Here is a 288,358-nt window from a genome sequence, read left to right as displayed (position 1 = left end):
GGCCCTGGGGATTTATCGGCCTTTAATCCCATCAATTTCCCTAACACAATTTCCCGCCTAATAAGGATATCCTTCAGTTCCTACTTCTCACTAGACCCTCGATTCCCTAGTACATCCGGAAGGTTATTTGTATCTTCCTTTGTGAAGACAGAACCAAAGTACGTGTTCAATTGGTCTGCCATTTCTTTGTTCCCCATTATAAATTCACCCGAATCCAACTGCAAGGGACCTACGTTTGTCTTCACTAATCTTTTTCTCTTCACATATCTATAGAAGCTTTTGCAGTCAGTTTTTATGTTTCTGGCAAGCTTACTCTCATATTCTATTTTCCCTCTCTTAATTCAACCTTTTGTCCTCCTCTGCTGAATTTTTAAATTCTCCCAGTCCTCCGGTTTGCTGCTCTTTCTAGCTCATTTGTATGCTTCTTCCTTGGAATTAATACTATCCTTAATTTCCTTTGTTAGCCACGGTTGAGCCACCTTCCCCATTTTATTTTTACTCCAGACAGGGATGTACAATTGCTGAAGTTCGTCCATCTGCTCTTCAAAGGTTTGCCATTGCCTATCCACCGTCAGTCCTTTAAGTATCATTTGCCAGTCTAATCTAGCCAATTCGCGCCTCATACCATCAAAGTTACCTTTCCTTTAGTTCAGGACCCTAGTTTCTGAAGTAACTTTGTCACTCTCCATCTTAATAAGGAATTCTACCATATTATGGTCACTCTTCCCCAAGGGGTCTCGCACAACAAGATTGCTAATTAGTCCCTTCTCATTACACATCACCCAGTCTAGGATGGCCAGCTTTCTGGTTGGTTCCTCGAAATATTGGTCTAGAAAACCATCCCTAATACACTCCAGGAAATCCTCCTCCACCGCATTGCTACCAGTTAGGTTAGCCCAATCAATATGTAGATTAAAGTCGCCCATGATCACTGCTGTACCTTTATTGCACACATCCCTTATTTCTTGTTTGATGCTGTCCCCAACCTCACGACTACTATTTGGTGGCCTTACACAACTCCCACTAGCATTTTCTGCCCTTTGGTATTTCGTAGCTCAACCCATACCGATTCCACATCATCCAAGCTAATGTCCTTCCTTACAATTGCATTAATTTCCTCTTTAACCAGCAACGCCACCCCGCCTCCTTTTCCTTTCTGTCTCTCCTTCCTAAATGCTGAATACCCTTGTATGTTGAGTTCCCATCCTTGGTCACCCTGGAGCCATGTCTCCGTGATGCCAATCACATCGTATCCGTTAACTGCTATCTGCGCAGTTAATTCATCCACCTTATTCCAAATACTCCTCGCATTGAGGCACAGAGCCTTCAGGCTTGTCTTTTTAACACACTTTGACCGTTTAGAATTTTGCTGTAAATTGGCCCTTTTTGTTTTTTGCCTTGGGTTTCACTTTTACTATTCTCCTTTCTAGCTTTTGCTTCTGTCTCCATTTTATTTCCCTCTGTCTCCCTGCATAGATTCCCAATTAGGAATGTATAGGGCCAGAACTCGGTCAACTCTAAGGCCCGCCCATTTCTCGGCAGCCCCCGGGCGGCACATACCATTTTGCTGCCCGCCACCGCTGGGGCCAGTCGGAAGCGAGTTTTGCCGCGGTTGTGTTGGCAGCAGCGGCAGCGGCAGGCAGCGGGAGTCAGCAGGCGGGAGTGGGTGTCAGCGGGTGGCGGCAGCAGTGAGCGATAGGTGTCGGCCTCTCAATTCGGAATACTTCGGAGACTGTGCACCACGCATGCGCGAGACTTGTTTTTTTTTGTAGTTTGATTTGCCAGCTGACATCAGTGTTGACGCGATTCGGGCTGATGGGACATCTGCGCATACGCTGAAATGCTGATCACTCCTTTGCACCTGCTAGTTGGAGAGGGGAGAGTGTTGGAAATACAGAGCTACAAAGTCCATCAAGGGAATTAAAATGAGTGGACAAAAAGCTTCAAGGAAGACTTAAAACCGAGTCTAGAGCTCCCTGGTTTAATGATGAAGAACTGGAGGAGATTGTATCAGAGGTGGAGCACAGGTATAAAGACCTCGCCCGGGATGGTTGTGGCAAGCCTCCACCATCCCAATACAGACGCATTTGGAGGGAGATTGGTGAGGCCGTGTCCTTAATGGGCAACATTGCGCGAGATGGGGACCAGTGTAGGAAATGTTGGAACAATGTATTGGCGTCAGCAAGAGTGAGTAACTATTTATTGGGGCCCTCCCGTACAATTCCAAAAGGATCTGTGCCAGATGTGTCTGTGTGTGTGTGTGTCTGTGAGTGCGTGTGTGGGACATGAGCAAAAGGAGTCAAGGCTGCAACGTTTCTTTCTTTCTTTCTGCAGAAGAAAAAACTTCCAAGGCAACAAGCCTGAGTGCCACGGGAGGGGGCCCAGCAGAGGTGATAGAGTTGAGCAGCCTGGAGGAGCGTGCCTTGGCATTGGTGGGTGACCACCGCCATGCAACCACAAAGGGTGATGCAGATCCCATGATAGAGCATGGTAAGCTTATACTAATCTCCGGTGTGCGTGACGCTCATGTCATGTAAGGTCAAATGCGTTTTAACGCACACTTTGTCGGCCATTATTGGTGTGCCCATATAGCGATGGAATGCCTTGATGGCACAATGTGAGATTGGATGGCTCATATATCATCTTGACCAAACCCCATCCCCCAGCTATAGACTGAAATGTTGTCCTCTACTTGCAACGAGCAATGCACACCATCTACCTCTGGCACACAAAAGAGGAGTGTGATCCCAACTTATCCCATCCCAACGTTGTCACCAGCCCAAGACAGCGGCTCCTTCCTCCACCTCCCCTCCCCCCCCCCCAAGATCACCCATATCCACCGCACCCACCTCCGCCACCCAGAGTCAGGAAGACCAGGAGGGAGAGGAAGGAGAAGGGCACGTGGTCGAGCCAATTGAGCTCGAGGAGCTGGAAGAGGAGGACACCAGCCTCCTGACATGTGTGCCACCTGTCTGGAGAGCCTCGGTGTTGGGGTCTGAATTCATGGGGTTCAAACCGGACGATCCAGGAACAAGTGCTGGCAGGCGCAGAGGCCGTGGCGTTAAACCAACCACACAGCATTCAGCCACACAATCCCAACAATCACCTGAGGATGCAGGATGGCTCGCGGCTATTCAGGAGATAGTCCAGCTATCAAGGACGAACGGCTACCTAGATCGCGATATGCTCCAGACCATGGCTGAGATAGCTGCCAGCATCGCAACCTTTGCTCAGCACCATACTGACAGCATGGAGCGGCTCATTAGTGTGATGGAGTGCAACACGGAGTCTGATGAGGCGATGAGGCGCGCTTCTGGGCATGTCGTGCAAGCCCCCGACACCACACTCTCAAGGCACGCAGATCCGGAGGAGCTGGAGATGCCAGCGCCTTCAGTCACGCCCCCTCTACCTTCTCACCAAGACGCAGACGTCTGCAGAGATCCGGCTGCCCTCCTGCACAACCTGATCAAGCAGAGGCAGTGAGGAGCAGGGGTGTGGTGCGCCGTGTTGAAGGCGGAGCAAAGAAGAGAACGATGGGCCTCACATCGAGGGGGGGAGGGAAGGTAGGTGGTGATGGCGGGGATAGGGGTGGGTGTTGGTGGTGGATATCTTCATTAATTTTATGATGTTCTGTTCCTTTAGAATGCCACATTTTTCAATCAATTCACATTGTTCCACTCTTGGTCATTGTTTCATTTTTACATAATGTGTAGTGCCTTCTGAGAAAACACAGCTCTCCCTCAGGTGTTCTGCTGTATGAGGGATATCTTGCCCTCCACATATGATTCTACTGTACAATGGGTCGCACCATCAGGCCATCTCGACACAACAAGTAAGGGTCACCAATGCAGGAAGGCTTCCATTCAATGAGAGTCAGTTGAACTACTTGCAGGGCACACATTAAGGTTTGCACTTCACCCCACTTTTTCTGACGCCAAACATCGTGTATTGCCACCCCTGAGATGACATGTGCATCAGTGATATTGCAGTCCATTATATGTATTTTTCCTTCTTCCGTACCTCATGTCATGCTGTTCTCACTATCACATGCAGCGACCTGCCAGAGCTTTACATCGTCTAACTTTTGCATCTTTACTCTGACATAAGATCATGCCATCTGCGCAGTCACAATCTGTCACTAAATATCTTCCACCTGAAATGGTGTAAAAACTCTTGTATGCAGGAAGGCTGCCATTCAATGACACTCACTTGAACTACTTGCAGGGCAGACCTTAAGGCTTGCACTTCAACCCGCTGTTTCCAAGGTCAAACATGGCGGAGTGCCACCCATGAGATGACATGTTAATCAGTTACATTGCAATCCATTAAATGTATTTTCCCGTCTTCCATATCTCATGTAATACTCTTCTGAGTATCAGTTGCAGCGGTGTGCCATATCTTTACATCTTCTAACTTTCGCATATTTACTCTGACATAAGATCATACCATTTGCGCAGTCACAATATGTCGCTAAATATGTCCCGCATTAAATGGTCTCAAAACTCTTGTAGGGCATCTCCACTGAGCCTTTACCATCTTTCGCTACTCATTGCCGCTTCCTCGACCACACCTTCCCTTCAACAGAGTAATCTGGATTTACATATATCAACTCTTTCTGTGCGGGGTAAGGTCCATCACATTACTATTTCTGTGCCACTGTTAATGCTGCAGCATGTGCACGATACCCGGGATGTGAAGCACTGCAGAACTTTGAGCGATTCTCCCTGCCTGACTCACAGCCAGCTCAGACCAGCTTTTTGCCAGCGGTCCTTCTGGCGGGTGACAGAGCAATCTTAGTCAATAGTGCCTGAGGAAAATCCCGGATTTCCAGCCTCGGGCATGGGCGGGCAGCAGCAAGTAGCGTCGAAGAAACCTCCGCGAGGAATCTCCCAGCGGTCGGCACCAGGGCGGGACCGGAGGAATCGCCAAAAAATAAACAATTTCCGGCGGAACCTCGGCAACTGTGGGCGGAACTTCGATCAAGTTTGGGTCCATAGTCTTTTTAATCTTTTTAATAAAGTCCATTGCATTGGAAAATCTCAGTGTTCTTATGGGCTAGAATCTCCATGTTTGTGTTTATTCCCCAAAAATGGGTGTTATTTCTGGCGTGGGCATTAAAAGAGAGTTTTCTGATCACCAGCTTCTCGCCCATTCTCAAAACACCTAGTTTCCATTTTTGAAAATGGCCGTTACCAAGAACGATAGCAAATGGGCGGTAGCATTAATTTTTTTTGACCTTCTGCCGTAAAGTGTGGCCGTCCTTAGCAACGGCATGGCAACACTCCATTCCCGCAATTCAGGATGTCAAGTGTCATCATGACATGCGCAGAAGAGGAGACAGAGAGAAAGGGAGTTCAGAGGCACTGAAAGCATGTGTGGCTGTGGTGTGTGCTTGTCTGGCTGTTGTGGGAGGCACGACGGAGATTCACCAGTAGCAAAAAGCCTACTAAGCACCAAGAACATAATTGGCACCGAGTTTTTGTCCAACAAATAAAATATCATCATCATCATCATAGGCAGTCCCTCGGAATCGAGGAAGACTTGCTTCCACTCCTGAAGTGAGTTCTTTGGTGGCTGAACAGCCCAATACGAGAGCCACAGACTCTGTCACAGGTGGGACAGACATTCGCCGAGGGAAGGGTTCGCCAAACGCTCCTTCCGCTGCCTGCGCTTGACCTCTTCACGCTCTCGGCGTTGAGATTCAAAGAGCTCAACGCCCTCCTGGATGCACTTATTCCACCTAGGGTGGTCTTTGACCAGGGACTCTCAGGTGTCAGTGGTGATGTCACACTTTACCAGGGAGGCTTTGAGGGTGTCCTTGTAATGTTTCCGCTGCCCATCTTTGGCTCGTTTGCCGTGAAGGAGCTCCGCATAAAGCATTTGCTTAGGGAGTCTCGTGTCTGTCATGTGAACTATGTGGCCTGCCCAGCAAAGCTGATCGAGTGTGGTCAGTGCTTCAATGCTGGGGATGTTAGCCTGAACGAGGACATTAGCCCGAGAAAATAAGATATAACATGGAAGGGATGGAGGATGCCCTGGAGCTGGTAGCCAGGAACACTGGTGGCAGAGGGCTCCCAGTGGTCCCGGAGCATTGCACTGCACCCCAAGGTGAGGCAACCCCATTGCCAACAACACATGAGAGCCAGCAGCAACATCTTCCTTCTGGCTTGGCGCACGTTCCCACCTCGGGACTGTCCTCTCCCATATCTGTCCAAGCAGCACTTCGGCCGTCACCCTCCCCCCCAATGAAGCATCGCCTGAGGAGCTCCTCGGCCAGGCAGCTTGGAGTCAGGAGAGGAAGTGGAAGGGGTAGAGGTGGGGAGGAGAAGCGGGGTGGGGGGTGGGGGGGGGGGGGCGGGGGAAGGGTTGGTTTGTACAGAAATACTAATGATTTCTGACTAATATTTGGTTTAAATGTTTCTTATTTAACAAAACCTTGTAGCATATTGGCCCAGTTGGCTGCACCATTACACGCTGGTGATTCCTTAACATTAAAGGGTATAATCACGCTTAACTTTAATCAACTTAAACTTTAACTGTCACCAAGGTGATGCCCACCATTGATGTATAACCTGCACACCAGCAGTGTGTCAGCCTTGTAAATAACACCAACATTCTTTCAGGCAAAGCGATCATTGATGAGCTCCTGACGTAAGGCTCTTGCAGCTATCATGACACCATGGGCCCTTTCATGCGGCGGGGGGGGGGGGGGGGGTGGAGGCATGGATGCAGCGTCAACCTGATTCTCTGAGCCGACGTCAGCGTCCGCCACCTCATCCTTCTCTTCCTCTCTCTGGTGAGGTGGTCTGTCAGACTCATCAGGCAATTCGTGTCCCCTCCTGATAGTCAAGTGGAGCATACCACCACGAATTGAGCTACCTGTTCAGGGTGGTATTGGAGCTCGCCTCCTGAGTGGTCCAGGCATCTGAAGCACTGCTTCAGCACTCCAATGGTTTTCTCCATGATATTGCGAGTTGCTCTGTGGCTTTCGTATCGTCTCTCGGCCTCAGTGTGGGTGTCACGCAGGGGGATCATCAGCCAGATGGCGGGGCCATATCCTTTGTCTCCAAGCATCCAGCATTGACTTTGTGGCTTATTGTTAAACAAGTCAGATGCAGTGCTCTCACGCAGGATGTGCGCATCATGGTTGCTGCCTGGAAATTGAGCATTCTCTGCCAGTATAATTTGCTGGTGGTCGACAACCAGTTGGACATTCAGGGAGTGGAATCCCTTGTAGTTCCTGAAAACCTCAGCATCCTGAACAGATGTCCACATCGTGATGTGCATACAGTCTATTGTTCCCTGCACCTTGGGGAAGTTTGCAATTCTGGAGAATCCTCGAGCCCTCTCAGTCTGTGCCTCCCTGGTCATAGGGAAGCTAATCAAGTCCCTCCTGCATGCGTACAGGGCTTCAGTGACCTGTCTAATGCAGCGATGTGTGGCATTAGACAGGTCCGCAAATGTCGCCAGCTGTGGCCTGAACATAGAAACATAGAAACATAGAAAATAGGTGCAGGAGTAGGCCATTCGGCCCTTCGAGCCTGCACCGCCATTCAATGAGTTCATGGCTGAACATGCAACTTCAGTACCCCATTCCTGCTTTCTCAACCATACCCCTTGATCCCCCGAGTAGTAAGGACTACATCTAACTCTTTTTTGAATATATTTAGTGAATTGGCCTCAACAACTTTCTGTGGTAGAGAATTCCACAGGTTCACCACTCTCTGGGTGAAGAAGTTTCTCCTCATCTCGGTCCTAAATGGCTTACCCCTTATCCTTAGACTGTGACCCATGGTTCTGGACTTCCCCAACATTGGGAACAATATTCCTGCATCTAACCTGTCTAAACCCATCAGAATTTTAAACGTTTCGATGAGATCTCCTCTCATTCTTCTGAACTCCAGTGAACACAAGCCCAGTTGATCCAGTCTTTCTTGATATGTCAGTCCCACCATCCTGGGAATCAGTCTGGTGAACCTTCGTTGCATTCCCTCAATAGCAAGAATGTCCTTCCTCAAGTTAGGAGACCAAAACTGTACACAATACTCCAGGTGTGGCCTCACCAAGGCCCTGTACAACTGTAGTAATACCTCCCTGTCCCTGTACTCAAATCCCCTCGCTATGAAGGCCAACATGCCATTTGCCTTCTTAACCACCTGCTGTATCTGCATGCCAACCTTCAATGAATGATGTACCATGACACTCAGGTCTTGTTGCACCTCCCCTTTTCCGAATCTGTTACCATTCAAATAATAGCCTGTCTCTCTGTTTTAACCACCAAAGTGGACAACCTCACATTTATCCACATTATACTTCATCTGCCATGCATTTGCAAACTCACCTAACCTATCCAAGTCACTCTGCAGCCTCATAGCATCCTTCTCGCAGCTCACACTGCCACCCAACTTAGTGTCATCCACAAATTTGGAGATACTACATTTAATTCCCTCGTCTAAATCATTAATATACAATGTAAACAGCTGGGGCCCCAGCACAGAACCTTGCGGTACCCCACTAGTCACTGCGTGCCATTCTGAAAAGTACCCATTTACTCCTACTCATTGCTTCCTGTCTGCCAACCAGTTCTCAATCCACGTCAGCACACTACCCCCAATCCCATGTGCTTTAACTTTGCACATTAAGCTCTTGTGTGGGACCTTGTCGAAAGCCTTCTGAAAGTCCAAATATACCACATCAACTGGTTCTCCCTTGTCCACTCTACTGGAAACATCCTTAAAAAATTCCAGAAGTTTTGTCAAACATGATTTCCCTTTCACAAATCCATGCTGACTTGGACCTATAATGTCACCTCTTTCCAAATGCGCTGCTATGACATCCTTAATAATTGATTCCATCATTTTACCCACTACCGATGTCAGGCTGTCTATAATTCCTTGTTTTCTCTCTCCCTCCTATTTTAAAAACTGGGGTTACATTGGCTACCCTCCACTCCATAGGAACTGACCCAGAGTCTATGGAATGTTGGAAAATGACTGTCAATGCATCCGCTATTTCCAAGGCCACCTCCTTAAGTACTCTGGGATGCTGACATCAGGCCCTGGGGATTTATCGGCTTTCAATCCCATTAATTTCCCCAACACAATTTCCCGACTAATAAGGATTTCCCTCAGTTCCTCCTTCTTACTAGACCCTCTGACCGCTTTTATATCCGGAAGGTTGTTTGTGTCCTCCTTAGTGAATACTGAACCAAAGTACTTGTTCAATTGGTCTGCCATTTCTTTGTTCCCAGTTATGACTTCCCCTGATTCTGACTGCAGGGGACCGACGTTTGTCTTTACTAACCTTTTTCTCTTTACATATCTATAGAAGCTTTTGCAGTCCATTTTAATGTTCCCTGCAAGCTTCCTCTCATACTCCATTTTCCCTGCCCTAATCAAACGCTTTGTCCTCCTCTGCTGAGTTCTAAATTTCTCCCAGTCCCCTGGTTCGCTGCTATTTCTGGCCAATTTGTATGCCACTTCCTTGGCTTTAATATTATCCCTGATTTTCCTTGATAGCCATGGTTGAGCCACCTTCCCTTTTTTATTTTTACGCCAGACAGGGATGTACAATTGTTGTAGTTCAACCATGCGGTCTCTAAATGTCTGCCATTGCCCATCCACTGTCAACCCCTTAAGTATCATTTGCCAATCTATCCTAACCAATTCACGCCTCATACCTTCAAAGTTACCCTTCTTTAAGTTCTGGACCATGGTCTCTGAATTAACTGTTTCCTTCTCCATCCTAATGTAGAATTCCACCATATTATGGTCACTCTTCCCCAAGGGGCTTCGCACAACGAGATTGTTAATTAATCCTCTCTCATTACACAACACCCAGTCTAAGATGGCCTCCCCCCTAGTTGGTTCCTCGACGTATTGGTCTAGAAAACCATCCCTTATGCACTCCAGGAAATCCTCCTCCACCGTATTGTTTCCAGTTTGGTTAGCCCAATCTATATGCATATTAAAGTCACCTATGATAACTGCTGCACCTTTATTGCATGCACCCCTAATTTTCTGTTTGATGCCCTCCCCAACATCTACTGTTTGGAGGTCTGTACACAACTTCCACTAGCGTTTTCTGCCCTTTGGTATTCCGTAGCTCCACTCATACCGATTCCACATCATCCAAGCTAATGTTTTTCCTTACAATTGCATTAATTTCCTCTTTAACCAGCAACGCCACCCCGCCTCCTTTTCCTTTCCGTCTATCTTTCCTAAATGTTGAATACCCTTGGATGTTGAGTTCCCAGCCTTGGTCACACTGGAGCCATGTCTCCGTGATGCCAACCACATCGTATCCGTTAACTGCTATCTGTACAGTTAATTCATCCACCTTATTCCGAATACTCCTCGCATTGAGGCACAGAGCTTTCAGGCTTGCCTTTTTATTACACTTTGACCCTTTAGAATTTTGCTGTAAAGTGGCCCTTTTTGTTTTTTGCCTTGGGTTTCTCTGCCCTCCACTTTTACTCATCTCCTCTCTGTCTTTTGCTTCTGTCTCGATTTTGTTTCCCTCTGTCTCCCTGCATTGGTTCCCATTCCCCTGCCATATTCGTTTAAGTCCTCCCCAACAGCAATAGCAAACACTCCCCCTCAGACATTGGTTCTGGTCCTGCCTAGGTGCAGACCATCCGGTTTGTACTGGTCCCACCTCCCCCAGAACCAGTTCCAATGTCCCAGGAATTTGAATCCCTCCCTGCTGCACCACTGCTCAAGCCTGCGATTCCTACTCTGACTAGCACATGGCACTGGTAGCAATCCCGAGATTACTACTTTTGAGGTCCTATTTTTTAATTTAGCTCCTAGCTCCTTAAATTCGTCTCGCAGGACCTCATCCCGTTTTTTACCTATATCGTTGGTACCAATGTGCACCACGACAACTGGCTTTTCACCCGCCCTTTTCAGAATGTCCTGCACCCATTCCGAGACATCCTTGACCCTTGCACCAGGGAGGCAACATACCATCCTGGAATCTCGGTTGCGGCCGCAGAAACGCCTATCTATTCCCCTTACAATTGAATCCCCTATCACTATCACTCTCCCACTCTTTTTCCTGCCCTCCTGTGCAGCAGAGCCAGCCACGGTGCCTTGAACTTGGCTGCTGCTGCCCTCCCCTGGTAAGTCATCCCCCCCAACAGTACTCAAAGCGGTGTATCTGTTTTACAGGGGGATGACCGCAGGGGACCCCTGCACTACCTTCCTTGCACTGCTCTTCCTGTTGGTCTTCCATTCCCTATCTGGCTGTGGACCCTTCACCTGCGGTAAGACCAACTCGCTACACGTGCTACTCACATCATTCTCGGCATCGTGGATGCTCCAGAATGAATCCACCCTCAGCTCCAATTCCACAATGCGGTCCATCAGGAGCTAGAAACGGATACACTTCCCGCACACGTAGTTGTCAGGGACACCGGAAGTGTCCCTGAGTTCCCACATGGTACAGGAGGAGCATATCACGTGTCCGAGTTCTCCTGCCATGACTTAACCTTTAGATACACTTAATTTGGTGACAACAATGTTAACAGGTTACTTACTGATATAAAAAAGAAAAAGAAAAGCTACTCACCAATCACCAGCCAATCACTTAACCCTTTGGCTGTGACATCACCTTTTCATTTCTTTCTACTTCTTTTTTGCTTTCTCTCCCGGCTGGAGCTGCACCAGCTGGGCCTTTTGTAGGCCTCACCAACGCCACGAACTCCCGCCTCTCGGACTGCCGCCGCCTCTCACTGCCGCTGGGCCTTTATAGGCCTCACCAACGCCACGAACTCCCGCTTCTCGGACTGCCGCGAACGCCAAGAACCCAAGGCATAGAACGACAGTGCTGCAATGACTTTGACCTCGACGGACTGTGCAGTGCTGATGATGCTGGCAGGTTGCAGATCTGCCCTTATCAGCGGGCATACCTCAGTGATAACCTCTTTGTGGAAGCGCAGTCTCCGAAGGCAGGTGGTGTTGGGCAATTCGAGGTAAGAATGCTTCTCCTTGTACTTGTGGTGGGTGTAACATCTGGTCCTCCTCATCTGTCTGTCACTTCTTACATTGGGCACATACTGCAATGGAGCATTCCTTCGGCGCTGTCAAGTCTGCTGCATGTATTTGGTCACCAAGAGCGGGTGAGAAAGGACAGGCCCCATCGCAGTAGCTCTCTGTTTTCCACCGATTGGTCACAAACAAGCACAGCAGCCTTTTAAAGGACACGTCATGTGATCTAGAACATGGCGTCCATAACGCTGTGATTCGTTCCGGTTAGTTCCACTTTTTGTGGCCGGTTTTTTGGGCGAGCAATATTGTGGTTGATATGTGTGCGAGGTTGTGAAAGTGAGGCTGGGCGATCTCATGGCCGCTAGTTTCAGTAAATATGCTCTTTACGACAAAAAAAGGTGGGCGGGCGTTAATATTGAATCTCGGCGTTAAATCCGTGTGGAAAGTAACACTGGGCGATATTATTGCCGTTGAATTCGCCCATTCTGCTGATTCCGCCCAAAAAAAGTGAGCGGGTGGTAATATTTTTTCTCACCGTTAAGCACATGGGGAGAGTAAGGCTCGGCGATAAGTTTCTGAAAAATGCCCACCAGTTTCCATTGTGTGCCAAAATGGGCGCTATATGGGCGTTATATGTCATTTCAGCGGTAAAAAGGGCGTTAACTGGGCGTTAAGCATGCAAAAAAAGTGGAAGTTCTAGCCCCATAAGTCTGTGTTGGAAACCCGTAGGAAAAGTCCTACAAAACCATCTGGTCCTGAGAAATTATCACTCTTTGGTGCCATTATTTTCTTCATTACTGTTATTTTACTTACGTTAATTTTGTTGAGTCTCTGTCCCTGATTCAGTATTAGTTTCCTTGGGATTTCCAGCATGCTATCCTCTTTCTCTAATGTAAATATTGATACAAAGTAATTATTCAACATGTCCACCATTTCCTCATTGTCATTGACAATATCACCACTTTCAGTTTTTAAGGGGCCAATATCGCTCCTAACTACCCTCTTTTTCCTGATATAATTGTAAAAATTCTTTGTGTTGATTTTGATATCCCTTGCAAGTTTCTTTTCATGCTCTTTTTTTGTAGCTCTTGCTATCTGTTTTGCGACTCTTTGCTGTTCTTTGTATCTTTCCCATTGGGATATGTACTATTTTTTGCATTTTTGTATGCTTTTTCTTTTAGTTTTATGCTGTCCCCTTACACTTTAGTCGTCTATGGCAGGTTTTTTCGCAAGTAGAGCTCTTGCCCCTCAGGGGTATAAACTGTTTTTGTTTCATATTAAAATCTTTTTTTTACACCTCCCACTGACCTTCTGTCATTTTACCCATTAACAGATTTGCCCAGTTCACTGTTAACAGTCTCTGTCTCATCCCATTGAAGTCATCTAGAATCTTAGTAGCTGTTTCGCATTTCTCCCTTTCAAAAGTTACGTTGAACTCGATCAGGTTATAATCGCTATTGGATAAATATTCACGCACTGTTAGGCTGTTAATTAAATCTGGTTCATTACACATTACTAAATCTAATATGGTATTCCCCCTTGTTGCTTCTAGGACATATTGTTAAAGAAAACTATCCCGGACACCTTCAAGAAATTCACTACCTTTCTGACAGGTGGTAGTCTGCTTATCCCAATCTATATGAAAGTTAAAATCCCTCATTAAAACCTTTGCTACACGCTTGTCTAATCTCTGCATTTATACAACCTAGCACTTCACAGCTGCTATCAGGGGGCTAAATACAACACCCACTACATGATTAATTCCTTTCCTATTTCTGAATTCTATCCATAAAGTCTCCACTGCCTGCTTACCTCTCGTAATATCCTCTCTTATCATTGAAGTGATTTATCCTGAATCACTAAGGCTATTCATCCCCTTCTACCATTTTCCCTACCTTTCTCGCAGACTTTATAACTTGGTATATTTAGTTCCCACTTCTGATCGCCTCAGTAATGGCTACCATGTTATACCCTCCAATTTGAATTCATGCCTGCAGTTCATTCAATTATTTTTCAATTATTTTTCAGTGATTCATTAGTTAAGTGTATAGTGAGGGCCCAAAAATGGTCGTTGCATAAGGTCCGCCCATTTCTCGGCAGCATACCATCAGTGCATTGTTTCAACCTGCCGGCATACCGCCGAGACCGAAGAGGACAAAATTGGTCGATTCTTTTTCAGCCTTATGTAGGCGGTATGCCAGCGGTCTGCAGCGGGCAGTAGGTAATCTAGTAGTCGATCCAGATCGACTTTCTCTTCGATGGATGGTGCGACACTGAACTGCGCTCGAGCGATTTTTTTTCCCCATTTTTTTCACAGAAGCGTTTTACCCACGATTTTGGGGGTCAGGGGTCACCTGCGCATGTGCAGTGAGTTGGAGAGGAGGGAGAGAGAGTGAGAAGGATCAGGAAGCTCGTCGATGGTCAGTTACTTTAAAAACAAATTGCAGAGTTTAAAAATATTCATAACAACTAATCATTCTACAGTTTGAAGATTAAGATGACATATTTTGAAAAGTAAAAATCATAACAACATAAATATTATGGAAATGTTAAAACAAAAATCGAAGCACAGGAACATCGAAAAGGACAGGAGGTTGCAGGCGCCCACCTTTGACGAGACGCTGTTACCTGTCCTTCTCGAGAATATTACAGAGAGGTACTCTGAGTTAATGAAGGGTGGTCATGGAAAGCCCCCCCCCCGCCCCCCCGCCAAAGGAGTACAACAGGATATGGGACGAGATCGGGGAGGCTGTGCCCTCCACAAGTACCATGGCACACACCGGGGAAAAGAGCTGGAACGACCTGGTGAGGATAGCAAGAGTAAGTATTGATTTTATTTATGCACTCCCCATGCACTATATAAATGTAGATTCCGTGTCACACGGATGATGTTATTTAAAGTTACGGCGATGTATTCGCGCCTTCAGGCAATGACAAGAGGATTAACGCGGTGTTTTTTAAAGTGTGTGTGTGGTGTGTGTGTGTGAGACTCTGTGTGCTTGCGATGTTAAATGGATTGAAGATTTTTACTTTCATTTATTTTACTTTCTGCAGAACACATCTGTAATAGCAGCGGATCAGTGGTGTACGGTGGGAGGACCTGCAACCCAGGAGCCTCTGACTGAAATCGAGATCCGTGCCCTGTGCCTGGTTGGGGATAGCAACCATGCCACCACCGGCATTGGAGCTGACCCACTCACACAGGATGGTAAGTTGAATCCAATCCCCGGTCTGTAATGTGGTCCTGTCATGTCATGTAATGTTACTGTAACTGTAACGTTGGCCTGATGTAATGTAATGCAAGTTTATTGCACTGTAATGTTGGCCTCATGTGATGTACTACAATGTTGGGGGCATGTAACACAATGCATATATGTATTGTCTGTCTGCGATATGTAATGCAGTATTGCAGCTGTGGTGGACATTTAAGTAAGACTGCAATAAGTCACTGTACTATGTACTCATGTAACCGTGACCCCTCCCCTGGTGCCATGCATTTTTAAATGTTGTTTTGTACTTCCAGCCAACACAGAGAGACCAGGCGGCAGACCCACTGCCTCCACCTCATCCCCCAGCCCTCTCCCGACTTCACCACTGGCAGAGATGATGAAGACGAAGAGGAAGAGGAAGAGCCGCTGACCCTGGAGCCAATGGAGGTGGAGGTAGGGGTTGGAGATGGAGGAGGATACATCAGCTCCATGTGGGCCAGCTGGAACATCCTCCAACACCGAGTCTGTATTCAGGGGATTCCCCCATGGCTCCTCTGATTCTGCAGGACCAAGTGGTGCACAGCAAGGCACCCTCAGTGTTGCAGCACCCTTGCCGCAATGATGGAGGATGGTGCTGAAAAGGTCGGTTGTTGTACTAGGTGTGTGCCAGGACATGGTGGGTCTGTCTCAGGCCAGTGTCGACATAGGATGAGAGCTACTCAAGGCCATGGCTACGATAGCCGCAAACATCGCGCCTCTATCAGAACGGCAGTCGGAGGATATGTTGCGTATGATCACCGTGATGGAGCGAACCGCCGATGCCGTCAAAGCCATGTGGCAATCAACGGGATCGGGACATGGCACGGAACCCCCCCCCCCGTGCGATAGCAGTCAGGTTGACAGCACCTGAAGGTGGGAAGCTGACATCATCTTCCCGTTCTGAAGCCGTGCCTTCCACATCACGAGCTTCTCCTGAGGCCCTGCAAAGTCTGACCCCCAATGACAGCAACAGTACTCAGGGTGCGGTGCCGCACGCCGGCTTGGTACCACCACGCAGATGTCCGGGCTCAGAGGCACTGGAAAAGGGAAGGGCGGGAGTAAGAAAGGGAGGAATAGTCCCAAGGGTGGTGTAGCATGAGGTCGAGGTCGAGGTCAAGGTCGAGGTCGTGGTCGAGGACAGTAAAGGAACCTTTGTTGTACTTGTTCATTGAATAATTGAAGTTTGATTTGTAAAAGTTTATTAAAGTTGTTAAAGTTTTGTTCAAGTTGTTTTATAGTTATAAGTTTTACAAAGTTTCAAAATTGTTGTATATTTTTGACATTTTTACATAAACGTTTGAATTGAATTTAAGCACTCTTGTACAATGCCGATTTCCAAAATGGCGGCAATGAGCACTCCGCCCATTCCCGCCCACTTAACATCGGCATAAAACCACCTTTCCAGGACGGTGTGCAGCTCCAGTAGTATGTCGGCGGTATGTGATGAAAATCGGACTTTCTGGGCGGCATGCGGGCTGTCCTGCACAACGGACGTTCAGCGGTATGTCAATGATGAATATTCCACCGAGCAGTATGTCGGTGGTATGTAGTAGTTTTTTCACCAAAATCACATTTTTGGGCAGTACGCGAGCAGTACGCGGACAGTAGTGGCCGGTATGTCAATGAATTTCAGGCCCTGGATGTTTTCTGATTGTTTATTTTTTGATTTTTGCCATTTTTTTTGTGTTTTTTCTCTCCTCCCAGGGCCTGTATTTTTTGATGGTGATAGGCCTGGGCTAAAGTTGGTGAGGACCCCGGTTTCCACCGCGAATCCTCGTGCAATGCCGATTTTTACCGTCGGGCGCATTTTTTTGCCAATTTTACCCTCTAAAAAATGGCGACGTTTTTAGTGGTATTTTTGCCATAAAATAACGGGGAAAAAAACAATATCACCAAAAACTGAATTTCTAGCCCCTTGTGAAGCCCTTTTCATTCTTTCCACTAGGACCTTGGTACAGTTCATTCCTGCACTGCCCATGAAATGGAACCCCTCTTTCCCACATCACTCCGTTACCTCCCTAATCAGCTTATTCCTACACCAATGTACTTGTGATTCATGTAATAATCCAGAGATTATACCCTTGAGGTCCTGTTCTTTAATTTAGCACCTAGTTCCTGGCACTCCCCAAACAGGACCTCCTGCCTACTCTTCCCTATGTTGTTGGTCCCAACATGGACCGCAACAACTGAATCCTCCCCCTCCTTTTTCAATGTCCTTTCAAACCGGTTCAAGATGTCCCTCACCCTGGCACCAGTTAGGCAACATACCATGTGGGACTCTCCATCTTGCTTACAAAGGATGCTATTCTGCCTCCCGCTGTTGCCTCGGTATCCCGCTCCATTTAATTTCTGCTGCCGCCGCTCAGGTCCACTCTGCCTCGGCCTCCCTCTCCATTTACACTCTGCCTCCGCTGCTGCTGCTGGCTGCATTCGAGGTACAGGAGAGTGCCTGGCCCCTATGGAATCAAATCCCAGCAAATAGTTAAAAACTTTAGGCGAGCAAGAAGGAAGGGGATAAATGGGAAAATAATAGAAAAAGGGAACATGTTCACACTGTTGGAAACTTAAATAGGATTTAAAATATTTTAAATGCTAAACATGTATAGTGCAAGCTATATTTACAGCAGAATGAGCACAAATTAAATACTCCATCTCTTAAATGATATTTCTTTGCCTGTAGCGATAGTGCAGTTTGCTGAATAGTTAATAAGAAATCACAAATCAATGCCAAAATGCACAGTCTTGGCGCCTGACCCTTTGCTGCCTTTGACTGCTTTGAAAAGTGTAATTAAAGTCAGCTTGTCTCTCTCAATTCCTTCAGTGGAGCACCTCATGACTGGTAGGTTCATTCATTCTGCCATCTCTGCCAGTTCCAGCATGTCCCTCGGGAAATAGCTTGTGAATAAAGGTATCAGCTTCAAAAGGCCAAGTGGATCTTGCACCATGACTTCAGCCACAACTCATTATTATATTTGAGACTTTTTTGAATGCTCATACTGAGATGGTGAGCAATGTTCCGAATGTTGTCAGGCAATATTTAACTATCAGCCAAAAACATTACAGTCCTGGTTTTGTGAAAATCAGTAAGTCACTTACCCATGGCAAGGGCACACCTGTGCCAGCTGCAAGTCCAGCCCCTCCTCCTGATTTGAATAGACACTATGCACAAGCAAAATAATCAATGGCACAATTGGTAAGGGAGGGGTGCAGCGAAGAAAATCTGGCCAGGCAGCCGGTCTTAAAAGGTTGCAACTGGCCCTTAAAAGGGAGTGTGCTTTTCTTTGGCACAGAATCGTTTTGGTTGTCAGCACACTAGAGGCACGAATAAATGTCGACAAAATGCCATTTTATTATGACTCCTTGGAGGTTCTATTACAGGAGATGTTACACAGGAGGATAACCCTCCCCTGGGTATTCTCCTGTTAAAGGAAAAGTGCAAGCTGTGTGGTGGAGGTGACCCACAGATTGGATGCAGTCTGCTAGACCTAGAAGCAAATGAGTAAGCAATTTACTCGTGTCAGGGTAGTGCCAAGGTAAGTATCCATCTTTGCACATTTTGGGCTCAATTTTCCTCAGTGATTTGCGCCGTTTATTTGGAGCAGGCCGCTTTTTTTTGGCCTAAGTTAAAAAACCACAGTTCCCCCAATCAATTTGCACCAGTGTAACTCAGTTAGTTACGATTTTTTTAGGTAAGTTTTTTTTTCAGCCAAAGGGAGCGTAACCTGCCACCCGCACCAATTCTGTCCATTTAGGGAATTTTGGCCAGCTGAGAGTTACTCCAATTCTTCTTAGGCCCGCGTATGTGGCCTCTGCAGAAAAAACTCTGGAGATTTAATGAAATCGGCGTAGGTAAGGAAATCAGCGCAGTTAAGTACAGCAGATGCCCGGACAGCAGCAGCACCAGCAGCAGGAGAGGTAAGAGAGAGGGGGAAAGGCGGGGGGGGGAGGAAGCCTTTTGGGTATAGTTTGGTGCAAGGGCCAGAAGGGAAGAGGCCTTTCGGCCTGGGCTAGGGGCGGGGGAGTGGACCGGGAGGCCGTTCGGCCTGGGCTAGGGGCGGGGGAGTGGACCGGGAGGCCGTTCGGCCTGGGCTAGGGGCGGGGGAGCGACTGGGAGGCCATTCGGCCAGGGTTAGGGGCGGGGGAGTGGACTATGAGGCCACTCGGCCTGGGCTAGGGGCGGGGGAGTGGACCGGGAGGCCGTTCGGCCTGGGCTAGGGGCGGGGGAGCGACTGGGAGGCCATTCGGCCAGGGTTAGGGGCGGGGGAGTGGACCGTGAGGCCACTCGGCCAGGGCTAGGGGCGGGGAAGTGGACTGGCAGGTCACTTGGTTGGGGAAGCGGACCGACAGGTCACTCAGCCAGATCTAGGAGTGGGGGAGCAGACTGGGAGGCCCTTCGGCCTGGGATAGGAGCGGGGATTGGCACCGGCATCGGGAGGTGGGCAGGGGGTGGAGTATGTTGGAGGTAAGTTGCTGCAATGTATTTTAATGTGTTTTTAAGTTGCTGCAATGTATTTTAATGTATTGCGAGCTGGCTGTATGTTTCACTTTGCAGCCTCAGCTCGCATTGTGTCCCTGGTTACCGTGGCAACCTGGTCTTTTTGGCACAGATCAAGGCTCCACCCCCAAGACTAAAGGACAGGTTAGGCTGCGCCAAAATGAAGAAATCAAACACGGAAACTTTAAACATTTTTTGAGGGCGTACTTGGGCCCCCAAAAAACGGGCGTAATTATTCAAGTACACCAAAAAAAAGCTTTGGGAAAAATTGAGCCCATTATTACTGTTGTAGCATAACACACATGGCAGAAATGAAAATGGGGAGCATCAGCATCTTTCAAGGAGACAGCATGCAAAATGTGGGAAGAATATTTCCCCTTTTCCTCATACTCTTTTACTCCAGAAAAGCTGGCTGGCACACATGCTGTGGACACACAGCAATAGCAACAACAACAACAACACTTGTGGGGCAGAGCATAACTGGAGGCCATCAATATAAGATAGTCACCGAGAAATCCAATCAGCAATTCAGAAGAAACTTCTTTACCCAAAGAGTGGTGAGAGTATGAAACTCGCTACCACAGGGAGTGGTGAAGCGAATAGTATGGATGCATTTGGTTTGTTTACAAGGCATCAGGAGCGGATGGAATCCCCGCTGAGGCACTAAAGTATGGCGGAGAAGCACTATTGGCACGAATGCATGACCTCATCTCTCTTATCTGGAAGGAGGAGAGCATGGCAGGAGATCTCAGAGATGCCGTAATCGTGACCATCTTCAAAAAGGGGACAAGTCCGACTGCGGTAACTACAAGAGGCCACTTGGAAAGTCATCGCAAGAATCCTCCTCAACTATCTTCTCCTTGTGGCTGAAGAGCTCCTCCCAGAATCACAATGCGATTCCGTCCACTAAAGGGTACAACAGACATGATCTTCACCGTGCGGCAACTACAAGAGAAATGCAGGGAACAGCACCAACTCTTATACATGGCCTTCTTTGACTTTACAAAAGCCTTTGACACTGTCAACCATGAGGGACTATGGAGCGTCCTCCTCCGTTTCAGCAGCCACATAAGGAGAAATTAGGGCAGATGAGCAAAAGCTTGGTCAAAGAAATAGGTTTTAAGGAACGTCTTAAAGAAGGAAAGAGAGGTGGAGAGGTTTAGGGAGGGAATTCCAGAGCTTAGGGCTTCTGCAACAGAAGGCACGGCCGCCAATGGTTGGGCGCGTAAAATCAGTGATGCTCAAGAGACCAGACTAATCTTTCAAAGAGCTTTCACTAATACATATGAATATTGCAAAGCATGCTGAGAATTTACATTGTCATGATAAAGAACATCCCTGCTGTATTAGAATACACTCACATAAGGAGATAAGCCACAGAACGACTGTCTATATGCACTGCCAAGTTTTAACACCTGGATGCCTTGGGCATGTTTATATGGTTTTCTTCCCTGAAGGGATGAGAGACTGCTGAATGCCAGAGGATGAAGGCACCATGCCAGCTTCCTGCATATGGGCTGATGATATAAAGAATCCTCTGAGTGCAGTTACATGCTATCTGCGCATTCATACAGTGGAATTCCTTCTTGTTCATTGCTTTATTTTCCTTGCGACATCACAACACACACTCTTAAAAGATGGCTCTTAACACAGGAACTTGTCAGGTGACCTGACCTTTTTATTATATACAGCATCAGTTGCATTACCACAGTAGTCCACTAGGTGGTGCAGTCGTCCACTAGATGGAGCTTATGTATAACATTCGTAAGAATATAAGAATCAGGAGCAGGAGTCGGCCATACAGGCCTTCGAGCCTGCTCTGCCATTCAATAAGATCATGGCTGATCTTCGACCTCAACTCCACTTTCCCGCCCGATCCCCATATCCCTTGATTCCCCTACCCCAAAAATCTATCTATCTCAGCTGGCTCTGAAATCCCGGCCTCTCCGGGTTCGTACAGAGTGTGTACAGAAATGCGCATATGCCGAAAACCAGTTTTTCCGATCTGTCAAGTTTTAGCTTGACAGATTGCATGCATTGCGGCAGCAAGGATATTCGCATGGGCGAGATTGCACTATTTGCCCATCTCTTGCCCTGCGAATGTCCTTAAAACTCTTGTGCCTGGTAAAAGCAGGCGCATAGCCTACTTTTACCAGTGTAGGAGTTTAAAAACATACAAAAACATATAAAAATAAAATTTTTAAAACACATTTTAATGTTAAAAATCCTGCCCACTAAGGTAAGTTTACTTTAAACCATAATTAAAAAACTTTTTTAAAAATTGGAAAAATATTTTTTTTTCTAAGACATTTATTAACTTTAATTTAAATTAATGTTAAATATGTGATTTTTTTTTCTATTTTCGATTGGTGTTTTGATTTTGGGGGGGTGTTTCACAATCATAATAATAACTCCTACTTACAGAGTTCCCATTATTACGTTTGAGAAAATACTTTACCTGGATTGGCTGCCCAGTGCCACGTGACTCCAGCTCCAGCTCTACATCTGTCCAGACATGCACGCGCTCCGATGCGCAGGGAGAGAAGGCCTCAGGACTAGGATCTCTGGTGGGCGCAGCAGCAAAAGGTAAGTGCGCATCTTTTCTCTAGAATTGAGTGGAACACCCACGGGGAGAAGAAATCGGGATTTCAGGGCCAGTAATTCACCATTCACAGCCCTCTGGGGTAGAGAATTCCAAAGATTCACTAAGTGAAGAAAAACCCTCCTCATCTCAGTCTTAAATGGCCGACCCCTTATCCTGAGACTATGCTTTCTAGTTCTAAACTCTCCAGCCAGGGGAAGCAGCCTTTCAGTGTCTACCCTGTCAATCACCTCTCAGAATCTTATATGTTTCAAAGAGATTACCTCTCATTCTTCTAAACTCCAGAAAGTACAGACCCAATCTATTCAATTTCTCCTCATAGGACAACCCTCATAAGTGAGGGGATATTCTGTGGACGCCTTCAATGGGTGCCACCTTATACTTTGGGGAAGCCAACAATCCCATAAAAGGTGAAACCAATGTTCCCTCTAAGCTGCATGGCTGTGCAGCTCTCTGCCGGTCGTGCGCAGTCCAGGACCGGCTTTTCTAAAGTTAAACTTTGCATGCGCGAAACTGTGAATGGGCCGCGCACCCAAAATAAAATTAGGGGGAACAATGGGTGATGCCCTTTCTCACTGTTACCTGGCTGTGATGCCATAGCTAATTAAGTGTGCTCCCGATATTGGGCCTTGGGCCTCACTTCAGTTGAGCCAACAGGGCACAAACAGCCAGCCGGTGAAGAGTGAACCAAGATCGGGTCGCTGCTAGTGCCAGGTAAGTGAGGGATGATATCCAAGTCGGGTCAGGGGAGGAGGATATTGGAAGCTTGGGGTCAGGAGATTAGAGACCATGGGAGGGGGGGAATCGAAGGCTGGGTTGGGGGAAATAATAGCAATCAGGAGTGGGGGAAGAAGTGACGGCCAGCGTTCTTTAACTGTGGGTCTGGAGAAACACTCCTGTTCCTCTGGGCTCCATATTCAAGTAAGTACATTTCTGAAATGTATATTTTGGTAGCAGGCAGTCCCAAGGTCCAACATTACTGAGTGTGGCCAGCGTGGCGCTTTCTGCCTCAGGGCAAACCAATCTTACAATGAGGGCCTCAAAAATGCATTAGGCCCCTTATTTGTATATGCAAAGGGTCTAACGCCAGTTTCAGGTGCAGACCTTGGACACCTATTTTTTTCCTTCACCAACATAGCAGATGGCGCACTTCCTGCCCACCTTTTGGGGGTTTAGTAGGCTGGTTAGATCCTGAAAAATGGGAGGAATGCTCTCTGCCCACATACTAATACCCATAAGTGCAGACTGATACCTCAATTTGGCAGACCGTATGTGCGAATGGATACTCCTCTTCCCAAAGAAAGCTAGGGGAGCAGACATCAGTAAGATATGTGAATGTTGGTGCTTACTCAGAAACACAGTGTCATGCCTTGAGTGATACTGTATGAAAGAAGAATTACAGAATGATCAAGAGTAAGCACAGCCTCGTTGGCCACACACACACCAATCTGCCATAATAATACCAATAGAGGAAAATCTAGCCTATTGTCTCTCTCAGCATATATTTCTAAATTGTCCATTGTTACTAATAATACTATGCAGAATGCAATGACAATCTTTATTTTATTTATGTGTTTACAGGATTTGGGCATTGCTGGAACGGCCGGCATTTATTGCCCATCCCTAATTGCCCTTGAGAAGGTGATGGTGAGCCGTCTCCTTGAACTGCTGAAGTCCTTGTGGTGAGGTTACTCCACAGTGGTTTGGTACAACTCACTGGCTCGCTAGGCCATTTCAAAGGGCAGTTAAGAGTCAACCACATTGCTGTGGCTCTGCAGTCACATATAGGCCAGACTGGGTAAGGATGGCTGGTTTCCTTCCTTAAAAGGCCTGATAGTCTCAGATTTAAGTAAAAATTCACTTCAGCAAAACAATCTTAAAAATAAAGCTTGAAACAGAAGTGCAGACAATTATCAATCCAAATATTGCCAAACAAAAGTTTCTATTCAATATATCATTCGGGGTTAGAAAGAAAAATTTCTGTTGGCCATGTCACTGTGAATGAGGCTAAATAAAATGGCAGCACTAGTACTCAACTCTTTTTGAAGCATTAGTTGGAGTCACTGATGGAAATCTTCCTGATACAAGTACAGCTGCCTGGCAATGCACAGCTTTGAAAAACATGCAGATATCTACAAACCTTGAAGATAATTTGGGATAATATGGCATAAACAATTGATTTAATCTCAAATATTTATCCATCTGTACATAAGAGACATAATAGAATCCATTTTTATATTATATTTACAGTTTTTGTTCAAAGTGAATTAGTGCAGGTAAAATTGCAAGCAAACTAGTTGCGAACCATACCTTTCCAAAAACCTGTATTCATTGTAACTGTCCAAACACAGCTTGGGGAAAAAAATCGCAATAGCTCATTTTTATTTCATTTCAGATAAGCTACTTTTCAGTTTTCCCATTGTAACTTCTATTACATCTTATCTTTTATAGAAAACATCCCCACTCCAGGGCAAACCTCTTACTGGTTGATTATATTTTCATAAATGCTAATTACTGAGTTAAACTGGTCGATAAATTCCTGATATTGACTGCAGCAAATTGACAGCCTCTATTATCTCGTGCTAAATAGCGTAGAGTTTATTTTAGTTCTATTAAAATTGATGTAGCTGTTACAAATATGCTGCAGTTTCAAGAATATATTTGTAATTCTTGAATAAAATTGAAGGTGGATTTCTAAATAAAAGTGCTGAATTTCTAGTATTTGGTGTGTAAACATACACAGGGGCCAATTTTCAGATGCCCACCACGCATTTACAATGGACAAAGGGACAGTTAGAAAACAATTTTTTTATACATAAAACCAGTCCACACATTGGCTGCCTGAGGCCTGCCTGACTCAATTTTTGAGCAGGCCTCAAAATGGGTGGCCAATGCACCTGCCTGAAATCAATTGGTGTGTGTGGCCAATGCTGACTCCTGATCATCCTGTAATTCACTCTTTCATAACATACCACGGAAAGCATGACAGCTAGGGTTGCCAACTCGGATCTGACTTATTCCTGGAGATTTGGTAGGTGATATTTGACACCACTCATGTGATGCTTAATCACACAGCATTTGATCACGTGATATTTTGCCCAATGTTTGCAAATGTTATTGCATTTACCTTAATTGGGTGTCTGAGTATCATCAAGCCCCAAATAAAATATTTGACTTTTTGTTTTATAGTGAGGTGAATAACATAATTTATAAAACAAAGAAAGAACACAAAAGAATAGAAAGATTTAAGGATAAGTAATGTTTAAATAAAAACTACCTCTGTGATGTTTCTACAGCATCAACCACAATGAGTAACATCAAGAATAATCACTGATTCAACAAAAATATAATCGAAATAAGTTACTTCTAATTAAAATTTTCATACAATTTTATGACTTTATACAACACACAGCAAGTTATAAAAATAACAAATTGTTAGTGTTAGTGTTTTATCAGAAGAATCACTCAACACTCAGAGTCGGTTCCAACGCCAATGCGGCCTTTATTAACGCCAGCGGGGAAGAAGCCTCAGGACTGGATCCAGGCACTTCACTCCGCAGAACAAAGGGTTTCATGGATCTTTATATGTTTTACAACAGTTTACTACAGTTACATACAACAGTTTATTGCAGTTACATTAGACCAATAGATAGAGTTAGTCTCTAAACGTAAAGTGGCTCATGTGTTGCCAAGAGATGTATTGCTAAGAGCTGTGTTGCTAAGAGGTGTGTTGTTAGGAACGACTCATGTAACATGAATCCAGGCCCCCCGTATCTTACTGTCCTTGGGTGCTGTCTTTGGTAGCCTCCTTATCTTAATCCTGTTACAGAGTCGTATTGTCCTTACTTCCACCAGAACATTTAGTCCTGAGGCTTGACTGATTAGCTTGTTAGTCCTGTGTGTGGGAAACAACAATTATCAGTTTCCAGGAATGCGGTCTAATTCAGCTAACAGAAATCCCTTGAGGCTTCACTGGTAGCCATTTTATGATTCAAGTTACATATAGTTCTAACCTTATACTACAGGTGCCATTGCCCTAGGGTGCCTAATGCCTACAACACAAATAAAACCAAAACTAAACCTAATTCAATTCACTGATTCGCATCCCACACCACTGAAGCCCAACTTCAGGGAGGTGAGACTTAGTCCACAGTGAGAAGCACCAAAGCTTCCTGACTCTTGGAACAAAACACATTATACAACATTGCACATCACAGGCCGATATGAACTCTCCCTTCAGTTTGTGTTGCTCTCCCCCTACCCCCCCCAATTTGTATTTCTCGCTCCCTCCCCTAGTTTGTGTTGCTCTCTCCCAGCACCAGTTTGTGTTTCTTTCTTCCTTCCCTAGTTTGTGTTGTTGTCCCTCCCTCAGTTTATGTTTCTCTTTCCCTCTCACCAACCCAGTTTGTGTTTCTCTCTCCCTCCTAGTTTTTGTTGCTTTCTCAGGTCTCACAGAGTTTCCAGGCAAATTTCATTGGCCCCAATACTGTCATCCTCACAACGGGCAATGAAACTGTGTGTTCTTAATATCATCAAGACCAGCAGGGCTCAGACAATGCTGAGTGTTTGCAAGCCATGACAGCCACAATACTGTGCATGTGCGAACCATGCATACAAGGACCATTTCTCCCAAGTGCTCGGGATACCAATCGCCCATTCCAGTAGACTCCCGGCAAAAACGGGAGGGTTGGGATCCCCAATCTGAGTAAGCAAATATTGCTTCGACAAATGCTATCTTACACAGACTAAGGGGGAAAAATTGATTATTGTCCAATTTGTGGCGTTAACATCACCTGGGTGCTAATCTTTAGTGCCGGGTGATATTTGGTGGCAACAATCGGGAAATTGCTTTTTACCGCTCTAAGAGGGGATTGCAGTGCTAAATCAAGCACTGCACACTTCTCTTAGGGTGACAGTGTCGCCAAGCGCAGTGCTACCCTTAGCACTAATCAATTTCAGCTGTGCTCATGTCCGCACTCATCAGACATGCTGGCTCCAACTGGATCTTTAAGGGGAGGGGCTATAATACCACACAGCCTCAAACCCACCATTCCATCTCTGCTGTTGGTGTTGAAGGAGCAACATGGCTGCTCAGGAACAAAGACTGCGCGCCATGTGCTTTGGCGACGATGTCCTTCAGGCTCTTGTGGAGGCAGTGGAGCGGCGACGGGCCTCCATGTTTCCTGAGACTGGCAGGAGGCCAATGCCAGCCGCTTACAGGTACCTATGGAGGGAGGTAGTTCAATATATATCTGCCAGGAGCCTGCTGGACAGGACAGTGACGCAGTATCGCAAGAAGTTCAATGACCTCACTCGGGTGGTCAGGGTGAGTACATTCTTCCACAACCTCTGCATGCCACAATGTCAAGACAATTATTTGTAGACACTCTAAAAAGTGCCGCATCCCAGCACTCACACAATGTGTCCACCAACTAACCGTCACATCCACATCTCAGCACTTGCATACATTAACAGCTATTCAACTACGGTATGCACATGTGACAACCACATGGCTGCACAGTCACCTAAAGGCTTTTTTTTCTCTTGCAGGCCAAACTGGCGCATAATAGACAGGAACAAGAAAGGACATGAGGCAGTGAGGCAGACCTGAGGCCCCTCGCTGACCTAGAACAAAGAGTCCAGGAGATCATCGGCCCACAAGTGGTAGGAGCTGCATCATGCGGCCACGCTGACCCCACAAGGGGAGAGTACTGGTATGTTTCTTACCTCTCTGTCTTTCCTCATGCAACTTCCCCCTCAAACTACAAACCTTTCCCATTAAAGTGTAGTATTTCCATTAGTTGCTCCCTTCCTCTTCTGATCTTAACCACACTCTTGTGCCTTTAGGCTTTCAGATGATGAGCCACAACAGCAGCAGTGTGTCCCTCAGCCTCCCAGTGAGAGTGACGAGGGAGACCAGGATGAAGGACAGGAGACCCCAGCTCAGACACAGTCACCTCAGCAAGCTGCCCCGACTCTGGGGAGGTGATGTCGGTGAAGGAGGCAATGTTCCTGGGCATTGATGAGGGTGATACTCCAGGACCCAGTGACATGCAGCAGCGCCACGGGGCAAGGGAAGCTCAAGGGCCTGCTCCTCGGAGGGTGAGTTCGTGTGCGAGTTCTGCTCAGCAGTACTCAGACGAAGACCTCGACATGGAGGTTATGGCGTTGAAGGAGCAACATGGCTGCTCAGGGACTGCATTTTAGCAACGATGTCCTTCAGGCTCTTGTGGAGGCAGTGAAGAGGCGACGAGCCTCCATGTGTCCTGAGACTGGCAGGAGGCGAATGCCAGCCGTCTACAGGTGCCTATGGAGGGAGGTAGCGCAATATGTGTCTGCCAGCAGCGTGGTGAACAGGGCAGTGACGCAGTATCGCAAGAAGTTCAATGACCTCACTCGGGTGGTTAGGGGGAGTACATTCTTCCATAAGCTCTGCATGCCACAATGTCAAGACAATTATTTGTAAACACTCTAGAAACTGCTGCATCCCAGCACTCACACAATGCGTTCGGCAACTAAAAGTCACATCCACATCTTAGCACTTGCATACGGTCAGCGAGCATGCACAGCGAGCTTTTGGGTGCTATGGCAAGGGTGCCCGAGAGCATGGGTGCACTTGCTAGGAGTTTGGAGGAGTCTGCCTCCAGCATTGCGCGTGTCTCCCAGCACACTTTCGAGCCCATCCTTGGCAGCTTCCAAAGCATGGTAGACTCGCAGAGAGATGGTGGGGACCCGGACCTCATGCCGTGTGTCATGGGCGAGGTGGCAGCAGTTATTTCAGCACAGGCCGAAGCCATGCAACGGCTTACTGCTGTAATGTAGTCAGTGGTTGGTGGCATCCAGTCTCAGTCTGGTCTGATGCAGACTCAGATTGATGCCACGCAAGCACGAACTGCAGCCATCGTTTCTGGGTTCCCCGCAGTCCAACGGGGATCTCATGGTGTCGCAGCAGGCCAACAATCTTTTTTCCAGCAGATTGCTCCGGATGCTGAAACGCTGTTCCGGGGGAGTGGCAGTGTGTCGGTTGAAATGGAAGGTGCTGTCCTCTCTCAGAATGACAGCATTCTGGCTCCCACCATTTCCCAGCCCAGAAACTGTTGCCGCCCAGCCTGAGGTGGTGCGGTCTACAGCCGGGCCTTCCAGGCCCAGAGCTGGTCGAGAACGCCCTGCAAGGCCATCTGCAGTCTCTGTGTCACAGAGTGAGCAGCCTGCTACCAGCCTTGCTGCAGGCACTGGGGCCCCATCAAGGAGGAGCAGTAGGGCAGGGAGGGAGGAGAAATGACCAGGAGGGAATATGGCAAAAAGGGAAGTAACCCACTTTTGTTGAGATGTCCAGATGATTACTTTGTAAATATATTCTTGATGCTGGTTGTGGGTTATTATTTTTGATTAGCAAACGGTTGTTTCGACAAATTTATTGTTGTTGTTGGTTGTGGGTACTTATGGGTGATGTTGGGGGTTGTAATAAATGGGTCATTTTAAAGTTCATATTTGGTCGTGGTTTTCATTTGCCATATGCAGGGTGATACGCTCTGCGCTGTGCACATAGCCCTTTGTTTCTGCTGCCCAATCACCATGTGATATGTGCTTTAGTGGAATTGCTGCATAATGAGGCGTTGACGATCCACCCTTGCACAAGCAACATTGGCATGCTCCCTTCTCCATTACTGCTGCTCCTCCTCCTCCTCTACCTCATCCTCCTCCTGAGGTAGACCTGCATTCTCTGGGAGCAATGGCTGGGCCCTCTCAATGGCCGGGTTGTGCAGCATGCAGCACACAACGACGAAAAGGAAGACTCGATCAGGGAATACATTAGGGCTCCACCAGAGTGGTCAAGGCATTGGAACCGTTGTTTGAGCACCCAGATAGTCTGTTTGATGAGGTTCCTGGTGACAGCATGGCTCTCATTATATGAGTGCTCAGCAGGAGTGTTGGGATTGCGGAGCGGTGTCATTAACCAGGTGGCAAGTGCATAATCCCTGTCCGCGAGCTCCATGTGGTGGTTGGAAGAGTCGTGGGACAGTTGTCTGTCGCAGGAGGAATGAACCGTGGGTTTAGCCAGCACAGCGGGCATTGATGGCGAGGATGGGCTGCCTGTGGTCGCACACCAACTGAACATTCAGAGGGTGGTAGCTTTTGCGGTTACGGAACACCTCTGTGTTGTGATAAGGTGCTCGCAATGCCACGTGGATGCAGTCAATGGCACCCTGAACCATGGGGAATCCCGCTATCCTTGCAAATCCACATGTGCATTCCTGCTGCTTCTCCCTGGACATGCTCCATGAGATGTAGTCCCTTTTCCTGCTGCACAGAGCGTATGTTATATTCCGGATACAGCAATGCACTGCGAGCTGCGAAATGTTTGCTCTATCCCCTGCTGTAAAAAGAAAAAACAGACTTGGATTTATATAGCGCCTTTTACGACCACCGGATGTCTCAAAACATTTTACAGCCAGTTAAGTACTTTTGCAGTGTAGTCACTGTTGTAATGTAGGAAATGCAGCAGCCAATTTGCGCACAAGCAAGCTCTCACAAACAGCAATGTGATAATGACTAGATCATTTTTTCATTTGTTATGTTGATTGAGGGATAAATAATGGCCAGGATACCAGGGATAACTCTCCTGTTCTTCTTCGCAATTGTGCCATGGGTTCTTTTATGTCCACTTGAGAGAGCAGACGAGACCTCGGTTCAATGTCTCATCCGAAAGACAGCACCTCCGACAGTGCAGCATTCCCTCAGCACTGCACTGGAGTGTCAGCCTAGATTTTTTGTGCTTCCGTCCCAGGAGTGGGACTTGAACTCACAACCTTCTGACTAAGAGGCGAGAGTGCTACCCACTTTTTAAAAACATTTATATTTATTGAATATTAAGAACATTTACAACATGGTGATCATTCCATTGTATCATACAAATCCATTCCACCCCTCTGCACAGCCGTTTCTCCAACACATATTAATATTAACCTGAAGTTTAATTTGTCTCCTGCAAAATAATGGGGGGGAAAATGTGGTCAGGGGCTTCCTTCGTACGAATGCCTCTGACCCGAAGAAAAATCTACGAAAGTAACTGGTGGTCCCGAAGGAACGTAGGATCCCGGTCGGAGGCCGAGATTCGCTGCGCAGCGCATGCAAAGATGTCTTTCATGTACGTACATCTTGAAATCACATGGGCCTGGACCACCAATCACTATGCAGTATTCTCATTGATAAAATGGGAACTCTGTACACGTTCCTATTACTATCAATGGGAAAACCCTCTAAAACAAAAAACACAGCATAATAAATAAATAAAACACCTCACATATTTAAAATTAATTGAAATTAAATGTAATTAAATGTTTTAGAAAAATTTTGGTAACTTTTTTTAATGTGTTTTAATAGGGTTAAAAATAAACTTACCTTGATGGACAGGGATTTTAATAGAAAAATACGTGTTTAAATTTAATTTTTATATGTTTTAAAAGTGCTACACTGGTAAAAGTAAACTATGCGCCTGCTTTTACCAGGAGTCAAAGTTTGAAGGCGATTCGCTGGGCATGAGTTGGGCAAATAGCCTAATTTCTCCCGCGCGGATGTCCTTCTCCCAGGGATGCAGAGGATCTGTCAAGACAAATCTTGACAGATCGGAAAAGCCAGTTTGCGGCGCATACGCATCGTGCCCGAAAACCGGCTTTTGTGAGGCCTCGCGGGTCTGTGTGCATTTCGTACGGATCCGGTGAGGCCGGAATTTTCGGCCCATATTAATCTATTGTACTTTACAAATTGATCATAAAATACTATCTTTAAATTATTTTCTGAATAAAACATCCACAGAGCCTTATAATGATCTTTTAGCTTATATTTAAAATACTCTTTTAGATTTAGTCTCCTCCCCTTTGCACAATCACAAATCTAGCCAAACTGAACATTAAGTTCGGGCAGACTCTCCTGCAATCCCCATCTCAAAATCGAGTCCCACGGGATTCCCATTCTTGCTCTTCGGTCCTCACCCAGCAAGAAAACCTCATACAACTGTCGAACATAGTACTTAAAATCCTTTAGCTGCGGACATACCAGAAAATGGGACAGAGTTTCATCCCACGTCCCACACACTGGGAAAGTTGCTATCTCTACTCGCTCAATCTTACATAAGACTATCATGGTAAAAAACCGGTTATGAGCCAACTTGAAATCCAGTTCAATCCACTCTGCACATTTAAAATTCGTCCACACCCCATCCAAATTCTGTTGAGGTTCAGCTGAGGGTATATATTCTGCCAAAACTCCTGACCAGCAGGTGTCTTGAATCTCCACTCTCTAAATACCCCATAGAAATCTCGAGTATTACAGTTGTCAAATTGGACCAACTCCTCCCTTTTCTCCAGCAGAAAGCTTGGAAAAGCAGGACGCATTATACCTCCTTTGAAGTTTTGTGTATTTATTTCTTCCATCCAATCCTGTGTCATTGCCCTCACAATCTTCTCGTATATGATCATAACTGCTTTTTCCTCTACCTCCTGATCCTTCTCCCAAACCATGTCCCTCACTACCGCTTCCGGCAACCAACCTGGAATTATCTCATACAATACATCTTTCACATATATAATACCAGCTTTTATAAAAACTTGATTAAATAATACCCCTCCTTCAATGTTGATCCACCTGTTCAAAAATAAGGGCTGTTGTAAAATTTCCGAAGCACCTTTGGGCATAAACTGCACACTTTAAAAAAAATTGGGCCCAAGTCTTTACAACCCCCTTATAAAACCTAGGGAGAGGTTTAATCGATTTCAAAAACATATTGTTGCATTCCATATAAAATATTCCCTGTCCTCCCATCCCCCACTTATTTTTAAAAGTGCTGGAAACAACTCTTTCAAAAACTTGGATTTGACTTCTAAAGAAATTTCTTTTCCCATTTATTTCTAACGGCTTTTTTCTTCAAATCAATATCTGTGAAATTGAGTCCTCCCCCATTTTGCTGTCCAATGATGGTATTGTAAGTAACATAGGCTGGTTTCCCTTTCCATAAAAACCTCACTCAAGCTTCTCAGGCAGACTTTTCCGCCCACTTAGGAATATCATCCACTACAATAAGTACCATAGATTAGATAGCAGGAGAGCTGACACCACTGTCACTCTTCTTTGCACTTTCAACCACCATCTTTCCCACCTTCCCAAAATCTTTTTAATTTTCATAATCTTCGGTTCCCAATTTAATCGATCCACTTCATCCCTATCCTTCTTGCACCCCATATGCACTCCCAAAATTTCCAAAACCTCAACCACCTTAAAAGGGCTTTCCTCCAACCACTCCCCCCTACTCCTTCCCGCAACCAGGCATTGGGACTTACTATAATTCACTCTGGCTCCTGAAGCTCTACAATATTCCTCCGCTACTCCAATAGCTTTCCTCACTGACTCCCCATCTCTCAACGTTAAGGTTGTGTCATCTGTATATTGGTATATCTGGGAACTGGGAACCGTAATCCCGACTACGCCTTGGGCCCGAACTTGGTCAGAGTACTGCCCACAGCTACCCAGGTCCCGCCCGGTGGGAGATTCCTCGGTGAAGTACCACCGGCGCAACTTCCTGCTGCCCGCCCATGCCGGAGGCTCCAAAAATGGGATTTTCCTTGTGCACGATCCTCTAAGATCGTGCTCCCGCCCACCAGAATGACCACTGGCAAAAAGGTGGTCTGAGCTGGTTGTAAATCGGGCGGCAGCAAGAATCGCTCAGAGTGCTCCAGCACTGCACATCCCGGGTAGCATCCATATGCTGCACTATTATCACAGGCTCAGAATGAGTTCTCAGATCGACCTTAAACTGCACAGAATTGTTATGTATGAATAAAGAGTCTGACTGGATACTGTGAGCTTAAAATAAAGTGTGACCTTAGTCTTTTATTGCAGATCTCCAGAGTGCCTCTCCAGTCTGTGAGGCCTCCTTAAGTACAGGTGCTCCCAAGGGATTGTGGGATCCCTTGGGACTCCAGGGGATGAGCCCTCTGGTGGCTGTACAAGGTATATATACAAGTTTACATATACAACAACACTCCCCCCCAAAGTCAACAGTGCAACTATTTACAAGGTGAGTCGATCTGGGGCCCTTCTTTCCCTGGTTGATTGTCTCGGTGCAAATGCTGGTATTGGTGAATCGTCTGTTGGGCCCTCGCTGGGCTGCTGTGCAGCTGGCCTTGCTGGGCTGCCTGGTGTGGTGAGTCCTGCTGGCTGCTGCAGATGATGGGTTCTGCTTCGTGGCCAACCGCGGTGTCGGTTGCCATTGGTGTGTATGTTGGGGGGTCAAAGAAGGTAGGGTCAAATGTGGGTTGCTCAGGATAGTCCGTGAATCTGAGTTTGATTTGATCCAAGTGTTTCCGGTGAATGAGTCCATTTGAAAGTTTGACCCGAAACACCCTGCTCCCCTCTTTGGCCACGACAGTGCCGGGAAGCCACTTGTCCATAATTCAATACAAATACAGGATCATTGATTTCAATTCCGTGTGACACAATAGTGCTATCATGATATGTACTTTGTTGAAACCGCCTGCTCTCCAGCTGTTCATGTAAATCAGGGTGAACTAACGAGAGCCTTGTCTTAAGAGCCCTTTTCATGAACAGTTCAGCAGGTGGAATCCCAGTGAATGAGTGGGGTCTCGTGCGGTAGCTAAGCATGACTCAGGATCGGCGAATCTGCAGTGAGCCTTCAGTTACCCTCTTCAAGCCTTACTTGATAGTTTGCACTGCTCTCTCTGCCTGACCATTGGATACTGCTTTGAACAGGGCGGATGTAACATGTTCGATCCCGTTACGAGCTATGAATTCTTTGAACTCGACACTGGTAAAACATGGCCTGTTGTCACTCACAAGGACATCGGATAGGCCATGCATGGCAAACATGGCCCACAGGCTTTCAGTGGTGGCAGCGGACATGCTTGCCGACATTATCTCACATTCAATCCATTTGGAGTACGCATCTACAAACACAAGACCCAAGAATGGGCCTGAATAGTCGACATGGACCCTAGACCACGGTTTGGAGGGCCAAGACCATAAACTTAGTGGCGCCTCCCTGGGTGCATTGCTTAACTGCGAGAATGTGTTACATCTGTGCACGCAGGACTCTAAGTCCGCATCGATACCGGGCCACCACACGTGGGATCTGGCTATCGCTTTCATCATCATGATGCCTGGATGGGTACTGTGGAGGTCACTGATGAAGGTGTCTCTGCCCTTCTTGGGGACCACTACCCGATTTCCACACAGAAGGCAGTCTGCCTGTATAGACATTTCATCTTTGCACTGCTGGTATGGCTTTATCTCTTCCTGCGTTCCCACTGAGACACTGGACCAGCTCCCGTGAAGCACACAATTTTTTACTAGGGACAGTAAGGGATCCTGGCTCGTCCAGGTTCTAATCTGTTGGGCTGTGACAGGTGATTGCTCACTCTCAAATTTTTTTAAAATTTAAAAAAAAAATTTTTTCGTAGCCAATCTTTCCAATTCTTTGTCAGATCACAAACGCCAGAGGTCACCTTGCACACATCAAGGATCACCCTGCGCTAATGCTCTTAGCCAAAAGGCCTAGAGCCCAAGCACCGTTCCTGGAAGTACTGCAATACCAGGTTCGTGCCATGGAGGTGGATGGGTCAGCAACCCCACACACCTCCGTGGAGGTGGATGGGTCAAGCCACCCCACCCACCTCCTATTTCCAAAAAGCATAGGAGAACCACCTTCCTGATCCAGGGAGAACCACGTTGGGGTCATGGTTACTCCCCTGTCAGGTCAGTTACGCATGATCTTAGCCAAAAGGGATTGCTCACTCTCAAATGCTTCCATAACTGTGACTAAATCTGCGGGCTGCGCCATTTCCACCCCCGTGGTGGGCAATGGCAGCCTACTGAGAGCATTGGCACTGTTTTCTGTGTGTGGCCTGTGGCGGATGGTGTAGTTGTATGCAGACAACATGAGCACCCATCTCTGGATGTGGGCCGATGCATTCGTATTTATCCCCTTACTCTCGGAAATCAGGGATATTAGTGGCTTATGGTCAGTTTCCAATTCAAATTTTAGCCCAAACAGATATTGATGCATTTTCTTTACCCCATAGACACACGCTAACGCTTCTTTTTCAATTATGCTGTAGGCTCTCTCAGCCTTAGACAGACTTCTGGATGCATAAGCAACCGATTGCAATTTCCCAAAATCATGAGCTTGCTAATACACACCCAACGCCGTACGACGACGCATCACATGCTAGTACCAAACGCTTACATGGATCATACAACACAAGCAATTTGTTTGAGCATAACAATTCTCTAGCTTTTACAAAGGCATTTTCTTGGCTTTTGCCCCATACCCATTCATCTCCTTTATACAGTAAGGCGTGCAGTGGTTCTAACAGTGTGCTGAGACCCGGTAAGAATTTACCAAAGTAATTCAGGAGTCCTAGAAATGACCGCAGCTCCATCACGTTCTGTGGCCTTGGTGCATTCTCGATTGGCTCCGTCTTCGAATCGGTGGGCCTGATGCCGTCCGCCGCAATTCTTCGCCCCAGGAACTCCACTTCAGGCGCCAGGAAAACGCACTTTGAGCGTTTTAACCTGAGCCCCACGCGGTTGAGTTGACTAAGAACCTCCTCCAGGTTCTGCAGATGCTCGACTGTGTCCCGACCTGTAACCAAGATTTCGTCCTGGGAGAACACTGTGCGCGGGACTGACTTCAGTAAGCTTTCCATGTTTCTCTGCAATACCGCCATTGCTGATCGAATTCCAAACAGGCATCTGTTATAAATGAAGAGACCTTTGTGTGTGTTGATGCAGGTGAGGCCCTTCAATGATTCCTCCAGCTCCTGCGTCATGTAGGCCGAGGTCAAGTCTAGCTTTATGAACGTCTTTCCTCCCACCAGCATAGCAAAAAGGTCATTGGCCTTTGGTAGTGGGTATTGCTCCTGCAGTGAGAAACGATTGATAGTTACTTTGTAATCATCACAGATTCTAACGGTGCCGTCTCCCTTGAGGACTAGGACGATCGGACTGGCCCTTGAATTCGATCGGCGAAATGATGTCCTCTCTTTGCAGCCGGTCTAGCTCGATCTCTACCCTTTCTCTCATCATGTACGGTACTGCTCTTGCCTTGTGATGGATGGGTCGCGCTCCTGGAATTAGGTGGATCTGCATTCTTGCTCCTTAGAATTTCCTGTTGCCTGGTTCAAACAGTGAAGGGAACTTGTTTAAGACCTGGGCACATGAAGTGTCATCAGTGGATGAGAGCGCTCAGACATCGTCCCAGTTCCAGCGTATCTTTGCCAGCCAGCTGCTGCCGAGCAGCGTGGGACCATCGCCCAGTACCACCCAGAGTGGTAGCTTGTGCACCGCTCCATCGTAGGAGACTTTTACAGTAGCACTGCCGATTATGGGAATCAGTTACTTTGTGTAAGTTCTCAGTTTCATGCAAATTGGAGTCAAGACTGGCCTTGAGACCTTGCTGCACCACAATTTTTCGAAAGTCTTTTTGCTCATAATGGACTGGCTCGCGCCTGTGTCCAGCTCCATTGACACTGGGAGTCCATTTAGTTCAACCTTCAGCATTATCGGGGGACACTTTGTGGTAAATGTGTGCACCCCATATACCTCTACCTCCTCGGTCTGAGGCTCTGGTTCGATGTGATCCGCAGTGAATCTGTCCTCCTCTGCAACATGGTGGTTTGCAGAATTAACAGGATTTGCAGCTCGCTTGCACACTCGTTGGAGGTGTCCCATTGTTCCACAGCCCTTGCAAACGTACCCTTTGAAGCAGCCTGAATGGAAATGATGATCACCCCTGCAGCGCCAACAACGTGTTAATGGCCTTGCATTCATCATCCTTGATGGTGGACTCTGAGACACCTGCAGACGTGCAGCTGCAGGCATGTGGGGCCTGCCCTGTACGCTGCGATTTGAAAACAACATCACTTTGTTCACAGTACTTGTAGCAGCACTCGTGTGCTGAGACATTTGCTTAGTATTGTCACTGGTGGCAATGAACGCCTGGGATATCGCTATGGCCTTACTCAAGGTTGGGGTCTCTACAGTCAAAAGTTTGCGAAGTATCATTTTATAGCCAATGCCAAGTACGAAAATGTCTCTGAGCATGTGCTCCAAATGTCCTTCAAATTCGCAATGTCCTGCAAGGCGTCTTAGCTCGGCGACATAACTCGCCACTTCCTGGCCTTCAGACCTTTGTAGGTGTAGAACCAGTACCTCGCCATCAGAACGCTTTCCTTTGGGTTCAGATGCTCCCAGACCAGTGTGCACAAATCATCATATGATTTCTCTGTGAGTTTCGCTGGAGCAAGCAGATTTTTCATGAGGCCATATGTTGGTGCCCCGCAGACGATGAGGAGAATCGCCCTTCATTTGCCAGCGTTCACTTCTCCTTCCAGCTCGTTGGCCATGAAGTATTAGTCGGGTCGCTCCACGAAGGTTTCTCAATCATCTCCCTCCAAGAATTTCTCCAGGATGCCCACTGTTCTCTGCATCATTGGGTTCGTCATCTGTATCTCGTCGCCAGTTGTTATGTATGAATAAAGAATCTGACTGGATACTGTGAGCGCAAAGTAAAGTGTGACCTTAGTCTTTTATTGCAGGTCTCCAGAATGTCTCTCCAGCATGTGAGGCCTCCTTAAGTACCTGTGCTCCCAAGGGATTGTGGGATCCCTTGGGACTCCAGGGGATGAGCCCTCTGGTATATACAAGTTTACATATATAACAAGAATGACTTCACAGATGGAAATGAAAAGTACTCCGTTGAAGGACAGGTGTGGTATAGGAAGCGACAATGAGTTCTGAAACACAGTAAAGGCTCCATGGGATGCACTATAAGGGTTTTTAGACCATTGCAGGCAGAACAGAGTTATTGACAGAATGTGAGTGCACAGATGGTATGAGCTTATGTCAAAGTATATAGGCAATAATGAGAAGATGTAATGCTCTGTCAGGTGGCAGGATATGATAGTGAGAATAGCATAAGCTCAAGTATATAAGAAGTAAAAAGATATATAATGGACTGCAAGGTCACTGAGGAACATATCATATCAGGGGTGGGACTCCGCAATGTTGGACCTAAGAAAAAGTGGACTGAAGTGCAAGCCTTAACGTGTGCCCTTCAAGTTGTGCAACTGTCTCATTAAATGGCAGCCTTCCTGCATTGGTCACTCTTACTTGTCGTGGCGCAATCGCCTGATGACAGGACCCATTAAAGAGTCACATCATATGTGGAGGTCATGATATTCCTCAGACAGCAGTACACCTGAAGGAGACGTGTCTGTTTCTTAGCAGGTACCCCAGATGATGTAAAAGTGAGACACTGACCAAGAGTAGGTGAACAATGTGACTGTATTGAAAGTCACACTTGTAGCATGCCAAAGTGACAGAACATGCAAATAAATGAATCCAACATATGTACATTATCTCAGAAACCAGTCAAGTCACATTCACAACGATCCAGCTGAAACAACAGCTACAACTTAATGAAGAGTAAACAACATCTCCACCACCAACACCCAACCCTCGACCCACTGCCACCAAGGTGGTCTGAGCCAGCTGTGAATCGGGCGCAGAGAGAATCGCTTAGAGTGCTCCAGTGTTGCATGTTCCGGGTAGCGTCCATATGCTGCACCATTATCAGAGGCTCAGAATAAGTTATCTGATTGACCTTCACCTGCACAGAATGAGTTCAGACATGTAAATGAGAAGTACTCTGTTGAAGGGAAGGTGGGGTGGAGGAAGCGCAATGAGTTCCGAAAGATGGTAAAGGTTCAATGGAGATGCCCTACAAGAGATTTTAGACCATTGCAGGCAGAACAGTTATTGACCAAATGTGAGTGCACAGATGGTCTGAGCTTCAGTCAGAGTAAATAGGCAATAATGAGAACACGTAATGCTCTGGCAGGTCGCATGTGACTGCAAGGTCACTGAGGAACATGTCATATCAGGAGTGGGACTCTGCGATGGTGGACCGAAGAAAAAGTAGACTGAAGTGCAAGTCTTAATGTGTGCCCTGCAAGTAGCGCGACTGTCTCTCATTGAATGGCAGCCTTTCTGCATTGGTGACCCTTACTTGTCGTAGCGCAATTGCCTGATGACAGGACCCGCTAAACAGTCGCATCATATGTCGATGGCAAGATCTTCCTCATACAGCAGTACACCTGAAGGAGATTAGTCTTTTTCTCAGAACGCACCCCAGATAATGTAAAAATGAGACACTGACCAAGAGTGGGTGAATAATGTGACTGTATTGAATAGTGCAGCATGCCAAAGTGACAGAACATGCAAACAATTGAATCCAACATATGTACAGTAAATCCGAGACCACGCAAGTGACATTGACAACGACCCTTGTGAAACAACAGCCACAACTTAATGAGGAGTAAAGAACATATCCACCAGCAACACCCAACCTTGTTCTTATGTTCTTATGTTCTATAACCCTTTACCCACTACCACCACCTCTCTTCCTTCCCTCTCAATGTGAGGCCATCGTCCTCTTCATGGCTCCGCCTTCACCACGGCGAGCCACACCCCCGCCCCTCACCGCCTCTGCACCATGATGTTGTGCAGGAGGGCAGTCGGATTGCTGCTGACGTGTTCATCTTGGAGAGAATGTAGGAGGCGAGATGGAAGCCGCTGGCATCTCCGGCTCCTCGGGATCTGTCGACCTCGCTGGTGTGGCATGGGGGGTTGCATGACACGTCCTAAAAGCATCGATTGCTGCATGGCCTCTACAGAGTCGGTGTTGTGCTCCACTGCATTAATGAGCCGCTCCATACTGGCAGTATGCTGCTCAGCAAAGGTATCGATGCAGGCAGCTATCCCAGCCATGGTCTGCAGCAGGTCTTGAGCTAGGTCGACGCTCGTCCTCGACAGCTGGACTATTTCCTGAATTGCTGCGAGCCGTCCTGCATCCTCATCGGCTTGTTGACTATCCTGGGTGCTTGCGGCTTGGTGACATTTCCAGCACAGCCTCTGCAGCTCCCACCACTTGTTCCTGCTTCGTCCAATTCGAATCCCAAAAAGTCGGACCCCGAGACCGATGTTGGCCGAACAGGTGGTACACATATCAGGAGGCTGGAGTCCTCCTCTTGCAGCTCCTCGACCTCAAGTGGTTCGAAGACTGGCAGTTCTCCCTCCTCTCCCTGCTGGTCTTTGTGTCTCTGGGTGGCGGAGGTGGGTGCTGTCATGTATCCTACATGGCTACTGTTTGTACTACCACAAGGTGTGCCACCAGAGGGCACAGCAGAGAGCACAGAGGTGTTCCTGGCCTAGTATAAAAGGCAGGCCACCAGGTGTGATCTTCACTCTGGCATTATCAATAAAGGACTAAGGTCACTACAGTTCAAGTGCAACACATTGTCTTGTGGAGTTATTATCAGAGCATCCAGGGACATAGCAATTGGTGACGAGATTACGGACTTTCACGCGAAAATGGCTACCCTTAATACGTTGCAGCAGTTCGCCGATGGTGATAATTGGGATGCCTTTGTGGAGAGGCTCGACCATTTCTTCACAGCAAATGACCTGGCAGGAGACAACCCGGCCACACTGGCCGGCAAGCACAGAGCTATCCTGCTAGCCAGGTGTGGGCCCACCGTCTAAGGCCTCATCAGGGACTTGCTGGCAACAGTGAAGATAATGACCAAGACGTACGAGGAGCTCATAACACTGATCCATGAGCAACTCAAGCCCAAGGAGAGCATCCTCACAGCCAGACACTGGTTCTACACCTACCGATGGCCCGAAGGCCAGGAAATCGCGAAATACACTGCAGACCTCAGGAGGCTGGTGGCACTGTGTGATTTCGGCGATCACCTCACCGAAGTGCTGCAGGACATTTTTGTCTTTGGAATCGGCCATGAGGGCCTTCTTCATAAGCTACTGCCGGCGGATACCACAGTCACACTGTGAGCCAGTCATTCATGACCTCGACCTGCGGCTCTAGGCAGATGACTCATCCTCAGGGCTCAAACCCAGCAAGTACTGTGCACAGAGTGGCACCTTTTAGAGGCTGGACTGTAGAATGCGAACCTTCTCAGGGAAGAGAGAATAGGCCCCTGAGTCCCTTAACTCAGAGACCGCCGAGGGGGGCTAACCAAGTAGCCCCATGCTGGCGTTGTGGAGGGAATCACAGGGCTCACCAGTACTGTTTCAAAGATTATGTATGCAAAGGCTTCAGCACAAAGGGCCACCTCCAGTGAATGTGTAAGAAAAATATGACTCACTGTGTCGATAAAGAGTCTGCTGATGGCCATGAATCTAGTGCGGATTATGAAACGATAGGCAGAGAGGCAGCTCAGCACCATGATGAGGTATATAGCAGGTTTACCTGCACCACAGAATGTTCCCCGTTGAGGATGGAAGTCGAGATAGATGGTATTCCACTCTTCATGGAAGTGGACACGGGGCCGAGCCAGCCAGTGATGAATCATGAAGCCTATGAGAGGCTATGGGACAATCAAGCTGAACGACCCAAGTTGGTCCCGGTTCAGGCAAAGCTGCGCACCTACACCGATGAACTTATCCCAGGATGTAAAGTTACTCCATGATGGCGCAGTGCACAAGTTACCTCTGTGGGTTGTTGCAGGTGATGGACCAACGCTACTTGGAAGAAGGTGGATGGAGAAGATCAATGGAAAGTGGGTAGACTTCACCCCTCCAGCGATCGATGTCCTCTGCGCTCAGAGGCAAAGCAAGCCCTCACCTGAAGTTGGATCCGGCACCAGAGAGCAGACCAGCACAGCACCCGAGGCACAGACCGCTCAGCACAACGATGTAGGATTTCAACTGCACACTGTCAATGCAGCGGGCAAACACCCATCAGGAGCACACAGGTCCAGCGAACTACTCAATGCTATAGACTGCATCCCTGGGACCAGAGTTATGCACCATGGAGTGTGGCCACAAGCAGCCAATACACGAGCTGCAGAGCAAGCGATCTCAGGAGGGCAACAGCACCGGTATCGATACCCTGCCCCTGATCTGCTCTGCCTCTCAGGCATCCGATGGCACCAACCGCCACGAGCCTGAAAGAGCAAACTGTGCTAAGGCGCAGCCCCCAGACACCATCACCACCAAGGCCAGACCCAGGAACAAAGGGTCACCCGCAACAGTTCTCCAAAAGGGGACCGGGACTAGCCAGGATCCCAAAGAAAAACAATGCCCAGGCCAGCAAGTCAGCAGTTCCCTGTGCACTGCTAGATGACAACTCCTCAGGGAGCAACAGCGACCCAGGGCACAAAAAAAGGAAAGGTAGGTCACAGGCATCTGTGAACCTGCCCGATGCTATGAGCAACAGCAACAGCCCCGAGAGCAGGCAACTTGAGCCAACCGGGTTCCCACTGCCAGCACTGGGCACCACGCCACCACCAGACTGCCTGGACATCATCCAGCAGTTCTGGCACTAGCTTGTCCTTACACACCGGTCACCGATCCCCAGTACATATCGATAATGTATCTCACCAGTCTAATGTACTTGTCTCACAACTGAACCACAAATGTAATGCAAACTTGTTTTTCTGGACTTGAATGTATATGGATGAAATGAGCCTCCGGTATAATCTATACGTGGGGGGGGGGGTGGGGCGGGGGGGTGGGAGAAAGAGAATGGAGTGGTCAGGGACACACACAAACAGCAACCACCAGCACTCTACTGCCAACGAAACACCAACCACTCACCCAAGATTGAAACGACCCGCCAAGGGTTAACCAGACAGAGCTAAGCCCAGAGCATAGTCAATGCAGAGGCGATTTGCACTAAAAGCTTGGGGGAGAGTGATGTCATGTATCCTACATGGCTACTGTTTGTACTATCACAAGGTGTGCCACCAGAGGGCACTGCAGTGGGAGACTTGTAGGTTACCTGTACAGGTCTGCCTGGCTTAGTATAAAAGACAGGCCACCAGGTGTAATCCTCACTCTGGAATTATCAATAAAGGACTAAGATCACTACAGTTTAAGTACAACATATTGCCTTGTAGAGTCATTATCAGAGCATCCTAGGACACAACAGGTACGGTGGATATGGGTGATCTTGGGAGGGGCGTAGAGGAAGGAGCTGGGCTGGGCTGGTGACAACGTCGGGATGGGAGACGTTGGTGTCACACTTGGCCTTCATGGGGGTGGGGTTGCTCAAGCTGACATGTGATCCGTCACATTTTACATTCTTACTTCAAGGACTTCCATTGCTACATGAGCACACCATTAATGGCCGACAGACCGTGCGTTAAAAGGCATTTGACTTAACATTGCATGACCTTGCATGACATGAGCGTGACGCAGACCGGAGATTGCTATAAGCTTACCATGCTCTAGCGCAGGATCTGCAGCACCCTTTGTGGTGGAACGGGGGTGGTCACCCACCAACGCCAAGGCATGCTCCTCTAGGCTGGTCAACTCAATTACATCTAGTGGGCCCCCCCTCCAGTGGCACTCAAGCTTGATGCCTTGGCTGATCTTTTCTTCTGCAGAAAGAAAAGTTACAGTCTTTACCCGGTTTGCTCATGCAACACATACACACACACACACACACACAAGCACAACTGTCACAGAAGCTTTATGGAGTAGTACGGGAGTGCACCAATACATGTTTACTCACTCTTACTGACACCACCACAGATTTCCAACACTGGTCTCCATCCCACAACATATTGCCCACTGTGGACACGGCCTCATCAATCATCCTCCAAAAACGTCTATATTGGGGCGGTGGAGGCTTGCCATGACTATCCCGGATGAGATCTTTATAATGGCACTCCACCTCAGATACAAGTTCCTCCAGCTCCCCCTCATTAAACCAAGGAGCTCTGGGCTTCCCTCCATCAGACTTCTTGGAAGCTTTTTTTACACTCATTATAACTTTCCTAGATGGATGGCTGATGATGATTTTGTTTCTCTCTCTCCAAATATGATCTCTCTGCAACTGGCGGGTGCAAGCGAGTACACAGCTTTTATGAGCATGCACAGCTGTGCCATCAGCCCCAATCACGGCGAAAGTGATGTCATCGCCCACAAGAAACTACACAAAAAAAAATCGCAAATCTCGCACATCCGCAGTGCACGGCCTCCGATTTTTGCCGACCACCTACCGCCCACTGCTGCCCCGCCCGCTCCCGCTTGCTCCCGCCTGCCGACTTCCGCTTCCTGCTGCTGCTGCTGCCGCTGACAGAACCGCGGCGAAACTCCCGCCCGACTGGCCCCAGTGGCAGCGGATGGCAAAAACTGAAGTTCGCCCAGGGACCGCCGAGAAATGGGTGGGCCTTAGCTCTGACCAAGTTCGGGCCCCTTGTTCCTTTCGCATCATGTAACCTAATGGTTCTGCTACCAATGTGTACAACAATGAGGATAGGAGACAACCTGATCTCTGTATTGGAAAATACTTGGATAAAAAACTATTACAGTTAACAGAGCTAAATATATTTGTATAAAAAATCCTTATCCACTCAATGAAATTTTTCCTGAAACAAATGCTTCCAAAACCATCAATAAAAACATATGAGAGACTCTATCAAAGGCTTTCTCTTGATCTGTCTTCAGCACATATGCTTCTCTCCCACTTTCTTCCATGAGCTCTATTGCATCTCGGATTGAGACCACAGATTCAGCGATGTCCCAACATATGACTCCACAGAACTTAGAGGGCGAAACTATCTGCAGCATCACCTCCTTCATACGATTTGCCATAACCCGCACCAAGATCTTATAATCCACATTTAATAATGTGATGGGTCTCCAATTCTTCAGATCCCTTCTATCCTCTTTATTTTTATGCTAAGCTAATGATACCTCTCCTTATAGATGGAGCCAGGCTTCCTTCAGTTTTAATCTGCTTAAAAACCTCTAAGACCAATGCACTTAAAATATCTAAAAATTATTTTTAAAATTCTGCACTTAGTCCATCAGACCCTGGGCTTTCCCCTGCTTCATTCCACTTATTGCTACTTTTATTTCCACTAATCCTACTTCTTTGTCACACATGCTTCTCTCATCCTCCTTTAAACCCTTTTCAATAAAAGCACTAACCTTCTCTATCGCTAATTTAGAAATACCTTCTTTTGCATATAACTCTTGATAAAAGCTACTAGCTGCTTCCATAATCTCCCCATTTTCATTGATGATCTTTTCCCCAATCTTCAACTCTCCAATTAATGATAATCTTTGTCACAACTTCTCTTGCTGTAGAAAGTATCTAGTGCCTCTTTCTCCCTCCAATGCATCTTTAGCTTTTACACGGAGAATGGCCCCTTTGCATTTTTCAGCTTGTAATAATTCCCACTCTTCCTTTAAAACCTTCCACTTAGTCTCTGCTCCCTTATCCCCTCTGTCAACTGCTTTACAGATATCTGTCACCTTCTGTTTATATTCTCTTCTCGACATCGGTTAGCTGTTGCTCTCTCTTTCCCATTACGTACAGGAAAAAACTTTCACCTCATATTTGAATTAGTCCCACCAAACACTTTTTTCTTTCAAGAATAAAGGTTCCTTCCCAGTATTCTTTATTATATTTAAAAGCTCTTCTTTATAAGCAATTTCTTTCAGGTACTGATTGTTTAAAATCCATACCCCAGGACCGAGCTTAACTCTGTTATTTCTAATTTTAAGAACCAAAGTCGAGTGCTCGCTAAAAAATACTTTTTTATAATAAATCTCCATAACCTGAGAACTTCACTCTTCCCGCATTAACACAAAATCCATTTGGCTCTGTTTTAAAACATCTGAGAACTCCCTTTTTATAGGGTTCCAATTCTTTCATAAGTCTCTCAAATTCAAATTTGCCATAATTTTTACAATCATCCCTCTGTAGTTATCATCCTTAAAGGTCATCTGAGCTGAAATGTCCATCCGAGATAAAAATACATTAAAATCCCCCACTATACAACGGTTTTCCATCTCTGCCACTTCTGTGAATAACCACGGAAAAAACCCATGCCGCTTGCAATGATCATTCAGCATAGATATGAAAGAGATAACAAATCAATTCTTCCATTTGTACCTTTAGCTGTAAAAACCTCCCCCAGGGTCCTTGTCCACCAAGGCAAAGTTATCTTTTGTGGACGAACTCATTAAAACAGCTGCCCCTCTACGGTTATTATTTGCGCAACTTGCAAACACTTCTCCCTTCCAAACCTTCCAAACTGTTTCTCGGATATCCTCATCCCAAAAGGTTTTTTGCAGACACAACAGATCAGTGCCTTTAAAATACTGCAACAACTGCTGCAATTTCTTCTCCCCCCCACCGCCCCCTCAGTCTGTTCATATTGATCGAGACCAATGTAATCATTGTTCCTAATAAAAGAAGTGACTGATAATCCCCCCATCATTTAATCTCTGGTCCTTCCCTCCTCTCCTGCTCCTTCACAACTTTTTGGGCAGCTGTTGCTTTCTCCTGCAGCCTCCGGCTCTTTTTCACCTCCTGTTTGAACTTTCCCTGCAGTTTCATCCTCTTCCTTCCCTTAAATTTAGGCCGCGGAGCTGCCCCTTCCCCCTCCTTCTGCCCCTCACTAACCTTTCCCTTTTCACATGATGTCCCCTCCCCCCACCCTCCAATTCCATGTCTCTATCCTCCTCTGACTCCTGACTCTCAAGCTCTTCTGTAATCTCCCATCCCTGTTCCCCGTCAGATACATAATCTCCATTAGAGAGTCTTCCTGTTAACTTGGTTTCTTCAGCAGTGTCACTTTCTTTGGCCTCACCTCCACCACTGACCTTTGCTCCCTATTTCTTCTCTCTCTGACTTCCACCCATCTTGCTCCCTTTTGGCATCTTTGTTTCCTCACTCCCATCCTGCTGCCCCTTTAAGGCTCTTGCCTCTTGCATCCTCTCCTTGTCTTGTTCCCTCCTGCTCCCTGAGATGTATGACTCCCCGTCTTTCTTTGGAGAACTTATACTTACCCCGCACTCTGCTCCCACCTCCACACCCCCCCCCATGGACACCTGATTCTTTAGGGAGAGGTGAGCCATGTTATGGCTCGTATCTGTCCTTGACCCATGATGTCCTCTGCTGACTTTGTCCTTTTCCACCATACTTGATGTGTTTTCCACCACCTCCATCTTGTTTTCTGCTCCGCAATTTTATTCCTCTTCTTGCGCTCTTTCCTCATTCCGTTCGGCAGCTGTGTCTTCCACCTGCTCCGCTCTTCTGGCCACTCCACTCACACCTCCTGCTCCTTCTCCTATCTCCTCATCACTCAAGGGGCTTCCATCTGCCTCACACTCACAGTGGGTGGGACCTTTGTGACAAACCGCATAGCTCTCTGCCTTGCAGTTCCAAGAAATGCATCCAGACTCGCCACATTTATAATAATACAGGTCTGGACAGCTTCTTACTAGATGGTCGTGTCCAAGACAGTAATAACAAACCTTCACCTAGTTATCGTGCAGTACCCGGAAGTACTGCACTCCTTCCACTGTCTCGAATTTCATGTTGTAGGGTAATGACTTCAACTGCTCTGGGAACCGCACCTTTACTTAACGAGTTCCATCGGCTACCCGAGTTCCTGGATAGTATCTCCTCTTTATTACTGAATAAAGTTTAATGTTCCACGACTCCAACTTTTTTATCAGCACATCGTCCTCAGATTTAAGAATGAGGCCACCACCTCTTCAGAATACAGCAGAGATACAACCAAGTACTTCTCACCAACCTTCAGATCAGTAAAAGTCTTTCTACCCCCTCTCGGCCACTGACCGTCATTACAAATCCAACATTCGACTTTGGTCAGCAAGCAAATCAACTTATCTCACCCCATTCCTCATGTACTGCCTGGATGATATGCCACGCTCATATCTCCTTATCCTGGCAGTGAACCACCACTGTGTTTTCTTTTCCAAACCTCCTGGGATCCCGGCCCAAATTTTTGGGCCTTTTATTCTCCCTTCTCAAAACATTTTCTCACCTGATTAAATTCATCCTGGGAGCATTGTGCTTCGAGGGACCCGGCACTTCAGGCCCCTCAGCAGCCCTCAGCAAACAACCCGAAAACTCACCACCAAATTTTTACAAACTGACTCCAACTCCTGCAGTAATCAGCAACACCTGCTCACTCCTAGCCCCTCCCACCTAAAGAGTGTGACCCACTGAGCCACAGCTGACTGTTAGCTTGGAAGGAGACATCAGCGTAGAAAGTGAGAGCTACTGTGATCTTGACTATCACTGATAGTGAAGTGATCCTCCTGATATGGGGCTCAAGGTCTTGGTGCAACAGGTGGCACAGCTCTGTGATCACCTCCTTACTGAGGCATAGCCTTCTAAGGCACTGCCCTTCTGACAGGTGAATGTACGAGAACTGCTCCCGGAAAACCCTTCGAGGGTAAAGCCTCTTGTTGGGGCGTCTGGAGGCCCTCCCCCTGCCTCTGGGCCCATTGGGCATGATATGTCTCTGGAGCTGCCACCTTAAAAGTAGATGCCGGATGCCAAGGTGCATTGCCAGGACAGCCCCCAGGACTGAGTGAAAGCAGCATGTCCAAAGGTTGTGAGAAACGGTAATGAACAAACTGTAACACCAGAAACAAAGCAACTATGTTCACAATCTGAAAGCATTCAAAACAATCTCTGGGAAGGTAGCAATCAATCTGACCTCCCAAAGACCCGGTTGCTCATTGCCTTATTTATCGCCGCGGTGGCGCCAATACCATTTGTGAGCGCTTGGTTTTGCTGCCGTGATTAGCGCTAAGCGGTAAATGCAGCGAAAACAATCAATATTGTAATTGGGACGCTAGCGGGGCGTTGCACGCTCATTGATGTCACAGTCTCATTGGCGCAGTATTCCCTGGCACTAAGTTTTTGTGCCACAGCTAAAACACTATTTAAGTTGTTGAGTGGCGCTAATATCGCTGCACCCGGGCGATAAACCTTTAGTGCCCCAGTAGTGTCCTTCGTCAGCACTAACAAGTGGCGCTAATCTATTCAATTTCTTGCACTAATTGTTTAGCGATTGAAGAAGAGAGCTTGGTTCATCTTTGATTCCTAACTTTAATATTAAATAAATGCAAATTAACTAACTTGTATACCTTTTTAAGCTGCAGCTCTAAATTGTGAATGCATCTGTAGCATTAACTAAAAGGCCATTAATAATTGTGAAATATATGGTCATCTATAGAGACAAAGTGGGACTGTTAGGTGTGAGTTAACATTTCTGCTACATCTATACATTTGTTTACTTAAATTGACTTTTTAAATCTATCATCATGCTATAATCAAACCAAGATGTTTATCTATAAATTATTCCTTACAGTTCTTAGAATTGCTTTGCAGATTGTTAGATATGACATGGAGCATGTTCTGAATCTGTAAATATAGCTCATTGCCTGCTGTTTATAGCACCATAGGAGGTGTGTGGTAGAATTTCACAGGAATAGCATCTTTAGTGGCATCTTGATATCATTTTCCCTCTTGCTCTCATCCAGAAAAATAGTAAATGTTCATCTAGAGACAATTAATTAGATTTATCTTTTTTGTGCACTGCTATTATGCGTTGACGTAGTGAATCATTCGTACCATTATGTCTGACTGTTCCTGTTTTATGACTGGTTTTAATTCAAGTTAAAACCATACAAATCATTGCTCCTTTAAAATTTTGTATTGCAAAGGCTAAAATATCAAATCACAGTTAGCTTCTGAGAACACAGATGGCGATATAAATCATATGCTTGGACAATAACTTCTCCATTGTAATTCTCTGCTGTCACTGATTCTTGTGGAATCAGTCATGACTGAAATGATCTGAACTGGGTCATTTAAAGGTTAATCCTCAAATTTGCGCATTTTGGATATGTTGCCTGTTCTATCCCTGTAAAAGAAATGGCTATATATGAAAGTATTTAATCATTCATGATTATGTATGAACATTGCACAATTTGTAATAAAATAATTGATTCTTACTTAGCTCTTTTGAAAAGTTTATCACTGCACCAAAACAAAATGAGTATAAAGAGTACAGAATTTGAGTAAAGGTAGACCGGCTGCAAGTAGAATTCTAACACAGGCCCAGAGTGTCCGTTATCATTTCCAAGTACTTTAGATCTTAAAGTAGAAAAGATGGGGTAGATCTTGCCTTTGTGCCATAGTGTAAAATGGGTGATAGCGAGTCGACTGCCTGTTTTATGTCTCACCTGATTTTTATTTCCATTGACTTCTTCGATCTAGATACCAAGTTGGAAAAATTTGGGTAATTTGTACCTCCTGTTAGCGCCCCCGGGGCATGAACAACTTTTCGCCCAGGCACCGCGAAAATAGCGCTTCCCATGAAATTCCACGGGAGGTTAGCGGTGGCGTGAACCGGTAGCGTCCCGCTCGTACCGGTAGTGCCCCGGGCTGCTGAGCTGGCGACGATAATGTCATCACCATGCGCAGCGACTCGTTATCACCCCAGAGCAAAAATTCGATAGTGCCCCATGAAGCTGCCGCGGGCAATGATAGTGACAGCTTCACGGCGTGGGTCCCAGGCTATAGGCAGGGTGAAAATTAAAGGGGAGATGAGGCATTGAAAAGTAAAAAAATGGCCGGCTTACCATTCGCGGCCTTCTTTATGGATCGAGGGGTCCGTGCCGCGATCTTGCAGCCCGGCACTCCGCTTGTGCACCTGGCTGCCGCCACACTGGTGGTCCAGTGATGACCCCGGTTCCTGACTGCAGAGTCGGCAGCGTGGTCCTCCCCTTTAATGGTCCCGTCCCCGAGAGGAACTGCTACATGAGATTTTGCTCTGCAGTTCCTCTCAGGGTGGTAAGCCCAATATAGCTCGCGGGGCGGGACTTCTGCACATGACACAGGGGGGCCCCTCCTCACAGCTGTTACCGCCCTCAAACGAGGCATTACAAAATTTTTAGCCTAACTTTTTCTATATAAAATTTTGAAAAATTGTGCTTGGATTGGAAGTGTGTATGTGGTGACAATTTCATATATACTACGCAGATATAAAGTGAAGCAACTAAAGGCATTCTGGGTTAGTCATGTGGGCTACAGTCTGATGGTAGCAAAATCCTGAGGAATACTAAAGGGACATTATACGTTGTAAATTTTTCATATTGTCATACATTTTCAATACCATCTTATCTGTAAATTATTCCCATTCACTCTCAATATATTGTAACCACTGTGACAAATAATAACACCATTATGTTAGCCATTTAGGATCTGTTCAATTTCTCCTCGCAGGTCGGGGCCGTCACACTGCTCCTGCGAGGAAATACTAGCGGCAGGTCGGGGGCCGTAAAAGGCGAGCGGCACTGGGAGCAGCGTGGAGGCATACCACTTCAAGGAGCAGCGCGAGCTGGTGCAAGAGGGTGACAGCAGTGAAGAGCGCGACTGGATTGGATGTCACCATAATCCAGGTCGGTGATTGGAGCGTGGGCAGGTACAGCAGGAGCGGCGAGGTCGGGGTGAAGGAGCAGCGAGAGATTGTAGAGCGACTTGATCGGGGCCTCAGGAAAGGTGTGAGTTTGGGGCCCAGCCGAGGCGAGGCCGCTGGGGCAGCACGGGCCAGCCCACACTGCGAAATGTGTGCGCAGTAGGTCCGTGCAGCAGAGCTGGTCTCCAGTCGCCTTGATTAATCCTTGCCACTTGACCAAGACCTAGCTCTGTCAAGCCTGTGTGGTGGCTGGTGTGCAACGGCCACCACATGTTAAAAAATCAACACACAGGCATCTTCCACCCTTCAATATGTAGTTCTGGACCTGGAATATCAGGTCCTTCATTGAAACAACTGTTAACTCAACCCTTTTTGGTGTGGAAGCAAGTCATCCTTGATACGAGGTTCTGCCTAAGAAGACAAAGTTCAATTTCTACTGAAAATAAGCACTTTTTGATAATTTGGGGGAAAATTTCACATTTTATGTGGAGCTCTTTCATGCTGTTCCATCCCCCTGCTTGAAAGGATGAAGCTTAGTAATTGTTTATAAAAATATATATATTCATCCTTAAAACCCAAGATACAAATAATATTGTGCTTCGAATGCTCTCAACAATAGAATGTTCATTCTTTATGTAAATATAACCTGGCTACAGAAAATACATTGGAATCAAATCCTTTGCTCCACAGCAGAGCTGAAATAAATCATGCTTTTGAGCGAAACTGTCAGTTTATCATTAAGATGTTACTTAACTCAGCTGCTTTGAATGTAAATGAAGATCAGGCATGTAGCCAACACATAGACTAAATTAGCTGAAGGCTTTTTACAAGCAAGACATGGATAACTAAATATTGTGACCTAAACTGAATTGAAAACTCAAAGTGGGATAATTCTGAGGTCTTTGCAATCAGCTGAATTTTTACCAAATATGAATTGATTTCTATTACTTGCACGTGCATTAGTGAAAAATACTGTTCTGCACATTGATGTCAGCACTGTGTAAATCCTGGCAGAATGACAGATGGTAATCAAGTGACAATTGTCTATGGATAAAAATCGGGAGGCATATAAAACAGGCTACTGGTTCGCTCTCACCCATTTTACACTATCACACAAAGTCAACATCTACCCACATACCTTCAATTCTAAGTTTCAAATTGAAAATAAAGGATTTTCAAATTCTCAATGATAAGTAGCGTGAAGGTTACCTGAACATTAAAAATTATCAGATATATTCTATGGAGGGAAAAACAGACAGTTTTTCCCTCCCAAATACTTGCTTCTTGCTTGGGTATGGCTCCATCAATGCCAAGCACCCACCAGTGCCAACTGGCCATGTGAGACTAAACAGTAGTATATTGGCTGGTTATTTGACCACAGTGACACCCAATGCTGTCCTCACCTTATATTTGCACACACACAATTCCAACAAGGATCACTGGATAGTGATAAGGAAAGGGAACTTTGTGTGATTTTTTTCCTTCCTACCCAGCTAAGGGCTACTAAGACCATTTGTCATCTGACTGCTGCTAATTCAGACTAGTTATGAGGAAGTATTTCTTTTCACTGATAGTCATCACTTAATGGACAAACCAGGAACAGAACTTGAGACTTTCCTAGTCAGTATTGACTTAATTACACACTGGATAAACTCACTGAGCCACTGGAGAAAGTGAGAACTACACCTTTTTACCCAGTGACTTGAACACAAAAATCTAGGCTGACAGTACATTGCAGTGCTGAGAAAGTGCTGCACTGTTGGAGGTGCTGTCTATTAGATGAAACGTTAAACCGAGGCCCCATCTGCCCTCTCAAGTGGACATAAAAGATCCCATGACACAATTTTGAAGAAGAACAGAGGAGTTCTCCTCGGTGTCCTAACCAATATTTATCCTTCAACCAACATCACTAAAACAGATGATCTGGTCATTATCACATTGTGGGAGCTTGCTGTGCACAAATTAGCTGCAATATTTCCTACATTATAACAGTGACTACATTTCAAAAAGTACTTCATTGGCTGTAAAGTGCTTTGGGATGTCCGGTGGTCGTGAAAGGCGCTATATAAATCCAAGTCTTTCTTTTTTCTTTTAAAATGGCCGGGAAGTTTACAAGGGAGAAGCTACAGAAAGGGAAAGAAAATACTAAAGGGAGCAGAGATCTAGGCACCAGGCCAATTTAGTAGTTCCTTACAATTTATTGTTCTGTGCTTATAATGAATTGTTGTTGGTGCATTGAATATATATCTTCATCAGAGCTGATCCTTCAGGGAGTACAACGGAGCACAGAGGTTTTGAGATTTCTGCCTTTATATTCTAGTATGTTCATGAACAATAATATTGGAAACAAAGGGCCCAAATTTCCCCAGGAGTTGCTCCGTTTTTTTTTGGAGCAACTTGATTTTTCTGGAGTATCTTTTTAGTTGCAATTCTGGTGGTGACAAGCTTCTTCAATGTTGTTGCTACTGCACTTATCCAGGCAAGTGGAGAGTATTTGCTCACACTCCTGACTTGTGCCTTGTAGGTGGTGGACAGGCTTTGGGAGTCAGGAGGTGAGCCACTTGCCATAGAATACATTCCTTCATTCTGTTCTTATGCGGAACATTGAGAGTACTGAGGTGCAGCCTCATGAGAGTGGCTTTCTATGTGCTTTTGCACTAACACTTAATATGTGATTAGAAAGCTACTTCGGTGCAGCGTCCTCTAAGGGGGATTTTGGACCTGTGTGAACAGGAAAAGTAACTGAGTATCTCCTTAACCAATCAGACTGAAGAACCCTTACTGAGGCACGCAGAGTCTGACCAGGAAGTGTAAGTTGGAATATTTAATTCAATGTAAAATCATGTACAGGAAGTGAAGTAAAGAGACGGAAAGAAAGATGGGATCAAGAGAGAGCTAGAGAGATAAAGTTAAAAACATTAATTCATTTTTATTATTTTTTAAAGTCTCCAACAATCATTCAAATCTAAAGGAATGAGACTCCACACTTGTAAAAATTAATTTTCAGTGTCAGAGAGGTTGTTTGGCAGTAATTAAGACTTATCACACCACTAAAAATTTACTTACACTGTAATGGACTAGCCCTAACTTTCTCTGCACCATTCCATGTGTTTCAATGCCGAGTCTCTTGGAGAGGGAGTGTAATAGCAAAGCTTTGGAGGAGCAGGGCAATCGCTCAGCAACTTCCTGATTTCCATGTTTAACTGAGCATGTGCGGTCACCAGAAGTTGCTGTCCGATTTATACTTTAATAACGGTGAGCTCTGATAGCTTCACCATTATTTCTACAGCAAAATCTGGCCCATTATTTACCTGAGATAAGAATCACAAAATCATGGAAACAAAAAAATTTAGAGCACAGAAGGAAGTCATTTGGCCCATTGTGTCCATGCTGGCTGACAAAGAGCTAACCAACCTAATCCTACTTTCCAGCACGTGGTCCGTAGCCTTGTAGGTTACAACACAGTGCATAGTCAAGTACTTTTTAAATGCTATGAGGGTTTCTGCCTCTACCAACCTGTCAGGCAGTGAGTTCCAGACCCGCACCACCCTCTGGATGAAAAAAAATCTCCTCAAATCCGCTCGAAACCTCCCCCAATTACTTTAAATCTATGGGCTCAATTTTCCCCAGTTACCTGTGCCGTTCTTTTGGCGTGCACTGCTTTTTTTGGCCTAAATTAAAATATACAAGTTTCCCCAAAGTTTCTGCGCCAGTGTAACTCAGATAGTTATGATTTTTTTAGGTTGGTAATTTTTGCGTCATCGGGGACGTAACCTGATGTCTGTGGCAGTTTTTCACATTTAAGCAAGATTGGCCAACTTACATTTTTCCGAGGACAGCGTATGTGACCACTCCCAAAAAACCATTCTGGGCACTTAAGAAAAACCAGCGCACAGTAAAAAATCGGCTCGGAAAGACGCCATTGTTTTTAGGAGAAGCTTTGTGGGGAGTCAAGAAGACAAAGAATATGCAGAATGAAGTTAATTGTTTCAAAGTCAAAAGGGAGAAAATGAAAGTCTAATGCAATTCTTTAATTTTTGATTTTTTTCAAAGTACCATGCCACCACCGAATGTCTCCTTACCGGGCTTGAGGGTTGGAGCGCCGGCCGGCAGAATCGTACCCTCACCCGGACACAGGGGCTCAGCTTCAAAAGAAGCCCAGGGCGGGAGGGGGGGGGGGGTGGGGTGGAAGCCAAACTGAAGGGATGAGAACCCTTAGAATATGCAGCAGCTTCAAAAGAAGCCCGGGGTGCGGGAGGTGGATGCAGAGCCTCTGTGTCCGAGTGAGGGAACGATTCTGCCAGCCAATCCTTGAGCCCGGTGAGGATGGTACTTTGAAAAAATTCAAAAATTAAAGAATTGTAATTGGTCTTCATTGCCCCAAATGTCTTCATTGAATGCCTAGCTTCCCATTCTAAGCAAGCCTACTGCGCATGCGCAGACCAGGGTATGGTCCATAGTAGGGCTTTGACCTTGGGGTGGGTGGGGGGGGGGGGGGGAGAGAGAGGGGAAAGAAGGTTTGAGTGCTTTGTCCTGCTGTTTTGAGTTTCTTGCAAAGCTACAATTTAATTATGGAGGCAATATTGACAATGTCATACCTTGTGCAAGCCTTCTGCATGATGGCGCTGCAGTGGAGAAGATTGATTAGACATCATCGCATGAGGAACCTCAGAGCACGTAGGATGATGGACAGGAGGCCTTACCCACATCGGGTATATCGAGACAGGCGTTCATACCTGCACCTGAGTGTTGCAGACTGTGTCAGAAGGCTGCATTTCCACAAAGAAATTGTAACCGAGATCTGTGAGTTAGTAAAAGCAGATCTGCACCCTCGAAGCGTCAAGAGGACTGCTTTGTCAGCTGAAGTAAAGGTTACGGCTGCACTTTCATTTTATGCATCTGGATCGTCTGAACACTCTGTAACCAGGAATATTGAACTACCATTCCTGCCCTTCTTTCAGTCATAACTCGGTAATAGCTATAATATCATACTCCCACGTGTTTATCTGTGCCCTCAGCTCATCTGCCTTATTCCCTAGACTCCTTGCATTGAAGTAGATACCATTTAGCACTGCCAAACTCCCTTGTTGTCTATTTTCTAGCCTTTATTTCTTCTGCCTTTCAAACTCGCTTGCTCATTTTCTGCCTTCCATTTACAGCTTTTCTTCTCTCTCTTCTGAATCTACTCTCAGGTTCCAATCCCCCTGCCAAGCTAGTTTAAACCCTCCCTAACAGCACTAGCAAACCCCCCCTTTCTCCCGCAAGGATATTGGTCCCGACTCTATTGAGGTGCAACCCTTCCAGCTTACAGGTCCCAATCCCCCAGAATCAGTCCCAATGCTTCAGGAATCAAAAGCCGTTCCTCCTGCACCATCCCTCCAGCCACGCATTCTTCTGCCCTACACTCCTATTTCTGTACTCACTAGCACGTGGCACCGGGAGTAATCCGGAGATTACTACTTTTGAGATCCTGCTTTTGAATCCCTTTCCGAGCTCCATAAAAACTGCCTGCAGAAGCTCATCCCTCTTTCTACCAATGTCATTGGTGTCGATATGGACCATGACCTTTGACTGTTCACCCTCCCCCAATAAAATTTCCTGCAGTCGTTCAATGACATCCTTGAACTTGGCACCAGGGAAGCAACATCACATCCCGGTGTCACATCTGTGGCTGTAGGAACGCCTGGATTTGGAATGCAGACGAGTCATAATTAATTTTCTTAAATAAAAACCTGTTAACAGCAGAATGGTTTATGTTACCACTGGTTCTGTAGTTTAGTTCCACTCTAGCGGGGTACTTGTCGCCTGTGAGGTGAAGCATGGTAGCGAGGAAGATTGAGAAGAGGGTTGGGGCGATGACGCAGCCCTGTTTGACCCTGGTCCGGACGCAGATTGGGTCTGTAAAGGATCCGTTGGTAAGGATCGCGGCCTACATGTCGTCGTGGAGTAGGCAGAGGATCGCCTGGGAGGACAGACGCACCAACATTAGCGTCCTCGACCAGGCCAACATCCCCAGCATCAAAGCACTGACCACACTTGATCAGCTCTGCTGGGCAGGCCACATAATTCACATGCCAGACACGAGACTCCCAAAGCAAGGGCTCTACTCGGAACTCCTTCATGGCAAACAAGCCAAAGGTGGGCAGCAGAATCGTTACAAGGACAGCCTCAAAGCCTCCCTGATAAAGTGCATCATCCCCACTGACACCTGGGAGACCTTGGCCAAAGACCGCCCTAAGTGGAGGAAGCGCATCCGGGAGGGCACTGAGCACCTCGAGTCTCGTCACGAAGAGCATACAGAAACCAAGCGCAAGCAGCGGAAAGAGCGTGCGGCAAACCAGTCCCACACACCCCTTTCCTCAACGACTATCTGCCCCACCTGTGACAGAGACTGTGGTTCTCATATTGGACTGTTCAGCCACCTAAGAACTCATGTTAAGAGAGGAAGCAAGTCCTCCTCGATTCCGAGGAACTGCCTATGATGATTATTATGTTATCAGGCTATTAGATGTTAAAAATATCTCATATGCTTCTGAGTCATTCCACTTAACAGAAAATAATTACATTTTTGCTCACCCACTGCAGAAAGATCAACAAATCTTATGGAAACAATGATTTGTTCGGGAATTGTATTTGAAAGCTAGTGAGGAGACTGAGTTTCCGAGATTTTCCTTGGGCTTTCTGACTGTTCCAAATATAAAAGTTACTATTTATAGATGAGATCCTTTTAGAAATTTTGTAATGATGATGGCCAAAAGTATTTTCCAAAAATATTTGGAGCAATTTTGTTAGTTTCCCTTCTTCCCTCAGCAGTAGGTTTTGCTGACTGTTCATGTTTGATTCATTTGCCTTGAAATTGGTTTCCACCAATCTGCCAGTACAACCATGGCATAGGGATCAATCCTTGGAATGGGTAGGTCCGAGCCCCACTCGGTAATGTCCTCAGGCCTTATTTACATCAGACACGTGAGCTCGGGACACCTGCTAGACATCCCCAGGCAGCTCGCTGGTGAATTTGGGGCTGCTGCATCACCAGCAGTGACCCTTGGGTAGGTATTGAGGGAGGGTGAGAGAGGGAGGGTGAGGGCGATCGGGATGAGAGAGATGTGGAGGGGGGCTATCAAGAGGGGAGGGACCAGGAAAGGAGGTGATCAGGAGGGGGCACAACTAAGAGAGAGCAGGGTGATTGGGAGGGAGTTGACCAAGAGAGGTAGTTGATTGGTGGGGGCGGGCGGTGATCAGAAGAGGGTCAATCAGAAGAGGGTTTGAGGTCACGAACGGGGGGTTGAGGGGTAAGTTCGTGATGGGGAGGAGGAGTTGAGGTCATGATTCGGAGGGGATCGAGGTCGCGATTGGGAGAAAGGGCGAACGGTGGTCATTAGCGGCCCATGGTTTTAATGGCAAGAGCACTCCTGCACATTCAGGTAAGTATCATTTTTTTAACTTACCTTCTTGGTGGCGGCCCGCAAAGGTCCCTTTGCGGATCACTGGTTGTCACATTAGACCTGGTTTTCCTGAACACAGTTGGCCCGGAGTTTGCTCTACATTCAGGGCAAACCAATTTGATAAAGGAGGCAACACCAAGTGTTGTGCCCCTTATTTGCATATGCAAAGAGCCTAATGCACATTTCAGGCATGGGCCCTGGATGCCTCCTTTGATACCTATATCAATTTGTTGGTGGCATACTTCCGGCTCATAATGAGCACCTACCAACTATATTGGTGCCTTTTAGACCGATGGTTTCATATTTCCTTAGTAGTTTCTCACTGGCAATCATTCTTCTTACTTTTATGTTATGAAAGACCGTTACATTCTACGATGCTTAGTGTCACAACAAAGCATTGTTAGTCCTGCAACAATAACTTCCTTGTTATTCTGGCTTGAGTGGCTTCAAACAACAAGCTTTAATATATACCTATATATATATATAGATTGATCAATAACAGTATTGTTCTTATACAACTGTTCTACAGTATTATATTAATTGACAAGATGACATGCAAGTAATACAACCTGGTTCCTAGACTATGGAGTGATCAGTTCCAGGTTTGTGGGTTGTCTGTTCTGCTATGGAATTCTGACTGTCTTGAAAATTCTAACTTTCAAAAGGGGAAAGCTTTATCTTTATACTATTCGGCTGCCTTAGAATGCACATACTTATCTCCTAATCTTATGTTCTAGTTATAAATTATCCCATCATTCTAGCTCTTCTTTAGTTGATTGCTGATGTTGTGGCCCCAACTCTTATCTTGGCTGGAGACACAGTTTGTGCCCCTCAGGAATGTGCAAGACTATGTTATCAAACCACTAGTTATTTTATGGACGTCAGGTCCTACAAGTGAGAGCTGTTTTCTATGTTGGGTATGTAGGTCTCCTACCCACTAGCTTTTTTATCCAGATAAGGGTCATCTCTTGACCTGGGAGTTACAACCAAAGGGTACTTCAACATTCTCTGTCTCCAAGCTTCCTTTGTTCACCACCATCAAAACAAGATTCAAGCCCCACCCCCTTCCTTCATATTGCTTTCTGGCTAAAATGTTAAATGCAACACCCGCTGGGATACTTAACCATTTAAACCACTTTAAAATATTCTAACAAGTCATATTAGTGTTGGTGTGATTTCTGAAATGTGACAAACAAAATGCGCACTGGTGCCTGCTCTGCTCATTGGCAGCTAATTTTGTAGAGGATGTCCTTTAACAGGCAATAGTCTCTTACTTAATATTTAAGGGTCCAATGACTGCTTTAGGTGCTTTTAGCTGCCTAAAAAAGTGGGTCCCATGAATTTTGTGGCAGTGTCAGTTATGACTCAGTGGGTAGCACACTCGCCTCTGAATCAGAAGGTTATGGATTCAAGTCCCACATCAGAGACTTGAGCACAAAATTCTAGGCTGGCACTAGAGTACAGTACTGAAGGAGCGCTGCATTGTTGGAGGTGCCATCTTTCGGATGAGACATTAAACCGAGATCCCTTCTGCTCTCTCAGGTGGACGTAAAAAAATCCCATGGCATTATTCGAAGAAGAGGAGGGGAGTTATCCCTGGTGTCCAGGCCAATATTTATCCCTCAACCAACATAACAAAAACAGATTATCAGGTCATTATCACATTGCTGTTTGTGGGAGCGTACTATATACAAATTGGTTGCCGCGGTTCCCACATTACAAGTGACTACACTTCAAAAAGTACTTCATTGGTTGTAATGCACTTTGAGATGTCTGGTGGTTGTGAAAGGCGCTATATAAATGGTAAGTCTTTCTTTTATCTTTTAAAGTGACCTGGAAGTTTACAAGGGAGAAGCTACAGAAAGGGAAAGAAAATATTAACATCTAAATAAGTTTCTGCATTGTCTTTTCTAATTAGAATCGACAACTCACATTTGTATGATATCTTTCTCTGTACAAATCATCCCATGGCACTTTACCAAGGGACCAGTGGACATCAAGTAGGAAGTGGAAGAGAAGTTGGGGAGATGATTGAAAGCCCTGTGAAAAAGCTACATTTTGAGTAGGCTGTTGAACTAGTGAAGAGAGATAGCTAAGCAAAAGAGTTGAGGAAGAGAATCCCAGAGTGCAAGGTGGCAGAAGGTTCTTCTACTAATAGTGGTGCAGAGGGAGGGGAAACATGCAGTAGAACAAGTCATAAGAATGTGGGCTGGGATGTAGAACTGGAGAGGGACTTAATGAGCACCAGAATTTTGAAATTCATACTAGAGAACATGGAAGGATTGGAGGTTGGCGAATATTGAGACGACAGGCGGACAGGACTCTGTAGTTGCCAAGGAAATCACCAGCTGATATCTCAGAGAGGAAACGTGTGGATAAGGAATAGGAAGAGACCAGGCCAGAAGCCTTGTGGCATGCGTGCATAACTGTCAGACACACAAAGAGATCACCAAAATGCTTTTCACTACAGATCATAGATTAAAGCTATGATTCCTTATACAAATGAGCTACAGTGGAGTTGCCTTTGAAGAAAAAAATAATTTCAATATAGTAAATCAGAATATTTGTGTTCTTTTTTCATGTTCCAACTGTTTTAATTTACATTCATATTTCGTATTTTAGATTTGCTACTCGAATGCTCTCTAAATAATGATGAAATGTATATTAGTGATATTTAAAACTAGAATAAAATACTACTGACATAGGTAATCATAAATTGACCCTGTTATCATTCAATGGGTTAGACCAGACTATATTTATTTTTGGTTTTCACACTGCATAAAAAATGAAATATTTAATGCGCAGTCATTCATCATGTTGACTTTATATGTGAGTCAGAGGAAATAACATTGTCACAAATCAGGTTTTTTTGCTTTAGTTTATGTGCCATAATAAAGACATGGTTTTATTGCTTTGATATTAATATAGAGAGAGAGAGAGAGAGAGAGAGAGAGAGAGAGAGAGAGAGAGAGAGAGAGAGAGAGAGAGAGAGAGAGAGAGAGAGAGAGAGAGAGAGAGAGAGAGAGAGAGAGAGAGAGAGAGAGAGAGAGAGAAATATATAAAGGATGCAATGCAGACTGAAAATGAAGGAGCAGGTACTATGATCTGCAAGGGAGAGATAAAGAGAAAAGAAGTATATAAAGAGCATATTGCAGATAATCCTGCTGTACAACTACCACCATTCTGTTATGACTTTAGTGTGGAGGTATTGAACAAATGGCTTGCAGGTCAAACTCCATTAACTCAGCCCCAGATACATTTCACCTTTGCAAGCTAATAAGCAATGCCAACTTTCAGTTTCCACTCTTTAAATTTCCCAGATCTGAAGGTTGAGATTAGGCTACTCTCTGATTGGTGGATTTAGACCAATGAGGGAGTAGCTTCTTTGCACCAATCAGGAAACAGGCAATCTAAAGGCTCAGAAAGTGAAAAAAAACTGAGGCTGCACTTTCAAGTCTTCAAACTCTGGGTGGTAGTAAACACAGAAGCAGCGACAGTGGAAATGACAAAGGAGGTATCACAGTGAGGAACATGCAATGGAAGAGCAGATCAAGATAGGCAGAAGAGAACAGTGGACAGTTGTGCAGCAGACTAGACCAAACTAGGATGTGAAGAGCAAAAAGATAAATCAGGTACATGCAGCCATTTTTTTACACAAACACTTTGATTTTTGGTGTCTGGGCTGCTTGGCTATAAGTTGTATTTTTGTGTATGGAATGGTTGCATTTTTTATGTTATGAGTGGCTTGTAAATTTGTACAGAGCTTTAGATTTTTAGTTTATTGTTGGCGGGGACAGGGGGCGGGGGATTGAATTTTAGCTAAATGTGTCTCACATTTTTTTGTGCCTGTCAGTTTTGTATAATTGTGTGCAGCCTGGTCATGGTGAATGTATCTGGGCCTTGCTCCGAAAGGTTGGACAACCCTACATTACATCACCTGCTGTTGGTTATCTTGTATTGTGGAACATAAGATGTAAACTCATTTGAAATTTTAAAAATTGTATTAAAATACATTGCCTGCAACTATTGTTTAGTTTTCTAGATCATGTATGTTGTACTGTCTTGTTAATGGAACAAAACAAAGTACAATAATGTACAACAAGGCACCAAAATAGAATCAGACAGAAGTATACCTGGAGATCCTGTCCAAATACATAGACAAGGAAAGAAAATTCTGAAAATAACGAACCGGAATTTGCGGTCCAAGGTATACCTCCGGAGTACGTCTCCGACCCCCAAAGAAATTCTGAAACTACCTGCTAGCTCCCGGGCTTCAGAGACTTCGGGTCCTGGGCCTGCAGGCATACACCAGCGTAAAGGCCCACGAACGCAGGTGGTTCGGAAGCATCCCTGGGATCATGTGGGTCATGTCCTCCTATCAGAAAGGAGGATTCTTCATCATGCTTATGGGGATTCCATTTACGAATGGACTCCCCATTAGCATAAGAGGGATCCCCAAATAATTAAATAATTTACACAACTGGAATAAAAATAAAGCTTCCATTTTCAAATTTAATTTAAAAAGCCCCTTTATTGAAGCATTTACAATAAAAATTTAATTTTTTGAAAAATAATTTTAAACATTTTAATCCGGGCCAAAATGTACAATGAATAATTTGAAATGTTTGTAGAACATTTTTTTATTTTAACATTTTTAATGTAACATTGAGGGAGGAGAGTTTTTCATGATATAAAATGTGGATGTTCAAGTGATCAGTAGCTCCTCTTATTATTTGTTGCTAATTCCCACAATCAGAACCAATATGGTTAAAACCCTGAAAATCTTAAAAATACAAATTCAAGAAGAGATCATGCTGCAAGTGGAGAGTACAATTATAGTCTGCCAAAGCAGTTAGAGCTGGGTATGCATACTGAATGAGTCATTTTATCCTCCTTCACGCTATCAAGCCGTGCCTGCAGACTATGAAGAGGCTAAGCTAAACCTGTTTTGAGGTGAAGATCATCTCTGGATTCCTGAATTGTTCCCAGTTGGTTGAGAAGATCAATGGATTGGTTACATACATGAAGTCACATACAACTGTTTTGTTCAAGTCTTCCTCGATTTCGAAGGACCGCCTATAATGATGATGATGATGGTTTTGTTCAACTGTAATGGTACTCGTCCATTTATTTCTGTATGTTCCAGATTTCTATCTTCAACCTTTGATCACATGTATTAAGGAACTTAGCCTTTATGCTCTGTGAAATGTTTTGCATTTTGAGTGTTCTCCTGAAGTCAAGGATAGTTTGCAGCCATGGCAGTTAATTCAAAGTTCTTGGCACAGATCAAAAAAGTAAATTATTCTATTCATTTCTAAAACATCCCATGTGATTTAGGGGGCAGTGGCTTTGATTGCCAGCTGTGTCTGGGGAGGAGACGAGGGCAAAGCCAATGATTCTTTGTAGTTCCTTTGATGCGCAGCTCTGTGGGTTTATCTGGAGCTGTGTAAGTCAGCACATCAGTCCCCAGTGTGGACTAATGTGCTGACTTACACAGGAGGGACTGTGCTAGATTGATTCAGTGGCAATGGTTCATCACGCAAGAAATGAACATCCATTTTCTCGGCATCCATTATGTAGACAGCTCAAGGAGAAACAAGTTTAATCTTTCATTATACTGAAGGTATTATATAGCTTATAATCACTGTAATATACACTGTTTCACACTGAAGACTATCCCTTTACCTGTTTTACTTAAATAAACTACAGTATTGGTTTTTAGCCTGAATCTATTTTCAATCTACCTAATGAAGATGATAAGAATCATGTGGTTGCATGTGTCAGCCAGTGTACAGTAACTCTCCGTTCAATTCCTCACTATCGTTTACCTAGATGTTGGGCAGGTAAAAGCATGTTTCAGACCATGGGAACAGTCTGATCTGCTTACAGGATGATCAGTGGCATTGAAGTCAAGTAGACCCTGAAATTCCGATGTCCCGGGTCCGTACGAAGTTTCTACGGACCCGGAAAGGCATCGGAAAAGCCGGGTTTCAGCGCGCAATGCGCATGCGCTGAAAACCAGCTTTTCCGATCTGTCAAGTTTCTGGCTTGAGAGATCATCCGCAGATTGGGAGCGAGGACACTTGCAGGGCAAGATTTCCGATATTTACGAATATCTTGCCCTGCAAATGTCCTTTAAAATCTTGCGCCTGAAAAAGCAGGTGTATAGTCTACTTTTACAGACGCAAGTGTTTAAAAATACACAGAAACGTTTAAAAATAAAGTTAGAAAAACACATTTTATTTTTAAAAACCCTCCCCACTACGGTAAGTTTATTTTAAGGCTTAATTAAAAAAACTTTTTAAAAAGTCGGGAAAATATTCTTTTTTATAAGAACTTGAATTTAAATGAATATTAAATATGTAGTTTATTTTATATTTTTTATTGTGTTTTGGGTGTTTGCGGGGGTTTCTCATTCATAGTAATAGGAGTTCCGGACTTACGGAACTCCTCTTACTATGAATGAGAATCTATACTACACCTGATTGGCTGCAGTCTCCAGCTCCCGGCCTGCGCACATCCCCACGTGCACGCGCTGCGACGCGCAGTCACGGGAGGCCTCAGGCTCGGAAGTTCCAATGGGTGCAGCAACAACAGGTAAGTGCGCATCTTTTTTCTCTTTTTCTGTCATTTGCCTGAGGGAAGAGTTCGAACGAAATTTCAGGGCCAGTTAATATCTCATTTACCTTCTTATTAACCAAGAATTCTCCCTAAAGAACAAACAGGACTCTTTTCCAGTGTTATTTTTAGAGGCATCTTCCCTTGGTTCCTTAAATATTGTGTTATATAGAATGAATATCAAATTACTGCAGATGTTTTTTCCTTCACATTATTTAATTACTTGACACCCAATCACAGGATCCAAGCTTATGTGTCTTTACAAGATAGCTAACTAGTGAGAAAAGGAAATGTGGGACGATCAGTGTCTATACTCCAAGTAGTCTAATCCCTGAAAAATTCTGAAGCGTTAATAAAAATAAACCAAAGAGCTAAATGGGAAAGTTTGGAGGTTACCAGCTTGAGGACTTGTCGGAAGGATAAGCTTGGAATAACTAATCGTTTTTTTTTTAAATAGTCAGTTACCAAAAAGAGGAAAATCTAAAGATACTGATTTGTTTTGAACCAAATTAAAGGGGACATAAATCTAGATACAACCCAGTTGCCTTTAAAAAAAATGTCATTGCTTTATGTGAGTCCGTCAACAAATGTTCTGTATGTTTTGTGTTCTGGTGTGCTTGGATTTTAACTATATTTTTGTATATGGGATGGTCGCATGTATTAAATGTTCTGATTAATATGGGCAAGTTCAGCCTTTCTCAAAACAAATGTGGCTGAGGTAGCAATGTGATGCATTCCAAGCCAAATAAGCGATGTCTGGTCTCAACTAGAAATAGAAAACAGTGGGGAGTCTTTGCTTGGTGACGCACTCAACACAAACTGTCCTACCAGTACCGAGTATTTCGGCGAGTACTCGTGATTCATACTGGAAGGGTAATTGGATTTGGAAAAATGTCTTGAACAATCCTTACTCTTCAAATATTTTGAATTGTCTCTCTTCCTCTCTATCTATCTATAATAAATAGTTGAATTTAATTTTATGTATCTAAATTAGAACTTTTTAAGACAGCAACATCATTATAAGTTTTCAAGTTACATGTCAATCTATTTCCCTGTGTGTGTGCATGTGTGTGTGTTTCCCTGTCCCTTTTTGCTCTGCCCAATTTAAATGCTATTCATTTGTAATTATTTCCAATTCAAATAAAGTTTTATACCTGAAACGTTATCTTGTCTATTCCCTCCAAAGATGCTAACTCACTTGAGTGTTTCCAGCATTTTCTGTTTTTGTTATACTTTTATCAGTTTTTCACTGTTCAACACTCTTTGATGTTCAGAATTTTGATTCACTGATGCAAATTATTTACAAAAGTTCTACTACCAAATACCACATTCACTTCACCTCAGTGCCAATTTAGCTAAAATGAATTTCACTGAACAAATGAGGAGAAAATATAAAGTGTACATCTCATCATTCCTATTACAAGAAATATGTGTTGTGAAGTTAAAGGTTTATGCCAGGCTTCTATAAACAGCTTAATGTGAATCTGTGACAGGTTCTCATCAAGGGAAAATATCAGTACGTGTGTCATGCAAGTAATATAATACTTTGCAGTACATAAATAGACTCTGCTGCAATCTTCAGTGTAAATTGTAGGAGATCACATTTATGCATTAATTTTAGCTTCAAAATAATATACACCTTTGTATAATTTGCTTTTGGTATGTTAATCCTGATCTGAAACTAAGTGCAAACTCTCCAGGGCTGACAGTATAAGTTAGTCATTTGAAGTTATTCATGAGCAAGTGCAAAAATAATTTAGAAGAAAAGATGTTTGTCAATTTTATATATATACTGGCAAACGACAACGCAATTATTCTGCTATGCAAAGATCTGTTACGGATGTTCAGTGGAACAAATTCCAAGCGGGCGGTGGCTCATCGATCCCAGCTGTGACTCAAGGGAGAAAGCTCAGAAAGCTTAAAACCATTTGATTTAAAGCTGCAGTCCCGAAAAGCTCTGGTGGCAAAGTGAATGACTGAAACCGGTCAGGAAATTGGAAGGAAAAAAAGGGAAGTTAGAATTTTTATTAAGTGAGAAATGTAGCAAGGATTGTCGGCCAATGTAATTACCACAATCCAGACTTTTAATCCAAACTGGTAGATCTTCCATGACATTGCTCACGTTACAACAGTGACTACACTTCAAAAAGTACTGCATTGGCTGTAAAGCGCTTTGGTGGCCATGAAAGGCACTATATAAATGCAAGCCTTGATTTTGTTTCTTTAAATCAAGGGTACATTGGGGTTGATTTTCATGTGTGGTGCAAATTGGTTCGGGCAGTGGCTATAAATGTCAGTAGTGAGAGACTAGAGCCATTTTGATAGTTGGGCCTCATTTAAATCTTCTTCTTCTTCTTCTTCTTAGGCAGTTCCTCAGAGTCGAGGATGACTTGCTTCCTCACTAAAATGAGTTCTAAGGTGACTGATGAGACCAACGCAGGAACTACAGCAGATGGTGTTTGGAGGGACAAATGGGTGGGGTGCTTGATTTGTCATATGCTGTTTGTGCTTGGCTTCCACGTGCTCCTGACAGAGACTCGAAGAGTTCAGCACCTTCTTGGATGCTTCTCCTCCACTTTGAGCGGTCTTGGGCCAGAGATTCCCAAAAGTCGGTGGGGATGTTACATTTTTGCAAAGAGGCTTTGAGAGTGTCATTGAAGCGTTTTCTCTGCCCTCCTGGGATGTGATTGCTGCGATGTAGCTCAGAGTAGAGTGCTTGTTTTGGGAGTCTAGTATCGGACATGCAGACAATGTGGCCCGCCCATCGAAGCTGATCGAGCGTGGTCAATGCTTCGATGCTGGGAATGTTGGCCTGAGAGAGAACGTTGACATTGGTGCGCCTATCCTGCCAATGAATTTGCAGGATTTTGCAGAGGCAATGGTGGTACTTCTCCAGTGCTTCGAGGTGCCTGCTGCACATAGTCTATGTCTCTAGTCATAGTCCATAGCATATAGGAGGGTGGGTATCATTATTGCTCTGTAGACAATGAGCTTGGTGCAGGATTTGAGATCTTGGTCTTCAAACACTCTCTTTCTCAGGCGACCGAAGGCTGCACTGGCACACTGAAGGCGAGCTGTCTATGTTATGTGTGCAACATCATGTAACTAGAATTCTACCGCCACCAGATGGCGCATCTGTTGGGGACCCAAGGGATCCGAGCATCCCTTGAGAGCACTGCATTTAAGCAGGTCTCCCATGCTGTGCCAGCACTCCGGAGTCAGAATAAAGAGACGAAGGTCGCACTTACTCAAGTCTGCAGTACTCAGTCACATTGCTTTATTTGAGATATAACAACTGGCGACGAGTAATAGATAATGAACCATAATGCGAAAATGCAGAGAACTGTTGGTATCCTGGAGAAATTCTCAGAAGGTGATGATTGGGAAGCCTTCGTGGAGCAACTTGACCAATACTTCGTGGCCAACGAGCTGGAAGGGAATGAGAATGCTGCCAAATGAAGGGCGATCCTCCTCACCGTCTGCGGGGCAACAACTTATGGCCTCATGAAGAATCTTCTTGCTCCGGTGAAACCGACAACCAAATCTTATGAAGAACTGTGTACGCTGGTCCGGGAGCACCTAAATCCGAAGGAGAGCATTCTGATGGCAAGGTATCAATTTTATACATGTCAACGGTTTGAAGGCTAGGAAGTGGCGAGCTACGTCGCCGAACTAAGGCACCTTGCAGGACATTGCGAATTCGATGGATTCCTTGAGCAAATGCTAAGAGACTTTTTTGTGCTTGGCATTGGCCATGAAGTTATCCTTCGCAAACTATTGACTGTTGAAACACTGAACCTGAGCAAAGCCATAACGATAGCCCAGGCATTTATGTCCACCAGCGATAACACCAAACAAATTTTGCAGCATAAAGATGCATCTGCAAGTACTGTACACAACGTAACGTCGTTTTCAGGCAAGAATGCATATGGCAGAATGTATACGCCTGCAGCTGCACAAGCTAAGTTGACTCCAGAGTCCGCCATTAAGTGTGAATGCGAGGCAATTAACACCTTGTTGGCGCTGCGGAGGTCATCATCGAGCCCATCAATGCTGCTTCAAACACTATGCATGCAAAGGCTGTGGAACAATGGGACACCTCCAGTGAATGTGTAGACGAGCTGCAAACCCTGCAAACCACCACGTTGCAGAGGAAGATCGATCCATGGCAGATCAAACTGAACTAGAGACTCAAACCGAGGAGGCAGAAGTGTACGGGGTACACACCTTCACCACGAAATGTCCACCGATCATGTTAAAAATTAAACTGAATGGAATTACAGTATCCATGGAATTGGACATGGGTGTGAGTCAGTCTATCGTGAGCAAAAAGGCCTTCGACAGGCTGTGGTGCAACAAGGCACAAATGCCCAAGCTGAGCCCTATTCATACCAAGCTGAGAATTTACACTAAAGAACTGATCCCTGTAATTGGTAGTGCAGCAGTAAAAGTCTCCTATGATGGAACGACGCACGAACTATCACTATGGATTGTATCAGGAGATGGCCCCACACTGTTCGGCAGAAGCTGGCTGGGAAAAATGCGCTGGAACTGGGACAACATCCGAGTGCTTTCGTCCATCGGCGACGCCTCATGCCCAGGTTTTGAGCAAGTTCCCGTCGTTGTTTAAGCCAGGCATCGGAAATTTCGCTGGGGCGAAGGTGCAATTCCACTTGGTTCCTGATACACGACCCATCCACCACAAGGTACGTGTGGTGCCATACATGATGTGAGAGAAAGTGGAGATCGAGCTGGACAGGCTGCAATGAGAGGGCATCATCGTGCCGGTTGAGTTCAATGATTGGGTCAGTCCGATTGTTCTGGTTCTCAGGGGCGATGGCACAGTCAGAGTTTGTGGGGACTATAAAGTAACAATTAACCATTTTTCGCTGCAGGACCAGTACCCGTTACCCAAGGCAGATGACTTATTTGCGTCACTGGCAGGAGGAAAGACGTTCACCAAGTTGGACCTGACCTCGGCCTACATGACGAAGGAGCTGGTGGAATCTTCGAAAGGGCTCACCTGCATCAACACGCACAAAGATCTGTTCATCTACAATAGATGCCCATTTGGGATTCGATCAGCCGCAGCTATTTTTCAAAGTCTGCTAAAGTCGGTTCCGCGCACCGTGGTGTTCCAGGACGAAATATTGATCACAGGTCGGGACACCATGGAGCACTTGCAAAAACTGGAAGAGTTTCTAAGATCATGTGGGACTCGGTTGAAACGCTCAAAGTTTGTTTTCCTGGCGCCAGAGGTTGAGTTCTTCGGGAGAAGAATCGTGGCAGACGGCATCAGACCCACCAACACCAAGATGGAGGTCATCAAGAACGCATCGAGACCACAACACGTGATGGAGCTGCGGTCGTTCCTGGGACTCCTCAATTATTTTGGTAATTTCCTACCCGGGTTAAGCATCTTGCTAGAACCTCCACATGTGTTGCTACGCAAGGGAGATGACTGGGTATGGGGGAAATCACAAGAGTCTGCCTTGAAGAAAGCTAGAAATCTGTTGTGTTCCAACAAATTGCTTGTTCTGTAAGACCCATGTAAACGTTTAGTGCTAGCTTGCGATGCATCTTTGTACGGGGTCAGGACAAGCAAACGAATCGGGAACATTGCAACCAGTCGCTTATGCATCCAGGAGTTTGTCCAAGGCCAAAAGAGCCTACAGCATGATTGAAAAAGCTCTGGCATGTGTTTAAGGGGTGAACAAAATGTACTAGTATCTGTTTGGGCTTAAGTTCGAGTTAGAAACTGACCATAAGCCGTTCAAATCGCTATTCTCAGAGAGCAAAGGTATGAATGCCTCCGCTCGCATCCAAAGATGGCCGCTCACGCTGTCTGCATATAACTATGTAATTCGTCACAGGCCAGGCACAGAAAACTGCGCTGATGCTCTCAGTCGGCTACCATTGCCCACCATCGGGGTGGAAATGGCACAGTCTGCAGACTTGCTCTTGGTGAGGGATACATTTGAAAACGAAGTGTCATCTGTTATTATGGTGTTTGCAGGCATTCTAGTAATGACTCCACGAGGTAAGGTATTGTACTTGAACTGTTGTGACCTTAGTCCATTTATTGCAGCTTCTGAATGAGGTTATAGTAAGGTGGGCTCCCTTTTATACCTGGTTACCTGCGGTGTGCAGGTGACCTCTAGGTCTCCACCTGTTGCACCCTCTGGTGTTACAAAGATACATTGATTGGTCTTATGTAACTGTACTTTGAGTGTACATGGTATATACATACACAACATCACTCTCCCGTAAGTCTTGTGCCACTGGCCTTTGCACTGGGTGCTCTGGCCCTCGACTTGAGTGCCCAAAGCCCTTGCACTTTGTCTGTGCTTGGGAATTGCTCTCTCCCTATGGACCCCAAGTCCTTATTGCCACAACATTGGGAAATGGTCAGCAGTGGATGATTGGAGGTTGAAGTGGGGGTTTGAGTGGGTTCTGGGTGTGATCCATGGCTACATACCCCCATTCTCCCCTCCCCGCCCCATAGATAGACCATGTGTGTGGCTCGACAGTTGCATTTACATACATGTACAAAAAATAGGATTGGTTACATGACTGTTTGGGTTTAGCAGTAGTGAAACAAGTACATTTTACAGATAGGATACATACATGGTGTTATGTATGTAAACTTGTAATTACCATGTCTAAACACCAAAGGGCTTATCCCCTGGAGTCCCAAGGGATCCCACAATCCCTTGGGAGCACCTGTATATAAGGAGGCCTCACAGGCTGGAGAGGCACTCTGAGATCTGCAATAAAGGACTACGGTCACACTTACTTTGAACTTGTAGTATCTAGCCTGACACTTTATCCAAGACATAACAACTGGCTATGAGATACAGATAACGAACCCCAACGCAACAATGCAGAGAGCTGTGGGCATCCTGGAGAAACTTTCAGAGGAAGATGATTGGGAAACCTTCATGGAGCGACTTGATCAATACTTTGTGACCAACGAGCTGGAAAGAGAAGCAAACACTGCCAAACTAAGGGCGATCCTCCTTAGCATTTGCGCGGCATCAATGTATGGCCTCATGAAAAACCTGCTCACTCCAGCAAAACCCACAGACAAGTCGTACGATGAGTTGTGCACACTGGTCCGGGAGCATCTTAACCCGAAAGAAAGCGTTTTGATGGCGAGGTATCAGTTCTACACGTACAAGAGATCTCAAGGCCAGGAAGTGGCGAGCTACGTCGCTGAGCTAAGGTGCCTTGCAGGACATTGCGAATTTGAAGGACACTTGGAGCATATGCTCAGGGACTTCTTTGTACTTGGCACTGGCCAGGAAGTAATACTTCACAAACTTTTGACTGTAGAGACCCCAATTTTGTGTAAAGCCATAGCGATAGCCCAGACGTTTATCCCCACCAGTGACAATACCAAACAAATTTCCCAGCACACTCGTGCTGTTGCAAGTACTGTGAACAAAATAACGTTGTTTTCGACTCGAAATGTACATGGCAGGACTTACACGCCTGTAGCTCCACGTCTTCAGATGACTCAGAGTCCGCCATCAAGGGTGGTGAATACAAGGCAATTAACACCTTGTTGGTGCTGCGGGGGTGATCATCGATTCCATTCATGCCGCTTCAAAGGATACATTTTCAAGGGCTGTGGAACAATGAGATACCTCCAACGAGTGTGCAGGCAAGCTGCAAACCACCATGTTGCAGAGGAGGACAGATCCACGGTGGATCATGACGAACCAGAGCCTCAGACCGAGGAGGCAGAGGTATATGGGGTGCACACATTTACCACAAAGTGTCCCCTTTGCTGAAGATTGAATTAAATGAACTCCTGGTGTCCATGGAGCTGGACACGGGCGCAAGCCGGTCCATAATGAATAAAGGGACTTTCGATAAGTTGTGGTGGAACAAGGCTTCAAGGCCTGTCCTGACTCCCATTCGTAGAATGTACACAAAGGAACTGATTCCCATAATTGGCAGTGCTACCATAAAGACCTCCTACGATGGAGTGGTGCACGATTTACCAATCTGGCTGGTACTGGACGATGGCCCCACGCTGTTCGGCAGGAGCTGGCTGGGAAAGATACACTGGAACTGGGACGACGTCTAAGTGCTTTCGTCCGTCGACGACACCTCATGTGCCCAGGTCCTAAGCAAGTTCCCCTCGCTATTCGAACCAGGCATCAGGAAGTTCCAAGGAGCAAAAGTGCAGATCCACTTGATTCCGGGGGCACGACCCATCCATCACAAGGCCTTACATGATGAGAGATGGGGGTGGAGATTGAGCTGTTCAGGCTGCAACGAGAGGGCATCACTTCGCCGATCGAATTCAATGAGTGAGCCAGTCAGATTGTTCCAGTCCTCAAGGGAGACGGCACCGTCAGAATCTGTGGTGATTACAAAGTAGCTATCAATCGTTTCTCGCTGCAGGATCAATACCCACTACCAAAGGCAGACGACTTATTTGCGATGCTGGCGGGAGGGAAAATGTTCACAAAGCTGGACTTGACCTCGACCTACATGACGCAGGAGCTGGAGGAATCTTCGAAAGGCCTCATCTGCATCAGTACCCACAAAGGTCTTTTCGTTTACAACAGATACCCATTTGGGATTCGATCGGCCGCGGCGATATTCCAGAGGAACATGGAAAGCTTGCTAAAGTCGCTCCCGCGCACCATAGTCTTCCAGGACGACATCTTGTTTAACAGGTCGGGACACCATTAAGCACCTGCAGAACCTGGAGGAGGTTCTTAGTCGGCTTAATTGTGTGGGGCTCAAGTTAAAATGCTCGAAGTGCGTTTTCCTGGAGCCTGAAGTGGAGTTCCTGGGGAGGAGAATCGCGGCGGATGGCATCAGGCCCACCGATTCGAAGACGGAGGCAATCAAGAACGCACCGAGACCATAGAACGTGATGGAGCTGCTGTCGTTTCTAGGACTCCTGAACTATTTTGGTAACTTTTTATCTGGTCTTAGCACATTGTTCGAACCCCTGTACTCTTTACTGCATAAGGGAGATGAATGGGTATGGGGTAAAAGCCAAGAAAATACCTTTGAGAAAGCTAGAAAGCTGTTATGTTCAAACAAATTGCTTGTGTTGTACGATCCATGTAAACGTTTGGTACTAGCATGTGATGCGTCGTCGTACGGGGTCGGGTGTGTATTGTAACAAGCTAATGAATTTGAGAAATTGCAACCGATTGCTTATGCATCCAGAAGTCTGTCTAAGGCCGAGAAGGCCTAGCGTATGATTGAAAAAGAAGCGTTTGCGTGTGTTTACGGGGTAAAGAAAATGCATCAATATCTGTTTGGGCTCAAATTTGAATTGAAAACCGATCATAAGCCACTTATATGCCCCTTTTCTGAAAATAAGGGGATAAATACGAATGCATCGGCCCGCATCCAGAGATGGGCGCTCACGTTCTAGAAACATAGACATAGAAACATAGAAAATAGGTGCAGGAGTAGGCCATTCGGCCCTTCTAGCCTGCACCGCCATTCAATGAGTTCATGGCTGAACATTCAACTTCAGTACCCCATTCCTGCTTTCTCGCCATACCCCTTGATCCCCCTAGCAGTAAGGACCTCATCTAACTCCTTTTTGAATATATTTAGTGAATTGGCCTCAACAACTTTCTGTGGTAGAGAATTCCACAGGTTCACCACTCTCTGGGTGAAGAAGTTCCTCCGCATCTCGGTCCTAAATGGCTTACCCCTTATCCTTAGACTGTGACCCCTGGTTCTGGACTTCCCCAACATTGGGAACATTCTTCCTGCATCTAACCTGTCTAACCCCGTCAGAATTTTATATGTTTCTATGAGGTCCCCTCTCATTCTTCTGAACTCCAGTGAATACAAGCCCAGTTGATCCAGTCTTTCTTGATAGGTCAGTCCCGCCATCCCGGGAATCAGTCTGGTGAACCTTCGCTGCACTCCCTCAATAGCAAGAATGTCCTTCCTCAGGTTAGGAGACCAAAACTGTACACAATACTCCAGGTGTGGCCTCTGCATACAACTACGCCATCTGCCACAGGCCAGGCACAGAAAACTGTGCCGATACTCTCAGTAGGCTGCCATTGCCGGGGTGGATATAGTACAGCCTGCAGATTTAGTTATGGTAAAGGAAACATTCGAGAGTGAGCAATCACCTGTTACCGCCCGACAGTTTAGAACCTAGACGAGCTAGGACCCCTTGTTGTCCTTAGTAAAAGAACTGTGTGCTCCACGGGAGTTGGTCTAGTGTCCCGTTAGAGATGCAGGAAGAAATAAAGCCGTAGAGTGGCACAAAGATGAAATGTCTATACAGGCAGACTGCCTCCTATGGGGTAACCAGGTAGTTGTGCCAAAAAAGGGCAGGGACACTTTCATTAGTGATCTCCACAGTACCCACCCAGGCATTGTAATGATGAAAATGATAGCCAGATCCCACGTGTGGTGGCCCGGTATCGATGCAGACTTAGAGTCCTGTGTACACAAATGTAATAAATGTTCACAGTTAAGCAATGCACCCAGGAAGGCACCACTAAGCTTATGGTCTTGGCCCTCCAAGCCGTGGTCTCGGGTTCATATCGACTATGCAGACCCATTCTTGGGAAAAATGTTTTTCGTGATTGTAAATGTATACTCCAAATGGATTGAATGTGTGATAATGTCGGCAAGCATGTCCGCTGCCACGATTGAAAGCATACGGGTCATGTTTGCCATGCACAGCCTGCCTGATATCCTTGTAAGTGACAATGGGCCATGCTTTACCAGTGCCGAATTCAAGGAATTCATGACCCGCAATGAGTTCAAACATGTCACGTCTGCCCTTTTTAAGCCAGCGTCCAACGGTCAGGCAGAACGAGCAGTTCAAACAATCAAGCAGAGCTTGAAAAGGGTAACTGAAGGCTCACTGCAGACTCGCTTATCCCGAGTCCTGCTTAGTTACCGCACAATACCCCACTCGCTCACCAGGGTCCCTCCCACTGAACTGCTCATGGAAAGGGCACTGAAGACAAGGCTCTCGTTAGTCTACCCTGATCTACACGAACAGGTAGAAAGCAGGTGACTTCAACAGAATACATATTATGATCGCGCAAATGTGTCACGTGAAATTGAAGTAAATAATCCTGTATTTGTGTTGAACTATGGACAAGGTCCCAAATGGATTGCTGGCACTGTTTTGACCAAAGAGCAGAGTAGGGTGTTTGTCGTCAAACTCACAAATGGACTCGCCTGCAGAAAGCATTTGGACCAAACCAAACTCAGATTTACTGAGTATCCAGAACAACCCACAAAAGACTCTACCTTTTTTCGACCCTCCAACACACACACACACACACAAGTGGCAACCGACCCAGCGGTAGACCACGAAGCAGAACCCATCACCCGCAGCAGCCCAGCAAGTCTCACCACCCCCAGCAATCCAGCAAGGCCAGACTCACCAACACCAGCATTTGTACTGAGACGATCAACCAGGGAAAGGAAGGCCCCAGATCGATTCACATTGTAAATAGATACACTATTGACTTTGGGCGGGGGGCGGGGGGGGGGCAGGGGAGTGTTGTTATGTATGTAAACCTGTAATTACCATGTCTAACCACCAGAGGACTTGTCCCCTGGAGTCCCAAGGGATCCGACAATCCCTTGGGAGCACTTGTATATAAGGAGGCCTCACAGGCTGGAGAGGCACTCTGAGATCTGCAATGAAGGACACTACGGTCACACTTACTTTGGATTTGCAGTATCTAGGCTGATTCTTTATCCAAGAGATAACACATGGTATTACAGTCTTGCCCCTGGGGTATAGGTACAGGTGGATGAGGATGTTAGTTCCAGAGTAACCGGACTATGTCCAGGTTGTCTGATGGCAGCGCTGCGCTCCCTGCCAGCTGGGTGGGCTCGAATCGCTCCCTTGGCTAGGTCTCAGGGCCTTTGCCGTTGCCTAGTGGTGGGCAGAGCCACAGGAATGTGTGGCCTCCCTGTCTGCCTTTGAGGGCTGCATGGTCTCCCTGTTGCCCTTCAGCGGTAGCAGGAGCCTCGTCATCCCAGGTCCCCTCGGGAGGGCTGGAGGGTGCTGGCCTCTTGCTCCCGGTGCTGGCCCTGGTGGCCAGAGGGTTAGGGCCGATCTAGGGCAGGGTGCCATTAGTGGTGTCTGTGCCGTCCGCTAATCGCTGGCCCTGCAGTGGGTAAGCTCCCACTTTGTGTGGCCACACTCCCTGGGGCATCACCTTGGTCCCGGAGGTGCAGATTAAATGATTGGGTTGCCCGCTGGACTTGCGTGCTTCAAACGGGAGATTGGCCTTTGTTTTGTCGGTGAGCATCTTGAACCCGGCATCACACATTATTCCATCGTTTACATTCATGATACATTGGCTCCGATCGCTCTCCGATACGAGTTAACATTTGTCAATTACATCTTTATGCTCAATTAATATTTTCCCTGTATATTACCAGCATCGCTCTACAATGTTACATTTAGGTACTTGTGTTTATCAATTACACCTTTTCCGCGTATCCTACTGGCATCGCTGTTTAACGGTACAGTTAAATACTTGCATTTGTTAATTACATGTCTCACATTAATATCACCGGCATCACTGTACAAAAAGTGGAACTGTCCCTTTAATTGTTCTGGGTTGCCGGTCTTCTTTAAAAGGGCCTTGCAATCTTTACCCCAATCTGGTTCGCTGCTCGGCATCACGTGTTGCTCCCTCAACGCTGCCCCTCGTGGTCTGGTTGCGGCCATCTTGATTTCAGGCAATTTGCCTCGTGGTGCAGGTGCCATCTTTTCACCCTCCTCGAGGTAGGCTGCGGTGATCCTTCCCTCCCCAGGTTCTGCCACTGAAGCCGGGGAAATACCTTCTGCGTCGATCTTCTCCCGTCTGAGTCCTGCCACGGCCCGGAAGGTGTGTTCTGTCTGTTCGGGTTGGATCATCTCGCCGTTGGATAGTGCGGTCTGTGTCGTCGCCGCACAGTCGAGCTGGACAGTAGGTGTAAAGTCTTTACACAATACCACAAATCCACACGAGGCACATTCTATGGACAAGGTCACTCCATGACCTGAACCTTTATTCACAGGACCAAGAAGTGATGACCCTGCGTGGGACCTCCCTTTATATACCTGGATGACCAGGTGAGGAGTGTCTCCCACAAGTTCACCCCCTGTGGTCAAGGTGTGCATTTCTTACGTAAATACAGTATTACAGCGTTGTTACATAAAGGTTACATACATGACATCACCTCCCCCTCAACATCCTATTGGGATCATAGGTTAAGTCTTTCGGGTGGTCTGCACTCTCTCTCGTGGAGCGCCACAGTTGGGGCTCTGGTTGTTGAGCCTTGGTATGCGTGTCTGTCACCTGTGGTGATTCCGGCCTGTCCAGGCTGACCACAGGGACTGTGCATGCTGCCGAACGTTCTTGTTGCTCGTTCACTGGCGGTGGTGTGAATACAATCTCATGATCTTCCTCAGGTTCCTGAGAGTCCATGCTGAACCTTTTTTTTACTTGGTCCAGATGCTTGCAGCATATCTGCCCATTGTTAAGTTTAACCACTATGACCCTATTCCCCTCTTTGTCTATTACAGTACCCTCAAGCCATTTGGGCCCCAAAGCGTGATTGAGATCAAATACGGGGTCATCAATTTCTATACATCTCCCCCTTGAATTTCGGTCATGGTACTCGTTTTGGGACTGGCGCTGGCCCTCAACAATGTCGGACAGGACTGGATGAATGAGGGACAGCCGAGTCTTGAGTGTTCGTTTCATGAGTAGCTCCGCAGGCGGGACCCCTGTGAGCGAGTGCGGTCGGGACCTATAGGCCAGCAGGAGGCGCGATAGGCAGCATTGAAGGGAGAGTCCTTGAATCCGGGGCATGCCTTGTTTTATGATTTGGACCGCACGTTCCGCCTGGCCATTGGAGGCCGGCTTGAACGTTGCTGTCCTGACGTGGTTAATGCCATTACCCAACATGAACTCCCGGAATTTGTAGCTTGTGAAACATGGGCCATTGTCGCTAACAAGAATATCCGGCAAGCCGTGGGTCACAAAGACCACACGAAGACACTCCACGGTGGTGGATGTTGTGCACGAATTCAAAATGATGCACTCGATCCATTTCGAGTACGCATCAACCACAATGAGAAACATTTTTCCCATGAACGGGCCCGCGTAGTCTACGTGAATACGTGACCATAGCCTGATGGGCCAGGACCACGGGCTGAGCGGAGCCTCCCTGGGGGCATTACCTAGCTGGGCACACGTCATGCACCTGCGAACACAGTGTTCCAGGTCTGAATCATTTCCCGGCTACCACACATGTGACCAGGCAATGGCCTTCATCAGCACGATGCCTGGGTGCTCGCTGTGGTGTTCCCTGATGAATACTTCCCTGCCCCTCTGGGGCATGACTACCCGGCTGCCCCATAGTAGGCAGTCGGCTTGGATGGAGAGCTCATCCATCCGTCTGTGAAACGGTCTGACCTCCTCAGGGCATGCTCCATGTGCGGGCACCCAATCCCCAGTCAGGACACATTTCTTAATCAGGGATAGGAGGGGATCTCTGTTGTTCCAGATTTTGATCTGTCGGGCTGTGATGGGGGAGCCTGTGCTGTCAAAGGCATCGACAGCCATGACCATCTCAGCGCTTTGCTCCGCTGCCCCCTCAGTGGTGACCAGTGGAAGCCTGCTGATCGCGTCAGCTCAATTTTCGGTGCCGAGCCGGTGTTGGACGGTGTAGTCATACGCAGTGAGCGTGAGAGCCCATCTCTGTATGCGAGCTGATGCATTGGCATTGACAGTCTTGCTGTCTGACAGCAGGGATGTTAACAGCTTGTGGTCCGTTTCTAATTCGAGCCTCCTGCCAAAAAGGTGCTGATGCATCTTTTTCCCCCCAGAGACACATGCAAGCGCTTCCTTCTCAACCATCCCATATCCCTGTTCAGCTTGAGAGAGCGACCTGGAGGCATAAGCCACAGGTTGTAGTTGGCCCTCAGCGTTACCCTGCTGCAACACGCACCCAACCCCATAGGACAATGCATCACATGTCAGAACCAATTTTTAGGGGGGTCGTACAGGGTCAACGACTTATTTGAACAAAGTAGGTTCTGCGCCCGATTGAAAGCCCGTTCCTGACAGTCCCCCCAAAACCAATCACAACCCTTACGCAGGAGCACGTGTAGCGGCTCCAACAATGTGCTTAAGTTTGGCAGGAAGTTCCCGAAATAGTTCAAGAGTCCCAGAAATGAACGCAACTCCGATGTGTTGCAGGGCCTGGGCGCTCGTCGAATCACATCCGTTTTGGATTCGGTGGGCCGAATCCCATCTGCAGCAACCCTCCTGCCTAGAAACTCGACCTCGGGAGCCAAAAACACACACTTGGACTTCTTGAGTCGCAGGCCTACCCGGTCCAGTCGGTGTAACACCTCCTCCAGGTTGTGGAGGTGTTCCTCGGTGTCACGACCAGTGATGAGGATGTCGTCTTGAAATACGATTGTTCCAGGAATGGAGTTGAGCAGGCTTTCCATGTTTCTTTGAAAAATCGTGGCCGCTGATCGAATGCCAAACGGACGCCTGTTGTAAACTAACAGTGCCTTGTGTGTGGTGATGGTGGTCAGTAGCTTAGATTCATCGGCCAGTTCTTGGGTCATGTAGGCTGAAGTGAGGTCCAACTTAGTGAACAGCTTGCCGCCTGCCAGTGTGGCAAAAAGGTCCTCCGCTCTCTGGAGTGGGTATTGGTCTTGTAGGGACACCCGGTTGATAGTGGCCTTGTAGTCGCCACAGATCCTGACCGAGCCATCCGCTTTTAGGATGGGAACGATGGGGCTCGCCCAGTCGCTGAATTCAACGGGCGAGATGATGCCCTCTCTCAGCAACCGGTCCAACTCGCTCTCAATTTTCTCCCGCATCACATACGGCACAGCTCTGGCTTTGAAAATAATTTTGGCACAATTTTTGGAACTTTCTGCGATCGATGTCTCCTGTACGAGTTCTCAGTGTCTGGTGGAGCAGATCTGTTCCACCAGATGGTTGTCCAGGCAGATGCAGAAAGGAGTTGGCTGAGAATGTCCATGCCAGAAGACCATCCCCACGAAATGGGTGACGTGCTCGAAGAAGTTCAGTAACCTTAACTTGGGCAACAAAGATGGGAATGATGTCCTCCGATCTCTTTTTTCCCAGGATGAAACCTTGGCACAGCCCTTTCCTCTTAGCACTCTAAACACTTTCCTCCCCTGTACCACCACCTTCTCCAATCACAAAGGCATACTGCACCAACCCTCCTTCTCATTCTAATCACATGCTCACCTGCTGCAGCTGCCCTCTGAACAGGCACAAACTGCATTCTGTTTTTACCTGATGACATCTGGAAAGCATTTCTCTCTTCTAACTACTTCCATATTTCACATTGGAGCTTCCCCATCTTGCTTACAACTTACTGCTTCTCCCTCAGAATGCATACAGCTTGTACATCTACACCGCCATTTACAAGAATGACACACTATCTCACTCTCAGTCTTCCTGCAGGACAAGCTGGCTCACAACAACTGGGAGAGGACCAGAACCAGGCGTGGGCCAGACTCTCGTAGCTAGAACTGTTGGAGATCATTGGGGGAAGCTTGAGGAGAAGCATCTGCAATGGTAAGACTTGAGGCCTAGTGCATCAGGGCACTATGGTCTGACACTTATGTGTTTATTATTTATTTTATCATTTGGAAACATGATTACAATACCCTTTCCATTGATGATGTTGTCTGCAGAGTCTTTTTATAATAGCTATGGACTTAGCAGAGCAATGAATGATGGTCAGTGGGATGGAATTTCTTTATATAGTTGATGTTTTTCTTAATCGTTGCTATAGAAACACATATCCTGTCCATGAGGAGATATAGTTCCAATTTTTCTTTACTGGAAATGTGAATTTTGCTGCATTTTTACACCTTGCAACAGTATAACCTTTTACTCTTTGTGAGTGATGTCTTGGAACATCTGCTAAAATTGTAAAACCGAAATCCAATGCACTTATTGTTATGCCTAATTGTAAAATCTTATAAATTGTATTCCTCAAAGACAAAGGCCAGAATTTTAATCCTTTTGGAGGTGGAGGGTAGTGGGGGAGGCCCGGTAGCAGTTGGGAAATGTGGGAGAACAGGTTTCCTGCAGGCCCTGCCAAATTTAACAGCAGGACCTAATTTGCATTTGAAGCCTCTGTTTCCTGGTTGGGCCAAATGGCCTGTTTCTGTGCTATATATTCTATGTAACAAGTACTGAATAATTACCTCGCTTCAGTTTGTACTAAAGAAGATAACGAAATAGACACTTCACTGGAGGATGAGCTTAAAAAAAATACAATTAGGATAGAAAGAAAGAAGGACTTGGGTTTATATAGAGCCTTTCACAACCATCGGACATCACAAAGCGCTTTACAGCCAATGAATTACTTTTGGGATGTAGTCGCTATTGTAATGTAGGAAATGCGGCAGCCAATTTGCACACAAGCAAGCTCCCACAAACAAGAAAGTTATAATCACCAGATTAACTGTTTTAGTTATGTTGATTGAGGGATAAATATTGTCCAGGACACCGGGGATAACTCTCCTGTTCTTCTTTGAAATAGTGCCATGGGATCTTTTGAGGATGTTTCCAGTAGAGTGGACAAGGGGGAACCAGTTGATGTGGTTATTTGGACTTTCAGAAGGCTTTCGACAAGGTCCCACACAAGAGATTAATGTGCAAAGTTAAAGCACATGGGATTGGGGGTAGTGTGCTGACGTGGATTGAGAACTGGTTGGCAGACAGGAAGCAAAGAGTAGGAGTAAATGGGTACTTTTCAGAATAGCAGGCAGTGACTAGTCGGGTACAGCAAGGTTCTGTGCTGGAGCCCCAGCTGTTTACATTGTACATTAATGATTTAGACGAGGGGATTAAATGTAGTATCTCCAAATTTGCAGATGACACTAAGTTGGGTGGCAGTGTGAGCTGCGAGGAGGATGCTATGAGGCTGCAGAGTGACTTGGATAGGTTAGGTGAGTGGGCAAATACATGGCAGATGAAGTATAATGTGGATAAATGTGAGGTTATCCACTTTGGTGGTAAAAACAGAGACAGACTATTATCTGAATGGTGACAGATTAGGAAAAGGGGAGGTGCAACGAGACCTGGGTGTCATGGTACATCAGTCATTGAAGGTTGGCATGCAGGTACAGCAGGCGGTTAAGAAAGCAAATGGCATGTTGGCCTTCATAGCGAGGGGATTTGAGTACAGGGGCAGGGAGGTGTTACTACAGTTGTACAGGGCCTTGGTGAGGCCACACCTGGAGTATTGTGTACAGTTTTGGTCTCCTAACTTGAAGAAGGACGTTCTTGCTATTGAGGGAGTGCAGCGAAGGTTCACCAGACTGATTCCCTGGGATGGCGGGACTGACATATCAAGAAAGACTGGATCAACTGGGCTTGTATTCACTGGAGTTCAGAAGAATGAGGGGATCTCATAGAAACGTTTAAAATTCTGACTGGTTTAGACAGGTTAGATGCAGGAAGAATGTTCCCAATGTTGGAAGTCCAGAACCAGGGGTCACAGTCTAAGGATAAGGGGTAAGCCATTTAGGACCGAGATGAGGAGAAACTTCTTCACCCAGAGAGTGGTGAACCTGTGGAATTATCTACCACAGGAAGTTGTTGAGGCCAATTCACTAAATATATTCAAAAAGGAGTTAGATGGCGTCCTTACTACTAGGAGGATCAAGGGGTATGGCGAGAAAGCAGGAATGGGGTACTGAATTTGCATGTTCAGCCATGAACTCATTGAATGGCGGTGCAGACTCGAAGGGCCGAATGGCCTACTCCTGCACCTATTTTCTATGTTTCTTTGTTTCTATGTCCACTTGAGAGAGCAGACGGGACCTCGGTTTAGCGTCTCATCTGAAAGACGGCACCCCCGGCAGTGCAGCACTCCCTCAGCACTGCACTGGAGTGTCAGCCTAGAATTTCTTTTTGTGCTCAAGTCCCTGGAATGGGACTTGAACCCAAAACCTTCTGACTCTGAGACAAGTGTGCTACCTACTGAGCCACTGAGAAAGGAAAAAAATAATTGACAAACTAGCAAAGCTAAAAGAGGATAAATCCCCAGGTCCGAATGGTATGCACCATTGCATACTCAAGGAAACTCATCATCATCATCATAGGCAGTCTCTCGAAACGAGGATGACTTGTTTCCATGCTAATAACTAGAAGAGATAGCAAATGCACTACTTTTATTTACCTACCTACCTATGCACGCACACACACACACAAATATATATGCTCCTGTGCCGGCAAACACGCCCAAGGGAAAGACGCGTGGGGACAGAATGACGGCAAGTTCCCAACTCGCTGCAAATTATTTCAAATTTCTCACCCAACCTGCCTCCAATCGCGTTCACACGGACTCCAGAAAATTACATCATAAACTATCCAAAATGCACAGAAACAAAACAAACCAGCACATCATTTCACTGAGGGACCAAGAATAGTTGGAAAATAATTAAAAGCAAGTAAAAAATATTCATTTCAAAATTGATCTAAAAACAAGGCACAGCAAAGCCCAGCTAATCAACTGAATGTCAGGAACAAATATTGTTGCAGGCACTGGCAACTTTGGAGACTGCGAATTATTTACTTTTATGTGTGTTTATTTTATGAATGTTCGTTGTATGAGTCTAATTTGGGCGAGCTCACAATTCAATTTGGCAGCTCAAATGACTTTCAAAAATCTCTTCTACAATTTTCCGTTTTTTGCTGATCGGTTGGCACATAGAAATTGCTAGATGAAAAAAGACCAAGGACCATTTAGTTTGGCTTCTATCATCCTGGTAGTCGCAAGATGCAATAACAATGGAGTTGTTGACTAATCATAGCAATCAATCTCTAATAATTCATCTACAACAGAACTGGAAGTGACATGAGGGAAACCCTAGCGATGGAGAGCTTTGGGATCCATTGGTCTAAAGTCACCTGTTCCTCTCAAGAATGCTACACTTACCACGTCATGTCTCAAATTAAGAAAGAAAGAAATACTTGCATTTATTGAGCGCCTTTCATGACCACCAAGCGTCTCAAAGCACTTTATAGCCAATGAAATACCTTTTGGAGTGTAGTCACTGTGGTAATCATAGAATGTTTACAGCGCGGATGAAAGCCATTGGGCCTGTCGAGGCCACGCCGGCTCTGTGCAAGAGCACTTCAGCTAGTCCCACTCCTCTGCCCTTTCCCCGTAGCCCTGCATTTCCTTTTCCTTCAGGTAGTTATCCAACTCTTTAGCGTCTCATCCAAAAGATGGCACCTCCAATAGTGCAGCACTCCCTCAGCACTGCACTCAAGTATTGGCCTAGATTTTTGTGCTCAAGTTCTTGGAGTGGGACTTGAACCCACAATCTTCTGACTCCGAGACGAGAGTAATACCCACTGAGCCACAGCTGACATTGAAATTACTCATATATTGTATCCCCAAATGTTATTTTCTGAAAGAAAGCTATCTAATTTCCATTTGAAATGAATCAGTACTAACAGCTTCCATCATCTCCCTATGGATCCTAATCCATAGATTGACCACTCGCTAATTTATAGCTGCCTGTTAGCTGTTTAGTAAACTTTGGGGAAAATTCTGGTCGGAGGCCTCCTTCGGACAAATGCCTCTGACCTGAAAATTTTTTGCGGAAATACCTGGTGGTCAAGGAGGCACCTTTGATTCCGGTCAGAGGCCTTCATTCGTTGTGCAGCGTACGGAGCGATAACTTCCCCATACGCACGAAAATGCTGGAGTCACGTGGGCCTGAACCACCAATCACTAGGTAGTATTCTCATTGATAATGGGAACTCTGTATGTATGAGTTCTCATTACTATCAATGAGAATAACCCTCTAAAACAAGAAACACAACATAATAAATTTAAAAAACCACCTCAGCCGTTTAAAATGAATTGAAATTAAAATTAATTAAAGTTAATTAAAGGGGTTGCAACATTCCATTCATAATACAGTGAAAACCCCTATATCAAGCTTTGTCAATGGGAAGTCCCATTTTAAAAGTGTCAGTACTTATTACAAGTGCTAGTTTTGCTTATAGGTGGCACTGTGGGGTTTCCAATGTAATTAATTGTTATGCTCCTGAAATAAAATTATATGACAGCTGAACGTACTATTTTATTTATAATGTTTCCATTGGTTAAAAATGTGCTTTTGTCTACTGCAGACTGTTCCCAATGGGTTGCATTACAGTGTGAACTATTCTGCCTTGCCATGTTGCTTTTCTGATTTGAGGTTAATAAAATGTCAGTTTTCAGCATTTTTTAAATTGTGTAGATGATAGGGAGGGGCAAGGCCATGAGATAGGGAGGGGCAAGGCCATGGAGGGATTTACAAATAGGAATTTTAAAATGAAGGCATTGCCGGACCGGAAGCCAATGTCGGTCAGTAAGCACAGAGATGATGGGTGAACAGGACAGGATATGGGCAGCAGAGTTTTGGATGAGCTTGTTTATGTAGGGTGGAAGATGGAAGGACAGCCAAAAGAGCTTCTCCAGCCTACTCACTGGTGCCTATTTGGAAAAATGTTCCTCCCTTGTCAGGTCCACGTTCTAATTTCCTTTTCCTGCTCTATGCTTAATGGTAGCTGCCCACTCCAGTTCCTATCTAATGGCAATGCTGTTTGTGGCACTGGCCCCCAATTCATCCATACTGACTGCTATCTTGCCTCACGTTCCATACATAGCTGATTCTACCTATAGCCTTAGCATTGGTTACTCATACACGTGGCCTGGCCACTTCTCCTTAACCAACCCCAACACAAAAGGAAGATGGTTGTGGTGGTTGGACATCAATCATCACAGCCGAAGGACATCACTGCAGGAGTTCCTTAGGGCAGTGTCCTAGGCCCAACCATCTTCAGCTGCTTCACCAATGACCTTCCCTCCATCATAAAGTCAGAAGCGGGGATGTTCGCTGATGGCTGCAGTGTTCAGTGCCATTCGCAACTCTTCAGGAGCAGTCCATGCTCGCATGCAGCAAGACCTAGATGACATTCAGGCTTGGGCTGATAAGTGGCAAGTAACATTCGCGCCACAAAAGTGCCAGGTAATGACTATCTCCAACAAGTGAGAGTCTAACCACTGCCCCTTGACATTCAATGGCATTACCATCGCCGAATCCCACACCATCAACATCCTGGGGGCCATCATTGACCAGAAACTTAACTAGACCAGCCACATAAATACTGTAGCATCAAGAGCAGGTCAGAGGCTGAGTATTCTGCAATGATTGTCTCACCTCTTGACGACCCAAAGCCTTTCCACCATCTACAAGGCACAAGTCAGGAGTGTGATGGAATACTCTCCACTTGTCTGGATGAGTGCAGCTCCAACAACACTCCAGAAGCTCGACATCATTGAGGACAAAGCAGCCCGCTTGATTGGCACCCCATGCATCACCTTAAACATTCACTCCCTCCATCACCGACATACCGTGGCTACAATGCACACCAAGGTTTCTTCGGCAGCACCTCCCAAACCTGCGACCTTTACCACCGAGAAGGACAAGGGCAGCAGGTGCATCGGAATACCATCACCTCCATGTTCCCCTCCAAGTCACACACCATCCTGACTTGGAAGAATATCACTGTTCCTTCATCGTCACTGTGTCAAAATCCTGGAATTGTTTCCCTAACAACACAGACTGCAGCGGCTCACCACCATCTTCTCAGTGGCAATTAGGGATGGGCAATAAATGCTGGCCTTGCCAGCGACGCCCACACCCCAGGAACGAATAAAAAAAATACCCCCGCCCCGCCCCCACTCTCTCCACAAACCTTATTCCCTTTCTGGCTTCCAATTCAGCCATAATGCCACTATTTCACTCCTGATCCCACATTAGTCACCAGCATGATGTCCGCTCCAGATTTACAAAACCCATTTCTGTTGCTGCTGATATTTCAAACCGGATGAGAAGATTGTGAACAGTCGGGTTCAGCCTGAGAGAATGGCTGGGGTGGGGAATGCATTCAAGGGCACGAGCGGGGAATTTGTGACAGAGGCCAAAGACAATGGCTTCAGTCTTCCTGATGTTAAGCTGGAGGAGTTATGAGTCATTGAGTACTTTATGTTCAAACAAGCACTTTGGCAGCACAGAGGCAATCAAAGGGTTAAGAGCAATTGTGGAGAAATAGAGATGGGTAATATCAATGTTATGTATTAATGCTTAGGGATCACCAGACACCAGAGGGCGCCGCGGTCGGAGGTCATGTGGCATATGTGCTTCGTCACCTGTATATAAGCTGGATGTCTTTGTCACGCAGGCACTTTCTTGGGCTGGAATAAAGATGGATCAGGTTGCACCTGAGTGAATTTACAGGAACCAGACTCTTGAGTCATTACAATTAGCGACGAGGTAATTTAAGAACCTTCGCATGCACAATAGGCATTGTTGGAATCCTGGAGAGATTCATGGAGGGCGAGGATTGGGCGGATTTTGTCAACCACCTGGATCAGTATTTTGTGGCCAACGGCATAGAGGCAGAGGCCTATGCAGTTAAGCGCACAGCAGTTCTCCTCACCGTTTGTGGTCCAAAAATTTACGGCCTCCTGAAGAATCTTCTCTCGCCTGTATGTCTGGCGGAAAAAGGGTACGAGGAATTGTGTACATTGGTGGGTAACCATCTGAAGCCAAAAGAGGGGATCATCATATCACGCTATCATTTCTACACGCATGTTCATGCTGAGGGCCAGGTCGTGTCGGGATTTGTCACCGACCTGCGACGGCTTGCTGAGCCGTGTAAGTTCGGGAACATGCTGGGAAGACATGCTACGTGATGTCTTCGTGATAGGCATCAGCCATGATGTGATCCTCAGGAAGCTGTTGGCTGCAGAGACGCTGGATTTGAAAAAGGCCACTGCGACTGCCCAGGCATGCATGACGACGAATGATAAGTTGAGGCAGATATCATCGATGAGTCGGAGTTCTACGGCAAGTATTGTAAACAAGATGGTGTCGTCTTCAGGCAGAGCTGCTAACGCGAAACCTGCCGCTGTTCAGAGCCCGCCAACTGGTTCGATCCAGATTTCACCCTGTTGGCGTTGTGGGGGTAGGCAATTATCGGCCTCATCAGTGTTGGTTTAGACAACACTCATGCAATGGATGTTCAAAAGTGGGGCATCTTCACAGGATGTGTCCACAATGGAGCAAGCGTGGTACAACTCGCCATGTGGTTGATGAGGACCAGTTCAGTGATGGCCCGGATACGCAACCCGAGGAGGAAGTGCATGGACTGTATTCGTTCCTGAGCAAGAGTCAGCCAAAAGTCGTTAATGTGAAGCTGAATGGCGTGCCTGTATCAATGGAGCTGGACACAGGTGCGAGCCAGTTGATAATGAGCCAAAGGACATTCGACAAGCTGTGGGACACTAAGGCTGCAAAACCGAAGCTGAGTCTAGTCAATGCCAGGTTGCGTACTTACACTAATGAACTTGCTCGGCAGTGCACCAATCGAGGTGTCATATAACGGTGTGGTTCACGAACTACCATTTTGGATCATCCCAGGTAATGGTCCAACGCTGTTCGGCAGGAATTGGCTCGAGAAAATCAAGCTGAACTGGAATGATGTCAAGATGTTGTCCTCGGTGGATGATATTTCATGTGCTCAAGCATTGAAAAAGTTTCCTTCTTTGTTTGAACCGGGCATTGGTAATTTTACAGGAGCCAAGGTGCAGATTCACCTGGACTCCAATGCAAGGCCTGTCTATCACAAAGCTCGGTCTTTTCCGTACATGATGAGGGAGGAGGTTGAAATTGAGCTTGACAGACTCCAGCGTGAAGGGATCATATCACCAGTCAAGTGGGCTAGTCCCATTGTTCCTTTGTTGAAGAGTGTTGGCACTGTCAGGATTTGTGGAGACTACAAGGTGACGCTTAACCGATTTTCGAAACAGGATCAGTATCTGTTACTGAGGACTGATGACCTGTTCGCCATGCTAGCTGGTGGAAAGTCGTCCACGAAACTGGATCTGATGTCGGCCTATATGACCCAGGAGCTTGTCGACACTTCAAAGAAACTCACCTGCATCAACATCCATAAAGGACTGATAATCTACAACAGGTGTCCTTTTGGGATTTGTTCGACTGTAGCCATATTTCAGAGGAATATGGAGATTTTACTAAAGTCCGTTCCTAGAACTGTCATATTTCAAGATGACATTCTGGTCACAGGTCGCGACACTGCTGAACATCTGAACAATCTTGAAGAAGTCCTACATCGTCTGTACAAAGTGGGACTCAGGCTGAAATGCTCGAAGTGTGTATTCATGGCACCTGAATTCGAATTCCTCAGGAGGAAGATTGCTGTTGATGGCATCAGGCCCACTGATTCGAAAATCAAGGCCATCAAAATTGCACCCAGGCCTCAGAATGTGACAGAGCTGTGTTCATTCCTTGGGCTACTCACATACTTTGGTAATTTCTTACCTAGATTGAGCACTTTACTAGAGCCACTACATGTGTTACTAAGAAAAGGCGACAACTGGGTCTGGGGTGCGTCTCAAGATAGAGCCTTTGAGAAAGCCAAGAATCTGCTATGTTCAAACAAGTTGCTTGTTCATTATGATCCATGTAAGCGTCTCATATAGGATTGGCTGTGTACTCCAACAAGCAACTGAATCGGGCAAGCTACAAACTGTTGCGTATGCTTCGAGAAGTCTGTCTAAAGCGGAAAGAGCTTACAGTATGGTAGAGAAAGAAGCTTCGGCCTATGTGTATGGGGTAAAAAAAATGCACCAGTTCCTGTTTGGTCTTCGTTTTGAACTAGAAACGGATCACAAGCCACTCATTTCATTGTTTGCGGAAAACAAAGGTATTAATACCAATGCATCGTCCCGCATTCAAAGATTGGTGCTGACATTGTCTGCCTATGATTATGTCATCCGTCATAGGCCTGGCACTGAGAATTGTGCCGATGCACTGAGTCGTCTGCTCTTACCCACAACTGAGATGGAGATGCCTCAACCTGCAGATCTACTGTTAGTAATGGATGTTTTTGAGAGTGAAGGAACCCCTGTCACTGCTCAACAAGTTAGGATCTGGACCAGCCTTGACCCTATTTTATCAGTTGTGAAACGGTGTGTACTCAGTGGTGATTGTTCTGCCATACCTATGGAGATGTGTGAGGAGACCACACCTTACAATCGTCGTAAGGATGAGCTGTCCATTCAGTCTGAATGTTCACTGTGGGGCAATTGTGTAATCATGCTTAAGAAAGGTAGAGAAAAATTTGTATGTGAACTTCATAGCACTCATCCTGGTATTGTCATGATGAAGTCCATTGCTAGGTCTCATGTATGGTGGCCTGGAATTGACTCTGATCTGGAATCATGTGTGCATCAGTGCAATACTTGCATGCAGCTAAGTAAAGTACCAGCGGAATCTCCACTGAGTCTTTGGTCATGGCCATCCAAACCTTGGTTGAGGATCCACATTGATTTTGCGGGCCCGTTCCTAGGAAAGATGTTTTTTGTCATAGTGGATGCATATTCTAAGTGGCTAGTGTTGTGTATGCATGCCTGTTTACTGTGTGATGTCTGTAACACTGTTATGCCACACTGAATGTATCCTTATGCTGTACACACCATACCTGTACACCAGAGGATGCTGCTGCTGGAGACCTAAGGGTTACCTGCACACGGCAGGTAACCCAGTATAAAAAGGAACTCATAGCTTGTTGTCCTCACTCAGGAGCTGCAAATAAAGGACTACAGGTCTACACAGTTTAAGTACCATACCCTGCCTCGTGGAATCATTACTAAAGGTGCCTACACAACAACTGGTGACAGGAATACGAGGTCACAAACTACACGCTCAACATGTCTAACCTCAGCAACTTTCAGCAATTTACAGAGGGGGAAGATTGGGATGCTTTTGTGGATAGATTGGAACATTTCTTTATAACCAACAACCTGGATGGGGACACACCGGCTACACTACCGAACAAACGCAGGGCCATCCTGCTTAGCAGTTGTGGGCCCACCATCTACGGTCTCGTCAGGGACTTACTAGCCCTAGAGAAGACAACCACCAAGAGCTATGAGCAACTTGTAACAATCATACAGGAACAACTAAAACCGAAAGACAGCATCCTCACAGCCAGGCACTGGTTCTACACTTACCGGCGACCTGAGGGCCAAGAAATTGTCAAGTACACTGCACACTTAAGACAACTAGCTGCTCCGTGTGATTTTGGCGATGACCTTAATAAAGCACTAAGGAATATATTTGTCATCGGAATCGGCCACGAAGGCCTCCTATACAAATTGCTCTCGGCTGACATCACGGTCACCTTGCAGAAAGCAATCCAAGTGAGCCAGGCCTACATGGTTTCGGCCGGAGACTCCAGGTGAATACTAACCCAGGACTCTAAACTGGCGACGCAGTGCACTGCATGGATACTTCTAAAGGCAGAAATGCTGCCCCGAGTCCCGCAACCCTGAGTCCGCCACATGGGGAAAACTGGATGGCCCCGTGCTGGCGCTGTGGAGGAAACCATAGGTCCCACCAGTGCCGCTGCAAAAACTATACATGCAAAGGCCGCAAAGAGAAAGGGCACCTTCAGAGAATGTGCAGAAAACATTTTACTCACCGCGTCTCTGATGAGCTGGCTGATCAACCGGGCTCCGACACAGATGAAGAGGAAATTGCTCAAACCCTGGAAGAAGAGTATGGAATCTTTACCTGCTCTGCCGAAAGTTCCCCGTGGACGATGGAAGTGGACATCGACGGGGTCCCAGTCTCCATGGAAATCGACACCGAGCTGAGCCAATCTGTGATGAGCCAAATGACCTTTGGTCAAGTGGCGGAATTCATCCAAATTTTTTCAAACTGTCTACTGTCCAGGTGAAGCTACTCACCTATACCAAAGGTAAAATCCAAATCGTTGGCAGCGTGGATGTCCAGGTCTCCCAGGGCGGCGTGTTGAACAAACTCCCCCTGTGGATTATAGCCGGCAATGGTCCTACGCTGCTGGGCAGGAATTGGATGAACCTGGTCCACATCAATGGAAGTGGCCCACAGCCCACCTGCAGGAAAGCCAGGAAATGGCTGCAAAACCAGCAGCACAAGGAGAAACACTTGTAATCAAAATGGCCATGGCCATACCACAAGTGAGCATGGAGGAGCATCACGTGACACCAAGCGGCCAATCGGATTTGAAGGCTCCCTTAAAGGAGACCGGTAAACAAAAACATTTAAAGGGAAAGTTTCAAATATTTGAGTACACGGACTTTAAAGCTAAAGATGCATTTAAAGGGTGCAAGTATGAAAATGTATGCAATGTAACCATGAATTGTGATGCTGGTTTAACTAATGTGACTAATGAGATGAATGCAGGTGTCAGTAAGGTTAAGAACAAGTTTATTATGCTTAACAATAATGACAGAGAATGTGAAATGCCTAATGTAACCATGTTTGTTGAAACCAGGACACCCAAAAGTGATGCAAATGCTAGAATGTATAATGCAGGCTCGACTATGTGTGATCAGAGCCAAGGTGTCATGTAGGACACTACCAAAGGACATTGGGTCCTACAGGGCCCATGCTGATGCCAATGGAATCCCCTTGTGGGAAACCCCCAGGTCCAGCAGGCTACCTGACCATGTAGCCAGGACCTTTGGAACGAATGTGATGCCCCTTGCAGGACACACACACAGGCAGTGGGAGCAGACCCACTACAGGGACAGTGGTCAATGGGCAGCCCAGCCACCACCAATGGCAACCTGCACCAGGACAGCCCTACAACCCCTAGCCACCAGGGCCAACACCAGGGGCATGAGGCCAATACCCTCCAGCTTCCCTGGAAAACCCTGGGATGATCTGACCCTCATCCCAATTGGTGGACAAGGAGCCCACCCAGTCTTGTGGCCACCACCCCACAACTACACACATCACAGTGTATACACACCACCAACTGCTGCCGTGGCTAACCCTCCCTGAGGGATCCCACAATAGTGACACCCACTTGGTCTGTGTGTGAGGGAGGGGAAACGTACGAGGCCAACCTCAAGCACAGGGGTCACACCTGGCAACCACACAACCCTCACCACAACCTCCCATAGCCCACCACTGATCACCTCCCCTGGTCATGACAATAAGGATATGAAAAATGCTTAGGGGGGAGTATTGTTGTGTATGCATGCCTGTTTACTGTGTGATGTCTGTAACACTGTTATGCCATACTGAATGTACCCTTATACTGTATACACCTTACCTGTACACCAGAGGGTGCTGCTGCTGGAGACCTAAGGGTTACCTGCACACGGCAGGTAACCCAGTATAAAAAGGAACTCACAGCTTGTTGTCCTCACTCAAGAGCTGCAAATAAAGGACTACAGGTCTACACAGTTTAAGTATCATATCCTGCCTAGTGGAGTCATTACTAAAGGTGCCTACATACACAACAACTGGTGACAGGAATACGAGGTCATGTTTACAGCTACCATTGAGAGCCTTCATATCATGTTTGTTACTCATGGTTTGCCTGACATTGTTGTGAGCAACAACAGATCTTGCTTCACAAGTCTTGAGTTCCAGGAGTTCATGAAACTCAATGGCATCAGATATGAGAAATCAGCTCCATTCAAGCCTGCTTCTAATAGTCAAGCAGAGCGTGCCATTCTAACGATCAAGCAAAGTATGAAACGTGTAACTCAGGGCTCACTGCAGAGACAGTTGTCATGTATATTGCTCATTTACAGGTTAAGACCTCATACACTTACTGGGGTTCCTCCTGCTGAACTACTGATGAGGAGAAATCTCAAGACCAGGCTTTCTCTTGTTCATCCTGATTTGAATGATCGTGTTGAAAACAGATGTCACAGTCAGCAATGGTATCATGATCGTGTTGCCACGTGACATCTCGGTCAATGATCCGGTTTATGTACTGAACTATGGTCAAGGTCCAAAGTGGATCACCGGCACTGTTACAGCCAAAGGGGATAACAGAGTGTTTATTGTCGTGCTCAAGAATGGGCAAACATGCAGGAAACACCTTGACTAGGTTAAACTGCGGCACACGGATGAACTGGAACCGAGTGAAGAAGATGCTGTCAGTGACCAACCGACCATTGTTCACTCATCAGAGGACTCTGCTGACGTTATTGACTCAGAACTTCAGTCTCTGATGTGGTCATGATCACTCCCATCAGATCGGCTACTTAGCCCTCAGTCTCAACGGACTCAGAACGCTCGCCCAGAGTCAAAGTTGAACTGAGACAATCAACTCGTGAGAGGAAAGCCCCAGACCGTCTTAATTTGTAAAAAGACTCTTGTTAAGATTTTAAAAGAGGGCTGTTGTTATGTATTAATGCTTGGGGTCACCAGACACCAGAGGGCGCTGTGATCGGAGGTCATCGGGCTGTACGCATATAGCATGTGTGCTTGGTCATCTTTATGTAAGCTGGGTGTCTTTGTCATGCAGGCACTCTCGGGCTTGAATAAAGATGGATCAGGTTGCACCTGAATGAGTTTACAGTAACCAGACCTTTGAGTCATTACAAGTGTACACGTGGGCCCCAAGTTTCCACATGATTTGCTCCTGATTTTTAGGAGCAACTGGTGTAGAACGAAGTATCTTAGAAATCGGAATTCTCGTCATTTAGTTTGCTCCAGATCAAGTCAGTTAGAACAGTTTCACTTTGGAACAGAATTTTTTTTTCAAAAGGGGGCGTGTCCGGCCACTTACGCCTGTTTTCAAAGTTTCGTCAGTGAAAACTTACTCCAAACTAACTTAGAATGGAGTAAGTGAAGATTTTTGTACGCTCAAAAAAACCTTGTCTACACTTTAGAAAATCAGGCGTAGGTTACAAATCAAACGTAGGGAATGGAGGGGGAGGTTTAAAGGGAAGTTTACAAACATTAAACACTTCAGTTTTACAAATAAAGAGCCATCATCAATAATAAATGATAAATACATCAATAAATTAACCAATAAATCAATCAAAAAAAAATTAATAAGAAATATATATTTTTTTAAATCAATAAATAAAACATTTTCTACTTACTGACTGCAGCATCGGGAGCCCTCCAACAGCGTGCTGGGATGCCCCCCCCCCCCCCCCCCCAGTGTGTCTCTGTCAGTGTCTCTGTCTGTCTGTCTGTGTGTGTGTGTGTGTGTCTCATTCTCTGTCAGTGTCTGTGTTACTGACAGCGAGGGGAGGGGGGAGAAGGGGGAGAAAGAAGATGGGGGGGGGAGAAAGGAGATGGGGGGGGTGGGGAAAGGAGAAGGGAGAGGGAGGCTGAACGGGCCGGGCCCGTCCCCAGCACCAGATTTACAGGTAGATGGCGGCATTGGGTCAGGTCAGGGGGGTGGTGGGAGGGAGGTCGGTTCGGGTCGGGGGGAGGGAGGGAGAGGGAGGTCAGGTCGGGGGGAGGGAGGTCAGGTCGGATCCAGTCTGGAGGGGGGGGGGGAAGCGGGAGTCGGGTCGGGTCCGGAGTCGGGGCGGGAGTCGGGTTGGGTCGGGAGGAAGCAGGAGCTGGCCATGGGAGGAGCCTTATTCACGCAGCCCCAGTGAGGCCATTCGGCCAGGGCTAGGGGCTGCATGCTTCGGGCCCCTCCCACACAGTTTCGGGCGCCTGGAGCTTACTGCACTTGCGCGCATGTGAGGAGGTCCCGGCACTGTTTTCAGCGCAGGGACCTGGCTGCGCCCCCTACAGCTCCTGCTGTGCTGCGCCGAGGGCCAGAGGACCTGCAGGGAGCTGGAGAATCTGGAGGTTTTTTTAGGCGCACTTTGTGGCGTGAAAAACGGCGTCCAGGTCGGGACTGCGCCGTTCTAGGCGCGTGTGGAAACTTGGACTCGTGGAAACTAACCCTGTACCTGTTGGTTTATAAACAGAGACCAACAATCATCTGATAATTATGTTATTGATCATGTCGGATTTAAAAATATAATTTTGAAAGTGTTAAAAATGTAAAATGGCTGTGTGTAAACTTCATTCGAGGAGTTTGTGCTGCAGAAGGCATCACAATTGCTACAACACAGACTTTCTTGATTGTCAATATAACAGCTACGGAAATAGTTTTCATACCTGGTTGTTTCAAAAGTGCCCACTCGAAAACTCACAGCAAAGGTGACAATTTCTATTCAATTTACAAGATTGCAAGTGCAGATACTAAGATAAGACCCGATAAATGAACTGCTCATTTTGGATCCTAAAATTACAATAATTTTGCATTTCTAAAATATCTTGCTATACAGTTGGTATCCCAATTTCTCATAGGTAATGGTATCCACTGTACAATCCATAGCTGTGTATTTTAGTACATGTCTTTTTATGCTAGAATCTTTACAATCCAGTTAGAAAAACAACTTATTGGAGTTGGATTGATGCATTGAGTCCTGTTCTGCTATCATATCTCACAAAGTTTAAATAGCAGTTTCTTCTATTTCCATCCCAGCCTAAAATAAGTGAAACACTTTGCAGAATATTCAATCCCACTCTCTGAACTCCATTTCTCCTCACTTGCGTATGTTACCGTGATGCTTGCCAAAAACAATTAACAAACTTACTTTCAATTTGTGACTGCGTTTTTAATCATAAATACCGATGAAGATTCAGATAGGCTGCTCCATTTTGTGTTGCTGAAACTAATGTAGAATGCTGACTGAACGACTTGGTTAATCCTTGCCACTGGACCAAGATCTAATTCTTTCAAGCCCATGTGGTGGCTGGTGTGCAACAGCCATCACACGTTTAAAAAAAATCCACACATAGGCATCTTCCACCCTTCAACATGTAGTTCGCGGCCTGGAATATTAGGTTCTTCATTGAAACACCTGTGAACTCATCTCTTTTTGGTGTGGAAGCAAATCAACCTCAATCCAAGGGACCGCCTAAGAAGAAGAGAATCACAAGCCAGCATATGAAGTCTTGAAAACTGACTGGAAGTTTGACGCATTCTCCCTGCACCCTTCCCCACCAGACTACTAATTAAATGTTCCCGATGTTGGGGAAGTCCAGAACCAGGGGACACAGTCTTAGGATAAGGAGTAGGCCATTTAGGACTGAGATGAGGAGAAACTTCTTCACTCAGAGAGTCGTTAACCTGTGGACTTCCCTGCTGCAGAGAGTTGTTGATGCCAGTTCATTGGATATATTCAAGAGGGAGTTAGATATGGCCCTTACGGCTAAAGGGAATCAAGGGGTATGGAGAGAAAGCAGGAAAGGGGTACTGAGGGAATGATCAGCTATGATCTTATTCAATGGTGGTGCAAGTTCGAAGGGCTGAATGGTCTAATCCTGCACGTATTTTCTATATTTCTATGTTTCTATTTAAAAGGACTTGCATTTATATCGTGTCTATCATGACCTCAGGACTCCTCAAAACATTACAACCAATGAAATACTTTTTGAAGTCAAGTCACTGTTGTAATGTGGAAACCTGGCAGCCAATTTGCATGCAACAAACAGCCTTGAAATAAATGACCAGATCATCTGTGTTTGGTGTTGGTTGCGGGATTAATGTTGGCCAGGTCGCAGAAGAACTCCCCTGCTCTTCAATGTCCACTTAACCGGGCAGGCCTTTGTTTAATGTTGCACCTGAAAAACGGAAACTCCAAAAGTACTTTCCCACTGAACTGCCAGCCTAGATCCAAGAAGGAATTCAGGAGAAATGCATTTATTCAGAGAGTGGTGAGAATGTGGAGTGGTTGAAGTGATTAACATAGATGCATCTAACAGGAAGCTGGATAAGTACACGAGGGAGAAAGGAATAGAAGGATATGTTGATAGGGTGAGATGCAGTAAGGTGGGAGGAGGCTTATATGGAGCATAAAGCCTGTTGTGCCAAATGGCCTGTTTTTCTGTTGTAAAATTCTATGTAGATTATGTGCTGAGGTCTCTGTAGTGGGGCTCACTGCCTTCTGACTCTGAGGCGATGATGCTATCACTGAGCCAAAGCTGACACCTTAAATTATAAGAAAACACAGACATAAATACATAACATAACACAAAAATTGCCAAGGCCTAGGGTGTATTCTTCCATGGGATAGAACTTGCACATCCTACTAAAATTACAAGAATTAGGTTTACAGAATGCAAGGAATTTGAAGGCCCCTTTTCCATTGCACTTTTAGTATTTTGGAAAAACGAAAGCGCATTTGTCTTTGCTGTTCTGGCTCTAGCCAATTGCACAAAGTGGCAAGCCAGGTAAAATAGCAGTTGTAAGTACAAAGACATGTATGGTTACATATATAGCATGACTAGTACGAATGTCATTTGTCTCTACCCTACAATTTAACTGCCAGAAATCAGACATTTTGAGGCTGCAAGTTGTGGCTTTTGCTACTGACCCATAGATATAAGTCTGAGCTATGAGTGATAATGAGCAGTAGAGACCACAGCGGAGTGTGTCACCCACTGGCTGATAGAAGATTCTAACTGTATATGAGTGGCTTTATGTTATTTCTCATCTACATGCTGCCCCTCAGCGGCATCATCCGAAAACACAATGTTAGGTTCCACATATATGCTGACGACATCAAGCACTACCTCACCACCACCTCTCTTGTCCACTCCACTGCCTCTGATTTGTCTTGCTGCTTGTCTGACGTCCAGTACTGGATGAGCAGAAATTGCCTCCAACTAAATATTGGGAAGACCAAAGCCATTCCCTGGCCACCAATGCCATCCCTTCTCCTGGCAGATGTATGAGGCTGAACCACACTGTTCACAACCTTGGCATCCTATTCTGACGGTGAGATGAGCTGCCGATCACATATCTGCTCCATCATCAAGACCACTTACTTCCACCTTTGTAACATCGCCCGTCTCGGTCCCTGCCTCAGCTCATCTGCTGCTGAAATCCTCATCCATCCCTTTGTTACCTCTAGACTCGACAATTCCAATGCTCTCCTGGCCAGCCTCTCACCTTCCACCTTCTGTAACTTACAGCTCATCCAAAGCTCTGCTGCCCGTATCCTAACTTGCATCAAGTCTTGTTCACCCCTGCGTTCACTGACTTATATTGGCTCTTCGTCTGGCAATGCCTCAATTTTAACATTCTCATCCTTGTTTTCAAATCGCTCCAAGGCTTCGCCCCTCCTCTCATTATCTCTGTAACTTCCTCCAGCCCTACAACCCACCAAGATCTCTTCGCTCCTCCAATTCTGACATCTTGAGAAACACTGATTTTAGTCCCTCTACCATTGATGGCCGTGCCTTCAGCTGCCTTGGCCCTAAGGTCTGGAATTCCTTCCCTAAACTTCTCTTCCTCTCTACCTCTCTCTCCTTCTTAAAAGATGTCCCTTAAAACCTACCTCTTTCTGATGCCTTCCCGGGCCCGTACACACTCCATACGGACCCAGGGAGGCCCCAATGTGTGGGTTATAAATGTGCTTATTCTAGATGATAAGATACTATCAGCATTATATTGTTACTTTTTTTGAGGCACAGAACAGTTCCTGTGATTAGTCTTAAAGTGACATTGTTTGAAAATAGATGCTTCAAGACAATTGTGCCAGGGAAAATTCCCAAAAGGATTTATCTTCCTCTCTCAATCTGACATAATTTTCTTTCTTTTCATTTGTTAATTATGCAAAATCATATTTCACTTTGAAGCTACAACAAATCTATGTTTAACTTGTTTATTGTGTAGATTAGGTTTGACTTATTGAGGTGGAATGTAATTATTTTTACTAGGTGGGTTACAGTAGTAAGCTTATGCAGCTGTTGTATGAGCTAACTGGACAAAGCATTGTACCGATATGCTCAATAGAGGTTAATATGATGCTCACAAACCTGTAAACCACATCATTTAGAACTTAATTATTAGAAGATTATACAATGAGGGGTTTATTTTAGGATATGTAGAGCTTCCAGCCTACAGGCTTTAGCTATACAAACATAAGATATAATATTAGCATAAATCTTCCTTCTAATGGGCTCAATTTTCCCGGGTCATTTGCATGGGCCGTTTTTTCTGGCGTAATTATTTAATTCAAAGATTCCCCCTGGAATCTGCGCCAGCATAACTGCTTTAGTTACACTTTTTCTCGGCTAGGTTTTTTGACGTTCCCTCATGTCTGCACCAGTTTTCAGCATTTTTTGCAGTTTGCCCAAAAATGTTTTATCCTAGGTCGGCGTATCTGGCCACTCCCAAAAAAACACCTGGTGACTTAACAGAAAGCAGCGCACATTGAGAAATAGGCGCTGAAACACAGCATTGTTTTTCATGAAAGTTTTTGGAGGGAATCTTTAAATAGCCATAATAGAGTTTAACTTTTTTTTACCTTTCAGTGGAGAACATGGAAGTTTCTTGAATTTCTGAAGTTTACATTTTTCTTTACTCTCACGCCAGCACCGAACGTCTTCAAGCAGGGCTGGAGGGTCGTAGTGTCAGCCGTCAGAATCGACCCCGCGCCTGGACACAGGGGTTTGGGGCTCGGCTGGAAAATAAGCTCGTGGACGGGGGGGAGGGTGGGTGAGGTGGAAATCGGAAGGCTTCTGCACTGAGCCCGGGGAGAGAGGTGCCTGTTGTGTATACAACACCTTGTAACCAGAGGGTGCATCTGCTGGAGTCCCAAGGGATCCCAGCATCTCTTGGGAGCACTACATATAAGCAGGCCTCCCATGCTGTGCCAGCAGTCTGGAGATAGAATAAAGAGACTAAGGTCACATTTTCTCAAGCCTACAGTACTCAGTCACATTGCGTTATTTCAGACATAACAACTGCCGATGAGTAACAGATAACAAACCATCACGCGAAAATGCAGAGAAACATAAAAACATAGAAACATAGAAAATAGGTGCAGGAGTAGGCCATTCAGCCCAAGCCTGCACCACCATTCAATAAGATCATGGCTGATCAACTGATGACATCCTGGAGAAATTCTCAGAAGGTGACAATTGGGAAGCCTTCGCAGAGCAACTCGACCAATACTTCGTGGCTAATGAGCTAGAAGGGAATGAGAACGCTGCCAAATGAAGGGCAATCCTCCTCACTGTCTGCGGGGCAACAACCTATGGTCTCATGAAGAATCTTCTTGCTCCGGTGAAACCAACAACCAAATCGTATGAAGAACTGTGTACGCTGGTCCAGGAACACCTAAATCTGAAGAAGAGCATTCTGATGGCAAGGTATCGGTTTTATACATGTCAGCGGTCTGAAGGCCAGGAAGTGGTGAGCTATGTCGCCGAACTAAGGCACCTTGCAGGACATTGCGAATTCGGTGGATTCCTGGAGCAAATGCTAAGAGACTTTTTTGTGCTTGACATTGGCCATGAGGTTATCGATCGCAAACTATTGACTGTTGAAACACCAAACCTGAGCAAAGCCATAACGATAGCCCAGGCATTTATGTCCACCAGCGATAACACCAAACAAATTTTGCAGCATAAAGATTCATCGGCAAGTACTGTACACAACGTAACGTCATTTTCAGGCAGGAATGCATATGGCAGAACATACACACCTGCAGCTGCATGACCTCAGATGACTCAGAGTCCGCCATTAAGTGTGAATGCGAGGCAATTAACACCTTGTTGGCGCTGCGGAGGTCATCATCGAGCCCATCAAATGCCACTTCAAACACACTGCATGCAAAGGCTGTGGAACAATGGGACACCTCCACCGAATGTGCACACGAGCTGCAAACCCTGCAAACCACCATGTTGCAGAGGAAGACCGATCCATGGCGGATCAAACTGAACTAGAGACTCAAATGAGGAGACAGAAGTGTACAGGATACACACCTTCCACCACGAAATGTCCACCAATCATGTTAAAAGTTGAACTGAACGGAATTCCAGTATCCATGGAATTGGACACGGGTGCGAGTCAGTCTATCATGAGCAAAAAGGCCTTCGAGAGGTTGTTGTGCAACAAGGCACAACGGCCCAAGCTCAGCCTTATTCATATCAAATTGAGAACTTACACTAAAGAGCTGATCCCTGTAATTGGCAGTGCAGCAGTAAAAGTCTCCTATGATGGAGTGGTGAATGAACTACCACAATGGATTGTACCAGGAGATGGCCCCACACTGTTTGGCAGAAGCTGGCTGGGAAAAATCTGCTGGAACTGGGATGAAAATCTGAGTGCTTTTGTCCATCAATGACTCCTCATGTGCCCAGATTTTGTGCAAGTTCCCGTCGTTGTTTGAGCCAGGCATCGGAAATTTCTCTGGGGCGAAGGTGCAGATCAACTTGATTCCCGGTACACGACCCATCCACCACAAGGCACATGCAGTGCCATACATGATGCGAGAAAAAGTGGAGATCGAGCTGGACAGGCTACAACAAGAGGGCATTATCGCGCAGGTTGAGTTCAATGAGTGGGCCAGTCTGATTGTTCCGGTTCTCATGGGCAATGGCACGGTCAGAATTTGTGGGGACTATAAAGTAACAATTAACCATTTTTTGCTGCAGGACCAGTACCCGCTACCCAAGGCAGACGATGTATTTGCGATGCTGGCAGGAGGGAAGGCGTTCACCAAATTGGACCTGATCTCGGCCTACATGACGCAGGAGCTGGCGGAATCTTCGAAAGGCCTTACTTGCATCAACACGCACAAAGATCTGTTCATCTACAATAGTTGCCCGTTTGGGATTCGATCGGCCATGGCTATTTTTCAAAGGAACATGGAGAGTCTGCTAAAGTCAGTTCCACGCACCGTGGTTTTCCAGAGCGATATATTGATCACAGGTCGGGACACCATCGAACACTTGTGGAACCTGAAAGAGATTCTATGTTGGTTAGATCGTGTGGGACTCGGGTTGAAACGCTTGTAGTGTGTTTTCCTGGCACCAGAGGTCGAGTTCTTGGGGAGAAGAATCGCGGCAGACGGCATCAGACCCACCGACACCAAGACGGAGGCCATCAAGAATGCACCGAGACCACAGAACGTGACAGAGCTGCGGTAGGTTCCTGGGACTCCTCAATTATTTTGGTAATTTCCTACCCAGGTTAAGCACCTTGCTAGAACCTCCACATATGTTGCTAGCAAGGGAGATGACTGGGTATGAGGAAAATCACAAGAGACTGCTTTTGAGAAAGCCAGAAATCTGTTATGTTCCAACAAACTGCTTGTTCTGTATGATCCATGTAAACGTTTAGTTTTCGTACGGGGTTGGGTGTGTGTTACAACAAGCAAACGAATCAGGAACATTGCAACCAGTCGCTTATGCATCCAGGAGTTTGTCCAAGGCTGAAAGGGCCGACAGCGTGATCGAAAAAGAAGCTCTAGCATGCATTTACGGGGTGAAAAAAATGCACCAGTACCTGTTTGGGCTTAAGTTTGAGTTAGAAGCTGACCATAAGCTGCTCTCTTTTCGCTATTCTCAGAGAGCAAAGGGATTAACACCAATGCCTCTGCCCGCATCCAAAGATGGGTGCTCTCACTGTCTGCATATAACTATGTAATTCGCCACAGGCCAGGCAAAGAAAACTGCACTGATGCTCTGAGTCGGTTACCATTGCCCACCATTGGGGTGGAAATGACACAGCCTGCAGACTTGCAGGTGATGGAAGCATTTGAAAACGAAAAGTCACCCATTACGGCCCACCAGATCAGGACCTGGACTAGCCACGATCCTTTACTATCCCTTGTAAAAAAACTGTGTCCTCCATGGGAGCTGGCCCAGCGTCCCAGCGGAGATGCATGAAGAGATCAAGCCGTTCCAGCGGCACAAAGACAAAATGTCCATACAGGTAGACTGTCTTTTGTGGGGTAACCGTGAGGTTTTGCTTAAGAAAGGCAGGGAAATGTTTATACGCGACCTACACAACACCCACCCAGGCATAGTAATGATGAAAGCTATAGCCAGATCCCATGTGTGGTGGCCTGGCATCGACTCAGATTTGGAGTCTTGTGTGTGGCAATGCAACACCTGCTCTCAACTGAGCAATGCACCCAGGGAAGCACCGCTAAGTTTGTGGTCATGGCCCTCCAAACTGTAGTCTAGGACCCACGTTGACTTTGCTGGCCCGTTTCTGGGGTAGGAAAAATGTTTCTGGTTGTTGTGGCTGCTTATTCAAAATGGATTGAGTGTGTAATAATGTCTGTAAGCACGTCAAATGCCACCATCGAAAGCCTACGAGCCATGTTTGCCACACACGGCCTGCCTGATGTCCTTGTCAACGTAATGGGCTATGCTTTACCAGTGCTGAATTCGTGGAATTCATGACCCACAATGGGATCAAGCACGTCACATCTGCCCTGTTCAAGCCCGCATCTAACGGCCAGGCAGAACGGGCATTCCAACCATCAAGCAAAGCTTGAAACGTGATTCGGAAGGCTCCCTACAGACCCGCCTGTCCCGAGTCCTGCTCAGCTACCGCACAAGACCCCACTCGCTCACTGGGGTTCCCCCTGCCGAACTGCTCATAAAAAGGGCACTCAAAACAAGGCTCTCTCTAGTCCACCCTGATCTCTATGATCATGTCGAGGGCAGGCGGCATCAACAAAGCATGTACCATGATTGCGCAAATTTGTCACGCGATATTGAAGTCAATGACCCTGTATTTGTACTTAACTATGGACATGGTTCCAAATGGCTTGCTGGCACTGTCTTAGCCAAAGAAGGGAGTAGGATGTTTTGAGGTCAAACTTGCAAATGGACTAACTTGCAGAAAGCATTTGGACCAAACCAAACTGCGATTCACAGACAGCCACGAGCAACCTGAAGAGGACACCACCAGCTTCGACCCTCCGATACACACACAAGTGGCAATCGACATCATGGTTGACCACGAAGCTGAACTCATCATCCCCAGCAGCCCAGCAAGGCCAGCTGTGCAGCCGCCCTGCGAAGGCCCAACCAACTCACGTGCACCTGCATTTGTACCGAGACGATTGACTAGGGAGCGGAAAGCCCCAGATCAACTCACCCTGTAAATAAGTGGACTATTGACTTTGGGGGGGAGTGATGTTATGTATGCAACACCTTGTAACCAGCATTCTACTGCCACCAGAGGGCGCTTCTGCTGGAGTTCCAAGAGATCCCAGCATCCCTTGCGAGCACTGCATATAAGCAGGCCTCCCATGCTGTGCCAGCACTCTGGTGTCAGAATAAAGAGACTAAGGTCACACTTGCTCAAGTCTACAGTACTCAGTCAGATTGCTTTATTTGAGAAGGTTCTGCACTGAGCCCAGGGAGGGAGGTGCCAATCAGAATGTTGCTGCACTAGGCACAAGACTGCAATGAGTCTGAAGGAGGGGGGAGGGGTGGGGAGAAAGGGAGAAGTCACGAGACTGCAATGTGTTTGGGGGAGGAGGGAGAGAAGGGGAGAAGGCACAAGACTGCAATGGGTTTGGGGGAAGTGGGGAGAAAGGGAGCAGTCACAAGTCCTGGGTGTGGTCCATCCACACAGACCTTGGGGAGAGCGAACAAAGAACCTGTCCTGCATGCCCTTCTGCCGTTTTGAGCTTCTTGCAAAGGTAAAATTTAACGATGGGGGCAATACTGACAATGCCACACCTTGTGCGAGCCTTCTGCATCATGGTACTATGTAAGAGACAATTGATTTGACATCATTGCATGAGGAACATAAAAGCCTGTAGGGTGCTGGGCAGGAGGCCTTACCCACCTCTGGTATATCGAGACAGGTGTTCGTACCTGCACCTGAGTGATGCAGACTGTGTCTGAAGGCTGCGTTTCTGCAAAGAAGTTGTAATTGAGATCTGTGAGTTGGTGAAAGCACACCTGCAACCTAGAAGTATCAGGAGGACTGCTTTGTCAGTTGAAGTGAAGGTTACAGCTGCACGTTCATTCTATGCCTCCGGATCGTTTCAAGCTACAACTGGGGATGTGTGCACCATTTCTCAACATGTCTGCATTCGGCAGGTGACAGCTGCACTATATGCCCAGAGGGATGACTACATAACGTTCCCCATGACTGGCCAGGCAATGCGTGACAGGGCTGTCGGCTTCTCCAGGATTGCTGGCTTCCCAAAGATACAGGGCTGCATTGATGGTACCTACATCACCTTGCGAGCATCTTTGGAGGATTCCGAGATGTACAGGAACAGAAAAGGCTTCCACTTCATTAATGTACAGCTTGTGTGTGACGACATGCATTGCTTCATGTCAGTCGATGCAAGATACCCTGGGAGCACCCATGATGCATTCATCCTATGTGAGAGTGTTATATGTGCCACGTTTCAGCAGCAGCCAGAAGGGCAGAGCTGGCTACTGGGAGACGAAGGGTATGGCCTCGCCACCTGGCTCATGATGCCCCTACGCATAAGCCAGACAGAAGCTGACCGGGAATACAACATGTCGCACATTGCGATGCACAGCATCTTTGAGAGGACCATTGGCATCTTCAAACAGCATTTCCGATGCCTGGACCATTCCGGAGGCTACTTGCTATACTCCCCTGAGATTGTTGGTCAGTTCACTGTAGCGTGTTGCATGCCGCACAACTTAGCCATCATGAGGAGCAGCAGCTGGTCGGAGAAGACCCACCTGCAGTGAGAGTGGCTGATGATAATGATGAGGAAGATGCAGATGATGAGTAGGAGGACGAGGATGAGGAAGCTATGCAAGTACCTGAACCCGAAGCACGACGACAGAGGAGGGCGGGCCATCGTGCCCCTTTAATGATTGCCCGAGCCTTGCGCCAGCAGGTCATCCCTGAACTCTTTGCTGCCTGAAGGCTCAGCGACAACTATTCCACATGAACCATGTTTACTGTTTGGACCTGTTCTGTAATGTTGTGTTGTGTTAATGGAACAAATGATGGAAATGATTCTTGTTTACTTCAAAAGTTGTGTTAATAATGGAACAAATAATGGAAATGATTCAGTTTTAATGCAAAATATATTTTATTCAAAAATTTAAGAAAGAGTTCTTTGTACTTAACTTAACTTTAATAAAATTATTCTTGTATCAAACTTTAAAGTTTTCAGTTACAAACACATAAAAACTTTAAGATCACTTTCAAATTCTAAGATCACGTTAAAAACTTTAAGATCACTTACTAACTTTTATACTTGTAAATTTACATAACTTACAAAAATCTTTTAATTTGAGAACAACAGTTACAACAGTAACAATAATAATAACAACAACAGCAGCAAAGAAAGGCTGCAACCATCTCTCCTCCACTTTATTCTAAGACCGCCCGCCACATTTGTTCTTGGTGACTCCACCACGCCTGCCCGCCGGCGATGGCGCAGTGTTTCTGGGTTTGGTACCAATCTTCTTTCTAAGATCTCGGGTAGTGCGCACCTGTTGGCAGGGAGGGGGGCGTGGGGCAGGCGGCAATGTGGAGGGCCCAGGCAGCAATGTGGAGGGCCCGGCTTGGGGCTCTTCAGAGACTGGTGTGGAGATTGGAGTGGGAGTAGCAGTTAATTCTGTCAATGGACGCGGGGTCTGGGCGTGTTCCCTTATTGCAGCAGCTAACTCCAACACGCCGTCCCTCATGCGCCCTGACAGTGTCTTAACAACCTGAAACATTCCCTCCCTCTTGTTCAGTGATAAGTGTTTGCACCATCTCTGACATTCCCTCCTTGATGTTCATTGATAGCGCATCAGCTGATGGTGCCCAGGAGTGATCACGTAAGGTCAATGCTCTCCCCACTCATTGCCATCATCTGAACCACATTTGTTAGATCCTGCACTTCAGGAGAGCACAGTCGAGCTCTCCTTCCCCTCCTCACCCTGGGTGTGGCTCGCACCCCACCATTGGGACCTACAGCCTCAGAAGGTGGGGCCCTGGGTGTGCCTCGCAGCACCACACTGGAATCCCCAGCCTCGGACGGTGGGAAACCATAGAATGTCCCATTAACACTCAAACCACTAGTCAAGGAAGGGGCTAGCAACTCAATGGGCAGCACCTGCACCTTCTCCAAAGTGAGTACAAGAGATGGGGCTTCATCCACCCCCTCCACCTCCCACTCCCCCTCACCCCCATGCTCTTGGTCTGGAAGGTGGGATTGGAAGATGTTCTCCTCTTCAGATTTGTCCTCGTCTGAATATTTTTCTGCATCATCGGGATTGGCCTCAAGTTCTGCAAAATATAACAGAACACAGACAAATGGTTAGCAGCAGAGGAGGGGGCAGGGTGGGTGACAAAGCGCAGGCAGCAGGCTGATTTGAAGGACCATGATGAATGATAGCACATTGCATCAACCGAAGCATAGCTAATGAAAACATCCCCATGAACCGAAGCATGGCTAGTGCAGTACTTAACATTTAGCAAAGCCAGATGTGGAATTTGCAGGACTTACCCTCTCCCTTGAGTGTGGGTCCAGCTTGTGCAGTGGTGGTTGCTTTTCTGCAGGCAGGACCCATCAAAGCAGCGACGCTCTCTTCCAAGGGTGTCAGTGGCAGTAGATTTGCCGGGCCTCCTCCTGTTCGAGTTCTTTCCCTTTTATTATGTGCCACCTTCCTCTGCAAAGATGAAAATGCAACTCAAGGGTGCCTTTCAGCTGGGTGGGAGATATACAGCTGGTCATATTTACAATTGCAATTCCATTGAATAAATGAAAATATTACTTGCACTAACTACTTGACCAAGGTCCTACCACTTCTTTGCACACTGGTCTCCAGGTCTTGCGGTGGTCACCATTGCGCAGTAATCTTCAACTTGTTTGCAGCGCTTCTTCATTTCTTTGGGTGGAACTTTTATGTGACCCCCTGCTGGTGTCCAACTCCTGCCATCTGGCCTCAATCATAGTAACTAGTGCCTCCACTTCATCCTGTAAGAAGTTCTTGGTCCTTGCTCCGCGTTGCAGCTTGTATTGCTGCAGCTCTGATTTTTCCAATGCTCTCACACAGCACTCAACGCTGTCACACACACAACTGGCTCTTTAAAAAAGGCTGATTGCCAACCTGTAGCTGTACTGCGCATGTGTGCCCATTGAAATAATGTCAATAGCATCATTTTTTTTGTCGCGCATGCACAGAAGGCGTGGCATCATTTTTTCACCGCAGACTGCAGGCTCCATCCCCCGAGGCGACTGAACACACTGCACGGCGCCAAATTTGAATTATACATCGGAGAAACTTTGGCAAAATATTTTTGGCACATTTCTGGCCTAGAAAAACGGACATAACTCTGGCAATACGCCAGAAAATGGGCTTGGGCAAAATTGAGCTCAATGAGCGTGTTGTTACTAATTGTTTTAAAACTTGATTTGTAAAATCATTTTGCCTTTTAAATGTTTTGCTTATTAAATTATTTTGAACTGACAATCGTAAACAACTATATTAACATAATTTATTTTAGATTAGGATAATAGGCTGAAAGTACTAGGTTGGAATGGGACTGGATGGCACTTCTGGGTTAGCATCCTTTCCTTTCCCCTCCTGAAACTGGTTATCCAACTATAGCCCAGACTGATGAAATTAAAGTCTCTTTATTTTTCTTCCTGTACGGATCCTAATGGAGATGAACTTGGGTGGTCCCAACCCAGTTCCTGCTGGGCATGAATCCATGATACAAAACTATTCCTAATTTAGCACTAATTGACACTAAATTGGTATTCAATTCAAAGGAACTATACAATGGCTTCTGTGGGAAATGCAAACATTTGTGCTGGTGGCTTGGGATGCTTGTCTGAGATAGTGTTAAGTAATCTTACTCTGGCAAAATAATGGGTGCATTACATTGCAACTGATTGTGCTATACCTGCTCTTGATGCTGATACTGAGTGAATCAAATTGAAACATGTTCCGTTCCACAGCTCGGATATTCCTTGCTTTGAAGAGCACAAACATGTTCCTATAAAATAATATTTTCCCAGGAATTCAACATATTTTTCTCCATTAAATTTAAAAACAACATAAGCTATTTTAAATGGAAGTCATTTATTCTAGTATCACATTGGCCTCTGTTGACTTTCCATTATGGAGGTGTCCCTCTGGAAGGTTAACACCTGAAAAATCTCTTTGCTCCTTCAATCCACCCTGCATCTGGGATACTTGTACAAGTGCAACAATTTCTTTTTCTTGGCAGCAACAAATCAAGTTGGCACCAAGCACAGGATGGGTTTCCCAGCCAACACACAAAGCAGTTTTGTAGACATAGGTGTATCGCTAACAAAGTGAACTCACTTAATGTCACGGTGTTGCAGAATCAATTTCTTTAGATTCTTAGTTAGCAATTGTAGATTCCAAGTAGTCTAGGCAATTCACTGTCACAATGCATTACACAGGAGTAGGCTATTCAGCACTTTGAGCCTGTTCCACCATTCATTTAGATCGTGTACTTCATCTCCATTAAGCCGCGTTTGCTCCATATCCCTTGATACCTCTACCGAACAAGAGTCTATTGATCCTGATCTTGAAAATTTCAATTGACCCAGCATTTATTGTCATTTGGGAGAGAGTTCCAGATTTACAGTACCCTTTGTATGGAAAAAGTGCTTCTAGATTTCATCCTAAAAGGCCTAGCTCTAATTTTGATTATGCCCCCTTGTTCTGAATTCCACCACTAGAGGAAATTATTCCTCCTATATCTACTCTATTGAATCACTTGATTATTTTAAATATATCGATTAGATCACCTCTCAATGTTCTAAACTCAAAGGAATACGAACCATGTTTTTTGAAGGTGCCCTCAGAATTTAACCTTTTAAGACTTGGTATCATTCTGGTGAGTCTGTGCTATGCCTCCTCCAAGGTCACATTTTTCCTGAGGTTCGGTGCTCAAAACGACCAATATTGCATTACCATTTTTATTATTCTTTGTGTCAGCCTGAGAGAGGACATAAGGTGCCTTTCCCATGGAGCCAAGGCCACTCACCTGGGATGCGCCTCAGCAGTTCAAGGGCTCTGTTGGAAAACACAGTGCAGGAGTGATATGAAGCCTCTTTTACAAGTGGCCCTCCAAGTCAAGATGGCAGCTGTCTGAGCTTCCATGCCAGCAGTATGAACTGGCATAGTAGCCCTATAAGCTTCCATAACACCCCTTGATCCCTTTAGCCGTAAGGGCCATATCTAACTCCCTCTTGAATATATCTAACGAACTGGCATCAGCAATGCTCCGGGAAAAAATGCCATAGGTTAACAATTCTCTGAGTGAAGACATTTCTCCTCATCTCGGTCCTAAATGGCTTACCCCTTATCCTTAGACTGTGACCCCAGGTTCTCCCCCAACATTGGGAACATTCTTCCTGCATCTAACCTGCCCAGTCCCGTCAGAATGTTATATGTTTCTATGAGATCCCCTCTCATTCTTCTAAACTCCAGTGAATACAGGTCCAGTTGATCCAGTCTCTGCTCATATGTCAGTCCTGCCATCCTTGGAATCAGTCTGGTGAATCTTCGCTGCACTCCCTCAATAGCAAGAACGTCCTTCCTCAGATTAGGAGACCAAAACTGAACACAATATTCCAGGAGAGGTCTCACCAAGGCCCTGCACAACTGCAGTAAGACCTCCCTGCTCCTATACTCAAATCCCCTAGCTATGAAGGCCAACAAGCCATTTGCCGCCTTCACCGCCTGCTGCACCTGCATGCCAATCTTCAATGACTGATGTACTATGACACCCAGGTCTCATTGCACCTCCCCTTTTCCTAATCTGCTGCCATTCAGATAATATTCTGCCTTCATGTTTTTTCCACTAAAGTGGATAACCTCACATTTATCCACATTATTATGCATCTGCCATGCATTTGCCACTCACCTAACCTGTCCAAGTCACCCTGCAGCCTCTTAGCTCACACCGCCATCCAGTTTAGTGTCATCTGCAAACTTGGAGATATTACTCTCAATTCCTTCATCTAAATCATTGATGTATATTGTAAATAGCTGGGGTCCCAACACTGAGCCCTGCGGCACCCCATTAGTCACTGCCTGCCATTCTGAAAAGGACCCGTTTATTCCTACTCTCTGCTTCCTCTCAGCCAACCAGTTCTCTATCCACGTCAATACATTACTCCCAATACTATGTGCTTTAATTTTGCACACTAATCTCTTGTGTGGGATCTTGTCAAAAGCCTTTTGAAAGTCCAAATACACCACATCCACTGGTTCTCCCTTGTCCACTCTATTAGTTACATCCTCAAAATATTCTAGAAGATTTGTCAAGCATGATTTTCCTTTCATAAATCCATGCTGACTTGGACCGATCCTATCATTGCTTTCCAAATGCGCTGCTATTTCATCTTTAATAATTGATTCCAACATTTTCCCCACTACTGATGTCAGGCTAACTGGTCTATAATTTCCTGTTTTCTCTCTCCCTCCTTTTTTAAAAAGTGGTGTTACATTAGCTACCCTCCAGTCCATAGGAACTGATCCAGAGTCGATAGACTGTTGGAAATTGTTCACCAATGCATCCACTATTTCTAGGACCACTTCCTTAAGTACTCTGGCATGCAGACTATCAGGCCCCGGGGAGTTATCAGCCTTCAATCCCATCAATTTCCCTAACACAATTTCCTGACTAATAAGGATTTCCTTCAGTTCCTCCTTCTCAATAGACCCTCAGTCCCCTAGTATTTCCGGAAGGTTAGTTGTGTCTTCCTTCGTGAAGACAGAACCAAAGTATTTGTTCAATTGGTCTGCCATTTCTTTGTTCCCCATTATAAATTCACCTGATTCTGACTGCAAGGGATCTACGTTTGTCTTCACTAATCTTTTTCTCTTCACATATCTATAGAAGCTTTTACAGTCAGTTTTTATGTTCCCAGCAAGCTTCCCCTCATTCTCTATTTTCCCCCTCCAAATTAAACCCTTTGTCCTCCTCTGCTGAATTTTAAATTTCTCCCATTCCTCCGGTTTGCTGCTTTTTCTGGACAATTTATATGCCTCTTCCTTGGATTTAACATTATCCCTAATTTCCCTTGTTAGCCACGGTTGAGCCACCTTTCCCGTTTTATTTTTACTCCAGACCAGGATGTACAATTGTTGAAGTTCATCCGTGTGACCTTTAAATGTTTGCCATTGCCTATCCACTGTCGACCCTTTAAGTATCATTTGCCAGTCTATTCTAGCCAATTCACGTCTCATACCATCAAAGTTATCTTTCCTTAAGTTCAGGACCCTAGTCTCTGAATTAACTGTGTCACTCTCCATCTTAATAAAGAATTCTACCATATTATGGTCACTCTTCCCCAAGGGGCCTCGCACAACAAGATTGCTAATTAGTCCTTTCTCGTTACACATCACCCAGTCTAGGATGGCCAGCCCTCTAGTTGGTTCCTCGACATATTGGTCTAGAAAACCATCCCTTATACACTCCAGGAAATCCTCCTCCACCGTACTGCTACCAATTTTGTTAGCCCAATCTATATATAGATTAAAGTCGGCCATGATAACTGTTGTTACGTTTATTGCACGCATCCCTAATTTCTTGTTTGATGCTGTCCCCAACCTCATTGCTACTGTTTGGTGGTCTGTACACAACTCCCGCTAGTGTTTTCTGCCCCAAAGGTACCAAAGTATTCCGCAGCTCTACCCATACAGATTCCACATCATATGGGCCAAAAGCCAAGAAAATGCCTTTTTAAAAATTAGAAAATTGTTATGCTCAAACAAATTGCTTGTGTTGTATGATCCTTGTAAGCGTTTGGTACTAGCATGTGATATGTTGTCATATGGCATCGGGTGTGTATTTGCAACAAGCTAATGAATCTGAGAAATTGCAACCGGTTGCTTATGCATCCAGAAGTCTGTCTAAGGCTGAGAGAGCCTACAGCATGATTGAAAATGAAGCATTAGCGTGTGTTTATGGGATAAAGAAAATGCATCAATATCTGTTTGGGCTCAAATTTGAATCGGAAACTGACCATAAGCCACTGATATCCCTTTTTTCCGAAAGTAAGGGGATAAATACGAATGCATCGGCCCGCATCCAGAGATGGGGTGCTCACGTTGTCCGCATACAACTACACCATCTGCCACAGGCCAGGCACAGAAACTTGTGCCGATGCTCTCAGTAGGCTGCCATTGCCCACCATGGAGGTGGAAATGGCACAGCCCGCAGATTTAGTCATGGTTATGGAACATTCAAGCGTGAGCAATCACCCGTCACAGCCCGACAGATTATAACCTGGATGAACCAGGACCCCTTACTGTCCCTAGTAAAAAAATTGTGTGCTTCACGAGAGCTGGTCCAGTATCCCAGTGGAAATGCAGGAAGAGGTAAAGCTAAGGTGAAATGTCTGTACAGGCAGACTGCCTTCTGTGGAGTAATCGGGTGGTGGTCCCCAAGACGGGCAAGGGACACTTTAATCAGTGACCTCCACAGTACTCACCCAGGCATCATAATGAAAGCGATAGCCAGATCCCACTTGTGGTGGCCCAGCATCGATGCGGACTTAAGAGTCCTACGTGCACAAATGTAACACATGCTCGCAGTTAAGCAATGCACCCAGGGAGGCGCCACTAAGTTTGTGGTCTTGGCCCTCCAAACCGTGGTCCAGGGTCCATGTTGACTATGCAGGCCCGTTTTTGGGTAAAATGTTCTTGTAGTTGTTGATGCGTACTCCAAATGGATCGAATGTGAGATAATGTCGGCAAGCACGTCTGCTGCCACCACTGAAAGCATGCAGGCCATGTTTGCCACGCACAGACTACCTGATGCCCTTGTAAGCGACAACGGGCCATGTTTCACCAGTGCCGAATTCAAAGAGATCATGACCCGTAATGGGATCAAACATGTTACATCTGCCCCGTTTAAGCCAGCATCCAATGGTCAGGCAGAAAGAGCAGTTCAAACAATCAAGCAGGGCTTGAAGAGGGTAACTGAAAGCTAACTACAGACTCGCCTATCCCGGGTCCTGCTTAGCTACCACACGAGACCCCACTCGCTCACTGGGATTCCACCTGCTGAACTGTTCATGAAAAGGGTACTTAAGACAACGCTCTCGTTAGTTCACCATGATTACATGAACAGGTAGAGAGCAGGCGGCTTCAACAAAGTACATATCATGATAGTGCAAATGTGTCACGCGAAATTGAAATCAATGATCCTGTATTTGTGTTGAACTATGGACAAGTGGCTTCTCGGCACTATTGTGGCCAAAGAGGGGAGCAAGGTGTTTCGGGTCAAACTTTCAAATGGACTCATTCAACGGAAACACTTGGACCAAATCAAACTCAGATTCATGGACTATCCTAAGCAACCCACTTTGGACCCTACCTTCTTTGACCCCCCAACATACACACCAGTGGCAACCGGCACTGCGATTGGCCATGAAGCAGAACCCATCACCCGCAGCAGCCCAGCAGGACTCACCACACCAGGCAACCCAGCAAGGTCAGCTGCACAGCAGCCCAGCGAGGGCCCAACAAACGACTCACCAAAACCAGCATTTGCACCAAGCCAATCAACTAGGGAAAGAAAGGCCCCAGATCGACTTTGACTTTGGGTGGGCGGGGAGGGGGGGGGGCGGGGGGAAGAGTGTTGTTATATATGTAAACCTGTATTTACCTTGTGTAGCCACCAGAGGGCTCACCTCCTGGAGTCCCAAGGGATCCCATAATCCCTTGGCAGCACAGGTACTTAAGGAGGCCTCACAGGCTGGAGAGGCACTCTGGAGACCTGCAATAAAAGACTAAGGTCACACTTTACTTTGAGCTCACAGTATCCAGTCAGAAACCTTTATTCATACATAACAGTATGTCCAAGAGCCTTCACATGAATTCGAGGATGCTATCTTTAATGGAAGGGAGAGTGTGAAAATGGGCTCTTCCTCATCCAGTGGCAGCCTTTTGCTTTGTATTGTGTGCAACCTTCCCCTGCAAGAAACAGTTATTAAGAGTCTTGTGAGGTGTTTGGAGAACTTGGCTGTCATCGAGGAATAGCTGACAGTCTGTGTGTGAGATTTGCGTTGTAGGTAAGTGAGGGTTGTATTAGTGGTGAATGTATGAACATGAGGAAAAGGAGATTTAGTGAAGTGTGGTGCAGTGATTGGAGGGTAGTTTTGTTAGTGTTGTAAGTAATTAAGTTGTGAGTGGTACAGCTGTGATCAAAAAGTATTTTAGCAGTATTCTTACCTTATCTATTCTGGTTAAATGATTGAAATATTTTCATGCAATATAATGTTCCTGGCATTGACGTACTCAGCAATCTCTTCCCACTGTCTCCTGATTGGATGTCTGGAGGACTTCCTTCCCCCTGAGAGAAAAAGGATGTTCCTCCTCCTCTTCACTGCTTGCACCAAGGCCTCCAGTGCAGCATCGGAGAACTGGTGCCCATTCACACCCTCCTTCAGCCATATTTTTCTCAAGGCGTTCGACAGTCTCTGCAGCCAGAATGCACCTCCCCTTTAAGAGGTGCTGGCTTCCTTTTAAGTAGCGTCCTGGTCTCCCGCTGTCACACCTACCTCCCAACCATTGGCGTGTAGCCAATGAATAGCACAGGTAGTGCTGGCTGCACGCATAAATGCAAGTAGCACGGATATTGCATGTTTCCTACATTGATAATAACTGTCGCAGGCAATCCACGCCTGCCCGCCCCTACCCCTCAAACCCATTTTCGGGCATAATCCGATTACTGGGCCTTACTGTTTGCACTGCCTGATTCCCCCTTACTGAAATCTCTTCTTTCTACTGCTATAATTGTCTTTTATCAATATTGCTACTTCCCTTCCTCTCCCAATTTTCCTGTCTTTTCTGAAGATCTTCTAGTATCCTGAACTCTGCAGCAGAAAGTGTGTTCCATACAATCGCTCGGTCCTGATGTTCGATATTTAAATTCCGCAGTTTCAAAAACAGAATGTTGTGGTTTTTAGTTCATAGTCTAACCCGGCACTAAAAGTAGCTTTTGTCCTATATAGGAGCTTTCATCTGTTTTCAAACATTTCTGTCTCTACATTTTTTTAATTTACACATATATGTGAAATACTTGTAATTCCTCACACTTAATAATACTGAACCAAAAGTATTGTACCAGAGTGGTAATAATCATGTCCACACATCCAACAGAAGCTGGAAATGTTCTTACTCTTGACTTTCCAGAGGAAATGTGTTCAGAGATTAATGGAAATATTATAATTGGCTAAACAGTGGAGGAAGAGTAAAAAATATCTGCCAGTCAGTTGAAAAAAATCTGAAAATTGAGTTTCAACTCATTCATGATAACTCATCATTTTTATGACGTGCAAAATTGAAAATTTGTGTAAATATCAATATCATTTTTGTGTTATTAAGAGTCTGTAAGTGGATATATACTTTAATCATTTCTCAAGATGTTTACTTGTGGATCTCCTTGGGTTTATCCCAGCAGCTGTCACCTTTCATAAAGCACTTTCCATTACTTGTTAACAAAGAAGAATGCAATGAATCAAAAGAATATATACCTATGCTTATGGGCTTTATTTTGCATTTCTATTTGCTGGCTATCTTGCCCATTTATTTAATGAATTCTTAATGAGATTGATAGGAAGGTGCTTCTCCAGTACTATTTCCAATCCGTTTATCTGCCACTTGCCTGCTTGAAGCTGCGAACAGCTTCAATGACTTCTGTTACGAACAGCAATTGTATATTTGAGTTCACCATCAAATACAAAGTAATAACAGTATAATTTCAGACAATTAAAACTTTCATAGACTCTTACAATAATATCTTTAGAATTGTTAGCTAAGGTATAAAATGACAATAAAGTGATTATTTTGAAATATCACAGTCATTTCTAAGAAATAAACCTAAATTTTAAATTCATAAGTGAATTGCAGAACACACTTATATTAAACATGAATACTGAGTTGATGAAAAGTATAAGTGCAGTAAAAGACAATAGAGCCTGATAATGTATACCTAGTTAGTTGCATCAGACATAATAATTCACCAAAAATCTGCACCGACATTGACTGCCACTCTGGCAATGTCTCAATTTTAAAATTCTCATCTTTGTTTACAATTCCCTCCATGGCCTCATCTCTCGTTATCTCTGTAACCTCCTCCAGCCCTATAATCTCCATGATCTCTGCGGTCCTCCATTTCTGACCTTTAGTGCCCAAATTTTCCCAGGAGTTGCTCTGTTTTTTTTGGAGCAACTTGATTTTTCTGGACTATCTTTTTAGTTGTAATTCTGCACCAGTGTAAGTGTTAGTTAGGTTTTTTTTTTAGTTTAGTTTTCATTTCAAAAGGGGGCGTTACCAGCCACTTACACCTGTTTTGGCCATTTAAGCAAGTTTAGCCAGCTAACAGTTACTCCAAACTAACTTAGGCCAGCGTAAGTGGGCACTCTTGTACGTTCAGAAAAACCTTGCGGTGACTTAAAAAATCAGCGCAGACGACCAGAGATAGGGGGAGGAAGGGGACCTTGCAAAGCACTTCACAACAACATCAAAGAAGCATAAATACATTTAAAGCACCAAGCACTAAACAAAGCAGTACATTTGCACCAAGCACAAAAAATAATAAGCAATTAATTAGCAAATAAAAAATAGAAGGAACCCTACATCTAAAGCACCAGAACAAAGTAATAAGCAATCAATCAATCAGTAAATAACAAATACAAAATAAAAGTCCTACCTTAGGGAATGCAGCAGGCCCCCGATGAGGGACCCCATTCGGCCAGGGCTAGGGACTTCATGCTTTGGGCCCCTCCCACACAGCCTGCAGCACGCACTCACAGATTCAGCCTGCCAGGAGCCACTGCACATGCGCGCAGACTCTAGCGCGCATGTGCAGAGGTCCTGGCACTGTTTCCAGCGCCGGGACCTGGCTCCACTCCCCAATCCACTGGGCCACGTTATGCCACCACCGAGGAGAGGCTGGGGAGCGGCCTGAATCGGGAGGAAGATTTTTGGTGCACTTGGAGGTGGACAAAAGTGGCACACCTCGGGTGAGGGCGCCAGAAAAAGGAGTTGGGGAAATTTGAGCCCGATGTCACTCCACTATTGCTGGCAATGCCTTCAGCTGCTTAGGCCCTAAGCTCAGAAATTCCCTCGCTAAACCTCTCCACCTGTCTACCTCTCCTCCTTTTAAGACTTTCCTTAAAACCTATCTCTTCGACCAATCTTTCTCGTCCTTGTTTCAATCCCTCCATTGCATTACCCCTTCTGTAAAGTCCTGTCCCCTCAGTACAGATTCACACGAGGCATATAGTGAAGTCAAGATCACTCTGGACCTGCACCTTTATTTCACAGCTCTGGAATGCTGCACTTGCCTGAGACCTGTCCTTATATACCTGTCTCTTGCAAGTGCACCCCTGGTGGTAAGGTATGCTGGTGGTTACAGGTCATATCTTATTACAGTCATGTATAGCATGTTAGGATACAGTTATATATAATAATGTAAGATACATGACATCACCCTCCCCCAAGGTCTTATTGTCTTTATAGGTTCAGTCTCTCAGGTGGTCTACGCTCTCGCGTGGAGCGTCTGAGCTGTGGTTCAGTTGTTTGCCTTGGTGTCTGTTTTTCTTTGGGTGTGGTTGCTGGTATCTCGCCTGGGCTGTCTGTTTCGATTGGTGTCATTGTTGTTGACTCGCCTGGGCTGTCTGTTGGGATTGCCCTTTCCTCAGGTTGTTCTCTCTGTCCACCAGGTGTGGTGCGAGTTCCACATTGTAGTCTGCCTCTGGTTCCGCAGTGTTGTTGGTAAATCTGCTTTTGACTTGGTCTACATGCCTCTGGCAGGTTTTGCCATTGTCCATTTGTACTACCAGTAGCCTATTTCCTTCCTTGCCCGTTCCTGTCCCTGCAAGCCATTTGGGACCCCTGCCATAGTTTAGTACAAACACTTTGTCCCCTATCTCATTCCATCTCCCCCTCGAATTTCTGTCATGGTACTCGGTCAGCTTACGGCGCTTTGCCTCAACGATTTCATGCATGTCTGGGAGGTTTGATGAGTGCCTTGTTTTTAAAGTCCTTTTCATCAACAGTTGCGCGGGGGGGATCCCAGTCAATGAGTGCGGACGAGATCTGTATGCCAGCAGCAGTCACGACAGGCAACCCTGCAGCGTGGGACCTTGGATTTTAAGCATGCCTTGTTTCATGATTTGCACTGCTCTCTCCGCCTGGCTGTTGGAGGCCGGCTTGAACGGTGCCGTCTTGACATGATTTATGCCGTGGTCAATTATAAAGTCTTGGAATTCTGCGCTGGTGAAGCACGGACCATTGTCACTGACCAATATGTCAGGGATTCCGTGCGTTGCAAACATGGTTGTGAGGCTCTCCACAGTGGTGGAGGTTGTGCTTGAGTTTAAAATGGTGCATTCAATCCACTTTGAAAATGCATCGACAACTACGAGGAACATTTTGCCCATGAATGGGCCCGCATAGTCTACGTGCACCCGCGACCACGGTTTGGTAGGCCAGGGGCTCAGTGGAGCCTCCCTGGGGGCATTGCTGAGTTGGTGCACCTTCGGACGCAGAGCTCCAAGTTCGCGTCAATACCAGGCCACCAAACGTGGGATCTGGCAATGGCCTTCATGAGAACGATCCCCGGGTGCTTGCGGTGGAGCTCCCGGACAAATGCCTCTCTGCCTCTTAGAGGCATGACTACTCGGCTGCCCCACATCAGGCAGTCTGCTTGTAGTGATAGCTCATGCATGCGCCTGTGAAAGGGTTTTAATTCCTCGGGGCAGGCATCGCGAGCCTCTGCCCAGTCACCGGTTAGGACACATCTTTTGACTAGGGATAACGTGGGGTCGCTGGCCGTCCAGGCTCTGATTTGGCAAGCGTCATGGGCAAACCTGTGGACTCAAAGGCATTGATTGCCATGACTATCTCACAGTCCTGTTTGTCAGACCCTTCCGTGGTCGCCAGGGGTAGCCTGCTGAGCGAGTTGGCACAGTTATCTGTGCCTGGTCTGTGCCTTATGGTATTGTCGTAGGACGCCAGCATGAGTGCCCACCATTGAATTCGCGCCGAGGCATTGGTGTTTATTGCCTTGTTCTCGGATAGGAGGGATGTGAGGGGCTTGTGGTCGGTTTCTAATGCGAACTTGGCCCCGAAAAGGTATTGGTGCATCTTTTTGACACCGTACACGCACGCAAGTGTCTCCTTCTCTACCATTCCGTACCCGCGCTCCGCCCGCGAAAGTGACCTGGAGGCATAAGCTATGGGTTGTAATTTGCCCGCACTATTGACATGTTGCAAAACGCACCCGACCCCATACACTGACGCTTCGCATGTGAGAACGAGCTTTTTACCTGGGTCAAAGAAGTCAAAACACTGTTGGAACACAGAAGGTTGCGTACCTTATTGAAGGCGCATTCCTGGGCGTCCCCCCAAAACCAATCGCACCCCTTCCTGAGTAGCATGTGGAGAGGCTCTAGCAGCGTGCTTAAGTTCTGCATAAAGTTCCCAAAGTAATTGAGTAGCCCGAGAAAGGCGTGCAGTTCTGAGACATTCCGGGGCCTGGGTGCCAGGCGAATTGCTTCTGTTTTGGACTCTGTTGGGCGGATTCCATCAGCGGCAATCCTTCTGCCCAAAAATTCAACCTCAGGTGCGAGAAACAGGCACTTGGATTTCTTGACTAACCGATCCACCCGCTTTAGTACTTCCTCCAAATTACGGAGATGGGAATCGGTGTCCCTGCCCGTGATAAGTATGTCGTCTTGAAATACAACCGTCCCCGGAATGGACTTGAGCAGACTCTCCATGTTGCGCTGGAATATGGCAGCTGCCGACCTGATGCCGAATGGGCATCGATTGCACGTGAAAAGGCCTCGATGTGTATTGATGGTGGTGAGTAGCTTGGATTCCTCAGTCAATTCTTGCGTCATATACGCAGATGTGAGGTCTAATTTTGAGAAAAGTTTACCTCCAGCCAATGTGGCAAATAAGTACTCCACTCTGGGCAGCGGGTACTGGTCCTGTAGGGAGACTCTGTTTATGGTAGATTTGTAGTCCCCACAGATTCGTACGGATCCATCAGGCTTCATGACTGGGACGATGGGACTTGCCCAGTCGCTAAATTACATAGGTGATATAATGCCTTCCCGCAGAAGCCTGTCTCGCTCGTGTTCAATCTTTTCCCTCATCACATAGGGTACAGCTCTGGCCTTGTGATGGACCGGTCTAGCATCCTGTGTGATGTAGATTTTGACTTTTGCCCCTTTGAAAGTGCCTACACCTGGCTGAAAGAGATGTTCAAATCGCTTTATAACTGTTGAGCAGGAGGTCCATTCCTCTAATGACATGGCATGGACATCATCCCATTTCCAGTTTAGTTTTGCCAGCCAGCTTTTCCCCAGCAGTGCTGGGAGGTCTCCGAGGACAGTCCACAGGGGAAGTCGGTTCACTGTCCCTTTGTGTGTGACAGAGATCATGGCGCTGCCGAGGACTGGTACAATTTTTTTGGTATAGGTCCTTAGTTTGGTGTTGACCCTTGTGAGTTTTGGCCTGTCTCTTTTATGCGGCCACAGTTGTTCAAATTGTTGAGCGCCCATGAGAGATTGACTCGCTCCCGTATCCAGCTCCATGTTGACAGATATCCTGTTGAGTAGGACCCTCATCATTATAGGAGGCGTCCTGTTGGTAGGAGCAGCGGCCATTGATCGTGTTGACCCACTGTACATCGGTGTCCCGGGTACTGTCCCCACCATCTTCTGGTCCGCTTTCCGACCCATCCGATTCGTATACCAGCCGAGCTGCCGTTTATTTGCACATGCGGGCCAAATGCCATGTATATTCACAATTTCTGCAAACAGCCTGCTGAAATCGACATCCCCTTGACGAGTGCCCACCCCCACACCTCCAGTGCAGACCTGTTCCATTGTTCAAAGTGTTCCCAAAGAATGAGCTGCGTCTGGTTGATCTCTCTTGAGCTTCTCTCAGTTTGTAGTTGATTGCTCGCATTGTGGGTTGATGAGGTATGAACGGCCGTTCCTGTGGCCCTTGATGACTTCTGGTGCTACTGTCTGCTGTCGAGAACCTGTTCTCCCGGTTTTGTCTGTGTGTGGGGGTAGCAACTTGTTTAGTGCTGTGAACTTCTTGTTCCGATATTTCGTTAGTTGTTGTACCTGCATTGTAAATCAACCTCGTTTCTTCTTCCCCTACCAAGAATGTCTGTGCAACCAGTGCTGCTGCCACCAAGGTCAGGTTCTTGGTCTCTATGAGCTTTCGGAATATGCCTGCGTGGCCTATTCCTTCAATGAAAAAGTCTCTCAGCATTTCTCTCCTCAGTTCATTGGAGAACTCACATAAACTAGCCAACCTCCAAAGTTCCGCCACAAAGTCGGGTATGCTCTGGCCCACACAGCGTCTGTATTTGTAGAACCTGTGTCTGGCCATGTGTAGGCTGATCGCTGGCTTCAGATGGTCTCTTACCAGTGTGCTCAATTCTTCAAACGACTTGCTTGATGGTTTATCGGGTGCCAACAGATCCTTCATTAAAGCGTATGTTTTCGAGCCACAGCTGGTCAAGAGATGGGTTCTTCTCTTGTCTGCCTTATCATCGCCTAACCAGTCTTTGGTTACAAAGCTTTGCTGGAGCCCTTCTATAAAGTCCTCCCAATTGTCTCCCGCATTGTACTTTTCATCTGATCCGTTGTTCGCCATTCTGTGGATTCTGTAATCCCGTAACTCGTCGCCACTGTAAAGTCCTGTCCCCTCAGTACAGATTCACACGAGGCATGTAGTAAAGTCAAGGTCACTCTGGACCTGCACCTTTATTTCACAGCTCTGGAATGCTGCACTTGCCTGAGACCTGTCCTTATATACCTGTCTCTTGCAAGTGCACCCCTGGTGGTAAGGTATGCTGGTGGTTACAGGTCATATCTTATTACAGTAATGTATAGCATGTTAGGATACAGTTATATATAATAATGTAAGATACATGACACCATCCTATCCCTGTAACTTCCTCCAGCCCTGTAAGTTCCCTCCAACAACTCTGTTTTCCCAGCTCTGGCCTCTTGCACATCCCACACTCCTTCCCTTCCACCATTGGCAGCCGTGCCTTCTGCGGTCTAGGTCTCAAGCTTTGAAATTCCCTCCCTAAACTTCTCCACCTCCCTTGTATTTTAAGACCCTCCTTAAAACCTACCTCTTTGACGCCTCCTAATATCTCCTTCTTGGGTCGTTTTTGTACGCTAAGGATGCTCTATAAAAGCAAGCTGTTGTAGACACATCTGCTGCCTCTCATCCCTCCTTTCTTCATCATCTTCTGCACCCCCCGCCCCCAAAAACAACATGACCAGAGTACAATTCCCATATTCAGAATTTGAATTGTAATATTCAAAAATAAACTTTAAGTACTCATTTCCTAAAAGGCGAGAGTATTATTGGCCTTTGTCACCTCTAATTTGCACAAGCTGAGCTCACAGCAGGTTTCTCTTGAGAAAATTAGCAAATCACACGAGGACTCATTTGCAACACGTGACCTTGAATTTTACCATTTTAATGAAGCTCTTGTACATTGCATGTGAGAGCATTATAGGTCAGACAGACTCTCCTACACAACATGATTTGAGCAGGGATCCTGTGCAATGAATCCTTGCCCATTTTTACAGCACTCGCATGCCGAACTCAATCACATTGGTGGAACCAGTCCGCCAGTCGAAAAAAAGCTCAATAATTAAAAAAAGCTGGATAAATGATTTCAAAAAGTGGTTAATTAAATAGCATGGGAGGGGACCGATTTGGAAATAACAGAGCTTTCAGATAAAACTATTGTGTTCCTAACACAGATGAGACTGCACACAGGGAGGTTAAAGTAACAGTGACCTCAGTCTTTAATAAGACACTCCAGAGTGAGGAACATGCCTTTGGGGCCGGCTGATATACAGTGCTCCCAAGGGATGCTGGGATCCCTTGGGACTTCAGGGGATGCGCTCCCTGGTGGCGGAACATGGGAGTGCATGCTTTACAGATATACAACATAATTCTCCCCACAAAGTCAAAGTGAAAACTATTTACAAGGTGAGGCGGTCGGGAGCCTTTCTTTCCCTGGTGGACCGCCTCGGTACAAATGTCTGTTCTGGTGTGTTGGCTGTGCCCTCGCTGGGCTAGCGTGTTGTTGGCCCTGCAGGGCTGCTGGGTGAGCCTGGCCTTGCTGGGCTGCTGGCAAGATGGGTTCGATTTCCTGGTCCGGGGTGGTGTCGTTGAGGTGTGTGTTGTGGGCTCGAAAAAGGTGGTGTCTGCTGTGGGTTGTTCAGGGCAGTCTGTGAACCACAGCCTCGTTTGGTCCAGGTGCTTTCTGCAAATTTGTCCATTGTCTCGTTTGACTACAAACACCCCAGTCTCTTCTTTAGCTATCACCATGCCCGCGATCCACTTGGGACCATGTCCATAGTTTAGCACATACACAGGGTTATTCAGATCAATTTCCCGTGACACAGTGGCGTGACCATCGTTTACATTTTGTTGCTGCCGCCTGCTCTCAACCTGATCATGCAGGTTGGGGTGAACCAGCGAAAGTCTGGTTTCAAGTGTCCTTTTCATGAGTAGCTCAGCCAGGGGCACCCCTGTGAGCGAGTGGGGTCTCGTGCAGTAATTGAGCAATACTCGGGACAGGTGGATTTGGAGTGAGCCTTCTGTGGCTCGTTTGAGGCTCTGTTTGATTGTTTGTACTGCTTACTCTGCCTGCCCATTGAGGCTGGTTTAAACAGGGCCAAGGTGACATGTTTGATCCCATTGCGGGTCATGAATTCTTTAAATTCTGCACTGGTGAAACATGGCCCGTTGTCACTGACCAGTATGTCAGGCAGGCCGTGGGTGGCAAACATGGCCCTCAGGCTTTCAATGGTGGCGGTAGCGGTGCTTCCCGACATTATATCACATTCAATCCATTTTGAAAAAGCATCCACCACCACCAGGAACATTTTACCGAGAAACGAGCCCGCATAGTCGACGTGGATCCTCGACCATGGTCTGGAGGGCCAGGATCACAAACTTAGTGGTGCCTCTCTGGGCACGTTGCTCAGCTGAGCGCACACGCTGCATTGCCGTACACAGGACTCTATGTTAGAGTCGATACCGGGCCACCACATGTGGGACCTGGCTATCAGGGGATGCGCTCCCTGGTGGCGGAACATGGGAGTGCATGCTTTACAGATACACAACAAAAACTTGTATAGGGAAGATAATTTGTACAAAACAGATTGTGTTCTAGGAGGGGTTAATAGAGAACTTGAAAACAATAATCGTGATTTATTCAAATTCAAATTAGCAAGGGAAGCGCTAAAGAACTGACAGATAAAGAAAACAAGGACTTATATTCTGCAGCACCTACCATCCCTCAAAGGTGCCAGATACATGGATATACATAAACAATACAAAAGCAAAATACTGTGGATGTTAGAATCTGGAATTAAAACAGAAAATGCTCGAAATCTCAGTGGGTCAGGCAGCATATGTGGAGAGAAAGCATAGTCAAAGTTTTGGGTCGATGATCTTTCGTCAGAACTGGAGAGTGTTCGGAAAGAACAAATTCTTAAGAAGCACTGAAAGGGGGAGGGGAAGAAAGAACAAAAGGGGAAGGTCTGTGATAGAGTGGAAAACAGGAGAGATTAGAGAGACACAAGGGATGATGGGCCAAATTGAAATGGTAATGCCAGGAGTTAGAAACGCATTAGTCTAGATAGGGTGTGAATGGCGGGATTATGACAAACTGTAATTAGAGACAAGGAGAAAAAAAGAAAGAAAGAAGCTCTGAGGGGGTGGGGGGAGCCTAAGATTGGCAGCGGTTACGCTCTAAAATTGTTGAACTCGATGTTGAGTCCAGAAGGCTGTAAAGTGCCTAAACGAAAGATGAAGTGCTGTTCCTCGAGCTTGCGTTGAGCTTCACTGGAACAGTGTTGGAAACCGAGGACGGAGAGGTCAGATTGGGAATGCAGTGGAGAATTAAAGTGACAGGCGACCGGAAGCTCATGGTCACACTTGTGGACTGAACGAAGGTGCTCTGCAAAGCGGTCACCCAATCTACGCTTGGTCTCCTCAATGTAGAGAAGACCACATTGTGAGCAGCGAATACAGTATACTAATTTGAAAGAAGTACAAGTAAATTGCTGTTTCACCTGGAAGGAGTATTTGGGGCCCTGGATAGCGGGAAGGGAGGAGGTAAAAGGGCAGGTGTTGCATCTCCTGCCCTTGCACAGAAAGGTGCCGTGGGAAGGGGAGTGGGTGCTGGGGGTGACTGCGGAATGGACCAGGGTGTCGCGGAGGGAGTGGTCCTCTCGGTAAACAATGGTTATTTCAGAACAGGAATGTTTGAATATTCATAAGGAAATAGGAACAGAAGGAATGCATCCAAAAATACTTGGGGGAAATGAGAATAGAAGTAAGAGAATTTGCTGCTCCATATTTTGAAGCTCGTTAAGAACAAAAGTAGAACCAGAAGTTTGTAAAATAGCAAATCGTGTTCCAAATTTAAAGCACGATCTTGGGAATTATAGGCCTGTTAGCTTGATTAACTAAAGTAGGAAAAACATGGGAGTCAACCATAAAAGAAGTGATTCTGATCAATTCAAGGAGGCAAAAGGCAACGGGGTAGAAATTGTTCATAGCCCATTTTCGGGCGCATAACTAATGGTGCACAGAAAACCGCATCCAATCCAGGAAGTCAAAAACTCACTCTAATTGGGTCTCTGGCCTTATTTCAATTGTTTGCACGATTGGCCGCTGCCTATTGCATCACCTGAGGCATGTCGCCTTTTTAAAGGAATCAATTTTAGGGCGTTTGCCTTGTCGTCGGTGATCTTTAGGTAATTCCCTGGAAGGAGGTGGGGGGCAGTGGGCGGCGATCTCAAGCTGGCAGTGGCCCTCATGAATACTGTGGAGATGGGAAGAGCACACTTTCTCATCCCGGCACCAGACCAAAATTACTTTTTGTGTTGTTGGCCGCTGCTTAGCTGCAACGACCCCTGAAGAATCCTGAGTGGAGCACGCCCAACATCGTCCAAGTTAGGACAGGGGTCCTAAAACAGATGTTAGGCCCCGCATTTACATATGTAAGTGCCATAGCACCTGTTTTAGGCAGCTGCAGGGATAGCTAAAAAAAATTGTGTGTCCAAATTTGGGGGTCAGCCAATTTTCAGACGCCTTTGGGGCGCAGGAGGCAGCACTGTGAAATTAGTGCCTTTTGGACCCATTCTGCGCCTGAAAAAAGCAGTGTTCTGATGAAGGGTCTTCACCTAATGAATTGCCCTGCTTGCCTTCTCCAAGCTGCTGACAGCCACATCCCATGTCACCAGCAGCTGTCTGAAGTTTCTAAAGTCAATGTTAAGGCCATACACGGTACCTTCACTGGTCCTCAGCTGTCGAGAAGAGAGTGACCCAACCCAAAAACTACTGTGGAGCGGGTGGTCTCGCTCCTGTGTACACCACCTGCCTTTACTAGCCCTACTGCTAGTCCGCCTAAGACCAGACAATGACTGCACAATTATACCATCAACATAGCCTCCTATATATATTCTTGTGAAAATATTAACCAGTATTATTTTAGTGTGAAAATGAGTGTACAACTTTTTTTTCTTATGTTTAAATAAAAACAAGCTTTAAACATTTTAAATTTCAAAAATGATTTATACCTGGACCGTTAGTTGAGAAATCTTTCCTAGTTTTCCTCTTTCAATTGGTATTTTCTTTATGTGTAGCATATAGTTACTTGTAGTAAAATATGGGAATAATGGTTGAATCTCTAAATTCTGAGGTTGGCTGCTGTCTAGTTTAATATATAGCAACTCTATTGAAGCATTTAAAAAGGAATGAGGTCAATTCCTTATACAGCAAAGAATAATGTAACAAACGTCAGATCAGCTCCTGACACAACACCTGAGCGGGATTTAGTGGCCTTCTCTCATTTCTGACTTGTTTTAATTGTTTTGTTGAAGATTATGGTTCGCTATTTTCAAAAAATTGTTAACTCTAACACATTATTGTGCTGTTATTTTCATTAAAGAAAGCGTTCAGCAGGGTAAGTTTCTTTCCATTTTTCAATTGTATCGCTGCACTCCATTGAAATAAGGTTAAGTACCCCTTTTGTTATTGTTGAATACATGAAGATTACAATTCATATAATGGGAGGAGTTTTTTTATTGTAATGTTGGAATATGCTCTTGAGCAGATTTTACAAACTGAGGCTCCCAACATGAAGCTTCAGCCACTGAGAGTATATATGGGAATTCAGGCACTGGGGTCAGTAGGGGTTCAAAGAGCTGATAACCCTTTCATATCTCACCCAAGTGGCTATTCATCATTTGCAAGCCTAGGCAGTGTGTCACTGTAGACTATTTGACTTTGGCAAGCATCACATCTGAATCTGTACATGTCCGAGCCTGATATCGATTCAAGCACTTTCCATCAGTTAGCATTAATCTTTGTTGGTATTATTCTCCTCGTAGTCCAGGAATTCTGAGTCCAAATGTAGCACTCCCACTGTTGTCCAAGCTAAGATCAGCAAACATGGAAGCTACTGAGAATCAGGCTGATTTGCAAGGTTCAGATAAAGCTATTGGAATGCTCCAATGCCAGATTTGTAGAGTTTGTGTGAGTTGTGGTAGTTCTTTTGTTTTACCAGTTTGATGCCTTTAAGTCAGAGGATTTTGCTTTTAAACCCCACTAGAAGGCATGACCAACATAATCTAGGTTGATCCTTCAGTGAAGTACGAAGGAAGTGCAGTGTTGTTGGAGATGCTGTCTTTTGGATGAGAGGTTAAACCCAAGACAATTTGCCTGTTCAAGTAGATGTGGAAGATCCCACGGCACCATTCAAAAAGGAGAGCAATGGCATTCTCCCGGTATGTTGGACAACATTTATCCCTCAACCAACACAGAAACAGATTAACTAGTCAATATTTCATTGCTAGTTGTGGGACCTTGCTGCGTTTGTCCACATTATAATTGTGACTACACTTCAAAAATAATTTATTGACTGGAAAGTGCTTTGGGATCACCTGAGGGTGCGAAAGCTTCATTTGGTACAGGTTTTTGAGTTGGGCTTATAAGAACATATGTGGGATAATTTTAACTTTGGCCAATAGTGTGAAGTGGGCAATATTGGATAAGCGCCCATTATACTCCACACCCAATTGTCCTTTCCATTGAAGTCAATGGAGGGAGAATCAGGCTGGGCGTATAAAGGGTAGTCAATTCTATATCACACAAAGATAAAATGACCTTCATAGAAGTATGAAACCAAAAAAAAACATTCAGTCTATCAAACCCTTTCCTTCCACAAGATACAAAGGGGCCGAAATTGGCTCTTTCCTGAAGGCCTCTTAGCACCGGGAAGTGGCGGCCACGCTGTGGAGTGGAGTGGTCGCCGACTTTTCGTGTAATGGCCTCCCCTCCCCCAATTGCCCTTCCTCGTTTTATTGGTGGTCGCCATCACCGCACCACTTGCCCCCCAGTTCAGCGGCGGGGTGGCCAGCACTCCTAAGTGTGTCATCACTGCGCACATCGCCGAGGTCCTGGGCCGGAAGCGACATTGCCCTATAAAAATCATCCCTCGGCTCGGCGGTGCTGAATGTTGTTTTTTTCGGGTGGTCCATAGTTCCTGATGCCCACCACCAGAGTGCCTTAAAGTTGTGTTGCTTTGTGTGAGATTTGTGTTGCCGATTTTTTTCCCGTTTTGAGAAGCAGTGCAAGAATACAGTGGGCTATTGGTTGTGATGCTGGAGGCCCCTGCACCTGCAGAACCAGAACAGGGAGGCCACTTGCGGGAGGCTGGGCTTGCGAAGGGGTTAGAAATGGGGGCAGTGCTGGCAGGTTAACGCCTCCTGCACATTGTGCATGCCACCGAGGCTCGGAGGAGAAGGTGGCGCCGTGTCCAGCAGTGGCAGCGGGCAAGGGCCGCGGCTATCATGGCGGCCCAACATGGAGAGGGGTGGGGGGGTGTGGGGGGGGGAGGTGGGGGAGTGGGGTGGGGTGTGGGTTGGGGGGTGGGGGGGGAGGGTCAGGGGGGTGGGTGGGGTGGTGTGTGTGTGGGGGGGTGGGGTGTTTGGGGGGAGTGGGTGGGGTGGGTTAGGGGGTGGGGGGGTGTGGGTTGGGGGAGTGGGTGGGGTGGGTTAGGGGGTGGGGGGGTGTGGGTTGGGGGGGGGTGGTGGGGGAGTGGGGTGGGGGGTGTGGGTGGGGTGGTGTGGGGGTGTGGGGTGTGTGGGTGTGGGTGGGGGGGGGGGTTTGCTGCAGTACTCACCTGAGCGTGTCTGCATATTCGTCGTGGTGTGCTGCATGCACCACAGTCACTCTGGGATTCCACCAAAGTCTGCACACTGCCAATGATGGTCCCCATGGTATGCGCAGAGCTGTGCACAATGCGGGAGGCAGACTCCTCCATGCTCTTCACCACATGCGATAGCCTCTTGTGCACCCCTTGCATTGCCGCCAAGAGCTCCGATTGCATGGCCTCTACCCTTTGTTCGTAAGGCCCAATATCGATGGGCTTGTCTGAGTCCTTCTCAGCAGGACTCAGCTATGCACTCGCCCTCGCCCCCGCCCCCCCCCCCCCCCCCGCCCCGGAGAGATGGCATCCGAACTTTCCTTGGCCCTGTACCATGAGGCAGCCCGCTAGGCCCCGGTGCTTCACCCAGTGCAGACCCCTGTGCTAAATCTAAGCTACCCGACCGCAGACTCCTAGGGCTAGAACCGCCACTTATTTTGCCTGCTTAATGCCCACTTAACGCCCATTTTACCGCTCAAGTGATGTATAACGCCCATATATCGCCCATTTTGGCACAAAATGGAAACTGGCGGGCATTTTTCGGAAACTTATCGCCGAGCGTTATTTTCCGCATGTGCTTAACACCGAGAAAAAATATTACTGCCCGCCCACTTTTTGGGGGCAGAATCAGCAGGATTGGCAAATTCAATGCCCATAATATTGCCCAGCATTACTTTCCACACGGAATTAAGGCCGAGATTCAACATTAGCGCCCGCCGACTGCTTTTGGTCGTAAAGAGCATATTTACCCAAACTAGCGACCATGGAGATCGCCCTTCATCAATTTCACCACCTCGCACACATATCGGCCACAAAAAAATCACCCACAAAAAGTAAAACTAACCAGAACAAATCACAGCGTTATGGACGCCATGTTGTAGATCACATGGTGCGTCCTTTAAAAGGCTGCTGTGCTCCAACCTCAACGGAGTTCAGATGTACTCTGCAGGTCGTTGGAGTTGATGTGAACATCTCTGATAACATCTTGACACACTGTGACCGATTGGAATTGAAGAGGTGTGCTCGTCGGGACATTCCTTGTTTGTGTGCAATTGGTGGTAAACAGAGAGCTACTGCAATGGAGCCTGTCCTTTCTCACCCTCTCTTGGTGACCAAATACATGCAGCAGACTCGACATCGCTGAAGGAACGCTGCACTGCATTTATGTGCCCAATGTACGAAGTGACAGACAGATAAGGAGGACCAGACGTTACACCTCCCTGCAAGAACAAGGAGAAGCATTCTTAAATCAACTTGCCCAACACCACCTGTCTTCGGAGACTGTGCTTCCACAAAGAGGTTATCACTGAGGTATGCCAGCTGATAAGGGGAGATCTGCAGTCTGTCAGCACCATCAATACTGCACTGTCCGTCGAGGTCAAAGTCACCGCGACACTGTCGTTCTATACCTCGGGTTTTTTTCAGGCCACAGCTGGTGACATTTGTGGACTTTCTCAGCATGCCACACAGCGCTGCATTAGACAGGTCACTGAAGCCCTGTACGCATGCAGGAGGGACTTGATCAGCTTCCCTATTACCAGGGAGGCACAGAGTGAGAGGGCTCTAGGTTTCTCCAGAATTGCAAACTTCCCCAAGGTGCAGGGAGCAATCGACTGTATGTACATCACGATCTTTTCAGGATGCTGAGGTTTTCAGGAACCACAAGGGATTCCACTCCCTGAATGTCCAGCTGGTTGTCGACCACCAGCACATTATACTGGCAGTGAATGCTCAATTTCCGGGCAGCATCCATGATGCGCACATCCTGCGTGAGAGCACTGTATCTGACTTGTTTAACAATGAGCCACAAGGTCAATGCTGGATGCATGGGGGCAAAGGATATGGCCTCACCACCTGGCTGATGATCCCCCTGTGTGACACCCACAGCGAGGCTGAGAGGCGATACAAGAGCCACAGAGCAACTTGCAATATCGTGGAGAAAATGATTAGAGTGCTTAAGCAGTGCTTCAGATGCCTGGACTACTCAGGAGGCGAGTTCCAATACGATCCTGAGCAGGTAGCTCAATTCGTGGTGGTGTGCTCCATGCTACACAACTTGGCAATCAGGAGGGGACAAGAATTGCCTGATGAGTCTGACAGTCCACCTCACCAGAGAGAGGAAGAGAAGGATGAGGAGGCAGACGCTGACATCGGGCCAGACAATCAGGCTGACACTGAAGCCATGCTCCCGCCCCCCTGTACGCCGTATGAAAGGGCCCGTGGCATGATATCTGCAAAAGCCTTACGTCAGGAGCTCTTCAATGATCACTTTGGCTGAAAGAACATTGGTGTTATTTCCAAGGCTGACAAACTGTTGGGTGTGCAGGTCATACATTAATGATGGGCATCACCTTGGTAACAGTTAAAGTTTACGTTGATTGAAGTTAAGTGTGATTATACCCTTTGATGTTAAGGAATCACCAGCGTCTAATGGTGCAGCTATCTGAGCCAATGTGCTGCAAGGTTTTGTTACATAAAAAATATTTAAACCGAACATTAGTCTAAAATCATCAGTATTTCTGTACAAACCAACCCCTCCCCCCCCCCCCCCCCCCGCCCCCCACCGCTTCTCCTCCCCACCTCTATCCCTTACCCTTACCCTCCTGACTCCAAGCCACCTGGCTGAGGAGGTCCTCAGGTGATGCTTCATTCGGGGGTGGGGGGGGCCGAAGCGCTGCTTGGATGGATACGGGAGAGGACAGTCCAGAGGTGGGAGCATACTCCGAGCCATAAGCAAGACGTTGCTGCTGGCTCTCATGTGGTTGGAAATAAGGGTGCGTCACCTTAGGGTGCGGTGTTCTGGGACCACTGGGAGCCCTCTGCCACAGTGTTCCTGGCTACCAGCTCCAGGGTCTCTTCCATTTTATATGTTATTTGTTGGACAAAAACTCGGTGCCAACTATGTTCTTGGTGCTTAATGGGCTTTTTGCTGCTGGTGAATCTCCCTTGTGCCTCCCACAACAGCCAAACAAGCACACACCACAGCCACACACGCTTCAGTGCCTCTGAGCTCCCTCCCTCTCTGTCTCCTCTTCTGCGCATGTCATGGCCTCCAGAATCGCGGGAATCGAGCGTTGCCATGCCATTGCTAAGGATGACCACACTTTACGGCAGAAGATCAGAAAAATTTAATGCTACCGCCCATTTGATATCGCTCGCGGTAAAGCCCATTTTCAAAAATGTTAACTAGGTGTTTTGAGAATGGGCGAGAAGCCAGAGATCTGAAAACCCTTTTTTACCGCCCACACCGGAAATAACGCCCATTTTTGGGTGATAAGCTCAAAAGTGGGGGTTCTAGCCCCTAGTATCTGAGCTGGTGCGTGGGATTGTATGAAACAGTGACACGGTGTTGCTGGCAGAGCTTTCACCCTCTCCATCACCCTCATCTCACCAAGATCATCTGGAGCGTCAAGTCTCTGCTCCTGAACATGGCTGCCAGTCGCGTCAAGGGTCTCTGTGTGGCTGAGGCTGAGATTCGAGGTGTCGTCTGCAATCATAAATGGGAGAAGAGGTGCCATGAGGGTGAGGTGCTGCATAGCTTGCACAGAGGCATAAGCAATAGACAGGTAGGCCCTTGCACTATCAGGGAGAGATGGCATTGCACAAATGCCTTCACTTGCCCATGCTGCCCCCAGCACCATCAGAGCAACCAGCAGCCACAGGGCTTTCGATGTGCGCACCGACTAGCCGCTGCACCCTCTCTTCCATGTCAGTCAGCGGGACATTTTGGGACTCATCCCCACCAGTGGCTTGTTGGTCGGCACAGTGGTGCGCCACCTTAGCCTGCAAAGGAACATCGGGTCGATAAGATGCAGTTTCCAGAGACCTCGGCAATGAGTGCAAGTGTGGGTCGATTACATGTAGCTAGCAATCTCGGATGCAAGGGATCCTCCATTGTGAGTGTGCATACATACATGCCTTAGCAATCAACAGCTACTTCAGCTACTATGTAGTGTTGGTGAGAAATAAGTTAAGGTAAAGGAGAGTGTGGCAGATGTAACGAGAGGAGTTAGGGCAACATGTACTCACTTTCATCAATCGAATAAGGTCCGTAAGCCTTTTCCTGCATTGGGTGGGGGTGCGCTGGTGAATGGATGTGCCGGAAACCTCCACCACAATCTCCCTCCACGAATTAGTAAAGACAGCGCTAGTTGGTCTTCCACCGCCTTCAGGGAAGAGTAGCCGCCTCCTTCCCCCCACATCGTCCATGAGAGTTTCCATCTCTGCATCACTGAAGCGGCTCCCCCTCCTGAAACGTCTCCTTCCAGCCATCTCCTCTCAAGCAAGTCAGCCCCAACTCAAGACACAGCTGCAAAACCTGCCCTTTAAGAAGGCCAGGGAGCAGCTAGATTGCTAACATCAATTGGTTAGGAGCGGAATTTCACGGTCCAAACTCCACTCCGCTGCCACACCACTGAAACCAATTCATAACACCACTCATTACCACCCCGCTCCGTTTTGGGTCGGAAAAAGTGAAATTTTGCTCTAAACACCACCCCATCCATCGTGGCGGAAATGGACACTAAAATGCAGTGCATGCGCCCCATTTCGGGCGGAGGGCAATTTCGGGGCTAAAACCTCTATCCAGTCATGGATTTTATGCTACCTAATCAATCAACTATGTGGAATGTCCGCAAAATTTCTCTCTGACCCCCAAAATAGTTGGTAAAAATCCTTGACATTTATTTATAGGTATACTTTCATTCTGCTGCATGTGAAGGTAATGAAGGTGTTCAGTTGTGGTTTTCTGCATTGCTTTAGTCTTTCCATTTAAAATCCTTCTTTGCATATGTCTGCTCACAGTGGGGGATGAGCTACTTTGTGCATTCGGTGTGGCAGGACCATAAATGATTTTGCTATGCCTTGTGCACAAACGATATCTTCCTCACTGTTGATTAATGATATTCCACTCTACTCACTGCGCTACTCTACCTGTTAATCTCCACAAGACCACTTATTCATATGTTTTATACATGTGTCAGCCTTCAGAAATCTTTCAAATTCTTACTAAGTAGCCTTCACGAGGGAGCTGGACCGGTTCTTGACTGGGTCAGAGATTGCATCATCTAGAAGGTAGCATGTGGTTCATCTGATCTCCTGGACTGTTTCGATCACCTGAGGGGGTGGGAGAGGAACCTTCCATATTATTTGTTTCCCATATTTGACTTGCTTCTTTCTTTGTTTTTTTGCCTCCCCCAGGAGATTACTTGGCTGTGGGAGCACGGTGAAGTATCCAATCTTGATGCTCCGGCGATCGTGAGTGTTGGGCAGGCTTGATGGAACGGCTGGTCTTTTTCTGCCTGTCATCTTTGTATGTTGGTATTAGTTTGCACTTAACATCACAAACTATTCCTTCTGATTCCACACTAATACACTGCGTACATTACACTTGCTTTGCTTGTGTAAAGAAGCAGACATTAATGTAGAGTTAGGCAATACATACTGAAACTATTACAGTATTAAACTAAACAATATGTAAAATTTAAACAGTATAATATGATGGCTGAAAAGGAAGCAATGTGGCATGTACATGGATAATGCACATTAAAGCTCTTAATTCAATTGTATAATTTACCTCCTTTATTCAAGGAACTAATCACATTTGTAAACAGCAGTATATAGTGGATCACAAGCTACAATAAATAGTATTTTTCGGAAGCTTTGACTCCAAAGCATATTAAACCCCATCCAAGTTTTATTTTTAAATTAAATCAATATAAGAATTTAATTTCACCTTTCATGTGCACTGGGCTAAATCTTATTTTGCAATTTGAGTGGAAATGCTTAGCAGTGATTAACCCATACAGATCTCCCAGTGTTCTGATACCAATATTTCTTTGCTGGAGTAATCATGCAATACCAATAGACACTAGTAAATTTCTTCAATTAAATTACTATACTTTGTAGATTTCTATGTCCATGTACACTTTGACATTATTTCTGGACGATTCTAGCTAAATTATAATGATGCACGTAACTAATCTAGCTTCCTCAAACAATTTCATACTTAATGGGATTATGTCCTCTGAACGCAATAAATCATGTTGTGCGACACAGACTGAATGGAACTGCATTATTACTTCTGGTTGTATATCAGAGTAATGCTGGGCACCAGAGAAAAGTTTGACAAAAGCAAAATACTGCGGATGCTGGAAATCCAAAATAAAAGCAGAAAATGTTGGAAATATTCAGCAGGTCAGGCAGCAGCTGTGGAGAGAGAAATTGAGTTAAAGTTCCAGATTTTTATTATTAGAGCAAAGTTAGAATCTGGCTTCGTAAACCTGAATGTAAGAAATGAACGGTCCTGTTAACATACTGTTGGATGAGAATGACTTTAGACATATTTGTAAAGGCATCTATGTGTCTTCACCACCAAGACACTAATGGCTCATTTTATTTGGATCCCCTTCCTGCTGGTGTTAAGTTAACTTCATGTGCTACAGAGTAGTACATTCATACAAATGTGATGAGATTCTGTGAATTACAAGAATCAAATGTCATGCGACTATGATTCCATGGATTCTTGCTGTGCTTTGCTCCAGAGTCGGGTGCAACCTGAATCCAGATTTGTCTGAACACCAAGGTCAAATCTTCATCTGAGCATCAGGGTGGGTGCATACGGGCCGCGTAGCAGGTCGCCATCCCGAACCATTTAACAGCGCGTTCTGCACTACGCGTTTAACTCAATTACATCAATTGAAACAGTCTTGCGGCTTTCCTGGACCAATTAAATGGAGCGGGTCTGATGACATCACCGATGACTCGTTTTCAGCACAGATATTTAAAGCAGCCTTGTACACCTCCCAGTTGAAGGTTGTTGGAGGAAAGATAACTGTGTTTGGGAGAGATGGAAATTGCAGGATATCACTGAGAATTGTGTGTGTCATGGAGTCTCATCGATAGAAGGCTGCGCCCAGATTTACTGATGCCTTCCTGGAAGCATTGGTTCAGGGTGTCCGAGCACGCAGGGCGGTCCTGTTCCCTGGAGATGGGCACAGAAGAGCAGCCAGAGATACCAAGAGGGCATGGCTGGAGATCGCGGAGGAGGTCGGCAGCAGGGATGTCATAAGGTGGTCCTGGATCCAGTGCCGGAAAAGATTTAATGATCTCATGAGGTCAGGAAAGGTGAGAGCAATGCCACATTCAACTACATCCTGATATGCGTGTCACCCCAACCCCATCACTCTGCCTTCACAAGCCTACTTCTGCACATCAATCCTCACACCGACCTATCTTGCAAGATGTACACCTCCCTCACTATCTATGCACCTACTCACATCCCCATCTGACTAACCACCACTGACACATCGGGCAATGTCACGCCACTCCATACAGATGTAGCCCATCCTTTTATTACACTTTTTCCATCACTCTTACTCCAAGTATTCTTCTTTCCCTCCTTGCGAGAAGAGAGCCCAGAACAACAGGACGAGGCAACGAACCGGAGATGGCCCTCCAATGTTCACTAATTTGACTCCAGCAGAGGAGGACGTAATGGAAAATACTGGAGTTGCAGAGCTGCTGGTGGTGGAAGATGGAGAGAGGGTGATTAGTACAGCATGTGGCAGTCAGATAGGTGCAGTGGAGCAAGGTAAGTAAATCTGACCATGATGAGGCCATCCCTGCTCTCCCAAGCAGCAATGACGGCAATGCTGGTGCTTTCTCCACCTCGGGTTCCTCCTCCTCCTCCTCCACTGAAGAGGCTGTGCGCTCTTTTGCTTGGCTCCTCCTGCAGCTCGAATCCTCACTGCTGTGCAATGTTGTGCAAGGCACAGCAAATGACGATGATTCTGGAGATGCTGGCTGGTGCATACTGAAGGACTCCTGATCTGTCAAGTCTTCTGAAGCACATCTTCAGTATGCCGATTGCTTGCTCCATGAGAGATCTGGTGGAGAGGTGGCTCTCATTATAATGCTCCTCAGCCTCATTACTTGGCCTCCTCAAAGGTGTCATGAGCCACGTCTTCAGTGGATAGCTCTTGCCTCCAAGTAGCCAGCCGGTAAGTCTGTTTGGAACTGCAAAAAACTGAGGAAGTGTGGACTGGCGCAGGAAAGAGCCATGACAGCTGCCAGGGAATCTTGCCTACACATGCATGATCTTTTTATGGTTGCAGGTGAGCTGCACATTGAGGGTGTGAAACCCTTTGTGGTTCACAAACACCCCTGGGTGATGAGGTTGTGCCTTGATGGCCACATGTGTACAATCGATGAAGCTTTGCACCTGTGGGAAGCCAGCCAGAGCCACAAAACCGCACGCCCACTCAGCAATACTGGCTTACTCAATGACAAAGTGAACATAATTGGCTGACTTGTGAAACATAGCATCAGTCACCTGGATGATGCATCTGTGGGCAGCCGACTGAGAGATCCCTGAAAGGAGTCTGAGGCAAAGATGTTGAGGGTGGTGGTGAATTTGACAGCCACTGGTAAAGCATGTCCACCAAATGTCTGCGACGACCTGGCGCAATGGTCTGAGCCTCCTGAAGCACTGCTGCTCAGTCATGTGCAGGAAACTCATTATCTGCTTGTATACCTTGCATTTGGGGTTATCACCTTCAGCGCATTGCACCCCTGTGCTGATCCACTCTCTCATCTGGTGCATCAGGTCACTGAGGAGAAAGCTGCTGTTGTGGTTGCTGCTGCTGGTGTGGCTGGGGTTCTTGGTGCTGGGGCTCATCATGGTCCGATTCTGAGGTCCAAGGTGAGACAGCATACATGTACCCATGCTGATCTAATAGATGCCAGGTAAAGTGGCGATCACAGGCTCAATCCTCCGATGTAGTGAGGGTGACTAGCGATGTGGTGAGAGTGGCTTCCAAGGTTGCAGAAATCATCTGCAAACTCCTAACTGCTAAATCTCTGCACAAAGTACTGTCAGCAAGAGCCATTCCCTTAGGCAATGAAGCATGTATAAGGGGGTGAGTATTTATGTGTCTTTTCCAACTGTCATTAATGAACTCGCACAAGGGCCACTGAGCTTCCACCTCCCCTTCACAGGCGAGGTTCCAGAGGTCCGTGAATCTCTTACAAAACCATTTACAGTCCAAACCTGATGTTAAAAAAGCAATTAAGAGTCTGTAAACGAGCAGTCAAGTACCTCAATGAGGTCGCCCGCATCTCCCGAGCGTGTCTGTGGGATGTCTTGAAACGCGCCGGTTAAAGATGGAAATCAGCAGGATGACATTGGGTTTCTGACCCATGGTCAATTTCCGCACTTTTAACCGCTGACCCGCCACCAAATCAGCATGCACTCCAATGTGAAAATTCCAGTCTAAATGCCAGTTTAGTGGCAATACAAATCTGAAATTGCTCTGCATCAATGTTAAGCTTACTGTGTATATGCACTGGACTAAGTAAGCCTTCAATGATTGCAGATCGGTAATAACCACAAAAAAATACCTAGTTAGCTGGATCCACGACTCCAGTCATACACTGCTAACAGTCATATCAAAAACACAATTTCTAAATTTGTGGATGACACCAAATTAGGGGGGATAGTCAATATTGAGCATTACTGCAAAAAATTACAGGAGGACTTCAATAAACTTTCAGAATGGGCATATAATTGGCAAATCAAGTTCAACACAGATAAATGTGAAGTATTATATTTTGGTAGGAAGAATAGGGAGGTCACTTACATTATGTATCTAACCCCTTGTAACCTGCATCACACCTGACCACCAGAGGGCCCACCTGTTGGAGTCCCAAGGGATCCCAGCATCCCTTGGGAGTACAGTATATAAGCAGGTCATCCACGAGGTACCTGCACTCTTGAATCTTAATAAAGGAGCTAAGGTTACACTTGCTCATTACACACACTACTCAGTCTGACCATTTATTGTGAGTATAACAATTGGCGACAAGGTAATGAACAACTGCGCGAAAATGCAAAGAACAGTGGGCATCCTGGAGAAGTTCTCAGACGGGGACAATTGGGAGGCTTTCGTGGAGAGACTCGATTAATACTTTGTGGCCAATGAGCTAGAAGGGGATGAGAACACCACCAAATGAAGGGCGATCTTTCTAACTGTCTGTGGGGCAACAACCAATGGCCTCATAAAGAATCTCCTGGTCCCGGCAAAACCAACAGAGAAATCCTACAAGTATTGTGTACACTGGTCCGGGATCTAAATCCTAAGGAAAGAGTTTTGAAGGCGAGATATCGATTACATTTTGGTAGGAAGAATAGGGAGGTCACTTACATTATGTATCTAACCCCTTGTAACCTGCATCACACCTGACCACCAGAGGACCTACCTGTTGGAGTCCCAAGGGATCCCAGCATTTTGCGAAGAATTGTCTCATGTCCGATGCCCAGTACAAAAAGGTCTCTGAGCAACACCGCCGAACTAAGGTGCCTTTCAGGACATTGTAAGTTTGAGGGATTCCTAGAACAAATGCTCAGAGACCTTTTTGTACTGGGCATTGGACATGAGACAATTCTTCGCAAACTGTTGACTGTAGAAACTCCGAATCTGAGTAAAGCCATAACGATAGCCCAGGCATTTATGTCCACCAGCGACAACACCAAACAGATTTCGCAGAACAAAGACGTTTCGGCCAGTACTGTGCATAAAGTAACGTCGGTTTTGAGCAGAAATGTACATGGCAGAACATACACACCGGCTGCTGTGGCCCGACCTCAATTGACCCAGAGTCCGCCATCATCTGTTAATGCGAGGCAGTTAACACCCTGTTGGTGCTGCGGAGGTGACCATCGGCCCCATCAATGCACTATGCGTGCAATGGCTGCAGAACAATGGGACACCTCCAACGAAGGTGCAGGCGAGCTGCAAACCCTGCAAACCACCATGTTGCAGAGGAAGATCGGTCCACCGTGGATCAGATGGAATTGGAAACTCTTACTGAGGAGGCAGAGGTGTACAGGGTACACACGTTCACGACGAAATGCCCACCAATAATGTTGAAAGTTGAACTGAGCGCCATTTTGAGCTGGACACGGGGGCAAACATAGAAACATAGAAAATAGGTGCAGGAATAGGCCATTCAGCCCTTCTAGCCTGCACCGCCATTCAATGAGTTCATGGCTGAACATGCAACTTCAGTACCCCATTCCTGCTTTCTCGCCATACCCCTTGATCCCCCTAGTAGTAAGGACTTCATCTAACTCCTTTTTGAATATATTTAGTGAATTGGCCTCAACAACTTTCTGTGGTAGAGAATTCCACAGGTTTACCACTCTCTGGGTGAAGAAGTTTCTCCTCATCTCGGTCCTAAATGGCTTACCCCTTATCCTTAGACTGTGACCCCTGGTTCTGGACTTCCCCAACATTGGGAACATTCTTCCTGCATCTAACCTGTCTAAACCCATCAGAATTTTAAATGTTTCTATGAGATCCCCTCTCATTCTTCTGAACTCCAGTGAATACAAGTCAGTCCATAATAAGTAAAATGGCCTTCGACAGGCTGTGAGGAAAGAAGGCACACAGGCCCAAGCTCAGCCCCATTCACATCAAACTAAGGACTTACACCAAGGAACTAATCCCTGTAATTGGCAGTGCTGAAGTCAAAGTCTCCTATGATGGAGCAGTACATGAACTCCCACTGTGGATTGTGCCAGGGGATGGCCCCACGTTATTTGGCAGAAGCTGGCTGGGGAAAATCCGCTGGAACTGGGAAGACATCCAAGCGCTCTCATCCATCGATGACACCGCATGTACCAAGGTTCTAAGCAAGTTCCCTTTGTTATTCGAACCAGGCATCGGAAGCTTCTCGGGGGGGCGAAAGTGCAGATCCATTTGGTTCCCGGTACACGACCCATCCACCACAAGGCTCGGGCGATACCGTACATGATGCGTGAAAAAGTGGAAATCGAGCTGGATAGGTTGCAACGTGAAGCCATCATCACGCCGGTGGAATTCAACGATTGGGCCAGTCCGATTGTTCTGGTTCTCAAGGAGGACGGTACGATTAGAATTTGTGGGGACTATAAAGTAACGGTTAATCGTTTTTCGTTGCAGGACCAGTACCCGCTACCCAAGGCAGACGACCTATTCGCGACCCAGTCTGGAGGAAAGACGTGCACCAAGCTGGACCTGACCTACATGACACAGGAGCTGGAGGAGTCTTCGAAAGGCCTCACCTGCATCAACACGCACAAAGGTCTGTTTATCTACAACCGGTGCCCATTTGGGATTCGGTTCGCCGCAGCGATCTTCTAGCGGTACATGGAGAGCCTGCTAAAGTCGGTTCCTTGCACGGTGGTCTTCCAGGACGATATATTGGTTACAGGTCAGGACACCATGGAGCACTTGAAGAATCTGGAAGAGGTTCTTAGTTGGTTGGATCGTGTGGGGCTCAGGTTGAAACGCTCAAAGTGTGTTTTCCTGGCACATGAAGTCGAATTCTTAGGAAGGAGAATCGCAGCAGACGGCATCAGACCCACCGACGCCATGATAGAGGCCATCAAGAATGCGCCGCGACCACAGAACATGATGGAGCTGCGGTCATTCCTGGGGCTCCTTAACTATTTCGGTAATTTCCTACCTGGGTTAAGCACCCTGCTAAAACCCCTACACGTGCTACTGCGCAAGGGAGATGACTAGGTATGGAGGAATTCACAAGAGGCTGCCTTTAAGAAAGCCAGAAACTTATTGTGTTCTAACAAACTGCTTGTCCTGTATAACCCATGTAAATAATTAGTGTTAGCTTGCGATGCGTCATCATACGGGGTCGGGTGTGTGTTACAACAGGCTAATGAATCGGGAATTTTGCAATCGGTTGCGTATGCATCCAGGAGTTTGTCCAAGGCCGAAAGGGCCTACAGCATGGTGAAAAAGAGGCTCTGGCGTGCGTTTATGGGGTAAAAAAATGCAGCAGTACTTATTTGGCCTCAGGTTCGAGCTTGAAACTGACCACAAGCCGCTCATATCGTTATTCTCGGAGAGCAGAGGGATTAACACCAATGCCTCTGCCCGCATCCAAAGATGGGCGCTCACGCTGTTGGCATACAACTATGTAATCCGCCACAGACCGGGCACAGAGAACTGCGCAGATGCTCTCCGTCGGCTACCATTGCCCACCACCGGGGTGGAAATGGCACAGCCAGCGGACTTGCTCATGGTCATAGAGGCATTTGAGAACGAGAAATCCCACGTTACGGCCAGCCAGATCAGGACCTGGATCAGCCAGGATCCTTTACTGTACTTGGTAAAAAACTGTGTCCTCCATAGGAGCTGGTCCAGTGTCCCAGTGGAGATGCAGGAAGCGATTAAGCCATTGCACAGACGCAAAGACGAGTTGTCCCCTGCAGGCAGACTGTCTTTTGTGGGGCAATCGCAGGTGTCTTGCCCAAGAAAGGCAGAGAGACATTTATCTGCGAACTGCACAACACCCACCCAGGCATCGGAATGATAAAAGCCATAGCCAGATCCCATGTGTGGTGGTCTGGCATCAACTCAGATTTAGAGTCATGTGTGCGCCAGTGCAACACTTGCTCTCAGCTGAGCAATGCACCCAGAGTGGCATCACAAAGTTTGTGGTCATGGCCATCCAAACCGTGGTCGAGGATCCATTTAGACTATGCGGGCCCATTCCTAGGCAAAATGACTTGGTTGTCGTGTATGCTTACTCAAAATGGATTGAATGTGCAATAATGTCTGTAAGCACATCCATGGCCACCGTTGAAAGCCTAGGAGCCATGTTTGCCACGCACGGCTTGCCTGATGTCCTAGATAGCAACAATGGGCCGTGCTTCACCAGTGCGGAATTCAAGGAATTCATGTCCTGCAATGAGATTAAGCATGTCACATCTGCCCCGTTCAAGCCCGCATCCAATGGCCAGGCAGAACGGGCAGTTCAGACCATCAAGCAAAGCTTGAAATGCGTGTCGGAAGGATCCCTGCAGACCCAGTTGTCCCGAGTACTGCTCAGCTACCACACCAGACCCCACTCACGCATCGGGATTCCCCCAGCTGAGCTGCTCATGAAAAGGGGGCTTAAAACAAGGCTTTCCCTTGTCCACCCTGATCTACATGATCACATGGAGGACAAGTGGCATCAACAAAGTGTGTACCATGATCGCGCAAATTTGTCGCACGATATTGAGATCAATGATCCTGTGTTTCTGCTCAATTATGGACATGGTCCCAAATGGCTTGCTGGCACGGTCACAGCCAAAGAGAGGAGTAGGGTGTTTCAGGTCAAACTGACCAATGGACAAACGCACAGAAAACACTTGGTGAACCGCAATTTGATTTGGTCCAACAGTTACGAACAAGCTGAAGAGGACACCACCAACTTTGACCTTCCAACACACACACAAGTGGCAACTGACATCACAGTTGACCACAAAACCGAATTCATCATCCCTAGCAGCTTGGCAAGGCCGGCTACCCAACAGCCCAATGAAGAACTGACCAACCCACCCACACCAGCATTTGTACCGAAACGATCAACAAGGGAGCGCAAAGCCCCAGATTGTCTCACCTTGTAAATAAGTTTACTGTTAATTTCACGGGGGAGTGATGTTATGTATCTAATCCCTTGTAACCTGCATCACACATGACCACCAGAGGGCCTACCTGTTGGAGTCCCAAGGGATCCCAGCATCCCTTGGGAGTACAGTATATAAGCAGGTCACCCACGAGGTACCTGCACTCTGGAATCTTAATAAAGGAGCTAAGGTCACACTTGATCATTACACACAGTACTCAGTCTGACCATTTATTATGAGTGTAACAATTTACTACTTGGAGGGTGTGAGTCTAGGTGGGGTAGAGGAACAAAGGGATCTCGGAGTACAAATACACAAATCACTAAAAGTTGCGACACAGGTTAGCAAGGCCATAAAAAAGGAAACCAAGCACTAGGGTTTATTTCTCGAAGTATAGAATTGAAAAATAGGGTAGTTATGCTAAACCTGTATCGAACCTTGGTTAGACCACACTTAGAGTACTGCGTGCAGTCTGGTCGCCATATTATAAAAAGGATATAGAGGCACTGGCGAGGGTGCAGAGAGGATTTACAACAATGATACCAGAAATGAGAGGGTATATATATCATGAAAGGATGAACAGGCTGGGTCTCTTTTCTCTTGAAAAAAAGAAGGCTGAGGGGTGACCTAATAGAGGTCTTTAAAATTATGAAAAGTTTTGATAGAGTGGATATAGAGAGAATGTTTCCACTTGTGGCGAAGGGCATAAGTGGAGGTCATCAATATAAGATAGTCATCAAGAAATCAAATATGAATTAAGCAGAAAATTCTTTACCCAAAGAGTGGTGAGAATGTGGAACTCACTACCATAGAGAGTGGTTGAAGCGAGTAGTATAGATGCATTGAAGGGGAGGCTAGACAAGCATATGAGGGAGAAGGGAATAGAGGGTTATGTTGATAGATTTAGTTGAGGAAAAACGGGAGAAGGCTCGTGGAGTTTAAACGCCAGCATGGACTTGTTGGGCTGAATGAACATCAGAAATAGGAGCAGGAGTAGGCCATTTGGTCAGTCGAGCCTGCTCCGCCATTTAATAAGATCATGGCTAATCCACTTCCCCGTCTGCTCCCCATAACCCTTTATTCCCTTATTGCTCAAAAATCTGTCTCTCTCCGCCTTAAATATATTCAATCACCCAGCCTCCATAGCCCTCTGGGGCAAAGAATTCCAAAGATTTACAACCGTCTGAGAGAAGAAATTCCTCCTCGTCTCAGTTTTAAATGGGCCACCCCTTATTTTGAGACTATGTCCCCTCGTTTTAGTTTCCCTTATGAAAACTATCCTCTCTGCACCCAACTTGTCAAGCTCCCTCATTATCTTATAGGTTTCGATAAGATTCTTCTGAACGCTCATGAGTAGAGGCCCAACCAACTCAACCTATCTTCATAAGTCAAGCCCCTCATCTCCAGAATCAACCTACTGAACCTTTTCTCAACAGCCTCCAATGCAAGTATATCCGTCCTTAGCGTCATCGTCCCAACCCTCTTCTCAATCTTCCTCGCTGCCATGCTCCACCTCACAGTCAACAAGCTCCCCGCTGGAGTGGAACTAAACCACAGAACCATTGGGAACCTGTTTAAACTTCGCCGTCTCCAGGCCAGGTCCAAGACCACCCAACCTCTGTCGTTGAGCTACAGTACGCGGATGACGCCTGCGTCTGTACACACACACAGAGGTTGAACTCCAGGACACAGTTGACGTATTTACTGAGGCATACAAAAATAAGAGCCTTACGCTGCACATCCATAAGATAAAGGTCCTCCACCAGCCTGTCATCACCGCACAGCACTGCCCCCCCAGTCATCAAGATCCATGGCGTGGCCCTGGACAACATGGACCATTTCCCATACCTCGGGAGCCTCTTATCAACAAGAGCAGACATTGACGACGAGATTCAACACTGCCTCCAGTATGCCAGTGCAGCCTTCGGCCGCCTGAGGAAAAGAGTGTTTGAAGATTAGGCCCTCCAAACTGTTACTAAGCTCATGGTCTACAGGGCTGCAGTAATACCCATCCTCCTGTTTGGCTCAGAGACATGGACCACATACAGTAGACACTTCAAGTCACTGGAGAAATACCACTAACGATTCCTCCGCAAGATCCTACAAATCCCCTGGGAGGACAGACGCACCAACATTAGCAACCTCGACCAAGCCAACATCCCCAGCATTGAAGCACTGACCACACTTGATCAGCTCTGCTGGGCAGGCTACATAGTTCGCATGTCAGACACGAGACTCCCAAAGCAAATGCTCTACTCAGAACTCCTTCATGGTAAACGAGCCAAAGGTGGGCAGAGGAAACGTTACAGGGACACCCTTAAAGCCTCCCTGAAAAGGTGCAACATCCCCACTGACACCTGGGAGTCCTTGGTCAAAGACCGCCCTAAGTGGAGGAAGTGCATCCAGGAGGGCGCCAAGCACCTCGAGTATCATCGCCGAAAGCATGCAGAAATCAAGCGCAGACAGCGGAAAGAGCGTGCGGAAAACTTGTCCCACCCACCCTTTCCTTCAGCGACTATCTGTCCCACCTGTGACAGGGACTGTGGCTCTCGTATTGGACTGTTCAGCCACCTAAGGACTCATTTTAAGAGTAGAAGCAAGTCTTCCTCGATTCCGAGGGACTGCCTATAATGATGATCCGTCCTTAAATACAGAGACCAAAACTGTACGCAGTACTCTAGATGTAGCCTCACCAATAACCTGTACAGTTGTAGCAGGACTTCTCTGCTTTTATACTCCATCCCCCTTGCAATAAAGGCCAACATTCCATTTGCCTTCTTGATTACTTGCTGTACCTGCATACTAACTTTTTGTGTTTTATGCATAAGGACCCCCAGGTTCCTCTATACTGCAGCAATTTTTCTCCATTTAAATTATAATTTGCTTTTCTATTTTTTCAGCCAAAGTGAATAACTTCACATTTTCACACATTATACTCCATCTGCCAAATTTTTGCCCACTCACTTAGCCTGTCTATATCCCTTTGCAGATTTCTTGTATCCTCCTCACAATTTGCTCTCCCACCCATCTGTCATCAGCAAACTTGGCTACATTACACTCGGTCCCTTCATCCAAGTCATTAATATAAATTGTAAATAGTTGAGGTCCCAGCACCGATCTCTGCAGCACCCCACTAGTTACTGTTTGCCAACCGGAAAATTACCTATTTATCCTGACTCTCTGTTTTCTGTTAGTTAGCCAATCCTCTATCCATGCTAATATATTACCCCCAACCCTGTGAACTTTTATTTTGTGCAGTAACCTTTTACATGGCACCTTATCGAATGCCTTCTGGAAATCCAAATACACCACATCCACTGGTTCTCCCTTATCCACGCTGCTCGTTACATCCTCAAAGAACTCCAGTAAATTTGTCAAACATGATTTCCCTTTCATAAAACCATGTTGACTGCTTGATTGAATTATGCTTTTCCAAATGTCCTGCTACTGCTTCATTAATAATGGATTCCAGCATTTTCACAACGACAGATGTTAGGTTAACTGGCCTGGCCTGTTTCTGAGCCCTATATCCTAGGTATTCCTAAGTAATCCTATGCATCAATGTTAAACTTGCAGTGTACATGCATTGGACTAAGTAAGTCAGCAATGATTGCAAATCGGTAATAGCCACAAAAAAATACCTGAGTTAGCTGGAACCATGACTCCAGTCATACACTGCTAACAGTCATACCAAAAATGCAGCTATTTGGAAAATGTCTTGTGTTGGAGCAGTTTGGAGCTGGCAGTAGGAAAACTCTGGTTGCCAATGACAAATGTATCAAGCACGACCGTTGCCTCCTCAGGAACAGTCCAGCCTAAAAATGGGGACACCTGAGATCTTTTTTTTTCTCTGCAACCATTATTTCTCACTCCACTCTGGAGAAAATAGTCCTGTGCCCCATTTGGGGGCGGTAAACCTCCAGGGCTGGGACTTTTAGCGCTTAGTGCGGATGCCCCACCCCACCACGAATTTGCCCTTACTGTCCCTGAAAGGAAGCGGAGTGCAATCTCCCATGCTCCACTTCCTTTGTGTAGCGCTGGCGTATTTCAACGCCCCTCCTCTTCGCTTAAAGGGGAGGATCGCTGCGCACTTTGCACGGCCTCTGATGGCTTCTACTGGGCCACTAGGGCAGTGTGTGACCAGGCCAGCAGCCTGGCACCCAAGACGGCACGGACCACTCTTGGGCCAGCATAGTCAAACCGACCAGCTTGTCGGCCGAGGGAAAAAGATGGCGGCCCAGGGTGCTGGCGCCCTCCCCTTTAAGGAACGCCCTGAGAGCGGATGTCGGCCAGCTTTGCAACTTGTGAAGCTGGTGTTGACATCTGCTTGCTCCAGCCTCATGGCAATGTCCCCAGCGCGGCAGTGAAGTCTCACCGTGCTCGCCGATTACATCATCGGCAGTTGCGCAGTGACCCGGGGTGCAAACCATGTGGCGCGGCGCTGCCAGGGCAGTGCCTCCGCAAACTTCCAAGCAATTTCCTGGGAGGCGATAGCACCCCCCCCATCCTCCAGGTGAAAACTGTCTTACTAACGGGGTTATAAAAGGGGCAGGGTATCATACAGGCATCCCAACACAGCTCATTGGATTAAACACTGGAAATTGGGCTGCCACCAGCGAGGTACATTGCTGACACATTACTGCTGTTTAGGAGTTGGAAGGGGATTATAAAAGGGGATTAAACTTTTTTTGAAAATTTAATGCTGGCCACCTAACCATACTTTGCATCATCAGGTCTCCGTAGAGTAATTAAAAAAAATATCTTGCAGGATCAAATGGTTGGGAGACACGAAGTGATACGTCCTTACTATACAGTATAAATGCACACGAGGCCCATGCTTGAGAGAAGGTCAGTCTGTGACCTGTCCTTTATTCCTTAGCACTCAAGCGATGAAGGTGGGTGGAGCTTCCCCTTTTATACCTGAAGGTCCAGGTTAGGAGTGTCTCCCAAAAGTTCACTACCTAGTGGTCATTGTTCTCACAGTTTACAACTTGTCAGTTTATACATGGGTTACAATGCTGGTTGAATACATGACATCACCTTCCCCCCCCAAAGTCTTATTGAGATCACAGGTTGAGTCTCTCTGGTGGTTTACGCTCTCTTGTAGAGCGCCTGAGTTGGGGCTCCGGTTGTTGGGCGCTGGCCTGAGTGTCTGCTGTTTGCGGTGTCTCAGGCCTGTCCGGACTGCCCACAGTGACTGGGCTCTCTTCCCTTTGGTTCCGGTGTTCGGTCACCTGTAGTGGAATGAACTCTATATCATGTTCTTCCTCTGCTTCTTCTGTGGGGTTGCTGAAGCTCCTTTTTGTTTGATCCATGTATTTGCGGCAGATTTGTCCATTGGTAAGTTTAACTACCAGAATCCTATTCCCCTCTTTTGCAATCATGGTGCCTGCAAGCCATTTGGGCCCTGCAGCGTGGTTGAGGACAAAGACAGGGTCATTTACATCAATACATCGCGCCCTCGCATTCCTGTCATGGTAGTCACATTGTGACTGGCGCCTGCTCTCGACAATTTCTTTCATGGTGGGGTATATAAGGGATAACCTGGTTTTAAGCATCCTTTTCATTAGCAGCTCTGCGGGTGGAACCCCTGTGAGCGAGTGTGGTCGGCCAGCAGGAAGCGTGATAAATGGCTTTGTAGGGAACCCCCTTGGATTCTGAGCATGCATTGCTCGTTCTGCCTGGCCGTTTGAGGCCGGCTTGAAAGGTGCCGTTCTGACATGGTTAATTCCATTGCCTGCCATGAAGTCCTGGAATTCAGTGCTTGTGAAACATTGGGCCATTGTCGCTGACCAAGATATCCGGTAGACCATGGGCGGCGAATATTGCCCGTAGACTTTCTACCGTGGCAGAGGATGTGCTTGAATTTAAAATGTCACACTCAATCCATTTGGAGTAGGCGTCTACTACAACCAAAAACATTTTTCCCATGAAAGGGCCTGCGTAGTCCACATGGATGCGTGACCAAGGCTTGGCGGGCCATGGCCAGGGGCTAAGGGGGGCTTCCCTGGGTGCATTGTCCAGCTGCGCACACGTGTTGCACCTGCGAACACAAAGTTCCAGATCTGCGTCTATCCCTGGCCACCAAACGTGTGACCTGGCAATTGCCTTCATCGTGACAATGCCCGGGTGTTCATTGTGGAGTTCTCTGATGAACACCTCTCTGCCCATCTGGGGCATGACTACGCAGTTTCCCCACAGTAGGCAATCAGCCTGAATCGAGAATTCATCCTTGCGCCTGTGAAATGGTTTAAATTCCTCAGGGCATGCCCCGTACGTTGCTGCCCAGTCCCCATTCAGGACACATTTCTTGACTAAAGACAATAGCGGGTCTCTATTTGTCCAGACTTTAATCTGACGGGCTGTCACGGGTGAGCCTTCGCTTCCGAAAGCTTCAACAGCCATGACCATCTCAGCAGCATGCTCGGTAGCCCCCTCAGTGGTGGCTAGTGGGAGCCTGCTGAGTGCATCGGCGCAGTTTTCAGTGCCAGGTCTATGCCAAATTGTATAGTTATAGGCGGCTAACGTGAGTGCCCACCTCTGTATGCGGGCCGATGCATTTGCATTTATGGCCTTGTTGTCGACCAAAAGGGATGTTAGGGGTTTGTAATCTGTCTCCAGCTCAAGTTTCCTGCCAAACAGGTACTGGTCTATTTCTTTACTGCATATACACATGCAAGCACCTCCTTTTCTACTATCCCGTAGCCCCTTTCTGTCTGGGACAGACTTCTGGAAGCAAAAGCTACCGGCTGTATCTGACCCTTGGCATTGACATGCTGCAACACACACCCGGCAGCCCTACCCGGTCCAATCTGCGTAGCGCCTCCTCCAAGTTGTGGAGGTGGTCCTCAGTATCGCAACCCGTGATGAGGATGTCGTCTTGAAAAACCACCGTCCCTGGAATCGACTTGAGGAGGCTTTCCATATTTTGTTGGAAGATCGCGGCGGTGGAGCGAATCCAGAATGGACATCTGTTGTACTCAAACAACCTCTTGTGTGTTGTGATGGTGGTCAGCTTCTTTGACTCACTCGCCAGCTCCTGGGTCATGTAAGCTGAGGTCAGGTCCAATTTTGAAAAAAGTTTGCCACCGGATAGCGTCGCAAAGAGGTCCTCCGCTCTCGGTAGCGGGTACTGGTCTTGGAGTGACACCCGATTGATGGTGGCCTTGTAATCGCCACATATCCTGACCGACCCATCCGCCTTGAGCACCGGCACAATCGGGCTCGCCCATTCAATGAATTCGACTGGCGAGATAATGCCTTCCCTCAGCAGGCGGTCCAATTCGCCTTCTATCTTTTCCCGCATCATGTACGGCACCGCTCTGGCCTTGTGGTGTACTGGCCTGGCGCCCGGGTTAATGTGAATCATTACCTTGGCCCCATGAAAGTGCCAATGTCGGGTTGAAACAGTGAGTCAAATTTGTCCAGGATCTGTGAGCATGATACTCGCTCCACAGAGGAAATTGCATTGATATCGCCCCATTTCCAGTTCATGACAGCAAGCCAACTCCTCCCCAGTAGTGTGGGACCATCCCCCGGGACAATCCAGAGTGGCAACCTGTTCTCCGAATCTTTGTGGGTCATGACTACCATGGCGCTGCCTAGCACTGGAATGATCTCCTTTGTGTAAGTCTGTAGCTATGTGTCAATTGGCGATAATTTTAGCCTCCTGGCCTTGGACGCCCACAACTTTTCAAACTGTTTGATACTCATCAGGGACTGGCTGGCCCCTGTGTCTAGTTCCAATGATACTGGGATGCCATTGAGGAGCACTTTCATCATTATCGGTGGCGTCCTGGTGTATGAACTGTATACATGCTCCACATGAACTCGCTGAACTTCAGCTTCCAGCGATTTCCCCCAGCGTTCATTTCTGCAATTTCTGCAGGTATTTTGCTCATCTCTGCAAACTCTGGCTGAGTGTGTGCCTCCACACCTCCAACATGAGCTGTTGTTGGAAACAAAAGGCCCCTTGCCAGTCGATTGTCTCTAACTGCCTCTGTGACTGTCCTTAAGTGCGCCATTAACAGGTGTTGATGGCCCCATTGCTGGCCGCATTGGCCCTTGCAATGGCGTGAATTGCCGTTCAGCTAGCCATTGTTTCTGTCGAACTCCCCCTCTGGGCTCGACTACATGTTGGGGCATGCTCAATTGCCCTTGCCTGCCTGGAGAACTGCGTGCTGCCTTAACAATGTTGATTCTCTGTCCCAACCATTCCTTAACACAATACCTCTCGTCTGTTCTGCTAGTGGCCATGCTCACGTGGTTTAAATCCCAGTTTCTCGTCGCCATTGATACGTCCTTACTATACAGTATAAATGCACACGAGGCCCATGCTTGAGAGAAGGTCAATCTGTGACCTGTCCTTTATTCCATAGCACTCAAGTGATGAAGGTGGATGGAGCTTCCCCTTTTATACCTGAAGGTCCAGCTTAGGAGTATCTCCCAAAAGTTCACCACCGAGTGGTCATTGTTCTTACAATGTACAACTTGTTTATACATGGATTACAATGCTGGTTGAATACATGGCACTAAGCACATGAGGGTATGGGCCCAGAAGAGCCAAGGGCCCAGGGGCGGCATGGGCCAGCCCACAGTGCGAAATGTGTGAGCACTAGGTCCGTGCAGCTGAGCTGGTCTCCACTCGTCCTGGTTAACCCTTGCCACTGGATAAAGGCCTAGCTCTGTCAAGCCCGTGTGGTGGCTGATGTGCAACAGTCACCACACGTTAAAAAAATCCACGCACAGGTATCTTCCACTCCTTCAATTGGAGTTCAGCACTGGAACATCAGGTCCTTCATTGAAACATCTGTGAACTCATGTGGAAGCAAGTCATCTTCATTCGATGGACCGCTTCTGATGATCATGACTCAAACCCTGTCTCCATCTTAAAAGAGAAATGCCCAAGCATGTAACAGGAGTCGAACGTTAGGATGTATCGTTCCAATTATAAATTTTTTTTTTAATCTAAAGATTATGAGCCATATTAATTGTGTATTATCCCATCTAGCCTTGACATTACAGTACTTGAATTGTCATGTGAATTAGGTTTTTCCTGCATAATTCCAATGGACAATTCATTCACTGTAAAATAGCAGAGATTGTACACCCCTTCATCTTTTCTTTCTCCCTTGAAAATAACTTTTTGAGTGATTAGGTGCAGGAGTTAGAAAAGGGCCCAAGTTTCCACACGCGCCTAGGACGGCGCAGTCCCGACCTGGACGCCCGTTTTTCGCGCCACAAAGTGCGCCTAAAAAAATCCTCGGTATTCTCCACCTACTTGCAGGTCCTCTGGCCCTCGGCGCAGCCAGCACGAGCTGTAGGGGGGCGGAGCCAGGTCCCTGCGCTGAAAACAGTGCCGGGACCGCTGCACATGCGCGCTACAGTCGGCACGCAAGTGCAGTAGCTCCAGGCGCCGAACTGTGTGGGAGGCCCTGGCTGAATGGCCTCACTGGGGCTGCGTGAATAAGGCTCCTCCCACGGCCAGCTCCTGCTCCCCCCCCCCCCGACCAGACCCGACACTCGCTCCCCTGCCTCCGGACCAGACCCGACACCCGCTCCCCCCCTCCCCCTGTCTCCAGACCAGACCAGACCTGACACCCGCTCCCCCCCCCCCCCTGCCTCCGGACCAGACCCGACACCCGCTCCCCCCCTCCCCCTGTCTCCAGACCAGACCCGACCCGACACCCGCTCCCCGCCCCCCCCCTGTCTCCAGACCAGACCCGACACCCGCTCCCCCCCTCCCCCTGTCTCCAGACCAGACCAGACCCGACACCCGCTCCCCCCCCCCCCCCTGCCTCCGGACCAGACCCGACACCCGCTCCCCCCCTCCCCCTGTCTCCAGACCAGACCCGACCCGACACCCGCTCCCCGCCCCCCCCCTGCCTCCGGACCAGACCCGACACCCGCTCCCCCCCTCCCCCTGTCTCCAGACCAGACCAGACCTGACACCCGCTCCCCGCCCCCCCCCTGCCTCCGGACCAGACCCGACACCCGCTCCCCCGCCCCCCCCTGCCTCCGGACCAGACCCGACACTCGCTCCCCTGCCTCCGGACCAGACCCGACACCCGCTCCCCCCCTCCCCCTGTCTCCAGACCAGACCAGACCCGACACCCGCTCCCCGCCCCCCCCCTGCCTCCGGACCAGACCCGACACCCGCGGCCCCCCCCCCACCCCGACTGACCCGACTCGACCCGCGCTCCTGTTCCCGCTCCCCGGCCCCCCGACTGGACCTGACCCAACCCGCGCTCCTGTTCCCGCTCCCCGACTCCCCGACTGGACCCGACCCGCGCTCCCACCCCCGACCCGACTCCCGCTCCCGGACTGGATCCGACCTGACCTCCCCCCCCCCCCTCCCCCCCTCCCTCTCTCTCTCTCCCTCCCCCCCTCCCTCTCTCTCCCTCCGCCCCCCCTCCCTCCCTCTCTCTCTCTCCCTCCGCCCCCCCCCACCCTCCCTCCCTCCCTCCGCCCCCCTCCCTCCTTCTCTCCCTCCTTCTCTCCCTCCCTCTCTCCCTTCCTCTCCCCCCCCCCCTCTCTCTTCCCCCCCCTCTCTCTCTCCCCCCTATCTCTCTCCCCCCCTATCTCTCTCCCCCCCCGACCCGAACCTCCCCTCCCCTCCCCTCTCCGACCCAGCCCAACGCCACCTACCTGTAAATCTGGTGCTGGGGACGGGCCCTGCCCGAAGTCTCGGGCCGGCCCGTTCAGCCTTCGGTCCCAAAAGGCCTGCCTGAAGCACTTTCACACAGGTAGGAAGATGGTTTATTTAATCTTTTCTTTGCTTATAAATGTTTATTCAGGTTGGATTTATTTGTATAATATTTGTATAAGTATAAATAAGGATTTATTATAAAATTTAATGGCTTCCCTTCCCCCCCCACCTCGTTCTGGACGCCTAATTTGTAACCTGCGCCTGATTTTTTAATGTGTAGAACAGGTTTTTTCAGTTCTACAAAAATCTTCACTTGCTCCATTCCACTTTAGTTTGGAGTACATTTTCACTGTGGAAACTTTCAAATCAGGCGTCAGTGGCCGGACACACCCCCTTTTGAAGAAAAAATTCTGTTCCAAAGTAGAACTGTTCTACCTGACTAGAACTGCAGAAAAAAAAATGTGGAGAATTGCGATTTCTAAGATAATCCGTTCTCCACCAGTTGCTCCTAAAAATCAGGCGCAAATCATGTGGAAACTTGGGCCCATAGAGTTTACAATGTAACGTTTTCACAACTATAGCAGTTAGGGACCAGCTGAGAACAACTTCAAACAGATTATGGCAAATCAGATCACATCCTATTAGTACCGTCACTACAATTGTAGGCATAGTTTGGAAACAAATTCCATTATAGCATTTTTATTAAGGATCACCTTCACTTTCAAGATTTGATTTATACCCCAAGCTGGTGCATAGTGCAATGCATACAACTGTCGAGGTGACTGACTGAATACAATGACGTAGAATACATTTTGTTCAAGTTGCTCAAATTAAAAATCTACTTAAGAATTATACAGACAAAAAATAATGTTTTGCACGAATTACTGGATCCTTCTTGATAAATGCAATCCAAAATATCACCTTAAAATAAAACTGGAAAGTAATTACAAAGAGTTTATACATGGTGCACAGTAGAAAATTAGACTTTTTACTAAATCCTGCATTCCTATTTGATTCCGTGGGTCAATTTATTGTTGATTTATAGTAACTGAAACCAGGTACAGAATTTACAACTTAAAATTCAAATCTAAAATGAGTTGAGAATTTCAACTTCAATGATAAACCTGATTTGGGCAAATACTCAAAGCAAGATATACTTGCATCTGAAACAATTAGTAGGATTCTTGGGTTCTGGTGCAGAATATACAGGAAATTGATAAAATAACATGATTTATACATTTTACAAAGAACCAGCATCATTCAGCCACCTTTGCATTCAACTTATTTTTTGTTAAAATCATTCGCTTAGTATCTGTAACGTGTTAAACCCGAATACCGATCAATGCAAGTTTTACAGATTGTCGACGGTACTGCAATAATGGCAAAAAAAAGATGGCGACGATTCAGGGCAAACATCAGTGCTGCTCGGCATTGACCAGATGACCGCCACACTTAACTCCGGCACGTCACTCGGCAACAAAATGAGCAGAGAGCGGTGAAAGATTTAAATTTCTTAGAAAATTGGCATATGTAGTTGCAATGCATAAACTGTGGCAAAGCAAATGGAAAAATTTCCTGAACTTTTAATTTTAACACTCATTGTTTTAAGGATGTGCAGATTGTGTGTTTTTTTTTAAAAAAAGAAACTAAAATCAAACTATTGCAGATGGCTCTCTGGTTCCTCTCTCTCCAACGACGGCTTCAGGGATTTCCTGCTGCATCTGAATTACCATTTCTTCATTGACTCCATTATCAATATCGCTGATTTCCCCCTCTTCTACACCCCCCCCCCCCCCCCACTGCCCCCCCAGCCTAAAAGAGCGAGCGCAGGCCCTACAGCTTCCAGTCATTCCAAGTTTGCGACAACTTCGAGTGGGCGACTGGGAGACGTCATCAAGACCCAGATCACCGTCCAAAAAAAAGTGACTGCAGAGATAGTGGATGCATTGGTTGTAATCTTCCAAAATTCCCTGGATTCTGGGGCAGTCCCAGCGGTTTGGAAAACCACAAATGTAACGCCCCTTTTTTTAAAAAGGTGGCAGTCAGAAAGCAGGAAACTATAGACCAGTTAGCCTAACATCTGTCATTGGGAAAATGCTGGAGCAGTTTTAAGAAGCAGTAGCAGGACATTTGGAAAAGCAGAATTCAATCAAGCAGAGTCAGCAGCGTTTTATGAAAGGGAAATCATGTTTGACAAATTTGCTGGAGTTCTTTGAGGATGTAACGAACAGGGTGAGTAAAGGGGAACCAGTAGATGTGGTCTATTTGGAATTCCAGAAGGCATTCGATAAGGTGCAACATAAAAGGTTACTGTACAAGATAAAAGTTCACGGGATTAGAGGTAATATATTAGCAGTGATAGAGGATTGGCTAACTAACAGAAAACAGAGAGTCAGGATAAATGGGTCATTTTCAGGTTAGCAAACAGTAACTAGTGGGGTGCCGCAGAGATCGGTGCTGGGTCTTCAACTATTTACAATCTATATTAATGACGGATGAAGCGACCGAGTGTAATGTAGCCAAGTTTGCTGATGCAAATTGGTGGGAAAGCAAATTGTGAGGTGGACACAAAAAATCTGCAAAGGGATATAGACAGGCTAAGTGAGTGGGCAAAGATTTAGCAGATGGAGTATAATGTTGGAAAATGTGAGGTTATCCACTTTGGCAGAAAAAATAGAAAAGCAAATTATAATTTAAATTGTGAAAAATTGCAAAGTGCTGCAGTACAGAGGAACCTGGGGGTCCTTGTGCATGAAACACAAAAAGTGAGTATGCAGGTACAGCAAGTAACCAGGAAGGCAAATGGAATGTTGGCCTTTATTGTAAGGGGGATGGAGTATAAAAGCAGAGAAGTCCTGCTGCAACTGTACAGGGTATTGGTGAGGCCACACCTAGAGTACTGCATGCAGTTTTGGTCTCCGTATTTAAGGAATTATATACTTGCATTGGCAGCTGATCAGAGACGGTTCACTAGGTTGATTCCGGAATTGAGGGGCTTGATTTATGAAGATAGGTTGGGCCTATACTCATTGGAGTTCAGAAGAATGAGAGGTAATTGTATCGAAACATATAAGGTAATGATGGGGCTCTACAAGGTGGATGCAGAGAGGATATTTCCACTCATAAGGGAAACTAAAACTAGGAGACATAGTCTCAGAATAAGGGGCTGCCCATTTAAAACTGGGATGAGGAGGAATTTCTTCTCTGAGGTTGTAAATCTGTGGAATTCTCTGCCCCAGAGAGCTGTGGAGGCTGGGTCATTGAAGATATTTGAGGCAGATATAGACAGATCTTTGAGCAGTAAGGGAATAAAGGGTTATGGGGAGCGGGCAGGGAAGTGGAGCTGAGTCCATGATCAGATCAGCCATGACCTTATTAAATGGCGGAGCAGGCTCAAGGGACCAGGTGACCTACTCCTGCTCCTATTTCTTATGTTCTTGTGTTCTTAAAATGACAATTGGGTTGCTATTTAAGTCATGGGACCCTAATTTCCATATTAAAAAGGTTTTATCGCCTGAATCAAGCATGCGATTTGGACACGCAGAGGTTGGTCCCTTTTATTAATGGAGCCGGTTGCATTACCAGTGCTAATGGGGCGGGAAGGCAACCAACCCCATACCGAGGCATTAACATCTCGTTAATGACAGACGAGGGCACTCGAAATCGATCCTATCGTCTTCAAGAGAGGAAAAAAATTGTTCGGTTTGGAAGTTCTTGCATCTTTGCGCCCAGCAACATGCATAATCTGGGTGCAGATGAAATACGCAGCCTGAAATATCGGCTAATTCTATGTGTGAGTTACACACGTAAGTACAATACACCCAAATCTCCTAGAACTTTTATGTTCAGCTATCGATCCCTCCAGCTGAACAAATGTTCGCCCATTATAATGCCCTCAACTTACAAATCCTTATATGAGTTTCGTGCAATTGCACTTGCTCAGAGGCTCTCTTCAAATTACGACCAGATTTTCAAGCAAGTAGGAAATAAAGTCATTTTTCTGATGTTTTATTACGATTCTTTTTTGAGGTTTTACTGAGACCTGCTCTGTATTTTTGGTTTCTTTGAATGCATTTTCATAGCATAAGTGTAAATCACATTTAAAAATTGAAAAGCAATTGCAGGTTATTAAACATGCTGTGCCTGATGTGCATGAATGTTGGTTAAATTTTAATTGTCATATTTAAAGAAAAATGAGGCAAATTGAGGTAATTTGCGACTCCCGTTAGCACCCCTGAAGGGTGCGAATGAGATTTCACCTGGGCGCAGAGAGAACAGCGCTTCCTGCTGAATTGGTCAAGGGTTTTGCGGCAGCGCTAACACGTAGTGCCCCGCTTGGCTGCGACCGGCGATAATGATGTCATCACCGTGCACAGCGCCCCGTTACCACCCCGGAAGATAAATTCACTCTCACCCCCCCTGTGTTCCTGCATGGTGCTGACAATAACAGCTGTGTTTCAGTCGAATGTCGGCTGGAGGAGTGCCATTTAAAGGAGTCAGCTTCGAGTAAATTTTTAGTTAGCCAATAATAGTTGCTGCTTACTTCCACATAAGCAGACAGGCATTTTGACAGACTTCAGCGATTTTCAGTTGAAGGAGTGTTCTGGCTGTTAACAGGACATTTGGAAAAGCAAAATTCGGTCAGGCAGAGTCAGCATGGATTTATGAAGGGGAAGTCATGTTTGACAAATTTGCTGGAATTCTTTGAGGATGTAACAAACAGGGTGGATAAAGGGAAACCAGTGGATGTGGTGTATTTGGACTACCAGAGGCATTTGATAAGGTGCCACATAAAAGGTTACTGCATAAGATAAAAGTTCACGGGGTTGGAGCATGGATAGAGGATTGGCCATCCATTGCTGTATCCACGAGATCACAGATGCTCTGCACAGAAGGAGAAGGGACGACATTTCCTTCCCCATGACCAAAGAGAAGCAGCACAAGCGCACATGTGGCTTTGCAGGATGACGGGCTTCCCCATGGTGCAGAGCGCCATTGACTGCACCCACGTCACTTTGTGGGCACTGCATAACAATCCTGAGGAATTCCGTAACCGCAAAGGCTACCACTCACTGACTGTGCAGTTGGTGTGCGACCACACACGCCGAATCCTCATCGTTAATGCCCACTATTCTGGCCGCAGCCACGATGCATTCATCCTGCACCAGACCAGTGTGCCAGCTCTCTTCCAGCCACAACATGATACTCATGGCTAGCTGGTCAGAGACAAGCGCTATCCGCTTTCCACCTGGCTAAGAACACCCTCCACAACCCCAACACTCCTGCCCAGCACTCATGAGAGCCATGGCGCCACCAGGAACATCATTGAGCAGACCATCAGAGTCCTCCAGTACTCGGCTGAGTGGGTGTCCCTTTTCCTCGATGTCTGTAGCATGCTGCATAACTTGGCCATCATGAGGGCGGCAGAAAATTCCATCAGGCATAGCTCCACCACCTCAGGAGGAGCAGTAGGATGAGGAGGAGTATGAGGAGAAGCAGGAGCAGCAACAGAGGAGGCAGCCACTCAATCGGCATTCTACAAGGGTGGTCCACGACCGCCTCATCAGACTGCAGTTCCAGTGAATTGCAGCCCACTTCCCGGTTGTTCTGCATGGTCCCATCAGCACATCAAATTCCCCTTCCATACCACAACCCTAAAACTGAAATGAAAGACCCCATCAAATATGCAACATTACAATAAAAATGTATCTCATAACATTTAACACTATCATAAACAACAATTATATTTAAGAATCACCCTTGTGCAATACATTATATTCCCTCTTAACAGTTGCTTTACCTTTTCTAGTGCTCCTTCACAGTGTGTCTGCAGCATGGCTGGTGGAAGGCTGCTGAGTGTCAGGGCCAGAGACTACAGATGGCCTTGTAGGATGCCTTCGACTAGTTGAGGATTTGGAAGGACCGGCTGTAGACTGCACCACCTCAGGCTGGGCGGCGGCAGTCTGGGTTGGCTGGATGATAGGCAGCGACTCATGCAATGGAGGAGTGGCAGTGATGGGATCAGGAATGCTGTTATCCTGAGGTGGTGCAGTCTACAGGTTCCTGCTCCACTGACCCACTGCCACTCCCCCGGGGCAGCACCTCAGCATCTCTACCAATCTGCTGGAGCACAGATTGATGGCTTGCTGCGACACAGTGAGATCCCCAATCGACTATGGTGGACCCAGCTGCGATGGCAGCAGTCAGAGCTCGCGTGGCACCCAGCTGAGACTGCAAGAGAGCAGTCTGAAATTCGATACAATCAACCATTGTCTGCATTACAGCACTAAGACATTGCTTTGCTTCTGCTTATGCTGCAATGAAGGCTGCCACGTCACCCATGACATGCGTCATGGGGCCTGGAGCTGCACGGTCTTTCTGGGTGTCCACCATCGTCTGCAGAATGGAAATGATGGGCTCCATGGTGAACGCAGAACTCAGTGCAATGTTGGAGGTGGACTCCTCCACACTTCTTAACATTCCCGAGAGGCTCTCGGGCACTTCTGCCATTGCACCTATCATGTCGGAGTGCATGGCCATCACCCTTCTTGTGAACACCTCCCCATCTAGGTCCTCATTTGAGTCCTGTGCAGCAGAGCTCACACGCAAACTCTCCCTCTGGGTAGCTGGCTCCCGAGCTAACCTTTCCCCTTGGCCTTGCTGCAGCCCACTAGGCCCCGGTGCACCATCCAGTGCAGACTCCTCTACTAAGCTTACTGCTAACGACCACGTAGTTCCAGTCTCTGAGCTGGTGCCTGCAGCTGAGAGATACAACGACATGGTCCTTGGGTCCTCCTCTTCTCCATCATCGCTATCATGGGGGGGCTCAGGAATAGGCTGGTCATCTGCTTGCTGATTATCTGAAAGCCTAAAAGGCACAAGACTCACGATGAGCTGATGCCAGGGAGGCAGGAATGGAGCAAGGAAGGCAGACAGGATCAGGAACTGGAAAGTGATAAAGCCTTCTAGTGTGAGGGGGAAGTGGAATGAGAAAAGGAGAGGGGATAAAGATACCATTGTTGCCCCCAGCGAAGTCGACATCACCAATGGCCACGACACCCACCATCTGCGGGCCAATAAGCTGCAGCGCTCACTCCTCCAGATCAGACAGCTGCTGGAGCTGAGGTTCACCCTCGCCTGTCCTCTGTTGCTCCCTCCAATTTTGTGCCATCATGGCCTTCAAAAAAAGGAATGTGTGAGTAAGAGTCCAGCTATGTGTGTGGGAGATATGCCTGCCATTGGTAAATAGCAGTGAATGTAGGCACGGCGTGAGATGAGGATGTGAGTTTGAGTAGCTGCACATGTTTGGTGGGTGAGTGGTGTTTTGCTCAGTGTGCACAAGACAGAGGTTCAGAGGCTGGCATGTAGGTGGTATGGAAGCATGTACTCACCTCGACCACCTGACTGAGGTCTTTGAGCTTCCTCCGGCAACGTGTGAGTGTTCGTGCCACTGTAGTGTCGGCCGACTTTTCTGCCACTTCCCTCCACATGGCCCTGAAAACCTGTAGCAATCGCCTCCTTGCAGTTGCCGGGAAGAGCCCATCCCTCCTTCTCTCAACTGCCCCCACCAACGCCTCCAATGCCACGTATTTAAAACACCATGCCCTCTCCCTTCCAGCTGGATTTGCAGCAGCCATACCAGAAACGTCTTCCACTTGCTCTTAGCTCTAGCTCAAATGTAGCACTGGTGAAAATGACCACCTGCAGCCTGATATAACCTCCCCTTTAAGAACTGGAATGAACCAGTGTGAAGGATTGAAGAATGATTGCTGAATACAAGTGACCTGAAATTGGGTATCGATCTGCTGTTAGCGCCCCTGCAGTGCCCCCACTGAGATCATTAGCACTTCATTTACCGCCCCCTTCCTTCCTGCGGTGGATCAAAATCTACTCGGGTTTAGACAGGGTAGATGCAGGAAGAATGTTCCTAATGTTGGGGAAGTCCACAACCAGGGGTCACAGTCTAAGGATAAGGGGTAAGCCATTTAGGACCGAGATGAGAAGAAACTTCTTCACCCAGAGAATGGTGAACCTGTGGAATTCTCTACCACAGAAAGTTGTTGAGGCCAATTCACTAAATATATTCAAGAAGGAGTTAGATGTAGTCCTTACTACTAGGGGGATCAAGGGGTATGGCAAGAAAGCAGGAAAAGGGTACTGAATTTGCCTGTTCAGCCATGAACTCATTGAATGGTGGTGCAGGCTCGAAGGGCCGAATGGCCTACTCCTGCACCTATTTTCAATGTTTCTATGATTCAAAGTTACTCCGTTGACTCCTTGCTGGATTTGTTTGTGGCTGGGGCTAATACCTAATGCGAGTTCGACACTTTCTTTGGACCACAATTGTTTTTGCTGATTTCCAACCTTTTCCACCCATTTTACGTTCGAGTATATTCTAATGATATTCGCAAGGAGTTTTGAGCATGACTTGATATCAGCAGATTGGGCGTGGGATTGCGTGCATTTTCGGGCCTAACTTTTGGGTTGTGTCCACGGAGGAAATTCTGGATTGTGATAGGCAGTTTTAAAAACTATTGTGTGTGTTTGTCAGCCCAACCAATTGAAGACAATAATGACTGAGGCAGTGAACCAACATTTAATCATTTATGTTTTAACCTTTTACCTTCTCTGATTGCTACTATTATACCACACAAAGCAAAACTATTTTGAGATTTTTCAAAAAAAGTAGATCCTGGAGAGTAAAAACTGTAATGTGCATTTGTGCAGTAATAAGATGACCAATCATTTTTATAGCACACATAAAGGACTACTGTAGTGAGTAACGAGATGTGGTATTGCAAAAAATGAGCTTAGAATAATATCCTAGTCCCAATCATGTGATACTGTATCATACATTTTCTTACACTGCAGGGGCTCATAAGCCCCAGGGCTTGTAATAAAAGTAGCTACAGTAGCTCTAATTCTTGAAACGTACACATGATGGAAATTATTTAAATACAAATTTAATATCTACAATACGATAAAAAGGAATTGATAATTATACAGGAATAAATTTTAGTGATGTTGCTTGAGAAAGAAATGTTGGCCAAGGTGTCTTTTAGATCCATCTGATTAGGCAGATGCAGCCTCGGTTTAACATCTCATTCAAATGACGATACCTATGACAACTCAGTACTCCCTCATTTTCTTCGCCTAGAGTCTAGAACTAGGGGTCATAGTCTCAGGATAAGAGGTCGGCCATTTAGGACTCAGATGAGGAGAAATTTCTTCACTCAGAGGGTTGTGAATCTTTGGAATTTTTTAACTCTAGAGGACAGTGGATGCTCAGTCGTTGAATATATTCAAGACTGAGATTGGTAGATTTTTGGTCACTAAAGTAATCAAGGGATTATGGGGATTGGGCAGGGGAGTGGAGTTAATTTAGAAGATCAGCCATGATCTTATTGAATGGCGGAGCAGGCTCGAGGGGCCGAGTGTCCTACTGCTGCTTTTATTTTTTGTGTTCTTATCTTATGTTCTTATTATACGTTCCAGTCTCTGGAATAGTGCCTGAATCCATGATTCTCTAAATCAGAGGCAAGTGTGCCACCACTGAACCCAGGCTGAAACTGACTTAAGCTGATCCTGTTCCCATCTGACACCCTCACAGGTGCACTTCCAGCAGGGGTCACTGGATAGCAATCCTGAGAAGGAACCATTCCCCCTCCCTCACTCAGAAGCTGTGAGACAAACTGTACAATCTATATCCAGTTAACTCAGCACAGACTGGGGAGTCAAACTGAGCAAGTGTGGGGCTCAGCTATTCACTCGATAAACTTGCTGGACAACCAGGAAGCCTATAGGATACGCTTTGATCGGTTCCAGCCTTTTCTAATCTTGTAAGGTTTTGTGCTATGATTTTACATCTGCTGATAACATCTCAGCTGCTACTTAGCAATTTATTGTATTCCATATTCATCTAATCATTTGCTATTTAGAAAATATAGCCTCTGGGATGGAATAAAACATCGATATCTCTGAATGAAGTATCTCGGCAGGTAAAATGCTGATAAATTAAATAGCTGTTCAATTGTTTGGAGATCCCTGCCCACACACACATTCTTTAAATATTTATAAAAAGGAATTAATCTCTACTTCCCTGAGTCATTGCACCTTGAAATATTCTGGGCCAAAAGCACAGTTAAATATCAATATCACTCTGATCAGAACTAAGATATAATAATATTGCGAAATGAAGGGGTTTTAAATTTTTTGCTTTTATTTTCCCTTTTATAAAATTAGTCACAGAACTATTACCATAACTATGTCATGTTCAGCTGCGGCCTCTTCACTGTCTCAAAATAGAATTCAACACTTCATGAAAACATAAATCATGGCCTGGATTTTGTGGTCAGGGGCGAAGGAACCGTGCTTGCCGTTCTACGCTGACGATGTCCACAAAGTCTTTGCAAACGTTTGAGCAGAGACTTGCTCGAATTTGGCATTTTATCTAGTGCGGTGCCATCTACAGGGCATCTGAGGCATCTGTGAACAGGTCAAGTAACAGAGTGGCTCTTGAACCAGATAGAAGAATCCTCACTGAGACACGCAAAGTCTAAACCAGAAAATATGAATTAGATTAAACCATATATAGAAAGCAGAATAAAGATTGGGAAAGACAGATGGGATTAAAAGAGACAGACAGAAAAAGTTAAAATGTATTTAAAATGTTATTTTTAAATCATCTCCAACACTAATTAGCTTCTGAAAGAGTGAGACTCGACACTTGTAAAATTAAAATTTCAGGGCCGTAGAGGTTATTTGCAGTAATTATCAATTGTCTTGCAGTTAAAAATTCACTACTCCTAAATGCACCAACCCTAACTTTTTCTGGCATCTTTAGTGGGTAACTAGTGGGCAAGGACCTCACGTTCACACCATTGCCTGTCTTTCAATGCCGAGTCTATCGGTGAGGATTATTATAGCGCACCCTGTGGAGGAATAGGGTATCTCAGAGAGCAACTTCCGGATTACTGCATTTTAATGCGCAAGTGCGGACGCCGTAAGTTGCTGTGCGATTTTCTCCGTAATAACTGATAGCCTTTACATAATTCTCCATGCAAAATCCGGGCCCATGTTTACATGTCAGTAAAATTAAACATTGCTAACCTAAAAGTTGAAATATTTCTGAGCTAATCCTTTAAAGACTTTAAATCCTTTAAATATTTTTGATGTTTAGCAAAATATTCAATTTTTGTCATGCATCTGCAATTTCTTATTACTGTTGAATATTAACCAGTTTAAGCATCGCTTCGATTTCAAATTTTCATCCTTGTTTTCAAATCCCTCCATTGCCCCACCCCTCCCTATCTCTGTAATCTTAATCTGTAATCTCCTTCAGCTCCACAAGCTCCGAGATATCTGCGCTCCTCTAATCCTGACCTCTTGAGCATCCCTCATTATAATCACTCAACTATTGGTGGCCGTGCCTTCTGTTGCCTAGGGCCTAAGCTCAGGAATTCCCTATCTAAACCTCTCCGCCTCTCTACCTCTCTTTCCTCCTTTAAGACATTCCTTAAAACCTACTTCTTTGACCAAGCTTATGTCACCTAATTTTGTGCCCTAATTTCTCCTAATATGGCTCGGTGTCAAAGTGTTTGTCTACAATGCCCCGATGAAGCGCCTTGGATTGCTTGACTACGTTAAAGGTGCTATATAAACTCCAGGAACTTGAGCACATAAACCTAGGCTGACACTCCAGTGCTGTGCTGAGGGAGTGCTGCACTGTCGGAGGTGCTGTTTTTTGGATGAGATGTTAAACTGAGGCCCTGTCTGCCCTCTCAGGTGGACATAAAAGATCCCATGGCACTATTTCGAAGAAGAGCAGGGAAGTGAATGTTTGGTGTGGAGGTGCGACGGGAGATCGTGGCGGAGGTGCAGCGAATGTTTGTGTCGGAGGTGCAGCAAATGAGGGTACGGCCCCAGGAGAGCTGAGAGCCCAGGGGCAGTACGGGCCAACCCACACTGCGATATGTGCACACTAGGTCCGTGCAGCAGAGCAGGTCTCCAGTTGTCTTGGTTAACCCTTGCCACTGGATAAAGGCCTAGCTCTGTCAAACCCGTGTGGTGGCTGATGTGCAACGGTCACCACACGTTAATAAAATCCACACACAGGCATCGTCCACCCTTTCAATTGGAATTCAGGACTGGAATATCGGATCTTTCATTGAAACATCTGTGAACTCATGCGGAAGCAAGTCATCCTCGTTCGAGGGACCGCCTAAGATGATGATGATGATGCTGGCCAATATTTATCCCTTAATCAACATAACAAAAACAGATTATCTGGTCGTTATCACATTGCTGTTTGTGGGAGTTTGCTGTGCGCAAGTTGACTGCTGCGTTTCCCACATTACTACAGTGACTACACTCCAAAAGTATTTCATTGACTGTAAAGCGCTTTGAGATGTCCGGTGGTCGTGAAATGTGCTATATAAATGCAAGTCTTTCTTTTCTTTCTTAAATACAAGTTGTTGTTGTTAAAAGCAGGAATTGAATATGTTTGGGATCTTAGACATTTGATTTTACACGACTGAATTTGATTAAATGTGAATATTATTTAATGCAGAAGTGCTCAGGAGTTAAAACACAACCTTGGACTGGGGAGCAATATTCCCGCTAAGCCGTGTGGCCGCACGATCCTCTGCAAGGTCCCACGCAGGCCGCTCACCAGCTTTTACATTGTAGATACCACACACACGCAAAAATTTGAATGGACCACGCATTGGGGAAGGCGGGCCGCACAGGAGGCAGTGCAGTTTTCAGGGGACATTACTGGGGAGTATTCACATTTATTCTGGATTATAAAGCATTTTTTTAATAATTACACATAAAACAAAGAGAAACTTAGATCAAAAACCAAACTTCAACATTCTTTCTAAGCCCTTGCACCAAATGTGCCAGCCTGCAGAGTATCAACATGACATTAAACTATTCATGATCAAATTTCATTGAACTTACTCTTATTTTGCAAACTGTATTTCTTCTCTTCTACCCTCGACAGAAGTTTTTAATAAGGCTCCAGAGCAATGGGGCTAGGAATCATAATCTTGTTATTGTAAAATTTGGATTTTATTAGTTATTCTTATTTAACAATGTATTTGGAAAATACAACTTTACTTATTTAGATTGTTAAATATTAACAAGCTGAATTTCTTGGTGACTAACCTTGTATTTCAGTTAGAAAGTCTTGCTTGTTGTACACTGTTGTGAATTAAAGATACTAGGATTATACAGAAGCCCATGCTCGTGTCAGGACTGCCAGAAGCTCCATTTGAAGCCCATGAACTGTTCTGGATCATGGTGGGAGATTTTCCATCTTCACTGTCTTGAAGTCACTGAAAGGAAAGTTAAGTGTATTCTATAAAGGGCATGTGATCTACACCACCAGATTATTGCCCAGGTGGTGATGATGAAAATCACCCATTGCTCATTTCTTTTGACAGGCAGCAATAAAGAGACTGTTGATGCAATAGCAATAAAAGATGCACAAAAATGAATAGTTTCAGGCATACATTACTAATATGTCCTTACTATACAGTATAAATGCACACGAGGCCCATACTTGAGAGAAGGTCACTCTGTGACCAGTTACCTTTATTACCAAGACCTCAAGTGATGAAGGTGGGTGGAGCTTCCCCTTTTATATCTGAAAGTCCAGGTTAGGAGTGTCTCCCACAAGCTCACCCCCTTGTGGTCAATGTTCTCAAGGTGTACAACCTAGGTCAGCTTATACATGGGTTACAATGATAGTTGAATACATGACATCACCTTCCCCCCCCAAAGTCTTATTGGGATCACAGGTTAAGTCTCTCTGGTGGTTTACGCGCCCTTGCAGAGCGCCTGAGTTGGGGCTCCAGTTGTTGGGCACTGGCCTGAGTGTCTGCTGTCTGCAGTGCCTCAGGCCTGTCTGAACTGCCCACAGTGACTGGGCTCTCCTCCACTTGGTTCCGGTGTTTGGTCACCTGTGGTGGAGTAAACTCGACATCATGTTCTTCCTCTGCTTCTTCTATGGGGTTTCTGAACCTCCTTTTAGTTTGATCCACGTGTTTGCGGCAGATTTGTCCATTGGTAAGTTTAACTACCAAAACCCTATTCCCCTCTTTGGCAATCACAGTGCCTGAAAGCCATTTGGGCCCTGCAGCGTAATTAAGGAAAAAACGGGGTCATTGACATCAATACATTGCGCCCTCGCATTCCTGTCGTGGTAGTCACATTGTGACTGACGCCTGCTCTCAACAATTTCTTTCATAGTAGGGTGTATAATGGATAACCTGGTTTTGAGCGTCCTTTTCACTAGCAGCTCTGCGGGTGGAACCCCTGTGAGTGAGCGTGGTCGGGATCTATTGGCCAACAGGAGGCGTGATAAGCAGCTTTGTAGGGAACCCCCTTGGATTCTGAGCAACCCCTGTTTGATTATTTGCACTGCTTGTTCCGCCTGGCCGTTTTGGGCCGGCTTGAACGGTGCCGTTCTGACATGGTTGATTCCATTGCCTACCATGAAGTCCTGGAATTCAGTGCTTGTGAAGCACGGGCCATTGTCGCTGACCAACATATCCGGTAGACCATCGGCGGCGAACATTGCCTGTAGAATTTCGACCATGGCAGAGGATGTGCTTGAATTTAAAATGGCACACTCAATCCATTTGGAGTAGGCGTCTACTACAACCAAAAACATTTTTCCCATGAAAGGACCTGCGTAGTCCACATGGATGCATGACCATGGCTTGGCGAGCCAGGAGCAGGGGCTAAGGGGGGCTTCCCTGGGTGCGTTGCCCAGCTGAACACACGTGTTGCACCTGCGAACACAAAGTTCCAGGTCTGCATCTATCCCTGGCAACCAAACGTGTGACCTGGCAATTGCCTTCATCATGACAATGCCTGGGTGCTCATTGTGAAGTTCTCTGATAAACACCTCTCTGCCCATCTGGGGCATGACTATTCGGCTTCCCCACAGTAGACAATCGGCCTGAATTGAGAGTTCATCCTTGCGCCTATGAAACAGTTTAAATTCCTCAGGGCATGTCCCGTATGTGGCTGCCCAGTCTCCATTCAGGACACATTTCTTAACTAAAGACCGTAGCGGGTCTTTATTTGTCCAGACTTTAATCTAACGGGCGGTCACAGGTGAGCCTTCGCTTTCGAAAGCTTCAACAGCCATGACCATCTCAGCATCATGCTCAGTTGCCACCTCAGTGATGACTAGTGGGAGCCTGCTGAGTGCATCGGTGCAGTTTTCAGTGCCCGGTCTGTGCCGAATTGTATAGTCATAGGCGGCTAACGTAAGTGCCCACCTCTGTATGCGGGACGATGCATTCGCATTTATGGGCTTGTTGTCGGCCAAAAGGGACATTAGGATTTTGTGATCTGTCTCTAGCTCAAATTTCCTGCCAAACAGGTACTGGTGCATCTTTTTTACATAAGAGCATAAGAATTAGGAACAGGAGTAGGCCATCTAGCCCCTCGAGCCTGCTCCGCCATTCAACAAGATCTGGCTGATCTGGCCGTGGACTCAGCTCCACTTACCCACCCGCTCCCCATAACCCTTAATTTCCTTATTGGTTAAAAATCTATCTATCTGTGACTTGAATACATTCAATGAGCTAGCCTCAACTGCTTCCTTGGGCAGAGAATTCCACAGATTCACAACCCTCTGGGAGAAGAAATTCCTTCTCAACTCGGTTTTAAATTGGCTCCCCCGTATTTTGAGGCTGTGCCCCCTAGTTCGAGTCTCCCCGACCAGTGGAAACAACCTCTCTGCCTCTATCTTGTCTATCCCTTTCATTATTTTAAATGTTTCTGTAAGATCACCCCTCATCCTTCTGAACTCCAACGAGTAAAGACCCAGTCTACTCAATCTATCATCATCAGGTAACCCTCTCATCTCCGGAATCAGCCTAGTGAATCGTTTCTGTACCCCCTCCAAAGCTAGTATATCCTTCCTTAAGTAAGGTGACCAAAACTGCACACAGTACTCCAGGTGCGGCCTCACCAATACCCTATACAATTGCAGAAGGACCTCCCTGCTTTTGTACTCCATCCCTCTCGCAATGAAGGCCAATATTCCATTCGTCTTCCTGATTACCTGCTGCACCTGCAAACTAACTTTTTGGGATTCATGCACAAGGACCCCCAGGTCCCTCTGCACCTCAGCATGTTGTAATTTCTCCCCATTCAAATAATATTCCCTTTTACTTTTTTTTTCCCAAGATGGATGACCTCACACTTGCCGACATTGTATTCCATCTGGCAAACCTTAGCCCATTCGCTTAACCTATCTAAATCTCTTGGCAGCCTCTCTGTGTCCTCTACACAACCCGCTTTCCCACTAATCTATGTGTCATCTGCAAATTTTGTTACACTACACTCTGTCCCCTCTTCTAGGTCATCTATGTATATTGTAAACAGTTGTGGTCCCAGCACCGATCCCTGTGGCACACCACTAACCACCGATTTCCAACCCGAAAAGGACCCATTTATCCTGACTCTGTGCTTTCTGTTAGCCAGCCAATTCTCTATCCATGCTAATACATTTCCTCTGACTCCGCGTACCCTTATCTTCTGCAGTAACCTTTTGTGTGGCACCTTATCAAATGCCTTTTGGAAATCTAAATACACCAGATCCATCGGTATACCCCTATCCACCATGCTCATTATATCCTCAAAGAATTCCAGTAAATTAGTTAAACATGATTTCCCCTTCATGAATTCATGTTGTGTCTGCTTGATTGCACTATTCCTATCAAGATGTCCTGCTATTTCTTCCTTAATGATAGTTTCAAGCATTTTCCCCACTACAGATGTTAAACTAACCGGCCTATAGTTACCTGCCTTTTGTCTGCCCCCTTTTTTAAACAGAGGCGTTACATTAGCTGCTTTCCAATCCGCTGGTACCTCCCCAGAGTCCAGAGAATTTTGGTAGATTATAACGAATGCATCTGCTATAACTTCCGCCATCTCTTTTAATACCCTGGGATGCATTTCATCCGGACCAGGGGACTTGTCTACCTTGAGTCCCATTAGCCTGTCCAGCACTAACCCCCTAGTGATAGTGATTGTCTCAAGGTCCTCCCTTCCCACATTCCTGTGACCAGCAATTTTTGGCATGGTTTTTGTGTCTTCCACTGTGAAGACTGAAGCAAAATAATTGTTTAAGGTCTCAGTCATTTCCACATTTCCCATTATTAAATCCCCCTTCTCATCTTCTAAGGGACCAGCATTTACTTTAGTCACTCTTTTCCGTTTTATATATCTGTAAAAGCTTTTACTATCTGTTTTTATGTTTTGCGCAAGTTTACCTTCGGAATCTATCTTTCCTTTCTTTATTGCTTTCTTAGTCATTCTTTGCTGTTGTTTAAAATTTTCCCAATCTTCTAGTTTCCCACTAACCTTGGCCACCTTATACGCATTGGTCTTTAATTTGATACTCTCCTTTATTTCCTTGGTTATCCACGGCTGGTTATCCCTTCTCTTACCGCCCTTCTTTTTCACTGGAATATATTTTTGTTGACCACTATGAAAGAGCTCCTTAAAAGTCCTCCACTGTTCCTCAATTGTGCCACCGTTTAGTCTGTGTTTCCAGTCTACTTTCGCCAACTCTGCCCTTATCCCACTGTAGTCCCCTTTGTTTAAGCATAGTACACTCGTTTGCGACACTACTTCCTCACCCTCAATCTGTATTACAAATTCAACCATACTGTGATCACTCATTCCGAGAGGATCTTTTACTAGGAGATCGTTTATTTTTCCTGTCTCATTACACAGGACCAGATCTAAGATAGCTTGCTCCCTTGTAGGTTCTGTAACATATTGTTCTAAGAAAAAATCCTGTATGCATTCTATGAATTCCTCCTCCAGGCTACCCCGTGCGATTTGATTTGACCAATCGATATGTAGGTTAAAATCCCCCATGATTACTGCCATTCCTTTTTCACGTGCCTCCATTATTCCCTTGATTATTGCCCGCCCCACCGTGAAACTATTATTTGGGGGCCTATAAACTACGCCCACCAGTGACTTTTTCCCTTACTCTCTCTAATCTCCATCCACAATGATTCAACATTTTGTTCATTCGAGCCAATATCATCCCTCACAACTGCCCTAATATCATCCTTTATTAACAGAGCTACCCCACCTCCTTTCCCTTCTTGTCTATCTTTCCGAATCGTCAAATACCCCTGTATGTTTAATTCCCAGTCTTGGCCACCCTGCAACCACGTTTCTGTAATGGCCACCAAATCATACCCATTTGTAATGATTTGTGCCGTCAACTCATTTACTTTATTTCGAATGCTGTGTGCGTTTAGGTAGAGTGTTTTAATCCTAGTTTTTAAACCATGATTTTTAGTTTTGACCACTCCTGCAGCCCCTTTATATTCAGTGGCCCTTTTTGTTTTTTGCCTTGGGTTTCTCTGCCCTCCACTTTTACTCATCTCCTTTCTGTCTTTTGCTTTTGTCTCCTTTTTGTTTCCCTCTGTCTCCCTGCATTGGTTCCCATCCCCCTGCCATATTAGTTTAACTCCTCCCCAACAGCACTAGCAAACACTCCCCCTAGGACATTGGTTCCAGTCCTGCCTAGGTGCAGACCGTCCGGTTTGTACTGGTCCCACCTCCCCCAAAACCGGTTCCAATGCCCCAGGAATTTGAATCCCTCCCTACTGCACCACTGCTCAAGCCACGTATTCATCTGAGCTATCCTGCGATTCCTACTCTGACTAGCACGTGGCACTGGTAGCAATCCCGAGATTACTACTTTTGAGGTCCTACATTTTAATTTACCTCCTAGCTCCTTAAATTCGTCTCGTAGGACCTCATCCCTTTTTTTACCTATATCGTTGGTACCAATGTGCACCACAACAACTGGCTGTTCACCCTCCCTTTTCAGAATGTCCTGCACCCGCTCCGAGACATCCTTGGCCCTTGCACCAGGGAGGCAACATACCATCCTGGAGTCTCGGTTGCGGCCGCAGAAACGCCTATCTATTCCCCTTACAATCGAATCCCCTATCACTATCGCTCTCCCACTCTTTTTCCTGCCCTCCTGTGCAGCAGAGCCAGCCACGGTGCCATGAACTTGGCTGCTGCTGCCCTCCCCTGATGAGTCATCCCCCTCAACAGTACTCAAAACGATGTATCTGTTTTGCAGGGGGATGACCGCAGGGGACCCCTGCACTACCTTCCTTGCACTGCTCTTCCTGCTGGTCTTCCATTCCCTAGCTGGCTGTGGACCCTTCACCTGCGGTAAGACCAACTCACTACACGTGCTACTCACATCATTCTCAGCATCGTGGATGCTCCAGAGTGAATCCACCCTCAGCTCCAATTCCGCAATGCCGACCGCCAGGAGCTGGAGGCAGATACACTTCTCGCACACGTAGTCATCAGGGACACCGGAAGTGTCCCTGAGTTACCACATGGTACAGGAGGAGCATATCACGTGACCGAGCTCTCCTGCCATGACTTAACTCTTACTGCATATACACATGCTAGCGCTTCCTTTTCTACCAAAACGTAGCCCCTTTCTGTCTGGGACAGACTTCTGGAGGCATAAGCTACCGGCTGTAACTGACCATTGGCATTAACATGCTGCAACACACACCCGACCCCATAGGACCGTCATTGCACATTAAAACAAGTTTCTTATACGGGTCATATAATGTTAACAGTTTGTTGGAACATAACAAATTGCATGCTCTATCAAAAACCCTTTCCTGGCTGTCCCCCCAGACTCAATCATGACCTTTGCATAGGAGCACATGTAGCGGCTCTAACAGCGTGCTCAATTTGGGAAAAAAGTTACCAAAATAGTTCAGGAGCCCCAGCAACGAACGCAGCTCTGCTGTGTTACGGGGTCTGGGTGTTCTCTGGATCGCTTCCGTTTTGGATCAGTAGGTCTGATCCCGTCTGCTGCTACCCTCCTCCCCAAGAATTCTACCTCTGGAGCTAAGAAGACGCACTTCGCCTTTTTCAGTCGCAGCCCTACCTGGTCCAGTCTGCGTAGCACCTCCTCCAGGTTGTGGAGGTGTTCTTCAGTATCGCGACCCATGATGAGGATGTAGTCTTGAAAAACCACCATCCTTGGAATCGACTTGAGGAGGCTTTCCATATTCTTCTGAAAGATCGCGGCGGGCGAACGAATTCCGAACGGACATCTGTTATACTCAAACAACCCCTTGTGTGTCGTGTTGGTGGTCAGCTTCTTCGACTCACTCGCCAGCTCCTGGGTCATGTAAGCTGAGGTCAGGTCCAATTTTGAAAAAAGTTTGCCACAGGATAGCGTCGCAAAGAGGTCCTCCGCTCTCGGTAGCGGGTACTGGTCTTGGAGTGACACCCGATTGATGGTGGCCTTGTAATCGCCACATACCCTGACCGGCCCATCCGCCATGAGCACCATAACGATCGGGCACGCCCAGTCACTGAATTCGATTGGCAAGATGATGCCTTCCCTCAGCAGGCGGTCCAATTCGCATTCTATCTTTTCCCGCATCACATACGGCACTGCTCTGGCCTTGTGGTGTACTGGCCTGGCATCCGGTTTTATGTGAATCACTACCTTGGCCCCTATGAAAGTGCCGATGCCAGGTTGAAATAATGAGTCAAATTTGTCCAGGACCTGTGAGCATGATGCTCACTCCACAGAAGAAATTGCATTGACATCGCCCCATTTCCAGTTCATGACAGCAAGCCAACTCCTCCCCAGTAGTGCGGCACCATCCCCGGGACAATCCAGAGTGGCAACCTGTTCTCCAAATCTTTGTGGGTGACGACTACCGTGGCGCTGCCTAGCACCGGAATGATCTGCTTTGTGTAAGTCCGTAGCTGTGCGACAATCGGCACTAGTTTTGGCCTCCTGGTCTTGGACACCCACAACCTTTTGAACTGTTTGATACTCATCAGGGACTGGCTGGCCCCCGTGTCTAGCTCCATTAATACTGGGATGCCATTGAGGAGCACTTTCATCATTATCGGTGGCGTACTGGTATATGAACTGTATATGTGCTCCACATGAACTCGCTGAATTTCAGCTTCCAGCGATTTCCCCCAGTATTCATTTGGCCTAGGAGGGTTTACATCGGGCCCGTCCTTCTCATACATCAACCTGGCTGCAGGCTTCCTGCACATACGTGCCAAGTGACCGCTGACGTTGCAGTTTCTGCAGGTATATTGCTGATACCTGCAAGCTCTGGCTGGGTGTTTGCCTCCACACCTCCAGGATAAGCTGGAGGCCCCGTTGTTGGAAAGAAAAGGTCCATTACCAGTTGATCGTCTCTGACTGTTTCTGTAACTGTCCTTGAGCGCACCATTAACAGGTGTTGATGGCCCCATTATTGGCTGCATTGTCCATTGCGATGGCATGAATCGCCGTTCAGCTAGCCATTGTCCCTGTTGAATTCCCCCTTTGGGTTCGACTACATGCTGGGGCATGTCCGATTGCCCTTGTCTGCCTAGAGAACTGTGTGCCGTGTTAACAATGTTGAGTCCCTGGTCATTTGCCATATTTGAGCCAAGATTTTTGTCATACATCATTCTGGTCTCTTCCTCCCCTGAGATAAATGTCTGGGCTATCAGAGCTGCCACATCCAAGGTCAAGTCTTTGGTCTCAATCAGTTTCCTGAAAACCCCAGCGTGCCTGATGCCCTCAATAAAAAATTCTCGCAGCATCTCCGCTCTGCATGCATCTGGGAACTTACATAAGCTTGCCAGTCGCCGGAGATCTGTCACGAAGTCTGGAATGCTTTGCCCTTCTCGCCGCCGATGCGTGTAAAACCGGTGTCTCGCCATGTGCATGCTGCTCGCCGGTTTAAGGTGTTCCCCGATCAACTTACTGAGCACTTCGAACGTCTTGTCCGTCGGCTTCTCTGGCGCAAGAAGATCCTTCATCAGGGAGTACGTTCTGGATCCACAAACCATCAGGAGATGAGCCCTGCATTTGTCAACTGAATCCTGTCCCAACCATTCCTTAGTGACAAAACTTTGCTGTAGTCTCTCAATAAAGTCGTCCCAATCATCACCAACACAGTCCCTCTCTTCTGTGCTGCTAGTGGCCATGCTCGTGTGATTTAAATCCCAGTTTTTCGTCGCCAATAATATGTCCTTACTATACAGTATAAATGCACACGAGGCCCATACTTAAGAGAAGGTCACTCTGCAACCAGTAATCTTTATTACCAAGACCTCAAGTGATGAAGGTGGGTGGAGCTTCCCCTTTTTTACCAGAAAGTCCAGGTTAGGAGTGTCTCCCACATGTTCACCCCCTTGTGGTCAATGTTCTCAAGGTGTACAACTTAGTTCAGCTTATACATGGGTTACAACGATAGTTGAATACATGACAATTACAGAGGAAACAAAGCAATCATGTTCCACTCGGCCGAGGGAGGGGGGGAGGATGCGGAGAAAGATGGAAATTGAACAAGTGAAGTCATGGGGGGATAAGAGGAAATGAAATCTACAGAGAGTTAAAGGACAGAGTTAAGTTGAAGAATAAGGTTATGGAAGTTAATAAACTGCTCCGGGAAACCAAAAGAGAAAGCAAATTAAGACTTCAGGGAACATGAACCACAACATCAAAGCCTTTTATGAATATATTAGTGAATCTGTAGTATTTTGTGCGTCTTTGTGAGTCAGGTGATTATGGGGTAAGAATTGATATGGAATTAATATATTTAAAAAAAGAATATCTTTATGATATTGCTGCACATAGAAATCAAAGCAAATGTTTCCCAAACTTAGATCAGCTGGAGCCACAACTCCTAGTGAATTACCTCATTGGACCATGTATGCATTTAATTATGAAAATGGTGAACAGTCCATATTTGAAAAATTAATTAAAAGCATCTGCATTGATCATACTGTTGTCAGAGTCTATGTAACACTGCATTGATAACAGGAAATTGTGACATGCAGGGCTGGGAGCTTGGTCTTTAATGAGGATGCAGCTGCCAGGGAGAGTGTTCGGAGGATTTCAGAGATGAAGGACAAATGGAATGAAATGGCATTTGTGCTTATAGAAAGCAGTAGTGAGGGATACAGATGTCTAGTGTTTGCATGGAGGCTACAAATGAGGCATGTTATGCCAGAAAGCTTACAAATGTGTAGAACATGGAAAAACTTTGGGTAAATGGGTGAGTGAAAATTCCTTGGGATTCCAGGAGTGAAGATAATTGAGGCTCCTGAGAGACGGGTAGGCTGGGCAGGAAGAAAATTGTTGACAATTTATAAAATAGTAAGTTGCGACTTGTTTTGGTTACATTTCTTTAGGTGTTTATAATATAAATGTTATTTTCAGATGTGTTTGATTGTGTTGGTGAAGTAGCAACGCTGAAAATAAAAGAATTTTGAAAGAATTTTGTGAGAGATGTGCTATGCGGCAGTGACGTAAGTACGAAAGGGTTTTTTGATTGTGGTTAAATTTCAGGATTTCTGATTATGCCGTCACGGGGAACCTCGGTGTAATAGATGTTAAAAACGCTATTATTGAGCTAAACATAGCTCTCAAGGAACGGCCCAGATGAATCAGGTAGGAGCCTCATCACTGTATGTGAATCGGGATCCTATGATGTATATAGGACTTCCTGCTACGTTAAAGGTGCTATATAAATACAACTTATTGTTGTTCATCTTGTTTCCAGGGACAACTGTGCACATGCTGTCAGTTGAACCAAGCAATGAAGAGGCAGTAGCCCCCAAAACATAAGTAAATAACTATTTTTTGTGGGGCACGAGGAGTAGGAGTGCTCCTCTGAGCTCCACAAGGATAATGTGGCTGCTGCTGCTCTGGGCTCTCCCCACCATGATTGTTTTCCTGGACATGCCTGTATGCGTGCATGTTGGCCCGACAATTATGCTCCCGGGTTCGGGTGGCTCCTCTTGGGTGCCAGGCCGCTGGCCCAGCCAAAACACTTCCTGCAGGCCCAATGGGCCAAAGTTTAAAAATCACGAAGGCTTTCCCCTCAGGTGTAGACACCGCCCCCATTTACACCGACTTCCGGATCAAAACAAAAAAAAAAACAAAGAGCGGAATTTCTTAAAAGAGTCGACCTGAACCGCAGCTGCAGTAAAAACCATCGAAAAGGGGTAGGAGCACCCTGTTTCGGGCGGGGGGCAATTTCTACCCCTAGGACTCCAAAAGAGTTTCAGGAATGATGTACCATCAGTGACTTGCTCCAGTAGTGGAAGGTGGCATCGTCGGAACAGATGCAACAGAAACGGAGAAAATGGGAAGATGGAAGGGAGTCCTACAGGAAGAGTGGTGGGAGGAAGTGTAGCCCAGGTAGCTGTGGGGGACGGAGGGCTTGTCGCAGATATTCATGGGTAGCTGAACCTCAGAAATAGAAATAGATAGAGAAATCGAGCAATGTGTAGGTAAGGGAGGGGTGGAAGTTAAAAGCAAAGTTAATGAAATTTCCAGTTCAGCTTTTGTTTTACTATATTTTGGGACTAAGTTACAGAAAATTTGCAGAAAAAACAAATACATTTTTTTGTCTAAAATCCAGAGGCTGTGACCATATCTCAGGGGACTAGAAATGTAGCACTAGACTTTCTTTAGTTATACATTTTTATTCATAGTCTAAAATAGATTAGAAAAATATTCACTTTTATTTTGTTTTCCCACACCTTTAAAAAATTCCATTTTGAGCACAGTTAATGGTTCACATCAAATTAAACACCAGTGTAAAGTTGCTAAATGCAGAAAAATTGTATTCATGCAGTCCTGAGAAATGCAGCGCTAAAATCTCTTAACATAAGGTGCAAATTGGAGGTTTGCACTACTAAGTGATTCCATAGTAGTTTGTTTTAACATGTTGCAATACTGTGAATATGTTGGAGCACCTTGGAGAAATTATCTAATGACATTAGAGATTAAAGGGATACTGAACTAAAATAACTAACACATTGCCAGAGAGAGAGATTGGCTTGGATTAAGACAGTATGTGTATCATCATCGACATATTCAGTCCATCGAAATCGAGGAAGACTTGCTTCCACTCTAAAAGTGAGTTCTCAGGTGACTGAAAAGTCCAATACGAGAACCACAGTCCCTGTCACAGGTGGGACAGACAGTTGTTGAAGGAAAGGGTGGGTGGGACAGGTTTGCCGCACGTTCTTTCCGCTGCCTGCGCTTGGTTTCTGAATGCTCTCGGCGACGAGACTTGAGGTGCTCAGCGCCCTCCCAGGTGCACTTCCTCCACTTAGGGCGGTCTCTGGCCAGGGATTCCCAGGTGTCGGTGCTGATGTTGCATTTTATCAATGAGGCTCTGAGGGTGTCCTTGACACATTTCCTCTGTCCACCTGGGGCTCATTTGCCATGTAGGAGTTCCGAGTAGAGCGCTTGCTCTATCAGCCTCTATCGGCCGCTGATCAGTGGTAGTACCTTACCTGTGAATCAACTAGTAATAGATTCAAGCCACGCTCCAGGGATTTGAGCACATAATCTAAGTTGCCATTTCAGTGCAGTACAGCAATTACAACTTGTGTTTTATGTAAGGCCTTTAACATGGAAATTGTCCCAAGGCGCTTCAAAAATGTGTAATGAGACAAAAATGGATGCTGAGTCAATGAAGGAGACATTAAGATAAGAATTAGGAGAAGGCCATTTGGCCCCTCGAGCCTGCTCCACCATTCAATAAGATTATGGCTGATCTTCTACCTCAACTTACTTTCCTGTACTATCCCCATATCCTTTGATTCCCTCAATATCCAAAAATCTATCAAATGTTGTCTTGAATAGACTCAAAGACTGAGCCACCACAGCCCTCAGGGGTGGAGAATTCTAAAGATTCACCACCTTCTGAGTGAAGGTGTTGTCAACTGCTTGGCCAAAGAGGTAGATTTTAAGAAGGATCTTGAGTGATATGGGGTGGGAGGGTGGCGGGGTCTAAAGCAGGAATTCCAAGCGTTGGGCCTACACAGCTGAAGTCACAGCCCTAATGTTGGGGCGAAGGGAGGCAGGATGCACAAAAGGCCAAAGATGGAGGAGTGGAGAATTTGGCGGGGTGGGCATTAGGTCTGGATACGGTTACAGAGATAAGGAGCATCAAGGTCATGAGTGGATTTAAACACGAGAATGAGAATTTTCATTTGGAAGCACTGGGGGACCAGGGAGTAGGTCAGGAGAAGGCAGGACCAGTTGTGGGATAACTTAGGGATGGCAGAGTTGTGGATGAGCTAAAGTTTATGGAGAGTGGAAGATGGGAGGCCAGCCAGGAGAACTTTGGAATAGCCAAGTCTGGAGGTAGCCAAGATGAAGGTTTCATTACTGAAAAGATGCTCCTTTGTTGAATGAAGCATTCAACATTCTTTCAGGTGAGGCCTTAAACCAAGGCCCCTCACTGCCTGTCCAGCTAACTGTAAAAGATCTATTCCACTATTTGAAGAAGAGGAGGGAACTCTGCCGCTGTCCTGCCCACAGTGATCCCTCAATCACCATCACTAAAACACATAGGGGCCGAAATTCAGCCTCCCGAAAATACCTCTTACAACGGAATGCAGCGGCCACGTGGCGGAGTCAATATGCCACTGATTTGGCGTCGAATGGCCACCGCTCGCAAAATTCTCCTAGGTGCTTTTTCCAGCGGTCCCCACTTCCATCCCACTGCTGCCAACCGCTCCTAAGTGCATCATCAAAGTGCGCACCGCCGATCTCCCACACCTCACGCTAAATTCAGGGAGAAAAATCTTTGGGATTTTTCTGTCGGTGCACTGTTTTCAATGTGCGCAACATGGCTGTACGGCAGCCATTCAAGGGGTGGGCGCACTGCCGCAGCCGCCATTTTATTTTTTTTGTCAGCCGACTGCCGGGTCGGCCCAACAATTATGCCCCTGGGTTCAGCTGGGCCGCCAACAGGCAACCTGGCACCCCCCCTCTTGGGTGCTTGGCCGCTGGCCCGGCCGAAACCCTCCCTGGTGGCCCTAACTAAAAGAATCGCAGAGCTTGCAGTCGCCATCCCCTTTAAATGAAGGGGAGAGAGGTGGTGACGCACAAGCATCATGACGCCATCGGCGCTACACTGATGATTGACAGCGGCAGAGATTCCGTCCCGCCTCCACTTCCGCCCCTCTAGTGTGCTCATCGCCGCACTACTGCCCTCATTATGACCGATTTCTGGTCCGCTCGAAAAAAAATGACAAAGAGCTGAATTTCGCGCAAAAAGCTACCTCATCTACCGCGGCGGTGAAAACACATCAAAAGCGGTAGGTGGGATCCATTTCGGGTGGAGGTGAATTTCTACCCCGTTATTTGTTAATTTATCTCATTGCTGCCTGTGGAACCTTGCTGCGTGCAAGTTGCCTGCTGTGTTTCTCTACATTACAAGAGTGAGTACATTTCAAAAGTACTTCATTGGCTGTGAAGCGCTTTGGGACATCTGAAGGACAATTGCCAAACGTGCCCAACGCATGCAATCGGGTGATTCTAACTCCCAGCTCACACCTGCACATCGACAGTGAGCTACCCGCCTGAAATGGGCGGAAAGCAGCAGCTGGCTGACGGGTGAGTGAGCGAGGGTGAGTGCAAGTTTGGATGCCAGGAAATCACCGGCTGGTACCAAAGGAAGGCTCATCGACAAAAGGAAAGTCACAGGGTGCAGGTTTCGGGAGGGTCTCGCTGGAGAGAAGGAGAAAGTGTTGAGGTCAGGGAAAGGCCTTTACTTTCCTTGAGCCCTCCTGCTGCTCCTGGCCCAACAAGGAAAGTAAAAAAAAAAAACTTGCCTTAATCAGCCTCTTCTGAACCCAGAACCCCTGCTAGCTGTATTCACATGATGGGCAAACCACAGCAGCTTCCCCACTAAGGCTGGAGTCAAAATTGCAATCTGGGCTTTTGCTGCCAAAACAGGTGGGAAATTGGTGGGTGTAATTTATTTGCTTCATGGGTTCTTTGCTGAAGAATTCACAGCAAAACATTGATATTAAGAACTAGTTGGTTTATCAGCAAAGGTTTAACAATCACACTCTACATCACCAGTTCATCCACCAGGCTCACAACCATCTGCCTCATCATGGATCCCCTGAACCCAATTGGCTGGGGTTTTATTGAGTCTTGTGAACATCACGTGACTGACTAAGCCACTCCCAACTCAACAGCTCTACAACTATTTTCGTTACATCTGTAAAACAAATGTAAAACAAATGCCCCCTTATTAAAGGGGTATTAAAACCGACAATTTAAACAAATTAAACTTTAAACTTTAAATGGTCAAATAAAAATTTGGTTGCCGGGGGTGATGATGCACTCCAGTCCCTCCGGTGCACACCTCTCGTGGAAGGCCACGAGCGTACTGGTGGACACCACGTGCTCCATCTTCAGGGACATCCTGGCTCGGATGTAACCGCAGAAGAGAGGCAGGTAGTCGGGCTGAACGACCCCCTCGACTGCCCGCTGCCTGGACCGGTTAATGGCCCCCTTGGCCTTGTCCAGGAGAAGTCCTACGAGGAGGCCTTCCGACCTGCCCGTTCCCCTCCGCACAGGGTGCCCAAAATCAGGAGTGTGGGACTGAAGTGAAACCAGAATTTGAAGAGCAGCCCCTTCAAATATTGGAAGAGGAGCTGCAACCTTGTGCATTCCACATATACATGGAACCTGGGAGCCCGTGAACCGACTTAAAAACTCATTGCATGGGACAGCTCCGTGCAACAGGCCAAGTCCCAAATAAATAAAGGGAGGACTCCCGTGTAAAGAGCACTCCATTGGGGACCCCCGCCTCTTCCGGACGACAAGATGGTGCGCCATGGCATGTCCAGATGGCAGATGATGATGGCAAAGTGGAGAGTGTGCAAGAGCAGCCCGTACAGGAAACCCCTCCGCACAGAACTGAAAGGCACGGAGGGGATTTCCTGGAGGAGGCTCAAGTTGTGAGGCTCCAGCTTCCGAGGGAGGTTTTGAGGCCTGGCGCCGATGAGGAATTCCGTCCGGACGGGGGTCAGTTCGGACGGGATCACTCCACATGCTTGAGCACCCTTGACACACCTAATGCAGTCAGGGCCTAGTGCTGTTTTTAGCGACTCGATGGCATTGGCCGCGTGCTGGATGTCGGCCCAGGATAGGTGCTGTGCCAGCTCCTGTGGTGCCATCCAGCTCGCTCCTCCGCCATCGAGCAGGTCCCTGGTCACCTTGCCAAACACAGCCCTCTCATCCGCCTGCCACCTAAAACCACGGTTGTGGAGGTACGGATTCCTGAGCAGCGGCTCCCAAAGGACAGCCGCCACTCCAGACGGGGGTGAATTGTGCTTGGTGGCGACTCTGTTCCAGACCCTGATGAGTTCCTGGTAAAAGACAGGCAGCCCCCACATGGTGGTCATAACGTCCTCCAAGTTTCAACAGCTCCACAACTCTTTTTGGGAAGCAAAATTAAACATTTGAATCAAGTGCCCCCCCGATCTGGGGGATACTCCAAACACTTTTCACGTGCCCTTTTCTTTTGAGTTTTTTTTTTTCTTTTGGTGATTTTTGTGGGGTTTTTTGGGTTTTTTTGGGCAGTAAAACCATAAATTTTACAAGTGCCCCCTATAAAAGGGGAGGGGGGACACTAAAACCGGCAATGAAAACAAATTAAACTTTAAAACATATAAAATCAAATTAAAATTTGGTTGCCGGGGGTAACGATGCACTCCAGTCCCTCCGGCGCCCACCTCTCGCGGAAGGCTGCGAGCGTACCGGTGGACACCGCGTGCTCCATCTCCAAGGACACCCTGGACCGGATGTAAGAGCGGAAGAGAGGCAGCCATTCAGGCTGAACGACCCCCTCGACCGCCCGCTGCCTGGACCGGCTGATGGCACACTTGGCCGTGCCCAGGAGCAGTCCTACGAGGAGGCCTTCAGACCTACCCGCTCCCCTCCCCACAGGGTGCCCAAAGATCAGGAGTGTGGGACTCAAGTGCAGCCAGAAATTGAGGAGCAGCCCCTTTAAATAATGGAACAGGGACTGCAACTTCGTACATTCAATAAAAACGTGGTACGCGGGCTCTTCCAGACCGCAGAAATTGCAGGCGGCCTGGGAGCCCGTGAACCGACTTAAAAATTTGTTGCACGGGACTGCTCCGTGCACCACCCTCCAGGCCAAGTCCCCGATAAATAGTGGGAGGACTCTCGCGTAGAGTGCACTCCATCGGGGACCCCCGCCTCCTCCGGACGGCAAGATGGTACGCCATGGCGTGTCCGGACGGCAGACCAGGATGGCAAGTTTGAGAGTGTGCAGGAGCAGCCCGTACAGGAAACCCCTCCGCGCAGAACTGAAAGGCACGGAGGGGATTTCCCCGAGGCGGCTCAAGTTGTGAGGCGTCGGCTCCCGAGGGAGTTTCCGGTGTTTGGCGCCAATGAGGAATTCCGTCCGGACGGGGGTCAGTTCGGACGGGATCTCCCCACGTGCTTGAGTCTCCTCGATGCACCTAACGGAGTCAGGGCCCAGAGCTGTTTTTAGCGACTCGATGGCATCGGCCGCGCGGCAGACGTCGGCCGAATTTAGGCGCCGTGCCAGCATGTCTGGCGCCATCCAGCCCACTCCTCCACCATCGAGCAGGTCTCTGACCCTGGTCACCTCGCCAGCCACAGCCCTCTCATCCGCCTGCCACCTAAAACCACGGTCGTGGAGGTACGGATTCCTGAGCAGCGGGTCCCAAAGGACAGCCGCCACTCCAGACAGGGGAGAACTGTGCTTGGTGACGACTCTGTTCCAGACCCTGATGAGTTCCTGGTAAAAGACATGCAGCCCCCACATGGCAGTCATAACATCCCCCAGGTTTCAACAGCTCCACAACTCTTTTTGGGGCAAATGTTCAATGCAATAACAACGAGAACTGTATTCGAATCCGCGCATGTAGCGCACAATGGATTAGCAGTCTTTGCCTTAACCACTCGGCCACCTCAGAGTGTACAGCTCTACAAACCTGTGAGCATTCTCACAGGTGCATACATTACTGCCAGCCCAGTTTCCGCCAGATGGATATAGTTAGAATGGCCATATCGATTATGGGGCAGCAATCAGTACTGAACAAGGCCGAATTCCAATCGTTAAAATGATTATTTTTTAGATTATAATTTATTCAGCTGTAACTTAAGTTGTCATGTACATCAAGTTACAAGATAAATGTTATTTTTTTCTTCTTCGAACCTGTTTGAAGCACTTGGACACTTCATAGCCATTATTAGTTCATGGACCCACAGCTGAAATTCAACATCTAAATGGCCTCCTTCCATGCTGTATGATTCTAAGACAACCAGATCAAGTACATCAAGGTTGCAATAATATTGCCAGTTACTTTTTGTTCATCTTCCTCATATTTATTTATCTTATGTAGCCCATAGTCGCTGTACTTGTTTTTTTTTTCTGGGTGGTGGGGGTGGTTCTTTTACAGTCAGCTCTTTTCATTAGCTTATTCAGCATTCAGTAAATATTGTGTGGACAGCTAATCATGCAGGCGAAATGAAAGCCTTTGAAGTTGTCCTGACATGTTATCTGAATGGCATTTGTTCAACATGAAACAGCGATCATGCTGTGAGTTTTTCTTGCTTTTTCAAGCAGCAGCAGCCACATATTGGGTACTTTGTACCTGCATAATTTAAACTTTTATATTATTTACTGTTTTAGATTTGACCTTATTAACGTTATGAATTTCTGTTTGTTTCTCATTTTTAAAAAGGTGAAACTTATAATTTAAGAGTAAAATACATATGGACTTCTGTAGGGTTTTGCTTTTCCCCCTTTTCTTCCAATATTTTTTGTCCATGTTCAACCCTCTTCTCATCTCTCCTCCCCTCCTCTCTGAAGGCAATAATTGACTCTTGCTTGAATGTGGTTCCACAGACAATGGTCACTCCTGCCCCTCACACACCCGCAGCTGGCCATTATTCAAGCATGAGCCTTCACAACGAGTTTCAGGAGAATGTCCCACCATGATGAGTGGGAGTGTCACAGCTAAGCCCAATCTTTATCTGACTGATTACATCCAGCAGTTATCATTGGATGCTGATCAGCAGCCAGAACCCTGGCCAATTGTTTTTCCTTCCCCTACATAAGGAACTGAGCCCAATTGTAGTGACCCTGTCACCATCTCAGCTGAGTTAAGCAAACTCAGCACAGCCACCTGAATCTTCTCTGTATATGATTCAGCTCCAACTGGACTGGAGTGCATCATCACGCCCGGCAACCAAATTTTAATTTGATTTTACGTTTTTAAGTTTAATTTGTTTTCATTGCCGGTGCTTTTAGTGTCCCCCTCCCCTTTTATAGGGGGCACTGGAAAAATTTGATTTTAGCGCCCCAAAAGAACCAAAAAAAAAAACAAAAAAAAAAAGGGGGCCTTGAAAATGTCTGCTGTGTCACCCAGGTCGGGTGGCATGGTTTTAATGTTTATGTTTTTGCAGGTAAACTCAAAAGAGTTTCAGCTCCAACTGGACTGGAGTGCATCATCACGCCCGGCAACCAAATTTTAATTTGATTTTACGTTTTTAAGTTTAATTTGTTTTAATTGCCGGTGCTTTTAGTGTCCCCCTTCCCTTTTATAGGGGGCACTGGGGAAAATTGTGATTTTAGTGCCCAAAAAAAAAACCAAAAAAAGAAAAACACAAAAAAAACAAAAAAAAGGGGGGAAAAAAAAAAAGGGCCTTGTAAATGTCTGGAGTGTCACCCAGGTCAGGTGGCACCGTTTAATGTTTTATGTTTTGCAGGTGAACTCCAAAAAGAGTTTCAGCTCCAACTGGTCCTGCAGGAGCCGCTGCTCGGGAATCCGTACCTCCACGACCGAGGTTTTATGTGGCGGTCGGAAGAGAGGGCTGTGGCTGGTGAGGTGACCAGGTTCAGGGACCTGCTCGATGGCGGAGGAGCGGGCTGGATGGCGCCAGACACGCTGGCGCGGCGCCTAAATTCTGCCAATGTCTGCCACGCGGCCGATGCCATCGAGTCGCTAAAAACAGCTCTGGGCCCTGACTCCGTTAGGTGCATCGAGGAGACTCAAGCACGTGGGGAGATCCCGTCCGAACTGACCCCCGTCCGGACGGAATTCCTCATCGGCGCCAAACCCCGGAACCTCCCTCGGGGGCCGGCGCCTCACAACTTGAGCCGCCTCGGGGAAATCCCCTCCGTGCCTTTCAGTTCCGCGCGGAGGGGTTTCCTGTACGGGCTGCTCCTGCACACTCTCAACTTTGCCATCCTCGCCGGCCGTCCGGACACGCCATGGCGTACCATCTTGCCGTCCGGAGGAGGCGGGGGTCCCCGATGGAGGGCACTCTACGCAGGGGTCCTCCCACTATTCATCGGGGACTTGGCCTGGAGGGTGGTGCACGGAGCAGTGCCGTGCAACAAATTTTTAAGCCGGTTCACGGGCTCCCAGGCCGCCTGCAATTTCTGCGGTCTGGAAGAGTCCGTGTTCCATGTTTTTATGGAATGCACAAGGTTGCAGCCCCTGTTTTATTATTTGAAGGGGCTGCTCCTGAAATTCTGGCTGCACTTCAGTCCCACTCTCCTGATCTTTGGGCACCCTGTGCGGAGGGGAGCGGGTAGGTCCGAAGGCCTCCTCGTAGGACTGCTCCTGGGCACGGCCAAGGGTGCCATCAGCCGGTCCAGGCAGCGGGCGGTCGAGGGGGTCGTTCAACCTGACTGTCTGCCTCTCTTCCGCTCTTACATCCGGTTCAGGGTGTCCTTGGAGATGGAGCACGCGGTGTCCACCGGTACGCTCGCGGCCTTCCGCGAGAGGTGGGCACCGGAGGGACTGGAGTGCATCATCACGCCCGGCAACCAAATTTTAATTTGATTTTACGTTTTTAGTTTAATTTGTTTTAATTGCCGGTGCTTTTAGTGTCCCCCTCCCCTTTTATAGGGGGCACTGGAAAAAATTTGATTTTAGCGCCCCAAAAAAAAACCAAAGAAAAAAGAAAAAAAAAAGGGGCCTTGAAAATGTCTGGTGTGTCACCCAGGTCGGGTGGCACGGTTTAATGTTTTATGTTTTTGCAGGTAGACTCCAAAAGAGTTTCAGCTGCAACTGGATAAATTTGCAAAACCATTACAGAACTGTGCTGCACCCAAGGCTAACTTGGGATCAGCACAGAGTTCTTGTGATCACCTTTAGGGATGAAGTAGAATTTATGCAGACATTCCCTCAAGAAATGAAAGGCGTAGAACAGCGTCCATGGAAGGGTAGATTACAGTCTGTGGCAGGAGCACGCGTAATGAGCTGAATGGCCTTTCCTCATTCTGTGGGTCCAATTTTTCCCAACCCCTTTTTTCGGCGCAATTACCTTAAAAGCGCCGACTTTGCGAGCTGGAAACGGCACTGAAAAAAAAGTGACCACATCCTGCCCGCTCTGCCGAGTCTCCGGTGTCCCAGCATTGCGTAGATAGTGAAGTGGGGGGCGGAGCAACAGGCCAGCGCAAAAAACACTGCCGGCGTCTGCGCGCATGCCCCTCGCCCTCCCAGCATGTCCTGCAGTCTGTGAGCAGGACCCGATGCTCGCAGCCCCTAACCCCGGCCAAAGGGACGCCCCGATGTTTGCCGCACCCTATCCTCGTCCGAGTGACCTCCCGCGTTGGCCGGCCCGCTGAGTTCCTGGGCCGAGGTAGGACTTCAGTTTTATTTTTTATTTATTGATGGTTGTGCTTTGTTTAGTGAGGAGAGTTTTGATTGGGGGCGGGAGGAGGAGAGTTTTGTGGGGGGGGGGGGGGGGCGCGGGAGGAGCGGGAGGAGCAGAGAGTTTTTGGAGGGGTGGGGGGGAGAAAGAGTGTTTTGATTGGGGGGGAACTTTAAAAAAAAAACTTGATTCTGGCATAAAGATAGGACTTGTATTTTTTATTTGTTATTGATTGCTTATTATGTTTTGGCCTTTGTTTAGTGCTTTGTAAGTCTTGGTGCTTTAAATGTACTAACCTGTGCCGAATTCTTAACTGCCCGCAATGTTTTTCAGAGCTGACCACATACGCTGACCTAAGTCGATTTGGAGTAAGTAAGAGCTGGCCAAAGTGGCATAAATGGCCAAAACTGGCGTAAGTGTCTGGGTACGTCACCTTTTGGAAAAAAAAACTGACCTAATAAAAATTGTACCTAACTGACTTAATCTGGAGCAAATTTTGGGGGGAAAATGGCATTTTTTAACTTACGCCAGAAAAAACAACTTGCTCTCAAAAAAAATGATGCAAGTCATGGCCAAAATTGGGCCCAATGTTTTGTTTTCTCATTATTAGTCAATAATACATTCCAAAAATAATGATCAAAAATTCTCTCACCAAGATGCTAAGTTTGCCTTGGGCTGTTAAACACTCACTGGTTGCTTTCTCAGATGAAATTGTTATCTGCTCATCTGTAGAGGTTTCTATATCATCACTCCAATGCCTAAGGATAGCTCTTTGAACTAACGTCAGGAGAAGCAGGATTAACTCAACTGCACATTTTCCCTATGAAGATATCTTAGATATGTTCGAACAGATCCAATACGGACTTATTTAACTCTGTAAAGCCCATAAATTTGTTTAATTTGGAGCAACAGATTATTTTCAGTTGTTGCATATGCGTAACGGGATTTGGGACAGTAACCTAGATTATCTGGTGGCGAGCATCTGATTTAGTGGTGCTAATTGGAGGGGCAGCAGTTAGAAATGGGACGAAGATCTGTAATGCTGGTCTTTCACCCACTTTAGTGCCCAAACAGTTGACGAAAATGAGGAGGTAATGACATAGGGCCCAAGTTTCGGGCCGCACCTAAAGCGCCACAAAGTGCGCCTAAAAAAAAAAACTCACCTATTCTCCGGCTCCCTGCAGGTCCTCTGGAGCTGGGCGCGGCGCAGCTCGAGCTGTGGGGGGCAGAGCCAGGTCCCTGCGCTGAAAACAGTGCCGAGACCTCTGCACATGCGCGCTACAATGGGTGCGCATGTGCAGTAGCTCCAGGCGGCCAAAACTGTGGGAGGGGCCCGAAGCAAGCAGCCCCTAGCCCTGGCCGAATGGCCTCACTGGGGCTGCATGGATAAGCTCCTCCCACCCGACTGGACCCGACCCGACCCCCGCTCTCCCCCCCCACCCCGGCGACCCGACCTCCGCTCCCCCACCCCCCGGCGACCCATCCTCCGCGCCGCCCCCCCCCCCGACCCGACCACCGCTCCGCCCCCCGACCCGACCTCCGCGACTCTTCCCCCCCGACCTCCGCGACTCTCTTTGCCCCCCCGACCTCCGCGACTCTTCCCCCCCGACCTCCGCGACTCTCTCCCCCCCCGACCTCCGCGATTCTCTCTCTCCCCCCCCGACCTCCGCGACTCTCTCTCCCCCCCCGACCTCCGCGACTCTCTATCTCCACCCCCCGACCTCCGCGATTCTCTCTCTCCCCCCCCGACCTCCGTGACTCTCTTCCCCTCGACCTCCAACCTCCGCGACACTCCCTCCCCTCCGCGACTCTCTCTTCCACCCCTGATCTCCGCGACCCCCCCCCGATCTCCGCGACACCCCCCCCCCCGGACCTGGGACCCGGGACCCAAGACCCGACACCGCCTACCTGTAAATCCAGCCTGAAGTCTTGGGCCCGGCCGTTCAGCCTCCTTCTCTCCCTCCCTCTCCTTCCCTCTCCTTTCCTCCCCTCCCCTCCCCTCCCCTCCCCTCCCCTCCCCTCTCCTTCCCTCCCCTCTCCTTCCCTCCCCTCTCCTTCCCTCCCCTTCCTCCCTCCCTCCTCTCTCATTCTCTCCCTCCCTCTCTCCCCCCTCCTCCTCCTTCCTCCCCCTCTCCCCCGCCCACCCCCCTTCTCCCCCTCCCCCAATCCCCTTCCCTCGCTGTCAGAAACACAGACACTGATAGACAGAGAGTGAGAGACACACACACAGACAGACAGAGAGATAGAGACACTGACAGAGACACACTGGAGGGGCCGTCCCAGCACACTGTTGGAGGACTCCCGGTGCTGCAGTCGGTAAGTAGAAAATGTTTTATTTATTGATTTTTTAATTTTTTTTATTTTTTATTAATTTTTTTTTGGATTGATTTATTGGTTGATTTATTGATGTTTTTATCATTTATTATTGATGATGGCTCTTTATTTGTAAAACTGAAGTGTCTAATGTTTCTAAACTTCCCTTTAACCCCCCCCCCCATTCCCTACGCCTGATTTGTAACCTACGCCTGATTTTCTAAGTGTAGACAAGCTTTGTCTGAGCATACAAAAATCTACACTTACTCCATTCTAAGTTAGTTTGGAGTATGTTTTCACTGCCTAAACTTTCAAAACGGGCGTAAGTGGCCGGACACGCCCCCTTTTGAAAAAAAAATCTGTTCCAAACTGAAACTATTCCAACTGACTCGAACTGGAGCAAACTAAATGCCGAAAATTGCAATTTCTAAGATACTCCATTCTAAACTAGTTGCTCCAAAAAAACAGGAGCAACTCAGGCCGAAACTTGGCCCCATAGTGATGTATTACATCCCATGTTCCATAATTCTCATCTCATTTGTGCTGATTCATATCCACACTAGTATAAACCGGACACCCAGGGTGGCTGGGTGCGATGGAGAAGAGCAAAGAGGATTTAAAAGAGATAAATTCATTTTTGTTGTGCTTTTACATTTTATTTTTGCTGTTGCCAAATATTTTGTTATCTGTTTATTTGCATTTATTGATGGATTGTCATTTCCCTCCCCCGTCACACTTCAGACAGGGCACAATGCCTTTCCAATTGGGACATCCCCTTGTTTTACAGAGTGCCAGTTCTGCACAAAGTCTAAAAGGTCATCGAGTGCACTCACGTGGCCATCTATGCTCCCTTGCTTATACCTATGTAAAAAAGAAAGGGGTTCGCTTTCTCAATGTGCAGCTCATTTGTGGCCAGCAAAACAGCTAGAGAAAGACAATGAAGGGTGCAAAATTCATGGGAGAACACCCCACCCCTCCCCCCCGCCCCCCTTCCCACCGCCCCCCCCCCGCCCCGCCCCCCCCCCCCCCCCCAATGTTTGGACTCATTGGAAAGGAAATTTAATTTGGAACTATCTACCAGAAAGTTTGAAATCCTAAAGTGCACATCATAGAAACTGTGAACTTTAATCAAATTTGGGATTTTACAAAGCAGATTGAATCTGTGTGGGCAGGGCTAAAGAACTAAAGGAACTATCCCTCAAAGAAACCAGTTTTGAGTATTGAAAGTGTCTGGGTATTGAAGTTAAAACAAATTGCCTGGGAGAATTGTGTGTACTCGAAAACCCTTCTCCACAGGAGAAATTAACATAGCAACAAATAACCCAGAGATAACTAACCACCAACCTGAATCTGGAAAGCCATTTCAGCATATGCATAACAAAAAGGCCCATCCAGCCCGCATGGAAAAAAAACAAGCACGGACAGACATTGCAAAGACCAAGCTAATATTTTCATCAGAAACAGATTGAGAAGATATGCACACCCGAAACAGGTTAACATTTTAATGAGCCCGCCAAAATATGACAAAGAATTATCGGGCCCGCCAAAATTAAACCAGGAATACTGGATTGATTTGGCACGAAGATTAGGACAGCTCAAACATATAACTGGGCCCTGCTTTAACAAAGGGTATGCTTATGCTAGTATTATGCTTGCTATGCATCAGATCAAGAAGGGAGAGAGACCACCGCAGCAGTTGTAACTAACTTCTCCAGCCTCGACGTCCTGAAACCGGAAAAGGAAGGAAGAACATCACCATCGTGGCAGCAACCGACCACAACCAACGTGGTACCACCAAAACCACCGCGATCGACCAACTTCAAAATAAAACTCCACAAGGAAGAAACCGAAGAATCGAAAGTTTCCACTCTACAATGTAAATCCTGACTACCAACAGGTGAAAACATTACCTAAAGAGACTTTAAACCTATGTCTAACGAAAGAAAACGGGTACTTACCCCCATAAGTCCAAAACGCGCTCTACCGCATCAGCGGACACCACCCAACTGAAGATTGCGCAGTAAGAAGTCTTCTCCGATGTTCGGGGTACGGCAAGCAGAACCTACAGAATCCAGTGAACCCCAAAATCGCAAACTACCACCAACTGACCATAAAGGATTGGTAAGCATAGTCCCTGTTTTAATCTAGTCAGTGTTAAGCATTGGGAGGTGGGAGGTGTATTATTCACTATAACCCCTTTGAATGGGTGATGTACTGTTTTTTATTAGAGTAATTATAAGTTTGACATTGCATTTTCTTGTCTTTAATAAAATCAAAGTTCTTTTGCACCAAACCAATTGTCTCTTGCACTTTACCACATGCCCCAAATAAATCCAGAGTCTCGAACCCAAGGGAGTGGGAGCGATTCGAACCACTCAGAAGGTCAGAGGTGAACCTGCTGCCGAGACCACCCCTTACAACACAGGTTCAGGGTTAGGGAAGGGGGAGACTCGGGGAAGATTTAGCTTGGTGAACAGTTTTGGCAGACAAAAGTGAAGCCCGATAGTGCCTCTGGTGGATGGCTAAACTAGTTGCACCAGATATGGTCAAGTCTGTACCCCATGGACTTGAGGGAGTGAGGGGGGAAAGCCATTTAGGATCGAGATGAGGAGAAACTTCTTCACTCAGAGTTATGAACCTATGGAATTCTCTACTACAGGAAGTTGTTGAGGCCAGTTCATTAGATATATTCAAAAGGGAGTTAGATGTGGCCCTTACGGCTAAAGGGATCAAGGGGTATGGAGAGAAAGCAAGAATGGGGTACTGAAGTTGCATGATCAGCCATGATCATATTGAATGATGGTGCAGGCTCGAAGGGCCGAATGCCTACTCCTGCACCTATTTTCTATGTTTCTAAGATGGGGGCCACACCAGGGAGGATAAGCAGGATGGGAGAGAGTAACATGTTTTACTGAGGATAAGGACATCAAAGGTGAAGGAAAGGGAGTGTTTTAGCAATTCAGCAGCTGCAGAGTTATCGTGGTGGAGGGCCAAAGGGTAGGTAGTTGGGCGTGTGAACGTGCAGTTCTAAGTGGCCTGATAGAGAAATCTTTTCAAGGAGTTTCAGGAGAAACTGTGTTGTCTTTGAAATTCTACATGGCTACCCTTTGAATACTTTCCCATGATAAAAGAATTCACCTCTATGTTAAGTGTAATTATGCATTTATAACGAATTAGTTTACAATTTTGCTACAGCTAGAACCAAGAGGAGATCGTCCCCATGCTGAAACTTTTCTTAACCGAAGAGTAGCAGCGTTGAATATATAAATGCATTCTGACTCATCAATCAATGAAAACTAATGCAGTTTGGATGGCAATCTATATTTAGACCATGATTTTTACTACCGGGTCGGGAGAGAGACGGGCGATTTCGGGTGCGGATTGGAACCTCGCTCTCAGTTGCAGCCTGTTCTGTCAAAGTGATTTTGCCCTGATTGGGCTTGTTAAGCCCACCCTGCGAGGTTTTGAGCCAATTAAAAGGAAGCGGGTATGATGACATCATTTGATTATGCATCATCAGCCGGTTTCCTTAAGGGGACCATGCCCTCATGCATTTCGACAGTTGTACTGTCAGTGTTCTGCAGCATTGAGGCACCAGGCTCTCCAATGACTCCCTCCATATGTTTATGGAGGGTGTCACAGCCCATAGGGAGGTCTTCTTCCCTTCCAATGGATGGAAGAGACCTCTCCAGGACACCAACGCAATCATGTTTGAAACAACTACAATCAAGTTTCCGTGTCTGCCACAGTACCGAAATCAAGGTCACAAATGACATCCTTTGTGACTGTGACAAAGGCAAACTATCCGTCATCATCCTTCTTGACTTGTCTGCAGCCTTTGACACGATTGACCACTCTATCCTTCTCCAACACCTCTCCACCGTCGTCCAGCTGGGTAGGACCACATTCGCCTGGTTCCATTGTTATGTATCTAATCGTAACCAGAGAATCCTCTGCACAGTTTCTCTTCCTGCCCCCACATCATTATCTCTGGTGTCCCCCAAGGATCTATCCTCGGCCCCCTCCTATTTCTCACCTACATGTTGTCTTTTGGCGAATCCATTGAAAAACACAGCGTCAGTTTCCACATGTACGTTGATGACACACAGCTCTACCTCACTACCACTTCTTGACCCTTCCACGGTTTCAATGGTCAGACTGCTTGTCCGGCATCCAGTTCTGAATGAGCAGAAATTTTCTCTGATTAAATCTCGGGAAGACCAAAGCCTTTGTTTTCGGTCCCCGCCACAAACTCCGCTCCCTAGCCACTGACTCCATCCATCGCCCGAACTTCTGTCTGAGGCTGAACCAAACTGTTCACAACCTTGGTGTCATATTTGACCCTGAAATTAGCTTTTGACCACTTAACTGCGGCATAACTAAGACCGCCAATTTCCACCTGTGTAATATCACCCGTCTCTGCCCTTGGCTCAACTCATCTGCTGCTGAAACCCTCATCCATGCCTTTGTTACCTTAAGACTTGACTATTCCAATGCACTCCTGGCAGGCTTCCCACATTCTACCCAACATAAACTAGAGGTGATCCAAAACGATGCCCATGTCCTAACTCACACCAAGTCCCGCCCACCCATCACCCCTGTGCTCGCTGACCTCCATTGGCTCCCAGTTGAGCAATGCCTCGATTTCAAAATTTTCATCCTTGTTTTCAAATCCTTCCATGGCCTCGTCCCTCCCTATCTCTGTAATCTTCTTCAGCCCACAACCTCCCACGAGTTATCTGCGCTCCTCTAATTCCGCCGTCTTCACCATCCCTAATTATAACCGATCAACCATTGGTGGCTGGGCCTTCTGTTGCCTAGGCCCTAAGTTCTGGAATTCCCTGCCTAAACCTCTCCACCTCTCTACATCTCTTTCCTCCTTTAAGACGTTTCTTAAATCCTACCTCTTTGACCATGCTTTTGGTTACCTGCTCTAATTTCGCCTTATGTGGCTCGGTATCAAATTTTTTGTCTCAAAATACTCCTGTGAAGTGCCTTGGGACATTTCACTATGTTAAAGGTGCTATATAAATACAAGTTGTTGTTGTTGGTTGCACATTACACCCGGCACAAGCAGGGAGGTCGTTGGCATTGACACAAACCTTTCAATGATCTCAGTAGATCATGAAACGTTACTGCAAAGCCGCACTCAACCTCATCCTGCTGTGCCACTCATCACATCCCCATCACTCTGCCTTCCCTACCCTACTCCTGCACATCCTTACTCACACCAACTTACCTTGCACCTCCACCCATCCCTCTCTCTCTATCTACATTATCACATCCCCATCTCACTAGCCACCCCTCACATTCACCCTCCTCCTTGTGCAATCATCCTAACTACCGACACACAAGGGTAGGCACTTGGGTCTTTTACAATGTTCATGTAGTGCTTCTGTTAATGTGTTGTCAAACATTGAAATCTTTATTTTGAACACTTTGCCTTCTTTGACAGATTTGTGTGCACCTTTGGAAGTGGCTTAGTGAGTTGTAGTGAATGGTGAGACATAATGGTACACCTGCAATAATGAAAGTGTGAAAGGAATGGCTTGGGCATTGCAGGGATGCTTTATGGTGCTTTGTGGGGTGGTGCCAACCTGGCGCATCATGTGGCAGCCAGGGTGTACAGCATCAAGTGAAGTAAATCTGGTCATGGTGAGGCCATCTCTGGCATCCCAGATAGCAATTTGGTCATGTGCTGATGCCCTGTGTCTTGTGCAGAGAAGGTTGGTATTGTTGTTGGTGCTGCTGGTGTGCCTAGTGATGTTGCTGGTGGGGTTCTGAGGACCAAGGTGATATTTATTTCAAGGGCACTGATGCTGCTGGAATAGATGGCAGCTGAAGTTGAGATGACAGAAGCGATCTGTCAATGGTGAGAGAGGTTGCTCCAAGGAGGTGACAGTGGATAGAGAGTTCACTGCAAACACTTCCTAAAGCTGTAAAGTGTCTTCCAAATCCTGAAGGCTCCAGCTTCTAACATGGGAAAGTGATCAGCTATGAAATGGTAGCTCTTATACCAATTTTGCAGCTGTCACCTATTCAAAGCAATGGAGAGTTGTTGAAAAGCTGACATACTTACCTGACGTGATCCCAGCGTGACAGGAACCTCGTGAAAAAGTTGGAAATATGGTTAGTAGTTGGTAAAATTCTGCTTAAATACCTTTAAACAGCTTCTTAACTAGTTCAATTGCCTGACCCGCCGCTTAGTGCCGGGTCTGCAAAGTACAGGCAGAGCCGGCACTTGGGAAACTTACCAGGAGCCGGGTTCAGAGCGGACATCCACCCAGCTGTCAATCACTGTCATTTTGACAGCAGGCCCGCCTCCAAACCCGTCCTCTGAGCGCCAGCAAAATCCAGCCCTCAGTGATGTTTTATGCCAATAGTACATCAACAGTTGTTGTTTTATGGGGAATAGTTGCCACCTTGTTCTCTGGTGTGTGGAATATCTCGAAATAACAATATTTCGAGTGGAAATTTGATATCTGTAGTTGGGGAGACTAAAATTATGTTATCAATTAATAGCCTTTGATGCCCCAACTTGAAGGGATTTTCACCAGTCTGTAACACTGTCAGTACAAATGTGAAACCTTACCCCAGTTCTCCATGACCACACTGACCTTTGGTCTAACCGCGGCACGTTTAGGGTATCCGAGTAACCCTATTTAAATGAGGCTTGATTCCTCAGTTTTTGGAAGCCATTTGAATTTAACGACTGCGGGCCGTTTTCCCAGGGCTCAGGTAAAGGGAGTTGGAGCTGCTGGATCCAGTAGGTAAGTGCTTTTCCAGCACTGCGGCCTCGATTGCCCCTACCGAGGCGGGGTGAAGGTGGGAGATGGCAGCAGTAGGTGACGAACCCGCTCCTGCGGCGATCCCGGCCAAAAGTAAAATCTTACCAAAATGGGCCTTGTCAGGCCCGTCCTGCACGTTTCCCATTCCAATTAACGGGAGCGGGTCTGGTGCCATCACCAGATGACATGCTTCTTGCCGGTATATTTAAAGGGGCCATGGCCCCGTTTGTTGACGGTTGGATTTTCTTTCATGAAGCTTGAGTTAGAGAGTGGAGGTCAGTATCATTATGTCTGAAAGGCAGAGATCTGCATCTTGTTTTAATGATGAGTAACTCCAGCATCTTGTTGAGGGAGAGGACACATAGGGAGGTTCTCTTCCCTGCGGATGGCAGGAAGAGGCCTCCCCCACAGACTAAATCAGCATGGCTTTATACAGCTGAAGACATTACAGTGAATTCAGTAGTACCGCTGTTATGTATGCACTAAAGGTTCAAACTGAGTACTGTTTAACTGAACAAGGTACAACCTTGTTTTGCTTTATTATGGCCCAAAGTGCCTGGCTCACAAAATGGCTGGCCTTTTATACCAGAGCAGCACCATGTGCGTGCTGCTCAGTGGCCTCCAACAATGACATCATCTGGTGGCTACAAACAGCATGTACATACATGACAATACCCTCCTCTGAGATCTTATCACAGTCTTTCACAGGCTGGGACGGTCCGGTGCTTTACGCTCCCGGGTTGACTGTCTCAGTTCAATTCCGGCCTTGGGTGAATGTGCTGATTGTTGTGGCTGATGGCTGAATGGCTCACTTGTTGGGAGTGGCAATGGCCATGTCAGCAATTACAAATCCATTTTTATTGAACAAGTCCATGATGGGAATTCCAGGTTCACTGATGACCCTTGAGTCCATTGAAGGCTGCTGGTAGGTTGGTTGGTCGTCAATGGTTTCTTCGTCCGACTGCTCTGGCTCGTCTGTGTGCCTCAGCTTTGTTTGATCCATGTGTTTCCTGTAAGTTTGCCCATTCTTGAGCTTAATAACAAATACTCTGTTGCCCTCCTTAGCCATGATCATACCAGCGATCCATTTGGGACCCTGACCATAATTCAACACATATACAGGATCATTAACAGAAATCTCACATGACACAGTTGCGCGATCGTGGTACCCTTGTTGACTCAGTCTTCTGTATTCAACATGATTACTTAAATCCGGGTGTACAAGAGATAACTTGGTCTTCAGACCTCTTCATCATGAGTTCAGCAGGCGAGACCCTGTGAGTGTGTGGGGTCTTGTCCTGTAACTCAGAAGTATGCAAGACAAGCGGGTCAGCAGTGACCCTTGGGTTACTCTCCTCATGCTTTGCTTGATAATTTGTACTGCACATTCTGCTTGCCCAGGAAGGGACCTGCAAAATCTACATGGATCTTGGACCAAGGTTTGGATGACCATGACCACAGACTCAGCGGCGATTCCGCTGGTGCTTTGCTGAGCTGCATGCAGGTGTTGCACTGATGCACGCATGCTTCCAGCTCAGAATCAATTCCTGACCACCATACGTGAGACCTGCCGATGGCCTTCATCATCACTGTACCAGAATGTGTGCTGTGTAACTCACGCATAAACTTCTCTCTCCCTTTCTTAGGCATTACAACTCGATTGCCCCACCATATGCAATCTGCTTGAATAGACAGTTCGTCCTTGCGACAAATGTAATGGTTTGGCCTCCTCACACATTTGCTTAGGTATGGCAGACCAATCCCCTTTGAGGATGCAACCCTTTACCACTGATAATATCGGGTCCTGGCTGGTCCAGGTCTTAACTTGTTGAGCCGTGACAGGGGTACCTTCACTCTCAAAAGCATCCATGATTAACATTAAATCTGCCGGTTGTGGCGTATCCACCTCCAGTGTGGGCAACAGCAACCGGCTCAAAGCATCAGCACAATTCTCTGTGCCAGGTCTGTGGTAAATGATATAATCATAAGCAGATAATGTCAGCGCCCACTTTTGGAAGCAGAATGAAGCGTTGGTATTGACACCTTTGCTCTCGGAAAACAACAAAATGAGCGGCTTGTTATCGATCTCTAATTTAAACCTCAGACCAAACAGATATTGATGCATCTTTTTAACACCATACACACACGCTAAAGCTTCTTTTTCTACCATGCTGTAGAGCTCTTTCTGCTTTAGACAAACTTTTGGATGCATACACGACAGGTTGAAGTTTCCCCGACTCATTGGCTTGTTGTAACACGCAACCAATTTCACATGACGATGCATCACAGACCAAAACTAAACTTTCACATGGGTCATAATGTACCAGCAGCTTGTTCGAGCAAAGCAGATTGGTGGCTTTCTCGAAAGCTCTACCTTGCAATGCGCCCCACACCAAGTTGTTGCCTTTTCTCAATAGTATGTTCAAGTAAGGTGCTCAATTTAAGTAGGAAGTTAACAAAGTAGTTGAGTAGACCCAGAAACGAACACAGCTTCATCACATTCTGCGGCTTGGGTGCATTCTTGATGGCTTTGATTTTCACGTCAGTAGGTCTGATGTCATGAGCGACGATTTTCCTCCTGAGGAATTTGACCTCCGGTGCCATGAAGACGCACTTCAAGCGTTTAAGTCTGAGTCTCACTCTGTCCAAACATAGTAGAACCTCTTCCAGGATGTTCAGATGTTCCTTGGAGTCACAACCGGTGATCAGGATGTCATCTTGGAACACAATGGTTCTGGGAACGGACTTTAATAGATATTCCATATTCCTCTGGAATATTGCTACAGCCGAGCAAATTCCAAACGGGCACCTGTGGTAAATAAAGAGTCCTTTGTTTGTGTTAATGCACACAAATCTCTTTGATGTCTCGACCAACTCCTCAGTCACATAGGCCGACGTCAATTCAGTTTTGTGAACGACTTCCCTCCAGCTAGCGTCGCAAACAAGTCATCAGCCTTCGGTAACGGGTACTGATCCTACATAGGAAATACATAGAAAATAGCCTGCACGACCATTCAATATGATCATGGCTGATCATGCAACTTTAGTACCCCATTCCGGCTTTTTCTCCATACCCCTTGATCCCTTTAGCTGTAGGCCCACATCTAACTCCCTTTTGAATATATCTAATGAACTGGCCTCAACAACTTTCCGTGGTAAAGAATTCCACAGGTTCACAATTCTCTGAGTGAAGAAGTTTCTCCTCATCTCAGTCCTAAATGGCTTACCCCTTACCCTTAGACTATGACCCCAGGTTCTGGACTTCCCCAACATCGGGAATATTCTTCCTGCATCTAACCTGTCCAATCCCGTCAGAATTTTACATGTTTCTATGAGATCCCCTCTCATTCATCTAAATTCCAGTGAATATAAGCCTAGTCGATCCAATCTTTCTTCATATGTCAGTCCTGCCATCCCGGGAATCACTCTGGTGAACCTTCGCTGCACTCCCTCAATAGCAAGAATGTCCTTCCTCAGATTAGGAGATCAAAACTGAACACAATATTCAAGGTGTGGCCTCACCAAGGCCCTGTACAACTGCAGTAAGACCTCCCTGCTCCTATACTCAAATCCTCTCACTATGAAGGCCAACATGCCATTTGCCTTCTTCACCGCCTGCTGTATCTGCATGCCAACTTTCAATGACTGATGTACAATGACAGTCAGGTCTCATTGCACCTCCCCTTTTCCGAATCTGTCACCATTCAGATAATATTCTGTCTTCCTGTTTTTGCCACCAAAGTGGATAACCTCACATTTATCTACATTATACTGCATCTGCCATGCATTTGCCCACTCACCTAGCCTGTCTAAGTCACCTGCAGCCTCTTAGCATCCTCCTTATAGCTCACACGGCCACCCAGCTTAGTGTCATCTGCAAACTTGGAGATATTACATTCAATTCCATCGTCTAAATCATTAATGTATATTGTAAATCGCTGGGGTCCCAGCACTGAACCTTGTGATACCCCACTAGTCACTGCCTGCCATTCTGAAAAGGACCCATATATTCCTACTCTTTGCTTCCTATCTACCAACCAGTTCCCTGTCCACGTCAAAATATTATCCCCAATACCATGTGAGTTAATTTTGCACACTAATCTCTTACGTGGGACCTTGTCAAAAGCCTTTTGAATGTCCAAATACACCACATCCACTAGTTCTCCCTTGTCCACTCTACTAGTTACATCCTCAAAAAATTGTAGAAGGTTTGTCAAGCATGATTTCCCTTTCATAAATCCATGCTGACTTGGACCAATCCTGTCACTGCTTTCCAAATACACTGCTATTAATTCTTTAACAATTGATTCCAACATTTTCCCCACTACTGATGTCAGGCTAACCAGTCTATAATTCCCTGTTTTCTCTCTCCCTCCATTTTTTAAAAGTGGCGTTACATTAGCTACCCTCCAATCCAGAGAAACTGATCCAGAGTCTATAGAATGTTGGAAAATGACCACCAATGCATCCACTATTTCTAGAGCCACTTCCTTAATTACTCTGGGATGCAGACTATCAGGCCCTGGGGATTTATTGGCCTTCAATCCCATCAATTTCCCTAACACAATTTCCTGACTAATAAGGATTTCCTTCAGTTCCTCCTTCTCGCTAGACCTTCGGTCCCCTAGTATTTCCGGAAGATTATTTGCGTCTTCCTTCGTGAAGACAGACCCAAAGTATTTGTTCAATTGGTTTGCCATTTCTTTGTTCCACATTATAAATTCACCTGATTCTGACTGTAAGGGACCTACATTTGTCTTCCCTAATCTTTTTCTCTTCACATATCTATAGAAGCAATTGCAGTCAGTTTTTATGTTCCCAGCAAGCTTCCTCTCATACTCTATTTTCCCCCTCCTAATTAAACCCTTTGTCCTCCTCTGCTGAACTCTAAATTTCTCCCAGTCCTCAGATTTGCTGCTTTTTCTGGCCAATTTATATGTCTCTTCCTTGGATTTAACACTATCCCTAATTACCCTTATTAGCCACAGTTGAGCCACCTTCCCAGTTTTATTTTTACGACAGACAGGGATGTACAATTGTTGAAGTTCATCCATGTGATCTTTAAATGTCTGCCATTGCCTATCCACTGTCAACCCATATAGTATCATTCACCAGTCTATCCTAGCCACTTCACGTCTCAAACCATAAAAGTTATCTTTCTTTAAGTTCAGGACCCTAGTCTCTGAATTAACTGTGTCACTCTCCATCTTAATGAAGAATTCAACCATATTATGGTCACTCTTCCCCAAGGGGCCACACACAACAAGATTGCTAATTAATCCTCTCTCATTACACAACACCCAGTCTAGGATGGCCAGCTCTCTAATTGGTTCCTCAACATGTTGGTCCAGAAAACCATCCCTTATACACGTCAGGAAATCTTACTCCACCATATTGCTACCAGTTTGGTTAGCCTAATCTATATGTAGATTAAAGTGACCCATGATGGCTGCTGTACCTTTATAGCACGCATCCCTAATTTCCTGTTTGATGCCATCCCCAACCTCACTACTACTGTTTGGTGGTCTGTACACAACTCCCACTAGCGTTTTCTGCCCTTTGGTGTCCTGCAGCTCTACCCATACAGATTCCACATCATCCAAGCTAATGTCCTTCCTTACTATTGCGTTAATCTCCTCCTTAACAAGCAACGCTACCCCACCTCCTTTTCCTTTCTGTCTATCCTTCCTGAATATTGAATCCACCTGGATGTTGATCACCCTGGAGCCATGTCTCTGTAATCCCAATTACATCATATCCGTTAGCAGCTATCTGTGCAGTTAATTCATCCACATTATTACCAATGCTCCTCGCATTGAGACACAGAGCCTTCAGGCTTGTTTTTTTAACACTCTTTTTCCTTTTAGAATTATGTTGTAATGTGGCCCTTTTTGATTTTTGCCTTTGATTTCTTTGCCCTCCACTTTTCCTTATCTCCTTTCTATCTTTTGCTTCTGCCCCCATTTTACTTCCCTCTGTCTCCCTGCATAGATTCCCATCCCCCTACTATATTAGTTTAACCCCTCCCCAACAGCACTAGCAAACACTCTCTCTCGGACATTGGTTCCAGTCTTGCCCAGGTGCAGACTGTCCGGTTTGTACTGGTCCCACCTCCCCCAGAACCGGTTCCAATGTCCCAGGAATTTGAATCCCTCCATCTTGCACCATTCCTCAAGCCACGTATTCATCTTAATTATCTACTTAATTAGCTATTTCTACTCCGACTAGCACGTGGCACTGGTAGCAATCCTGAGATTACTACCTTTGAGGTCCTACTTTTTAATTTAACTCCTAGCTCCCTAAATTCAGCTTGTAGGACCTCATCCCATTTTTTACCTATATCGTTGGTATCTATATGCACCACGACAACAGGCTGTTCGCCCTCCCCCTCCGGAATTCCCTGCAGCCGCTCCGAGACATCCTTGACCCTTGTACTAGGGAGGCAACATACCATACTGGCGTCTCGTTTGTGGCCGTAGAAACGACTATCTAGTCTCCTTACAATAGAATCCCCTATCACCATAGCTCTCCCACTCTTTTTCTTGCCCTCCTGTGCAGCAGAGCCACCCATGGTCCCATGAACTTGGCTGCTGCTGCCTTCCCCTGATGGACCATCGCCCCCAACAGTACCCAATGCAGTATATCTGTTTTGGAGGGAGGTGACTGCAGGGGACCCCTGCACTACCTTCCTTCCACTGCTCTTCCTGATGGTCACCCATTCCCTCTCTGCCTATGTAACCTTTACCTGCGGTGTGACCAAATCACTAAACATGCTATTCATGACATCCTCAGCATCACGGATGCTCCAGAGTGAATCAATGTGCAGCTCCAGTGCCGCAATGCGGTCTGTCAGGAGCTGCAGCTGGATACACCTCCTGCACAGTGTCCCTGATTTCCCACATAGCACAGGAGGAGCATGATATGGGTCTGGGCTCTCCTGCCATGACTTAACCCTAAATTAACTTAATTTAGCAACCATGCCAAAGGTACCTACTGATAAGAAAAGAAAAAGATAAAATACTCACCAATCCACCAGCCAATCACTTACCCGCTTGGCTGTGATGGCACACTTTGATTTCTTTTTACTTCTTTGTTTACTTTCTGCCCCTGCACCAGCTGGCCACCTCGACTGCCGCCGCCCTTTATCCTCCTGCGCCGCTCCGTTCTCGCGATGCTGGCCTTCTCGACTGCTGAGTCTTGTTTGGAAACCCTGCTGATCGTAGCTTTGTGGTCTTCACAGATTCAGCACAGGAACAATGGGGCTGGCCCATTCATTAAATTCGACTGGTGATATGATCCCTTCATGCTGGAGTCTGTCCAGTTCAATTTCAACCTTCTCCCTCATCAGATATGGCACTGCCTGAGCTTTATGATGGACGGGTTTTGCATCTGAGTCCACGTGGATCTGCACCTTGGCTCCCGTGAAGTTGCCGCTACCCGGTTCGAACAGCGAGGGGAACTTGCTCAATACTTGGGTACATGTATCTTCCTCCGACGACAACGCCTTTATGTCATTCCATCTGATTTTCTCCAACCGGCTCCTGTCGAGCAGCGTTGGGCCATTGTCTGGAACAATCCACAGCGATAACTCGTGAACCGCACCGTTATACGACACATTAAGTTGTGCACTGCCAATCATCTTTATCAGTTCTTTAGTGTACGTGCACAGCTTTGCATTAACAAGGCTCAGCCTGGGCCTCAGAGTCTTAGTATTCCACAGCTTATTAAATGCCCTCTCATTCATAATCGATTGACTCACCCCTGTGTCCAGTTCCATCGATACTGGTATCCCGTTAAACTTCACATTCATCAAAATTGGTTCACTCTTGGTTATAAAAGAGTGCAGTCCATATACTTCCTCCTCTGGCATCTCTGATTGCCTATCCGGATCCGCACTAGTCTGACTCTCATACTCCACGTGGTGTGTCGCAGCTCGCTTGCTCATCTGCAGATACTTGTGCTGGAGATGCCCCACTCAGACAGCCTTTGCAACTATATTGCTTAAATTGGCACTGCTGGTGCCGATAATTTCCCTCACAACACCAACACGGAGAAGTCGGATACATTCCCGCTGGCGAACTTTGGGCAGCCACAGGTTTCACGAACGCAGCCAGATAGGCCCTGCCATGTGCCACTCTACCGAACGCCAAATCATTCGCGAACGCAACCGAATAGGCCCTGCCATGCGCATGCGTGGGTTTGAATCCCATCCTCATTGCCAAATGTTATGTATGCAATAAACGTACAGACTGAGTACTGTTTAACTGAACAAGGTACAACCTTGGCTCTGCTTTATTACGGCCCAAAGTGCCTGAATCTCAAAATGGCTGGCCTTTTATACCAGAGCAGCACCATGTGCGTGCTGCTCAGTGGCCTCCAACAATGATACCATCTGGTGGCTACAAACAGCATGTACATACATGACAATTGCGCACCTGGATACAGTGCAGGAAAAGGTTTAATGATCTTCTAAGATCAGGAAAAGTAAGTTTAAACCTACACTTACCTAGATGATGCTGTGCCTGTCATCACATCCTCACCACTGCATTGCCAACCATACTCCTGTAAAACGTTACTCAGTCCAAGATCCCTTAGACCGTCATCCATCCCTCTCTCTCTCTTTGCACTCTTAATTTCCACTCCTCACATTCAGCATCATCGTTATGCAATGAAAGCAAGTAACGGCAAAAAAGGAGGCAACTTGGTATCGCCAAGACACTCCATCAAAGTCTCCCTGTGAAGCTGTATGCCATTCCATTAATGACGGTCATTCCATCAGTATCTTTAAACCTTCTCTTCTTTGCCTCGTTGCAGGAAAAGACTGCCCACAATAAGAGGGAGAGGGAGAGAACGGAAGGAGGCCCTCAGTCGATCCTTCATTTGTCAAGCACGGAGGAGGCAGCTCTCAATATTGCTGGTGTGCTGGAAGTTCCGGAAGTGGGGGACGGAGAGAAGGGCTCAATAGAAGAAGCTGGGGACAGAATTATTATCCATATACAGTTGCATGCCTTTCATCAGTCATTTGTATGGGGCGTTATGTGATCAGAAAATTAATGGTGATGATGTGTGTAATGGTATGTGTCTGCACTTGAGATGTCATATATTTAAATCATGTCTTTACTCTCCATCAGGAGCCCCCCCCGCCCCCACCCTACTGTCCAAGAGCAAGAGGAACGCAAAGCAGCACCAGCGCAGATACGCACACCTCGGTGGAGCCGTCGCGAGATAGAATAGTGATGTCACCTGGTGTCTCACAGATCACAAGTTAGCAAGAACTGATGGTGGAGACAGTGACAGCAGTGGACGCACCCGGAATAGGAAGATCCCACACAAATAGTCACAAAGGTTATCACTCGGGTGTGTTTATTAGTATCATTATGATTGTTGTAAAATAAGGAGCTATGAAATTAAATAATTTCTTTGTTACACTTGGTAGTCACAGCCAGGTGTGTGGAATAGAATGTAGGGTCAGAGCTGATTTGACATGCATCAATGGCGCAGATGATGAAAAGCAGGAAGTAGTCATTGAATGGTTTATGTTGTTGGTGCGGGATGGTGCCACATGTGGATGTCTGTGCCAGGCAAATGTGTGACAGACACAAAGTTACTGGAACCTGGCATTTATGAGGGTGTCCCTGGCTTACGAGAAGAAACGTTCTCATGCACTGGTCTTAATGGCAGTGCTGGCTCCTCAACGTCTTCCTCATCGGCGCTGCCAACCTCATGTTGCTGCTCCTCCTCCTCCAATGTGGCTCTTCATTCTGCGCCATCTTCATCTAGCGCCAGTCCTCGCTGCTGAGTGATGTTGTGCAGGGTGCAGCAGACCACGACTATTCTGGATAGCCTCACTAGGGCCCTCCAGATTTGTCCAGGCATCTGAACCACATTTTAAGCAACCCTATAATTTGCTTGATTATACTTGTTGTGGAGATGAGGCTCTGATTTTACGGTCCATCAGCCTCGTTCGCTGGCCTCCTCAAAGGTGTCATCAGCCATGTCTTGAGGGGATAGCCTTTGTCCCCAAGCAGCCAACCCGAAAGATTGGTTGGCAGTATGAACAGCTGAGGGACGGTGGAGTGGCGCAGGATATACCAATCATGGCAGCTGCCAGGGAACTTGGTGCACAAATGTATGATGGTTTTATTGTGGATACACACCAGCTGAATGTTCAGGGAGCGGAATGCCTTGCGGTTCACAAAAGCTCTCGGATTGGGATGGGGTGCCCTGATCACCACGTGTGCAGTCAATCACTCTCTGCACCCGTGGGAAGCCAACCACAATGGCAATGCTAATCGCCCGCTCAGTCACACTGGCTTGATCAGTGGCAAACTTTATATAGTTGCCCGATTTGTTAAACAGCGCATCGGTGACCTGTGTGAATAGCGGCAGACTGGGAAATGCCACTAATGTCTGCGGCAGATGCCTGAGGCAAAGAAGTTGAGGGCAAGGGTGACTTTGAAAGCCACTGGTAATGGGTGCCCACCCCTTCCTCTGGGCTGCAGGTCTTCCTCCAGTAAAGCGCAAAGGTCGGTGACCACGGTGTGATACCCTACGTCTCCTTCGGCACTGCTGCTCTGTCATGTTGAGGCAGCTCATCCTCTGCCTGTGGCCCCTCTGTTGGTGGTAATGCCTCCGGCGCGGTGCATCCCTGTGCTGATGCCCTATGCCCTGTGCAGCATGCGGTAGCTCAGGGGAAGGTTACTGCTTTTGTTGTTGCTGCTGCTGGTGTGGCTGGTTCTGCTGCTCCTGCAGCTGTTCCTCATCAGACTCGGAGGACCAAGATGAGAGAGCATAAATCATGCCCATTTTGATTTTTGATATACCAGATCCATTTGAGTTGACGGAAGCAATGTTCCTTCAAGAAGATTACAGTGAATATAGAATTCATTACAAACAATTCAAAAGTGTATGAAGCTGAAAAGACTCTTCCAAACACTGAAGGCTACAGCTTCTGAAATTGGAAAGTGAACAGCTATGAAATGGTAGCTTCTATACCAGTTTGGCAGCTGTCACCTATTGAAAGCAATGGAGAGTCATTGAGAACGCGACACACTTACCTGGCGTGTACCCCGAGGGATGGCAAACTCACCAAAAGTTGGTAAAATGGTAAGTGCCTGGTTATAATCCTCTTAAATATCTTTAATCTAGCTGTTAAGTACCTTAATTGATCAGCCTGCCACTTGCTGTCGGGTCTGTGAGCCACAGGGGGACTGGAGTGCATTATTAACCCCGGCAACCAAATTTTAATTTGATTTTATATTTTTTAAAGTTTAATTTGTTTTAATTGCCGGTTTTAGTGTCCCCCCCCCCTTTTTATAGGGGGCACTTGTAAAATATATGGTTTTAATGCCCCCCAAAAAAATCACAAAAAACCCACAAAAAAAAACTAAAGAAAAAACAAAAAACATTAAAAAAAAATAAAGGGGCAGTTAAAAGTGTCCAGATCGGGGGGCACTTGATCTAATGTTTATTTTGTTCCCCCACCCCCAAAAGAGTTGTGAGCCACAGGCAGACACGACACAGAGGCGGTTTCAGAGCGGGTTTCTGCCCCACTGTCAATCAGGGCCATTTAGGCAGCAGGCCCACCTCCAAACCCATACTCCCAGGGCTGGGAAGATTCCGGCCACTGTGGGCCAGGAGGAGCAGGAGTGATGACCTCGCCCCCCCACCCAAGCAAATTTGCTGCCATTAGCCGACCTTCCCCGCCAAACCCACAATCTCTCCCTTCCCGCCAGTTAGCCGACCCCCTGCGACCTTTCCTAGCCCCTCGCGACCTTTCCCACTGTTGTATATGCAATAACTCAATAGACTGAATACTGTAAACTCCGAACAGGTACAAACCTGGCTCTACTTCATTAGTGACCAAAGTGATTACGTTACAAGATGGCTGGCCTTTTATACCTGGGCCGTACACATGTGCGCACAGCCCAATGACCTTCGACAGTGGCACCACCTGGTGGCTAGTAAACCCAAGCATACATACATGACAATATCCCCCTTTAAGATATTAGTAACAGTCTTTTTACAAATTGAGACGGTCCGGGGCTTTCTGCTCCCGAGTTGAACGTCTCAGTTCAACTCCAAACTTAGGTAAGCGTTCTGAGTCTGTTATGACTGGGGGCTGGGTAGCCAACCTGATGGGAGTGGTAATGACCACGCCAGGGATTGAAAGTCCAGATTCATTGACCATGTCAGTGATTGAAAGCCCAGATTCATTGATGACAACTGAGTCCTCTGCTGACTGAGCGTAGGTTGGTTGGTCACTGATTATGTCTTCCTCAGACTGTTCCGGTTCATCTGTGTGCCGCAGCTTTATCTGATCAACATGTTTGCCCATTCTTGAGCTTAACGATAAACACTCTGTTACCCTCCTTGGCCATAACAGTACTGGTGATCCATTTGGGACCTTGATCATAATTCAGGACATACACAGGATCATTGATAGAAATGTCGCATGACACAGTAGTGCGATCATGATACCCTTGCTGACTTTGACGTCTGTATTCAACACGATTATTCAAGTCAGGGTGGACAAGAGAGAACCTGGTCTTGAGTCCTCGCTCATTCAATAGTTCAACAGGGGAGACCCTGGTAAGCGTATGGGGTCTTGTCCTGTAACTAAGCAATATGCGTGACAAGCGAGTTTGCAGTGAATCTTGAGTTACACGTTTCATACTCTGCTTGATGGTTTAGACCGCACACTCTGCTTGTCCATTTGAATGGTGCTGACCTCACATGTTTGATACCATTGAGTTTCATGAACTCTTAAAACTCCATACTGGTGAAGCAAGATCCGTTATCACTTACAAAGATGTCAGGCAGACCATGCGTAGCAAACATGACACGAAGGCTCTCAATAGTAGCTGTGGATGTGCTGGATGACATGATTGTACACTCTATCCACTTGGAATAAGCATGCACCACAACTAAGAACATCTTTCCTAGGAAGGGACCTACAAATCGATGTGGATCCTGGACCATGGTTTAGATGGCCACGACCACAGACTCAGCGCCGATTCCGCTGGTGCTTTACTAAGCTGCATGCAAGTGTTGCACTGATGCACACATGATTCCAGATCAGAATCAATTCCAGGCCACCATACATGAGACCTGGCAATGGCTTTCATCATGACAATACTGGGATGCGTGCTATGTAGATCATGCACAAATTTCTCTCTGCCTTTCTTGGGCATAACAACATGATTACCCCACAGTATACAATCTGATTGAATGCATAGTTTGTCTTTGCGATGGATGTAAGGTTTGCTTTCCTCACACATTTGCTTGGGTATGGCAGACCAATCACCACTAAGGATACAACGTTTCACAACCAATAATATCGGGTCCTGGCTGATCCAGGTCTTAACTTGTTGGGCCGTGACAGGGGTTCCTTCACTTTCAAAAGTATCCATGACGAAAAGTAGGTCTGCCGGTTGTGGCGTTTCCATCTCCGATGTGGGCAACGGCAGACGGCTCAATACATCGGCACAATTCTCAGTGCCAGGTCTGTGGCAAACGACATAATCATAGGCAGATAATGTCAGCGCCTACCTCTGGATGCGGGACGATGCATTGGTACTGATACCTTTTTTTTCCGAAATCAATGAAATGAGTGGCTTGTGATCTGTTTCCAGTTCAAACCAAAGACAAAACGGGTAACGATGCATCTTTTTAACCCCATACACACAGGTTAGTGCTTCTTTCTCTACCATGCTGTAGATTCTTTCCGCCTTTGACAAACTTTTTGAAGCACTGAAACAGAAACATAGAAAATAGGTGCAGGAGTAGGCCATTCGGCCCTTCGAGCCTGCACCACCATTCAATAAGATCATGGCTGATCATTCACTTCAGTCCCCTTTCCTGCTTTCTCTCCATACCCCTCGATCCCTTTAGCCGTAAGGGCCATATCTAATTCCCTCTTGAATATATCCAATGAACTAGCATCAACAACTCTCTGCGGCAGGGAATTCCACAGGTTAACAACTCTCTGAGTGAAGGAGTTTCTCCTCATCTCGGTCCTAAATGGCCTACCCCTTATCCTAAGATTGTGTCCCCTGGTTCTGGACTTCTCCAACATCGGGAACATTCTTCCCGCATCTAACCTGTCCCGTCCCGTCAGAATCTTATACGTTTTATGAAATCCCCTCTCATCCTTCTAAACTCCAGTGTATAAAGGCCCAGCTGATCCAGTCTCTCCTCATACATCAGTCCAGCCATCCCTGGAATCCGTCTGGTGAACCTTCGCTGCACTCCCTCAATAGCAAGAACATCCTTCCTCAGATTAGACCAAAACTGAACACAATATTCCAGGTGAGGCCTCACCAAGGCCCTGTACAATTGCAGTAAGACCTCCCTGCTCCTATACTCAAATCCCCTAGCTATGAAGGACAACATGCCATTTGCCTTCTTCACCGCCTGCTGTACCTGCATGTCAACTTTCAATGACTGATGAACCATGACACTCAGGTTTCATTGCATCTCCCCTTTTCCTAATCTGCCACCATTCAGATAATATTCTGCCTTCGTGTTATTGCCTCACATTTATCCACATTATACTGCATCTGCCATGCATTTTCCCACTCACCTAACCTGTCCAAATCACCCTGCAGCCTCTTAGCATCCTCCTCACAGCTCACACTGCCACCCAGTTTAGTGTCATCTGCAAACTTGGAGATATTACATTCAATTCCTTCATCCAAATCATTGATATATATTGTAAAGAGCTGGGGTCCCAGCACTGAGCCCTGCGGCACCCCACTAGTCACTGCCTCCCATTCCGAAAAGGACCCGTTTATCCCGACTCTTTGCTTCCTGTCTGCCAACCAATTCTCTATCCATGCCAGTACATTACCCCCAATACAATGTGCTTTGATTTTGCACACCAATCTCTTGTGTGGGACCTTGTCAAAGGCCTTTTGAAAGTCCAAATACACCACATCCACTGGTTCTCCCTTGTCCGCTCTGCTAGTTACATCCTCAAAAAATTCCAGAAGATTTGTCAAGCATGATTTCCCCTTCATAAATCCATGCTGACTTGGACCGATCCTGTCACTGCTTTCCAAATGCGCTGCTATTTCATCCTTAATAATTGATTCCAACGTTTTCCCCACTACTGATGTCAGGCTAACCGGTCTATAATTACCCATTTTCTCTCTCCCTCCCTTTTTAAAAAATGGTGTTACATTAGCTACCCTCCAGTCCATAGGAACTGATACCGAGTTGATAGACTGTTGGAAAATGATCACCAATGCGTCCACTATTTCTAGGGCAACTTCCTTAAGTACTCTGGGATGCAGACAATCAGGTCCCGGGGATTTATCGGCCTTCAATCCCATCAATTTCCCCAACACAATTTCCCGTCTAATAAGGATATCCTTCAGGTTGTAACTTGTCGGACTCATTAGCTTGCTGGAGCACGCTACCAACCCCATATGACGAAGTATCACAGGCCAATATTAGATGCTTACATGGATCATAATGTACCAGAAGCTTGTTAGTAGCTTTCTCAAAAGCTCTATCTTGGGACGCACCCCAAACCCAGTTGTCACCTTTTCTTCGCAGCTTGTGCAGTGGCTCTAATAAGGTGCTCAATCTAGGTAAGAAATTACCGAAGTAGTTGAGTAGACCAATGAACAAATGCAGCTCCATCACATTCTGAGGTTTGGGTGCATTTTTGATGGCCTTGGTTTTCGAGTCCGTAGGCCTGATACTGTCAGCAGCAATTTTCCTCCCCAGGAATTCGACTTCCGGTGCCATGAAGACGCACTTCGAGCGTTTTAGTGTGAGTCCCACTTTGTCCAGACGATGTAGAACCTCTTCCAGGTTGTTCAGTTGTTCGGCAGAGTCACGACCTGTCACCAGTATGTCATCTTGGAACACGACGGTTCTGGGGACGGACTTCAGTAGACTCTCCATGTTCCTCTGAAATATGGCTGCAGCCGAGCGAATTTCGAAAGGACACCTGTTGTAGATAAACAGACTTTTATGAGTGTTGATGCACGTAAGTTTCTTCAACGTGTCGACCAGCTCCTGTGTCATGTCGGCCAACGTCAGATCCAGTTTTGTGAACGACTCGCACCCCCCCCCCCCCCGGCTAGCGTTGCAAATAGGTCATCAGACTTCGGTAATGGGTATTGATCCTGTTTCAAAACTCGGTTGATCGTAACCTTGTAGTCTCCACAAATCCTGACGGTGCCATCACTTTTCAACATGGGAACAATGGGGCTGGCCCATTCATTAAATTTGACCGGTGATATGATCTCTTCACGCTGATGTCTGTTCAGTTCGATTTCGACCTTCTCCCTCATCATGTACGGAACTGCCCGAGCTTTATGATGGACAGGTCTTGCATCCGAGTCCACGTGGATCTGCACCTTGGCTCCCGTGAAATTGCCGTACCTGGTTCAAACAGCGAGGGGAGCTTGCTCAGCACATGGAGTATCCTCCTCCTCCGACGACAACGCTTTGATCTCCTTCCAGTTCCATTTGATTTTTTCTAACCAGTTCCTTCTGAACAGCATTGGCCCATTGCCTGGAACAATCCATAACAGTAAATCGTGCACCGCACCATCATACGACACCTTGATTACTGCACTGTCAATCACTGTTATGAGTTCTTTAGTGTACATACGCAGCTTGGCATTGACTGGACTCAGCTTAGGCCTCACAGCCTTCGTATCCCACATCCTGTCGAATGTCCTCTGGCTCATTATTGGTTGACTCGTGCCCATGTCCAATTTCATCGATATCGGCATACCATTAAGTTTTACATTAATCATTATTGGTTGGCTCTTTGTTAGGAACGAATACAGTCCATACACTTCCTCCTCTGGTATCTTGGATTGCATATCCAGATCTGCTCTAAACTGGTCATCATCCTCCAAGTGGTGTGTCGCAGCACGCTTGCTCAGTTGCGGACACGTGCTGGAGATGCCCCGCTCTCAAAAAGCCTTTACAAATATACTATTTAAATTGACACTGATGAGGCCGATGATGTCCCCCACAACGCCAACATGATGATATCGGATTCATTCCTGTTGGCAGACTTTGAGCAGCTACAGGTTTCGCGTACACAGTCGGGTAGGCTCTACCACATGCAGCTCTGCCAAACAACGATATGATCTTGTTTACAGTACTTACTGAGTTCCGATTTTTCAATGATGTCTGCTTTAAGCTTTTGTCTGTCGTCATGCATGATTGGGCAATCATGATGGCGTTGCTCAAATCTGCCACCAGTAGCTTACGCAGGGTCACCTTGTGATTGATGCCGATTACAAAGAAGTCCCGCAGCATGTCTGCCAATGCAGTTTCGAACTTACATGGTCCAGCTAGATGTCTTAGGTCGGCAATGAATTCCGATACTTCCTGGCCCTCAGAACGAACGTGCGTATAGAATCGATATCTTGAGATGATGATGCCTTCATCTGGTTTGAGATGGTCACGTACCAGAGCACACAATGTTTCATAGTCCTTGTCCATTGGAGGAGATTCTTTGAGTCCATAGATTTTTGGACCGCAAACCGTGAGGAGGACTGCCCGGCGTTGAACTGTTTCTGCCTCTTTCTCCATTTTGTTGGCCACGAAGTACTGGTTCCAGCGGGCTACAAAGTCTGCCCAATCTTCTCCCTCCACAAATCGCTCCAAAATTCCAATTGTGCTCATTTTTGCATGCGGAAGTTCTTGTTACCTTGTCACCAAATGTTGTGTATTCAATAACTCAATAGACTGAATATTGTAAACTCCGAACAGGTACAAACTTGGCTCTACTTTATTAGGGCCCAAAGTGATTACATTTCAAGATGGCTGGCCTTTTATACCTGGGCCGCGCACTCGTGCGCACAGCCCAATGACCTCCGACAGTGGCGCCATCTGGTGGCTAGTAAACCCAAGCGTACATACATGACACCTACCACCCCTGCGACCTTTCCCACACCCCCGCGGCCTTCTCCCACCCCGCGGCCTTTCCCACTGCCCCCCCACGGCCTTTCCCCCCCCCCCCAGCAGCCTTTCCCACACCTCCCCCCTGGGGCCTTTCCCCCCCCCCCCCAGCAGCCTTTCCCACCGCCCCCCGCGGCCTTACCCACCCCCCGCCACCTTGAACACCCCCGTGACCTTTAACACCCCCGCAACCTCACTCTTAGATACCTATGCAATGTCCTCCAGCCTTACATCGCTGCTTGCATCTCTGTGACTTACAGTGTATTCCCTCATCGCTCTGCTATCCTATATGGGGGAGAACTTTCAACAATCTTGTCCCCAAAGTCTGGAATTTTCTCTCTGAATCCTTGTTACAGTTTTCCTGATATTCAAAAGCCATATTATAAGCGACCTGTTTAAATGCACTTTTGACCACTCAAGTTACCCTCTGTTCCAATTCAGCCATAACCCAGCTGTGGAGTGTTTTGGAATGTTTTGCCATGTTAAAGGCACTGTTTAAATGTATATTGTTAAACACTGAACTTACATTTATATTATGGCTTTCATGTCCCCATGGTGTCTCAACGTACTTCACAGCCAATTAAGTACTTTTGAAGTGTAGTCACTGTTAAAATGTAGGCAAACATGGCAACCAATTTGTCCACAGCAAGGTCCCATAAACAGTGTTAAAAGACCTGATTAGTGGTTTTAGAGATGTTGGTTGAGAGATAAATGTTGGCCAGGACACCTTCCTCTTCTTCAACTAGTGCCATGGATTTTTTAGCAGTCAATTGAACTGACAGACAGGGCCTCCATTTAACATCTCATCCAAATGACAGCACCGCACTCCTTCAGCAGTACACTAGGTTTCTCTGTGGAGTGGGGCTTGAACCCACAATCTTCCTGTTTAGAGAAGCCAAAGTAGTATCACTTTGCCACAGCTTATATGTATATGCTGCTGTTTTTGCTGCTGTAGTTTTTCTCCTAGTTTAATTGTGATAATGGTGATCTTGATGAAGTGAAGGGGAATTCTGGTGGGTATAACTACTCCACCAATTATCAGAGCATAATTGTTAAATTTTAGCTCATACATCATCTCATTTTTTGTCATGTTATCAATTTTAATTTAAGGTTCAACATTCCATGCAAAAAGTTGTTATAACTGAATCCATTTCTTAATTTTAAGAGAATTAAGTTGGGAGATTAGCTACACTGCCTTTAAACATAGGGCCTCTCCCAACTCAAGAATGGAGCAATGTAATGAGCTGCGTAGCCTCTTTTATGGTAATAAAGGGGATTATCCACAATGAGCAATCATTCAGAACTGGCCTTAAGGTTAAATAAATTTTTATTTTTTGGCTATTATAGACCTAGAACATTGTGAGCCTGCTGCAGGCATCGCTTTGGCTTCTTTTATAAAAGTTGCAGATGTTCTATTGGTCGCAATTTTTGCATAATTTGTTCGAACGCATTTGTTTAGTGCTAAATTTGGCAGAATTCCATTTCACGTACGCTTTCTGTTCAGTGTTCCTGCTATTTACTTCCTTCGGGGAATGTATTTAACACACAGCGTTAGAACAGAGGTGAAGTACTTTCCTTCTCTATTATGAATTTCATCAACCTCCTGGATAACAGTGCTGCCGATGTGACAGCAGAAATCTAAAACTTTAATTGTGTATAACCATATCAATCCTTTGCAGGACTTTATCCATATTGCAAGGTACATGCACCATTAATTATATTAATGAAACTGTTATCTGAAGTAGAGAAAATAAGCGTATACATTTCTCATGCTGATCATTACTGTGAAAAAAGTTGGCGTGGGTGCAAATCCACTAAAATTATCGACAGGGTGAATTTCACCCATATTCGTTCCTTAAGTCCAAGGACTTTGATTGCATTTAGCTACAAATTGATTTTTTAAAACCTGTGAGCCAAATAGATTTCAGTAAGTAAACTACAGCTTCTATGTTATACCAGAGATATACTATTAGTGATTTCATAAGGCCACTGTTCTCAGACGAGTCACCAGCGCTCTTATGGAACCCTGAGTGTTTACTGGTGCCCACTATGTACGGTTCTACCAATAGTAAATGGAGGTTCTATAAGAATGGCTACAATTCTAATCCCTTCAGAATAATAATAAACTATTCCTGCCCCAAAACACTTTCTGTTGTTCACACTACACCATACAGATTTTTGGATCATCGTTTTAATGGTGATCGGACAGTATTTTTATTGTATTATTTGACTGATAATTTCTCAAATATTTGCCAATAAATGGAAGTATATTTATTTACAATGTGTATTTTGATTGATCTTTAACAGTAACACCATCAACACTTATGACATTGCATCAGAACAATCAGTTTTCTTTGTTTGGTAATGGAGCATCAGAAGCCTTCAATTAACAAATGAGAGGGAAAATAAGATGCAGAAGAGGATTTGAAAAGAAGGAAAATAAAGAGTGAGAAAAAAAACCTCCAAGAGGAAAGCTAGAAGTCAGGAGATGGTTTTTGTGCTGCCTTCGCTTGGGGAGGGAGGGCAGGGTGTTACATTTCAGCTCAGAGAGCAGTTACAGCCATATTGCTGGAGTGTAGAATACCTAGAGATATCAACATTGACTCTCATTTGCACTTGAATCATTCTCGGATGAGATATATGGAATTTGAATTTAACTCTTAGGAAATGTAAATCCAACTGCATGCATCAGTGATCTACTAGAAGCTTGTCTCTTCAAGTGTGGGATTCAAATGGGAAGTGAGCTGAAAGCATTTTTTTGTTGTGCTGCTTTCGTGCAACATCACTTCATTAATTTGAAATAGGATGGGAGGCTTATTCCTGGGAAATAGAAACAATCTGTTCCCATGTGTTGCTTTCTGAGAGATCAGTAGAAGTAGTGAAAAACTTGCATTTGATTAATATTTTATCTATCATATTCTTTTCCATCAAATCTTTTTGAAGTAGAATAAAGAACCAATTTGAAAGCTACTTCTGCCCAATTCTATTTAGAATAGTGCAAGCAGAAAATGAAATTGGCCTAAGCTATCAAGCATACTTACAACATTAGAACCATTGAACTCTCTACTGGATGAAGAATTGAATATTCAATCTATGAATAAAATAACAGAGCAAGTCTTGGTTAGCATTCCCACTTGAGTCAGTCAGTGCTGGATTCAAGCCCTGCTCCAGACAGCCCTGGCAAGTGGACACTGGACCTCCAGCTCTAAATTCTGGGTTGACATCCAGCAAGATACTCTCATCCAGTGCGTGGGTGCCCCCTCATAATGCTCTTCCTCCACTTAGGGCTGCTCTGTAGACCATAAGCTTGGTGCCAGATTTGGTTCCTAATATGAAAGCACTGTAGCCAGAAACAATCCATCATTGAGTCACAGTGTAAGAAGAGTGGGAGTGATACCCTGACAAGATTATTCATAAAAGGCACCAAACAAATCTTTAACCCTTCAGCTTAATGCCTTGTCAAGAAACCATCTGGGGTTTACTGCCTAGTCTTTGCCTCATGCCTAAATTTTCACACCAACTTACATCAACCAGTTCAAATTGTATTAGCATTATGTTGCAAACCGCTAATCAGAATCTGCAAATTACGCCTGTTTCAGGTGGGCATCCGAGCCAATATGGCATGCAACAAACACCTAGCATGGAATGAGCCTGTGCATGCCGCATCAGCATTGGTGCCTACATAGAAACATAGAAACATAGAAAATAGGTGCAGGAGTAGGCCATTCAGCCCTTTGAGCCTGCACCACCATTCAATAAAATCATGGCTGATCATTCACCTCAGTACCCCTTTCCTGCTTTCTCTCCATACCCCTTGATCCCTTTAGCTGTAAGGGCCATATCTAACTCCCTCTTGAATATGTCCAATGAACTGGCTTCAACAACTCTCTGTGGTAGGGAATTCCACAGGTTAACAACTCTCTGAGTGAAGAAGTTTCTCCTTATCTCAGTCCTAAATAGCTTACCCCTTATCCTTAGACTATGTCCCCTGGTTCTGGACTTCCCCAACATCGGGAACATTCTTCCTGCATCTAACCTGTCCAGTCCCGTCAGAATTTTATATGTTTCTATGAGATCCCCTCTCATCCTTTTAAACTCCAATGAATACAGACCCAGTTGATCCAGTCTCTCCTCATATGTCAGTCCTGCCATCCCGGGAATCAGTCTGGTGAACCTTCGTTGCACTCCCTCAATAGCAAGAACGTCCTTCCTCAGATTAGGTGACCAAAACTGAACACAATATTCCAGGAACTCCTACATGGCAAGCGAGCCCCAGACGGGCAGAGGAAACATTTCAAGGACACCCTCAAAGCCTCTTTGATAAAGTGCGACATCCCCACCAGCACCTGGGAATCCCTGGCCCAAGACCGCCCTAAGTGGAGGAAGATCATCCGGGAGGGTGCTGAGCACCTTGAGCCTCGCCGCCGAGAGCATGCAGAAATCAAATACAGACAGCGGAAGGAGCGTGTGGGAAACCAGACTCCCCACCCACCCTTTCCTTCAACCACTGTCTGTCCCACCTGTTACAGAAACTGTAATTCCCGTATTGGACAGTACAGTCACCTGAGAACTCACTTTTAGAGTGGAAGCAAGTCCTCGATTTCGAAGGACTGCCGATGAGGATGATGATGGTGCCTGAAAAATGGGTCTGTGTGATTTCTAGATTTCTCGACCCGTGTGCTTGAGGTTATAAATTATTTCCAGAATTTAAACAACTTGGTCTTCATGAGCTGCTCTGGATGAACTGGTTGTCCCACATTCCTCTTGGGAAGCCTTCTGAGACATCAAAGTGATGAACATCCATCTGTACAGGAGCTATCCACTTGTCCTGAATACTCTGACCCTGGGTAACTTCATCTTGCATGTTGCCAACTGTATATGGACTAGCTGGCTTTAATCTCACCAACCTTGATTGCTGATGAATTTGTATGTTTAAATGGCACTCTTGTGTCTGATGGTATTTGATTGATTTAACCATACAATCTTCATTTCGCTAATCTTTCCCTCTGTCAGAGATGCACTTTCTGATTTGACAGCAACACTCTTTTAAATACAGTGCACAAAGAATGGCAACAACTTCTATTACAAAAACCACTACAAGAGTTACTGAAAAAGAAACCTAGATCTAAACAAAGAATTAAAATTGAGACTGAGAACTGCTGAGAAAAGAGTTCAGCTCTTCTAGTGTCTACCACCTTCCAAGGCATCTTGTTATCCCTGATGACCTCCAAATCAATGAGGCACCAAGACAGGTCACTTGTTTACTCGCTAAATTTTTAGGACCTTGTTAACAAAGAAGTCACACACGGGTTCAGATCAGGCTATTTGTGCTGCTTTCAGGCCTGTGCTTTTGATGCCTTGACTTCTATCCCTGATAAGGATTGTTTTGTTTGTGTAAGCCTTCATGGTTTAATTAACATTGGCCCTTTCCTTTCCCAGCATTCAGTCTGACTACTGACTCCACTTTGAGGACACTTATAAGGCATATTTTCGGGCATTTCTCCGACAACAGAATGAGATTTTATGTGTGGATAAAATATATAAAATATATTGTAGATTTGGAGTTCAGCCACGATCCAAAATTGAAGTGGTAACAGCGCATTTTAATTCTTTATAGACCAATTTTTTATTCTAAGAGAACTGTCTTCACACTGAGTCATGAAGCTAAAACTGCATCCCGCATTATGACTCAGTGCTGCAGTATCTTCTATTATGGTGATTAGACAGCCCTCACAAATTTAATTCTTCATCCTTTCTATGGGGATTTTCAGAATGATTAACATTCACTTCTGAAGTAAAGTTTAAAAAAAACACTTCACTTGATAAATTGAGGAATATTAAATTTCTTTTTACGTTTGTTATAGTCTTTATTAGAATAGATCAAAGAGCTGTTTTTACATGAATTATCTAATAAAATATACTGGCAGTGTTATTTCCTGTAAATCAACTGAGAATTATTGCTTAACAAACTTGCAGTGATCCCATGCTGAAGGACTAATGATGGAGACGAGTTATGAAAAACCCTGGCCAGCCAGATGCACCATGACAATGATCATCAACTTAATTAAAGGGACCAAGAACATAATACTCGCCCACAAACTCCATAGTTTGTTATTTTAAAAGAACAACATACAGCAGTGATCTTAAGATATCAATCTCAGAGTTTAGAGATCAGTTATAAACTATTCAAAATGTATTTCCACACTTCAATAGTTTGTAAATGAATTGGCCCCAATATTGATACAAAGGCAGATTTCGAGCGGGGGTGTGGGGGTGTGTGGGAGGGGATTGCCTGCACGAAGAGGTAAAGCTAGTGGGTCGGAATCTCCAATTTGACTTGATTGAATCATTACGTTTTTTACTTCCAGATTTTGTGTCTCCAAGCTGAGCAGCAGGTGTGATGCAGTATTACATGACGCGATCCGAGTCCATTTTAAAGGGCCGATGCAGAAATGGAATTTAGAGGAGCCATGAGGTGCTTAGGATAGATTCACAAACAAAAAGGGCAGCGCCCAGATTCAGTGACACTTTCTTTGAATTACTGCTGGCAGCAGTCAAGAGCAGGAGGGACATACTTTTCAGCAGCAATGGGAGGAAGAAACCTGCTGCTGTCACCAAGAAGGCATGGTTGGAGGTGACTGAGGAGGTGAGCAGCACAAACATTGTGCCCTGGTCTTGGATGCAGTGCAGGAAGTGGTTTAATGACCTAACCAGGTCAGGAAAAGTGAGTACATTTGCTGATTCACTTACATCCTGTGGTGCAAACCCACCTCCCCGCCACCCCCCACCTCTGCCTTTTCAAGCCTATTGCATCACATTACTCCTCACACCCACTTAAGTTTCAGAACCACCCATCCTTCTATTTCTATGCACTGCCCCACCTCTCCATGTAAGCATCCACTACTGCCACTCACCCCAATGCACAGGTTCAGGGGAAACCCTCAGGGGTCATAGGCCAAAAGCATCTCAGCCGTCAGGGCAGGATTCTGAGCAGCCTGCCTCTACCTCTGCTGAAACCAGGCAGGTAAAGCAATTGTAATTCATCAAGGGTACACACGTGGGTGTTTGACAAAATGTTATGTTGATAAGTTTCCTTTTCTTTATAATGCCACATAAAATGGAATGATTAGCACCACTTCTACATCTTGACCATTATTGCGTCCCGAGTACCAACTAGCCTTTTCCTTTGTTTCATGATGAATGTGAATACAGTACATGACAGGACACATTGGGCAGATGTGCAATGGTTTTATGCGTGGTTGAATGACTATTTTGTGCAAAAGGAGGGGTAGAGGTGGGAGTGGCGGGGATTGGTGGTGGTGGTGACTTCATTTGTTATTTGTTCCAGTCGACATAATTAACTACTTTAGCTGTGGTAGCATTCTCACCTCTGAGTTAGAAGGTTGTGAGTTCAAGTCCCACTCCAGAGACCTGAGCACTAACATCTAAGCTGACATTCCAGTGCATTACTGAGGGAGTGCTGCACTGTCAGATTTGGATGAGATGTTAAACCGAGGCCCCATTTGCTCTCTCAGGTGGATGTAAAAAATCCCACAGAACTATTTCAAAGAAGAGCAGGGGAGTTATCCCTGGTGTCCTGGCCAATATTAATCCCTAGAACGATAAGGTCTGGAATGTTGGAATGTCGTAGTATGAATGCATCATGGCAGCTCCCGGGCAATCTGGCGTACACATGCATGAACCTCTTCTTGTGGTTGCACATCAGCTGTACATTGATAGAATAAAATCCCTTGTGGTTGATAAAAAAAAAACTCCTGGTTGCTCCGGTGGTCCTAAGATTGCCACGTGCATGCAATCGATGGTACCCTGTACCTGTGGGAAACCAGTCAGAGGCGACTGAGAGTGCCCACTCATTATGGCTATTATAGTCAAAGGGGAAGTTCACATATGTTGACTCCCTGGCAAATAACCCATCAGTGACCCGCCGTATACATTTAGGGCAGCCAACTGAGATCCTCGAGATGTCTCCAGTGGCGCACTTGCAGGAGCCAGAGTCATAGAAATTGAAGGCGGTGGTGTCTTTGACAGCAACAGGCAGCACGAGGCCACACAGGTCCAACAGGGAGCAGATCTTCTTGAAGGAGGCCACAGCTGTAAACAACCATCTGCCGCGTCATTCTGAGCCTGTGCAATCACTGCTCTTCAGATAGGTCTAGGAAGCTGAGCCTCTGTTGGTGGACACCGTCACGTGAGTAGTGCTTCCTGTGACCTCAGCCCCTCTGTTAGTCTCCTCTCTCCCGTGCCCCTCCCCCTGTGCCCCTCCCCCCTCTGCTCCTCCCTCCTGTGCACCTCTCCCGTGTGCACCCCCCTCCTGTGCCCCTCCCCCCTGTGCCCCTCCCCCTGTGCCCTTCTCCCCTGTGCACCATCCTCCTGTGCACTTCTCTCCTATGCCCCCCTCCTGTGCCCCTCCCCCCCTGTGCCCCTCCCCCTGTGCCCCTCCCTCCTGTACACATCTCCCCTGTGCCCCCTTCCTGTGCCCCTCTACCCTGTGCCCCCTCCCCTGTGTCCCTCTCCCCTGTGCCCTCCTCCTGTACCACTCCCCCCTGTGCCCCTCACCCCATGCCCCTCTCCCCTGTGCACCTCTCCCCGTGCCTCTTCCCAGTGCCCTTCCCCCCGTGCCCCTCTCCCCTGTGCACCTCTCCCACATGCCCCTCTCCCCAGTGCCCCTCCCCCCGTGCCCTTCCCCGTGCCCCTCTCCCCTGTGCCCCCCGTGCCCCTCCCCCCGTGCCCCTCCCCCCATTCCTCTCCCCCTGTGCCCCTCTCCCCTGTGCCCCTCTCCGATGCCCCTCCCCCCTGTGCCCCTCTCCTGTGCCCCTCCCCCCTGTGCCCCTCTCCCCTGTGCCCCTCCCCCCGTGCCCCTCCCCCCATTCCTCTCCCCCTGTGCCCCTCTCCCACATGCCCCTCTCCCCAGTGCCCCTCCTCCCGTGCCCCTCTCCCGTGCCCCTCCCCCCTGTGCCCCTCCCCCCTGTGCCCCTCTCCCCTGTGCCCCTCTCCGATGCCCCTCCCCCCTGTGCCCCTCTCCCGTGCCCCTCCCCCCTGTGCCCCTCTCCCCTGTGCCCCTCTCCCCTGTGCCCCTCTCCCCTGTGCACCCCCTCCTGTGCACCTACTGATCCCACCACAGCACATCGTCACTGCCATAGATGGTTGATTGACTTCCTCGATTTCTCCCATCCTGCTGGTGGCTGTTTGAAAGCCTCCAATCTTTTCAAAAACCTCATGCTGATAAAAAAACTCTCTGCTAAACGTTTGGCAGAAGGAACAGACAAAGCAGCTATAAGCACTCAGCTTTTATACAGATCGGACAATCTGAAGTTTAAAGACCCCTAATGCTTTTCACTGGCGAGTTTCCCGAGCCCCGGGAAACCAATGCTGGAGGCGTTAAATTCAAAAGACTGTTTAACTCAATTAAAAATCCCTTCATTACCATGTAATAATGATGTTATATGCCGTGTTACTTACTCGCACACAGCCAAACGTGCTTCTGTTAAACCCGGAAGTGGGAGCATTGGAGCCAGGTTACAGTGGTGTTTCAAATGTATTCAATTTTTACTTGCCACCCATTCCCAACCCTCCCGTTTGTGGGCGTTAAAATTCCCCCCATAACCTCTGCATCTTACATCGACTACAGAAATGTCAAATTAATTATGTCACCAATTTGCAGTCAATCCCTTATATACTAATTGGTTACAGAATACAGCTCATGGGGCGCTAGTTAAAGCGGAGGTGGCGTCCGGAAAAACAAAATTGGCCGACTTACCAGTCGCGACCCGTTGCATCCTTCAACTCGGGATTCGTGCCACGATCTGCCAGCCCGGCACTCCGCATGAGTGCCAGGCTAATGGCATGGCACCCCGCTCCCTGTGGTCCTGGTCTCAGAGTCTGTAGCTTGGCCCTCCCCTTTAATGAAAGGGAGGGCCCTTTCTACGTGGCAGTGCTCCGCCCCGCTCGCGCATCACAAAGGAAGTGGAGCGCCTTATTTTGCTCTCCACTTCTTCTCGGGGGCAGTAACCCCAATATCGCGAGCAGGGCGGAACTTCTACACCTGGCGCAGGAACTCCCGCCTCGCGACTGTTACCGGCCCCAAATGGGGCTCTACACAATTCCACCCCCCCACCCCGTGCCCCCCTCACCTTGCCTGGCAGATAATTCAAAACTTGTATCACCCTTTGAGCAAAGAAACAATTTTCATATATCTGCTTTATATCTGCTTATGCTCTGGTCCTGCTCGCCTGACTTATTTTGAAGTAATGTTCTAAGTTTATCTTGATTTTATATAACTTAATGAGGTCCTTTGATAATTTTTTCCTTTGGACTGTCAATTTGGAGCTTCTCTAATCTTTCCTCACAGATCATACTCTTCATCCTTGGGCTCAGACTTTTTGTGGTTGTTGTCGCTCAACTAAATAAATTTGGTTCTTTTACTATCAAACCACACTGTTCTTATCACTGTTTAATCTGAGAGATCACAGAAAGCAATTTGAATGGGTTTAGCATTAAGTTCAATCTTAGAATCATAGAAGTTTACAGCACAGAGACAATTCGGCCCACTGTGTCTGTATAGGTTGAAAAAGAGCTATCCATCCTAATCCCACATTCTAACTCTTGGTCCGTAGCCCTGTAAGTTGAGGCACTTCAATTGCATATTCAAGTACTTTTTAAATGTGTTCAGTATTTCTGCCTCTACCACCCTTTCAGGCAATGAGTTCCAGACCTCCACCACCCTCTGGGTGAAAATGTTTCTTCTCAACGCCTCTCAAATGCTTCGACCAATTACTTTAAATCTATGCCTCGAGTTGTTGACCTCTCTGCTACGGGAAATAGGAAGTTCCTATCGACTCTATCTAGGCCTCTCATAATTTTATACAGCTCAATTAAATCTCCCCTCAGCCTCCTCTGTTCCAAAGAAAACAAACCCAGCCTATCCAATCTGCCCTCATAGCTAAAATTCTCCAGTCCAGGCAACATCCTCGTGAATCTCCTTTATACCCTCTCCAGTGCAATCACGTCTTTTCTCTAATGTGGTGACCAGAACTGTATGCAGTACTACAGCTGTGGCCTAACTAGTGGTTTATACAGTTCTAGCATAAACTACCTGCTCTTATATTCTATGCTTCTGCTAATAAAGGAAGGTATCCCATATGCTTTCTTAACCACCTTATAAAAACATAAAAACATAAGAAATAGGAGCAGGAGTAGGCCATTTAATACGATCATGGCTGATTCAATCATGGACTCAGGTCCACTTCCCTGCCTGCTCTCCATAACCCCTTATTCCCTCATCATTTAAGAAACTGCCTATTTCTGTCTTAAATTTATTCAATGTTCCAGCTTCCACAGCTCTCTGAGGCAGCAAATTCCACAGATTTACAACCCTCTGAGAGAAGAAATTTCTCCTCGTCTCTGTTTTAAGTGGGCGGCCCCTTGGTCTAAGATTATGCCCTCTAGTTCTAGTCTCTCCCATCAGTGGAAACATCCTCTCTGCATCCAACTTGTCAAGCTCCCTCATAATCTTATACGTTTCGATAAGATCACCTCTCATTTTTCTGAATTCCAATGAGTAGAGGCCCAACCTACTCAACTTTTCCTCATAAGTCAAACCCCTCATCTCTGGAATCAACCTTGTGAACCTTCTCTGAACTGCCTCCAAAGCAAATATATCCTTTCGTAAATATGGAAACCAAAATTGCTTGCAGTATTCCAGGTGTGGCCTTATCAATACCCTGTACAACTTTAGCAAGACTTCCTTGCTTTTATATTCCATCCCCTTTGCAATAAAGACCAAGATTCCATTGGCCTTCCTGATCACTTGCTGTACCTGCATACTATCCTTTTATGTTTCATGCACAAGTACCCCCAGGTCCCGGTATCTGTCCTGCTAACTTCAGGGTTCTGTGAACATGCATTCCAAGGTCCCTCTGTTGCTCTACACTTCTCAATATCCTACCATTTATTGTGTAGTCCCTGGTCTTGTTTGCCCTCCCTAAATGCATTAACTCACACTTCTCTGCATTAAATTCAATTTTTCATTTTACCTGACCAGTCCATTGATATCTTGCTACAGTCTTGAAGTGGAGCTTTATTGAAAAAAAATCTATTTTGTTGATGTTGTGTATGTATGCCTGTTTACTGTGTGATGTCTGTAACACTGTTATGCAACACTGAATGTACACTTACAGGACACATACACAGGCAGTGGGAGCAGACCCACTGCAGGGACAGTGGTCAATGGGCAGCCCAGCCACCACCAATGGCAACCTGCACCAGACCAGCCCTACAGCCCCTGGCCACCAGGGCCAATACCAGGAGCATGAGGCCAATACCCTCCAGCTTCCCTGGCAAACCCTGGGATAACCTGATTCTCATCCCAATTGGTGGACAAGGAGTCCACCCAGTCTTGTGGCCCTGCCCACCACCCCACAACTACCCACATCACAGTGTATACACACCACCCACTGCTGCCATGGCTATCTCCCCGAGGGATCCCACAACAGTAGCACCCACTTGGTTTGTTTGTGAGGGAGGGGAAACGTACGAGGCCAGCCTCAAGCACAGGGGTCACACCTGGCAACCACACAGTCCTCACCACAACCTCCCATAGCCCACCACTGATCACCTCCCCTGGTCATGACAATAAGGATATGAAAAATGCTCAGGGTGGAGTATTGTTGTGTATGCATGCCTGTTTACTGTGTGATGTCTGTAACACTGTTATGCAACACTGAATATACCCTTACACTGTACACACCTTGCCTGTACACCAGAGGGTGCTGCTGCTGGAGACCTAAGGGTTGCCTGCACACGACAGGTAACCCAGTATAAAAGGGAACTCAGAGTTTGTTGTGGTCACTCAGGAGCTGCAAATAAAGGACTAGAGATCTACACAGTTTAAGTATCATACCCTGCCTCGTGGAGTCATTACTAAAGGTGCCTACACCATAGTTGACTCCAGGCCAATTGAAGAAATTTCTTGTAATTAAAACATTCTTTTGGAACCAAAATTAACCCCAGCAATTCAAGCTCACATTAGTCAAAAGTAAAGCCACAAATGATTCTTCAAAAGCCTCCTCCCTTCAATTGTCTAAATACACATAAAGACATAATCCTCTTTGGCTCTGCCCTCTTGTAGAACCAGACAAAAAGGAACACAGCTTATAAAACAAAATATTTTCTATCGGATCCATATTATTTTCAATCCAAGAACATTTATTAATGTAAAACAATATATAGATAGTCCTCAAAAGTTTTTCCCGTCAAGCTAAAGAAAAATAGTTTTTCCATTGGAAACATAGGGAGTAAATTTTGGAAAAATAACTGTTGACTGAATTAGACTAAATGAAATTTTCAATAGCCCAGATTTTCCTCGGGACTTGTGCCATTGTAATGGTACACTTACATCACAGGAACTACTGAACGGTGCAAAGGAATGAGGAAATTATGGAGTAAATGACTTGCGCTATTAATTATGCCACTCCATATTTTCCTGAGACTTTGGCTCTGTTCCGCCGTAAACCTCACCAAAAACATTTGGAAGGTAATTCGCATCGTTCTGCCCCCATTAAAACCAATGGTAATCGAAACTAGATGAAGCAATTTCCATCCCTTCCTCAAAGTAGGCTCCCTGAAATAGGGTGGCAGTCATGATGGGAGCCCACTGAAATTATTTTAGTGAGCCAGAAGCCAGGAAATCAGCCATCGGGCACTTAGGCATGGGATGGAGTTCCCACCCTGCCGAAGTTGTTACGGATGCAAAACAATCTTAAAGTGCTGGGTACTTCTGAACTTCAACCGAAAACCAACAGACACATTCCAATCTAATAAGTTCCTGACTAAACAACAATTAATCTCTAACTGGGCCTATGCTTACTTATTATTAGATCCTATCCTTAATGGGCCACAAATCCATTACAGAATAATATAACTGTCAGCGTTTGCCGTCATTACTTCTCTGAAACTGATCGTAACCTCAGGATTTAGCACATGTGCAGATAAATGCGCTAAATTCTGAAGTTGCGGTCAGTCATTCACTGCTCTGACATAGGCAGCGCTATGGGCACACTGCCTCCACCCCTCATAGCCTCAATTTTATATTTTTTCTCCATTATAAAGAGGAATGGCTGGGGTTGAGGATCGGGAGTGGCTGGGGTGAGGATCGACAGGGCCGGGGATCGGGGGAAGCGTCGGCTGGGGATGGGGGGGGTGGGTGGCGGGGAGGGACTTCGGCCGAGGATCGGAGGGAAGGGGCCACGGCCAGGGATCGCATGAGGGAGGTCGGCCAAAAATCGCTGAGTGGTGGGGTGGGGAATGGGGGGAATTGGCCGGGGATCGGTGGAGGGGGGAGAGAGGATTGGGGCCGACCACCGGAGAATTATGGCCAGCCTCATCATCGTCGTTCGGAGAGGGAGTACTGGGAGACGGGCTGCCGAGGGAGGGAGGGGTAATCGGGGGCCTCGTGGGGGGGTACTCCGATCGCAGGGGTAGGTATGGTCAGGACCCTGTATAAAGCCACTTACCTCCTGGATGCAACAGCCCCCACCTCTGTTTAACTGCCGCGTTTCATGGATTATGTGAAACCCGGCAGTTAAACACAAAATGGAGAGGGATAAGAGGCTTCCAGCCTCATTACAATATTTGGATTGAGGTCACATCCCCTGAAGTGGGGTGGTCGTCCGCTGGCCCCACCCCACCTCCGGCAAAACTAGAAGTGGGCGGGTTGGAGGTGGGATAAGGTCAGGAATCCCACTTTTACTGCCCATACACTCCAAACCTACCCATTTTTTAGAGAAAATTCCGGCCAACATATCTACCACTATATTAAAATAAAACAAGATTCTAATTTCTTTATATTTTTTTCAGAGATTATTGTTAGTTATAAATCCCTTTTGAATCATGTAATGATATTGCTGTTTACAATCAGTAGCATTCATTAAAGACTAAATCTATAGTAATTACTTACCAGCCAAGAGGTAAAAATCTTTTACACATTTGCTATAAGGTCAGCTAATCATGGTTAACGTTGTAATAAAGCTAATGCACCTTTTGGAAAATGAAAATAAGCTCAAAAGCCCACACAGATTTGCTAAATTTACATTTTACTTCCATATTGATATCATTATATTCGCAAAGATATTCAATTACATATGGGTCAGGTTTACAATTTTTGAAAGCTATTGAGCAAAATTTAAATATCACGAGTGGTGCAAATTAAATCTAATGTTGTCCAATCCATAAAATCTAGTTCACAGAATGGCTCAGATAGATTAGAGTTGAAGAGGGATTGTTCCAGCGTAAAATTAAGAGATTGAAAGTTGCGCCTGATGAGTGGCTGCTGTAATGAAAAACTTGGATACAGTTAGGTTTTTGCTGCTTTTAAAACAATCAAACCAGATGGCCAATTCTACATCCTGTTGCCAACCCAACTGATGTAGTAAAAGCTTTGAGAAACACAGTGGCCCTGAAATCCCTCAGAAGTTCCAGCATCCTCGTGCTATACCTACAGCAGAAAACTAGCAGAACCCTCAGAAAATGGCATTAATCCAGTTGCACTTGGTTTTTGCCCTTTTGTAAAGTTTCCTAGATGCCTTGTAAGGGATGGACTTGCCATTCACTCTTTATAAGACACATGGTGGCTGGGGGAGGATTCAATGGTCGGACTCCCTACATCAGGAGTTCGAGCTTCACAGGCTCAGTCAGGACCCAGCATTCATTAAAGGATGGGATTCCCAGTAAGGTCAGTGAGACCAAGGAAGCAGCCTAGATCTCCAAAGAATAGACATTGAAAAGAATATAATTCACATATTAGCCTCTTTACATAGGAGGAAAATGGATGGAGGAACCTGGCATTGCAATCTGAGGAACTTGTGTCCAATATGCCTTGTCTGGAACAAAAAACAATCATTTTCACATCAATCATTTATAATGTACACAAGTCCACTTCAAAAAGGTGTCAGTATGGCTAACTGTCATTCACTTTGCGTGTCTTGCACTGGGAAGTATCCCATAATGCTTTGTAGTATATTCACAACATGTTGGAATATCTTATTATCAAACACTACTGTTACATAGCAACCGTTTGTTACAGTAGTCTTTAGGAATGAGTTAGTTTTACATGTGACAATTGATGCAATGCAATTAAAGTTATGACATGCTTTCTACTCTACAAGTTATGCTATAGGCACTAAAGATCTTTCATATCATCAAAATGCATTGATTCATATGCTAATTGATAGCATTTGCATTCTGAATCCTAGTTATTACTGGATTAAAGTAGAAATCTGAAATATAGGCCGGACTTTTCTGGGCTGAGTAGCGGGTGCGGTCGGTGGCGAGTCGGGTGGGAAAGTTGTTATTTTCCCGCTGTCATCCTGACCCAACGCGCCTTTCTGTCGGGTGCATCTGTCATCGCGGAGACAACCCTATCTGCAGCACGACCGACCTAATTGAAATAATTATCAGTCAGTTTACAGGCACTTAAGAGCCTTTCTTCACTTACTTTTTAAACTTCCCTGCTTGGCCACAGGATTCACACAGCTCGGGAACCATGTCTGTCAACCTGAGGTGGGAGTTCTGTGCCCATTGCCCCAGCTGATTACTTGACAGCAACAAATGTTCAGTGAAAGCTCCCACCTGATAGATGATCACTTTTGTAAGGGGGTGGTCCCGGGGGTCAGGTTCACCTCTGACCAACTTGAGCGGTTCGAATCGCTCCCACTTCCTTGGGTTCTAGTCTCTGGATTTATTTGGGGGATGTGATAAAGTGCAAAGGACAACTGGTTTGGTGCAAAAGATCTTTGATTTTATTAAAGACAAGAAAATACAATATCAAAACTTATAATTACTCGAATAAGGAACATTACAAGAAAAATACAATATCAAACTTATGATTAATCTAATAAAGAACCATACATTACACATTCAAAGGGGGTTACAGTAAAATTACACCTCCCATCTCCCAATACCTAATTCTAGCTAGGCTAGACTCCAGGGCAAGCAGGGACTATGCTTACCAATCCTTTCTGGTCAGTTAGCGGTAGTTCGCGATTTCGGGGTTCGTTGAAATCTGTAGGTTCTGCTTGTTGTACTACGAACATCGGAGGAGACTTCTAGCTGCGCAATCTTTAGTTGGGTTGAGTTCGCTGATGTGGTAAGGCGCATTTTGGATCTATGGGCTAAGTACCCTGTTTTCTTCGTTAAAAGTAGGTTCAAAATCTCTCTAGGTAATGTTTTAACTTGTTGGTAGTCAGGCATTAGATTGTAGAGTGGAAACTATTCGATTCTTTGTTTTTTTTCCAGGTGGAGTTTTGTTTCGAGTTTGGTCGATTGCGGTGGTTTTTCGTTGATACCACATTGGCTGTGGTCGGTTGCTGCCGCGATGGTGATGTTCTTCCTTCTTTCAGGACTTCGAGGCTGGAGAAGTTAGTTTACAACTGTCACATTGGTTTCTCTCCTTGTCTTGATGACACAAGCGTGTTCTCGGTTGTATGGCCAAGTATGTCATACCCTCTGTTGAAACAGGGGGCCATTTTTATGGTTTGAGTTGTTCTAATCTTGGTGCCAAATCAGTTCAGAATTCTTTGTTTGAATTTGGTAGGCTTGACTCTTCTTTGTAATATTTTGGCGGACTTGTTAAAAGTTAATATGCTTTGGGTGGTTGATGTTCGAAAACTGTTTCCTAATGGAAATATTAGTTTGGTAATCGCAATGTTCTTTTGTGCTTAGTTTTCGCATACAGGCTGGATTGGGCGTCTTTGTGATGTATATGCTGAAATGGTTTTCCAGATTCAGGTTGATGGTTAGCTATCTCTGGGTTATTTGTTGTAATGTTAATGTCTCTTGTGGAGAAGGATTCTCGAATACCTATTTCTCCACACAAGTTAACTTAGTCCCAACACCCAGACAATTCTAATAATCAAGTTGTCTCCTGTTAGTTCTTTAGGCCTGCCCACAGCCTTGAATTTCTCTTTTAAAAGTCCAAAATTCGACTAAAGTTCGTTGTTTCTTCCACAAGCACTTTAGGGTTCCAAACTTTCTGGTAGATAGTCCCAAATTAAATTTCCTTTCGAATGAGCCCAAACACTGGTTCTTGTGAATTTTACATCCTTTCATTTTCCTCAAGCAGAAACTGTTGCTCAGTCCATTTCCAGCACAGATTCTGAAGACTGCAAGTGTTTCCAGCAAAGTCTCCATGCAGTCTCACCCCATTGGAAGAACTCGTTCACATCTGTACTTCACCTGCCATCTATTTCATCAACATGGCTTCAGTTTATACTGTCTCATCTTGGTCCTCCGAATCGGCACACCAGCAGCACCAACAACGCCAAACTTCTCTGCAATCACCTGATGCTGCACAGGACACAGGCATCAGGATCTGAGCATATTGCTGCCCGGAGGGCCAGGGATGGCCTCATCATGGCCAGATTTAGTTAACTTGTAAGACTTCTCTTCTTAATTAAGACAGGTCAAGACTTATTTATGACTTGACTTATGTAAAAGTCATTCGGGTCAAGACTTATTTACGACTTGACCAATGTACGGGTTAACCAATGTACGGGTTATTTAGAATCAAGAATTATTTACGACTTGACTTATGTGACGGTCATTCTGGATCAAGCCTTATTTATGACTTGACCAATATAAAACTTGTCTTAATTAGGACAGATTCAAAATTTATCTCTACACTTTCAGAGTTCAAACGTGTGAGACAAAATGATGCAGACACAGGATGTTTCTTCAACCAACCCAATCCGGGGTTCAATCTTTTACTTAGAATAATCAAAAGAAATACAAGCAATACAGATAGCATTAAATGCATGATAATTTCTTAATTATCAGCTCGCACCAACCTATCCCGTTAAATCCTTATAACGGTTACAATTGCATATCCCCTTAGTGATTCATGAAAAAGCAAAGATACTCACACGAAATTAATTCCAGCCGTGATTAACGATCGAAAAATAACTCTCTGATCCCTTCAGTAACTGATCAGGTTACTGCTTCTCTGAGACTGCAACAGTAACTGACCACCTCCCACGACCCAACCATTATACCGTTTTTCTGGATGTGAGTCAAAGGTGTGTACGTAATTGTACAGTTTAAAGCAAAGGAAATGTTCTGAAACGAATTCTTCTCATGAATAGAAATCTTGTCATTTCTTATGCCATAGCTTTCTTCACAGTTCATAGACAATTCAAGGACATCTCTTACTGCCTGTGAGAATGTTTCTTCGCAGCTGTGTGATCTCTCAAAAGTTCATTTTTGTTCAGAGCTTTATGGGTCATTAAAAATGGTCAAGCAAGCAGTTATTAGCAGAAAAATTAGACAAAATCAATCAAAAGTAAATGCTGTATTATTACAACTTTACACTGTACACCCATATGGTTGCCACACGATGTTCCAGATTGGCACCACCCCACACCACACCATAAAGCATCCCTACAATACCCAAGCTATTCTTTTCATACTCATCACCATTGCGAGGGGTACTGCTATGTCTCACCATTCACTGCAACTCACGAAACCACTTCCAAAGGTGCACATAAATCTGTCCAAGACTGGAAAGTGTGAAACTAAAGGAGGCAAAATTCGGTAGTGCCCTGTTTGTGGAGTTAAGTTTCACCTTTTTGAACAGTTAGCGCCCGGCGAGATGAGCTGCAAAATTGTGGGAAATTGGGCATTTTTGCCTCAGAAATGAAGGGAGGCAGTATCTGAGTCGCTAATGGTCTCTGTGGGGCGCTGCAGGGATGTTATTACCAGAGCTTCACCCAATTTCAGATGGCTTTCATTCACCAATCATCAGCCACCTGCTCATTCCAGTTCTTAAAGGTGATGTCATCTCAGGTAGCACCTAGTAATTTTCATCATTGCTGGTCTTCACTGAGACCTGGAAGGAAGTTCTGAGATGGCTGCTCCAAATACTATTAGAAGGGCCACTCGGTTCAATGATCTGGCATTGGAGACATTGGTGGGCGCAATGGAGAGAAGGAGGGATGAACTGTTCCTTCCATCGGGGAGAAGGCCAACACTGCAGATTTTTAGGGCCATGTGGGCAAAGGTGGCCGCAGAGGTTTCGGCCAGCACCGTGGTCGAAAGAAGCCCAACACAGTGCCAGAAGTAATTCAATGACCTCAGTCGGATGGTCACTGTGAATACATGTTTGCACAACTCTTAGATAACAACCTCTGAGCCTCTGTCTGTGCACACTCTGCAAACCAGCACTTAACCCAACAGGCAACCACTAAGCATCTGTACCTACTCAGTCACATCCAAATTTCATGCCTTGACTACATTCACAGCTATTCAACCACAGCAGGTATATCTTCCTCATACATGGTTTGGACTCTTAAACAAAAGGGAGCAGCAGCAGACTGGCGGAGGGGGGAGGGGGAAGCTCATGACTTGGAGGAGCGAGTGCTGCGACACATTGGCCCGCAGATGGTGGGTGCCATAGCCGGCGGAGACGTCAAGCCCGCTAGGGCAACAATGGTATCTTTATCCCCTCTTCTCATCCCAGAAGGCCTTATCACCTTCTAACTCCTTCCCTGCCCCATTCCTGCCTCCCTTCCCTCACCTTAACATGACTCTTGTGCCATTTATGCTTCCCCCATCAGATAACCATGCAGCAGATAAGCAGCCTGTCCCTGAGCACCCCCAACTTAGTCATGAGGGAGATGAAGAGGGGGAGAAGAATGAGGAGGATGTGATATATTCTTTATGACATCACTAACACACACATTACACAAGATGGCTCATATTGGAAACTTGTCATCATGTGACTAGTCACATGAAACTTTTATTGTTATTCATCAGGAGTTGCATTACCGCAGTAGTCCACTAGGTGGGGCTCTATATTACACTTCTCCCTCTTTAATGAAGAAGCAATTATAACAAAATAATTATACATAACTTGCATTGTTATACACAGCAAAAGATATGGACTTATTTTGCCATATTTACAAATCAAACTTAACCACTGGTTTTCTGTTTTGAAAAGGATGCCTTCACTCTTGAACAGAACTTTCCAAACTTGGTATCAAACTTAGACTCATTCTAGACTGAGCCTCAGGCGAGTTTTTCTCCAAGGAACCTTAATCTACATTTGAACTCTCTACAATTTCAGACTGTTTGTCTGCCTGACTCGGACTTAGACTTAAATTCTGATTTTCTCTTGGACTTGTTTCTAGTACATCTGATGTAGGATTTGTTACTGTTACTCTATTTGTAACAAGACTATCTGACTCATCACAAATAATCGAATTGTTCCAACTTTCAACTCCTTCCACATCTGTAGGTAAAATATGATCTATGTGAACAAAGCTAACCTTTCCATGATCAAACATCTTGACCAAATATGTGTGAGGGCCATATATCTTCACTATTCTTCCTGGTAACCACTTTAACCAGTTATGGTGATGGTTCTTCACTCTCACCTTCTGATTCAATTTCATACTTCTCTCTCTTACTCTACCTCTATCATGACTATATTTCTGCCTTAATTGTTTCTCTTCTACTGACTGTCAGTTTTGGCTTTAACAATGAGAACCTGGTTCGTGGCTGTCGTTTGAGAAATAACTCTGCTGGTGTTCTACCAGTAGTTGTACGAGGAGTATTACGATAAGTAATTAGAAAATTTGCCAGTGTGTGGTCCAATGACAATTGCCATTTCTTTGGATTTGAATCCAACATTTGCTTGATGAGGGCATGTTTTACAATTTGTACTGTGCACTCTGCTGCACCATTTGAAGCAGGGTGGTACAGTGGAACCTTGGTATGTTTCACACCTTTTCTGCTCATGAACTGTGCAAATTCTTCTGAACAGAATTGCAGCCCATTATCAGACACAACTTCTTCTGGGAGGCCATATGAAGAAAACAATCTTCGCAAATTGTCTAGTGTTTTACTTGTTGTTATTTTCCGCAACGGAAACACCTCTACCCATTTCAAATGGCTATCAATCAAATGAACAATTGCTGTTCTTCTAGCTCAGCAAAATCTACATGTAACCTTTGCCATACCCTGGGAGGCCATTACCTTAGCTGTAATGGTACTGATGGTGGTTTCTTGCTTATCGATTGACATGTTGTACACAGACTAACAATGTACTCTATATCTTTATTTAGACCTGGCCACCATAAGTAACTGCATGCAAAACTCTTGGTCAAGCACATTCCCAGGTGCTGATCATGAAGATCTCCTAACAATTTGGACCTGAACTTATTTGGGATAACTACTCTTGCACCCCACATGATACAATCTTTATTCCCTGATAATTCATTCCTGCGAATGAAGTATGGATGAATATTTTTCTCTGATACTTGGTTTCGCCAGCCATTTGCTATGTAATCATACACCTTTGACATACTGGATCATGCTTGGCTGCTGTACCAATCATTTCAGCTGTCACTGGCAGTTGATCAGTGTATGAAAAATAGAACACTTCTTTCCTATTGGGTGTAACTTGTGATGGGGATGACAACCTGGACATAGCATTACTGTGATCAGCTGATCATTTGTACTCAATGTCATACATATATACTGACAAAGTCAAAGCCTATCTCTGCATTTGGGCTGCAGCTAAGGTTGGAACTGGGGACTTTGGATGGGGGATTGCTGTCAGAGGCTTATGGTCTATTACGATGGTAAATTTACGACCATACAAGAATTTGTAGAATTTTTTGCCCCCAAAAATTAATGACAAAGTTTCCCTTTTGATCTGCGCATAATTACGCACACTGGCATTGAGAGTGCATGAAGCAAAAGCAATTGGTCTCTCCTTCCCACTATGTAGTACCTGGGAGATCACTGCTCCAACTCCATACAGAGAGGCGTCACATGCTAGCTTGATCTCCTTAGACACATCATAGTGAACTAACATGGTACTCTCTACCAATTGGCTTTTACACTCTTTGAATGCTGTGTTGCTTTCTTCTGACCACTTCCAATAGACCTGTTTTTTCAACAGCTCATTCAGTGGATGTAACACTGTAGCCAAATTTGGTAGGAACTTCCCATAATAGTTCAGAAGAGCCAAAAATTATCGAAGTTCAGTGACATTCTTGGGAGTGGGTGCATGTCTGATTGCATCCAGCTTTCCCTTGGTTGGATGTAAACCATCTTTGTCTATTCTGTGCCCTAAGTACTCCACGGGGCATTTAACTTCCAGGGCGGTAAGGGGGAGATGTGCACGGCGATGACACCAGGAGCGAGGCGCAATCTCAGGGCTTCCGCAAAACCCCACCCAATTCCGCCCAGGTGAAAACCATTTTGTGCCCGTTAGCGTAGGCACTAATGGCCGGCAAAATTGACACCATATTAACAGAAATATTACATAAACATTGGATAAACACCAAAGTGGCTACCATTTTGTGTTAGTTGGTATTATGGCACTAGGATGAGGGTGAGTGTGAGGGGTGGCTAGTTAGATAAGGATGTGATAGTGCAGATAGAGAGGGATAGGTGGAGGTGCAAGGTATATTGATGAGGTAAGGATGTGCAGGTGTATGATAGGGAAGGCAGAGTGATGTGGATGTGATGAGAGGCACAACAGGTTGAAGTTGAATGTGGCTTTGTACCAACGTTTCCTGATCTAATGAGATCATTGAAATGTTTGAGACACTGCACCCAGATCCTCCTGATCACACCCCTGCTTGTGACCTCCTCTGCAATCTGCAACCAGACTGTGTTGAGCTCCTGGGGAGGTTTCTTCTGGCCATAAACATATGGAGGGAGTCATCGGAGAACCTGGGTGCAGCCCTTTGTCTCTGTGCAATCACTGTCAATCTTTGCAGCATTTCAATGCTGTAGTCCATTGACAGCACTATGTTAGATTAAACATCGAATGTAATGTGGCCATGGCCCCTTTAAAATGCATTATGAATGATGCCATAAGACCTACTCCATCTGATTGGGCCAGGTAATGTGCTGGACAGGCTTAATAGGCCCCATTAAGGTAAGTTAATTTTCAACAGAGGGATGGAGCCAGTCGTGGGGTCACGACCCGCCAGAGAGACCGCCCACACCAGAGCCGCTGAGTTCGGCAAAATTCTAGCCATAGTGATGGAGACATCTGAGACCTTTGTGCTCGAGTTATATTGGTGTATGGTTACATGGTTGGATAACCGCATTTTATCTGCTATAACATTTGTAATGACTGTTATCCTGAACAGAACTACCATACAGAAGGCAGACTACAATATTATAGTTTATAGTTTATAGTTTACTGGGATGTTTGCATCTTATTACGCCTCTCATGCCAGAATTCTGACATTAACATTTTTCAAACTATGACATAAAATGAAGTTAACCTTTATTATAAAAACACTTACCATCTCTGAAGCAACAAATGGGCTATTTCATTTCAAAGTTTAGAAGTTCATCTGGTCTTTTACTTTCCATGTATTTCTTTTTTAAAGTCTGTTTTGATATTCAAATTATCCTAGCAATGCAACTTTGACCTCCATATGGTGCTATTTTAATAAATGCAGATCTCTACTGGCATTAAAGTGATCTTTAATCAGAAAAAACATTGAAGCCATGGACAGCTTTGTTCTCCACATCTGCTGTGAAGGTAGCACATCCTTGCCCACACCTCAACCTCCCTCAAAGTCTGTGAATCACCCAGTCGACATCCTCATTAACGCTATCTAATTCTCACTGGCTGACAATATCTGACATGGTGTGTGGGAAGAACAAAGCAGATGATGCAGAGGATGAGATCTAGGGGGATTCGGGCAGAGGAACATGGGCCTGGATCATGCTACAGGGACCCATGGGTGTCTTTATCCTTATCAAACTCTTTTCCTCAACTTCATAATTGACAAGGAAAACATGTCTTCACTCTAATTCTCCTCCTTATCATCTTTCTCTTCTGTTACCTGCATTCTGTCATGGGTGTAGCCTGAACAGTCTGACCAATCTGCAACAAGGAAAGGTACAGGCTAAGAATGGGTGAGCATTACTCCATTGGGATTAAGAAGCCTGTAGAGCCTTCTAGTTATGTACCATGTCACAGGAAGGACATGGTGAGTGTCTAGGTGTGCTGGCACTAATCTGCATCCAGAACTGTCCCTCTGATCTGACCATCTCCCTTGGCAAAAGCTCCATGGCTGCTATTCATAGGGGATAAACTCTTTAATGTTGGGGATTCCCCTTCTGATCCTCTGCCTCTAGAGGGCATTGTGGACAAATTTATTGCCCATCCCTAATTGTCCTTGAGGAAGTGGTGATGAGCCACCTTCTTGAACCGTTGCAGTCCACGTGGTGAAGGTACTCCCATGGTGCTGTTAGGGAGAGTATTCCAGGATTTTAACCCAGTGACGATGAATGAAAGGCGATATAGTTCCAAGTCAGGATGGTGTGTGACTTGAAGGGGAATTTGGAGGTGGTGGTGTTCCCATGCATCTGCTACCCTGGTCCTTCAAGCTCGTAGAGGTCACGGGTTTAGGAGGTGCTGTCGAAGAAGCCTTGGCGAATTTCTGCAGTGCATCTTGTAGATGGTCTACACTGCAGCCATGCTGTGCCAGTGGTGGAGGGAGTGAATGTTTAAGGTGGTAGATGGGGTGTCAATCAAGTGGGCTGCTTTGTCCTGAATGGCGTTGAGCTTCTTGAGTGTTGTTCAAGCTGCACTCATCCAGGCAAGTGGAGAGTATTCCATCACACTCCTGACATGCATTGTAGATGGTTGTAGAAGAACAAACTAATCAGAGGGAAATTAATCAAGTAAAGTTAAAACCATAAATGAGGTTCACAGTAAAAACAGAAAAGACACATGTTGCTGAACCCGATACTCTGAGAACAGAATGCTGTGGTACCTCTGCACTCATTAATTGGTTTGCTGTTATCAAGGCTAGAACAAAGAGCAAAACAAATAGAGATAGGATGAATTCTCCTTAGAAAGGGTCATAGCTGAGGTCAAAGAACTCTCAATAAGATAATATCTGGCATTTGCCCAGTATAAACAGCTTATAGTAGTAAAACCAAGACAAATGTAGACAGTAATTGTAGAAAAAACAGACTGCAAGGGCCAGCTAGGAATCACATAGCATGGTACAAGATAACCGGAGACAGAGACTGATTGAGGACACTCTAGTTGTGTTGTTAAACCTATTCAAGGACGAAAGCATCACACAAAACAAATGGGTTTGGAGGAGTTCACAGAAATGATGTAGTGCGTGACTAATCAGATGAGGGGCCACAGAATGAAATTGCTGGAATTGTATGTACCAATGAAATCACTGTAATCGTATGTACCAATGAAATCACTGTAATTGTATGTACCAATGAAATCACTGTAATTGTATGTACCAATGAAATCACTGTAATTGTACTGAACAATGTAATCATAGTAGGTAGGTGAGGACTCGTGACATGTTAAGGGAAACAACCAATGGAACACTTCCGCGCGTAGCTTCATGATTTTGTATGTATTTTGATCGTATAAAAACAGTAACCCGACAATTGTTCGAGATAAATGGCTGGTTTGGGTCACCGAGTTACTGAACTCGTGTAGAAGCTGTCTCTCCCTCGATTGAGTACTCTATAATAAACGATTCTTCTCTCCAAAACAGACTTGTGTTGAGTATCTTTCTAATACTCCACAACAATTGGCACCGCGAGCAGGGTACCTATGGGAAACCGGCAGACGGGTGTTTACTGAAGCGTTATGAGTGAGTATATTTAAACTACCACTCATAATCCGATGTAAGCTGTTATGAAATGTATCTGTTGCCCAGCGTACCTGAATCTGTTATGGTGCAAAAGACTTGGGGGTAATTTAAATGTGTTGTATATCCGTCACTATATAAGTCAAAGTGAGAGACCGCTAGTGATTGCAGACTCAAGGTCTAAGGAACCAGATCAGGGAACCAATCAGTAGTGTTAGTCCAGCCAGACATTAAAAGTGTTCAGGGGCTTTGCAGAATCCGCTGAAGGGGTAGACATGCCCAAACGTGAGATTATAAGGTATCGATGGGATACAGTTTAAGTCGATAAAAACAAATATATTGGGGGGCCGCAGACTCTGGGTTTAAGTGAAACCGAATAGAGGGATGGTGAGTATCTGAGACTACAGTGAAACCGATATAGGGGTAGACGTATGAAACTGAGTATGGCATGTAAGGATATGCTGAACTGGGGGCCGGACGGCTCCCTTAGTAGATATTTTTCAGACGTCCATAAGAAACTGATAGTGACTATGTTAAGTGACAGGTGGGATCCTAAAATAGAGCCGGCCAAACAGAAATGATGGTGGGAGAAACAAAAAAATAAGAAAACAGCCAAAGCAGGATTAATAAGCTTTGTTGAATGAAAAATTGGTGTCAATGTCTGTCTTTAACTGAAAGTGCTTGTGTGGTTCTTGACTGCAGAATATTTGAGGTGAGAGTTAATGAATTTTTCATTTTTCTGAAAGCCTGTTTGTTTTAAAAGAAAAATGGTGTAGCTGTCTGTTTGTTTTAGCTCCACCCACTTTTTCAGACAGAGAGTTGAAAGTTTTTAACCCTTTGTAGTATTTTCCTAGATGATGGAAGTTTTAAGAAAGTGTGAACCTAGAATTGATTTACATTTTAAGTTAGAAACATAAGTGGGGATTTATTTTGATTATGATTTACGGAGCAATTAAATTTGGACATTCTAATTGGATTACAGTAAAAAAATGCGTGGTCTCATTTTTTCTTTTTTAATTCCGACACACTGGCTTACTTGCCGAAAGAAAACGTAAACATTGATTACATTAAGTTGAAAGACAATAAATTTAGTCTAGGAATGAGATAAAGAAAGGAGAAGGGAGAGTGTAAATGCTTTTTTAAAAAAAGCTTGCATAGGTTTCTCAAGGCTACGGGCTGGGGGAAGCTATGCCCCCTTTTTCCTTTGTGTAAAATCTTATGTTAAATGATGTGAAAGCTTCTAGCTCAGTAAAAAGAGTTTTAAATAAAAGATTGGCAGTACATTTGAATTCAGATTTTGAGACATTTCAGATGATTCTCCTTGATAAATATTTTGGTTGTATTGAAAAATCTTGGGTTTGGAAATCTTTTTAATAGAAATAATAAAAGTACACATCTGTGTAATTTTACCTCAACTACGACATCAGAAGCTGAAGCTTAAAAAGATATAATTTATGAGGTACTGTATCACAAAATATATCTTGAAGTTACAGGGCAAAAGATTTTCCTACTTATGCTATTCCTACTTGGATTGGAGTTTTTTAATGTTCAGCTTCTAAAACAGAAGTTAGGCACATAATTACAAAACAAGTACTTTGCATTCAGTGTTCTATGAATCACTTAGACATAATAATTCTAAACTATAAGCATAAATTAATTCCAATATTTAAAAAAACAGCATTACCATATTTGACATTTTTAATTCAAAAATAAATACAAATACTACAAAAGGGGAGCAGCAATTAGGATGGGAACAGTAAAGAGTTAATTTTGTTGTGAAGATTTCAAGTACCATTGGTTAAGAAAAGGCACAACAAAATACTGAGATACATTTAAAATTGAGCCTCTTTCAAACTATTTGGGTGTTTGAGATTCTTTTTGTGTGTTGATCTGACAGAGATCTATTGAAAGAATGTTTTTCATCAAAAGGACCCGCTAAATAAAATAAAACTAAAAAGTTTGGAAACAATCTAAAAATGCCATCTTCTCTGATGAAAGACAGAAATGCCATTTGGGGGAAACAAGATAAGATATGGAAGTAGCCTTGGAAATGATTTACGACAACTTGAATCACGAGCACTTGTATATTAAGATAGTTTATAAACTATCACTTGTTTTTGAATACAGAAAACCACACAATCCTAGCCAGAATTACTACCCACAATATTAATGAGGTTGCGCGCCACCCCAAACCGGGTCACAGGATTAACCCCGTATGAGTTAATGACCGGACGCGCAATGAGATTACCAGAAGGGATAGTGACAGGAGAAGCCGAATTAGGCCCCTTACGAGACAGAATCAAAAGGTATGTGATGGAATTGAGTAGGCAGTTGAAAGGTCTGCAACAGGCAGTCTGAGATGGACAGAGAGAGGAGGATGAAGACTGTGGGACAAATACCTCAGCTATAATCCACGAGGTGCGGGCTAAGATAATGGTTAAGGAAGTGGCAGAGAAACCAGGATTCGTACCTAGGTGGAGCGGACCATATGAGGTGTTAATTAGTGGAGATACATGCACTTGCGTGTATCTGAAAGGTAAGGGCCGATGGAAACACTGGACCCAACTGAAAGAATATAAGGGTATGGCGGATGACGGAACCTAGCGTAATCCCGGTAATCCACTCCTTAAGATAAGCCTTAGAGTATAAGGAGTGAAGGAACGCATTAATAGATGGACTTTTCGGGGGACTAGGATTAATATTTGCAATATTTGGGGTACTTGTCATAATAACATGGATCTGGGAAAGGGCACACATCTGGAGAAACAGTGCAAACAATCTGGTTCAAATAGAAATTATAAGAATCTAATTGAACCCTGGGACGCCAAGCTGTAATCTCTCAACAGGAAAAATGTGGCTCATTGCAAAGATCCTGACAGGCACCTCAATCCTCACCAGCCTGAGAGAAGCGACCAGAACAATAACACAAGGACAATCGACTGAGGAACAGCAAGGCATGTATTACATGGATTCAGGTGACGTTGCATGTGAAGCCGGAAAGCTGATGGTGACGGTTGAAACAACAGTAAGCTTAAGGTGCAGCGTCAGAGTGCTGTACTTAAAACAGTATACAAAGGGCCTATTGTCGAAATCTCGACTCTCAATATAAGATTCTAACACAATCAGCTCCAGTAGATGTTCCTTTAATAAGTTTTACTTGCAGCAAGGAAGAGTCTCACTCAGTCAAAGGCTAAGTGGAGACCCCCAATATGGTACAGATTCACAATGTATTTATACAGTAGAATAAACAAGTTATGGTTCCATCCTGTGTATTGGTTCTGCCTTTGCAGTCAGCAAAAACAGATAAAGAGTTCTCCAATCAGTTAATGATTACCACATCCTTGTCTTTACATATTTTTTCAAATGTCTCCTTTGTCAGTTTTTTTGGTGGGCTAGTCAGTAGTAATTCGATTAGGGTGTGATAATGTGCTATCACTGGTTTTGCATTGTTTTACAATTGTCCAGTTTCCTGGCCATCTACTTGAGCCCATGATTTCCATAGTGGTTGATTGGGTAATTGGCTTCTTGCACATTTTGGTTGAGTTCTGTAGTTTAGATAATGGCTGGTAATTTGATTATCTCTTAGGGGGTGAATTGGTGTTGCATCTTTACAACCTTTATCTAGCCCTTCTAAGGTCTGGCATAGCGACAGACTATTGATAATACAGGAGAGCACAATGGGTGGTATTTATCTCAGCAGGACAGTCTTAATGTTGTCTGGTGGCTATTAATCAGCTCTCAGCAGTTTCAGTCAAGGTTAGCATGTTTATGCAAACCAACTGTTTGCTGCAGAAGCTTCTGGCAGGATCGGGACTCCATTTTGTTTTATTGCAAACAGGGTACAAAAAAACAGTGCAATGCAACTTTAAAAATACATTTTCACACTATACAAAGTTGATAATTTAGGTAAATAAGACCACAGTATGTCAGGTAGCCCATGGGGCGGGGGGGGGGAGCGCGGTGGGGAGAAGAGAAAAAAACAATGCACCCAAAGGGAAGGAGTGCAGATAATGTGCGTGCCACAGTTCACTGAATTCTCAGGAGTACCTCAGCAAGGTCAGGACGAGCAGAAGTTATGCCCGCCCTCCCAATGCACAAATGGGGCCAGTGGTGAGTGGTTCTGGGAGGTTGTTCCCCAAGGTAAACCCACCACCACTGCCCCACCAACTACTACAGCCCCTGTTACTACTGCCCCCCCACCGGAACCCTTGATATGCCCAGAAATGACCGGGGGGTCTCAGGGGGGGGCTGGTGATGAAACGAATGAAAGACAGAGTCCACTTCGGGGTGCAACAGCGGGTGATCACAGTATTTTTAAACCTGACGGATATAATAAACGATAACTTTTCCCCGTTTCTGTGGACCCAAAACAGTCAAACTATATAAGAATCTGACACTGCGAGCCCTGGAAGGGCCAGAGTAAAACACCATGAAATTCGTGGTGACCCGAAAGATGAGGAGAAAGAGGGGCATATACTGTAGGTAGCCCACACATTGAGAGATCATGCAAAGACCATTAACCTATTGAACGACCGAACCATTAAGGCAAGTGCGGCTGCTGTATGTGCTGGGTATGGAGCATGGATGCTGGCCTCAGTGGAACATAATTTAGAACAGTTACAGAATGGGGAGGTCCCAGACTGGATAACTAACGATGTTTTTAAAACTTGGACGCTGGATAAAAATCCTAACCAAGCCTGTCAGGTTCGGAGAAATAGCCACGCATAGGTCCCAGAGAATAGATGCATCACTGGCCACCAGAATATAATAGTGTTCGTAGTAAACATTCCCCAGTATAACCTAACTAATGGACAAGGTCTATATAAGGTTATAAACATAGGGGAAGTAAGGAACCAAACACGAGTAAGGTACCACAAACTGCATCAGTATGTTATTAAACATGGGACTAAGACCAAGAGTGTGTCCATAACAGATTGTTATAAGAATAACCAGGTTGTGTTATGCCGAGAGTCATTTCAGGAGGGCAAGGATGACTGTGGTTACGGCCAAGCAAAGGAACGTGACCTAAGCATCACACCATGGGCGTTGGAATATAAGACCACACCAACATCACAAGGAAACAGGCAGTGGTGCGCCAGCACTAAAGCGCTAACATGACTGTGGGAGGGGTAGTAACATGCCCCATCAGACGCCCTAACTTCTGTCTGAAGCCCAGACACAAAATCAACATAGAAGGGTATATAATATACCCCGAGCTGGAGAAAGAAACCGTCAACTGTACAGCGGTAGACACGATAAAAGCGGGGTATAAAGATTTTGAACTGCAAGGAGAATCGATCCCTAATTTGAGTGAGGAGCAGATGGCATTGGAAAAGAGTGTGTTTGAAGAACGAAGGAAATATGTCGTTTTGAAAGAACAAATCAAAGAACTACAAAAGGACACTGACAAAAACCTGGCTGAACCGCCATGGTATGTTCGGTTTTACAATCTTGGACTAAATATGAACATACACTCGCTTGGATTAGAATGCCATGTGTTGGTCAAAGTGCAGCTGATAGTGGTACTGATACTCCTGGCAGAATGTGCAGGCAGATATAGGAGACGTAGAATGAAAACCTTGGCTAAGACCATTAATCAGGAACAGAGGAAGCCTTTGCAAGGTCCAGATAAGGGGGAGCAATCACAAAGATGGCACAAGTACCTGATATGAGTCGTGAGTGTCCCAATCCTATCGCCTGATCAACAAAATCAGGGCGGGAGACACACGAGTCTAGGTAGGAAAAGGGAAAAAAAATATATTGTTCATGGTGGGTATTTGAGGTAACTACCTGATAAAATTATTGGTCATGGTGGGTACTTGGGGTAACCACCTGATCAAATGGGGGATTTTAGAAGAACAAATTAAACAGAGGGAAATTAATCAAGTAACGTTAAAACCATAAGCAAGGTTCATAGTAAAGACAGAAAAGACACGTGTTGCTGAACTGGACACTCCGAGAACAGAGTGCTGTGGTACCTCTGTATCATTAATCAGTTTGCTGTTATCAAGGCTAGAACAAGGAGCAAAGCAAATTGAGACAGGATGAATTCTCCTTAGAAAGGGTCATAACTGAGGTCAAAGAACTCTCAAGAAGATAGTATCTGGCATTTGCCCAGTATAAACAGCTTATAGTAGTAAAACCAAGACAAATGTAGAAAGTAATTGTAGAAAAAACAGATTGCAGGGAATCATATAGCATGGTACGAGATAACGGGAGACAGAGACTAATTGAGGACACTAGTTGTGTTGTTAAACCTACTCAAGGATGAAAGCATCACACAAAATAAATGGGTTTGGAGGAGTTCGCAGAAATGATGTAGTGCGCGACTAATCAGATGAGGGGCCACAGAATGAAATTGCTGGAATTGTATGTACCAATGAAATCACTGTAATCATATGTACCAATGAAATCACTGTAATCGTATGTACCAATGAACTCATTGTAATCATATGTACCAATAAAATCACTGTAATTGTATTGACTAATGTAATCATAGTAGGTAGGCGAGGACTCGTGACACATTAAGGGAAACAACCAATGGAACACTTTCGCGCGTAGCTTCATGATTTGGTATGTATTTTGACTGTATAAAAACAGTAACCCAACGATTGTTCAAGGAGAATGGCTGGTTTGGGTCACTGAGTTACTGAACTCATGTAGAAGCTGTCTCTCCCTCGATCGAGTACTTTATAATAAACGATTCTTTTCTCCAAAATAGACTTGTGTTGAGTATCTTTGTAATAATCCACAACAATGGTGGAAAGGCTTTAGGGAGTCAGGAGCTGAGACTTTCGCTGCAGAATACCCAGCCTCGGACCTGCTCTTGTAGCCACAGTATTTAAGTGGGTGGTCCAGTTAGGTTTCTGGTCAATGGTGATCCACCGGATGTTGATGTTGGGGAGTTCAACGATGGTAATGCCGTTGAATGTCAAGGGTCGGTGGTTAGACTCTCTCTTATTGGAGATAGCCATTGCCTGGCACTTGTGTAGCGCAAATGTTACATGCCACTGATTGTCATCCAAATCTCGAGATATGTGGGCATGGACTGCTTCATTATTTGAGGAGTTGCGAATGGAACTGAACACTGTGCAATCATCAGTGAACATCCCCACTTCTGAACTTATGATGAAAGGAAGGTCATTGATGAAACAACTGAAGATTGTTGGCCCAAGGATACTGCCCTGAGGAACTCATGCAGCGATGTCCTGGAGCTGAGATGATTGGCCTCCAACAACCACAACCATCTTCCTTTGTGCTAGGTATGACTCAGCCAGTGAAGAGTTTTCCCCTGATTCCCATCGACTTCAGTTTTACTAGGTCTCCTTGATACCACGCATGGTCAAATGCTGCCTTGATGTCAAGGGCAGTCACTCTCACCTCACCTCTGGAATTCAGCTCTTTTGTCCATGTTTGGACCAATGCTGTAATGAGGTCAGGAGCCGAGTGATCTTGGCAGGACCCAAGCTGAGCATTGGTGAGCAGGTTATTGGTGATTAAGTGACACTTGACGACTGTCGACAGCACCTAACATCAATCTGCTGATGATTGAGAGCAGACTGATGGGGTGGAAATTGGCCGGATTGGATTTGTCCTGCTTTTTGTGGACAGGACATAGCTGGGCAGTTTTCCATGTTGTCGGGTAGATGCCAGTATTGTAGCTGTACTGGAACAGCTCCCAATGGGATGTGCGCTCTTGGTAAAGGGGTTTGCGCATGCGCACCAACAACCGCCAATGTTGGCCTGAACACCGGCAGAATTCCTCTGCTCTTCCTCAAATAGTACACTGGATACTTTATGTCCATCCAAGAGGGTAGATAGAATCTCAGATAACATCACCTGCACTTTTTCAGTAGTGCTCTGAAGGGCATTAAAGGGAAAGGCCAAGTTGCCGACTCTGTGTGTGAGAAACGGGGCCCTACCTGGACCACCAGGGAGTGGGGTGTTGTGGCAGCAGCACGGCATGCAAGCGGAGTGCCAGGCTGCAAGATTGCAGGACGGATCCCGCGATCCAACGTGATAGAGGCCGCGACCGGTAAGTCGGCCATTTGTTTTTCAATTCCCCACCTCCCCTTTAAATTTTGCCCCACAAGTGCCCTACGCGCACCCTGAATATGTCACTGGAATCGCCCGGCGTCGCTTCAGGGGACACTACTGAACTTTTGCTCCGGGCCAAAAATGAGTCGCTGAGCACGGTGATGACATTGTCATTGCCGGCGCAGTGGAGTGGGGTGCTAGCAGTAACCGTGGGCGTTACTGGTTACCACTGCCGCTAAACTGCTGTGGAATTTTGCAGGAGTCATTAGCGGAACCGCACCCAGGCGAAAAGTTGTTCGCACCCCGTTAGTGACCCTGGGGGTGCTAACGGGAGATGCAAATGCCACGAATTTCTCCCCAAGTACATCTGTTTCACTTTTGTGATAATTTTAAAAGCACATTCATATCGAAACAAAAGTGATGAATTTGGTTGCAATAGATTTAATCTAAAATTGGTTATTTTGCAAAAATGTAAGTGTCATTCTGGCATTCTTGCTTTTCATTAATAAACTTGTCTAAATTGCTAAGTGCTTTTTACAACATCTAGATAAAGACATGTGCCTATTTTTCTCTTACTACTTTTAGAAAAAAATTTAAACACAAGTGTAAAGTGAGGAACACAATCTCATAATCAACATTTACTTTTTACAGAGGAAAGTTGACCTGAACAATAATTTTCTCCATTCTTCTATTTGAGAAAATAATCTATATTTTGTTCTGATTTTTTTGTGCATCAAAAAAATACGCCTGGCCACTTTTTAATAATAATTATTGTCAGTTCTTGCCATCTTTGACAAGACAAGACAACAGGCTAATGGGTTTCTTGGCAAAAGTGGATTTTTAATCCAATGCAAAGCATATGCTGATGCCTGCCCAATTCAATTTATGTCCTAAGAGTATATTATCAGCAACTTGCATTTTTATAGCATTACACACATCCAGAACAAAAATCAGAGTTAAGGTCAAAGGTGAGCACTGAGCAGTAGGGAGAGTGGAACAGACAGATTTGGAGGTCAAAGGGAAGAATTTTTAGGAGACTTTGAAATATGGGATTGAAGTGGAAAGATAGAAATGTTAAAAAAGAATTTACAGCAGCCATGGGCATGATGACTAACTGACTGGCCTACAGTGGAGCAGTGGGAGAAGGAGTAAGCCCCTGTCTGAGGAGCATACATACACCTTCATGTCAACCTACCAAACCTGGTCCAATAGCTTCAAAAAAACTAAAAAAAAGCATACAATTGAAAAATAACCCTGGATAAATCCTATAACCTAGGCTACTGCTTCAAGGTACCTGAATAATTTAAATTATTTTTTATCACGTTGGATTTCAGACATTTTAATGGTACTTTGTGACATTCCACAATTCATTTTGTTCTTCTGTGAAAACTGAAACCCAGTGGATTCATTATGGCATACAAAAATAAATGTAGCAGGACATGAACGTGTCATGATTTAAGCTGCAGCTATACAGAAAATTCCATCAGTTGCATTAGAGAAAAAATATAGTAAACATTTTGCAGTGATGGATTAAAAAAATGTTGAAGGGGGAAGTGAATGCAATCTGATTCTTTGAGTGCCAAAAATGTAATTTCTTTTGCACATGCAGTTGTCCGCATCTCTGTAAATATTGTAATTCCAGCTGAAATTAACCACTTCAACCAATTCAACATAAATATGCCATACTGTTTCTTCCACCTGCAGAAGGTATTCAATTTTTTCTAAATCAGCAATGCATTTTATCTATTGGAACAAAATGTTATCACTGTTATAATAAGCCTAGCGATTGTGAGGAAATTTAAGCCAGAGGAACATATAACTATGTCATTGGTATAATAAAGTGGGAGCCATAAACAATTTTTAAAAAGCAATCGACTGGTCAGCTAAATTAATTAAAATGTTATTGACTAATTAAGAAGTCCTTATTTTGTACTACAATAACATATATTTCAGAAAAGCTATAACTAACATGCTGAAAACAATATGAATGAATGCTTTACTAATGTTTAAAATATCAGCATACACTAGTTAGCTTTATTAAGGATAAATTAACTATCATGTTCACTTTACATCAGCTTTGAATAAGCCAAGATTTAGGTAATGGACTCAGTCTTTGTTGATTGGAGGGCAGGGCAATGTTAGATGCATAATACTAATTGAAAGGATAAGACATTGTCAGTGATCATCAACCAATGGCAAATGGTTCAAATGAAAAATGGGATTAAGAGAGGTGTTACTGAGGGGGTTCTGGACTTTAATCCACCTGCTCAACTTGCGCTTAATGCTTGCAGCACGATATCTTAAAAAGTAAATGAAAGTGTAAAATATCCTTTATAGACAGACACATGAACAAGGAATGTGTGTGGATTTGAGACCGATAAGTGTACTTCAAATTCTGTATCAGTCTCAGGGATTTATTAAAGGAAAAGTTGATGTTGCTCATACACACTGCACTCTTATCATTCAAAACATAACATGGGCTCGAAATTATGCAGTCAGAAATTGGTAATTTAATCTTTAATACATTCATTTGAAATTCCTCTGTCTGCTGTTTTAATGAAGATTGCAGAAAAGTAAATTTCATATGCATGCATTCAATGTTTCTACACTTATAGTTCATAACATAATTTCAAGGCCTATGGTTGTTATTTTCAGTCTGACAGATATAAAACATGTTAGATGGATTTAACACAAGAACATAAGAACATAAGAATTCGGAACAGGAGTAGGCCATCTAGCCCCTCGAGCCTGCTCTGCCATTCAACAAGATCATGGCTGATCTGGCCGTGGACTCAGCTCCACGTACCCGCCCGTTCCCCGTAACCCTTAATTCCCTTATTGGTTAAAAATCTATCTATCTGTGATTTGAATACATTCAATGAGCTAGCCTCAACTGCTTTCTTGGGCAGAGAATTCCACAGATTCACAACCCTCTGGGAGAAGAAATTCCTTCTCAACTCGGTTTTAAATTGGCTCCCCGTATTTTGAGGCTGTGCCCCCTAGTTCTAGTCTCCCCGACCAGTGGAAACAACCTCTGTGCCTCTATCTTGTCTATCCCTTTCATTATTTTAAATGTTGCTATTAGATCACCCCTCATCCTTCTGAACTCCAACGAGTAAAGACCCAGTCTACTCAATCTATCATCATAAGGTAACCCCCTCATCTCCGGAATCAGCCTCGTGAATCGTCTCTGTACCCCCTCCAAAGCTAGTATATCCTTCCTTAAGAAAGGTGACCAAAACTGCACGCAGTACTCCAGGTGCGGCCTCACCAATACCCTATACAGTTGCAGCAGGACCTCCCTGCTTTTGTATTCCATCCCTCTCGCAATGAAGGCCAACATTCCATTCGCCTTCCTGATTACCTGCTGCACCTGCAAGCTAACTTTTTGGGATAATTTGTGCTTCATTTCTGGCTCCACACTTTTAAATGCTGCTGTGAATAAATATAACCATCTGATCAGTTGTTCATTAACTCTGTACAAATCCTTGCAAATGAGCTGCTTGACCTATGCAACTGGCTTATTATTGCTTGAATTTTTACTCTAAATTCCACGGAAATGCATGATTAATTTCAGAGAATCGATAGGCTGCAGTGTGTGAATTGGAACACAACAAAACAATACAAACTACACTAGCAGTATAAAAATAATCAACGTACATAGGAAATATTGTCAATTATACCAAAACTCCAAAGTGAAATATGTTAATCTAAGTCTGTTGAAAGTATTAAATTATTGACCAATTGTGTTTTATGCACAGGCAATGTAAATTCTTAATGATGTTGCATTATGCAGTTTTACTTACTTTGATTGTGTTTGTTCCTTCTATCTGGCTCCTGATGTTTTTAGTCCACTGGTCATAAGCAGTATGGGAACACTACTTCTAGTTAAATCATGACAAGGGCAAAGGCTCAAACTAGTGAAAGAGGAATTTAGGACTAATAGACAGTTACTCTTCACATAAAAAATGATCAGCACATGAAATGGACTTGCACGCAGGGTAGTGGAGGACAACGTCTGGGAAAAAGTCAGATGATGTGATAGGGAGAATTAAAATTTATCGTGAATGGGTGAGCGAGGATGAACTGAGTGGCATTCCTCGTCTGTATCCATTTTATAATCTCATCGGTTAAACCTATATGGAGAAATCTGGCTAAACAAACTTGTCCAGCAGTTTTCAGTTGGGACTATGAGGGTGAATTCCTCTGATGGATAACTTTACCAAAGAAAAATGTCGGCATGAGTATAGGATTTCCCATTTTATACTGATGACAACTTTTTTCATTAAAATTATCAGCAAGTGAAATTTTACCCCTTAAGTCAGTGTAAAAATGATTGAAGGGAGGCCTACAAGAGGCCCATCAGTCGGCGGGAATTTGTCGTCGGAGAGAAGGCGGAGCGGGTGTCCAGGGAGGCCTACAAGAGGCCCATCAGTCGGCGGGAATTTGTCGTCAGAGAGAAGACGGAGCGGGTGTCCAGGGAGGCCTACAAGAGGCCCAGCTGGTACAGCTGCAGCAGGGAGGCAAAAAAGAAGTAGAAAGAAATCGAAACGTGACGTCACAGCCAAGGGGGTAAGTGATTGGCTGGTGATTGATAAGTAGTTTTTCTTTTTCTTTTTCTTTATCAGTAAATAACCTTTCAGCATTGTTGTTGTCAAATTAAGTTAATCTAGGGGTTAGGTCATGGCAGGAGAGCTCGGACACGTATTATGCTCCTCCTGCATTATGTGGGAAGTCAGGGATGCTGCCAGTGTCTCTGACAACTATGTGTGCAGGTGGATTTACTCTTGAGCATCCACGATGCTGAGAATGATGTGAATAGCACGTTTAGTGAGTTGGTCTTACCACAGGTAAAGGGTGCACAGCCAGATAGGGAATGGGTGACCAACAGGAAGAGCAGTGGAAGAGCAGGGGTCCCCTGCAGTCATCCCCCTGCAAAACAGATACATCGCTTTGGGTACTGCTGGGGGGGATGACTCATCAGGGGAGATCAGCAGCAGCCAAGTTCATGGCACCGTGGGTGGCTCTGCTGCACAGGAGGGCAGGAAAAAGAGTGGGAGAGCGATAGTGATAGGGGATACAATTGTAAGGGGAATAGATAAGCGTTTCTGCGGCTGCAACCGATACTCCAGGATGGTATATTTCCTCCCTGGTGCAAGGGTCAAGGATGTCTCGGAGCAGGTGCAGGACATTCTGAAAAGGGAGGGTGAACAGCCAGTTGTCGTGGTGCATATAGGTACCAATGAGATGAGGTCCTACGAGATGAATTTAGGGAGCTAGGAGCTAAATTAAAAAGTAGTACCTCAAAAGTAGTAATCTCAGGATTGTTACCAGAGCCACATGCTACTCAGAGTAGGAATCGCAGGATAGCTCAGATGAATGCGTGGCTTGAGGAGTGGTGCAGAAGGGAGGGATTCAAATTCCTGGGACATTGGAACCGGTTCTGGGGGAGGTGGGACCAATACAAACCAGACGGTCTGCACCTGGGCAGGACTGGAAACAATGTCCTAGGGGGAGTATTTGCTAGTGCTGTTGGGGAGGTGTTAAACTAATATGGCAGGGGGATGGGAACCTATGCAGGGAGACAGAGGGAAATAAAATGGAGGCAGAAGCAAAAGATAGAAAGGAGAATAGTAAAAGTGGAGGGCAGAGAAACCCAACGTAAAAAATAAAAAGGGCCACATTACAGCAAAATTCTAAAGGGGCAAAGTGTGTTCAAAAAGCAAGCCTCAAGGCTCTGTGCCTCAATGCGAGAAGTATTCGGAATAAAGTGGACGAATTAACTGCGAGATAGCAGTTGACGGATATGATGTAATTTGCATCACGGAGACATGGCTCCAGGGTGACCAAGGCTGGGAACTCATCATCCAGGGGTATTCAACATTTAGGAAGGATAGACAGAAAGGAAAAGGAGGCGGGATGGCGGTGCTGGTGAAATAGGAAATTAATGCAATAGTAAGGAGGGACATTAGCTTGGATGATGTGGAATCGGTATGGGTGGAGCTACGGAATACCAAAGGGCAGAAAACGTTAGTGGGAGTTGTGTACAGACTACCAAATAGTAGTAGTGTGGTTGGGGACAGCATCCAACAAGAAATAAGGGATGTGTGCAATAAAAGTACAACAGTTACCATGGGCGACTTTAATCTGCATATTGATTGGGCTAACCAAACTGGTAGCAATGTGGTGAAGGACGATTTCCTGGATTAGGGATGGTTTTCTGGACCAATATTTTGAGGAACCAACTAGAGAGCTGGCCATCCTAGACTGGGTGATGTGTAATGAGAAGGGACTAATTGGCAATCTTGTTGTGTGAGGCCCCTTGGGGAAGAGTGACCATAATATGGTAGAATTCTTTATTAAGATGGAGAGTGACACAGTTAATTCAGAAACTAGGGTCCTGAACTTAAGGAAAGGTAACTTCGATGGTATGAGACGTGAATTGGCTAGAATAGACTGGCAAATGATACTTTAAAGGTTTGACGGTGGATAGGCAATGGCAAACATTTAAAGATCACATGGACGAACTTCAACAATTGTACATCCCTGTCTGGAATAAAAATAAAACGAGGAAGGTGACTCAACCGTGGCTAACAAGAGAAATTAAGGATAGTGTTAAATCCAAGTAAGAGGCATATAAATTGGCAAAAAAAAGCTAACTTGAGGACTGGGAGAAATATGGAATTCAGCAGAGGAGGACTAAGAGCTTAATTAAGAGGGGGAAAATAGAGTACGAGAGGAAGCTTGACGGGAACATAAAAACTGACTGCAAAAGCTTCTATAGATATGTGAAGAGAAAAAGATTAGTGAAGACAAACATAGGTCCCTTGCAGTTAGATTCAGGTGAATTTATAATGGGCAACAAAGAAATGGCAGACCAATTGAACAAATACTTTGATTCTGTCTTCACGAAGGAAGACACAAATAACCTTCCGGATGTATTGGAGATCGAGGGTCTAGTGAGAAGGAGGAACTGAAGGATATCATTATTAGAAGGGAAATTGTGTTAGGGGAATTGATGGGATTGAAGTCGATAAATTCCCAGGGCCTGATAGTCTGCATCCCAGAGTATTTAAGAAAGTGGCCATAGAAATAGTAAATACATTGGTGATAATTTTCTAACAGTCTATCAACTCTGGATCAGTTCCCATGGACTGGAGGGTAGCTAATGTAACACCACTTTTTTAAAAAAGAGGGAGAGAGAAACGGGGAATTATAGACCGGTTAGCTTGACATCAGTCGTGGGGAAAATGTTGGAATCAATTATTAAAGATGAAATAGCAGCACATTTGGAAAGCAGTGACAGGATCGGTCCAAGTCAGCATGGATTTATGAAAGGGAAATCATGCTTGACAAATCTTCTGGAATTTTTTGAGGATGTAACTAGCAGAGTGGACAAGGGAGAACCGGTGGATGTGGTGTATTTGGACTTTCAAAAGGCTTTTGACAAGGTCCCACACAAGAGATTGGTGTGCAAAATCAAAGCACATGGTATTGGGGGTAATGCACTGATGTGGATAGAGAACTGGTTGGCAGACAGGAAGCAGAGATGGGATAAATGGATCCTTTTCAGAATGGCAGGCAGTGACTAGTGGGGTGCCGCAGGGCTCAGTGCTGGGACCCCAGCTCTTTACAATATACATTAATGATTTGGATGAAGGAATTGAATGTAATATCTCCAAGTTTGAAGATGACACTAAACTGGGTGGCGGTGTGAGCCGTGAGGAGGTCACTAAGAGTCTGCAGGGTGACTTAGACAGGTTAAGTGAGTGGGCAAAAGCATGGCAGATGCAGTATAATGTGGATAAATTTGAGGTTATCCACTTTGGGGGCAAAAATACGAAAGCAGAATATTATCTGAATGGCGGCAGATTAGGAAAAGGGAAGGTGCAATGAGACCTGGGTGTCATGGTTCATCAGTCATTGAAAATTGGCATGCAGGTACAGCAGGCGGTGAAGAAGGCAAATGGTATGTTGGCCTTCATAGCTAGGGGTTTTGAGTATCGGAGCAGGGAGGTCTTACTGCAGTTGTACAGGGCCTTGGTGAGACCTCACCTGGAATATTGTGTTCAGTTTTGATCTCCTAATCTGAGGAAGGACATTCTTGCTATTGAGGGAATGCAGCGAAGGTTCACCAGACTGATTCCAGGGATGGCTGGACTGACATATGAGAAGAGACTGGATCAACTGGGCCTTTATACACTGGAGTTTAGAAGGATGAGAGGGAATCTCATAGAAACATATAAGATTCTGGCAGGACTGGACAGGTTAGATGCGGGAAGAATGTTCCCGATGTTGGGAAAGTCCAGAACCAGGGGACACAGTCTTAGGATAAAGGGTAGGCCAATCAGGACTGAGATGAGGAGAAACTTCTTCACACAGCGAGTTGTTAACCTGTGGAATTCCCTGATGCAGAGAGTTGTTGATACCAGTTCATTGGATATATTCAAGAGGGAGTTAGATATGGCCCTTACAGCTAAAGGGATCAAGGGGTATGGAGAGAAAGCAGGAAAGGGGTACCGAGGGAATGATCTGCTATGATCTTATTGAATGGTGGTGCAGGCTCGAAGGGCCGAATGGCCTATTCCTGCACCTATTTTCGATGTTTCTATGTTTCTGTGAAGTTAAGACAATAGTTTCCTATGTACCAAACTACCACATAATATAAAATTTCTCTCTCATTATTGAAATGTTCGATTGGGCTTTCTATAAAAATATTGGCCTTGAAATCCCCGCCTCCCCGGGTCTGTACGACGTTTGTACGGACCCTGGAAGGCATTGGAAAAGCTGGTTTTCGGCACGCAATGCGCATGCGTTGAAAACCGGCTTTTCCGATTTGTCAAGTTTCTGGCTTGACAGATCCTCCGTAGATCGGGAGCGAGGATATTTACACATCCAAATGCCCTCAAACATCTTACGCCTGAACAAGCAGGCACATAGCCTACTTTTACAGGCGCAAGTGTTTTAAAAAACACAAAAACATATAAAAATAAAGTTAGGAAAACGTATTTTATCATTAAAAACCCTCCCCACAACTGTAAGTTTATTTTTTTTAACTTTTTTAAAATTTTGAAAATATATATTTGTTTAAGACATTAATAACTTTAATTTAAATGAATGTAGTGTATATTCTCTATTTTTTATTAGTGTTTTGGGTGTTTGGGGGTATTTCTCAATCAATGTAAAAGGAGTTTAGGACCTTTCAGAGCTCCTATTACGATGATACTTTTACCTGATTGGCTACCCAGAGCGATGTGACTCCAGCTCCAGGCCTGCGCACACACCGACGTGCATGCGCTGCGATGCACAGTCAGCTCAGGCTACAGCATCGGAAAGTCGAACGTGGGCAGCAGCTTAAGGTAGGTGCTTATTTTTTCTCTTAAATGCCCGCAGAGAGGCCAAAACGAAATTTCAGGGCCATTAATTATTCACACATACTTGCCCTATACATAGACTCAGAATTATTGGTCTAATTAGCATAATGAACTAAAACTACTTTATGCTTTAGCCTCTAACTATTCATTATATTACTGTTCCATTTGCTGCAGCTCTTCGGGCAAAATACCGAACAAACTTTAGAGAACCTTGGGAGTTTTCCGAATAACCTATCACAATCTAACGAACATTACCAATGGCAAGTAGTTAATTAGATATCATATCACATTTGTCCTCTGCTGAAGGAACAATGTGATGTGGGGAAAAACAATGGAGGTGAAAATGGTCTTCAGCGAAAGCACAAAACAAGCGATAGTGAATTGGCAGCTCATCTCACCCCCCCCGGCTGATTATCTTTTCCATTGAGGGTATAAAATGGGTTTGCCGATTCATTATTGCCCATTCTGCACTATGCCAAAGACCAACCAAAGACCAATTTCAGCCCCAATCTGTTTCTATCGTTTTCCATTATTTTATTTGGCAATCAAGTACAGGTAGTGACCTATGGAATTCTGTTTCCCAAAATAAGGAGGAGCTGGCCAATGTACACCCAGACAAGCAAGACTTAAAATATTCCAGAAGTAGCTTGCACTTCATTCTATAGGAGGTCACATTGCAATCAACTTTATTGTATTCTAATCCAATTTACATGTTGCTTCAGCTGTCATTAAATATAGCTTACAGAGTTATCAGGCATTTAGCATTTTATCCAGACTCGTCTCATTCAGGCTAATGGCCACCTTGAGGTTTAAAGCAACCTTGGGAAACAGATTATTTTAAACGGCAACAAAAGCTATGCTGCTCTCCAGTGAGGTGGCAGAAGACTTTAGTGTACAGTATAAGTGGCACTGTAATCTATCAGCTTTGATTCATAGTGTGTAAAATTAAACTTCAGCAGGGGCACAAAAAGCAGATCAGATGTCTGTATACTTCCCTTGTGATTTTCCTGGGGAAAATTGGACAGGGTGTCTAATCTGCTTCCACCTGTTTCGTGCCCCCAGCAAAGTTGGATTTCACCCGTATAATCTCTCATTTCGTATTGAATGTATCTTCTCCCTCCTATAAACAGCAGTACGACCCAGGGGCACAAATTTAACCAACTGTGCACAAACTGAGATTGACCATATGGATTTCATGGGTTTAAAGCACAATGTCAACCAAATAAAGTTTCTTGTTGGACAAACTTGTCCTAAGTATTGTTGCTTCCAATTTCCATTGCAGCTAATAGAATTTTTAAACACATATTTTCTTTGGGCAGCTTGTCAAAAATCACCTTAGTTGTATTACATAGTGCTTTTAATTGCTGTTCTTGATGTACAATTTTCGAACGAGATGCAGTTTGATTTCAAGAATGATTTCCATTAAGATATTTGGGGGTGACTTCAATGGAAAGAAAAATCGGATGCAGTGTATAATGCTGCCACCAAAGTTGAATATCAACCCCATGGGGGGAGAAATTCAACTCGCGTCTGTTTCCGTTGCGAAATGCGCAGCACGATTTGAATGCATTCTGGAAGACGTAAGCCTGAAGCCTGATTGAAATTTGGCTTCGAACCATATCTGCATGAAACCTGCCGAGCCGTGGATGCCAATCAGGCATCCCAATGTAGCTTGCCAGTTGGGAGCCATAGGAATTTCAGCTGGCTCTGAGACGGAGCAGATTGGTTCAGCTTTCACAATTTAATTTAAAGTTGTATTCTGGATTTACCTTTTGCACAGTGTAAAATCACCTCTCAGGCTGCTCGTATCCAGGCTGAAAAGCCTGAGGGGGAGAAATTCGGCTGCTTTGCACCACCTGTTAGCGCCTGTTGGGGGCGGTAACGGGCGCGAAGGAGTTACCGACCGGGTGCGGCAAATTCAGCCATGCCCGTGAACTACCCTGCTGGTTTTGTGCTCGCGTTAACATTTACCGTCTCAGTCTCTTGCGCCCAGTAGATTGTGACATCATTCGGTGCGCAGCGCCCCGTTACCGTCCCGGATGTGATATTCGCTCCCGCCCTCTGCTGCACCGCCAGGCAGCAACAACGGCAGCAACAGGAGGCATTGTCACCGCAGCTAGCCGCTTGGGGAGCAGTAATTAAAGGCAGTGGTGGTCAGGTAGGGCAAACTTTATTCTTCACACCAGTCTGGTGCCTGCTGATTGTTTCTGTCGGCTCATTGCTGCACGATGCCTCAGCCCTCCACTCTCTGAGAGTGATTGGGGCTGTAATGAAAGTCGTGCAGGTCCTCAGGCCCCACAGAAGCAAGAAGAAAAATGTTGCAAAACACCATTGGCCCTTCCCTTTAAGCGAGGGAAGGAGCCTCTGATGCTGGTAGCACTGTACTGCATATTATTCAGCACTCTGCCACCACTGCCCCGCTCACACACTTTAGCGCCCCAAGAGAAGTGGTAGCGCTTGATTTAGTGTTTCACTTCTTTCATGGAACGATAGGAATTGAAGTTCCCAGGATGAAAAAAGGTTTATTGCCTATCGATACTTTTCTCACTTTTCAAAGGCTATCGCCGCAAACGGGGAGCAACGGAATTTCTAGCCCCAAGTTCTTCCAGTCTTTTTTTATATCTCAGACCTTTGACACTAAGGACCAGCGTCGTGGCTCTTCTCTGCACTGGCTCCAGTGTCTGAATGTCTCCTTTGTTTCTTGGTGGACAGAACTGAACACAATACTCAAGGTATGGTCTGATCAGAGCACTGTACAGTTTGATCACACCTTCCCCTGACAAATATTCTACTGTTCTATTGGTGTTGTTGATTTCTGCTATATGAACAGAAGAACATAAGAAATAGGAGCAGGAATAGGCCACATGGCCCCTTGAGCCTTCTCCGACATTCAATAAGACCATGGCTGAACTTTTACATCAAATCCAGTTTCTCGCCCTATCCCCATATCCCTTGATTCCCTTAGTGCCCAAACGTCAATCAATCTCAGTCCTGAATATACTCATCAACTGAGCATCTACCGCCCCCGGGGCAGAGAATTCCAAGATTCACAACCACAAAAAATTTCTCCTCATCTCAGTCCCAAATGGTTGACCCCATGTCCTGAGACCCTTAGTTCTAGATTCTCCAGCCAGGGGGAACTTGATTGGACATGTTGAACATGATGTCTGCCAGAACTCTTAGGTCTCTTTCAACCTATTCATCAGCTATTTCAACACTATTTATGGAGTATATGTGTTACCCACTTTTCCTTCTTACATTTAGTATTTGACTTGGGTTGTAACTTCCTCAAAGAGGTCTAGCTGGTTTGTCAGGCAGGATCTTTTCCTTCTAAAGTTATGTTAACTGTTTTTCCTCGGTTATTAATATAGATCTAATTGTCAATGCCTCACAAATCAATTGCCTCATCTGTCTCAGCGCTCTGGGATAAATACTTCAATGGAAATTAAAATTGGGAGAGATGTATAACATGCGGCTAACTCGATATGACCCATTTTACACTATCACCCAAAGTCAGAATTACCCCCATAGAGTTTAGAACATTGAAGAATGACATAATATCTTGTGTAGGAAACTAATTAGTCCTAGGTCAAGATACATCAGCTTGAATGTGATTTATTCGCACGGTCTATTTCTGTTTCAGGTTTTAATGCAGTTAATATTGAGTGACGGAAAAACTAGTTGGACTCGTGAAACTATATCAGTAGTAATGCTTAATGTAAATGCATTGAAACATTATAGTTAAAAAAATCAGATTACAGATCAAAATAATTACAGTGAACATCAACAACAAAGCTTTTATGTTAAACAGAAAATTTCCATGATTTTGTCGCCCACAGAGAGTTAAGGCTAATTTAACTTGGCCTCCTACACTATTCCAATGACTCTCAACATAGCTCCATATGGGAAACATTTAAAATGGTGTTCAACAGAGTCCAGTAAAAATATATTTGGCTAAAAAACTAGAACAAGATAAACACTAATGAGACACCATGGATGAATAAAGACATAAGGGAAAAATTGAGGGTTAGGAAAGATGCATACACTAAGCATACACATGGACAGCAGAGAGAGCATGACAAGAATACAAAGAAATTAGGAGAGAAATAAAAAAAACAATTAGCAAGGTAAAAAGGAACTATGAAATTAAATTATCAAGGAACATAAAACAAAATAGTAAAATACTCTACAGGCACATCAATAAAAAAATGGAAAGTCAGGATGGGAATAGGGCCACTAAGGGATGTACAAGATAAAATCACAGGCAGCAATAGAGAAATGGCAGAAATATTAAACCATTACTTTGCTTTAATATTTACCAGAGAGACATATCAGGTGGACATGACATTGGAAGATGAGATTAGAAATGAGATAACTGCATTTAATATAAAAAGAGAATATATTAAATTAACTAATCAAACTCAAAGAGGATAAAATACCTCATCTGGACGGATTACACCCGCGCATTTTAAAATAATCTAGGGACGAGATAGCAGAGGCATTACCACACATATTTAATAATTCATTAGAAAAAGATGTAGTGCCAGAGGACTGACAGATAGCTAATGTAATACCTATATCTAAGAAGGGAGCTAGAACATGTCCAGGGAACTATAGACCAGTTAAGTTATCAGTAGTAGGAAAAATTATGGAATCCCTACTAAATAAAAAACCCAAGGAACATCTAGAAATCCAAAATATAATAATGAATAATCAGCATGGATTTCAAATGGGAAAGTCTTCCTTGACCAACCTCAGTGAATTTTTTGAAGAGGTAACAGAGAGAGTAGACAAGGGCAACGTAGTTGATGTAATTTATTTATATTTTCAAAAGGGTTTTGATAAGGTAATAGACTAATGAATAAGGTTATGGAATGCAGAGTCAGGGGATAAGTAGCAGAATGGATAGCTAGCTGGCTTCAAGACAGAAAGCAGAGAATAGGGGTAAAGAGTAATTATTCATAGTGGCAAAAGGTAGAAAGTGGGGTCCCACAAGGATCAGTGCTGAGACCAATGTTGTTCACAATTTACATGAATGATTTAGACTCAAAAACACAATGGCCGGAATTTTCTCCAGGGAGGCGGGTTGGGGACGGAGGGGCTCCGAGGCAGGTAGGAAACCCAGAAAGCTTTAACGACAGGGCCTAATTTGCATGTGAGACCTCGGTTTTCCGCCCGCAGCCAGCAAATTTAAAGGCTGGCTGGCTGCAGACGGATAGGACTGCAGATGCGAGGGGTCGGTGTGGAGTGGGGGAATCGGCATTCGGTATCAGAGATCGCAGGAGGGAGGTCGGGGGGTTGGCTGGAGTGTGGGAGTGTGGGGGTCGACGAAGTGGTGGGGGGTGTGGTCGGCTGGAGATCGGGGAATGGGGGACTGGGGAAGCCTCATGATGGGGATCGTAGACCTGGGGGAGGGTGATTGAAGGCCTTGTGATGGGGTCTCCGATCACGCAAGGTGGGTTAGGCAGGGACCCTGGCTCCAGGAGGTAGGTAGAAAGCCACTTACCTTCTGGATACAACTGACTCTACTTTGGTTTAACTACCAGGTTTCATGAATTGTGTGAAACCTGTCCACAGGCAGTTAAATTCAAAATGGAGGGGGAAAAAGAGGCTTCCAGACTCATTACAATATTTAATTTAAGGAAATGAACCCCCCCCCCCCTCCCCAGCTGCCCACGTCCGTCCGGCCTCTGGCAAAACTGGAAGTGGGCGGGTATGAAGTGGGATCAGGTTGGAAATCACATTTTTAACAATTTAACTGCCCCATTCTCCAAACCCACCCAGTTAACAAGGCCATAAAAAATCAAACCAAGCATTAGGATTTATTTCTAGAGGGATAGAATTGAAAAGTAGAGCAGTTTTGCTAAGCTTGTATCGAATATTGGTTAGACCACTCGGAGTACTGTGTACAGTTCTGGCCGCCATATTATAAAAAGGATATAGAGGAACTGGAGAGGATGCAGAGAAGATTTACAAGGATGATACCAGAAATGCGAGAGTATACATATCAGGAAAAAATGAACAGGCTGGGTCTCTTTTCTCTTGAAAAGAGAAGGCTGAGGGTTGACCTAATGGAGGTCTTTAAAATTATGAAAAGATTGAGTAGACACAGGCCGGAATTTTGCCAGCACTCAGAGGGCGGATTTTGAGCCGGGTCCACTGTCAAAATATAAAAGATTGACTCGCTGTCATCCTGCCTCCACGTCAGTTTCCCAAGTGCCGGGTCAGCCTGCACTTTACATACCCGACACCAGGCAGCAGGGGAGCCAATTGACATCATTAAGAGCTTGTTAAAAGGTACTTAAACAGTTTTTTATATGTGCTTACCATTTTCCCAGTTTTTTCATGAGGTTCATGGTGCTTGGGGATCACGCCAGGTAAGCAGGTCAGGTTTTCAATGACTCTCCATTCTTCTGAATAGTTGACAACTCTAAAAGTGGTATAAAAGCTACAATTTCACTTTCGATTTCCAATCTTAGAAGCTGGAGCCTTCAGGATTTGAAATACACTTTTCAGCTTAATGCAGGTTGGAAGCATTTGGAGTTAGCTCTCTATCCACTGTCACCTCTTTGGAAGAACCTATGTCACCATTGACAGATTGCTTCTTTCATCTCAACTTCAGCTACCATCGATTCCATCAGCATCAATGCCCTTGAGAAAATCTCACCTTGGTCCTCAGAATTACACCACAATCAGCCTCAATACCAACATCACCAGGCACACCGGCATCACCAGGCACAGCAGCAGCACCAACAACACCAACCTTCTCCACAATCACCTGATGTTGTACAGGAAACAGAGCTTCAGCACCTGACTACATTGCTGCCCGGGAGGCCAGGAATGGCCTTACCATGGCCAGATTTACTTCACTTGATGCTGTAAACCATGGCTGCCACATGATGCGCCAGGTTGGCATCACCCCTCACCAACATCATAAAGCATCCTGCAATGCCCAAGCCATTCCTTTCACAACGCCAGCGCGGACACGATGGGCGAAATGGTCTTCCGTGCTGTAAATTTCTATGATTCTATGATTCATCACCATTGCAGGGGGTACCGTTATGCCTCACCATTCATTACAACTCACTAAGCCACTTCCAAAGGTGCACACACATTGGTAAAGAACTCAAAGTGTTGAAAATAAAGATTTCAATGTTTGACAACACTTCAACAAAAACTTTACATGAACATTGGCTAAAATACCTAAGTGCCTACCCTTATGTGTTAGTTGGTATGATTGGACAAGGATGAGGGTGAGTGTGAGAAGTGGCTAGTGAGATGGGGATATGATAATGTAGATAGAGAGAGAGGGATGGGTGGAGGTGCAAGGTAAGTCGGTGTGAGGAAGGATGTGCAGGAACAGGATAGGGAATGCAGGGTGATGGGGATGTGATGAGTGGCACAGCAGGATAAGATTGAGTGTGGCTTTGCAGTAACATTTCGGGATTTACTGAGATCACTGAAAGGTTTGCACCACTGCAGCCAGGTTCCCCTCACAACATCCTTTCCTGTGCACTCTGCAACCAGGCTGTGTTGTTCTCCTGGGGAGGTCTGTTCCGCCCATTGAAAGGAAAGAGAACCTCCCTGGGTGCTGTGACTCCCTCCAGAAGCATATGGAGGGAGTGATGGGAGAGCCTGAGTGCAGCCTGCTTGTCAGTGTTTGCAGCACCTAAATGCTGCAGAATACTAGCAGCGTAACTGTCAAAATCAATCTTGCCCTGGTCCCTTCAAGGAAACCAGCTGATGACACGTCATCAAATGACGTCCTCAGACCCACTTCCTTTTAATTAGCCAGGAACCTCGCAGGGCGGACTTAACAAGCCCTATCAATGTAAAATTCTTTTCACAGAGTGGGATGGAGCCGCGAGCGGGGTCGCGACCCACCAACTACCCTGGCTGCAATGGGCCCGCCTCGGTAGGCGAAATCGCAGCCAGACAGACTGCTTCAACTTGTGGGGAAGAGCAAAACTGGAGGCCAACAATATAAGATAGTTACCAAAAAAAATCAAATAGGGAATTCAGAACAAACTTTTTTACCCAGAGAGTAGTGAGAATGTGGAACATGCTACCACAGGGAGTGGATGAAATGAATAGTGTATTTAAGGAGAGGCTAGATGGTTATGCTGATAGTGTTTGATGAGGAAAGATGGGAGGAGACTGGAGTCGAACATAAACACCGGTACGAATGGCCTGTTTCTGTGCTGTATATCCTATGTTATCCCATGTAAGCTCGGAGAACATCTTTCTATTAGGCACTTTACAGCATTCCGGATTCAAAATTGAGTTCAGCAATTTCAGATCATAACCTCTGCTGCCATTCTTTCGGAAGGCAGCAGTTGCTGATCATTCTGATATTCCCATTTACACCTCCTGTAGACCCATCTTTTGTTTCTTTACCTGTCCCATTACCATCTCCTTTCACCTTGCCCCATCATCCCTTTAGTCAATTAATCTCTCCTGCCTTCCACCCTATCACAGACCTTCCCTTTTGTACTTTCCTCTCCCCTCTTTCCCTGCCTTTGTACTTGCTTAAAACCTGTTACATTTCTAACTTTTTCCAGTACTAAAGAAAGATCATTGACATAAGAACATAAGAATTAGGAGCAGGAGTAGGCCATTCGGTCGCTCGAGACTGCTCGCCATTCAATGAGATCATGGCTGATCTTCAACCGCAGTTCCACTTTCCTGCACTATCCCCATACCCCTTGATTCCCTTAATATCCAAAAATCTATCGATCTCTGTCTTGAATATACTCAAAGACTGAGCCTTCACAGCCTACTGGGGTAGAGAATTCCAAACATTCAGCAACCTCTAAGTGAAGAAGTTTCTCCTCATCTCAGTCCTAAATGGCTGACCCCTTATTCTGGGACTGTGACACTTGGTCATAGACTCCTCAGCCAAAGGAAACATCCTCCCTGCATCTACCCTATAAGAATTTTGTATGTTTCAATGAGATCACCTCTTATTCTTCTAAACTCTAGAGAATATAGGCCTAGTCTACTCAACCTCTCCTCATAGGACAATCCCCCCATCCCAGGAATCGGTCTGGTGAACCTTCATTGCACTCCCTCAATGGCAAGTATATCCTTCCTGAGGTAAGGAAACCAAAACTGTACACAATACTCCAGGTGTGGTCTCACAGGGCCTTATATAATTGCAGTAAGATGTCTTAACTCTTATACACAAATCCTCTTGTAATAAAGGCCAACATACCATTTGCTTTCTTAATTGCTTGCTGTACCTGCATGTTAACTTTCAGTGATTCGTGTACCATGACACCCAGATCCCTCTGAACAGCAACATTTCCCAATCTCTCACCATTTAAAAAATACTCTGTTTTTCTAGTTTTCCTACCAAAGTGGGTAACTTCATATTTCTCCATATTATATTCCATTTGCCATATTCTTGCCCACTCACTTAGCCTGTCTATATCCCCTTGATGTCTCTTTGCATCCTCCTCACAACTTACATTCCCACCTAGCTTTGTATCATCATCAAATTTAGATATATGTCATTTAGTTCCCTTATCTAAATCATTGACATAGATTGTGAATAGCTGAGGCCCAACACCAATCCTTGCGGCATCCCACTAGTTACAGCCTGCCAACCTGAAAATGACCCATTTATTCCTACTTTCTGTTTCCTGTCCATTAACCAATCCTCTATCCATGCTAGTATATTGCCCCCAATCCCATGAGCCCTAATTTTGTTCAATAACATCTTGTGTGGCACCTTATCGGATGCCTTCTGAAAATCCACTGGTTCCTCCTTATCCATTCTGCTAGTTACAACCTCAAAAAACTCTAACAGATTTGTCAAACATGATTTCCCTTTCATAAACCATTGTTGACACTACCCAATCCCATTATTATTTTCTAAATGCCCTGTTACCACGTCCTTAATAATAGATTCTAGCATTTTCCCTACTACTGATATCAGGCTAATTGGTCTGTAGATCCCCATTTTTCTTTCCCTCCTTTCTTAAATAGTGGGGTTATATTAGCTATCTTCCAATCTGAAATGTTAACTTGTTTCTCTCTCCACAGATGCTGCCTGACCTGCTAATATTTCTAGCATTTTATTTAAGCATTTTTGGTATCCCAGAAACTTTTATAGTTGGAGGAAGAGACAGTGCTAATTATTTAGCGGTTGCTACTTGGAATGCGCCACTTGGGAAAAATGTGCCGCACGAGATGAAGCAGTCCATTTAACTCGAAGAACGAAGCATAATGACTCAAACAAGCCTTGACATTTGTTATCCAATCCAAGAAACTGGTGGAGAATAAAAACTATGGCATGTTACCTGACAGCAAAATCTCTTAAAGCTTCAAAGAGAAAGAACATTGCTACATCTAGACCTGTCTAGAACTGCTGAAGAGCCTGAGAAAATTTGATGGAATTAAGAAGCAGTTAACAAAGAATGTTCTACGTTCTTCAGCACTTGGCTTGATAATCGATAATGGCCGTGCTACATTTTTTCATAGTGTCAAGAAACAAAAACATTTTTGCCACAATATGTCATCATAATTTTTTTTTTAATTATTCGTTCATGGGACGTGGGCATTGCTGGCAAGGCCAGCGTTTATTGTCCATCCCTAATTCTCCTTGTGAAGGTGGTGGTGAGCCATCTTTTTGAACCACTGCAGTCCCTGTGGTGAAGGTATTCCCACAGTGCTGTTAGCGAGTGAGTTCCAGGATTTTGACACAGCAACGATGAAGGAATGGTAATATATTTCTAAGTCAGGATGGTGTGTGATTTGGAGGGGAACTTACAGATTATCGTGTTCCCATGCACCTGCTGCCCTTGTCCTTCTAGATGGTAGAGGTCGCGGGTTTGGGAGGTGCTGCCTTGGCGAGTTGCTGCATTGCATCCTGTTGATGGTACACACTGCAGTCACGGTGTGCCAGTACTGGAAGGAATGAATGTTTAAGGTGGTGGAAGGGGTGCTAATCAAGTGAGCTGCTTTGTCCTGGATAGTGTCGAGCTTCTTGAGTGTTGTTAGAGCTGCACTCATCCAGGCAATTGGAGAGTATTTCTTCACATTCCTGACTTGTGCCTTGTAGATGATGGAAAAGCTTTGGGGAGCTAGGAGATGAGACACTCGTCGCAGAATACCCAGCCTCTGGCCCGCTATTGTTACCACAGTATTTATGTGGCTGACCCAGTTAAGTTTCTGGTCAAAGGTGACTCACAGGATGTTGATGGTGAGGGATTCGGCAATATTAATGCTGTTGAAGGTCAAGGGGCGGAGGTTAGAATCTCGTTTGTTGGACATAGTCATTGCCTGGCACTTTTGTGACGTGAATGTTACTTGCCACATCAGCCCAAGCCTGAATGTCGTCCAGATCTTGTTGCATGCTGGCATGGATTGCTTCATTATCTGAGAAATTGTGAATGGCACTGAACACTGTGCAGTCATCGGCAAACATCCCAACTTCTGAACTTATGATTGATGGAAGGTTATTGATTCGAGCCAGTGGAGAGTTTTCCCCCTGATTCCCATTGACTTCAGTTTTACTCGGGCTCCTTGATGCCACACTTGGTCAAATACTGCCTAATGTCAGGGGCAGTCACTTTCACCTCACCCATTTTATATCATCATCATAGGCAGTCCCTCGAAACGAGAATGACTTGCTTCCATGCCAAAAAAAAGGATGAGTTCACAGGTGTTTCGAATGAAGAACCCGAACTACATCCTCAAGGGTGGAAGATGCCTGTGCGTGGATTTTTTTAACGTGTGGTGGCCGTTGCACACCAGCTCCCACACGGGCTTGACAGAGCTAGGTCTTGGTCCAGTGGCAAGGATTACCCAAGACAACTGGAGACCTGCTCTGCTGCACGGACCTAGTGTGCGCACACATCACAATGAGGTCTCGCACATCGGGGCCTCCATTATATATAACACGAAGAGCGATACAGTCAATCCTCCCTGTCTGAGGCCTGGAATGTAATGAAAGAAAAACAGAGAAACACATGCCATGCTCCCTCTTAGATATGATCAAAACAGAGGAAGATGGTATGAGTGTAAGCCCTAAGCCCTGTTGACTATTCCAATGTTTTCCTGGCTGGCCTCACATCTTGCACCCTTTGTAAACTTGAGCTCATCCTAAACTCTGCTGCACAAATCCTAACTCACACAAATTCCCATCTACCCCTGTGCTTATTGGCTTCCGAGCTGATAATGCCTCGATTTTAAAATCCTCATCCTTGTTTTCACATCCCTCACCTCTCTCTATTGCTGTAACCTCCTCCAGTCTTACATCCCTCCAAGATATCTGGCCTCTTGCGCATCCCCAATTTTCACCACTTTACCATTGGTGGCCATGCCTCTAATTGCCTACGCCCTAAGCTCTGAAATTCCCTCTCTAAACTTCTCTGCCTTTTTACCTCTCTCTCCTCCTTTAAGATGCTTCTTAAAACCTATCTCTTTGACCAAGCATCTGGTCACCTTTCCTAATATCTCCTTATACAAAAACAGAAAATGCTGGAAATACTCAGCAAGTCAGGCAGCATCTGTGGAGAGAGAAACCGAATTAATGTTTGAGCTCGATAACCTGGCGAAGGGTCATCGACCTGAAACGTTAACGCTGCTTCTCTCTCCACAGATGCTGCCTGACCTGCTGAGTATTTCCAGCATTTTCTGTTTATATTTCAGATTTCCAGCATCTGCAGTATTTTGCTTTTTTTTACTAATGCTCGGTGTCAAACTTTGTGGTGATAACGCTTCTGTGAAGCGCTCTGTGACATTTTACTACATTACAGGCACTATATAAATGCAAGTTGTTGTTATTATTGTAAGACCTGTCTTTTGGTGGTGTTTTGTACTGTTGAACACAAAATGAACCTATATGTTGACGGTAATAAGCGTTATAATTTTTTTAACAGTATGTCTCCTGGGCAATGCTTTAATTTCGCCCTGGACTTGGAGCATGGTTTCCAATGTTTATTGTGGTTCATCTGCAGCCTAAAGTTGACAACAGTTCGCCCATTGTTGTAATACAGCATATTTACTGTAACAATTGGAGTGAATTTCCATGGGGCTCTCCCACTTAAGCACCATAACTTTGGCAGAACAGCCACGGAAACACCAGAAAAACAACTTAAACAAGATTACGCCAAATGAGCTGTTTCCATGTCCCTTCAACGTCATTTCCTTTATCTACTTATCAAACCGAATCTTGAATGTTGACACTTTTTGCTTGAATCACTAACCTTTGAAGTGGATTCCGCAGCCTCACTGCTTTAAACGCTTTATCCTGCCCTCTGTTCTAAATCTCTTCAATCTTTGGTCCAAGCTTTAGACCCTTCAACTCCTGAAAATGGGCAGCTTCTATCTATTGTGTCCCATCCTTTCATAAGTTTGAGCACTTCTATCCTATCGCTCCATAATCTATGTTGTTTTAACAGAAAAAGATTTACTTTTTCAAGTCTTTCTTCATATTTGTATTTCCTCATACCAGGCAGCATCCTAGTGAATCTGTGTTGTACCCTCTCCGAAGCCTCATTATCCTTCCAATAGTGTGTAGCCCAGTAATGCATAGAGTACTCTAACTGAGGTCTTAATAAGGTTTTATATAGGTTCATCATTATCTCTTTGCCTTTATATTATGTACCTCTTGTGATAAAACCTCGAATCGCTTTTTGTTTCACCCTTGTCAACCTGAGGTGCTACCTTTAATATCCTGTGAACCTGTTCCCTCAAAATACTTCTATTCTTCCACAACACTAAGCATACTTCCAGTCAGAGTAAAATTGCTGCTGTTTTTTTTAAACAAAATGCATCACCTCACACTTACTGACATCTACCACTTTTTAGTGCAATCTCCATCTTATCAATATCCCTTTGCAGCTTCCTTTGGTCTTCTAAGGAATTAACTACACCTCCTATTTTAGTTTCATCTGCAAAGGTTGATACCACTCCCTGTCGGCATTGATATACACAGTGAATAGAAGTGGCCTAGAACTAAACTCTGTGGGACATCATTATTCACCCCCAACCACTCTGAAAAGCCGCTCTTATCTCTTATTCTGTTTTTCCCTTCGAACCAATTTTTAATCTAATGTCTAGTCACCCCCATCCCCCAAATCTCTACCCTTTAATCTTCTCTAGTAATTTACCATGTGGTACCTTGTCAAAGGCTTGTACACAAAGGATGTACACAACATCCACTGCATTTTCCCCAACTATAATGTCCACTACCTCTTGAAAGAGAAGGTTTGTCAAACACAATCATTCCTTTTAAAATCCATGCTGACTACTTCTATTTTCTCTCAATCCAGATATGTGGTATTGAAATCCCTAATTAAAGACTATTATTTTCCCTACCACAAATGTTAAGTTAACTGCCCTGTAATTATCTGTATTAGCTCTGTCTCCCTTTTTAAAAATGGATACTACAATAGACACTCTCCAGTTTTATGCACATATCCACACTCATATTAATAATATATTATATGCCTCCTGCAGATGCATTGTTATGTTGTCTCTTGAACTATGATGATATTGAACAATAACTAAAATGGGGAACAGTGGTTATCATGCCTATTAACAATGTCATATATCATTATGTTTTATAGTGCAGTGCCAAATGCAAGCCTGCAAAATAACTAATAAACAAATCCTCTACGGACTAGAGAATTCAGAAATTATTTTAATATTGTAGAATTTTTACGACTGCTTGAGGATTTATTGTTCGAACCTAGTTTTCAAAGACTACAAAGTGTTGCATTTTGAATGATAAAATGCCAGAGAAGGTTATATAAAAGAGACATGAAATCAGAGGAAGAAATACATCTTTACATCCTGCAATGTTTGTTTCAAACTGTGTTATACTTTTGGAGAATAATTCTCTTCTAAAGGGCTCCTCTTTGGCTCCCACATGACCTGCATTTCATGGAGGCATATGCACTTTGCTGATGCCAAGTACAAGAATCCCTATGGAGAGCATCACAGTGAGCCACAGTTTCACATGGTTTGTATAGCTACAGGTTAAGAAGGAATTATATTTTCATTTTATTTAAGTGAACACCAGAGTAGTGTGTCTGTTTATGAGGCAAACTTTGAAAAGAAAACCATTACCCTGCACATTTTTCGTCCCATGAGCGTTCGGAGCATTATATTCAGAGCAACTTTACAACATGTGAAAGAAAATGTTTTGCCTGACATGGACCTGGGTAAATATCATCTGATTGTCCACAGTTATGCTATCAGACATTTATTCTAATGCATTCTTAGTACTACTATCTAAATCTCTCTAAATGTACTGAACCAAGAAATGCAACCTGGGATTGTCAAGGATTGTGGCTCTACTGGAAGGTTATGTTAATACAAAGAAAGAGAATGTTTCGCGGGGCAATTTTAACTCTGCGCTTGGCAGAAACCAACTGGGCGGGCAGTTAAAATCGGCTGGGGAACTCATCCACCAACATCTTGCTCTCTCCCTGCAGACATCGATTTTAACCTGCTCTTCTGTTCAGGTGAGAAGAAAATCTGCGGAGTCCTTCATTAAATATGCAGATCGGGCTCTGATGACATTTTACCTGCTGGCCTGAGCGGGGGAGAGGTTGTGGCTTTCCCAGCAGGTCAATCCAGCAGGGAGAGGAATAGGGGCTAAAAGAAGCCCAAAGAGGTAAGTCATTTAAAAAATATATATTTTCCTTATGGGACCAGTAGGAGCAGGAATGCTCCTCCAGGCATAACAAGGAAAGTTTAGGCCTCGCCTGCCCCAGGTACCCCCACCTCACAATGGCCATGGTGAAATCCCTTCGCCCAAGGCTTAACAAAGTACCAAGAACCATTCCTATAGTCGGCAGCAGCAGCCTGGTCTCGCGTAACATTGCGCTTCCGTCTGCTGGTCTGCTGCAGCTTCCCGCTGGTTTTGGGCAGGAAACTGACCAGGGGGCATGCGGATGAGGCCCTGGAGTTAAGATCCTCCAGGCAGGGTAATTTTAACTTCAAAGAACAGATAGCTTTGGGTTGAATGAGAAGTTAAAATTTGAAAAATTTTAAACATTGTGGGATTAGGCTGGATAGCTCTTGGTCGGCCTGCACTGATACGTCCTTACTATACAGTATAAATGCACACGAGGCCCATGCTTGAGAGAAGGTCAGTCTGTGACCTGTCCTTTATTCCTTCGCACTCAAGTGATGGAAGTGGGTGGAGCTTCCCCTTTTCTACCCAAAGGTCCAGGTTAGGAATGTCTCCCACAAGTTCACTACCTTGTGGTCATTGTTCTCACAGTGTACAACTTAGATCAGATTATACATGGGTTACAATGCTGGTTGAATAAATGACATCACCTCCCCCCCTCAAAGTCTTATTGGGATCACAGGTTGAGTCTCTCTGGTGGTTTACGCTCTCTTGTAGAGCACCTGAGTTGGGGCTCCGGTTGTTGGGCGCTGGCCTGAGTATCTGCTGTTTGCGGTACCTCAGGCCTGTCCAGACTGCCCACAGTGACTGGGCTCTCCTCCCTTTGGTTCCTATGTTCAGTCACCTGTGGTGAAGTGAACTCTATGTCGTGTTCTTCCTCTGCTTCTTCTATGGGGTTTCTGAACCTCCTTTTTGTTTGATCCACATGTTTGCGGCAGATTTGTCCATTGGTAAGTTTAACTACCAGAATTCTATTTCCCTCTTTGGCAATCACAGGGCCTGCAAGCCATTTGGGCCCTGCAGCGTAGTTGAGGACAAAAACAGGGTCATTTACATCAATACATCGCGCCCTCGCATTCCTGTCATGGTAGTCACATTGTGACTGGCGCCTGCTCTCGACAATTTCTTTCATGGTGGGGTGTATAAGGGATAACCTGGTTTTGAGCATCCTTTTCATTAGCAGCTCTGCGGGTGGGACCCCTGTGAGCGAGTGTGGTCGGGATCTGTAGGCCAAAAGGAGGCGTGATAAGCGCCTTTGTAGGGAACCCCCTTGGATTCTGAGCATCCCCTGTTTGATTATCTGCACTGCTCGTTCTGCCTGGCCGTTTGAGGCCGGCTTGAACGGTGCCATTCTGACATGGTTAATTCCATTGCCTGCCATGAAGTCCTGTAATTCAATGCTTGTAAAGCACGGGCCATTGTCACTGACCAAGACGTCCGGTAGACTGTGGGCGGCGAACATTGCCCGTAGACTTTCTACCGTGGCAGAGGATGTGCTTGAATTTAAAATTTCACACTCGATCCATTTGGAGTAGACGTCTACTACAACCAAAAACATTTTTCCCGTGAAAGGACCTGCGTAGTCCACATGGATGCGTGACCAAGGCTTGGCAGGCCAGGACCAGGGGCTAAGGGGGGCTTCTCTGGGTGTGTTGCCCAGCTGTGCACACGTATTGCATCTGCGAACACAAAGTTCCAGATCTGCGTCTATCCCTGGCCACCAAACGTGACCTGGCAATTGCCTTCATTGTGACAATGCCCGGGTGCTCATTGTGGAGTTCTCTGATGAACACCTCTCTGCCCATCTGGGGCATGACTACGCGGTTACCCCACAGTAGGCAATCGGCCTGAATCGAGAGTTCATCCCTGCGCCTGTGAAATGGTTTAAATTCCTCAGGGCATGCCCTGTACGTGGCTGCCCAGTCCCCATTCAGGACACATTTCTTGACCAGAGACAATAGCGAGTCTCTATTTGTCCAGACTTTAGCACAAGTTTCTTACATGGGTCATATAGCATTAACAGATTGTTGGAACATAACAAATTGCGTGCTCTATTAAAAGCCCTTTCCTGGCTGTCCACCCAGACCCATTCGCGACCTTTGCATAGGAGCACGTGTAGCGGCTCTAGCAGCATGCTCACTTTGGGAAGAAAGTTACCAAAATAGTTCAGGAGCCCCAGGAACGAACGCAGCTCCGTCGTGTTACGGGGTCTGGGTGCTCCCTGGATCGCTTCCGTCTTGGACGCAGTAGGGCTGATCCCGTCTTCTGCTACCCTCATCCCCAGGAATTCTAACTCTGGAGCTAGAAAGACGCACTTCGCCTTTTTCAGTCGCAGCCCTACCTGGTTCAGTCTGCGTAGCACCTCCTCCAGGTTATGGAGGTGTTCTTCAGTATCGTAACTCGTGATGAGGATGTCGTCCTGAAAAACCACCGTCCCTGGAATCGACTTGAGGAGGCTTTCCATATTTCGTTGGAAGATCGCGGCAGCCGAGCGAATCCCGAACGGACATCTGTTGTACTCAAACAGCCCCTTGTGTGTCGTGATGGTAGTCAGCTTCTTCGACTCACTCGCCAACTCCTGGGTCATGTAAGCTGAGGTCAGGTCCAATTTTGAAAAAAGTTTGCCACCGGATAGCGTCGCAAAGAGGTCCTCTGCTCTCGGTAGAGGGTACTGGTCTTGGAGTGACACCCGATTGATGGTGGCCTTGTAATCACCACACATCCTGACCGACCCATCCGCCTTGAGCACTGGCACAATCGGGCTCGCCCAGTCACTGAATTCGACTGGCGAGATGATGCCTTCCCTCAGCAGGCGGTCCAATTCGCCTTCTATCTTTTCCCGCATCACGTACGGCACCGCCCTGGCCTTGTGGTGTACTGACCTGGCATCTGGGTTTATGTGAATCACTACCTTGGCCCCCATGAAAATGCCAATGCTGGGTTGAAATAATGAGTCAAATTTGTCCAGGATCTGTGAGCATGATACTCGCTTCACAGAGGAAATTGCATTGACATCGCCCCATTTCCAGTTCATGACAGCAAGCCAACTCCTCCCCAGTAGTGCGGGACCGTCCTCCGGGACAACCCAGAGTGGCAACCTGTTCTCCGAATCTTTGTGGGTCACGACTACCGTGGCGCTGCCTGGCACCGGAATGATCTCCTTTGTGTAAGTTCCTAGCTGTGCATCAATCGGCGATAATTTTAGCCTCCTGGCCTTGAACGCCCACAACTTTTCGAACTGTTTGATACCCATCAGGGACTGGCTGGCCCCCGTGTCTAGCTCCATTGATACTGGGATGCCATTGAGGAGCACTTTCATCATTATTGGTGGCGTTCTGGTGTATGAACTGTATACGTGCTCCACATGAACTCGCTGAACTTCAGCTTCCAGCGATTTCCCCCAGCGTTCATTTCTGCAATTTCTGCAGGTATTTTGCTCATCTCTGCAAACTCCGGCTGAGTGTGTGCCTTCACGCCTCCAACAAGAGCTGCTGTTGGAAACAAAAGGTCCCTTGCCAATCGATCGTCCCTGACTATCCCTGTTATTGTCCTTGAGTGCGCCATTAACAGGTGTTGATGGCCCCATTACTGGCCGCATTGTCCCTTGCAATAGCGTGAATCGTCTTTCAGCTTGCCATTGTCTCTGTCGAACTCCACCTCTGGGTTTGACTACATGTTGGGGCATACCCGACTGCCCTTGTCTGCCTGGAGAACTGTGTGCTGCTTTAACAATGTTGAATCTCTGTCCCACCAACCATTCCTTAACACAGTACCTCTCATCTGTTCTGCTAGTGGCCATGCTCGCGTGGTTTAAATCCCAGTTTCTCGTCACCATTGATACGTCCTTATTATACAGTATAAATGCACACGAGGCCTTTATACCTTAGCACTCAAGTGATGGAAGTAGGTGGAGCTTCCCCTTTTCTACCCGAAGGTCCAGGTTAGGAGTGTCTCGCACAAGTTCACCACCTTGTGGTCATTGTTCTCACAATGTACAACTTAGGTCAGATTATACATGGGTTACAATGCTGGTTGAATACATGACTTGCGCGGACATGATGGGCCGAAATGGCCTCCTTCCATGCTGTAAATTTCTATGATTCACTGATTCTATGAAACACGACCCCAACCCACCTCGAACCAGCCCCATAAGAAGGACAGGGGCGGACAACCAATCCACTCTCAGGAGACGGGTCAGTCAGTAAAAGTTTTTAAGGAGGCTTTGTACCTCCGTTTTTACAGGCTTTTTATTTTTAACTAATTTCAGCCGGATTTCTCAAGCCTCAGGAAACTGGCAGGTAAAAGAAAGCGAGAAGGGCTGGATCCATAAGGTAAGTGCATTTACAGCACTGTTTGTGGGCCAGGAGGAGCAGGAGTGTTTCCTCCAGGCCCAACAACCTTATCTGCTTCCAGCTCCACAATCGCTGACACCCCTCGATCTCCCTGCCATGATCTTCTCAACCTCCACGCTTCCCCCGCAATCTCTCCCTGCCTGACCACAATCTGCACCGCCCCCCTCCCCCGCCACCGACCACAGTTTGCCCCACTCTGACCGCGATCTCTCTCCATATCCCTCCCTACCTGCTCTCTGCTCCTTGGCTGCGGCCCTGTGCCAGCCTGTCAATCAGGCTATCTGTCAGGCAGGAAACCTGCAGAAATACGTCCTGTCATTAATATCTGCATGACATCCGGGAAACCCGTACTTCTGGGTTTCCGGTCGGGAACTCCTCCCCCGCCCCGCTCCCTCCCCACCTCCCTGTGAATATTGGGTCTAGCTTCTCTGTACCCATTCTATCAAATCCTTTTAATCATTTTAAACACCTTAATTAGATTACCCCTCAACCTTGTAAACGTAAATTAATACAACACAATTTTATGCAATCTGTCCTCATAATTTACCCCTTTTAATCTCAGTATCATTTTGGTAAATCTGCGCTGTAACCCCTCGAAGACCATTATATCCTTCCTGAGGTGCGGTGGCCAGAATTGAACTCAATAAATGGATCTGACCAAAGCTCTGTACAACTGAAGCAGATCTTCCTCCCCTTTGTATTCCAATCATTTTAATATAAAGGCTAACATTTTATTAGCTGTGCACGAGCTTTTAATGATTTATGTACCCGGAGACATAAATCCCTTTGCTCCTCCACAGTTTCTAGGCTCTCGCCATTTAGAAAATATTCTGATTTGTCTTTCGAGGATCCAAAATAGATTAAAGGCCAGAACTCAGTGAACTGAAGAAAACCTCAGAGAAAAAACAGAGGAACTGAAATAAGTAATTCCTTTGTGCTAAAAAATGCATTGTAGAAAAATGCATCTGAGCATTAAATCCTGATGTATTAGAAAGTGTTTGTGTGGCTGGGCTGATTGGAGTTGATTCAGAGAAGCAAAAAAATGTTTTTAAGGTTGCTTCCCTGCACTATATTGGAAGATGTTTTTGCTGCGAGAGGACACCACCGCAGGTCAGGAGGATAAAAGAACAGTGTGGGCCATCCCGACCTGCAAGAGCACACCACCACAGGTCGGGAGGAGAAAAGAGCATACCACTGCAGCTTCCAGCACGAGCTGCTACAAGTGTGCGACGCCCTCGAGGTGGGCGACTGGACGACGCCATCAAAACTCATGTCGCCGTTTGGAGCGTGGACAGGAACATCGGCGGGGCCCAGGTACAGTGGAGGAGCGGATGAGCAGTGAAAGATCGTGGCGGTGGTGCGGTGAATGTTTTTGTGGCGGAGGTACGGCAAATGAAGGTATGGGGCCCAGAAGAGCCAAGGGACCAGGGACAGCACAGGCCAGCCCACACGGTCCGTGCAGCAGAGCAGGTCTCCAGTCGTCCTAGTTAACCCTTGCCACTGGATAAAGGCCGAGCTCTGACAAGCCCGAGTGGTGGCTGATGTGCAACGGTCACCACTCGTTAAAAAAATCCACGCACAGGCATCTTTCACCTCTTCAATTGGAGTTCAGGACTGGAACATTGGGTCCTTCATTGAAACATCTGTGAACTCATGTGGAAGCAAGTTAATCTCATTTGAGGGACCGCCTATAATGATGATGACTATGTTAAAAGAAGTTAGAACCTTTTTGTCATGTATTTAACCATCTTGCAATGACATAGTCATGTAACTATTAACTCATGTACACTGTACCTGTACCCTAGAAATGCAAACCCTGACCACAGAGGGTGAACTTGCAGGAGACACTCCTCACCTGGGTTTCCAGGTATAAAAGTGGAGGTCCCACCCAGGGTCAGCACTCCTTGGTCCTGGGAATAAAGGTGAAGGTCACAGAGTGACCGTGTCTGATATATATATGCCTTGTGTGAGTTTGTAGTAAGGTGCAGGGACACTACATTTGGCGATGAGAAACGGGAATCACCGAACCACGAGGATGGCCACCGGTGGCACAGAGGAACGGTACTGTGTGGGTGAGGACTGGGACGACTTCGTGGAAAGACTCCAGCAGAGCTTTGTCACAAAGGACTGGCTGAAAGAGACAGCGGCTGACAAGCAGAGGGCGCATCTACTGACCAGCTGCGGACCACAGATGTATGCGCTGATGAAAGACCTGCTCGCACCCCAAAAGCTGGTGGACAAGTCCTTTGAAGAGCTCAGCCAGCTGATCAGTGAGCATCTCAAGCCGGCGAGTAGCGTACACATGGCCCGGCACCGGTTCTACTCTCTCCGGTGTCGGGAGGGACAAAACGTCTCGGACTTCGTGGCGGAACTGCGGCGCTTGGCCAGTCTCTGTAAGTTCTCCGATGCCTGCAGGGGGGAGATGTTAAGGGACTTTTTCATCGAGGGCATTAATCATGCCGGCATTTTCAGGAAGCTCATAAAGACTAAGGACTTGACTTTAGAAGGGACAGCGTTGATAGCTCAGACCTTTATGGCAGGGGAAGAGGAGACCAAGTTAATTTACGCACGCAGCCCTGGTCCAAACGTGGCGACGGACCAGGGAGTTAACATTGTGAACGCGGCTCGGGACCCCGCAGGCAGGCAAGGGCATTTCGAAACCGCCCAGGCAGCAACAGGCTCTGGGTGGGCCCGCAACAAGGACAACGGAAAGGGGATCGGCAATTCACGCCATCTCGAGGAACAATGCGTCCCGCGATGGGACCATTAACACCCACCATCAGAGTGCTTAGAAACAGCCAAATGGGCAATCAGAGAGGAATGCCTGGTAATAGTCCTTTTGTTAACAGCAATCTCAATCTCAGCTCATGCTGGAGGTGCGGGAGTCGATACACTGTGAAAAGCTGCAGGTTCCAGCAATATACCTGTAGGATTTGTAATGTCAGTGGACACTTGGCCAGGATGTGCAAAAAGGCAGTAGCGAGGCTAATCTGTGAGACAGAGGAACCAGACGAGGGGCCTGCAATGCAGGATGAGGCCTGGGGTAAAGCCATAGATGCTGAAGTTCAGCGGGTTCACGTGGCTGACGTCCACAGCTCATACACTAAAACACCACCCATGATGATGAAAGTCTTACTGAATGGCATCCCGGTGTACATGGAGCTGGATATGGGAGCTAGCCAGCCACTCATGAGCGCCCAACAATTTGAGAGACTATGGCCACACAGAGCTAGCAGGCCCAAACTGGAACGCATTGAGATACAGCTACGGACGTACACCAAAGAAATCATCCCAGTGCTGGGCAGTTCAAACTTGGTGGTGACACATAATGGATTACAGAACTGGCTGCCACTCTGGGTCATCCGGGAAATGACCCCGCGCTTTTGGGGAGGAGTTGGCTAGCTGAGATGAATTGGAAATGGGGGGATTTGCACGCCATTTCATCCGTGGAGCGAAGTTCATGCTCACAGGTCCTGCAAAAATTCGGGTCACTGTTTCAACCTGGTGTCGGAACGTTCAAGGGCATCACTCCAGACCAGTGCACCACAAAGCCAGAGTGGTACCGTATGTGATGCGAGGAAAAATTGAATGGTGCGGGTTGGGTAGGCTTGCAGCTGAAAAAGGCCAAGTATGTGTTTTTGGCCCCAGAGGTTGAGTTTTTAGGCAGGAGGGTTGCCGCAGACGGGATCCGGCCCACTGAATCAAAAACGGAGGCGATCCGCCGGGCGCCCAGACCCGGCAACACGTCGGAGATGCGATCATTCCTGGGACTTTTGAACTATTTTGGGAACTTTCTGCCGAACTTAAGCACATTGTTGGAGCCGTTACACATGCTCCTGCGTAAAGG

General features: G+C 46.0%; 3 long non-coding RNA genes across 3 annotated transcripts; 2 read left to right on the top strand and 1 right to left on the bottom strand.

Annotated features, from left to right (window-relative positions):
* The first annotated feature begins 66,697 nt into the window (after positions 1 to 66,697).
* On the top strand, positions 66,698 to 182,137 carry LOC139280703 (uncharacterized). Its single transcript, XR_011596749.1, has 3 exons — positions 66,698 to 66,736; positions 138,928 to 139,043; positions 182,116 to 182,137. It is a non-coding gene; the product is annotated as an uncharacterized lncRNA (long non-coding RNA).
* Positions 169,064 to 235,008, bottom strand: LOC139280701 (uncharacterized). Its single transcript, XR_011596747.1, has 3 exons — positions 234,953 to 235,008; positions 171,999 to 172,168; positions 169,064 to 169,386 (listed from the first exon to the last, which is right to left on the bottom strand). It is a non-coding gene; the product is annotated as an uncharacterized lncRNA (long non-coding RNA).
* On the top strand, positions 182,158 to 226,866 carry LOC139280702 (uncharacterized). The gene is made up of 3 exons (XR_011596748.1): positions 182,158 to 182,204; positions 193,717 to 193,795; positions 226,790 to 226,866. It is a non-coding gene; the product is annotated as an uncharacterized lncRNA (long non-coding RNA).
* Positions 235,009 to 288,358: the final 53,350 nt, after the last annotated feature.

The sequence above is a fragment of the Pristiophorus japonicus genome, chromosome 15 (assembly GCF_044704955.1).
Source record: "Pristiophorus japonicus isolate sPriJap1 chromosome 15, sPriJap1.hap1, whole genome shotgun sequence".
Taxonomy (NCBI): Eukaryota; Metazoa; Chordata; class Chondrichthyes; family Pristiophoridae; genus Pristiophorus; species Pristiophorus japonicus.
Note: the sequence above shows the minus strand (reverse complement) of the source record. Positions and strands in the feature narration are given on the sequence as shown.